A 270,492-nucleotide genomic window follows, 5' to 3' on the forward strand; every position below is an offset into this window, starting at 1 on the left:
GACCAGGAAAGCACAATTAATTTTGTTGTTATCATATTTCTGGAGGGTAAAATGTAGTAGAAGTTATTAAAGAAAAAATGTTATCACGCTTAGTGTTATAATTTCCAAGTTCTCCTTTCTGCAAAATCCTTTTTGACAGAACGATGGGTGTAAGTAAAGCCTCAAGTCATGCATGAAACTCATTTGACAAAACCATGTCTACCTAGCTACTACTATTTCCAACATGAGTTTTTCTTTTTAAATACATAGTTCCATAATGAACCTAGGTTCTTATGGCCAATACATTCAGAAATCTCTTACCAGCACACCACAGACTTCTTAAAATAAACAAGCAAATAATAAAACCAACTACAACACAGCCTTGAAAGCATCTGATATTAAAAGAATTTATTGTTTGGGATCATATTCTCAATGTTCTCTAAAATCAAACTGCTAATTTATCCAGTCTGAAAGGCACCACAGGGACAGGGAGTGGTGAATAGTAAACATCTTATTGGCATCTTTCACACCTGGGGAATTTATCCGTCTCAGAGAATCCAAACGAAATGTGTACAGCAAGATATACAAACAGGAGCTTATTTGTAGCTTCTGTGAAGCTGCCTGAAACCTCTGATCTCCGTGCTACCGTGGCATCTGAGGCACATTCATGTCAGAAGTTTCTTCAGTAAAATTAGCTTTTTTATGGGAAGGCTCAGCAATATCTTTTCCATGGTCTCTGTTATTCAAGTGCTCCAGGTCTTCCCTCTTGCGTTTGTTTATCAGGTGGTTTTCTCCCTCACACAGCTTTCCCTCTGGGACACCCAGCGTTCTCAGACAGACAATAGCAGCAGCCTGTTCTGCTAGTTTCTTTGACTTGTCCCTGAAGAGCAAGCAGACAGAGCACAGGTAAAAGTAGAAGCTGAAGTCTCTACACTCCCAAAACACAATTAATTTCCTGTCTCTGATGCAAGATCATGAAATAAACAGCATTTGTAGTCATCTCACAGCAGAAGAAAAAATAGATCAGCTCCAGAAGAAGAATTTGAATCTTGCTAGGTGTCAGTGTTGATTTCTCACTGCTGATAGTAACAGGTTTTCTAGGAATACTACATCAGGTCTTGTGTCTCGAATACTCTTCATTTCAAAGATATGAAGTCAACACGTGTTTGGCCCAAGCGGTTGCAATCCTCAGATAAGTTGACTTTTTGCAAATATGATCACTAAACAAAACTGAGTACTGAAGGATCACTTTCTGAAAAGACACTCAGGCCCAGATATCTCTGGTAGGCATACAAGTTCACTCACTGATGCTGACATAAGCAGGAACTGTTCCATAATAAAAAAAACATCTGTCAATTCCACAAGGGACTGACTGCACATTACACATTTGTGAAATTCAAATTCAATATTTGAAAATGTTTTCTTCTCAACATTTCACATCATCCGAGCTTAGCTTCCTAAAGTCTCTGAACAGGAATCCTCGAAACACCAGTAATTGTTGTGTGCATTTATCCTCCTTAATCTGTCCAATGTTGGAGCTCTAACTTTGCATTTAAATCCAGTTCAACTTAGGTGCAAATGCCTGAAGTCAACTCCAGTATTAATAGACGACAGCATAAAATACTGTCATGAAACTTTAGATCAGCACTGGATGTTACTGTTGATCAACTGTGATCTCTGAGATGCCACTGAACTTTCTTCTACTTTGCTGTATATAGACACCTAATCCTGACTTATTACTGAAAATGGATCTGCTGTAGTGGCTGAAGACATTGCCTCCTCCAAATGTCCCCTCTGCCACCCTTGGTTTGTGACTGCACTCTTCATAGGCACAATTAAATTGGGTCACCTATGTGCTCCCCTTCCACTAGAACTGTGGACTAACGTAATAGGTGAATTAAAATCAGTAACGGTTTATTTAAGCTTACTCCCTTGTCACATTCAATTTTCAGATTTTTTTTCCCACAGGTAGCTTTAGAAGGTATTGTTTAGCTGACTTTTATTGATGTCACAGCTGTGAACTAGAGTACACTTTCATTGCAAAGTTTAAGCAGTATTTCAGAAACAGCCACAAAAAACATTAAGGATGACTTACCACAGAGTTGATCTGTATTTTTGGTCAGCTACTGTCACAACTGAACAGAACAGTCTATCCAGTGGTCTTTGAACCTGGAGATAAAGAATTAAAAGGGAGGGATGTGTCAAAAACAGTCATGTCATTTATACAACAAAGGTTGTCAAGGTTCTTTGTTACTCTTAAGACCACATTAAGTAACGCCTTTAAAATTACTGTAATTCAGACTAAAAATTCAATCTTGTATATTTAGAATATATATAAAAAAAAAAGTTGTTCAAACTGCAAACACTTTTGCTTTACAAGAAAAACAAAAAAAAAACAAGCAAACCAACCAACCAAGCAACTATACAGTCTAGTTCCTACCTATAACAGCATCCAACGACAGAAGAAAACATTTCTGAAACCAAATTCTTTACTTCACAGAAGTAAAAGAAACTTGGACATGGACTCCTGTGTAACAAGCTGTAATTACAGCAACTTCTTTCACAACTCAGTAGAAACTGGACTGAAGGTCTGGCTTTCACTTTTTTACAATAAAATAAGCTACTTTCATGTGTGTGTGTGTGTATATGTATTACCGTTTCTGAAACAGCTTACTCAAGAGTTACGTCACATTGGAAAGCTAATTTCTTACTACCCTGAGTCTTAAAATAACAATTTTATAGACAGGGAAGAGGGCTGAAAAGGTTCTTTTGATTGACTCACAGTTTCATAAACAGGCTGAGGATGCTTTTCTTTCCTACACCATTCCAGAAGATACATTTTTGGAGTAATCTGCGGTGGATATTCTCGCCTAGACAGAAAAAAATTTGCAGTCAACAACTGTGCCTACAGTTTACTTACTAAACAAATCTATTTTAAAACAGACAGCTCAATAATTCAACAAAATAAGGGCTACTCATTATATTGCTTCTGCATGTTGTTCTTTGTGGTTTACTTTTACAGCTCAAATTATGAGAAAAATACCACTTCCTTATTAGATAGTTAAAGTAACATGTCTGACCTAGCACCTAAAATAAACTCTAAACTCTTCTATTAACTATTCTTCTTAAACATTCACATCCTGTAAAAATACAGGAGAAAAAACAGTGACCAGAAAGGAAATTCTACTTAAATCTATGATACAGAATAGAAATACAGTTTGACACTGTTTCTTACAAGCAACAACACAATATGAAACATTAAAATAAAGAACAGAAGCTGCTTCTGTTATGAGACGGTAGAGTCATCAAATAAATAATTGTAGCAAAGGTAGGTAGGCATCGATTCAGTTACTGATATCAAAGTACTTGCTCCTCGTACTTGGCAGAAAAAATACAGTAAAACACTGTATTCTGTCCTAAGGGAGCCATGTAATATACCCTGTGACTATTAATGCATTATGACTGGATTTGAGGAGCACTTTTTATAGTACTCTCCTTGAGCTGCTTGATGGATTTAATAGCAGGGTGGGTATAACATGTAAAGTAACAGCAATTCTATATGCCTCAGATTATAGTCAAAACTTACTTAAAACAATGTTCTACATAACCCCATGAATTAGTTTCTCAAGGAATACCTGATGATGGGAACATGTTTAGAAGGCTGCGGATAAGTTATCTGCTTGGAATAGACTTCTGAAATTTATGCTGGACTTTTTCTATTAAAAAAGCGTTTTTTAATCAAATTTCCACAAAACAATTAATGAACTCTATACTTTGTATATTCACAATTCTTTATATACAGATGCTTATTTTTTTTTAAAGCCACTCATACTTTTACTAAATTTACTGAATCTCGGGAAGCCTGGAACTAAAGAACATGAGCATCTCATAGCATCCAAGTAGCACAGGAAGAATGGTGATGCTACTGATTACGTAATGATGCACACTAATTGCTTCATAAAAATGCACTCAGTACATGCTGTTATGCAAACTGTTATTTTCTAGAAACTAGAAAACATTGCTAAATTCTTAGTTTTTATTTACAGATGCAAAACAGTTGAATAAAATAAATTTGCATACTTACTTGTCAAATCTAACAGCCATTTTTATTACATCTGGATCTTCTATCTGGTCATCTTCATCTTGTATCTTAGTTTCTAGGGATGTTTTCTTTGCTTCTAAAACAGCTGTTGTTTCTTCATAGAAATCAGCCATTTCAAAGGCTTCGCTATTGAAACAAAATTATTTTGTATTGGAGATCAGCTTACTTTTTGTACCCCATTATGACAGAGAAAATTAAGTATAGAAACCAGTTGTATTTAAATCAAGTATATATGTACAGAGAATTGTATGGAAGTACAGCTATATTCTGTACAGTGACATTATATTGTTTCTCCTTCATGTCTCATAAGAAATACTTGAGCTACAAGTAGAACATTGTCATTTCCAGCATTATATATTTAATTTACAATCTGAAAGTTCAGGCAGAATCATAAGAAATACAAGTCCTGCAATGTCCATTCAAGTTATTAGCTCAATTTGAGTATTATTTGCAAGTCCCAATGCAAGGGAGGAAACTAGGATTTGGGTCAATGGCAAGTGCCTCAAATCATTTTCAATTTTACATCCGTGGCAGGCTCGACCTACACTGAAAAACCTGATACTCCTCGTTTTCCAAAGAGAACAATATAGCCTGCAGCACTGGCAATCTTACTTGCTGAAAGTTATGAGAGTACTCATTGGCATGAGCCTGTTCAACAATAAATGAATTCTGGACACGACCATTGTCAGTGCTCTAAATGGAAAAGTTTTGAAGCTGAATAATGCTGAATGATGCTTCTAAGAGAAGGCAGCTCGTCATCTATTGTTACGCAAACACTTATCTGAAATGCAGCAGCCTCTCTCTTGAGTTCAGTACTGAGATTAAAATCTCAAATGGCTGTAACATACTATCCCCACCATGAGGCAGCAGTGTTAAGTAACATTTTTGTCTGGTGACCTATAGGCTAATCTTAAATAACTGAAAGTTATTCTTTTATCTGGAGGTTAAACAGGCTATTTAAAATAGTGGTTAGAAGGCTTTGAGTCTGCAGATGAAAACTGATAAAACTGATTTCTAAGAGGCACTCTCTTCTGCCCCTCTCTTATGCAGTCGGTGCTACTTAAGCCAATTTTGAACATGGTAATGCATCCCATGTACAAAAATGCTTGTGTTCAACTTTGGAAGCCCCTAAAACATCGCTAGACATAGCACATAAAACCAAAAACTTTACCCCAGACTTCCATCAAGTATTTATGTTCATAAACTGTACCTCTTCTAATTACCTGTTTAAAGGCTCAATTCTTACTTTATAATTTATTTTCTTTACATAATATGCATTACCGTTAATGCAGTAGAGAACACAACCACCCTTTTGACTATGATTTATCTGAAATTGTAGAAGATAGTTTCAATCTATACTACATTTCTTCTAACCGAATTAGAAAACCATATGCAAAAAGACAGCAAGTAACTACTTAATTGCAAAAGTGAAAAGTATCTTGCAAAATTTAAGTGTTGTTTACACGTTCCACTGCTCCTTTATGATTAACAGAGGTTAGCTCCTTTTATACGTAACAGTTGTGGACAGCAGTGTTTACAGAGTTGGTAAATCACAGTAAACAGACAGGACTGAAAACATTTACATTCATTTTAAATGTGAACAGAATGTTGATTAGGTCTCACTAGAAAACAATAATTCAATTTGCAAAATATTTCAAGCTTTCAACATTTCTTTCCAGTTTCATACATGGAAGATAAACAGTCTCAGACTGCATTTTATAAAAACCAAAAGACTTTCCCTCCTTCAATCAGCAGAATAATTGTGGCATGCAACGTGGATATGACATAGGCAAGCTCAGACCTCTACTTTGTTCAGTTTGAGTGGGTCCAAATTTGAATTCCCCTCCATTCTGTGTGAATTTAACATCTATTTTATTGTTTCTCACAATTTTTTCCTTCTTTCTTTTTTGCCTCCCCATTCCAGAAATTTCATTCATATCATTTCAGAGGTCTAGGATGAAGAACTTCAACAAAGCTACTGTATTTCCTCAAAAACGTTGTCATATTCGGTTCTGGTGTTTCAGGTATGAGAAGCAGCACAAAAAAAATATATGCAAGTGTCATACAGGCTACCTTCATATATCGCTTTGAGATCATCTCTAAGTGGTCCTTTAAAATATACATCTTGCCATAAAAATCCCATCAATATTAAAAACCCCACTCACACAGGAAAAGTTTATAAAAATCTCAGAAGTTCCAACCTATTAACCTCCAAACTACCTCTAGAAAATAGCAAAACTTTTTTTTTTTTTAGAATTAATTAGTTCATACAAATATTGGATAAATACCTATCACTCAGTGATGTACCTCTCACATTAGTATGTCAAATATATAGACAGTTTTAGGGTTAAAGTTTTAACACCTGAGCATGGAGGAAACTTGGAAAGGGCTACTGTAGTACTCCACATTTTAGCAACTGCTTTTTATTTTCCCAACTTTTTCTGAGGGTCTAAATGTCAGACAGTGCTACAGACAGAACTGGTTTGCAAGTCTGACAGAGACAATTCCTATTTCAGAAGTACATGCTTACCAGATTTCCTGTGTGGACTGTGCAGCATGCAGCTTCTTGCCCTGAGTAGTTTCTAATTGTTCTCTTAACATCTGACACAAACAGTATTTCGTGTTGGTATAGTGATTATCATATCTCACTGCCTGAAGGAGAAAGACAAAATATATCAAAATACACCATACAAATTTCTTGTGTAATCCTCATTACTCTTGATGAATTTCAAAACTATTTCTGAAATGCAAAGCACAGCGTAGAGTTTTCTCAATTCAAGATAACTTAATTAACATGAGTATAACTTGATTATTTTGGCATGTTCTCACAAAATGAAATTCAACTTATTTATATACTTATGATGAAACAAGTGACAAGTTAACAGATTTGACTAATAAAGTAATATTTTTAATAAGTAACTGGTTAATGACAGTCCAAATCTTCAGAAAAAAATTAATTGATGACACAATCAAATCTGCAGATTTTCAATTTATTTCCTGCTTTGCTATTAAAAGTACTCTATTTTGAATGATCCAGCAACTTTGCATGATAGGTGACTCAATTAGTGGAACTGTAATACCACAATACAGCATTACTTTGACAAATCATTACTTTTGCTTCCCAGCTGCTAAACATTCTTGACAGTATTTGTGATAGGCAATTAACTTCTAAAAATGAATCTAACAGCAATGGAGTATTTAATACTCCTTCACTTTTCTGTTCAATATTAATTGTACTAACAGCATCAAGAGAGTTGCCCTATCATCGGCTTTTCAAAGTTATAGACATTTTCAGATGTGAACCTCCCAACTGTTCCCAAAAAAACTAGGATAAAAGGCATGGTATGTAAGAAAATAACCATTAGGAAAAATTGTTTTCTGAGTGATTTCTGGATTTTTTTTTTTACTGAACACAACAAAACAGAAGAAGCAGCAGTTCACTTGCAAGACTCACATCATATGCAGTATGTTAAGATATCACCAGAGACTATGTCTGAAAATAAGAGTAGTTAAGATACCATGGTAAGATTTAGAATAAATTCTAAACAATGTTAATTACAAGTAAAATATTAAAAAAAAAAAGAACACCATACATATTTGATGTAATCTTGCATGACTTCCTTCAAGGGGAAAGGACCTTCTTTTCTGAAAATGGATGGGTTCCACATGGCAGCACGAGCTATCATTACAGATGAGGCATCTGTTGCTTTCCGGAAGGTCTCAATGTCCATGTATTCTTTGATGAAGTCATGAGATCCTCCACTACAAACAAACATCAGTGTTATACTCCACAAAGTTTTATTTGCTATTATATGTACTTTAACACACCCCATATTTTCAAATGGGATATTACACTCTTTTTGAATTCCATATTTTAAAAAAATATATTCTGAAAACTCAAAAGGGGGTGAGCTACTGAAAAGAGGAATAGCAAAAACCATCAACATGAGTTATTTCCTTTGTCGAGTACAGAAACAGACTTTCCAACAGCAAAAACTTGGATTTTCAATTTATTTTCTACACAGAAATGTGAACAAGGAAACTAACTACTCTTAAATTCCTGATCCAAGTGTATGGTTTGCAGAGTCATAGCTTTTCCAGGCAAACTTGACATCAAAAGAACTTCATTTAAAAGACACAGCTTCTCTGGCCAAGGAGATTCTACTGCCACTAACAAACAGCTGAAATGTATGAAGATGTCAATCAGACAATTCAGGGCAGTCAGCTGCTTTTCATTACCTTTAAGAGCAATTTTGGAAGCAGGAGATACCTGTTTGTGGCCAAACTTTTATAAGAATGAGTTCCTTATTTTATCATCAGAGTAACCAAAGGATCTATCAATAAAAGCAGAGATTCAGTGCCAACATTTTTGCAGGCCTGTAGGCTAAGCAGGTGCTAGGGAAAACTATGACACCACAGTATGTAACACTTTTTGAGCAGTGGGACGGATGATGTCTACTGTGCAAGTGTTCAAGACACACAGTGGTATGGTTATAACCAGTCACTGCACATGGCTTAAAATCACAAAAAATTCAGCTGTTGGATGCAGTTAGAAACAACTTGCATAGGATAGGCTGTGACACAGAAAAGTAATTTTTTGAAGCATACAAGGACTTTTAAAACTAAACCTGAGATACAGTGGTAATTCCCAAGGCCAAGTTCCATCACTGATAACTGCGTTTAGATTTAGAGACAATATCTCTGCTTGCCTCCACATGAAGAATCTTCTTTTTCCTGCACTACCACATCTTAAATTAGGCATAGGCATCTTGCAATAACCAGCTGATTAGTACAACCTACTTTGCTATTACTGGAATGGAGACTGCTTCAGATATGGCTTTGATCACATCACAGTGGACAGGGTGCTGAGGCCTCTCCTCCTTCTTCCTTTCCAACAAAGAAAAAAGACAAGACCAAAGATTTCCTATGGAATTTGTACACACTTAGATCACAGCAGAAATAACTCAAAGATTAGTTGGACATACTTATTTGTACTCATTTACTTTATATAATTATTATAAATTATATATAAAAAATATAAGTTTATATAATTATATATAATTATTTTAAATCAAATGCATTTTAAAATGTTCCTACTCTAACTCCATATGCAGATAAGCAGGGCTTTTAGACACAATGTGCAAGATAATTTTATTTTTATTTGGTCTTGACTGAGTCTAAAATTTTAGGAAAATAGCTGCAAATAGTTCAATAGCACCAAATAGATCCATTCCCTAATTGCTGTATTGGTTTTCTAAAAGATTGATTTATCTAGCAGTTGAAATCAGCACTACATATTAAATGTAGAGTTTACTTGAGTCATACCTTACTGTGCAACATTGGCTAGAAAACTGTAGTAAAAATGTAACACACTTTCCTGAAACATATTTACCTTCCATGGACTGCAATGGCAGCGATACCAGTTTTTTCTATTCTCTTCACCAGATTCACAGTGTCCTCAACCTGAGGGTAAGAGGAATGACATGATCTTAGCTTAAAGAGAAGAAACAATTATCATGTGATAACCATCATGTCATTGCACAAACAAATGCTGAAATTCTATTATTTCATTAAGAAAGATATGATGTACTTCAACAGCATCTCCCAATATGCATACCTATTCAATATATACTTCAATGAAAGAACTAGATATTATGGAAAAAAAATAATATATTTTCAACACTTCCTTGAAACCATGAATTGCAAAACTTTCTTGAGACAGATAACTCAATACTTTGTATTAGAGGAGCATTTTCCAACAGGCTTTTAGACTGTCATTTGAAAGTGATACAAAGCACTTGGTTAGCAAGTCCTCTTTAATGACTACTCTGTAAATTTTAATGAAAATGCATCTTAGATGGATGATTAGGAGAATGCCTTCTAAAACGAACCTAAAATGCAATCATGCGTCTATATTTATTCTTCTCAGGCGTATCTTAAAGTTAACCAGTATCTGAAAAGTACAAATGGTGTTCATACACGACCAGTGAACCAAAAGATGCAGGGGAGAAGGGGAAGCTCTTAGCACATCTTTAAAGAGAAAAAGTTGGCACGCTGCTGAAATAGCCTGCCTTGTATAGCTCTGCAGCTCTGGAGACATGGGGGGAAAAAAAGAGGCCAATTTTCTTTTCTAAAGCTGGAGAGCAATCTGTGGCCCATCACAAAACAGCAGTCTTCGAAAAATACAACACCTACCAGGTGGCATGGATATAGAGACAGAAGCCCACCTGCTGTTCTGACTGGAGACACGTTATGCAAAGGCAGCTGGAAACAAAGACTATGATGGCTGTAGAAATGTAAAGGAGAGGTGCCAGCTTTTTGGCTTAATACTATTAGGCAGTACTTCAAAAATAATGATCTTACACAGAGTTAGTGATTCTTTTCACACAGGGTTCATTTGTTCATATAATTAAGTGCATATGCAAATTACTTTTGAACAGTAGCTAGCTCAGTTACAGCTCATCCATCTACAAAATTATCTTTCCAGTTCATATGCAAAGTAAATAAATAGGTAGTCAGATACAGATTTTTAAAATAATCAGTCATTTAAAGAGAAGCTAAATCATCTCCCGGAGCTTTACAAAATTTGAAAGGGACACAACAAAAAAATAATAATACGGGAACTATACCAGCTATTAAAAAAAAGAACTAGGTATTTTTGCTCTATTCTTAATTGTTAAATTTTAGAAAAACACTGACAATACAAAATGCAACAGCTTTAACAAAGTAAGTCCCACCACAATTTTCTTGAAATGAAGGATTGTACCCAAGAATCTATCTAGAAAATGTCATTCTAAAATTGTGATGGAGATGGTGCTTCCGGGTAAGATTATAAATCTCTTCATATAAACTAGCAATTCCAGTGCTCAATCTATCAAACAGCTTCTAAAAAGGCTGCAGAAATTGTTTTTTATTTGGGTATCATTTGTAGTACTTATTGCTGTCTTTGCATGTGGAGTAAATCAGGAATCAAGACATTAAAATTCTCCTTGCAGCATAAAATACAAATAGTTTCTAGAGTACAGGCAGTTACTGTTGCAAACAATTTCATTAGTGAAATCTTTGTTAAGGTGGATTTTGGAAGTTGGAGAAGTAACAGTAGGGCTTTGTCTTCCCCTTCAGTTTAAACCTCACGCAGACTGTCAGGAAATTCAAAGGTCGCCACATTGTGCTTATGTACACGATATTACTCTCAGTCAATTCCATATTTGGCAATCTTCTACAATAAGAGTACATTTTTCCTTTTTATTTTTCTTTTAGTGCTTATCCATCAGCAAAAGCTTTGGGATTAACTCAGTGGGTTACAATAAACAGGACTAAGATACATTATATAGAAGTACCCACGCTTGGAATCCAATAGAATAAGACTGTGTGTAGACATCTAATGTTGTCTCGAGGTTTTTAATTAGAAGAGAAAATAACTTTGGCATCCCAAACAAATTATAATTCCAAAAGCTGTTTCACAATAATGGGGCTAAAATTTCGATATATTAAATTTCCATATATTTTAACTGACTTTTCATCATAGTATTAAACAAAAATACAAAACTTCATGATGATTTATGTTCTTACTGAGGGCAAAATGCGGATTTTGCAGGTTACTGGCTTACAAATTCCTTTAACAAGAGTAGTCAGTATCTGGAGAGGGAGAAAAAAAGACAAATGTGATTACAAAAGTGAAATGAATAAAACTCTTCCTTCTCTCTTGAATATGCAATGAAATTAGAACAATATAACACTAGTTATTGTACCTCTATAAATAATCTTAAGTGCTTAAAGAACACATACAATCTCTAATTGAGTATAACATTTTAGCTGCTAAATATGAATGCTGCTTTTAATAGGAGGTGAACTGTAAACACCAATCACTTCAAAATAAAGTGCAAAATCTCATTTTCATGAGACTGTTTTCATATTCTTTTCATATTTGAGTTGTAAGTTTATGAAAACTGCATGCGAGTATTCATTAAAAAGAGCTTTTTTGAGAGAAGAAAGCCTTCAAGATGGAAAAAAACGAGGGGAAAAAAATTAAGCAATGTCATTGAATCTTCTAATAGAAACAAAAATTGTAAACTGAATTCCATGCTTAACACAAAGCACATTTTACTCATTAAAACAAACTTGGTATAAGTGAACAGTTGGGTAGTTGTTAGTTTAACCATTAAAAAACTAAGCTATGGAAAGAATATTATTTTCAGAGGCTGAATTCAAGTCCAACAGCCCATATTTAAACAAAAGGGCCACGTAATGGCCTGTACATGTCTAAAATCACTATATGACTATAAAGGAATGCTTTGATTTATGCAAGCATATTCTATAGGAAAATGGCACCAGAAATCCAATAGCTCCCTAGACAGGAGAGTGGAAAGCAGCTGATCCTGACTGTTACTAGAAAAATACTGTGGTTTTTTACTGTTTTTTGAGATATCATCATACATGTGATTTTACTGAGTGCAATTCCCCTGTATAATACAGCTGGAACTTCAGGTAAATGATCTCTTTCAGAGCTGTGCATACAAATGAAACTTGAATTTTATTTAATGCTACAGTACTTATTAGGTTCCCAATACAGAATTGAGCTTTTATAGTTAACACATGCAAATTCTTATGCTTAAAACAGCTGGGAAGTAATTAGTGTTTCCCAAACTTTCCTCTGTATCATTTTCTTGATTAAAAAAAAATAAGAAAGCTCTCAAAACATACTCTTCAGTATTTTTAATTTTTCTTTATTTTTTTACACATAAATGAAACTGAGATGACCTCATTTTCCAAACATTATCACTATATTATTTTCACAATCTTATCTTAAATATAATAAGCTTTCGGTGTCAGCCTCATTAAGGATTCTGATGCAAGAACAAACATCCTATGCTTTTTAATCATATAGATTAATGATTTGGAGCTGCAATTTCAAACGTCTTCTAAGTTTAGTTATCCCTTTGCAGTTGGCTAAGAGTAATTTCATTACTACGATTTTGCTGCTTATTAACAGCTTACATTTAAAAAAAAAAATCCAACTTTTTGAAGTTCAAGTTTCCTGTTCTACTGAAGAATACCAGAACAAAATATAATGGCTAAGGAGTGGAAGGGAAGCTGTTAGCAATCATCTTTCCAACTGCCTCTCACTCCTATGAAAAGTATTTTTGCCAGATTTACTTCCAGCTTGCCATATACTTTCCTCTCAAGTCCCACTCCTAAAAATTTCATTCAGGCTTCATCACCTCGTACATCAATTCCAATTTAACTCCAGGTAGTATCATCCACGTTACCTACTTCATGGAATACCATATAGGTCTCAAAAATTTAGGTTCTGGTTCCAGTTCTGTTGCCTGTACTGTTAACTGACTTTCCACAGATAACAACACTTACCCGATTCTGCTTTGACTTTTGGAAGAAAGAGATGGGGAACTGTAAACTACAACTGCCCTCAGGAGCTCTGAAGGTGGATACAATGAGCAGCTATAAGCTATAGGGAAGCAGGACAAAGTGAGCCATCTACTCATCGAACTAGGAAGTACCACGTCTTTAAAGAGAAAGGAAAATAAAACATACTTGCTGGGAATGACCCTGGAAACCCAGAGCAGTGTGCAGACTGCTCAATATCAGGAAGCCCAGAAGTCCTTAGGAATATACATACACACATCTATTTTAATATTTTTTTAAATTTTAATATTCAAAACTGATCATTCTACTCTAGCTTTTACAAATTTGTCTTCTACGCATTCATTCTTGCTTCCAGTAGAGCACTACATGTAGTACTTTTCAAGGCAGTTTAAAACCCACAAGGTGATACTTACAGACTCAATTTTGTCAGGATCAGATAGCAGTGCTGCCCCCATGCCACCCTGGGAAAACACACAAGAACTGTTACACACTAGGAACATGAAAAATGCAAACGTTTTTCAACTCAATTATTTCGCCTAATAGCAGACCACAGCAAAAATTCACTGCTTATTAACCAAAGAAAGTAGAAAATGGCAAAATACGGAATGGAGGAGCATTAGTGAACAATTTGGTGAATCGCTTCCTAGAAATGTATCAGAATAATTAAGTAGTAATTCAGGATGCCAACTTGCTCCCATTACTTTATGGAGCAGACAGGATTTCAAAAAGACGTTTTTAGCAACTGTAATGATCTGTTCTCTACTCATTAAGTCACAGCAGAACAGAGGTATTGTTTTAGCTTTACATTTCATGTTTGAGAGGTCTTGGTGTCAGTAGTTTCTGCCTACACACTCTGAACTTAGAAAGCAGGTTAACAAAAACTAAGTGGCTGGATTAAATATATTAGGAACACTTTAATAATTTAATATTTGGGCTGTTCTTTCTGCACCATCTCATCTGCATGCATAGATCTAGAGGCCAATAGGCAGTCATACGAAATAAGTTAAAAACTGCATGTAATTTTTTTTGACCCAATATTACTGGCAGAATTTTTGATCGTTCACCCTAATACGGGACAGTTGTTTTGGTGTTTTGTTCTTAATTATGACTCTGCAGAAAGATAAAATCATCTTTCATGTATTTAGTTATAATATAAAAGAAAGTAAAAAAGGCTAAATAAATCAGTACTGAAAATACCAGCAGACCATTATGAATTTAACATGTCCTTATGACTACAGTGCTCTGGTAATACCATTTTATATCAAAAGCCATCTGGCAAAATGCATGGAAAGTTCAGAAGCAACAGAATCTAAATATATAAATAAAAAGGCTCCAGAACAAGGGGAAATTCAAATTTCAGTTTAAAAAGAATGTAATATTTATTTTCAGCATAACTCACTTACCATGTCATTTTCAGACATTATCATTGAAACAAAAAAAGTTAGTGGGATTCAAATGGAAAAACCCTAGAAATCTACATGGGCAAAGTTACTCGAGAGTTAAACTAAATATTAGAAGCATAAAAGTAATTCTTCAGAATGCAAGCCAATCTACAAAGCTGAAAGTAATGAAAGAGAAAATCCCTCTGTGAATTGATTCATCTTATGACTTACTTGTACCATTTCCTGGTACATTCAACATCAACCACTGTCAGATCCAGGCTGGAACATTATGAACTATTCGAGTGAAGATAGAAGATACCTGAAAGGTGTCTTACACTGTTCTTACACTCATTACAAGCTCCAAATGAAAAGCAGTCTTTGTGATGGAAAAAAACTTCAGCCATCTCTTATACACTCTACCTACAATTGTTAGGCCTCTTTGGTTCTTCTGTTCCAAAATTTCATGATGTAATCTGTCCTTCTATCTCTTTAAGATAGATAAGTATCTGCATGAAAATTTTACTGCTTTAATTTGTTCAACTCAGAAAACCAGGACATGTATTTCACAACCCACACAAGGAAGAAGAGGAATTAAGAATAATCAAAAGCCACTTACCTTAGTAGAATACTCTTTCGGGCAGCCCATGTTGATATCAATGCCAGCTACATCACTCTCTCTGGAAGAGCAGAAACAAAAATGTATTTCAACATATGAGAACAAGAATCAGGAAATATATATCTTGCTGGGAAGCTTGTTTTCATCATTATAAGGCTTAAATGTGCATTTAAGGTTTTTATTTGATCTTCTGAATTTTCAGCTTCTCATTTATGTAAATTATCTACGTTATCAGTGGTCTGAACAACCGTCTGCCCACAGGTTTCAATGACCAGGGTTGTGCAGAAGCTGCAAATACTCATCTTAAATGCATTTATATAGAATTAATTGATACTCACCATTATCAACCACCAAATTCACCAGTGTCAACAAAGTAAGTCTTAAGAAAGTTTCATCTATTTGAAACACAGGCTTAAAAACACCTTTCAAATAGGTTGGAGATGTATTTTTCATTTCTGCACAGTACTGTGTGCTTCAAAACATAAAAAACAGGAGCCATTTACAGGCATATTAGTTTTGTTAGCAGGTGTGTAAAACCCAGCAAATTTCACACTGGAAAGATCAAGGACACAGCTACTGCACTAGAAAAAAGCCTTCAATCCCAGTATAGAAATTATGCAGCTGCTATTTTGAGTACAAATTATTTCAAATAGAAGTTGCAGTCTTACAGAACTTTCCTTAAACATATTAAGGGTCCTATCAAGACCTACCCTGATCCTCTCAATCATTACCATTTGTCTTCCAGAATAATTCCTCTCTACAAAACAACAACAACAAAACACACCACAACCACCATCAACAACAAAAAAATGCAAACCCAGAGTAGGAAAGGGCTGAGAGAAGATGACTTACACAAGCTTAGCTACCGCCAAGGCTCTTTCAGCATCTGCTGAACCCTGTTGGTAAAACAAGAGTGTATAATTATAAAATAGCATCAAATTAATAAAAAATAAGTTCACTTCCATGTGTGTAAAACTATTATTTGCTCTAAGCATTTAGTCCAAAGTAACATAGACTCATTCACAGCACAACAGATAGCAAAAACATTTAGCTAAAGCATGTCAGCCACTGAACAACAAAAAGTGACGCAAAAAGAGATCTTGAGTGGTCAGTCCATTCTTGACCTAAAACAGTATCAAACATTCTTAGCTGACAACCAATTAGATATTTATTTTTCCTGTTCTTAAAAATTTCCACTAGTAAGGATTTAATAGCCTTTACAGGCAGCTTATTCCAGAGCTATCATTACCATTGAGAAAAGTCGTTTATTGTCTAATGCAGCTTCCTTCCTCCAACATGTCTTATATGCAGTGCATTCAAAGAAATTATTTTTTCCCTCTAGCAGCCTTTAATCCATTTGTGCAACATTAATGCAGATACTAATACTCTCTTATCTAGACTAAACAATGTCATTTATTTTAGTCTTTCCAGTGAAACTCTTCACAGTGTAAGATTTAAGCATGGATCGTGCATCAATGTAATTTATTTTTGGTACATATATGTTTGGAAATATAACAAAGATACTGATTACAAAACCAAGATGCCTTCACAGAGCACAGAATTCATCTTAATCATGTCTTCTGAAAACAGCTGTATAGAGAACTTACACTGCAGCACGTTGACTGCGTGTGTACCAACAGATTAGGAATCTGCAACATATTTGGTGTGAAATTTTATCTCCAGCTGAAGCATCAAGGTACAAACAGGTGCATTACAGACAGCTCTTTCAGACTTACAGTTACTAGCACTACGTCGTTTAACTGTTATTAGAAGAGTACCTGCTTGTGGTTTCTTACCATTTGAAAGACAACACAGTGCCTCTCCCTTTCACAAGTTCTGAAAACAACTCTTTCATTTGGTGCAACAAAGTCCACTGTTTCAAGTACTTCTACATGAAATGAGAAACACAAAACAGACAAAATATAATACACAGATGTAATCATAAAGGAAGCTGTACGACAATACAACATCTATATAAATGAAATGCTATCAAATAAAACTTCCATGAACAGTCCAACTAATGGCACCCTATCTCCCAGAAGTCCTTAGAACACATTTCTTGTACACTGCAGTCCCCCTCCCATAGTGCTCCCTAATCATCCCTGCAGCCTGTCTGTTGGGAAGCAACAGCACCAGAACATATCTGAAGATGAATCAGCCAGGATGAATGAACATAATGTTACCATTTTTGGGAAGGGGCTGGAATGGAAAGTAGATTTATGGTTGGCTTCTGTTCCCTGCCAGGGACACAACAACTGTTTCTCATCCCACTCAGCTGTTGTAAAATTTATGGAGGGCTCAAAAGATATCCATTTAAGAACTTGCCTGTGAAAATCGTGTTAGGCCAAACCTAGTCCACAGACTTCAATTTAAGGGTAGAAGAGCAAACAATGAGATCCTGTATGTCTTGTTTCCTTACTGCAGTAGCCTAAAAAAGTGTGTATATATATATATATATACACACACACACTACGATGTCCCAGCTAATACTTATAAAGACTTATGACTGGAACTTGCCTCTACTGCAGTCTAAATTAATGTGTTTCTCGGCCACAATATTGGGCTTACATAGCAAGATTTGGCAGCAAACAGGGCTGCAGGGAGAGCCTCTGCGAGGAGTGCAGCAGCTGCCCCACATCCAGCTGTCTCCAAAAGGGACCTGGCACAGGCCAAACCTGAGCCAACAAGTGACGTTAGTTGCGCCTCTGTGTGAGCAGATTTAAGAAAGGGAAAGAAAAAACTGCTGCCAAACAGCAGCTGGGAGAAAGTGAGAAAACAGTAGAGAAACGATCCTTGACTGGCTTGCAGAGGTTCCCCTTCAGCCCAGGGAAGGGACCATGGTGAAAGAGGCTGTTGCCCTGCATCCATGGTTAGCCATGGAACATGAACCATATGGCACAGCCCCCCATGGAGCAAGTGGATGTGACCCATGGAGAGGCCCAACAGAAGTAGACTCAGGGCCAGATCAGCAGCCCATGGAGAGGAGCCCCAGTGGAGCAGGTCTGGTAGCAGCTGCCACCCATGAGGGACCTGTGCTGTACACAGTATGGACCTGTATGGGGGGAAGGTGTTTTTTATTTTGGTTTTAGTTTTTCACTGCTCTCGTCTGTTAGTAATAGGCAATAAATCGTATTAAACTCCCTATGCTGACTCTATTTTCCCCATGACAGTAATTGGTGAGAGATCTCCCTGTCCTTATCTCAACCCTTGAGCCCTTCTTCATTGTATTTTCTCCCCCTGTTCCTTTGTGGGGAGGGAGTGAGAGAGCAGTGTGGTGGAGTTTCACTAGCCATCACTGTGAAACCACCACAGCCACTGACAAACTTCACTGGAAAAATTAAAGTGCTTTGTAACTAATGAGTAGTTTTGCTCCAGAAATTAGATTTTACTTCAGCACATACAAATGTTGAACTTCGGGGGGGGGGGGGGGAGACAAACACAAAAGCACACAAGCATTTTTGGCTTGTTTATTTCTTATTATGATGGCATAAGTAACCACCAGAAAATGAGATACTAGAACCAGTATATAGACACATAAATGAGGAAAGTCATCTGCTTATTAAAATTTTATTATTTGCCTTTTTGACACACAAAGATAAAACCTTCAGCACTTCATCCAGTGCACTGGACTTTTATTGTCCTCCCTACTCCAGCTACTTCTCTCACCTGCTGTCAGCAAGCATGATGCTGAAACATTACTAAGATTTCCAACAAAGATCTCATTTTCTTAGTAAAGAGAGACAGGCAATTCTAGGAGGTAGAATTATAACATCCTTCACTTTCCAAGGCCTGTACCTGCACACCCACTGACCTGACCTCAGCCAAAAACTTTACAAGAAACTCACCAAATCCCTGTAATAGCTTAAGTCAATGGTGGATATTTGCTGTTCTGTATAAGGTAGGGAAGAACCTTGTGTTAGGGTCCCAGAAAGAACACCAAACTACTATCTACTAACAGGTTAACCCTATTCTCAGAAGAAAGTTTGTGGTTTTCCTGAGGGATATTAGCTGAACTACTGAAAATTTCTTAAGAAGGAAAACAAAGTCTGAAACTGTACAGCAGCAGCCAGGCATAAGAACGGAGCTTCAAAAACTTATTTTACATCTGTACTGATACCTCATTGTAAACCCTACACAATTACTTCAGCAAAGTAATTTTCTGAACTCGAAAAAGAAAGTTTACAGATATTAACAAAACAAATGCTACGCTTACCATTTATAACCCTCTTACACTGCAGCATCTTTATGTCAATCAGCTCCTGAGAACAAAGAGGGGAATAAAATGATTACAAGTAAAAGCATATAACCCATCCAGCTCTATATAGTTGTCCTATTTTATTAAGTAAAGATAGCTATCTAGAGATACCAAATACAGAAAAAGAAACAACTAAATACTTGTTTATATTTGTTATGAAGTGCTCAACCAAAGTTGCAAAATATAAAAGGTGAGATGTTGATACAGTTCTAGAAGATCCATTTTGTTCAAATATCTCTCTACCAAGCTAGACATAAAAGCAGAATGAATTGTCCAGAGAACAAAGGGAAAACAATACTATAGGAAGACATCTCAAAGACTGAAGTGGGTTTCCACTGGGCTAAACCCACAGGTAAACAAAATACCTACATAAGGTTTATAGGACTTTGTTACCTTAATTCAAAAGCTTTAAAAATTTGCTATATTTATTAAAAGATAAAATGAAACTTTGTGTTGAAGCTTACTGAAGAACTTAATATACAGTCATCATTCTTCTAGAATTTGTGACCTTCCTTTAGAAGAAACCCAAAACACCAACCTGCATATATAAGCTTAACTGCAGACTTACACATTTTGGTTTATTAAGACCAATATTTGTGTCATTTTTGCAGCTGTATCTCATCAATTTGATTATACATGAGCTTTAAAACAAACTGACTACCTTTAATTAGCAAAGGGCTACAGCTTGAGCTGATAAAACTTTTTAGCTGCTGAAATAAAATGCAGCTGTTAACCCAACTGTTCTATAAATTAAGAAAAAAAGTGCCCTACTATAAGTTATCTGAAAAACATTTGCTTACTACAGGTTGTTTGTTTTGTCAAATAAAAAAATTAAGACCTATTGATTAACAGCAAAGAAACAACAAACAATACATTAGATTATTTTTAATTTACTTACATTTTACTTTAAGTCTTGCTAGTACCACTTTTAACTTAAATTTTTACACAATACCTCTCAACAGGTACTGTTCACTTTAAGATCTGAAGTAGCTTTGAGTTCCAAAATAAAAAAGGGATTGCAGGGAAAGGATAGAAGAAAAAATTGGAAAACTCTGTTTTACCGTATTAAAATAAAGCTTTACAATACTGTTCTGTTGCTACACAACTGCCATACAATTGCCTAAAATAACTTCAATATTATCTAGTAAATTCTTAAAAAATAAAAATCCATAGAACTGTTTTCTTGAATCTATTAAGACAGAGCTCTAACAGCAAATACTAATACATGTCAAAGGCATCGTAACTAGATTCTGTAAATTTGTGATTCCTGTATATACAATCTATAGTTGACATCCTAGAAAATTAAAAATACATAAAATAAATGTACAGTCTCATTTAACCCAATGTAAAACAGACAAGTGGAAAACTACTACTGCCTGTCAAAAAAGAAAAACACACTATTATTCCCAATTTTGACGTAGTGGTAACTATACTACTGGATTTTGAGATTTCTTCTGCATCATCCAGCAATAACTATTCTTTCAAATGGAGCAGAGTCAACTAATTAAATATCATACCCAGCATATTGTCTCTCTGAGAAGAGATCAAAGATCCTCTCAGACTGATTCTGACAGTTCCTTTCAGTCCATTCTATTAGCACAGATATCTCATTTTCTTGGGGTAGAGTTGTAACCTTAGAATAACCTGCCCTCTCACCCAGTTTTGCTCCGCTGTCCCAGCACATCCATACTTACACAGTACTGCCAGTCTTGCTGCTTGGTCACTTTTGAAGCTACCTGAAGCTGAGCACCCTGTTTGTTGTGGGAGTTACAGTAGTCTTAAGTAGTAACAGGAGTAGAACGTGAAGAAATTGTTCTGACATCTAAATTAATTGAAATAATTAAACAGTCCTAAAGGATGGGCCTACCGTACACTTAACTGCTCAAAAGGCTCTCTCAAGCCACTTTTTTTCCATTTTTTAAATGAAAAGTATATGGAAAAAGTCCCACAGGAAGCCAAGCCTACTCCTTTGCTTCCATTTTTCAGTAACCCTGTCCTCAGATTGCCTCATCTGCTCCTCTTCCATACCTCACAGTACACGATGTCAGCACCGTAGTCCAGGGCCAGAAGACGCATCGGTAAGGTTCCCACTCGCACCATGGGTGCCAGGATGTTCTTCCCTCTAAAACACAGCGGTGTGTTCACCGTCATTCCTGTTGCGGCACTGTCTGAAACAGAACATATGGGGTAGGGGGATTATGAAATATTGTTTCCTTCCAGGAAACTCCCAGAACTTTTCCTCGGGGGGGCCGAGGCTGTGGAGCCTCATTTGGCGGCTCGCAGGCTGGGTGCTTAGTCCCCACAGGGTGAGAGGAGCCCTGAGTCCACCACAGTGGGGGGCTCCCCTTATGGCGGCACCACCCTGTCGGGCGGTGAAAGCAGGACGCGAGGCAGCAGTCGGGCTCCCCCCAAACCGTTCCTCACCCTCCTCGCGTGGAGCCGACTGAGGAGGGGTAGGGACGGAGGCAGGGAAGGAGGAAGGCCGACGGGGGGCATGAGGAAGGCGGGTGGGCCGGCCGTCGCCTCACGGCGTCATCGAGCGGCGCCGCCGCCATGGCGCTGAGGCGCGGCGGGGCAGCGGCCGCCCGGGCGGCGGTGGGCTCGCAGCCCCCGGAGCATGTGGTGCGCATCCCCTGGGCCCTGCGGCAGCGCCTGGAGAAGCGGCGGAAGGAAAGGCGGCCCGGGGAGGCGGCGGTGCCCTCCGGCAAGCTGCTGCTGCGGAGCCGGCGGCCGGAGCTGAGCCAGCCCCGCTGGCAGATAGTGGGGCGCTGGGAGCGGCCGCGGCTGGTTTCGGCGGGCTGGAAGCACAGGGAGGCGTGCGGGGATTACTTCCAGCTGGAGCCTTCTCAGAAGGCTGCCCCCGCTTTGAAGGCTCCGCCGGCTCCTCAGGGCCAGTCCTTCGCCGAGATGGGGCTGCAGCCGGCGCTGCTGACCGCCCTGCAGAGCCTGGAGGTCGGCCGCCCCACCGCGGTGCAGCGCCTCGCCATCCCCACCCTGCTCCGCGGCCGCAGCGCCCTGTGCGCCGCCGAGACGGGCAGCGGCAAAACGCTGGCTTACCTGCTGCCGCTGCTCGACCGCCTGCTCGCCCGGCCCGAGAAGGAGGAGGAGGAGAAAAAGGCGGCGGCGCCCCGCGGGCTGGTGGTGGTGCCGTCGCGGGAGCTGGCAGCGCAGGTGGGCGCGGTGGCGGCGGCGCTGTGCCGGCCGGCGGGGCTGCGGGTGCGGGGGCTGACGGGCGGCGGCGCCGCGGGCGGGCTGAGGCGGCAGCTGAGGGCGCCGGGGGTCGCCGTGCTGCTGGGCACCCCCGGGGCGCTGCGGGATGCGCTGCGGAGGAGGTTTCTGACCCTCGGGAGGCTGCGGTGGATGGTGCTGGACGAGGCGGACACGCTGATGGACGAGTCCTTCGCGGCGCCCATCGAGGAGATCCTGGCGCACGCCCCGCTCACTGCTGGGGCCCCTGGGCCGGCTGGGCCCCGGGAGGAGAGGACGCAGGTGGTGGTGGTGGGAGCCACCTTCCCCGCTGGGCTGAGCCAGGTGCTGGGAAGGTTCGTCGACATGGGCTGCTTCACCAGCCTGGCCACCCAGGGCCTGCATCGCCTGCCGCCCCACGTCCAGCAGAAGTTCATCCGGCTGAAGGGCCAGGACAAGCTGCCGGAACTGCTGCAGCTCCTCAAGGACCACCCGGCAGCCGGTGGGGCCGTCATCATCTTCTGCAACAGCGCCAGCACCGTCAACTGGCTGGGCTACATCCTGGATGACCACAAAATCAAGCACCTGAGGTTGCAGGGGCAGATGTCAGCCGTTGCTAGAGCTGGCATCTTTGCCTCCTTTCTGAAGGGTGACGTCTCCGTCCTTGTCTGCACTGACCTGGCCTCCCGGGGGCTGGACACCAGCAGTGTGCAGCTAGTGGTCAACTACGACTTCCCAGACACGCTGCAGGACTACCTGCACCGCGTGGGGCGGGTTGGACGCGTCGGAAGCAAGACGCCTGGAGCTGTGGTTAGTTTTGTCACCCATCGGTGGGATGTGGACCTGGTACGGAAAATCGAGACTGCAGCCCGGAAAAGGACAGGTCTCCCGGGTATGGACTGCTCTGTTAACGAGCATCCGCCTAAAGCTGATTGAGTTGCCAAGCAGTAATAAATGGCCTGGCAGGGCCTAAGTTTGAAGCCATTAAGGCAGAGCATATGAGCTCAAGTGTGTGAGCTACACTGAAACAGTACAGAATTGAGGTTCATAACCAGGTGATGGGGTTAATTTTGTGCACTGTTCTGGAAGCTGCGATAATCACTTCCAAAGGCGTCACAACTCACAGCTTCTCAAAAGGAGGTTAATAAGTGAATAATAAAATACCTTTGGAGAAGACCCAAGAATTCTGTCATCTGTAGCATTTGCTTAATTTTGTTGAGACTTTTAACTTAAATTCAAATCAGAGTGAACATATGCCTATATGATGTATAGCTCTGTTGCATTTCAGTGCCTCCCACCAACAGCAGTTAAACAATATTATTCAATCTTAAGAATGTCTACTGGCAGAAGAAAAAAAAAGAGAATGTTTTCCTAACTTTGTTGTAACTTTGACCCAATTTTAGCTATGTGTGGAAAGACTAAATGGTAAATTACATTAAATTTTCTTGTAGCATTTGATTCAGAGAATTCTAGACCAAATATCTATAAAGATGGGTGGTAGTGAGAAGGTATGATAAAACTCAAGGCTTTTTCAAGCTTTTATTTATCATCTTACAGTTGTCTTTGACTGGGAGCAGACATCTGTGCTGCTTTACTGTATTAAAAAAATGCATCATGTTTTCTGCTTGTTTTTCATGCGGGCTCTAGTGACATCTGCTCTCTATACTGAGTTTAAAAAAAAAAAAGGTAAACGTCTCCTGTGACAAGGAAAGGAAGTGTTTTGACGCACAAGTTCTATCATAACAGAACAGGTGCATAAGGTTTCTTTTGAGTATCATGTCATTGTTCTCTTCTGCTTTAAAGCAACAGGATTAAAATGAGGCTGAGGTTATTTCATATCTAGCTGCTAGCTGGTATCCATGGTAAATAATCACACAGTATTTTAGCTCTGATTTATGTTGCGGTGACTTACCACAGCTTTTTCTTTTAGTGGCTGTTTTTTCCTCACACTGTCCACTTTTTCAGCCTGTGCTAAAACTCAGTATGCAGGAATAGAAAGCTGTTAGAAGATTGCAGCAGAGTATCTCTAAATCGTTGGTTTCAAAGCAAATAAGGCACTGGAGCTACTTGCATTCTGAGTATGAGAGTAAAAAGCATAGAAACAAAACTTGCATGGATAACCACTTAAGCATAAGGCTATTAACCTTATCCTAGAAATTGTGTGCATGTATTCTGTTCAATTTCACAGCTAAAGGGCTCTTAGGGGAAGTTACAAGCTGTAGTAAAGTTACTTTATTTGGTGGAAAGCTTTCAACTTTCTAAATTAGGTGTAAAAACATCCATATTTTTGACCCATTCATTGCATAGACTACTTGCCTAATATCTGAAGTTCATTCAATTGCAAATTATGCATTTCATGCATCCACAAGCAGGAGTATACTTAGTATGAGCAGTAAGGTAAATACTTAAGCAGAAATTTGGGGGTAGTCTGTAGTATAATTTACAGAAAATCCTATTTCCATTTGATGCATCTTACGCTTTATGAGATTTTCTGAACTGCTGAGAAATAGCTTCCTTCAGCTGTGGACACACCAGTTATCTTAAATGAAGTAAACTGTATTAAACTCCAAGAAAAAAAAGAGTAATATTTGCTTGTCCGCTTTCAGGCTGACTCCATTTCAAGTGTCATATAATTTGAATCTGATGTAAGACAAGGCGGTTTTCAAATCCATAGTACTTCATCGTTTTAGCATAAATACTGAGTTACTATCTGTTCCATTAAGCGTCTTCTTATCAGGCAGCTGGTGATGCCGACTGTGTTTCTCTGTTCAATATACGGAGTTGCCCTTTTAAGTTGGAGTGAAGTTTTTTGCTTAGGAGTTTGGGTGTCAGACTCCCTGGATCCATCTTCTCATAAATATACAAGGCTAAATCAAACAGTTAGGGCTAAACTTTCGTAACTATTGTAGATATGTGCTCTAATTCTTTAGCTGGAAACCGTTAGTAGCAGAGCAAATAGTGTGACTGATTTTAAATCACGCAGCCTTTTTGGAGTTTATGTTTGGTTCCTGCAGGAAAACAGTTCCAAAGAAGTTAAATGATGTCATATAAACATTACCTCTGACTCAGGATCCACAGTCAAAACTATCTGGCAATGCTCAGTCATAATTAGTGCATCCACTTATTTTTTATTGGTAACTAAGTGGCACTGGTGATAAGAGAGTATGTTTTTTCCTGAGTTAAAATGCAGGAAAGGAAGATGGGAGGAAGGTTGATTTCTGATCAATTCACCATAAAATTAGCTTATAAAAGCTAATGGCAGGCTTACTTGACACCGAGGTATTATATATACATGTTAAAAAATGAATGATTGGTGTACTATGTATATGTTACAAAAAATGAATTATATATCCTCTGATGGCCATAACAAAAGACATTGAAGATGTTCTACAAGGTTACATTTGGATATTCTTGTTATAGTTTTTAGATGTATAATTCTAGGTTAACTTCTATAACTCACTTTTAAAAACTCTGCAACAGTCTGTGAATCTGGAATAATATTACAGTGAGTCCCATGCCTGGTCAGTCTGGATTGAAGCACACAATAGAAAATCAAATTAAATAACACAGTGAAATTATAAAGGTCTTTCAGCCATATGCTTCTTAAATTTGAAGTAACATGCACTTTATATATTTACAAGCAGTAACTTTTAACTCAGTGCAAATGCTCTGAACTGATTGTTGCTAGGGCACTGTTGATCAAAACAGTTTATCAAAAAAAAAAAGACATTTTGACATTTGTATACTAAAGTGGCCAATAAAAAGCTTTGGGTAGATACGCTAAGAGAACACAACATTTACCAATAAAGTCTTTTGTAAACATTACTTTCAAACAAAATTGCAGTTCTTTTAAGCATATATTGAGAAATCTCACTTTCCTACTGTTGTTCACAGAGAGATGGTTATTACAGCCAGTCATTAGCAGCAGCAATTACATTCAGGAATACACAAACATTCAAATCCTGCTATATGCAAACTGATACAGAGCCACCAAACATAGACATCCGCATCAGTGAGATGTTCTGTTTTACTACAGAGTAAGTACATACTATAGCGAAGCCTTCAGAGAGGTTTAGAGACCCCATCATAGCTAGTGAGCTAAAAATATATGTAGCTCACATATGGTAAAACTCTTTTAAGAAACAGAGACATATTTGATGTCGTTTTAGCTAGACTTTAACCAAACTGCTTCTTAGCTCTGTCTCTAAATGTCATATCACTCACTGTTCACATCCTAATGACAGTCTACACACACAATTGTTTATTTGTTCTTTTTATGTCTATCCTTATTCCACTTTCTGTGTAAACTCATATATTAGCCTTTATGGGCATAACAACAACAGCGTATGAGTTTTACCTTAGAGGTACTGCAAGGACATCCAGACACTTCTGATGTACATAGCCCAGTGCCTAGTAGCAAGGTACCTAAAATGCCTCTGTATAACTGGTCTCCCCAGACATCACCTTTCCCCTCCTTCCTGAAACATATTTATGAGCCACGTTTACACATTAGTGGTCGAGTGCGTGGTGGAGAAGTTCTCCATGCGTATTCTGACCAGCTTCTCAGGAGGGACTGGCCTCAGGAAGAACTTGCAGTTGAAGGCCTGCCGACAGGCCTTGCGGAAGTTTTCCGAGAGGAAAGCATAAATGATGGGGTTGATGCAGGAGTTCCCATAGGCCAAGCAATGGGAGATGATACGGAAGGTGAAGGAGATGTTGTTCAAGGGAAAGTGGCCAAACTCTGCCCACATTGTGATGATGTGGTGCGGCAGCCAGGACAGCAGGAACACAGCGACCACGAGAAGCACTGTCTGCGCTGTCTGGAAAGACAAGATCAAGTATTAAATCGTTGCCGTGCTCAAGTGAGTCAGTGGTATGAGTTCATCTTCCTGTCAGTAGTGAAGGCAGCATGACATGCAATGGTGACCACTGCCAGGTGGGCAAACTATGACAGTATGAAAAAGGATGCTAAAAAGCAGCCTTCCTCCCTGTAGAAACAGAATTTTGGCTCTCAGATTTTCACTTGGGCGACTAGAGACAACGGAGATAGTGCTCATAAAACCTCAAACAATCCAGAAGTTTTAACTAATGCTAACCATGGTACATGGAAAAGTTGAAATAATATTCTCTAACGTTTGAAGGCTAAGGAACATTAAGAGTATTGAAAATAACCACAGGGGAAAATTGTCTGCATGGAAATAGGCCACTGAGGGGGGCAACAAGGACACCTCTGCATTTCTGAGGAGAAAAATTTCTCCAGCAGCTTCTCTCTTATGGGGGAAACAAACAGAACAAAAAACACCAACCAATGTAGAGGGGCTTTTTTAAAAATATACAGTCCTCTTCTGTTATTAATATTCCTAGGATATACTCCTAGCTAGACAATATGCCTCTAGGATCCCAGCTTGCCCATGGGCTGTGTGCTGGTGATGTGACCCTGCAGTGCCAGCTCTCCAGCTAGGCCATCACCCTCACAAGCCATTGTTTGTCAGCACCATATCAATAAACTGAGGTAAAATTTTCCAGAAAAATGTTCCTGAAAGTCATAATCCAAAAGGAAGGTTAAAGAGAAGTGAGCTGTTGACTGCAACTGTGGTGGCCCCTCACAGCTGTGGCTGGGGAAGAGGAAAGAGAGCTGAGGCAGTGCCTCAGAAGGGCTGCACAAAATGGCAGAGCAGTGTGAGGGCTTGGCTACCTGAGTGGAAGAGGTAGGGGGAAAGGCAGCCAGGAACCAAGGTAAGTAATGGGAGCTGCTTGAGTTATTTTAGTGTGAAATTTAGCTGGCTCTTTCTTGGGGTTTTGTTCTTGTTGATGGGAAAGGGTAGTCTGGGGAGAAGGGCTTGGGCTGTGAGGAGCCCAGATGGTGAGAGGGTTGAAGGTAAAGACTAGGGTGTCTGTATTTTGGGGCAGTGAGCTAAGGCTGTCTGCTGTTCCAGAAGAGGAGATCCACACCAACGCAGGCAAAGTCCTTTTCCCTATAAATGTTGTAAAGCTAAAGTTGAGGGGACCTGCCAGATGCATGCTAAGAAGTAACTCAGCCTTTATTGAAAGGGCGTATCCCCTTTTGAACAAAGCCTCCTCAACCTGGTATGGTTAGGGGTCTGTCTGACAATAAAAGTACCTACTTTTTTTTATATTATTTTTTTCCTTTCAGAAGTCGTTGAAGAAGATGAAGTATGACTTTCATTGACTGTAAGTTACAATGAATTGAATCAAACTATAACTTGCCTTCCTGCAAGTCCCTGAGGCCTGTGTGAACAGTACCCAAGTACTCAAGTTTAAGTATCATGAAGGGGTTGCTTTTCTCTCACTTTCTACTTGTAGCACATAAAGGGAACACTGAGCAAGGCCCAGAGAGCCATTAATGCTGTTTTTGTTTGTTTCTTTGTTTCCTTTTTTTTTTTTTTACCCATTTAATTCCTTCTTCTTGGAGCATTGTAGCAGATGCGTAGCAGGTGACTTCCCTCGCCTAATTCTCAGCAAAATGTGTGATTTTCAACTTTAGTGTTTATCATTTGTATTTTGTCACTTAAATAAATACAACATTTTGGGAATATGCAGATATTATCCTTCTTCTAAGAAGAATGTGAGTTGTTGTACAAGGAACAGAAAAGTGTTGAAGAAAACTGAAAAGTTAGGCTTCATTTCAAATTAGGGTTTACAGCCCTACAGGTCTAAGCTCATTTTTCAGTCAGTAACTCCCTTCCATGATTTCAAGTGAACAGGATGCGATTACTTCTGTACAAGAGAGATAATTTACTAGTGAACAAAAACTTATTTAATTGCTGTGTTAAAACTTATAAATAGAAGCTATAAAGAGTCAGGGTTACATATATAAAACACCTAAGCTGGAACCTCTTCTAGGAGAAGGGAAATCTCTCCCTGCCCCACAATACAGCAAACAAAATAGCTGCTGCAAAATCTCCATATGCTCTCTGACTTTTCTGTAGCACTACAACGGTTGGCATGATTTGCCAAGTTAAGTACATCCCCTTGGCAGTATTTCAGTGGTGACTAAGGTGGCAGGATAGAGATGGGCTGAGGAAGATAATTTTTTGGACTTTCATTTAAATGGGAAAACATTTCGTGACTTGCACTTCTCTCGATACTCTCTGTGTTCTTTGGGTGAGATGGAAACTGCAACTTGTTTTAGTAACTATCTAAGGCACATGCTTGACCCTGTGTGAAGAGTAATATGAGGAAAACAAGGAAATTATTCAAAGAGCCACAGAACTAATGAAGCTGAATTTCTTAAGGGATTATGTTGATTTCTCTGGTGCCCTAACAGACAGTGGTGGTACAAATTAAATATTTCTCCTCAGAGTATTTGCAGTATTTCCCTTGTCAGTGGCACTTCAATAAAAATGTAATAAAATTTCTCTCCTCTGGAGTCTACTTCAGAGAGTTTTTTTTTTCTAGTTTCCTATATCAATGAGTTAGGTATACTGTTCATGAATGTTTATTGGCTAACAGGAGACTCCTCTGTTGCAGACTAACTACAAAGACCATGTTCTGGAGTTGATGGCAATATGCTCCAGGGAAGAGCGGAGTGGTGATACTTCATAGAAGAAAAAAGGTAAGGTGATTAGATCTTGGTGTGTAAAGTCTGGGATCATAACCACTGACTGCAATCCTATACATAAGAACCTATGGGAGGCAGTGCTAAAATATTTATAAACAAGTATTAAATGTTTATAAACTAGCTTGTTGGAAGGGGTTGGAGGTATGGGGCAAAATTACAGGAAGTTCACTTGTCTTCCAGATTCTTGTTTCACTTTAGTAACAGCCCTATGATGTTCTTGAAATTTCATAAGATTGTTAGGAACTTTAAAATCCTTTTTATTTTTTTTTAAAACATTAAAATACTTCAAAACCAACTTGCAGTTCTAAGAAAATGTTAAGCTTATGTGTTCAGATATAGGTCTTTATTAAATCTATGGCTAGGACTTATGTCATCTAGTCAAATGGAGTTAGATCAGGACTTTCATATTGTTCGGACCTTCCTAAATAGTAGCATTAAAACCTGCAGAACATGAGAGGACACTAGAATTATAATTGCTGTTTATAACATACATTTAATCATGTTTTATACTTGAATGAATCGCACTAAAATGTTTCAAGTATATTCTGCTTGCTCTGACAGTAATAAAGTGGGTGAAGGCTAAAGTTGCTTTCTTGGGAACTGTTTTTTTTTTTCTTTTTTCTCCTATTTGTTTAACCCTGCAGAAAAGTCAACTGCAGGATAAGGAGGTTTTTTTCCTATGTTGGATAGGCAACATCTTTTCTCTGTTTACATAGGGCCTGCAGCAATGATCTCCTGCAATAAAAACAGACAATCATTGAAGTCGAAAAATGCGTTTGGATGAGGGCCAACAGTGTCACCTTTGCTTGCCTTAACTGCATTAACAAGCCAGTTAAAATCTGTTAAACTCTAGGAGGATGTTGTATCAGATCAAGATTTCTGTGCAGATAAGAGAAAACAGTTGCTTATGATACAAGTTTAAAAAAAATATGGGGAGCAGGGCGTTTTCTGCCAAATAGATATATCAAGTAAGTTTGTATTAATTTTGAAAGGCCTGTAGGTTCATCCTGTACTTGGTATATTTTGGATGCTTCCTTGTTTTGCATACCAAAATGCTCTGTCTAACATATTAGGTGACAAAGCGTGTTCCCACATGAGTGTACAACCTTTGCTCCCAAACTCCTAAAAGTGACCAACCACACTGGGAACCAGATGCTGTCCTTGGTAACGTGCTGGTACGATTGGAACTGAAAGACACAGAATTGGTGGCCTTGTGGGGTCTAGCTTGCCTACTGTGGTAAGATGGGTGCTAAAGAAATGATGAATAGCAAGTGCCATTCTTAACTCTCACCAGCATTAATGGTGCTACTTTTTTACCCTCTAACAATGTTAAATAGCTTAGGCATGTTACCAAGGCAACCTTTCATAGCATCCTTCTGCTTAAATTAGGGGGCTACAAGCATTGAAAGATTCTTTTGAATAGGGGATATAGACCTAGATTATTTTTTCTTTTTACTGTGAAATGGCAAACCACGCATTCAGCATAGGGATGGATATTAAAAACAGATTTGCAGTCACTATGTGTTAGCACAAAGCTGTTTCTGAGATCCAGCTATTTGGGATTTTGCAAATGAGAATATAGACAATACTATATCAATAACCTACATAATTCAGGACTCAAAGAACATGTTTTGGAAATGGAAATTTGTCTATTTTTTTCCCTTCAAATTAAGGGATATGTGGCCAAGAGAGGAAACTGAAAAAAAACCATTGTTTTACTTTTAAGATGGTAACAGTCTAAAACTAGTGCTAATATAGACTGTGAACAGCTGCAGAGGATGGATCCAAATTGCCTGTGTACAGTTTGAGTTTGTTCAGTGAGCTGTGATAATTTGCACCATTAATGGGTTACTGTTGGTCTAGCTGTGCCCAGTTAATGCTAACCTTATGGTTTGTTTCTGAAGTCTCAGTGGGTCTATAGTAGGCATGTACAACGGCCACCACTGGATTATTTAACTGACTCTTATTAATATTTTGCACTCCTAGAAGTCTTTTGAGAAGCTCCATGAAACAGCTTAGTGCATTATTTGTTGTACAAAGTGAGTGTTGAAGCTATACAGTGAATCAATGGCAGAATGGGAAATAGAGACTGGGGGAAATCATAAATGTTTGTTTGTCAAACTGATAAACTTCTTGTTTCCCCCCTTAATGTTTCTGCCATGCAGGATTGCCTAGAATTTACTCACTTATTCTTCTGTTATATTCATGTGTGATCTGACCCTCATTTATAGATTTCCCAGTTTTCTTTTTCCTTTGATTTTCTTCAGCCCTGAACAAGCCATATCTTGCTTTTAGTCTTCCCCGTCCTTCAGAAAGCAATGTTGAAACATGTTTAAAGACCCTTTTTTAGGGAAGTACCTACTTTTTGCAGGATAATGAAGTCTTTAGCATTTAATTTTGATTTTGGAGTTGTCATTCTTGATAAGCTTCTAATGAAGCTGTCTCAACTTGTCAAAGGCAAAATTAAGATTGAAACATTTGGTTCATTACACGGCAAGTATTCCATGAGCTTATCTATTTTTTGTGAAGAACTACCTGATGCATTAGGTTAATAAACAGTCTTGAGATAAAATATACAATGGATGGAACAGTCTAAAGGTAGAGAGCCTGTCACTTCCCTCATCTAGTCTAGACACAGATTTTTATTTTTTTTCAGAGCTGATCAGACTATCCATTTGTACCTCAGCCAAACAGGAAAGGGAAAGAACATTCAATGAGGCTTTTATTGAACAGTATGTTCTCACTAGCTTGCAGAAAAACTGGGCTTCATTAGTGGGACAGTTACTGTTTTCTGAATATGGTGGAGGTTTTTCCTCCTTTTCCACGATTTTGAAGGAAGAAGCATAAAACCTGTGCCCCTTTTTCTGTGCTGTCTCATTAACAAATAACAACTCTTTCTTTATTACTGCTTTGCAGGAGGACTGGGCGTATAATGAACTTGTTCTGGACTCTGTGTCTTGCTTCCCTTCACTCCTCCAAACTAGTTTAAATTAATAATATACTGCTGTGACGCCAAAGGCAGCCTTACTCTAGCTAGCGCTGCTTCTTCACACCATACCATGCTTCCTCAGCCATTGTATGGGGGCCAATACTTTTCTCCTGACTTGTAATACAAAGTCTGATTGTGTTTTCTCTGAATTATTTTATTTTGTTATGCTTATCTCTAGCTTGCATCTTCTTTTTCCCTGATATTTGAGAGACAGTTGGTACATGTTTTTATTGCCCAATATTTGATTTGGGTTAGCTACTGGGTGTCAGCCATGGCTATTTATTTTATATGTGTATATATATTATACTTGTAGTGTGGTGAAGGCTTGGCCAAAATGTAGTGACCCATGGTGCTCTAAGCTTTTACTTTTAGATACTACACTGTGTCAGTACCCAGGAAGGATGCATGGCTCAGCACAATCTCCTGCTGTACTGCTGGAGGTACTTACCAACTTCTCCCAAGGAGAACAATTTTTGCAGCCCTAGACGCTGTTATCCCCTATTTTCAGAAGACAGAAATAATTGAATGTTTCTTTGCTCAGTCTCTCTAAGCCAATGTGCAGAAGTGACAGCTGTCAGTTTTTTCTCTCCTGATGTCAGGTTCTTCTCTATTGTGTTCACAAATCTGACGCCCACCGATGATGCATTTGTAAGCATCCTTTTCTGCCTGTCAAGTTGTAAAACTAGAAAGGTACCAAAGCACAATTTGAACTCCAGAAATATGCTTATAGCTTCGTGATAAAAACACAAGGTTTCAAACGGGTGTTTCAGAAAAATCCATATCTAGTCTTAACCAGCTTAAATTTTGGGCAGCAGCTTCCTCTGCTTCAGAGCAAACTCATCTGCTACATGCTTATGAAGCGCTTCTCACTGCCCTCTGGTCTTTCTTTTATTACTCCTGATAATAGATAGTTGGTCTAAAAACTGCACTGAAAGTGTTCTTGTTTTTTTCCTCCCCATTGTTCTTTTTTTTTTCTTGTGGTCAGAAATGGCAGTTGGCTGTAATGAAGAAGAGGAGGGATTGAAACATAAACTTTCAGTTGTAATCAGCCCATTTTGGCTGCTTGCTAAGTGGTGAACTTTTCATTTTCCTAGTAGCTTGTTTGCACTGGTCTGACTACTCCCCTGCACGTCTCTGATTCTGTGATAATGCCGCTAATCCCCTCTGTTGATGCTCTTAATACTGACTCACTTTGTATTCAGAAATGCTTATAAGCATTATGATATTCTTATTATCTACTAATTGGTAATGAAGCTCTCTATTCTTGCTGCCCTAGGTTCTTGTTAGCAAAACAGCTTGCAGGATTTCACTTTTGGTTAATATTTTTTTGTTAATATTTTTTTGTTAGATGGATCCCAAGATCTCCCATGCTACTTTGCTGTCCTTAGTGTTGGTCACGGTTAAGCATTGAACATCACATTCATTAAGTCTATATGAAAACCCTCTGGCTGTGTGAATACAAGTCAAATAAATAGTTCAGCATACAGGAAAGCAGTTGCAGTGCAACTTTTGTCTGCCTCTCTTGACCAAAATGCTCAGGAATAGCCATCTACCTTGACGGAATTCTGTACGTTGGGCCTCAAGCTGTGGTACAACCTTCAAAAAACAATGAACTTGTGTATAGGTAAATATAGAGTTGTGAATATATGAGCTGAGGAAGAAAATAATCTTAGCTTCATAGAAGGAGATGTGTTTTAAATTGACTAATACAGTTTTGGAGCAAGATCTTGGGTTTATGTGTTTTATGAACACATTGGCTCAGTTGTCAAGTAGTGGCTATAAGAGGGAGAAATAAAAAAAATAAAATTTTAGGAGTTACTATGAGAAGAATAGAGAACAAAAGAGTGTGGTAAGATTGGTTCGCCTTTCTATTGTACCTAAAAATAAAATAGTACTAATTTGTTAGATTTAGATGTTTCAATGGGCCTGTTAATTGGAGCTTTTGACTTTTATTGCCTCTAAAGATTCCACAGCTTCTACCTTCCTTTCAAGGGAGCCTGCAAAATAACTGTGAAATTCACAGCCTCAGAACCATTTTAAAACTTGAGGAAGCATTTCAGATTGTTCTTTAGAGATGTCATAGGACAAAACTAAGTAAACATTGAGGAACCCTGGGGTGCTGCAAAAGCCAGTAAGACACCACAGGGCCATTTCATGATCAGAGTAGACCTTGGTTTGCATTCATTTCCATTATTAAAATGTTATTTACTAAAAATGTATATTTGGAGTTCCTAGGGCTGGGCTGTCATGAAACACTTTTTCAACATTATCAGATAAAGAATTGTTAACTTTCCTCGGAGCCAAAGACTTACTGTGCTCTGCATTATGCACAATGGAAGTAACAGGACTGAAATATATTTTATTTTTGATTGAGAGGTGCACAGGATTTCCGAGCAAATAGTCTTGCTGTCCGGCCTCAACAAAACATTATCTAAAATTACAAAGGGGACTCCTGCAATATCACACCATGTCAATTGTAATGTTGGCAAGCTTGTGCAGCTAGCAAGAAGTTAAATGGGGAAACTGGCACGTGTGCCTTTTTTGCATGCACAATCTAGCTGAGACAAATGGAGTGGCAGTGCCACCCTACTTCAGGTGTATGTGTCAGAGCTTCTCTTAATTGGGCAGGTAGCTAAAAACTGTAATGATCATTTTAACTTTTGAGGGGGTTTTGTTTCTTTCCTCAGCTGACTGACAGCAGGCATGTGTGTCTGCATGTGCAGCTCTGCTCTGTCCCTGCGCAGCTGGTGATCCTCTGCTGGGTGCGGGCACCACGCACCAAACAAGCCTGTAGGGAAGGCTGAGAGCGCTGCTGCAGTGGCAGGCACAGGAAAGCCATGCTGTGCTTGAAAAGTGCAGAACAAAGCAGTGGAGGAAATAAGCAAGAGAGTTCTTAAAACATCAAATTTCTAGTAACGTAGTTCATTGTTTGATTTCTGTATCCTTATTTAGGAAAAAAAAAAAACTTTAAAGGGAGAGGTTGAACTACAGTACTAAGTATGTGTTCTGTTAATGTACTCTGTATGCTTGGATAGAATTAAATTGAGTTTTATGTTGCCTTCTTTGCTGCAGCATTACAACTAGGAAAGTCAGGTATATGCTGTCACAACGCTGGAACTGTCCAACCCATGTGATGATCATCTTTTTGGAAGCTACCCTAGGTTTGCATCTAGCAGGCTCTCTCACCTGTTCTCTAAATGTTAGCCTTATCTAGATTCACAAGTTGATTTGGCACTCACTCTGTGGCATTTGTGTTGTTTCTAAATTTGTTTATCTTGGAAGTGTTCTATCTTGAAGAGTCTGTATAGCCCAAAGAAAAGGTAATACAGTTTCTGGAGCTCATGGCAAAGAAATTTGTTTGCAGTGTCAATGCCAGCATACATTTCAGTGGCAACTCTTCTTCAACGTGGATTTGAGGTCTGCAATTTGATTCTCTGAACATTTTTACTCACCTATATAGCCTAGATGAAGGTAGTGAGGTCAGTACAAATAGCTGTTTGCAAAATTTACTGCTTATCTCTTTAAAAAAGAAAAAATAGACCACACTCCAAAGCCATTCCCTTAGGGGTAGAAGGAGGATAAGAACTGCTGTGTTTTTTTGTCCTGTTTTCTTGAAATTAAAGGAATGAAGTAAGTGCTGAGTGGTCATAGTTCCAGACTGATTTCTTTTGTGTACCCATATGACACTTTGTTTTCCATATCAGTGTAGTCAAGATGCACACTGAAAATTACCTGATTCACATCTGATTATTATCATCTCCTGTTGAAAGATCTTGTTTTCATGTTATACTTTGTTTTGATGGATCCAAGGTGATAAGGGTTTGGCCGTTGAAATTGCACGTGTTTCATAAAGCTGAATGTTTTGTATTTGCTAAATTAAGTTTTGAAACATGGAGCAAGATTCACTTGTCAAACATCTGAGTGAAACAAGCAAAAGCTGGTTGCTTTATCATTAAAGATTATGAACTAAGACCAAACAAAAGTACTTGTCCCTAATAGACCAATTAAGTACATATGAAGGAAGCTAATTTAACGGAACTGCCATGCACATATGAATTTTCTATTAGGCTCTAATATGAAGTGTTCTTAAGAAAATCTGCTTTAAATGATTGACACGCAGTGTGTTTCGAGGATACTGCGAAAGTACATCTGGGAATGGAGCGAGTCTGCAGGTTGCACAAGAAAGATTCCTTATAAAGAAGAGAAGTAGGTGAAACAAAAAGTAATTGCAGTAGAGATGTCAAAGATGCTGTTTAGCCTGCAAAAAAAAATAAATGAGAAATTTCTCAACAGAAAGTGCTGGCAGGAGACAAACTGTGGAAGATGTGTGTATGTGGAGGGATGTATTTGATTCTTTTTTTTTTCCCTTTATCTTGGGATCACCTATTTAACTAGGTCTAACTGCCATGAGGAACAACAATTGCTACCAGGTGTTCCAGAATTATGGCCATAGAAATACTTAAGGGGAGGGAGGAAAAAATGCTCTGCCATTAACTTGTCTGAACAGGCAAAGTCAAAGGTATTTTTTATGATCAGTCCTCTCAGTTGTATCTAGTCAGGAAACTGAAAGTTGAAGAAACTGTAGATCTGTTTTTAATCTAACTCTACAGGTCAAATCTGGAAACAATGCAAGCAAATAAATTTGAAGAAATGAGTATGGAAAAAAAACCTATCTGTAACTTTAGGGCTTCACATGAAGATGAGACCAATTTTTGACTGTTGGTAGCATTCTCTTCAAATATAGGAAAGAAATAGGTATTGGGCCATTTTTATATAGGTATGGAAAAGACAGAAGTGGAATTTACACCATCCAAAGTGTTTCATAGAATCATAGAAAGGTTTGGATTGGAAGGGACCTTAAAGATCATCTAGTTCCAATCCCCTGCCATGGGCAGGGACACCTCCCACCAGCCCAGGCTGCTCAAAGCCCCATCCAGCCTGGCCCTGAACACCTCCAGGGATGGGACGTCTGCAGCTTCTCTGGGCAGCCTGTTCCAGTTCCTCACCACCCTCAGAGTAAAGAATTTCTTTCTACTATCTAATCTAAATCTATCATTTTTCAGTTTCCAGCCATTCCCCCTTGTCCTTTTACCACACTACCTGACAGAGTCCCTCTCCAGCTTTCCTGTAAGCCACCTTTAGGTACTGGAGGGCTGCAAGGAGGTGTCCCTGGAGCCTTCTCTTCTCCAGATTTAGGGACTAGGGATTTGTTGGTAATTTTCCTGAGTTATGAGATTATTCTATGCAAAGAACAGTGCTTTTTAACACTTTATTTGCTATAGCTGAAGTAAACATAACCATCAACATGATCTTGCTTGCCTTTTGTCATGGTAACTGCTGGGCAGGCTTTATTCATATCTTTGTTAAGCACACAAGACTCAGTATGGGTAACAAGCAGAAAGCAGTCTATCTGCCCAGAAATGACACTCCTGGTCCTCAAGTTTTAATTCACGGTATATCTGTAGCAGTGGCAGCACTCAACAGAAATTCAGTAGGCAGAATAAGGCATGGTGTTCCTCAGTGTAGCCTGCCTCATGTAGGTTTGGTGGTTTGCTGTAACAGGCAATACACAGCAGCTGATTATTGCACGATTTATTGCCTTAGAAAATGTGATTGAAAGAATGTTTGTCAGAACCTGCTTGAAATTAGAAGAGCTAGACTAATAAAATTAATCTCAGTAAAGCAGAAACACTCAGAAACAAGTGAAACAAGCAGATGAGCAAAGTATTTGTAGGGCTTTGTATGTTTACTATGTGAACTCAGCATCTGAACACAGAAAACAGGATCAAAAACACCCTAAGGGAGAGCAGAAAATATCAGTGAAATGTTGTGTGTGTTGTGTATTATAACTTCTGTGGTCTTTGCAATATTGTTTCACAGCATAGGAATATCAGCTGAGCTGTAACCTTACAGGCAGTGGGGGTGCAAGACTGATTATGGATTGATACTTGTATGTGTGGTACCAACAAAACTGAGTGTATGTAATGAAGTCATAGAAACTAAATATAATCTACAGTTAAATCTATTTAGGATTCATAGTCATAAAAGACTGGCAAAATCTCTGTAACAGCTCAAAATCAACTAAAAACAGCACAGAGCAGACCAGAAAAACTAGCATAATATTACAGAGGATACAGCTGAAGTATATTTTTCTTTTGAAAACCCTCGACTTCTGTTTGAGATGCTACCACAGCATCCAGATTGCGCAGTTAGCATCCTCAAGTACATCTGCTTTTTCCTAAATAGGATGTTCATGAAGATATCTATGTTGATCAGCACTGTACATTCTTGTGACACCTTGGCTGCATGCAAATATTATCTTACTCAGATTAGTTTCTCTGATGTAGGCAACAGGTGGTTCTGTTATGTTTAGAGAGAGACCTTTTGGTTTCCAATATAATAAGTCCCTTTGGTGGAAAAAGAAATCAATAGAGGTACAGGATCTTGTTCTGTTGTTGTATAACAGCAGTATGCTGGCAAATCTGGTACCTTGAATTCCTCATCTTGTGAGTGATCTAACTCTACAGGGGTGAGGTGGGGGGGGTCCAGTAACACCAGTGAAGAACCCACTGGATGCAGTTTGTTATGCCCAGAAGCGGGTTTGGGTTTTAACACTTCTGTAGCTTCGTGCAGCTGTGGTACCGGTGTCTGTGCTCCAGCCACCCTTCACCTGGAGTCTTGTGAAAGCTTTGATTTCTGTGTCTTGCACCCTTTCCAATCATATGTCCATGTTTGCTGTAATAACCCTCATTTTGGTCATACACAGGGTCATGGCAAAATCTTGTAAGGCCCTCCAGAGTGGCAGGTAGCAGCTGAAACTGTCCAGTACATTGGCTGAGAGCAAATCAAAGTGCTACCTCATCATTTCCACTGGCTGTCACATCAGCTTGGTGGCATGCACGCTGCTCATCTGGGTTGTATGGTTGCTGTGCCACTGGCACGGACTGTGACTGTCCTATCAGCAGGTAATGTTAACAGGGCCCTGTTACCTCCTGCCTTTGACCAGCTGGATAACCTGTAGTTTCGCTCATAACTGCACACACAACAACTATAACTCTTCTGACTGAAATAGTGTTTTTTCTTTTCATGACAGGTAAATTTTATGTTGCATCACTGCTCTTGATGAGTTTTGTTACCTAAAAACGTCTATTAGTTATGGCTTATTCACTCTAAGATTCTTACATTGAGGAAAAAAAATCTATCCTTAGTATTTTCCTCAGTTAATTCTTGCAATTCTGCTTATTTCATACAGCTTGAGCAAGGATAAGCTGATATTTGACTTGCAGAGAGGTCAAAGTGCCAACCAAGGTCTAAATCAACCACATACTAGATGCAAACCTTAGAGATCTTAAATGCAAACTGCAGCAAAACTGAGGTACTGCAGTTTCAGGGTTCTTCACGTGTTTTCCTTTTAGCTTGCTGAAGTGTACTCAAATTCCTAGATCTTCTAATAGTCTGAATATCTTTCTGCCTGTCAATGTAAAAATAGTGTACTTGTGGGACTTCTGTTACAGCACAATAAGTCAAAAGGCAGTCCAGCAGGCATGTGTGTAGAGATCAATAGAGCAATTCAATAATGGCCTCACTTTGTACTGTGTCTATAAAGATATAACAACTTGTCAACATGAATTTGAACTCGAGCTGAAAGACACGAATGACACTTGTATGTGAATGGAGCTTGAAAAGACTACTAGTTATCTTATAAATCTGACATATCAGTGTACAAATTAAAGATGCTTACCTTCTTCTTAGATCTTTCTGACTTCTTAGAAATATTCTTTACTTTCGTATGGAGGTGATATAAAACCTTGAAAAAAAGGAGCAATACATTGAATACGAAATTGAATTGTATATATTAGTATTGAACCTCTTGAATGAGCACCAGATGTTAAAGAATTGCTCTGGCATGACTTCAGAGGTGAATGTGATGCACTGAGATTTTTAATTCTAAGCCCTCCCCAGTTTTCTTCTCAAAGCTTGTTTCTTGAAGGAGAAAATGCCAAGCTTTAAGAAGACTTAGTTCAGCATTATTTAAGAGCTCAGCTGACACTATGCTGAAATTGACAGGAGACTTTCCATGGATTTTTGATTTTTAGATTGTGTTTAAATTATCCACATTTACTCTCTGGGCTGATTACATAGAAAGACAGAGAACAGGCTGCCAACACTGTACCCCTGTGTGACTGCTTTGCCACTTCTGACTGCAGCGCTAACAGCTGGGGCAGTTGGAGTGGGTTCCCCTTTCACAGGGAGAGTCATAAGAAATGTTAGAGCCCTGTCAGGAAATTCTCAGTTAACAACATTTAGATTAACCTTTAGGAACCTGATTATAGCACAGCTGTAACCTGGCAATATTTATACTTTGGCCTTTGCAGGTAAAAGGTAAGTTTTCTAAAGCAGTTAATGAACAAAATAAAACCTCTATTAAATGCAGCTCCCCTTCCATTTGTTGCTGTGCTCACCAAGGGCAGCGAGGGGAAAAACAACAGGAGACAAAGGGACAGGATTTGTGAAGTCTAGTGGGTTTTTCCTCTTGTGACAAGCAAGGCCTGAGATGTAAAGATTTTTAGCTTAAATCTAAGTGCCTTGTCCTGTCCTTAGCACTGACAATACTGAAATAAATCAGTGTTGAAAGTATCACAACTTTTGATTAAACAGACATGAGCTTAAATTTCAGGAAAATATATTTTTGTTCAGAAGAGTTGACATGCAACTGACTAGTGACAAGGAAGTTTACTCCCTAGCAGTCACCAGGCAATACTCAATAGGAGATTAATTCAAAAGTCACAGAAACTTGATTCTGGAAGTCCATCACAACTGATAGACTTACTGTCTGTCTCAAACATGCTGAAGATCAGTAAGAGGAGACAAAAAACTTGAACAATGGCAATTCCCAAGAAGAAAGGAAGAGATTCACTGCTGAAGAAAACTCAAATCCTAAGATATCTTTCTAGAAATCTTTGCAAGACACAAAGTCTGAGATTTGTGTCAAAAAAAAAAAAAAAGGCAGCAATGTTTCTGATACTAATTCTGTACACTCTCTGCACAGCTTCATCCTCCATGGTGTTTTTCTCTTGCATGGAGCAAACATTTGTTATCAAGAGAGGACAAACTGAAAACTACAAAAATCAGCAGGAATCTTTAGTAGATTTGGGTGTCAGGCTGGGATTGAACTTTCATGTATTTGCTTTGTCCCTGAATAGAAATGTTTTTCATTCCTCTTTATGAGATGGTGTAATTTCATTCTTGTTTCCCTCCCCCTGTCCCAGAGAAGCATCCTATCCTAGGAGGAATATAGGAAGCACTGTGAATGCGTTATTTCTTGGCTGGGTAGCTTGCATGTGTGAATCTAAGCCACCAAGAGGCTGGGATTGATCCTTTCCTCTATCTGAATATTACTCACATCCCTCTTACTCACCTTGGCATAGCAGCAGGTGATGAGCACCAGGGGCAGGAGGTATCCCACCAGCAGGATGGTAACCTTGTACGTCTGCTTGGCCATTGATCCGTCCGCCCAGTTCTCCCAGCAGAAGGAGCTGTTGGGTGCTTGCTGGTGACCACTCACAAGAGCCTGGTGCTGGGCCACAGGGATGGCAATGAGTAGAGACAGCAGCCAAATTATACCCACGCCGAGGGCAGCGTTGCGTTTGCTGCGGATGCCAGATGAACGCTTGGCGTGGACCACAGCGATGTACCTGTCCACAGACATGGCCACCAGGGTAAAGATGCTGACCAGCATTGTCGCCATGGCCAAGTAGTGAACCCACTTGCAAAAGAAGGCACCGAAGATCCACTCTGGCAGGGAGTAGATGGTGGCCTGGAAGGGGACACAGAAAAGCAAGAAGGAGAAGTCTGCGATGCTCAAGTTCAGGATGAAGATGTTGGTGGCACTGCGCGATGGGCGTCCCCCAGGACGGAGACGCCCCAGGACAACCAGCACCAGGGTGTTCCCCACCATTCCCAGGAGAAAAATCAAGCCAAAAAGCACCGGTACGATCACCACCTCAGGGCCACCTCTGGTTGCTCCTGACCAGCATGGTGGGGCCCCTGTCTGGTTAGTCTCAAGGCTGCACTTGCTGGTGTTGGCTCCAAAGGAAAGCACAAGGTTGTCTTCCTGCTCCTCCATGGATCCAGGCTGGTTGGAAACCAGGGAGCAGTCGCTGCAGCCCTGACTGCTGTGGGGCAGCTGCCCTGTGTTTGTTGATGGTGGCCAGAAGCTGAATGCTTGGGTTTTCCAATGCTCTGTGCCTTTGCTTTGGGGAGCAATTTTCTTCGGATGATTCTTCCAAGTCTTGTCTGTCTCTTCCAGGAACTGGCAAAAAGAGGTCTCGGAAGTTGCTCTCATCCAAGGGGTTTGGTAGCTGCTGTTGGAGGAGCTCTTGTGGTACAGGAAAAGTCTGTGCCAGAAGGGCTGAGGATGAAGCAGAGGCAAAGAAGCTGCAGCCTGGCTTCCTCATGCCCCTCCTCTTCAGCTTCCCTCCCACACCAGTCCCCGGAGCTGCAGCTGCTGTACCTGCTCTCCAGCTCTGCTCGGAGCTGTGACAGCAAGAACTAGTGCTGTCCATGACCAGAGCCATTCAGAGAGTAACCCTGGTCGGCTTTGTCTCCATACGTTACCTGTCTCCATACATTACTACTCGCGAGGAGGGGAAGAACAAAGAGAACAAAGTGAAAGCGAGTTTTAACCCAAAGGGATGGATTGAGCAGCAGATGCTGAATGATATCCTGTGCAATGTTATAAGGAGCATCATTGAAGCTGGCCACAGAAACAGGAGAAAATATAAACGCGGCTTTTTTTTTTTTTATATAAACAGAACAGTATTTTGTTGTTGTCGTTTTGTTTCAGTCTCCAATATGCTCATGCTAGAGCACAAAACAATCTGGAAAGTAGTGTTTTCAGCACAAAAGCCTGGAGAAGCCTTAGTCTCAGAAGCTGGCTACTGCCACTTCTTTTGTATCTTTCCAAATTCCTTAGTGCCTGAATATTCGTGGTTCTTGTTGATCTAGCTGTAAAGAAGTTCTGGGTTCAGCCCAGAAGTGCCAAGAGCATCTGTACTGGAAAAGGAAAGGCTCAGTCCTGGTAGCTGTGAGCAGCTGTAGTATTCCCTGCCAGGGAAGAGAGATGGCTTTTTTTTTTTTCTTTTAAGAAATTTTATTAAGGATTAATGGATTAGTTATGTTCTTGATGCTTACTTCTAAAAACAGCATGCATGTTCTAGAAGGCACTAAGCAACTTGGTTTTGATGGTCTGTTTCCTCGTGTTTCTGAAGATATTCTGTGAACTGTACAGGCAGTAGGGAAGAAAAAAGTTTTTAGGCAAAGATGAACGGTACTAACACAGAGTGATTTGTGCCTGCAGGACAGCTTCTTGCATGGAAGAGTGCACACACACACGCACGATACAGTTCTGAGGCTGTTTATGGGGTGAGATGGAAAGCAGACAGCGTGAAGGATGTCTGAGCTGCAAAGGAAAACGCATCTACCTTTGTTGTGTACCAGTGAGCAGATCACCTCCGGACATCGTCCCCTCTCTGCAGCCCGCTCTGGATGCCACCTGCGCCTCTCTTGGTCTTCCGCAACCCGGCTGTTTTGCGTCCTGTGGCAGAGCATCTCAGACACCGTTAAACCTTCCAATTCCCCAAATCTTCTGTCTGCCTGCTGGGATTTGTGCCCGCAGCTCGCAGACAGCTGCTTTCAGTGCACAGGTTTCAGGGACCCTGCGAAGCATGGCGTTATAATGAAGACTTGAGTGCCATCTACTGGTGATTCATCTCCTTAACTGCTTGCAGACAGCTCTGTCGGTTCTTGTCCTTCCTCCCCCTCGAACAGTCCCATCATTCAGTAACTAGTTTTAACTGCTGGTATTTTCCCCTCATCCTTGAGTATGCATACATCCTTAAATCAGGAAACTTAAACATGTTTGCTTTTCCTTTTGTTGATATGTTGCTAGTAAGGTCCCTTCTGTAATACTATTCATATAACTTCATAAAACTTTTCAGAGAAAGCTATTGGTGGTTGTTTCAATAGTTATCTCTGTATTTTAGATCTGTGTTTTTTTTTTGTTTTTAAGTGGACAGTCATGCCAGAAAGTATTATTTAAGAAGAACCCACAGCAATCATAGTAAATGAGTGTACTTTTTTTTTTTTTTTCCTTATACTGGATTTGAGCAGAATAATAAATGACTACAACAGGAGTGGTTTCTCCTGCAGGGGATTTGAGACAATGCATGCAGGAATTTGAGAACTGCTTGTCTGTCACCTGCAGAACAAACACAGCTTTGCAGATCTGAAAGCTTACATGGTTCACTACACAGAAAATAGGCAGAAGAAAGCACAGTTCTGCTAGTGAGGAGGGAGGGATTTTAGGATTGTTCAGATCTGAATGCATTTTTTTTCAAAGATCTCCTGAATTCTTGCAGCATGGATGTTCCTAGCTTTTCTATCTTCAGAATACAATTAAAATTAAAAATCAAAACCAACCAAACAAACCACCCTAGCCTGCTAGAATTTGTATATTCCAGTGAGAGTGTCGTGACCAGGGGATTGGGAAGGAGAGTGAATATTCTGGGTGGAAAGTGTTACTGACACGCTGGATTAGACATCCAGTAAATTAGGTGCAAAAACTCAGCTTGCTTTCAGCTGGGAACCGAGATGCTGCAAATTTCACTTCAGAAGCTGGCTGCTATGGGAGTATTCCTGGCTGGTCTTACTTGGGAGGAAACAATTTTCAGTGGTAATTTACAGGCTTTGTCAAAAACTTATCCTGAAACTGTGCTTACTGTGACATTCGAAAGTTCCAGAAAAGGTAAAGGCTCTTTCTTCTGATTCCCTCTTTCTGCCATTTCCTAACTGCTTTAAATAGTCTGTTTCTGACAGTGAGAAATCCTCTGTCCTTGAGAACTCACAGCCCAAATGCTGTGGGTTGGGCACTGACCCTGCTCAGACAAAGGAGTTACCATAAGCCATATCCTTTAGTCCAGGTAGGTGGAGGAAATCAAGTCGCTTTACTGAGTGCAGGAGCACAAATAGCTTGGGAGCTGTCACATCTGACTTGCTGGCAGCGTCCACGTGCTGTGTGGTATAGTAAAATCTGAGGTGGTTCGCCTGAAATCCAGAACAAAGAATTCAGTGTGGATTGAGCCATGTGAACTACAACTTCTGCAGTTCTTTAGAAACAGTGTGTTGCTTCCTGAACAGAGACAACAAACATTTAAACACAACTAAGTGGAAAATGAATATTCTCTGTAGGAGTAAGGAAAAAATAGAAGTCTGGCAGACATCACCGAGATCAAGACAAATGGAAGCCAGATGCTGTTGCCATTTGTCTGAGTTGATGCTGGGGTAAATGAAAGCGTTGGGCTCACGTGCTGAGTCCCTGGTTAGCAGGCATCAGAGGTGTTGTAGATGGAGGCCAGCACTGGATCTCTGTGGATAGATTGGCACAGCCACAGTAAGGAGAATAGAGGGAGAAGTTAGCTCTGGAAACAAGGGTAAAGGATGGGGGGGAACAAAACATCAGATGCTAATATTTAAATGGTAACATTTTTAGCCTGTGTAGGTACAAACCAATTTGTCTATTTTCTGATTCCTAATGGGTGCTTCAGCTCCTAATTATACTGAATACCAGGCATGTTGCAAAAATCACTTACTGTTTTGATAATCATGGCTCAGCTTTTTGATACCTCTGCATTAGCTCTCTACGGCTCTTGACTTTTGAGTGGAAGGAGGCCACTCAAGCCTCACAGCGAGCAGTCTTACTGTCACACTTCTCTTTCTCTCTCTGGAGAAAGTGGATTACATCTCACACCCGGATCCATTTAAGGCAAAACAAGTAGGCATCTAGCCCCAAAAGTCCACTCTATAGCCCTGGGTTCAGCATCTGTCTTTATGTACTGTGCTCTTCAGAAGGCCAACTGGGGCCAAAAGGCCCTTTAGGCTGATGAGCTACCTAGACGCAGCTCCTAGGAAACGAGCGATAGTAGGTCTGAAGTGTCTGCACTTGGAGATTGCAACAGCCCACTCTCCACTTGTGGTCCCAAGCCTGGCTGTACCCTGGGGTGAGAAGGTGCAGTGCCCTTATCTCCTGAAGTACAACCCCAGGAGGGGCAGGAGGTTCAGCTGCCTGCTCTGTATATATTGGCCCAGATTCAATTCCTTTCCAACCCTGCATAATCCCTTTCATAAAGGAACTGAAGCTTAGATCCCTTAGATGCAAAGTTACTTTTTTTACTAGACCGTCGGCCAAGCTGTATGGGGTAGTTGGGCTCATGTGGGAGCTATGCTGAAGTAATGCAGCGAGTACAAACATCACAGAACTAGAAGAGAAATTAACTGACTGTTCAAGCTAGGGCACTTAGTGGAGAGAAGAGGGGTTTCTGGAGTGTGACTTCTCTGCTTCGTGAATTCTATGGTTAAAAAGTCAATTTAACTAATAACTGAATCCTTTCACCTTTTCTGAGTGGTAAGGTTTAAGTCTTGCAGGTGGAAGATTGGAATTGAACCTGTGTGTCTCAACAATGAAAACAATGAAAATGATGAAAATTGTATTACAGGAGAAGATATAAACATCTTTTACGAGGTCTTTGAAACTGTTAACGCCCTATGTACAAGTGCGTGAACTAAACTGGAGCCTCAGAGGTAACAAAGAGCCTTTTTCTCTCACTTTTCTATCTTAGAGGGCTCGACAGGAGTTTGGTAAATAGCTGCCTGGTTGGCACAAGCCTGAATGTGTGCATGAAAGAGAACCCTCGCACACAGAAGGGATGCAGTCAGAAAGCTGACCAAAAGGGTACTCTGCTGTACACAGACAAGTAGAGTTACAGGTACTGAATATAAATCACTTGGTCCGTTTTGAAGAGTTTTAAGTTGATCTGAACATGTTATTAGGATGAAAAAATTATTTTCTGGTGATAACTCTTTTCCTTAGGACAGGAAGTATTTCTAAAAAAATCTTAGGAGGCGCCTTAGGAGATTCACAGGACTGAATGTGTAATCTGCGTGCTGACTGCCCAACTTGCTTAGACACAGTAACTGAATACAGGTTGGTGTTCAAAAACTTATGGAACGGGTTAAAACTAAAACCTTCTAAATAATTACTACCTCTGCATGTACAAAATTCAGTCACCTAAACTGTAGACATATATGGCTGTGTTCAAACAGCTGTCTTTAAGACTGTCTGTAGAAAGCTTCAAAACAAATCAGAGCTTTGCCTTTCTCATCCTTGAAGAGCTGTTTTATAATGACTTATAGTCAGTCTCCAAGGTAGAAAATGATGATTGTAATAAACAGATCATACTCAACCTGATGCAGATAAAGGGAGCAGAAATATTTTGTCCAATCTTCCTCTGAGTAGTCTGACATATAGTTATTAAAACAACTTCTCTTCTGCCAAGTTCTCTTATCTCTTGAGGTGTTTTTTCATGTTGTACACTAAGGAGACAACTTTCTGTCTAAATGCTAGAGCCTACAGTTTGCTAAAGAGGGAAAATTAAATACACGTTGTGGTAAAAGGCTTAAGAGTCTCAGTAACACTTGCACACTGCATATGCTATGTTAATATACATTATCTGCTATTTTTTTCTAAATCTCTTCTGTACATTGGGCAGACATTTTGTTTTTTGAAAACAAAAAAACCAACATAGAATATCTTTGTCTTTTGTTCTTTGTCTTTTGTGATTTGAATGTTCAGTGTTCAAAACATCGTGTTTGTTTTGTTTTGTTTTTACAGTTGTGCTGTATAGTTTCATGCTATGTCCTACTTCAAGTTCTTCAGTAACAGGAGAAAGGCAAAACTTATACTGATTTATTATATAGGTTTTTCGATTCAGTGGGCAGTATATGCTTATGTCAGGGAAGGTTGAGTAATAATAGTAATATGTCTAAGCTGATTCAGTCTTGTGTAATTAGATTTGTGTGAGCATGTTTTTGTTTAAGCTCCATGTTGTTCCATACAGACAATCATGTAATTCAAAGCTGCTGGGGAATAACATAATCTGCATCCTTTTCTCTCCATTGCAGGAGATCTAGCTAATATGACGATTAATTTCTCAAAACTCAGTTTTACCTTTACCTGTTTGAAATCTTCCAACTCTTACTGTGTATGATCCAGTAATCCAAGATCTCATTTTTACATTTAATTTAGAGATTATCTACATTGACTATAGCCCTGTGACATGAACTCTGAGTTAATTTTTCTGTGAATCTTGGGCAGAGTCTTTTCAGTGTGGGATCTAACTCAGCCCTGTTGGCAGAAATATGTCCAAGCTGAATGACTGACGAGTGAGATGCAGTTGAACTGTTTGGCTGTCTTTGATTTATTGACTGAAACTTTTAGTAATTCTTTCCTTTTGGTAAAGAATCGGTAACAGTAATTGTCAATTACTTGGGAATACGCTGAGGCTCAAAATATTTGTGAAAAACATTTACTGTGCTGATGAATTAGATTAGAAATGAAATTAGTGCTTCAGTGAACATTTTTCAACTTTAGCTGGTACTCAGTGAACAGTCTAAGCCCCATCAGCTCCTCTCTTAAGGCAATGGCAACTTGAAAACTGCAACAAATCAGAATTCAGACAGTGACTTTTCTCCTTGTAGTAGGCGTCATGGCTGCGCACGACTATAAGCAACAGCATAGAGACATTTGGCCCTCTGTGTAAATTGAAGCATGTGATGCCATTGGTTTTGCTCTAGGCAGTTTGGTGACCCCTTTGTAAGCAGTTATCTGGAGTAAGAACCAGTGAGTTCCCTCTCTCCTAAACTGGCTCCATCAGGGGCATGAAAAGGCAGGTCTGGTTTAACACCCAGCCATGTAGGTACTCCTTGGTAAATCCTTCACGTGACTGTTTCATGTCTTCCTTGCTGGTCAGATGGACACATGGAAGCTTTTGCTGATTGCAAATGCAAGTTACTTTTGCCTCTCTTAGAGTTTACAATAAAAATAAGACAACTGCATTTAAACAGTCAAAAGCTGTCCATGCTTTGTTTGCAGCCTTCCTTCTGCAGTTTAATTTTGATGGGGCAGGTAGATTTGTTTAACTAAGCTTGTTATTTGTTTTTGACTGAGCAACTGAGTATTGAATTATGATTTTGGCTTTAACAGAACTCATATTGGAATAAAGCTATGAAAACAGATTATGGGGCCTACAGTGTTGGCAAATGTACGTTAAACTAGAACAGAAGATGTCAAAACCATATTAAACTTCAAAACAGGATGCATGCTGATACTTTTTGCTTATTCAGTAGAGAATAAGGAACGTGTCTTGACTTGTGTCATCAGATTCAAGACATGTTTCTTCCTGTGTGTTCCTGTGGTTTTGTACACAGCCCTTTAGTCAACTGAGTGTGGTCAAAGTGACGTGAGCGATCTCTCACAGAAGAAAAAGATGTCTTGATACGGGTCCTCATATGTGAACTATTTGTAAATGCATATGTGGCTCAATGCAAAGTGTAGTCGAATCCCAGTGCAAGGTCTGAGGAGCTGTTCTGGTGCAGTGGAAGCTAGAAGGAGAGCATCCTCAGGGAGAAGCGATGCTCTCCTTGTTAAATAGCAGACTTACTGGTGTTTTGATGACAAAAGGTGAGAAGCTAAGATGACTTCAGTGGAGTTTATGAGCTTGGTCCATCCTGATTTAAAAAGTAGATCCTTTTATGAATACCTTCAAGTAGCTTCCCAAGTTGATAGCCTAGGCTAAGGCCAGTTCACAAACCTGCTTGTTGTGTGTGTCTATTAACTTGTCTTACCTAGTTGGCTGGTTAAGGTAACTTGCTTGGGTCATCTTCCAGTAATCCCATTTCTGTAACAAGATACGCTGTCAACTGGGCAGCTCTGGAGCACGACAAAATTCTGCAATAATTGTCCTGAATAAGTCCTGGTCTCCTGCTGTGCGAATAGCCCTTTTACTCAGTCACTCCAGGCCGCACCACAAAATGCAGCTTATTAAAAAGGAGAGATGTAAGTGTCCATGCTGTGTTTTAATGTCATCTTAGCAAAAACGTTTCCATGGTGATTTTATCTCATTGCTACAAGAAAGCTTTCTTTCCAATAGAACCAAGGCAGTTTTCTATCTACAGCCTTATTCATACTAGTGAAAAACTCCTTAATTAAAGAAACTTGCTCTTATGCATCACAATATGTTGTATGGGTGATAAAGTATTTCAGAAACAGTCGATCTTCAGTTGGCAAGTTTTCTGATCTAACAAAGGCACCCTAAGACAATTGTGCTTTGAAGTTTTTTAAAAATATTTTGAATATATATATATACACACGTTGTATATAGGATTTCTTTTTTTTGCACATAGCTACGAATGTTTAAGAGCACGTTTATGCTTCATGTCAGATTCTAAAGCAGCTGACTTCAAATGCTTGCAGCCAATTTTAGATTTTTTTTTAGATTTGATTTAATCATGATTTCTCTGAAAACCTTTGACAGAGACCAAATGAGGAAATTTATTTAGATTCCAGTTTGTTCAACAAAATGGCATAACTAGTCAATTTATTTCCATGCTGCATTTAGCTTCCTAATACTTCTAATATAGAAAAGTATCTACCACTTATGAGTGCACCCAATACAGGTGGTTGCAGACACCCAGCAAAGAAAAGTCATTGCACAAGCCTTTAGGAACTGCTAATGAATTGACAAGGATGTGATTATTTAGAGACCTGGTATCAGAACATGAATATATTTCAGTGTACACAAGGTAGAAACCTACCATCTAACAGACGTTTGCGGTATTTGTAGCTATGTTGTGGTACAGTGATGTATAGCAATCAGTATTAGGCCCTGCTTGTATTTAGCTTACTGTTCTTCTCCTTTGTCCTGCAACTTTTAGGCTTAGGCAAGTGTCAGGGTAGATATGTTGTTACTGCAGAATCCAAATGTCTAATTTTGGATTGGGGCCACTTCAGAAAGCATAGAGAAAAGAGATGAAAGTGAGACCTCTGTAATGGCTCTCAAGTATTTGAGCTCTTTCTGGTAGATGAGCCTCTCAAATTGTTTGAGGGCAGTTCTTGCTTGTCCCATGCCCACGTGGGAACACAGATTGGGAAATAGTTTGAGGGACCTCCTGGGAGGAAGAGGAGGGCAGGAAGGCTGGTTTCCGAGCTGATGTGTTCTTGCTGTCTTCCAAAAAAGCAAGCTGGAGCTGACTTGAAGTGGTTTGGTGTGGGTGGGGTGGACAGAAGGAGTGGATGAGGATTCACTTAGTGAGAATTTTTCTCCAAATAATTAGTTTGTCTTTACTCTGTGTGTGTATATGTGTGTATAAATACAAAAGCTATTTTTTTTTGTTGGGAATGCTAATTTCAGGGAACTAAAATTGGAAAGATTTTTAGAAAATCTTGACTGTCTCAATACATTGGGTTTAAATGGAAGAAAACCAAACCAAACCAAAACCAGCACCACCTCTCCCAGGGAAAAAAAAAAAAAAAGGAACCAAGTTTCTTGACTTACTGTCATGCTCACCAGCATCTTACAGAATAACTGGCTTGGCTTTCTCCATGGAATCGATTTTTGCACTGAGTTAATGAAACACACACACAAAGTGTTAAGTGTTAAGCAGAGGAAAGAACACTAAAATTAAAATCAATAAATCAGTACTACCTAGACTCTTCCAATATCCTCGAGTATGCTGACAAGCTTGCAGTTAAAGCTTGCTGGGAGCTTTTGCTCAATGATTTTTTTTTGGTGGAAATGCCGGTTTCCCAAAACTGAATTGTTTTGCTGAAGGTAGCTGGCTAGCTGTTAAGGACACAAGGGGAGTGAGAAGGGCAATAGCCCCAGTTCTAACTTAATATGGAATTTGCCAGGAACTAAATATAATTTTTCTTGTTAATAAAATAACAATCTACAATTTTTACTATGTCCAACTTTAGTGATGTTTATGCAGAAATATCTTTTGGATTTTGTTCTGGCTTGGGAGCACAATTTATAATAAAAATTTAGCAGAACAAGTAGCAAACAATATGAGCTTAAAAACAGTGATATGAAAGGAAAAATGTTAGTGGAAAACAGAATGCTTGAAATGTTTCTCTTACTATTCTACCATATTTTTTAAAAAAGAAAACCAAACAAAAACAGGGTGTGCCACGCCCTCTACCACTGTAGTCTATCTGTGGTTATGTGACAATAGATTTGAAGTACTCTGTGGAGACAGTCGTGAGCAGCAGCGAGCACTTTGACACGAAGGTCACATCCAGGAACTTCCTTGCTGCTGATGGCACGATGTGAGCTGCTCCAGCAGACAAAACACTTGTGCCCTTCCTGAGCTGCATAATCTTCCATTTCCCCAGAATCATCCTGAAAGTAAGCAAAAGTAAATATATATATATATGCACCACTAAAATGTAACTATTGCATGGGCCAAGGCACAGAAATATAATTTTCAGTGCTGCTTTCATGAATATAGGTCAATTTGCAACTCTGAAAGCTTTAGGCTAGGTCTATACTTCAGAATCATATATATATATAACTATTATATACTTCATGAGGTTCAATAATTCCAAGTGCAAGATGCTGCACCTGGGTGGGGGCAATCCCAGACATGAGCACAGACTGGGGGAAGAACTCATTGCGGGCAGCCCTGCAGAGAAGGACTTGGGGGTTCTGCTGGATGAAAAGTTCGACATGAGCCAGCAGTGTGTGCTTGCATACCAGAAGGCCAACTGCATCCTGGGCTGCATCAAGAGGAGTGGGAAGCAGGGATGGGAAGGGATTGTGTCCCTCTGCTCTGCCCTTGTGACCTCTCCTATGAAGAAAGGCTGAGAGAGCTGTGGCTGTTCAGCCTGGAAAACAGAAGGCTCCACGGAGACCTCATTGCAGCCTTTCAATACTTAAAGGGGTCTTATAAAAAAGACAGAAGGACTCATTACTCGGGTAGATAACGATAGGACAAGGGGGAATGGTCTCAAACTAAAAGAGGATAGATTCAGACTAGACATTAGGAGGAAATTCTTTACTGTAAGGGTGGTGAGGCACTAGAACAGGTTGCCCAGAGAAGCTGTGGATGCCCCATCCCTGAAGGTGCTCAAGGGCAGGATGGATGGGGCCTTGGCCAACCTGATCTGGAGGGTGGCATCCCTGCTTATGGCAGGGTGTTGGAGTTGGATGATCTTCAAGGTCCCTTCCAACCCAAATCATTCTATGAATTACAGCAGCACAGGTGTCAGCGGGAACTGCAGGGGGAAAACACCTCCAAGAACAGTGTAGCTGCTGTATTTCAGGGCATATGCTTCCAGTCAAGGAAGGAATAAGGAAGACTTCGGCTTGGATCAAGGGTGACCTTGACATCTTTTGCAGATCAGAGAAAACAGCAATGACTTCTAGGCACCCTCCCAAAATGCAAAACCAAGTATTTGATACTCAGAGCAAAAACCACCCCCTATTAGGTGGCAGAAATGAATCTAAGTAGACTCACCCTATGTTGGGTTTTCTTATAGATACCGGGAGGATTGGCTTTTCTCAGAAATCTGTGCCAAGCTGGAAGCGCAGTGCTCAGCGGAGCTTGCTGCCCTGCATGGCTGCAGGTGCCTAATGTCAGGAGGGGCAGCTGCTACTTTAAATAGATGTGGATGGCTTTGTTCCTGGTGGAAAATTGGACTGGGAAGTGACAATAATAGAGCTTTCAGGATTCTGCTTTTGAACAGGAAGAGCGTTTATATCGGAATCAATCCAGAACTGAAAACAAATTTTCCAAGTACTTTTTTGTTTTGTTTTGTTTTAAAGTGTTTCAGGATGCCTCTCTAGTTATAGTTCCCAGAACAAGGAGACAACAATAACTGTTGTCCACAAGCCTTCTGAGACCTTCATGGAAATGGCCTTTAGTCTTGATAACCAGCAATCTGTCACTAGAGCACAGATTAGATTAGACTTTAATTGGAAAGCTCCTGCCACCTTGTGGCAAGAACATTCACTTTTCTTCAACCAAGAGAAGAAAAATGGATAATTATTACCTTTGTAGCACAAACACATAGCAAACAAACAGAAAGCAGGGAGACCAGAGGCTCTGGTTGCTTTGCTTCAGCATTTGGACGTTATGTTTTATAAATCTGAGTAGTATTTTAAAACAAGGAAAATTTATATGGGTAGACTATGACTTATTAAACGAGTTCCATGGCTTTTTTTTTTTTTTTTCCTGCAGCTGCTTGCTCCATCTTTCTTTCCAACACACTATAAATTCTGCTGAAGTACAGTGTTTATCCAGGAGAACCTCCAACAACTTTGGTATTTGTATAAAAAGTTGTTGATGAAAGTCTTTGATGGGCGTCAGTGTAATTGCACATCTGTGTCCATCCTATAACATACCTGGTCTCATTGCACTATTTACTTCCAACTGCAGGAAACGTACAGCTGTAAATTCCTCTCCAGTGACTACCAAACTTCTGTGATACCTTAGCGTGCTTCACAAGGCCTTTTTTTCTGTTCAGAACATGAGAAAATAAAACCAGTATCTGTGGTAAGAAACGTTCATCTTTCTACTCCTTCCTGTTTCTTTTGTATTTGGTATTAGTGGCAGCTACGGGGGTTCCGCATGTACAGATCCTGAGAATAAATGCCATCATTTGATATGTTTTCACTGATGATGATCAAACTAGGGTCGTGAAACTCTAGCAACTTCAACCGACCACAAAACCAAGACAGAGTAAAATGGGGGAAAAATAAACTTTTTACTGACAAGGTTCACAACCCATTTGATTCCTAACCTTAGATTAATATTTCTTGTTAGGTTTTATCTGTGAAATATGTTGCAACTATGCTGATTAAATAGATTATATCAGATAATGAACCTCCCCCGCTCCGAGTATGAACTCACTCCATTTTAGGACCTGAAAACAATCCTGAGATCAGTAGAAGAAACAGAATTTCATTGTAGTAGTTAAGACTGCCAATATTGCTATTTTTATGCAAAGAAAATTTTCCATACCTAGGACTTCCTAACACATTATAACGATTTCTAAGTAGCATACTGATGGCTGTGCCCAAGAGATGCCAAAGGGACAGTCTTTGAGATTGCAGTCTTTAGTTGGAAGACAGGCACCAAGTTCAAATACTTGGTAAGCAGCACCTATAGTACTATGTCAGTGTGGCTCGTCATCATAAAATCATAGAGTGGTTTGAGTTGGAAGGGACCTCAAAGGTCATCCAGTTCCACCCCCCTGCCAGGGGCAGGGACACCTCCCTATCCCATCAGGTTGCTCAAAGCCCCATCCAGCCTGGCCTGGAAATGTCCTTAGCCATTTTGCAGTGGTGAGGTTTCAAAGCTGATTCATTCACAGAAATACATCCATGCCAAATTAGTTTGGGATGCTAGTTGGGATAGCTGGTATGCAGGGAAGATGGTGCCATGAGCTTGTGGAGTCTAAGGATTTTAGAGAAACCACATCTCCCTTAAAAATGGCTGCCACAATAGGTGTCTGCATTTGCACATCCTTACCTTCTGAGCAGCGGTAGTCTGTATTTTAGCTGTGCTGGCAGTGAAAACCCTAGCGCTTTGGACTTGTGAGCACTGAAATCAGCGAAGCTGCCCTGTGCCTGCAACAGGCCTTTCTACTGTGAAAAATAGTTCCCCCACATAATGTTCTCCCTTTGTGTCCTGACAGCAGCTGGTATGAGTGTAAGTGCTGTAGTTCATAGCTGCTCAGCTTGCTCCAAAATACGTCTGAGATGAATATAATATGATATAAACATAGTGATAGCTATTATCAGGGACAGCTGTGTAACTCCGTTCTGGACAATCAAGAAAGCTCGCAGGATATTTATTAAGAGAACAGTCCTGCCAGATGGACTCTGCAGGAAAGGCATACATCCCAAATGCCACGTTATAAGAATTATTAAACACAAACAGCCGCTAAGGCTCATCCAGGGCTATTGAAATAAAATGATAGAAGAAAGCTGACTGTGAGCCAAAGGAAGAAGTTGGCTTGTAGCAGCTTTAAAAATCAGTTTGCATTCAGAACCTACAGGGCTGAACTGTTAAAAGTCAGAGCAGGAGCTTAGTCACTCAGCAAAAATTGTTCTTCAACAAGAAGTTGGTGAGCTTAATTTTCCAGAGGCATGTGGAAACAGTTTTAGGTAGAAATCAGTTTGGAGATGAAAAAGTTGGCTTTGCTAGGAGAGAAAACTGAGAAAATAGGGTGACAAAGTACAAGCAGTGATGGTTATTAATTACTTTGGAAGAAGGAGATGAGAATTTGAAAGGCTGAGAATTAACAAGGAAACATGAGCTAGAAGTAGAGCGTGTGTGGAGAAATGAACCTGAGCCTGTTACTTACTGGTCTAAACTAAATTTGGGAGATAGTTTCCTGCCATAGGCATAAAAGTGGACCTGGCCTAGATTAGGCTTCAGATGAAGAAGCAGCTATTTTGTAAAGAAAATATTTGTTTCATGTAGTGTGCTTTAGTCCACTTGAGCTGATGGTAAATGTTTGTACGTGAAGTTCGTCAGATTATTGATGTGCAGCAGAATTTCAAGTGATGTTTAAATTTTCCTATACTGAGAGCTAGTGGATTGAGGAAAGATGCATATTCCAGTTAAGATGTGCCTTGTGCAACAGCCCTATGAGTGTTTGGATTGGGAGGCTTGTTTTTTTTCTCTGCAAGTGGAATCGTGACCAAAAGCATGAAGGCCTTTTGCTTTTTTCAAAGCATGGAGTAAAATTAAATTTGAAGTGAAGTAAAATTAAATTTGCGTTTTTCAAAGCATGAAGTAGAATCAGAATGATGATAAGCAAAGTTTATTTCCTGCAAAACTCCAGGATCATGTTTTTGCATGTATTTCTTTGTCTATATCTGGATTGTCAGCTACCAGAAAGGGAACGGAAGGCCCCTGTAGGTTCAGAAAGATAAGTATAATTGAAAAGGTCGCTTGTAACTTGTGAGCATTTTGGCTTTTACAAATATCACAGAGTGGCGATGTAAGTCCTGGATAAAACCTGGCAGGTATAGTAACAAGGGCTAGATGTGGTCAGTGTGGCTATATTCGGTCAGCGGTACGGTGCATACCAGTACCTGGTTCTCCTGCAGATTCAGCTCTTAGGAGACTCTTCTCAGCGTGGGTCAGCAAGAGGCAGAGATGCAACCATCACAAAGTGCAGAGAGGGAGATTCCAGTGGATTTAAGGGGAAAAAAAAATCACAATGTGAATAACCAAGCACTGGAACAGGGGCCTGGAAAGGTTGTACGATCTTTTTCCTTGAAGACATCAAAACCTTTATGGGACAATGGCCAGAGCATCCTGATCTGACTTTGAATTTAGCTTAGCTGGAATCAGGAGGTTGGACTAGATGACATCCCTCCAGAAATCCCCTGCAACCTAAATTGTTCTGCGATGAGGGGCACCTGTTTCTAAACCCACATAAACAGAGCAGTGTTAAACACATCATTTGTTAGTGAGCAGATGCACGATGGACTGCATAAAAAGTCTGCCACAAGAGGGAGGAGATGCTGGATTTTGAACATTGCACAGCACAAGGCTTGAGGGTTGCTGGGTGGGCGGTAGCTGAGCTGGAAGTTCTCTCACTGACTTTATTCCTGTGCAAGGGGCAATCTCCGAACGCCTGTTGAGTGTGAAGCCTAAGATGAGTGAGCTACAGCAATAGAGGACGTTCCTTGGCTGCTGTCCTGATGCCAGGAGGACCTGGTGCCAAGCTTTAGCTGTTGCAGTGGTATGTGGATTTCGGCTCTGCTGCATTTCCCTAAGAAGGTAACCTGCTCCAATGAGCCTTTAGATAAACAAGAAAAAGCTATAAATCTCATGTTTACTTCCACTTCTCAACTCTGCTCAGACAGCATGGAAAAAAGCTGTATGGTTTTTGTATTTTATGTTAAATGACATTTAAATAGAGGTGCCTAGTATGCCATGTTCTTAATTCAGTCTACTGCTTGCTATAATTCTTCAGTTTTCAAGAACAGGTTACTGAATGATGATACAAGCGAGTGTCTTATTTACCTAAATAGTTTCAGATTAATGTTAAAGTAGGAAGTTTTCATAGCTACCAAGAATATTATTTTTGTACAAATACACAGAATGGAGATTTGGTAATGTATAAATAATTGCTGTTAGTAGTTGAACAGCTTGAAGAACATATAGTTATGTTTTCTGCTTAAAAATCTTCCTGAAAATCACTATGGACATATATTGATGGAAAAAAGAGTAAATATTTGGATCAACATTTAGCATGTAACGGATTTATGTAGCATCTGAACAGTGTTATTGTGTGAAAAAGCCTTGCTACATTCCCATTAAACATTTTGAAGCAACAAATTATATGAATTTCTGGAATAGCAGTTATATTGGACAATAAACCGTAAAACCTTAGTGTTCCCGTATGAGTCATTTTGTCAGGAACTTGTGGAGTTCTAGAGAAAGAGGTTGCAGATAGGAGCTTTATTTTGATTTGTGGTATCTGAAGCTGAAAGTTGCCTTGAAAAGCTAAATGGCCTTTGTGATGCCAGCTTGCCAGAACTCTGATGCTTGGCCAATTTTTTGACATTTTATTGTTTAGCATCTTACGTGCTTAGCTGTTAAGAACAAATATAGCATTTTCTAGATGAGAGAGAGAAAGATTTTTTTTCTGTGGTAACCAACTATATTTATGCTTTTTACATTTGAGGGCAATGTTTGTGGTTATCACAAAGCAGAAAAGAAGCCACTTCGAACTGCTCTCTGTCCTTTTCAGTTCTGCAGAAGTGCTGTTTCACCAGAGCTTTTTGGATCTTACAGTGTGTATAGATTTTTGCTATTGTGCGGAAGAAAAGCTTCTCAAAGGCTGCACACCCATTTAAGGATTTCAGCAACAGTTGTGTTTCCAGTAATTGCTGTTCCTCTGAATCTTTCCTCTATGTGTCACCATCAGAAGATAACAGAAGTGTGTTCTCTCTTAGGCTTCGAAAATGTGGGCAGAACAAAACAAAACAAAACAAAAAACAAAAACCCAACAAACCAACTTGTGGTGTGTTTGAGAACACTCTCCTTTGAAAAACTGTCCATTGTCATCTCTGCTGCAGGTTCATAATCAAGTGCACTGCTTAGCACAGTTGTGAGGATAAACTCCATGGCAGCACAAATACTCAAATGGGTTTTCTTGTGCTGAAGCAAGGTCATTACCTCCTGTGAGAGCAGTATTTCCCCAGGATTTACATCCATTATGGTAAAACTCAGTTGTTAAATCTCATTAATGCTCATCCTCATGGCCTTTGTGTCTGTCACTACTTTGTAACATTATTTTTTGAATGCTGGATCCAAACATTTAAAAAATATTAAGAATATTTTAGAACTTGGCAAAACCCTGCCAAAAAGAATGATTCTGTCTGGAGTGAAGTCTGGAGGGGACTTGGCTCGCACTGCTCCTGGTGCGGAGTAGCACAGGGGCAGAGACGCTGGTTAAGAAGGGGACAGGAGCATGAGGCAGAGGGCCCAAAGGGGTTGACTGAGGCAAACCATCCCTCTCAGCTGCAGTCTGCTCTCTGTAGCTTTGGAGTCTGTTATAGTGCAAACAGTTGGGAATGTAGCTGCAGAGGGAAACCCTGGAGGAGCTGTTTGCTTGAGTACATGCGAGGGTTCTGCTTTGCATTCTACGAAAGCAGCATTGTTGGATCTGAGCAAGGGGAGACTGTGTGTTAACAGAAGCTGTCACCAGGCTACTCCCTTGGTGAAACACTCCCAGCTGACCCTTCCTCTGAGGTCAGTCAGCACTCTTAAACCGAAGGAAGGTTTGCCTGATAATGTGCGCTGTGATACAGTGCTATAGAAGTAGTTGGGAGGCTGCTCTAGCTTGTTATGCATTTAGGAATTTACATCATAAAGCACATCTGTCCTGCAGTTAGAAAAATTTCAGTAACTTAGGACTTCTGAGAAAATAGTCTGCACTGCTAAGCACTAGATAATAAGATGTGTAGCATTTGTAGAGCTTGGCTTGCTTCAGAATTACTGGATTCAGAATGGGAATTTTTCAGAAAGTCTGGAAAACTGTGGAAAGGAAAAAACAACAGTAAAATAAAGGTTGGAAACCTGATAGGAAAGACATTCAGTAGTTGTCCTTTTCTTGAGGGAAGTTAGAAGCAATCTTTTTAGTTAAAACATCATTTTTATCTTTAATAATAAAACTAGTTAAGGAGTTGTTTTAAAGGAGAAAGCAATCAATCTCCTGTACTTAGGGGCAAAGAAGTCTTGCACACTGAGGTTATGTTGCTTCTGAAAAACCTGCAGTTTACCTGCGTAGCACGTGAAATGTCCAAGGATGCATTCATGTTCAAGGCTGAAAGCTAAGCACAGCCTGATAAATAGAAGTACTGTAATTACTCTATGGGGTTCCTCTTTCCCAGAAAGTCTGGGACGTACTATCCTGCTTGTTGCTTCCTCTTCCCTAGGGAACCTGAAATGCATTCAAACCATTACGGGTATTTATTCCCCTTTTTTTGAGCAGTAAGTGAAACAACACCCTGTTCTCTCAGTGCTTGGGGGCGTTTCATTGTACCTCCACACACAGAGGGAAGGAACAGCACATGGAAACAGTAAATTGTAATCATTGTACTGGGACAGCACTGAGGAGGTTTCTAAGCAGATGAACAGCTAAACCTGACATGGCTCTGAGCTGGTGACAGTGGAAGGACTTTTAAGAAAAAATATGGAAAGATTTGAAAGACTGACTTGATGACAAGAGGAATTTCAAAGCGATCCGTACACTTTGTAAAAAAACATACTGCACAGTCTGATGCATGTGTTCTTCTCCCAGAAGCATGCTCACTATTTACGTATGGCTAATCACATTTAATTATTATTTCAGGGATAGGGAAAATCCAAGCTTTTGCTGGAAATCAGCAAGGAAGTTTTTACCAAGGGTCCCAGTCATCTTTTTTTGTTTGTGCTGTCTGCAATGAAGCTGCTACCATGATTTGAGGTAGTTAATTCAGAGCTACCCTGGTATTATCTACCTGAGCTCCCAGCATAACTGGGCTGTGCAGGGCATGAGCCTTCTTCATCATTAGGCTGTTACTACCTTGAGCTGTGAGCCCTGTTTTATTGCACTTTTTACACTTGATCGGGCACAGTAATTTAATGAACTCTGGTATTAATGTCAAGGCTGTCATGAAATGTTTTAATAAAGATTAAGATGGAAAACAACAACATCAAATGGGTGAAAGGAATGCCATTCCTAACTGATATTTGCAGCACTTAAGTAGCAGCTGTTTACTGAATGTCCTGCACTCAGGCCTGTCCTGCTGCTGAAAAGGAGAAGAGAGGCCAGGCAGCGCTTGCCTGTAACTTCCGAAGATGGTAAATGACAGAAGCATGCAGAAAAGCTTTCCTTTTTTACTGTGAAACTTCCCATCGAAATGCATCTATTTTAAAAGAGCAACACCCCCCCCTCCCTTGTCACAGCCTTATAAGGCAGATCTGGCCATCCCGCTGCTACGGGATGTCCTCCCTGACGTGGGAACACTCAGTGTAAAGTATGCTTTCTCAGCACTCGTGCTTTATTGATAGGAACTTCCTAGATGATTGTAAAGAGCTTGGAGAATATAAAGCAGTTGTAAAAGCAAACTGCAGTGAAGTAGCAAAGCTTCATTCCTGTAGCAAGAGTCTGCAAAGACTCTGTGCCCAGTCCAGCTCTTTTGGGACTGTTGTTTAGTTTCTTCTGGGCTTTGTGCCAGTGGTTTTTCTAAGCTTGATTCCCCAAAATTGCTGTGCCTACCCTGCATGCAAGAATAGTGGGGATGGAAAGCAGTTATGCTTTTAATGGGAGGTGCAAAGGCAGATGGGGATCGAGGCATTTTAGCTCTGAAGCGTAATGTGGAGGAACAGATAACGTGCATTTTGCACCGCCCTCCTTATCTGTTCCCCAGCGGTTGTGTCTGTGTGTTGCAAGCCTGTGATATTTTGAGTAGCTGCAGTGGAGCTGAAAGTCAGCAGAAAATTTCCTCTGTGCTCGTTGTCCCTTGCAGTGATACATGTATTTCTCCGGGACTGACCCTGGTCTGGGGGAGATTCAGCTGCAGTGCCAAACTCACAGCTGGAGAGACATACGGCCCTATTTCAGTCCCTGGGGCAGTATCAGGAGGCTGCCTCTGGCTTTGTCCCAGGGGAACTAATGGTGCTTGCTTTACCTGCCCTAGGGCTCATAGAGAGGAGCCTGGTAAGGGAAAGCAGCAGGCTGTAGGGCCTGTTTTACCTTACCTCCCCACTGTATGGCACCTTCCAACTTCCTGCACCAGCTTAGTTATAATAAGTCAACTTAAGAGAACCACTGCAGTTTTAAAGGCATCTAAGACTTCATTATGGTCATGTTTATCTTTTATTTTTGGAAACTGCCCTCTTCCATAAATGGATTTTATTGAAAATAAATGAGAGAAAGAAACCAAACAGCAGGTCCTAGTAGAACAGCAGGGCTCATATTCTGGACAAGGATTTCCCTGTTGCTAGATGTAATGTGTAAGGCCACGTATCTTCGCACTGCCTCATTTTTTGGCCAAATACATAAATATGCAGTTTCCTCTAGTAAAAGTAAAAACAGAGGTCAACTTGTTCAAAACTGACACATCTTAGTTGTTACCAATGGCAATTCAAATATTTGTCTTGTAAAGGCTGTGTTAAACACACACAAGACAGAAAATTACTTTTCCAATATTTTTTCCCTGTATACAAGCATTAACCTGTGGCAATGAATAAAAGTAGAAAAGCTCCCTTCTACTCAGTTAGTGTGGGAGGAACACTTCCCTTGGTTATTCTGCAGACATAAGATGAAAAAAAAGCTTCTTCCATCGGCTATGGTACGAATCCTGGACAATCCAAAGTGTTGCGAGGGAGTCAGCTGTGCTCTGTCAAGGGGAAGCCCGAAAGGATCATCCCAGTCTTGAGAGGTCTGCTCCTTATTCTGGTGCCAGGGGAAGTACTTGGGCCTGAAGGAAACCATTACCATGAGAAAATCCAGATGCACAGACTATGATGTAAATTGATTTCTACATTGTCCTAAGGGCCTAGCCAAAACCTCTTAAGTTCTGTACATGAGAAGACACTTTATGGAGTCAATCATGCTTCTGCTGTGTTTGTTGATGAATGAAGACTGCTAAGCATCCTCAAAGGGATGAATCAGTTTCTAGAGCATTCTTCTTTGTGCAGAGTTAGACAGACCTCTTTACATCACAGGTATTCCCTGGGCCATTCCTTATGTAATGGGTTTCTCAGAAGAAACACTAAGGGGTGGGTGGTATTACTTTTTTCTTTCTTTTTTTTTTTTTTTTTTTATCCTTAGGAACACAGCTCACCCTGTGTCATGTTTATACTGGATCTTCACTTCTGCCTACATACATGCTACTGTGTTTATTCAGCTGTCCTAGTGCTTCTTTCCTAGACAACTTCGGCATTGATTCTAAACCAGCTTCCCCTTCTACGCTGCCTTTTGCCTAAGTTTTTTGCTCCCGCTGTTCTGAAGTTCCCCTTCCTGGCAGATGGTCCCACAAGTTAGCACATTCCCAAATCCTGTGTAACAGAAAAGGCCTGAGCCAGTTTCTCCAAAGAGGAACCTCAGGAATTTTCCTCATTTAAAGGACTTTTTAGAATAGCAGTTTACGCCTTGCTGAACCCAAGGTGAGAGATCATTTCTTAATCTTACTTTTATTTTTGACGTTTTTACATAATGTTGATTTAGTGAGAAAATACGTGCAAAATGAATGACTTGTCATTTTAAAACTTCTTAATTATGCAACTTACTTAAACTTATACTGGCTTATTAAATCAAAATTCCTTCTATAACATATTTACATTCTCTCAGGCATAGGCAGGGCAAATAATCCAGTTAAACTTTTCTTTGATTTACGCTCTGTGTGTTGCAGGTGACAGGAAAACAGTGTAATGTATAGTCTGGAAACGTAAGAATCTCAAGAACATGTTTTTTTCACTGTGCTGTTTCTTAGTGCCCTGCTTTCAAAATCTCTTTTCCCTTGTAATTTTATCATATCTTGGATATTTGCTATTTGTTTTTACCTCTGGGAACAAGAAATTCACAAAAACAACCTCCATTAAGAACAAAAACACTTCTCTGCTGCCAGAAGAAGGTTTATAAACATGAACTTCACTGACTTATAGTGGACAATGAATGGAAAGTCAACATTATTTTTCTTCTTTTGTTGTCCTTTGGAAAAACTTGAGTACTGGCTGTACAATAGGAGCTGAACAATGTACACTTGCTGAACTCCTTTGAGTTGAAAGAATTAATAGGGCAAGTGCCTCTAAATTAGGATGTCACTCGAATAAGCAAAGGAGGTGACTGCTTCTCAACTTCATAGGTAATGTTGCCAGTAACTCTGAATGTGGGGAAAAACAATGCTCTTCCCTGCAAAGGTACTTTCACCTCCTAGCAGATCTTATATTTACTTTACATAGAACAGAAGGTAATTCTAACCTGTTTGTAAAATACTTTTTGTCCAACACGTAGAAGGCTGTTGTATAACTGCTTGAGTGCTATATTTATAAAAGAACAGGGAGTACTTTGATTACTCTTGAAGTTGTTGTCATACGTATGCTCTCATGAAAATAAAATGACTCTTTGAAATTTGGCACATTCTGTACTTGTTAAGATATGAAAAAAGTGTAGGGTTTCCATGTTTTAACAATAAAGAGTTTACTCAGAAAGGAGAAGATTTTTGGAATTTCTCAAAAAATGTATCAGTGTTCATTTCAGCCTGAGGTTTCCCCAATAATGGGAACAAACAAGTTAAAGCTGTTCTAATGGAGAAAACAATCTTGTTGCAGTGTTTTGGGAGGTGTGAGTCCAGGATCTGTCGGCCTCACCCTGCCAGCTCTGAATAAGATGGTTCCCTTCAGCAGTCAGTTGGTGGCAGCAGCAGTGTTTATGGAGTTATAGTTGCAAAACCACACTAGCCATAGGTCTTCAAATCTTTCAGAAAAGGTAGCAGTCTTACACTTCCCACGGCTGCCTTCCCTTCTGTTCATTGGTCTTTCTTCCTACAAAACTCACCCCAGCCTTACCAGGAAAGAGGGCATTTTGCCTCTGCTTATATTACTAAATCCACAATGTCTGCAGACTGGAAACTTACCTGTTTCATCGTGTTCAGCAAATAATTGTGGTATCTCTTTGCTTTAGCAAACTTGAAAATGGAAATGAAGAGAAATCCAACAAATTTGTTGCTGTGGCTGATGTTCCTCTCCGATACTGTGCCATTCACCTACGAGAAATCAATGAGAGAGCAAGCTATCAAGCTGATGCAAGATACACGTTTAATTGATGGGTATATAAAATGTGTTTGATTAAACCCTCTCAGTGAATCTTGATAAGTGAAGAGAAGATGCCACAGTGTGTTTGGATGAGTAGGGGTGCAGACTGTTCCTAGCACATAGCAGTTAGTTACCGTTGTAGAGATTTGTCAGCAAGAAGGAATTTCGGTTCACTGGGTGCATACTGTAGGACTAGGTCACTCTAAATGCCTTTGTGATTTTCTGGTCAGGTTTCACCACTTAATTATTGTTTCCCTTTACACGGTGTCCTTCTCTCCTTCCCTTAATTTAATGGCATCTTTGGCAGCCATGACTTCTTTCAGAGCTAGAAGCCAGACACCATGCTTTGAAAGGTTACCCTTGCAACTTGAAGGAATGCTGTCTGTCGTGAATGTGTTTTGACCTGGGAGGAGAAACACTGATTATTTCTAACACAGGCAGCACTAATTGTTCTACGAGTATTTGCTTCTAAGGAGCATGGTGGATGATCTTAGTTCTTCTATTCCTTCAGAAATAATAGGGAGAAAAATAGATATAGAATCACAACAGCTATAAAAGTGGGAAAAGCAAAAGGGATTCTTGCTGTCCTGATTAGACAGAGCTTTAAGAAAACAAGATCCTTTGTGAAAGGAAGGAGACATTTAAGTGTATGTTACAGCAAAGATTATTGGCAGTTAATTGTCTGAGAGAGTAGGAAGAGTTAAAGAAATGACATTTGTGTTAGAAGGTAACAACATATTTCTATCACAAGCCTTACTTGTTTTCTCTTCTAGCCACAACGACTTTGTACTACGGCTGAGAATATTTTACCAAAATAGACTCAGCAAAGTCAACTTAAGAGAGATCAACAAGACCCATACAAACCTTGCAAAACTTGAGGCTGGTTATGTGGGAGCTCAGGTACGTACTGTCATGGCAGTGAGACTGTCTGAGAACACAATTTTACACTTGCCTCACTTCCTTCTCAATCACAGAAGTATTACTGGCCTTGGTTTGGGTTTTTGCTATTGAAAGATAAAAAACAAAATGAAACGGAAAAGCCACGGACACTTTTCCAGGACATTTGTGTTGCAAATATTTGTGTTTTATAAGCCAGGTACCCTTAACCAAAACAGCAGTTGTTGTTTTGTGATAAATGAATTAAAGTAAACATACATCTGCTTTCCTGCCTGCACTTCTGCCTGGAGTAGTTGAATGTGTCAAGAGGCCTTAATTGTGGCTGGAGTAGATGATTTAAGGCAAGAGCATAACGCTTCCTTTGGGGGGGGGGAAACTGCAGTGGCAACTCCCTTGTAAACTGTAGGAAATGACTTTGGTAGTACTCAGAAACTTCACTGTTAGCAAATTGCAGCTTCCAAGTTGGAACAGAAGTTATCTAGTTTACTTGTCAATGTCTCTTTCAGTTTTGGTCAGTGTATGTTCTTTGCAGCGCTCAGAACAAGGATGCTGTGCGTCTGACGTTAGAGCAAATTGATATTGTCAAGAGGATGTGTAACAGCTATGAAGAGCTTGAACTTGTGACGACTTCCCAAGGTGATACTCTTTCTTGTAACAGAATATTTTTTACTGGGGTTTCTGGAGGTATGTGCGAAAGAGAGAAAACTGGAAGCAAGCAACCAGTATCCTGGTTTAAAAAGTAACTTTGGTTTTTCTACTGAACTACAATATCTGTGCACAGTCATGGCCTGCTGCAGCCATGAGACAATTTGCCATATAAACACACCTCTCGTCTTACAAAAATGTCAGTATTACTGTTTGCAATTTGCAATAACTGTTGTTGCTCAGTGGTGCTGGCTTCTTATCTGTCGTGAAATTGTTTTGGAGTTATCATACTTTCATGTTTCCAGGTATCTCTGATAGTAAGAAGATTGCGTGTTTGATTGGAATTGAAGGCGGTCACTCCATTGACAGCAGTTTGGCAACACTGAGGATGTATTATGACCTGGGCGTTCGTTACATGACCTTAACACATTCCTGCAATACACCTTGGTAACTGATGTGCCTGTGTTTGTGTGACCATATAATACAAAGTGGTGGCAATTCCAAGATGGGGAAAGTATGGGTTCAGACAGTTCACCTGTGCGGTACTCAGTCCAAACCAAGTCAACAGTGATAGGTTTTGGGGGTAAATCACTTGGGAGACTGAAGGATCTGTTATGTAGTGCTCGTCACACTGACAGTTTGGGAACTTTTAAACTTTGTTAGCAACAGAAAGATTGGAAAATTGCCTACCACTTTGCTTTACTAGAGAGGCTGCATAGATCAAAACAGGCAACAACAAACAAAAGAAGATGCTATGATGTGGCTCAAAGACGGTAAATGCTATCTAAGAACATGGCAGTCAGAAGCCTTTAACACTGTCTTCTCTGGCCAGCTCAGAAGGACAGGTCCCACATGTGGCTACAGAGATGAGTACTTGGTTCCCCTCTCAGAGTATTAGTACCTACTCTTTGTTGGATTGACAAACTTCCTTTGTACTGACTAAGGCAAAATAGATTTGTATGCAGAGAGGACTGAAAATCTGGCTTTCTGTCTGACAGGTAATGGACATTTCAGTTTATCTTTGTTTTCTGATGAAGGTTTGTTTAATTGGAAAATTTTTGACAGGTGTCTCTTTGCTTGTCTTGCATTGCTTCACAAATATGCAGCAGTCCTAAATCTGAAGACATATGATCCAGAAAATAGTTATGATTATACAGAGCACTGTGTGAACAAAATACTTATTATGCAGTTCCCTAAATTTGGCTAAGTGATATGACTTTTATTGTGTATAGCATAAGACATTTCCGGTGCTGATATCGTAGTCTCCACAATGATATGATGTTTCTTCTCTCACTTCCCTTTTTAAGGTCTGAATCTTCATCTAAAGGAATACACAACTTTTATCCTAGTGTTACTGGTCTGACTGCGTTTGGCCAGGTAAGGATCTCTTTTTGAGTGGTAATCTAACCAATCTCTTATGCAACTAACAACTTCTGGCCTTATCTTTTTTCAAAGATTTTCAAAGAACAAAGATTTCAAAGGTTTGAGCATGTAGTGGTATGCTAGCTAATTGTGAGTGAATAAATCACTATTAATTTAATAGGTAAATAGAAATCCATAAAGACAAAGCGTGATTATAACTAGCTGACAGCTGCAAAATTTATTTATCTGCTTACATACATCAGCTAAACAGTTTCCTTTAAGGAAATGTAATACTGACACTGTTGTCTGTAAATCTGTTTTAGGAAGTGGTAAAGGAAATGAATCGCCTGGGTATGCTGATAGATTTATCTCATACCTCATATTCCACAGCAAAAGCTGCACTACATATCTCAAAAGCACCAGTAATTTTCAGCCATTCTGCTGCATTTTCTGTTTGTAATCATTCGAGAAATGTTCCTGATGATATCCTCCAGCAACTGGTGAGTGTTATTTAAAAACTTGCTAGTCTGAAGCAAATTTCTGCATGCACATCACAGTGTTTATTTTTGACCCTCTCATCTCTGAATTGGATTTATAAGCAGATCCCTGAGCAGCAAGTTACATGATCACTTCTGAGATATTTTCGTTTGGTTGTGTTTTGTCTTTGGCTACAAAAAAAAAAGAAAAAAAGAAAAAAAGAAAAAAATAAGTGATTACAAACACTTTGGAATTCTGGTTGAATTTCCTTGATGTAGCCACCGGGCTTCTGCTGATCCAAGCCACATGAGGATGTAATGAATCCAGGGTAAAGCACAATGGCAAAGTCTTGTGTTGCCATCTGAACTTTGACATATAGTGCTGTTGTGCTCACTGATGGATAGGGAAAGATCTATATGAGATGCCCATGAAGTTTGCAGGGCACACTCATCACTTGTCTCTTCCTATCTTTCAGAAAAGGAACAGGGGAATTATCATGGTGACTTTCAATGCAGATGTACTGGCCTGTGGCAGAAAAGTTGTTAATATTTCTACCCTCGCAGGTTTGAAGTTAATATATTCTGCTTTTTGTGGGTGGCTTCTAAGAATTTCCTGTTGTCTGCATCATTTTTCAGACTGTGTAAATTATACTACTTGCTTATTTCCTTCTCCACATTAACCCAGCTCTGAGTCATTTTGGAGTTAATATTCATTACACAGTAACAAGAGGACAAAGTGCATAGCTTGAGGAACTGATGCACCTAAATAAAGAACAATTAATCCCAAAGTAATTGTTCCTTTCTGGAAAATACCTAAAACTTTTTTAATAAAGAGTGCAAATCATTGCTATTTAACGGTAAAGAAAATTCTGTTGGTATATGTGGGTTATTTATTGGGAATTAATGTGCTGAAATGATCATGTCTTTTTCCTTGTTTACATCTCATTGGTGTAGATGTTATTTTGAAGATTTCTACCTGATGCACTCAGTGGCAGAAAATATCCAGATAACCACCTGTAATTATCCTGAATACACCAATTGTATTATTAAAATTTAACCTGTATTATCAGGATGTGTTTTCAGTTATTTTTTAAAAAAATCATTTTATTATGAATCCATGATTGAGAACAGTAGCCTGGAACCAATATGTCTGAACTGGATTATTTCTTCTTGTCATATACTTAGATGTTGTCTTCTTTGATACTTTTTTTTAGATCATTTTGACTACATAAAGAAAATTGCAGGTCCAGAATCAATAGGAATTGGTGGTGACTACGATGGAGTGGAACGGTTGGTAAAATCATATATACATTGACATTTGACCCCTAGATTGTAAGGGGTTTGACTTTCTTTGGGGCAGAGAAAGGCAGACTAAGAGAGTTGTAGCAAGTTGTCTTGTGATGAGTGCTCTAAAACAGGCATTGGGAAAGAATGGCATCATCATTCATTTTTACAACTCTGTGACAGAGTACTCCAGATGTGGAAACTAGTCCCAACATCCCGTGAACTCTGCAAATGTGTCTCTAGGCAGTGGTTTCTGCATACAAAAATGATGATGGAGGGTACCTTCCTTCAGAAACCAATGATGAATTACAGAAAAGCTGCTTCAGCCTTCAGATGGTAAATGTGTTAGCCCAGGACTGCTGTAAAACTCTTTCCTCTGCTGTTACTTTCTAGTGGGGAAAGCCTGAAGTGCTTTGGGGCTGTGAAACCACTCCTGCTTTCTGGGCTTGGACAGCTATCCTTGGCATGTGTTTGAGGAAAGCAGAGCATGGTGAACAGCCTACAACATAAACTCTCCTGTTCAATCCTGGGCAAATGTTACATTACAGCACAGAAAATAAATGCATATTGCATTATTGGGTGGCATTTACTGGTATAACCCTTAATCTTTTTTGCTTTTTATTTATTCTGAATCTTCATTTCTTCATTTTTTTTTTGTTTTTGTTTTTGTTTGCTCCATGCTGTTGTCCTTCCTGCAGACAAGTGCATCTTCATTCCAGAATACGTAGTTTAGTTTTGCTAATAAGATCCTCTGTGCAGAAAAAGCCTTGCATCATATGTCCCATTCCTTCTGATTATGCCAGTTGGATTCATCGTTTTTTTGACTTCTCAGAGGAAGAAGTGGGTCCCAAATGAGCTCATTCTAAAAGTGAATGTATGCAAAATACTGATTTAAAAAAAATAATAAAATAATCTTTTTCTACATATTTTCAGTGACCTGTGCTGAATGTTCTTGTGTGACTCTTGCCAACAGTTTCCCTGAGGGACTGGAAGACGTTTCTAAATACCCTTCTTTGATTGAGGAACTTCTTAGAAGAGGATGGAATGAAATTGAACTAAAAGCGGTCTTAAGGGAGAACTTCCTGCGTGTCTTCAAGGAAGTGGAAAAGGTAAGATTAAAAACTAAACTGAATCTTGATTCTTACTAAAGGGGAGAGAGAAACTGCTGGTGCCTTGCTTTTTTATGCTCAATGAGAGAGCTATGAGGGAGCTTAAGCACTTAATGCAATAATTCCAAATGCCAGGAAAGAAACAAAGAAGTCAAGGGAGTATTAGCAAAATAAAAGAAAGTGAGAAAGAGTGGACAGAACTCTGTGGGTTTTCTTCTCTCCACAGTAATCTGATAAATACACATCGTTGACTTACTTCTAAATGGAATCACTTCACGGTTTAGATAAGCTGCGGATGTTCCAGCGTCACAGCCCTTGCTCCAGCTGTGTTCGCTGGCGCAGTAAGGAATGCTGACTGCTGCAAAACAATTGAATTCTTGTCATGGGATCAGGCTCCTATCCAAAGGGCTCTTGCCATGAGTAGGACACTAACAAATTGTAAACATAACATCTAGATCGCAACAAACTTTACGTGTGAATGACAGAAAGTAGTGGAGAAGGATGAGGGTGGAGAGGAGGGACGAGCAGAGACTGTATGACAGTAAGGATACCCTAAACAGAACCTTATAGGCAACATATGTATATAGGTCATATATGTTTCCAGTTGCCTTTTTAGGATATGTAAGAGGAATAGAAATTGGGAAATTTTGTTTCAGTTATTCTGCCAACATATCTGCCTAATGCTGAGTTGCACACATGGCAGACTGACATTATAAAGAAGCTGACATTCATCACACCTAATCAATCTGCGAGATTTAGTAATTATCTTTCTTCTAAAATAGAGAGGTTTGAGCTCTGTCTTGAGATTGTGAGCTGACTTCAGGGAAGAATGCTCATGAGTTGTTTTTTTTTAAGGTTTTCCAGTTAATGCATTCAAACGTAGCGGGAGTCGAGACAAAGAACAGCCTGTGACTTGTGCTATAATTTATCTGTAACTAATTCTGGGAAAAACTTCACTGGAATGCAAACATGAGGATAATGGTGTTGCTTTCCCCAGGTTCAGTTGTGTTTTCTTGCAATACAGTTTGACTCTGTTCACTTGACATGGCATTGAATTTACCAGCTACATAAAGCTTTTTTGCTGTTGTGCCAGTCTTGCTTTCAGGTGCAACCTTTTGCATTTTTCTAGGTGCGGAACTCTAGTGGACTAATGGATGTAGGCGAGAGTGAAATCCTGCACAAAGAAGTACAAAATTCCTGTCGCCTAGACCTACATAATTATCGGGTTGAGACAATCAGTTCTTTTGGATTTTCTTCTGTGGCACAGTCTTTTAGTCTGACACTCGTAATTGTACCATATTTAATACTGTATTATGAATCATAAAGTCTATGGAGCCTGGAGAGAGAGAGAGAGATGGAGTAACCTGCAATACCACTAGTATCTTTTTTTGGGGTTGTTAATGTAGAGCTCTGCTAAAATATTTTATATAAGTTCTATAATTTCACCCACATACTTGAAAGTTAATGTAGATTTTAAGTGTTGTGGCAAAAGCATTTAGGATTTGAAGTGATAAATTCTTTGTCATCTCAGCCAAGTCAGGACCAGCACTGTAAATGGAAAGTATTCACACTTAATGAATAAATCCTCTAATACATGACACATGGTTTTGGTACCCATGTTGTGGCAGTTGACGTAAATACCAGGGTCCAGAATCAGCAGATCTACACAGGAACGAGAGAATGCGACTAATACATTAAGACATCTGTACTGGGATGTTTTCAGATATTACTTCTTTTTGTGTGATGCAGCTTTCATCATCAGTCAGTGGCTTGGTCAGAGAAGACACCTCCACTCTGGTATGTGTAGAGTAGTGGTTGTGTGTGATTTTTGTGTGTGTGTGTGTGTTTTAGACAACAAACTGGATGATATGACTATTTGAATTCATTTCTCATGCCTGCCACTAGCTCTGGGATCCATTTTGCAATACTAAACTCTTATTTTTGAATCTTGACCAGGACAATGGGCAACTGGAGAGTTTCTGAAGGGAGAAGGTAGGTGTCTTGTATTCAGGTGTCAGCGAAATAAAGGAACAGATGTCCAGATAGTGCTGTAGATATTCTTGTATAATTTGGGAACTGCTGTTTGCTGCATGTTCATGGAGTTAGAACATGAGTAAGCCAGGCCAAAGCAGGAATTCTGGCTACTCAGAGAGTAAGATATTGTTCTGTTATTTTTATTGCAGTGTGAACAGCAAAGAAGTATTTAAATAAAATTTTATCCATGCTAAAATCAGACCATCATCAAAAGATTAAAAACCATGAGATTAGAAAGAAATCTTTGGAACTTTTCAAGTCCACAAGGTATGTGAGGTTAGAAGCTACTGTTTTACAGAAGAGAATATATTGCAAAAGGCCTATTCTTGGCAGGTTCTCATGGCTCAAAGCTGGAATTTTAATCAAATAGCCTGAGATTCATCATGAAATTGTAAGATGGCAGCACTAAATCTCTGTAGGGTCATTTCCCAGCTCTTGCTGGTAAATACCATCTCATGATACTTGTTCTTGTTATTTTTATCTCATGATACATGTTTTTATTTACTGATGGAACATCTGCATAATATAACCTTAATATAAGTTAAAGTCATGTATTTTAACACTCAAATTATTTAGCAACTGAAAGATAATGCCAAGCAGAAACAGAATGGAAACAACAAGTCAGTTGTCCTCCAGAGTCACCTGAGATTGTTCCTGCCATCCATTCCTGCTTTTCATCTACAAGTTGGGTTTCTGGAGGAAGACAGTTCCTTCTATTGCTTCAAAATGAAGCTTCATTAGCTCTTCTGAGAAGGTGGTCACCTTGATAAGTATATTCTTAATATGCCAGAGTCATGTAAAGAATTCTTTATGAGCCATGTTGAATATTCTAGTGCATACAAGCCAAGTTTTTAAAAGCAGTTTCTCAACAAATATTGAGCCCAGTTATAGAGATACAGTGGAGAATTACAGCACTAGTCTTGCCTTCCTGATACTGCCTAACTGGCATCAGAACTTGTTTTTAAAGCGCACGATACAGGTAAAATGATGAATGGAATAGATATTTGCAGATACTTAGTTCTCATCAGTTCTTCTGCTAATAGCTTCATAAGCTGTTAGAAAACTGCCATCCATGGTTTCTTTTCACAAAATTAGTACTGTTATATTAAGTTTAATGCATATTTAAAATGTTAGATGCTTCTTTATTCCTTTCAGCCTTATAATTTTTACTGTGTTGCCACATTCCTGCCTAACTTGTACTTTCCTTCAATATTGTAGCATGGATTTAATATACATTCCTCTCCTTTAAGGATAATATTTTACATCACTCTATTTTACTATGCTATAGATATTTGTAGTTTACTTCCTTGTTTTATTTGTAGTGTATTGCACTTTTTCTGGATCGCTTTGTGTATTGTGTAATTTGTAACCTTGTGGCAAAACATATACATGAAATTTAAATAAAATATTGTTTAAAAATGTTAGATACTGGTGTAATCTCACAAAACAATGTAATGTTCATAACTGCAGGAAACCCTGAAATAACCGTGCGACTTTGCTGCAAAAGGAAGGCCACAGTATTGTGAGGCCTCTGAGGTGTGCTCCGCATTGGAAGATAGCTCTCCCATGGTAGGCAGGAGAAAGTCAGGTAGGTTCAGCCCTGAAGCATCCCAGATGTAGGCAGTCAGCTTCATCTTTGTTCAAATGCAGCCTAACCTGGAGAGAAGTCTGAGCAGATACTTAGGAAAAGAGAAGGAGGATGACTCAAAGTTATTGCAGCAAGTCCATGATGACAGTGTTTCCTGTAGCAAATCACTTGGTCAAGCAAGTCAAGTTGTAGACAACAAGGCTTATGGGGAACTAGACAGATTGTCTGCACCAAGGTAGGCTGACTTCTACTTTAAAACAACATTTCTCAAAGATGTGCAATGATATGAAGTCCCCCTTTCTATTACTCGTTACTATGTTAATTGACAAAATTTCAAATAAGCTGCTTGTGTGAGACCAACATGAAAGTGCAAAATCATCAAGCAAGAAATGGAATCTTAGGCATCTTGCAATGATTACGCATGTGCTATTTAGCTTATCTAATGATGTGGTCAATTTATTTTTCTTAAACAAAATCACACAGATATGGACTGAAACATGCTAGAAAGGCATCTCAGTTAAAGTGCATTTCAAAAGTGAAATCATGTCAAGATATGACTGTGACTGCTGTCTGAAAAACTGTAGTATCCCTTTAGTCTGAGTGCTAGTGTCTCTAGTCCCATTGACAGCAGCTTGTAGAAGCAGTCACAACACTGCATTTCCAACAGCTCAAGCATAAAATGATTGCACTCTGATTTTTGTCTCCCAATGGGTAGGATGATTCATCCAGAAACTGAATGCCTTTGCCCTACACCGATTAATAAGAGCAGTTTTCACTGGTAATTTGCAATGGATGATAGCTAAACTGACGGATTCTCTTACAGCTGGTGGTATTAGTGAAATATCAGATATAATTAAGATAGCAACTTTGTAATAGACTTTGTTGGTTGCCAAATGGAAGGATTCATTGTTTACCTTTTCTAAATAATGAGTTGTGCTAATGTGAATTCTGAAAACAGTTATTACTATTTCTGTAAGAATCAAAATTTATGTATTACAAGGTACCTTAGGCTGGTGTTGTAAATAAGAGCCAAACTTCAGGACTTCTTTAAAAATCCAAGGCTCGTGCTTTCACGTGTGATATATGCACAGCCAAAAACTCGAGACAAAATAATGCAGATTGTTGATTTGATTCTAAAGGGTTTGTGCCAGCACCCTTTCCCAAGTCCCTTTTTAGACTAATTGGCTGTAGCATCCACAGAATTAAATAACTGCAGTTCTCATTTGTCTCATCTGGTATGTGGTGATGCTAGAAACCAGGCCTAAAAAATCTGTTGCTGTTCTTACACATAGAGCTGATCTGTTAGGTGAGATATGAGTAGTTCAGTTCATGCATCTAACTCTCACTCAGTGGGTGACTTTTATGGGCCATGAAAGGACTTTCACAAGTTTTCCATTGGATATGGAGTACTGAAGTTGGTCAGTGCTTAACATGTGCATTCCTTCTTGCATATCATTGAGCTGCTCAAGCAATATGTCAGCATATTTCTATGTTTCAAGGTCAGTAAACTTCATACATTTATTCTAGCCACCTATATTAAGTCCATTAACTTCTGTTTGACTTTGAAGTTGAGTGGCCATTTGCACCACAGAGTCAACTTTGAAGAGCTAGGTATCACTGCATCTCAATCATCTTCTGGAGTAAAGCGCAGTGCTGCAATGCTATAGCAGTTCATGCCAGTGTCAACTTTGACTGGTTCAGTGCTACACTGCCTCTGGTCTGCATGTTGTCTCCCCTGTCCCTTGTGACAACACTGGTGCTTGTGTAACTACATGGTAAGCTGTTTTAGGGGGCTGATCCAGCTGAAAACTCTTTTCCTTCCTCAAGTGATAGGTTTTCTGCTGATCAGCTCTCTCAATGTTCAGTGTTAGAGGAGAGGAGAAGCAGAAAAGCAGAGCAAGACTGCAGCAACTGAGGCTTGTTTTCTTTTCTCTTTGGTATTGGAAGCAGCAGTTTTTCTGTTTGCTTTTCCCTGGATTTACACATATGGAAATGATCAACTTACTTCAGATTCTGAAAACAAAACACGTCTAATCTACAAACACGCACATAACACCCCCCCAAAAACAAAACAAAACAAAACAAAGTGGCTTTCAAATTTGCTCTTGAGATTTGTTGGATTTAATTCACAAACCCAGAATGGTATGTTAGTGGATTTCCTGAGCTGCATTCAGGATAGACTGTGACACGGGATAATGTTTCTTGGGCCATTTTGGAAGGCTTGAGTCAGTGTTTTAGGAACTGTATATATTCTTTAATCTGGTTTTAGTTTTTATCTTGATAGATTACTTACAAGCCTAACATCTACACAGGACACCATGAGATGGTGGTGGGTGTTTGGTGTTCCTATAATTTGCCTTTTTTTTTCTTTTTTTCCCCTTTTTTTTTTTTGAAACCAGATGAACGTAAAATCTTTTATTAACCATCATTTATTTATAAGTTGATTATATAATTTATATCAGAGGAAAAACAAAATTCTGTGGAAAAAATGGAAGCATTTTTGTCTCAGTTCTGTATTTCATAGGTGTCAGAATCTCTGGTGACAGGTAAAATCTCTCAGTCTCTTGGTCTAGTATTGCAGATGAGAGCTGCTCACAGCCTGTTTCACTTCCTAGCACTCAAATTGCAAAGGTGCCAATTCTTTCTCCAGTGTTTATGCTGTTTGAGAAATTATTGCCACTTGTGATTTTTTTCATTCAAAGCAAAATCAACAAACAACCCTTATGGCACACATCATATCCCTAAAGCTGTGACCCTAGAGAAGATCTTAGACTTGGCTTAGCAGCTCCTGTCACAAAAGATCTGTTGTAAAAGTTGTAAAAGATGCTACATGAAGTTCCTCATTTAGCTTACATCACAGAAATGTTGCTGTTTATAAGCAAGGCTCTAGCCTTCACGACCAGAACTCAAGTGAGAGGATGCTTGATTTTGCTGTTTCTGTTGATTCTCCCCGGGTTGATTTGTAACCTTCGCTAGGATAATACTCACCCCTGTAATGGGTAAGTAGTTTTATCTGAAATTCTTTCTCTGCATCTGGTCTCAGTATTTTTATAAAGCATGTCCTTCACCCATGGAGTCCAAAGTTCTGCAATGAAAGAAAAACAGTGCCAAGAAAGCATGAATTCAAGTTCCCCTGTGGGTTTTTCTGAGAAACAAAATAGGTTTTAAAATAGCTAAGATTAAAACTGAAGTTAAGGCAAGTTTTGCCAGACAAATCAAATGAAGGTGCCTTTAGTATGAATAAAAATGTTTGCAAAAAAAAAGTTTAATACAGCTTTGAAAAGCCCATTTGGATTAATTTTTCTGAGTACCCTCCTGTAGATAAACTCAGAACATCTAAATAATCTTGGGTAAGCCTGTGCTCAGTTTCTTCTTTGAGCCTTTTATTAAAAATAAATAGATCATGACAAATCTATCCATGCTAAAAATGTAACTGAACTGAAAAACGCTCATTGAAAAAAAAAAAAGAACAAAGGAAAAAAAATGCAATAAACCCTGAATAGTATTTTTCCAGCATCTTAATCCTACCCTGAAAATTACTGCAATATTTAGCAGTTTTAGTAGAGAAAAAAATGATCCAGTTCTTCTTATTTGAATGTACAGAACCTGAATTTGAGGGGAAAAAGAAAACAAGTTGGTGATTTTTCACTGTCTAAAGATGAGTTTAATGCATCTTTGTAGAAAATGTCTATTTGATGCACCAAATACAGTTATGAGTAACTTTAAAACGTGAGGTGAGAAGTTTCTTGAAGTAAATAAATTTTGAATGTAAGTGGCACCATAGTGTCCTCTGGTGGTCTTTTAATGCCTAAGCTGTGGCGTATTTTCTAGGAGAACAGCAAAATTTTCAGTTGCAGTTAACACACCAACTCTTGTACAAATATAACATGACATTTTCTTGCCTTATCTTCCGTCTGGAAATGGCATGCGGAGGATTGTACGTTGCATCTCCCATAAGCTCTTACTCCTGTGTCCCCAGTTCTTCACACATGGATGTACATATTGTGGTCCTCTCCAAAGGGCCTCTCACAGTGACTGCTCATCTTTGTCGAGGACGAATTAGATGCCAGTCTTTGTCAGGGAGAAACCTTTGCAGCCAGGTTGCCAGTTTCCGGCCTGCTTTGTTCATAAAGCTGGTTTGATCCTCGGATGTGGAGGAGCAGGAATGTGCTGAAAATGGAAGTTCACTGGGGTGAAATCCTGGCCATGAACTTGCAGGACCTCTGCCAAGCCTCTTGTTGGGGGAAGCTGTACCTTGGCAGTGGCATGTTTTTTGTTTTGCTAGTTTTTCTGATGGCCACCTCTGGGCTACTTGTCACCCAAGTTCCACTTAAGTGGGAAAAAATCCTTTTAAACAGTAAATAATAGTTATGGACCCACTGTGCATATTCCAGCCTAACAGGAAGGGGAGCATCTGGATTCCCTGCAACAACTGTTTGAATTCCTTGGAGCAAACACCATCATAGCCCCAGTAGGATACTTCTAGCTTGTAGTGGAGCAGCGTTTGCAAAATTTAAATATCTGTATTTGTGTTTTTAAAAAGTCGTTGGCTTTAAAACTTGCAAGTATTTAATTCTTCCAGGTGTCAGGGCTTTGTGCCCTAGCTGTATGGGAGATAATCTGAGCAGGACTTCAGTTATCCAAATTGTTGTTGTTTGTTTATTTTTATAATTGTTAGATCTGTGCTGCGTACAAATCTGCAAGTGTGTCCTCTAACCAAAACCCTATTTCTGTTCTAGCTGGAATATATTTTTTCTGGGCCACTATTCAGCTACTAACTCAATGATCTAGGATATCTCAGAAATACTTTTCATGACATATGGTTTAGAAATTTCCTGTAGTTCCAAATATAGGTTCAGAGCTTGTCCCACTGACAAAGAAGAGGGATGCACTATACTGGTCTGTATTAACAGAGATACAGTATGATTGTTATTTAAAACATCCCAATGCAGGTATTCTACTCAAGGAGTTTTAGGTATTTTGGATAACGCAGTTATGGATGTTCTCTCTCAGGTTCTAGACCAGTGCATCCTGCGCATGAAGCTCTAAGCAGGCTGTGTGTTCAGCCTGGGGACACAAACAAGACTCAACAGCAATGTCAATAATCGGGCAGGTTACTGTACCAATAAGGCATTTCAAAGCTTCATTTAGAGAAAGTTCATTTAAACTTTCTGCTTTCATTTAAACTTCTACTTTCATTTAAAGCTTTCTGTGATATCACATTGCTACAAAGCAATCCGAACAATGTTAGAAGTAATACAGTTTTACACATGAATTAAAAAATTTTTCATCATCTGAATTGTAATTGCATGCCATGTTTCTTTTTATATGATGATAATTTTCACTTGGCCTTGAGTTTCCTAGCTAGAAATGTTTATGTATGTATTTTAATTAGGCATTTCTCCATTAAATTCAGGAAAAAGGGAAGGTAAGAAAAATTGTCCTGAAACGTAGCTTCAAATGCTGGGTCTTCTTATCCTTAAACAAATTGCAAATCACTTTCATTGACAAGGAGACAAAACGGTGTTACGTTTTGTTGTTTAATTGAAGTTAACATCATGTATTCAAAGTTTGTAAGCTAACAATACTCTGGAGCTCATTTATAAGGGCCTTCCAATGCATATACTACATCCCCTTGTGAGGAATAAGTCAGGCTATTTGGTAATGCTGATATTAATTCTATGTTCATTTTCTCCTAGGATGACTATACGAGCATCACATCAGAACCTGTGAATTGTCGTCTGGCAGGGACAGGATAAAACACTTGTAAGTCAACTGCCAGTGTGGTGTGCAGCCACTATCTCATGCTGGGCTGTAAAAGCCAAGCCTTTTTTTTTTTTTTTCCTTTTTCTTTAATACTTGAGTGGTGTCACCTGTAATAAAAGGTGTTCAAGGTATATTGCTTGCCAGCCCTGAGGATTTATAGCAGGGTCTTCAGCAGTTTACTGAACTACCATTCCAGAAGACTCAGAGTTTCTCATACAACTTTTTTCTTTGAGTTGAATAACAATTGTTATTGTGGAAGCATAGTGACCTTTCAGCTGGAAGCTTACACCTGCTTGAAGTAGTTCATGATTATGTAGTGACTTACTAAATAGGAACTATATAGTGTCTCTACTTATATAGTTTGTAGATAATAATTTCAAAAAGCAGTTCTTGATGGTTTGTCATAGAGGAAATGATCATGGAGTTGCTGATCTTAAGGGTGCTGACTTCACTGATGCTGTTAACTAGAGTACCAAAATTCAGGCCTTTTCTTACCTAATGAGACTTGATTCTGCTATGCTGGTGTCAACACGTTTCCCAGTGAAACCACCAGACTTTTTTTCAGCAGAGCAATTTTTCTGTTTCATTGAGAGAAGGGAAGTTAATATTATTCTCTCTGCTCTTTTTTTGGTTTGTTTTCACTGACCAGTGCATACCCTAAAGTGTAATCCCAAATTCTATTTAGCTTTGTTGCAAGGAGGTAATTTTCATCCCTGTTATTTAATGAGAGATAACAACATGGTCTCATGTAAATGCTGTAGAATTCTAGATTACCTTGTTCATTCCAGTTCATGTTTGCATCAGAGGACTTTTAAGCTTGCGATGGCTACTCATACCATTTAGAAGTAACAATCAGTATTCATACTCAGAAAAAAAAAAAAGTCAATTATCCAGCTTGAAATTTTTCTCTTGCAACCCAAATACCAAAAACCAAAGTTGATATGGACAGATAACTTCTTATCTTTAAATATGGACTGTCTACAAGTCTACAAGCCAGAAGAGTCATTGTCTTTAGACAAAAGAAATATTTTTGCTTCAATGAATAGTTTCCTAGGGCCAAATTCTCTCCTAAGACATTTGGATACAGTTTCCATTCCAGAGAGGGGAGTTGCCAGTATATGTGGAGAAGCTTGATTTTTTTTTCCTCATGGGGTACAATTTCAGTTCCATTGATTTCATGATACTACACTAATCTGTAGTGGCCAGAATGCATTTTGGTACCTAAAGACAGACAGCTCCTTGCCAAATCTGCTTTCAAATGCAAGATGAGGAGGAAGTGCCCAGTTTAATTCTTCCTCCTCAATAAGCATGACTGCAAAAACCTTAACTCTTCAAGCGTGCTTCTTATAATCCCTGTCTCCTTTTTCTAGAACAATTTATTAAGACCAGACCCTTTCACTCAAAAGCTTTAGAAAGTCGAAAACAGGAAAGACAGAAGACTCAGCATGAACTAAGTTGCTTAATGGTAAGTTCTCATCTTGCCTTTCTATATAAAATTCTTTGTTCCCTATCAAGTAATAATTTTCCACCTGTTTTCTTGGTGGACTCTAGATTATTATATCGTACTTACAAACACTAATGAGACATAATTCAGCCGCAGGGTGTTAAACAGAAAATGCTACTTTTTGGTCAATTGTTCTGCATTCCTGTGAGAGAAAAAATATTGCTGGAAATAAGACAGTGGACTAAGTGGCACACCAGTGTGTTTCCAGCCTGTCAGTGGTAATGCTTCTAACATCAACAGAAATGCTTTCTAAATTCTCAAAATTGGTCTACCTTGCCCACCTGCAGAAATTGTTAGTAAACTTCACAGACCTCAGTGCGATCACATACACAGATGTACTAATTTTAGGGCTACTGGAAAAAAGAATCACACCGTTGATCATAGAGATAATCATGAGTTTTGAATAGAAGAAAATGTTTTGTTTCTTCCCCAAAACTATCAGGGCTTTTATTGATACACATGGTCACATGAAGATAAATGTCTTCCTTAACTGAGCAAAAAGACACAAGTAAAATGTAGGTTATATGAAAAAAACACAGAAGTCTTAGAAGTCTTTCCACCTGTCTGATCAATGCTAGGAGGTATAATTGTTCTGGCTTTCCCCAGAGGTGGTCTAAGTAAACTGAGAGACCTGTAACCCCTTGGCAGCAGCCACTCCACAGCACGGATCCTCCTTGTTTATTTCAAACCCCACCTAATTAAGAGTAGACCTATTAATTGTGAACAAAGCACTTTCCCTCTTGGTTGTTTCTCTCTTGCTCATTACACGTTTTTCTTTTCCCAGGTGACCTGGGGGTTGCTTTGTGAAAAAGGCAGGACAAATTCCAAAAGCTAGAGATAAGGTTCATCTGAGTACAGGAAATGCTGAAATAGTCTTATTCTCTTCCTCTGCTCTAGGGCTTATATCCTCACAGCGACTCCCATACATTTTGAGAACAGAACTTCCATCAGCACTGGATTGCCTTGTCACTGTACACAGATTTCTTGAATAAGGCTTATTTCTAATCAAAAATCTACAGAATTAGTTTGAGTTGATAGTCCAGAGAAAAATGCATGAACTGTTCTCTAGAGCTTTTTTCCTCCGGTGATTACATAATGCATTAAGAAGGGATCCTTTTACTTTCAAGGCTAGCTTTCAAATGCGGACAATAAATAGCATTATCAACTATTAATTCATCTTTAAATGCCACGCGAAGGATGCCTTATGCAAAATGAAGGCCAAGATGCCCAGCCCTGGCGCCAGTGCTCTTTCAAATGTGAAGGCCAAATTGAATTTTGCTCCCTGAGGGACGAGGGGTTGAGGGGCAGGCATGCCCTGGGCTTTACAGACCCTGCTGCCACCCAGGCATCCGGTGGGGCTGCCGGGGGGCTGGCAGACCCCACTGCCCCCATTAGTGGGACCTAACAATGGGGCAGCCCTGGCTCCCAGGCCCTGTTTCAGCAGCGGGGCCACACTTCATCTGCCTCTGCAGTCTGCTGCCTTAGCAACTGTCTGCTTTGCATGTGGCTGGAAATACGCTGGGTCTAGCTGGCGTTCAGCTCTCCCAAGGGGAGCATTTCGCTCCTCGGCCCCTCCAGCCCCTTTTGTGCAGTCATGCTTCCCATCTCCCTCGGGCTTGTCTCGTTATTTCCGAGCGTTTTACAGCCAGAGCAGGGAGCAAGGCGGAGAGGGGCAAGCCCAAGAACCACCCCGCTGCCACCCCCAGCACAGGAAGCAGGGACAGGGACAGCTGCCGCATCTAAGCTTGGCGACAGCTCCTGTAAAGGCTCTCGATGTGCTTTTAATTAAGTCGATGCCTTTAATTAAGCCGGTGCCGATCCGCTGAGGACCGGGGCTTCCCACCCTGCCACCCCCTGAGCCTGCCGCCGCCCTCCCCTCATGGCTCCCGCCCAGCAAATGGCGGCCAGGCCGGGGGGGGGGTGGGGGTAGGGTGAATCCCCCCCCCCAATGCTGAGCCCACAGCGCGCCCCGCCGCCCTCGGGGCCCAGTTCCTGTCAGGGGACCCCCCTTCTTCTTCCTCCTCCTCCTCCTCCTCCTCCTCTTCCTCGTCCTCCTCCGCGCCGCCCCCGGCCCCTCCTCCGCGCCCAGCCCTCGCTGCGGGGCGGCCCCGGCCCTCCCGCCGGCCCCGGGGGCGGCGGCCGCCGCTCCGCCTCGCTTCGCTTCGCCTCTCCTCGCCTCGCTTCTCCTCGCCGCCCCGGCGCTTCGGAGGGGAATGGGTGGAGTTGAGGAGCGCGGTTTCCTGAGAGGAAGTGACCGCACAGGGCAGGAATGCGCCGCCGGCTCCGCGCCGCGTCCCGCCTGCCTGGCCGCCGTGCCGCGGGGAGCCCCGGCAGCCATGCCGCACTTCACCGTGGTGCCGGTGGAGGACAAGCACCGCGCCGACTACGACAGCGTGGAGGGGCTCAGCTGGGTGGACTACCGAGAGCCGGCCGCCGCCCCAGCCGCCGCGGACTCCTACGACACCGTCAGCTCCGACGGTGAGCGGGCAGGGCTGGGCTGCGGCTGCCGGGGCCGGGGCCGGTCCCCGGCGGGGCGAGCGCGGTTCCCCCGCCCGGCTCCGCCTCGCCGCGGCACACAAAGGCGGCCCCCGGCTCCTCCGGCGTTGCCAGCCCCGGAGATCCTCCCTGGAGATCCTCTCCGGGGAGATCCACCCCCGGGATCCACCCCGGGGGCTCCCCCTCGCTAGCCCGGGGCGCAGCGGGGCCGCTGCCGTTATCGGGCCTCCCGCAGGCGATGAGGGTGCGGGGAGATAGGCTCCGATATTTCCAGTCCCGGAGAGAGGAGGGATAGGAAATGCAGCGAAGGCACCGCTTTTCCTGCTGCTGTCATCTCAAGGAAGGCGTCTGGCCAGCGAGGTCTGAAACCGGGCCCTGGATGCTACAGCAAGTGTGTTGTGGCGGGGTGGCTCCTCTTGGGCAGAGCCGCTTTTTGTTAGCGGTTAATGTATTCCGATTGCAGAAGGGAACCGTATCACAGGGAAGGGATCTGGGGCGGTGAGGAGCATGTGTTTTTTTTATCTAGGTAACTAGTGTCAGTGCTCAGCCTGTTTTGGTGTTTTTCAGTGTAAATGCAGTGAGTGTTTCCAGCGAGCAAAGGAAGAACACTTAGATGTGGAGAGTGGAGTGATTCTTCTAAAAGGTTATTTCAGCTCTTTGCGGTGTCTGTTATGTTTTCCCTGCTTTGGTTGTGTTTAGTCTTGTAGCCTTTGGGAAGAGGATCTTCCCATGGGCTCAGCACGTGAATCTGACTTGCCCTCTGTGAATCACGCATGATTCTAGGCAACAAAAGAAAAATCAGTAAACACCTGGCCTGCTTCTCCTTGCCTGTGCAGTCAAACCTTTCATAATGCCAGTTTTACGGGATGCATGATAATCCCTAAAGGGAGCCTGCACTATTCAGGCCTGCGCTCAAGGAGGAGAAAAGGGTTGTTTTGCTGAGTGATACTCAGATGTTGTGAGATCAATATCCAGTTCCTAGCTTGGCATTCTCTTCGGTTCTCTGTGAATTTGTTCTCCAATCTCCAATATATACTGTGTCTTTTTTTTTTTTCATAGTTCTCAAAGGGATTTTAGATTTCATATAGACCAAATGTCTATTATGTTTGTTTTTTTTCTAGCATGCACATTTTGGACTCATGAAAGGCAAATGTCCTTCCTGACTTGGCAGTTTTCACAGACAAGTTGAGGTGCTAGCCCTAAAGGCTGTGTAGGGCCTTGACTTAACTTTATAAACAGGTGTATTTGAAGTCTGGGTTACTTAACATATAGTTAACGTGTGACAATAATAGATGATTTTTACCCATCTGTGCAAGTTGTTTCTCTGCTCATTAGTTTTGGCTGGTAAGAGGGACTTGTGGAAGCTGCTGCCATGGTGGGTAAAGGAAGGTCAGCTCAAGCTGCCTGTTGTTTGGATGTCAGAGTGCCTGTAGGGTGTGGGCAAGCAGTGCACTTAAAGATGTTCAGCTCCCTGTCCCAGTCTGTTGGTACTTGGCAAGCTCCGGTCTCTGCAGCACACAGGGCCATGCTGCTGGAAGTTAGCTCCGTCTCTTTATTTTAAGACTGATAAATATCTGATAACATCTCCATTAATGTACAGTAGTTAAGTCCTGTTTCTGTTTGAACTATAACTGTCTTCTATTTTTTAATTTACTTTCACAGTAATTAAGTGTTGTTTCATATCCTCAGGGTATGCATATACAGATACGTTTCTTACCTACCTGTACTGACAAGAGTGTTCTTCCCCACTGCCTTTTTGATCTCTTCCTAGGTTTCCTGGTTTTATGGCTCTGCAGAGGGGAATCTGAACTCCCCCCCCACCCCGTGTTATTCTTGGTGCTTCCTTCCGTATCCTATGCAGAGAGCAGGAGCCTCGCCTACCGGGGGAAGAGTCGAAAATAGGACCTGGTAGGGATGGGAAGCTCCTGTTGGAGGCCAAGTATCTTACAGCTGCTTAGTGCCTGCAATGTGGAGCAAAGAGAGGGACCTTCCAGGGCTTTCTGTGGCAGCAGATTGAGGGACTCACGGTGGGACCGGTTGATGTTGGTGATATCTCTGATTCTAGATAAGGTAAAGTTTGTTTGACTTAAATGCAGGTCGACAGTTCTGGGTTGTGGCCCCATCAAAGTGCACATGATTCATGTTGGCACTGCAAGAATGCATGCAGAGCTGCCCGAACAACGCCAATTGTTCAGTCTTTATCTGCAGTCAAGTAGTGCCACAGTCAGTATAAGGGACTGCAGAATTTTCTTCAGGGAAATTTTTAAGTGGCTTGCTACTCGGAACATTATTTCAAGACATTTAAAGAATTCTTTGGGTTGCTCAGTTGATTGGGGATGGGTTAAAGTGAGTGAGTAATGATATGGCCCTTCAAGCCTGTGATTTATCACGGTAATATAACTGCTTATAGCTGGTCTCTAGCCGTGTGCAAAGTAGCAGATCTGTTGTTCAGATACTCCTTGCACAATCTCTTAAGCTTACAGTTCTGATGGATTCTCATTTCCCTCTGACCTTTTTACTCCAACCTTTTTCATGGTCCTGTTTGTGAATGCTTTTTCTCTGAGTTCTGCTTTATTTGGGATATTAAGTGATGTGGTGTCACCTAAGCAACACAGAAGTGAAGCCATTCTGCAATAAGAATTTCTCATCAAACCCTTGCATAAGACAATATTGGTCAGTGTGTAACAATTTACCCTTCCCAGATAGCTTCACTGCTTGCTTGTGAATAAAACCAGCATTTTTCTTCAAAGTAGGTCCTTCCTACGGTCAGCATTTGTAATAGAATTTGACATCTTCCATTTAGAAAAAGAAGCACAAAGAATTATCCTGTGATCCTATGACAAACACGTGAACCCTGCTTTATGGTTTGACAGGGATGAGAAATGTGAATTTGGCATCTCTTCGGTCTTTGAAACAACGCAAGCGTGTTAGCTTGGGTACACAGGGTAAAAAAAAAGGGAAGGGGGGACTGAATAGTAGCTAAAAACCCTACAAAAAAACAAATACGCTTTGCTTTAACAGGAATCTCAGCTTTACAGTGATTGCACACCCTGTTAACCAAAGTGCAACAGTGTCATGTGGCCCAAGGGAAGTTATTTATCCTCCTGTGACTTTTGTTTGTGGAAATGAGACACTAATCAGCTTGGTGTCACTAACCAACTTTGGTCAGCTGCCACCCTTGGGTTTTGCCAATGAATTGCTCTGCTTATGTTCCAGTTATCACATGGCTTTCTTTCAGCCCACAGTTTTCTAACTAGCCTTGAGACCTTTTCCTCATGCTTACAGTCTGCGTTGGTACGTACGGTGTCCTTGTGCAGGAGCAGGTTATGCTGGTCAGTTTTAATAGGCTGGTTTTGAACCGGAGAAGATGGATAAAGGAGGTTCTGCTGGGAAAGCAGTGAATTTTTACTTCTTCCCAAGTCACTGCTTTTTAATATGTGGTAACTGAATAGTGAAGGTTTTAAGTTGTTTGCAAGAGTTGAATTGAAGCTTACATAAAGTATATCTAAAGATACCTTTAATGGAGATACATAAATCATTCAAAAATCCCTCTGCAAAGCTCTTGATTCTTGTACATAGATGTTTTGGCAAAGTCCAGACACAAGATAAAATTAGTCAATAACAAATTAGATATTGCAGCTAAATAGCAGTGATAAAAATACGTGTCCAAATATATTTTAGGTTATCTTAAGTTCAAACCAGGACTTGTGCTAGTAGCACTGTGGGTAAATGATGCTGTTACAGTAGACATAGGAGTATATTTTTGCATAACCTCTGTAACACGTGCATCTTCAGTGTTATTTCTGTTGCCTCGAAACTGTAGAAAGAAGTCATGCAAGAGGAGACCTGGGGAGGAGTCAAGGCAGGAACTCGTAACAGTTTGGGAGAAAAGTCACTTGAGAAGAGAAATACACCAATGTCAGTCGTCTGTCTTCTCTGGTGATTTGTTCACTATTGTCTGATGAAAATGATACAGATTTCCCTGTATCTTATTCAATCTAATTGTATTTTGATGAGGAAAGGTGTGTTTTTTTCCTGTTCTGCCCAGCTTTGCATCACATTTTTCCCTCTCTGTGTGAATTTGGAGATTTTAAAGGTGTCCCATGAGTGCTGAATATGTCGGTATTTGATCCTTTTATTTAAAGGTGGTTTCAAGATACTTTCATCTGAGTTATTATCCTCTACTATAAACATAATTAGGATACACAGCAATTATTATCATTGGAAATGCAGATCCTGAAAGGGGTGCTTCTAACACCCAGCAGCACTGTTATCCTTGTGAAGCCCAGTATTTTTTTCTGCTTGTGCAATTGGCAATTAGCACAACACAAATAGCAGTGCCAAACTCCAGCATGCTTTTTCAGTATACAGGTGCATAGATAAGTGGACTGTTGCTTCAGATAAGGAAAGATAAGCATGTGGAATGTGAAAAATGAAAGTGGAGAAGTGCTTTGTGAGATGATTAGCTGTGTATAACACTTGGGTGGGGGAAGGAGATTGCAACCTGAAAGCAAAACCATTTTTCTGAGATTTGCTGCGAGATCTGGTGTGACTTGTTTTCATGGAGTCCCTGGCGGATACCTCAAGTTTCTTGATCTTTTTTAGTAGCGTGTGGTCTTGTCAGGTTTAACTCATCCATAAAAATGCTTGCCAGGGAAAGAAAAAAGTTCATATTACTGCATGAACTGTTAATTTTGTTAAGCGTGTCTCTCATACCTCCAACTAGTGCCGTGATTAAGACAGAGCTGGTGAGGCAGCAGCTGTCCGGCACTAAGGGGACCTTGGTGTTAGCTGCCGGCTGCCAGGAGACTTTAACTAAATATAGAAAAACATAGCCCTTTTTGTGGGTTCTTTGGTATTTGAGTTATTTGGAAAAGCTCAGCGAAGGCTGTGTCTAAGTAAGTTGAAGGCAACTCCTGTAGCTGTATGTGGGTCTGTAGGTTGCAAAAAATAAGAGAAGATACAAAAAAAAAAAAAGCCACCAGCTGTCTTTTGTAGCCGCTGACTTTTTTGTGCTTAGGAGAACACCTGTATCAGAAGGCTAAGCAGCTGTACATGAAAAGACATGGATTTTCTATCTTACTCCATCTGCAAATGCTTGCTCCTCTTGACTTGATGAGCTTCAAACTAAGTCTCAGTGAAGCTCTTTTTCTTATTTTTTTTTTAAATAAGCTGGAGCTCTGTCTTTGATTCAATTTCCGCACTCTCCTAAAGGAATTCAAATCAGGTTTTGGGTTTCATCCATTGTATTTGTGGTACCTGTCTCTCTGACAAGTAAAATTGATCTGTGTTTTTTATTCAATTTGCCCTTGCAAATTTCTGCAGCGTTTCACTTCCTTAAAGAAAATAGTGATGCTTCCTTTCTCTCCCTATCCCCGGCTACAGCAAAATGAAGGAATACGTTTTCGCATGCTCTTAACTGTAAAGTTTAAATTTGACTTTTGCTCTAAAGTTACATGTGGAATGATGACAAAGTAACTTTGCAGCTTCATTGAGGAGGAAATGTAGCCAAACACAGTAAGTGCCATTCACTGAAGTTGAAGAAGAACAAAAACTTGGAAGAAAATCGCTCTTGGTGATCAGTGCTTTCTTTTTAAGTGCATGTAAGAGAATGGGGGACACACAGTGCCACAGAAAGAGCAAAGCTGCATTTGGTGAGATTTTCCCTTCCAAGACCAGGTTAAAAATTTACATCTGCTCTTGACTACAATGTAAGAAATAACTTAATATGCAGACTGATTTTGCATTTCAGCAAAATTGCTATTACCAATCCACTGGTGCAAGACTTACTTGATCAAGGGTTTTGTATCTTTAACCAATTGGTTAAAGTTTTTTTCATTTGTTTTTGGAAATACTTTGTTATATGAGCTACGGATTAAAAAAAAGCACCATTTTAAGACATGATCTGAAGTCTACTGGAATTACTTTTTAGGAATGATTGTGTTGTCTTTACTAACCTTTGAATTAGAAATCTTGGATGTCGTACTATACTAAGCTGATTTGCATTTTCACAGATAAGAAAGTTTCAGTATTTTCGCTGTTTGATTTTGTGAATCCCTTTTCTTACATATGTGTTTTCAATAGGCATCTGTTTAAGTGATGCCAAGTGATCCTTTAGTAGTGAGTAGTACTATCTTTTGTTCTTTCAGCTGAGCTGCTTTGGATGATTTCTTTCAGTATACTTGGATTTTTGTCACACATGGAGAACTGTGCATCTTTCATGTTGGCTGCTGTAGTCAGTGCAAAGCCGACAAAACCTTCTTTTTATGCATGTAAAATAACAACCCCATACACCAAAAATATCAGCAATATCAAATATTTGAGATATATTAAATATGTTGTCTTTAAATATAAAATATCTACATGACCAGGAAAAATACAGATCTTATAATCCATGTGTGGTTAGCTTCTCTTCAGGATTTTGGATGTGATAGCATCTTACATGCTGTTATGTGGCACAGGTCCCCTCTCTTCTGTCATCCAGTGCACACCTATCCAGAGGTTGTTCTGTAGGCTGCAAACTGCCTCTTTGTCCTGAGCGGCCCTCTCAAACTGTCTCTTGAGCCATAAAAAGAAGTTCGTGAGTTAAAGGGGTATTTTTTTTGTGGTAGGTATTAGATTTGGCCTTGAAAAAATAAAACTTTTTTTTCCCCCCCCAGCAGTCTTAATTCATGTCTGAGCAACAGAGGTGTGGGTTAGGACAGTGCTAGGAATACATTTTTTTCCCAAATATTTGCTGCTATTAAAGGTACTTGGTGGAATATTTTGAATCATCCTTTGATCTTCATTCTGCTCTGTAGAACAGAGAAGTGGGGTTAGATGTGCAGGATAACGCACTAATTGACCAAAGAGAGCTTTGGCTCCATTCATTAGCTTATGGATGAATGGGGAAGGTTGATCGCTTGGCAAAACTGCCAAGTTAGCTGTCTTTGCTCATGGGAGGGAACCTAAGACTTGTTGGAGATGTAAGTGAAATGGCATTTTGCTAAGCAGATGGTGAAAGGCCAGTGCCAGGCTGTGCAGGGCAGCTGGGGGGAGAGGTGAGGGAGAAGATGCCGGTACTAGCGAGAGGACAGACATCATCCCAGCTTTGTCCTGGTGGTCAGAGTGCAATGGCAAGAAGCTGGTCTGCTTAGGGCATGCCATAACAGCATTTCCAGAGCTATTCAGGTTCTGGCTTCTCCTAATGTCACCTGGAAATGTGCCCCATGGGTCTATCCCCTTGAATCCAGAACCCTTAATTTGCCTCCCGAGTGACCTGTGTTCTAGAAGCCCAGCTCTTTCATTGACTGCCACGTGGTCTGTCATATAACTAGGATGCAATCCATTGATCACTTTGAAAATTAGGATCAAAGCTGCAAGCTGATGTTGGAAGCTGGCTTACAGGGAACTGCAGCAGAGATTGTATAACAAGATCCTGGGAGAGGAGGGATGATGCAGGCTGTTTCGGACAGAGGCATGCAGTACTATGTATAGGTTCAAGCTAATTACGCTGAATTAAACTGTATTTGTTTTCTACAGCTTATTTGCCATCCTTCATTTTTCCTCTTCCAGTATCCAGCAATTTTTTGTTTGGAGAGTTTAGAACAGCATCCAGTCATCACAGATACCTCCTTACGGTGAGGCAATAGAGTGAACATTTGCCTTTCACTTCCATGTCAAAGGGAAAGAAGCATTCTTCTGGTGTGCCATTAGAAGCTGCCCATCTGCTGAGTTAGGGTAACTCCTAAGGAGAGGAAACTTGTTAAGACGTGCTTTTGCATACTTTAAATTGCTGATTGCTGCAGTAAAACACAAATTTTATGCCCTGGAGTATAATTGTTTTTCATAAAATTATCTATAGCAGTGCTACCGCGTGTCATGACTCTGTCCGTGCTTGCAGGCTGAGCAGCCCTGAGCTTAATCACTGTGTGCAAAGTCCACCTCTGGATTTTCATGGAGGAAGTCAGGTCTGGGTTGGGACTTGGAGCAATTCAAGAAGACAGTGTAGCTGCTGCACCCTCTCTGATGGAGAATAGCACATTACTATTTCTCTTCTGCTTTCTACCTTTGTATTCAGGAGTTTTCCAGTCCTAATTCACCTCTAAGTAACATATCTGACTTCCCTTTTGCTGCTGTTGCTATAGTATATGTTTGTTTTCAAACTTGATGCATAGGATAAAAGTAGGGGTTCCCTAATCGATTTGCTAGTCTCATTTCAGAACTTACTGCTCACAAATATTTTCTGCTTTTTTTCTGTTCCGGTTATCACTGTCCAGACTGTTGTTGTATGATATGAAGTGTTCAGCACCAAAACTGGTTTAGGGTATTCTATCGCCTCCCTCCAGGATCCCTTCCTTTCCCTACATTCATAATTTGTATTTTGTACTGTGTACTGGGACATGATCTCTAGAGCAGAGCTGTTTCTAGAGCATCATCAGCAAAACCTTGCCAACCTTAGCCAAATTCAGTTCCTGCATGGATGTAACTTAAATCCAAGTTACGTTACCCCAGCAGAAACAAACCATTTACTTTTGATGTGGCTATATGTCCCAGAGGATGTGGTGGCGATGTCATGGATTAGTTTCAGGGGCATTGCAGCTGAACATGTCAGGAAGACTAGTTGAGCTTTATTTGCTACATCCCAATGCTGTCTAACCAGACGGCGGGATGATTATCTGCCTTTTTGTACAGTGCCCTTTAGTGTACGTACAGGGAGCTTTAAAGCTTTAACTGAAGGCAACACGCAGAGAATAATTTTAATGGTGGTGCTTTGCCCTTGCCCTTTTGAAGACACTGTATCCTGTCTTTTGTGGTGGAAGCACGTGTTTGGCAGGTAGGCTAAGCTCACTGTTAGATGTCCCTGAGCTTCCTCTGACTTACCTTCTGTTGCATGTGCTTTATTTAATTCCTGACCAGTGGAGCAGAAGCGAAGTGATCCCATGTTACCTGTTGCCACATGAAGAGTTTCGGTGAGCTACACGCTGTTCTTATTTTGCGCTGATGCTCTTGCAAACTGATGGACTTTCTGTAAAATGATGATAAAAGCCACTGGGGCTTTTCCAGGTATCTGGCTTTGTCTTGCTCTGTGCTGCATTACACAGTGTGCCATATGTTGTGCTATTTTGGAAGACCTGTGAGCTCTTTATAATTGTGTGTTTGAACATGGTTTGTTATTTATCCTCTGTGTTATCATATGTGCAATGCCAGAGTGCTCTCCACCCTGTGAAATTTTGTTTGGGATGGAGTGACTTCCTTTGTTTAGAAAGTCTCAGGCTGAATTTGATGTTTTCAGAGTTCTTTAAGTAATGTGACCACAGTTGCAAGTGAGTTTTGGACGTTTGTAGCACTTCACACTGAAAGATCGACTCTTCATCCTTGGAGCATATACATGCTTAGCTCTTTTTTGTCTTGCTCCTTTTTTTCTTTCCCTTAGTTTAAAAAAAAAAGTCTCTGGCATGCTCTGTTTTCACATGGAACAAAGTCCTACTCAAATGCAAGAAAAATCTAATAGTTTCCACTTTCTGTATGAGTTAACTGACAACAAATAAAGCATTCAGGGGTTCACAATAAACTGACAGATAAAATAGATGTCTTCTCACTGTCTTCCAGGAATGGATAGTAAATGTCTGTTACATACATTGTGTAGTATGTAGTGTGTAATGTGTACATACATTGAAATTCTCAAAGTAATTTAAACCTTTAATTTAAACCTTTTTTCAGTTACTTTCTGTATGTCTGGAGATATTTAGCACTCTTGCTTACATCTCCTCCAGTTCTACTTGCTCTCTGTAGGACATTTTTTGAGCTGGTGACAATACTGACTCAATGGTCACTGTTCCCAGCTGCTTGTTCTTACTCAGTGGCTTGTGCTTATACAGTTGTCTTTTATTCTTGGTATGTTTTCTTTCTAACGTATGTTCATCTTTCTTACTGCACAGACATGCTTAGCTGAATGGGTACAGGGCTGGAAATCGTTTCCCTTTTTTGATATCAGAGAGAGAAGTGAATTGAATATCACATGGAATCTGTATGCCAGACTCGTAGACGTAGCTTGGTGCCTTTCTGAGAAATTGAGAATGTTTTTCTGCAGGGAAAATTCTAAAATGATTCTTCCTATGTTTTGACACAGGGCGTGTCTTATCTGAGATGCCTTCATGCATGTGAGGGGACTGAGTTTCAGGGAGGATAGTCGTGAGAAACGATTTGGAGTTGTTCCACATGAAAGAACCTCTGAAGTGGATTACAGTGAAGTACAAAGGTTGTTTTTATAGTGTTTTTCAGCTGGCGATGAAGAGTTATATTATGAAAGCTCTTAAGCAATGTGAGTTCCTAAATCCATTTCTCAAAAGTGACTTGGCATTTTTAATCGCCGAGGCATTCTTGGTGGTTACAGCTACTGGGTAATGTAGATATAGTTTCAGTGTGGTGTGTGTGATTTAAGGACCTCCTTATAAACAAGCAGAATGTATAGCGTTCTGGTAATTATGAACTACTTAGAATCATTAAGTTGATATCTGCTTCTGTATCTTATATAAACCTCCATTTCATCATACAGATGCTTTGTGTGCATGTGTGTGATCTTTCATATGATTCATCCACTAATGGGTAATCATAGTAAAAAAATATTGAAGATGGAAAGAAATACATCACTGTTTTCACTTGAAGTGCCTGGAGGGCAAACGTCGCAGAGCCATACTCTTCATGGCATTAGCAGCTTTAAAATGCTGTCTGATTCCGCACTCAGTGAGCAGCAGATTTGTGGCAAACACTCTTCTGAGTAAGTGTGCAAACAGCTGGCCAAGTGCCTCTTAGATGTGGCTGGATTCGGATTTCACGATCAGCATTTTCAGTAAGAACTTGACATTTGTATATTTTCTCAGTGTTGAAAGGATTTTAATGCCAGGAGTCTATCAATGTTGCCTTAGCTTTCTCTAAGAAACCCTTTTGCTTCCTGAAAGAGATCAGTCCCACAGAGCACTGCAGTCAGTTTGTCAGAGGTAGGAAAGGTTCTTTTGGGAATACGATATTAAACTTGTCTGATCCTTAGGACTTCACAGAGAAGGCATTTACTAGAGCATGTGCTAAGAGCAGAAGGAAGAATAATGGTAAACCAAATTACTGCAAATGGCAAAGAGTTACTGCTGAAGGGTAAGTACTTCACGTTGATGTTAATATCCACAAAGGATTACACTGTTCTGAAGCTATCAGTGTATCTTTACTGAGGAGTAAAAAAATCATTGCATTTTCTGAAACAGGGTTATTATTATTAACTTGCTAAATCCTCTGAGTTGTGTAGTATCAGTCAATTTGTTTGGTAAAGCTGTTCCCTAATGTAGTTTTGTAAAGTACAGTGAAAGTCTGATAGCAACTTCATGGATGTTTATTTAGGGAGAAATCAAAGATCTCTGCTTAACTCTACATCTAATTCTTTACTCTGCTACAACCAAACTGTTATATGGGTTGTCTGGGAAAGCTTTGGCTGTTTCTTTAATGCAGAGCACAAACAAATGCAGCCTTCAGAACTCTGAGGTGTTTTAGAGGAATTAATATATTATCAACAGTATGGAATTTTATTTTGGTAAAACTATGCTTTGTGTAGCTTTTGCAGATGCCAAAGCTGTTGCTGACTGTAAGCGTGTACATGGTATCTGCAGAGTAGTGCCAAAGAAACACGCTTTACTTGTTCGGTAAAATCCAGTAAACGCAAAATTTTAATGACAGTGGTAATCCACAGTGAAGTAAATAATGTTATGTGTTAGTCTTAAAATGGTGAATGAGTGTCTTATGATTTTAAAATCCCCATCAATGTCAGTAGTTTGGCCTTAAGCTGTGTTTTTTGATGGAAGCGTGTGTCTGGCTGTGGTATGTGGGAACTCAGTGCTGTCAGTGTAGCAGTGATAGTTTGAGCCTGTGTTTAAAGTACAGAGGATCTTTTTGCTGCCTAAAAGCTGTCCAGGTAAAAATCATGGATCTGCCCGTTCATTCTGCTTTTCTCTTCTCTCACGCAACTTACTGTTGCATGGTTTGGTACCTAGTGTGCCTTTTGCCTTTATTTTCATAAAATACTGGGACAGCCTGGGATTTATGGCTCGTGCTTTCTGCCACCTACAGTGAAAATCGACTCAGTAGTCCAAGGTCTTAAGTGAACTGGCATTAACAGTTCTCAGTTATTTCACTGCCAACGCCTGCTTTGTAGTCTGAATGATTTTTTTCTCACTTGATACAATGCCATTTATTTCCAGTTTCTCCTGTTTCTGATGTAAACGTACTCCTACTCAAAAAGGAAAAAATGAACAGAAAAGAAACCCAGACAAAACAACAACACATAGAAACAAACAATAAAAGAACAACGGAAAACTTAACAAGGTTTTCAAAATACTTTGAGGTTGTTTTTTTTGAGCTGTGAAGGTCACTGTAAACCTTTTGCTTTTGTAAAACAATGAAATTCTCATTTTCAGTTTTGAAAAAACTTAAGCTAAATATTAAATATATACTAAAAAGCTATATATTAAAAGCTAAATATTACAAAGTGATCTTTTGATTTTTTTCATTAAAAAAATCCTTCAGATAATATTGGTTACTTTGTAGCTAAAGCACAAATAAATTAATATTCCTTATCAGATTTGTGATGTGAGCTGCCTGTGCTGCTTCAGTGAATTAGTTTATAATCAGAATTTTTATTTCAAAAATGTTTCTTGTTTCTGGCTAGCTGTGTGCTGTCCGTGGAGAAACAAACATTTTTAATAGGCTGTCCTTATTACTATTATTTTGAATAAGATCTGTTTGGACTATATCTAACGATGGATTAGGATTTTTGCTAAGTAGTTGAACATGAGTAATTCAAGAAAAGAACCCGTATCTGAATTTTATTTATGAAACTTCTGGGTTATAATCTCTGCAAAAAAAATGTAATTGTAAGTTGAATAATTTGTTATAGTTTCCCAAATTCACTAAGAAGGAGGTTTCATGACAGTCCTAAGAGCAGAAGTTTTGTTGAGCCCATGTGAGGGGCCACATAAGTAAAGAACATAAATAGATTTAGAATGTATTTGAAGTGCTGTCATCTGTGTTTTTCTTAGGTTATATAAACATGGTGGTCTCTTGATACACATCAACAATACTCTTGAATGCTTTGATGCCAAATGTGGAGATATCAGGGTTCTTGAAGTACTAGGAAAGGCCAAGAAATTTATTTAGGGCTTTCTGTTCTTCAGCAATACTCAGTTCTGCAAAACTTTTCTGTCTCTGCAAAGAATGCTATCTGAACGCTGCACAGCCTTTTCAAGGGAACCAACTTTTATCTTTAGATGCAAGTGTTTGGAAAAGTATTATCACTATTACCATCTGGACAGTGCTTTGTCAAAAAACTGTGTTACAACAGTTCCTTTTTGTAAAAACAAGCAAACAAACAAAAAAAACAAACAAACCCCAAAGTATAATGAAAATGGGCTCTGGCAGCTTTTTGTGTTAAAATTTGATCCTTAAGGCTGTGAACAGATGTCTTCATTAAAACGTGTTGACTAATGAAACTATTTGGTTCTGCAAGAAAGAAATATTTGACCTGAAAATAATGTTTGCATCGATCCCATTGTTCCTGTAACTTTTTCTGCTGTAGGATATCTGTCTTGTGTGTATTCATTTGCTTCCAGGTCTTGTGAGAACAGTAAGTCTAGCAAACTTATTTTATTTTGCGGGCAAAAACACAAACTGAGTTCTGGCCTGATGATCAGTTCTGTAGAAGTTTGTGGAGGATCCTGACACAAAAAAATCTAGAAAAGCCAAAATGGATCATCCAAACAGAACGAATGTGTTTTCTGCTGGGGGATCAGCTTTGCATATCTTCAATCTATAAATTAGGTTTTTATTTAAGTTAGGTTCTCTGTAGCAGTGTAATTTTCAGCATGCCAAGATGTGTGTACAGGAGATGTACTGCAGGGATCTGCTAATTCAGCCATTTCTTTCTGACTGAAGAGCAAGCCGACACGATCAGTTGAACATAACTGCCTACTGCTCAGAGAGCTGAAATTAGGTTAAAGGAATCCCTCAGCAGCTGCAGGGTTAGACACTCTACCTTTTAATCTTCAATTCCAGTGTCATTTGTAGATGGAATATTAAAATATGATGGAATATTAAAAATATTTGTAAAATTTTATTAAATCTTAGATTAAGTTACATTTATTTATTTTTAATGTGCATGAAAACCTCTCAGCCTGTCCCTCACTGTCACAGGCTTTGTGACCAGTGATGCTTGTAAAACGTGGTGCTAGCTGCTTTGCAGCCGATTTCATTACAAAAATATTTTTACTGTGATGTGCACGCGGGAGGCTGTGCATGCATAGTGCAATTACAAAGAAGACATTAGTTCCTACACCGCTCCAGAAATTCAGTTAACCCTGTGACCCTCCCCACAAGATTTCTTTGAATGTCTGGTTTTCTAATGAATCTCTGCTCAGAGCTCTGTCCCTGAGTGGAAGGGATGTAGTTAAGGTTTAGGTCTCGATATCTCAGGCAGGGAGCTGCAGGAATGCTGCGTATCATCATCATCAGAGGCTGTATCAAAATACAGCCCTCTTGGGAATCCTTTTTTAACATTTTAAGCCTAACTGCAGCTTAATTTGCATTACTATATTTTTCCTGTTATTGGTGCTGGCTAGACGAAAGCTAGTCAGACCCTGTCCATCCATGCCTTCAGCACGCCTTAACGTGTCACGTCGGTAAAGCCTCCCTAAGAACTAGTGAGTATCTGGCTTAGTCATGTCCAAATGGAAAGATCTGAGGGTGTTTTAAGATGTACTAATTTCTACTTATTTAACTGAGCGTGATGAAGTACGGGAGTGGTAGTTTTCTTTAAGGGAGTTCAGAAACTGATGATAGGGAACAAAACCTCGACAGGTCGAGTCACGCAGTCACTCCTGCCGGCTTCTCTCACGGATGATTATCGTCCTACTCTGGCTGAGTACACCTTATCACTGCAAAGCTTCCTGGTCTGCCTTTACAATAGTTGTGCAGTGCCTAATTGTTCAGCTTTCATTTATCCTCACTAATCTGGCTTTCTTATAGTTGTTTTAAAGTAGGTGTTTTGTCTGTAATTTTCCCTGATTTCTGGTGTTCATCCCTCACCAAAGAAAACATGATGGCTTGCACGGAAGGCTTGCACACACAGTGCTCTAGTAGGGGAACTGGCTCTCTAGCCTAACCACCTTCCAAAAAGAAAGCAGTTATGTGAACACTGTCCTCTGTTCCTAGTCTTTTTGCTTTTACTAAAGACAACCTAAACTTTTTGGAGAAGAACACAGTACAACCAGTCCACAGACTATCTGGTACAGTTTTGCTACCGTGTTTTTTCCTGGCAATAAGATAAAAGCAAGGTAAAGGTTTGGACATGCATTTATCATTTTATCCTATCTCCTGGGCTTGTGTGTTTGCACGTTTCCATATATGCACACCTTGGGATGTTTAGGTGGTGTTCCACGGAGCATCTTTGCTGTTTTATGGAACACAGTTGATCCACACAATGAATGTTGTTCTCTAGACCTGTGTCTGTACCTGAGCAGGGGAGCTTTAAAAAGTGCAGGGACCTATGCTGGAGATTTTAGCCATACTGTATAATTGTAATGGTGGCTGTAAATAGAATTATTTGGTTTGGAAGAGAATTGGCAGCATAGAGAAGTTATTATTAATAACTTAATAATTAAGAACCCTTAATTATTGAAACATAATGAAGACTGGGAAGCAGTGAAACAAGCAAGGAGGAAACATTAGCCTGCTTGGCATACAGCTTTCCTATCTCACAAATTGAGATTAATTAGGGACTAAGGCAAATAAATTATTCTCTGTTGCAGAGTATATAGCTCCCTCTTTATGAAATGTTCCTTGCAAAACAATCTTGCATCATGAAAACTAACATCACATAGCTACTGTCCAAGACCAAAGGCCTGATAACTAAGAATGCGGAAAACTGTGCCCATGTCACGAGATGGTGCTCGCCCAGGAGACTTCATGCTTCAGAGTGTAAACTATCCTCACGAGAAGCTGGGGCGAGAATTCCCCAGAGTATCTTTTCGAGGTCACCTCTGCACTCTTCCAAAACTGATGGAGATAACAAGCTCTTCCTGTTCAAGTAAGTCTGTGTGAAGATGCTGGTGTTGCTCATTGGCAGACAGAATATACCGTACAAATATTTATTGCAAGATGTGTCATGCTGTGCTGTACTCTGTTCTGTTGTAGTGTGGTCACTTGTTGATTCTTGTGCGATTCTTGTTGAGCAAACAGAGTCATCCACCGTAGGTTTTATTCCTGAAATTGGGAACAGGATATAGAAATAGAGAAGATTAGGTTAATACCTTGGTGTTTTTTTCCAACATGTATGAAAAGTAGAGATTACACCAAACATACAACTGTAGTGAAGGTGATTTTGGCTATCATTTCATTAACTATTTTAAACTATTCAGCGTAATACTCCTTTTGATGCAGGACGCGTCTCTGTAGCACCCAGATCCACGTACTGGTGAAACTAAAATATGTTCTTTGAAAGAACTTGAATGTAAACTTACAATGCCAAGCAGTGGAGTATAAGTGACCAGTGTTTGAGAGGGAGTTTAATGTGGCATTTTGTTGGATTGGTAGAATCATGGAGTTTGAAAATTCACTATTACTTTGTATAGTTGGAAGTAATCCATAATCTGTATGTATTTCCAGGATAATGGAGCTAGTGCTGTGAAAGTGGTAAAAAGCCAGCTGTATCTCTCTATCATCTGAACTTTTCTATAGAGAGAAAAGCGTGCCCTAGCAATTGCAAAAACAAAGCTCTAATTCCAGTCACTAGTGTTGCTGATTTTCTTTTGCAGTTAGCTTTGTTTGAGCTTCCTGTGTGCAGGAAGATGTATAGAGCAAGCACACCAAGGACTTAAATTCAGAAGGAAAGCCAATGGGAAGGAATTTGGTGATACTGGAAAATGCAAATGGTGACTGAGAGAGGAGCCACGCGCTCTTTCTGAGAAGGACAGAGAGCTTTTGAAGAGACCAGTGATGAAAAATGTACTGCAGTAAAATGAAGATGCATCTAAAAAATAATGCGACTTATCTTGATTGATCTTAAGTCACTGTCTTTGTGTCAGGCTTAGGGAGAAGGTATGACGTATTGTTTCTTAACCAAGGGCAAGTTACACTGATGACAGTAATGAGAGGCTTGGCATTTTGAAAGAGCAAAGCAATTGTCATCTTCTATAAAAATCTGGGATTGGATGTATGAGTTATCTTGAGAACAGTGTGATTTTATACATAAAAAGAGATGGTGTAAGCATTACAAATAATGGGAACACCCACTATACTTTTTTTTTGAAGTGGTGGTAAACTGCTTCTATAAGCTAAGAACAAAGAAAATTACAACAGCAAAGAATTAATTTAAAAATCATTGTTTGACACTTTTTTAAACTTTGAATTATCAAAGCAAGTATATAGGAGATAAGAAAACAAAATAACATGAATTGTGACCCTGCTACATTTGGTAGGTGTAATGAGGAGATACTGCACAGACCAAAGTTTTCAATTTTCGTGGTCAAACAGACCCCACCTATTTTCAATTTCATAAGTAAAATCTATGGCAGATGACTCTATTTCCTCCGCAAGACTTGCAAATGTACTTTGACCAAAATAGAATAGAATGGACTGCAGAATAGCAAGCAATATGTACTACAATAAAATTGGTCTAGTACAATCCCTCTGCCAATGAAAGACCTAATGTATACAGAAAGCAAGTAGTTCTTACCGTTTGTTTAGTAAGTATTTGTCTTTATTTAAATTGATAAACATGTTATTTTGATTGTGTTGCTAAACCTAGAGATATTTTTTCCTAGTCATGCAAAAGTTTGACAATATACAGCAATGTGAACATCCCTTACATGTAGGTAGGGTCAGCAAATAGGCTGAGAGACAAGTGCAAGGCAGCTGCTAATCCACATTTTGGTGATAATCCTTAGAGCAGTGAGAAGAGCAGTAGGCATGTAAAAAGAGCTGACTGCTGTCTACCAATGTTTTCAGTCTGCTAAGTGATTACTTCCAGAAACTTACAAAGACATCTGTTGTTTGTGAGTTTTTCCCTACCAGTTTTGCTCAAAGCACCTGCGAGCAATTTCCAGCAAATAGTGCTTCTTCACATGTGTTGCTTCCCTTCAGTGAGAATAGCACTAAAATTTCTCATATTATTTTGCTAGAAACAATAATGTTGGTAACGGTGGGGTATATGCTGATCTGTGTGTGTAGGGGAGGAGTCTTCTACTTGCCTGCCATGTTAATTTTGTAAGTTGATTCAGATCTCACAATGCAGAAATAATTACGCTTTCATGGTATTAAAATAATTTAGCATAGCATTGTTGAATTGATTACTTTAATCAGTGAAAATATGCACCCCAAAATCCAGCTATTTAATCTTGTGCTTTTTACATAGTCAGCGTACGAGGCTTCTTTAACTTGTCATCTTTTTATTTGAGATAATCTGTTTTTCCTTTCATTTTCAATTTCTTTAGTGGTTACTTTTTTTTTCTTGGTAAATAGAAAGAGTATTCCTTGGATTGACCTTCTCTTAAGGAGATACTTTTGGAAATCTCTTTAATTTCTGTTGGCTGAAAGAGCAGGGAGTGAAGAGTTATAAGCAAAAGAAAGGAACTGAAAGGAATTGTTGTTTGTCAAGCAGACTATAATGGGAGCCACATGTCAGAGAGCTTCTGATTACTGGAATCAACTTCATTTTAAATTTTCTTAAATTTATTTTATTATTCTTTTGGCAGAGATCATTTTGTACTATAGTGTCCTTTTTAATTTTTAAATTTATACTTTTTTAAAGAAAGTTCTGATCTCCCACATTATCTTTTTGTGGTTTGTTGCATATGTGAATGTTTTGCTTTTACTGTATCTGATGTTAGGTTTTAATTTAAAAGCACAAGAGGAGTCTGAAGAATGCACGGTCTGTTCAAAACAAAATAAGTGGTAAGGCTTCATGAAGTCAGTGTGGTTTGATGTCTAGGACTTAGTGGGCAGGGGGGTGGAGGAGCTTTTTGTTTGATATTTTCCGGTATTGTAACAACAGAGTCTAGTTTTTGAATTGTTCAGTCTTATTAGATTGACCTGATCTGTTTGGACATGCTGCTCACAAGTTACTCTCAGCGTTAGGAGAGATTTCCGGGTGCAGAAGAACTGTATCTTGACTTCTCGTAGTTCTGTGAAAGGAATAGTCATCTAAGGAAACATTAGAGAACAAAGGCACAGCTGGGGGTTAGCTGGGACCCTACTTGTATGTTTTGCTTTGCAGTGACTTGTTAGTCTGCTTTGATGAAAACAGGAATAGAAAGAGCGAAACCTCCCCTGTCAGAGTCACGTCTCTGATACCGATATCGTGGAATAACTTTAGATACCGAAAAAAACAGATTCGGTTGAACAAACAAGCTTATTCCCTGTGGATTATTTTTGTCAAGGTTACAAAGTTTCCTTGGGATTTCTCTCTGTTTTTACCAAAATCTTCGTTTTTCTTTGCAGGTCATGGCAACCATAAAGAAAACAGTCCTTTCCTCAACAGTTCAGAAGCTGGCAAGGGAGGTGATTACTATGACAGAAATCTGGCCTTGTTTGAGGTAATTTCTAAGTGTTTTTCAGACTTTTGATGTGATTTGTGATCTTCTGAGCTGGGAGGGATTGAATGTGTATTATTTATCATTCTGTGGAAGATAGAGCATTGCAAAGATCCAGGTGGATTGGTACCTAACTCACTGAATGGGAGTCTGGTATCTAAAAACCTGTCAGTGTGTTTAAGGGTAAGTCTATAACATAGTAAAGTATAATGGTACCAGAGGTGACTTGAGGAATTTAAATAGTGAAGCTGTGGCACTGTGGGCTGAGCAGTGTGGAAAGTGAGCCTTGGCAGATTTGCCGTGTTGAGAAGCACTGCGTTGTCCTGCAGGAGAGTGCCTAAATTCAGGTACCCAAATTAGCCTGGATGTCCTGTATTATACCTGCAGTATATCAGTAATAGGGATTTCTTCACCACTTGTGGTTGTAGGTATGCGTTTGCTGTCTGAGGTAATGGTGGGACGTTCTGTGTGATGGAATAGCTCAGATACTGTGGGGCAGAGAGAGGTGACTGGTTCCACGCAGAAGTGAGGAGGACCAGACTCTTATGCAGGAGGCTATCTGGACCCACATCAAGTCCAGCAGAATCCTCCTCATTTTGCTGGCGCTGCATTAAGTGAAAATATCTCACGGTGTGCTAAGACCATGCTTCTAAAAAATGTTTTCAGAAGCTTAGGTTCTGGGGAGTGGTGCGGAGGGTTTATGCATGCCTCTGCAGCTGCTTTCCAGCTGGGCTCCTGAGTTACTGCTTCCCAGTGATCCTGGTTAACTACACCCAGCCAGGCTGGCTGCTGCAAAGTCCAGCTGTGTGGCATAGAGCCTGACACATATAATTAGCCTGCTAGATAGCAACTCCCCCTGGAATGCCTACAAAAGTGTTTGCATGGCAGTGTGCTTGAGCTAAAGACTTGGAAGCACGCTCCCAGCTCCAATGTCTCCTTCCTCCAAGGCACGGTGATTCCATGACCAGGATAAACTGGTTTGCAGATCATGGTTAGTCTGCCATTTGTGGAATTAGTGACTGCTGCTACTTACATGCCTGCCTCCTTCCTAAGCAGTAGCACAGTACCACACCAGTGCTGCAGGCTGTTTCTGTAGTGCTAAAGAGGAGGAGGAGCAGGTAACATCCCAAAGGCTATGCTGCTCAGCTGAATGGGGAGCACGTTACTCCAACCTCTTCCTGGACTGGAATCATAACCGGGTTTTTGAAGATGGGAAATGTAGGTTTCATAGATGAGATTTGTGGAGAGAATAAGAAAAGGGATGCTTAGCTCATGGCATTACCTTTTTACTGTTTGGGGTCAGTTTCTGCATCAGCCGCAAAGCATTAATCCTCCCAGGAACCGTTCATGACAATACATGAAGATATGGTAAAACTTCAGACAGTGAAATCTTTCATAATCAGCTTTGATTTTCTATGTAGAAAGTTGTTTCTCTTTGCCATGCATTACTTATTGTGCAATTAGACATGTAAGGCATTTCAGTTTCACAGAGAAAGGGGAAGAGAATGACTTTGTCCTACTTTTGTTTCTTTGCAGGCTAGCTGTTTCAGTGAGCTGCAGCTTTTCTTTTTTTTTTTTTCTTTTTCCTTCTTTGTCTGAGGAAAGTATTTGATTGCATGGGGAAGCCACTGATTTGTTCTTGAAATTACTTTCAGAAGCAGAGGTTGGATGGGAAGAATGTAAAACTGTGAGGCTCTATACATGTGGCTTCTGGGATTTTTTTATCTAGTTCCACATGAATTAGATTACATAGCTTGAAAAGTGTAATAAAGTGATCAGAATACACATGTGCGTGCAACGATTGGACTTCAATCATTAGACTGCTGGCTTATTTGGAAACGAATCTTTTAAAACTGTCTGTTGTTGTACATTGATGTTAGAGATTCATGCAAGGCACATGTTCATTTTTGTATAGTCCTGAAGCTCAAAGTTCTGCTTTATTGCTGTAATTTGTGTTTTCCAGCACGTAAGGAGAAGGATGCATTCAGTGCATACCTGTTGCCACGGCCTTTTCCTGTCAGAGTTGCCCTCATTTCAGAAATAAGTCCTCTCCTCAGTGGTTCATGCACGATGAAATATTCCATTTTTCCCTTGTTGATTTCACTGGTGTGTTCCTTGGCAACCTCAGGCATGCCAAGGAAGGCATGACCCCACCTACTCTCCACAAATGCTGTGACTCGCAGAAGCTGACTTGTTGCCTTCTTCCACAGGAAGAACTCGATATACGACCAAAAGTGTCATCTCTGCTTGGCAAGTTGGTCAACTACACAAACCTTACCCAGGGTGTTAAGGAACACGAAGAAGCAGAAAGCACCGATGGCTCCAAGAAGAAAGTATCAAAAGTAAGTAAAGATTCTCTCCGTGGCCAGCTAACAAACAGAATAGTTCCCTATGTGAATTTGGAGAGCTGGACTCCTTTACACTTTATCTTAACTTCTGTAGCTGTGAGGTGCTGTGGCAGTGTTGCCAAGAAAACCATAGAACTCAGTGGTAATCAGATGGCAGCAAAAAATTGGAACTGCTCCAGTGGTTGAGGAGGGTGCACTACTGTGCAGTTACATATGCTTGGAGTGGGTTTAGGTAGGATAAGCTTTTAGCTGTGAATCAAAGTACAAAACAAAAACCGACAGCTTTTCCCTAGCGCTGTTTGAGGCGCTGGGTAATATCAGAGATCTCTGCAAGCCTGTTAGGTATGACACAGGGCTTGAAGGAGACAACGCCCTTAAAGAGTGGTGGGTGGAGGTCAGATTGGACACCCCAGGGCAGCTTAAGTGTCATTGTGGTTGATAGGCTCTTAAGCAACTGAATTCCACCCCGAAGGGTCTGCAGTTAGATGGTTAGCCCATTTGGGCTGGCCTTGTAATAAGTAAGTAGAAGGTGAGGTTGGATTGTTGGTAGTTTGATTTCTATCACAAGCGCTATGTTCTAACTGCTGTTGTCAGTGCTCTGGCAGTCAGGCAAGTGTTTTAGTTGGTGCTAAAACTAAGTGGTAGGGTTGCATTTTATGACACTTGCAGGCCTGTCAGTTTTTTCAAAGGAAAGATTTCCAAAGAATGAAGATAGCATTTGAATTCTACAGATTTCATAATATTGTCATGTCAAAAATTTTTGATCCATTTCAAAAGGAGATGGAAGTGATAATGCTGAAAAACAACACATTGTTCTCAAAGAGAATGCACATTACGCCATGCTGAATGCTGGATTCCAGCTCTCTTGCTCACACTGTTTCCTTACTCTGCTTGTTTAGTCAACATGAAGCTTAAAGTTCAGTTTTATCTGGGACCACAAGCACTAAAGTGCTGCGATATTGGGGTTAATATGACATCATTACAAGACTGAGTGAAGGTTGTCTAGGTGCTGTACTGCATTTTGATACTTCAACCTTAAATCAAAAAAGTAATTTAAACTTTTTAACTGTGAGTTTCTTTTGCGTGATACTTGTATTATGCTAATTGTTGAGTCTGTGCAAAGTTTTTACCTTCACATTGCTAATATGAAATCTCATCTGTATCTCTTGTTTTAGCATGCTGTTGAGGGGAATAAGGTGAGGCATCTGTTGTTAATTTGGTGATATTGCATAAGCTAAAAAAAAATATTTCCACCTCTTCTTACCAAAAGCAGGTTGGTGGTTATCCTCGCAAAGACAGAATGGAAGGAGATGCAATAGGCAAGTCCTTACTGTTCAGATAAAGTTCTAATCATCTTTGCTATTAATTTCCTTACTGATTGCCCAGGCAGGATACCAGTGTAAGATGCAGGCTAATCTGAAAGCCAGTCACTTATTTCCCTATTGAGAAAGAATTAAGAGAATTTGGTGATGTAGTGTAATATTGGTTAAGATGGTCACAGTATAGCTTCCTATGGAAGAAACTCAGCAAATAACAGGAAAATGAGAAGTTGTTTTAACTCCTCAGTAGAGTAACATGTAAAGTTTGTTAGTGTTTCTGTGTCTAGGTATGATATGCGTAAACACTTAAGTATTTTGAAACTGTTTACGGCTATAAAAAAGAAATACTGTCCTCATGAAAGCTATGTTTCTATGGTAAAATGCACTTTGGGCTTCTAATTGTCTAGAATTATGTCTTACTATGTCCCTAAAATGTGTGTTTACAGACTTCTCAGATTTTTTTTTTGTAGAATGAGTCGGGTAACTATTCCAAAAGTGATAGTGTTACCCTGTGTTAATACCTCAGTGTTTTTTGTGTAAACACTGCTATTTCCTTAAGTGAATCTTTGCCTAGCATGTCTGTCTCTGAGATAAATTACATCAATTGCAATATCATAACAGTACTTTGAATTTCTTCTCCCTGTCTTGCCATAAGCAATATGAAAGTTTAAACATCTCGTAGAATATAATGAAGTCAAACAATAACTCGGCCAATAATTATATCATAAAAAATGGGAAACTGTACAATGCTGTGCATTGAAATTATCCAGACACTGTACAAATGAGATTATTCCGTGGATTTTCAGAACTTTTTAAAACATTTGGTTTTAGTCATTTTTGAAGTATAAACCGATGCACTGTTGATAACCTATTCTTCCTATTTGAGTGTTAGCATGGGAGCAGGTGGCCCATATAGTTTTTGAGTGCCAGCTTTGGTAACTGACTCATTGCTGAATGTTCTCCTGGGTTTGTTCAGCTAATACATGCCCAACTAACTTGACAAAAGGTGAGCTGCCTGTCCTGTTGCGTTACTTACTGAATTGGCATCTTATTGACAAAAACTTGAGCAAGGAGGGTTAGCAGCCTCTAGATCTGGTATTCAAAAATTGAAAGAAGAAAGCAGTCCTTTCAGTAAGCAAACATATTTCTATCTGAGCCGGTAAGGCAGGTCTCTGAATGAGAACTCTTGTGAGCTGGCACACCACTCTCCCCCAGATCATATCCTTTCAAATTAAAGAGGAGAGCATGAGAGAGCACATGCAGTTGTGCGCACATAAAGTGATGAAATCTCTGAGTGGCGGGTATCAAAAAAAGGGATCTTTCTTCAAATTCTAAGCTTAAATGAGTAGATAATGAGGTGCTTTGCCTGGTGAAGATCATTGTTGTTGACACCCGCTTTCCAAAGCGACAAGACGAAAAGAGATTTGCTATTTCCACGAACTCTGGAAAATGCATTACCCCTTTCTAATCCCTTGGAATCATTAATGCAGAATTTGTGGAAGGTACAAGTAAAGATCAGGACAATTTCAGTGCAAAGCAGCTCAATATAAACATATTACCCTGGTTCAGCATTCCCATTAGATATTTTTGATGGTATCATCCTGTGTTAGACATACATCAGAAGAAAACTGACACTACTGCATTGTAACAGGGTAGAGATTTGGGTTGCTTTTTCTGTTTTATAAATACAGTCTTGTATTAAAGCACTTAGTAGTCACAGTGCTATAAAATATCCCTTTCTCATGGTGGAAATTAGATTAAGTATTTTAGTTCATGTATTTTTAACAAGGCAGAGCATTTCTGTGCTGCTGTTTGTCCTCCTGCTACAGAGCAGCCCCAAGAGCTGTCATTACTGATCAATGTCCCTGAGCCCTGCAGGCAAGTGCTTTGATGATCCGTCATACTAGCACAATGGAAATAATGTCCTTCAGACTCAGATCAATATTTGTATCAATTATGTGTTTGCAGCTGATAAGAGAGAATGCCACACATGCAGGAACATGATCTGCATCACTGAAACTGAGATTTTTGAGATTGTTCTGTCTTTTCTCAGTTGAACTAAACTAAACCAGTGTTTTTCAAAATGCCTTTGTGTTTTATTTCCTTTGTGCAGCCTGGGTTGTTTAATTAGTTTTATTTGACAGCTGCAGAGCCTGAACATAACGTCTTTCTTATTTCAGTTTGCATTCCGTTAAAGCTTCAGTACTGGTTTAGTATCACTTACTCCAACTTAATGTTGATTAAAAAAAATGAATAAAAAGGGTTACGTTGCTGAAGATTACTGGCGTTAAATATTTCTCTGAACAAGCTGGTGCAAGCAATATTTGTGCATCATTCATTTCATGGATGTATTTTTTTTATTCCACAGGGTAAGAAAATGCAGAGTAAACTCTTATGCCTCAGGTGCACTTAGTAATGCTGTGGTTTGGGTTTCATCTGCTGGCAGACGCTGGTGCATCTCCTAGGTTAGGCTGCTGTGCTCTGCAGTAGTCTCTTAGCTATGCAATTAATGCGCAGTTCCTCTGTGGCTGGAGCTGGCTTGTCACTTGATACACAAAAAGGGCTTCTTCAGAGGGATGGGGAGGGGATGATGAACACTAGAGCAAAACTGCCAAGTAGAACAGATAAGAAAGAGCTGAGCAAAGGCAAATTCTTATGCGAATGAAACAGATGTTGAGAGATGTGTAACAGGCAGGCTGAAAGCTCACCTGCTTTGCTAGTACTTGGAACACTGTGCGTAGAATATAAAGCTGTGCTCCCCCTGCCCCTGCTGTGTAATGGCAATAAGTTGGGCTTCTGAGGAAACAAGGGTATTATAAAGAATAGCCTGAGAAGATTCTCCTCTGCTGAGGCATTGGAACAACTAATTTCAAAATCCTTACCCTGATCAAGATACTTAAGTACAAGTGTCATTTCTGGTAGTATCAGAAGACAGCAATTCCTTTCATCCTTGTACATCATCCTGACAAAGCTTTCAGTTCTGTAGGGTGGTAATTTTTGTAGAAATGGCAAATTTAGGGACTTCTTTGTACTGTGGCTTTGGAACGGTATAGTAAGAGCGCTCTGGACCCATTCTGACCCTTCTGGTCACGTAGGGTAAGACCATTGCTGACCACCGGCACACAGTCACATTGCCCACTTTACTTCAGGAGGTTTAGCTTCAGTCACAGACTGAATTCAAAGCTGACTTAAAAAAAAAAAAAAAAATAAAAAAAATAAATTGGTTAGCAGTTCCTGGTATTTCTAACAACGAATTGTTCGGATCCTGTTCATAAGTACGGTTTTCTTTCATCTCAGACACAGCAAATTACTAATGCAGATGAGGACATTCCAAATTGTAATGTGCAATTGCAAGTTGCACTGAATTCTTCGGATTCTTATTTTAACCTGGTGATACTATAACCACTGTATTTTCTGGGATTTTGCTTTGTGTGCCAAAATATACTTTTGCCTTACCTTAGCTAATTCATTCTTTCCTAAGTGAAGACAAGGCAAGAATGAAGTTAGCCGCTTTATTGCTTTGATAGTAATATGCATGTCCTAAGTACCATTGCTTTTGATTCATGACTGATTTGTTTACAGGAGTGCATGTTATGGCTTTATTTTTGCATTTCGTTAATGCTATGTGGAGTCAAATTTGAACAAGTTTTGTTACCTCCCTTTAATATCCTTGTCATTTAGGTGACTGTGTACGGGTTTCTTTGGATGCTGCCTGTCTGTAATATGGTTTGGAATTCAGGTTTATTAATGCAAAGTGTGTAAAGGGATGTGCCTTTGAGAAGTTAGGTTCCCCCTATGTTTCAGCATTCTGTATGATTTTAAATGAAGAACAGAACCTTAAAACATGGAAGCAATGAAATGTCTTGGCAGGAAACCACAGAGATTTTGGACTCTGAATTGCTGCCAGTGCCAGGTGTGCCAATGCAGGGACCACTTCTATTCCTTGAAACTAAACCTTTCCCAGTGGCACTTTGATATCGTTGTTTGAGATCTGACTGTCCCTTGACAATAACTATTGAGGCAAAGGAGAATTCTGGAAGATACTGCGTTGAATGCCAGTAGTGTGCAGTCACTGTGAAGTCACGTAAATAATTTGCATTTTTACAGTCACTGTTAAAAGCAATTCAGAGTCTGATGCTAGTATTATTTAAGTATAAGAAAGGTAAAATCATTACTTTTATCTGGAATATATAAAATGAAAAAAAAAAACCTAACACATTAAGATTGCCTGTAGATTGCTTCCAAATCTTTTGTGGTTATAACAGCACAAAAGTATATTTTCCAGGAAGCTAATTTATAAACTCTGGGGAGTAGGGTAGGTTCCGTCCTACTCTGAGTCTGCAGCCCTCACCTGGTTTTATCCTAGAAACTCTGTGGTTCTACAGTAAAACAGATTAATATGGTTAGCTGTTAGTGACTAGTGTTAAATGCTGAATATAATGATTTCAAACGTGAAGATGTGATAGGGTCAGCATCTTGTTCATAAATGGTGGGTTTTGGTGTTAGCAGTTTGCTTCATGTTTTGTGGAAGTGGAGGATAATAGTACTTGTGTGTGCCTACTTTATGTTTCACAGATTTTTTATCATTTGAAAAACTGAAGTTGTATGTTTTTTGGTTACCTATGCTTTGAATAATTCCAGATAATGAATGCCAACATACTTTTTTTTTCAGTCACCCAGCATGGGCACCCTGATGGGGGTGTATTTACCATGCATGCAGAACATCTTTGGGGTTATTCTCTTCCTTCGGCTGACTTGGATGGTAGGAATGGCCGGAGTTCTCCAGTCCTTCCTGATTGTATTACTTTGCTGCTGTTGTGTAAGTATATAGCTAAAATAACACCTGTTACATAACACCTGTGAAACTGGTGAGACACTTGGAGAGGCTGCATTGTAGATGCATGTGTAATGAAAAGCCATGTTTTTGTAGGCATGTGACTTTTTTTTTAAATTTGTGTGTGATCATATTTCTAAACTGGCAAACCATTTCTAGTGTAGATACAGCCATAAAAATGGTGTTTGTTCAGCACAAAGCTGTTTTCTGTGTCCATCTTAGGTCACAGCTGCCTGCTTTGCTGGACAAGCCTTTGTTGGAATTTCAGCTCTGCAGAGGGAGTGACACCTGTGCTCTTTTATCATGCTTTGTCTGCAGACAGACATTATTTGACCTGATAAAGCAGCCATCTCTCAGGCAAAAGTCTCAACAGCTTGATTAAATTCCTGCTCCCCTTGTTTTCTTTCAGATAATGACCTGTCAGGGCAGAATAAACAGAAATATTTTATTGTTTGTGTGCTGGCAGGTTTACTCTAACAAGGAATAAGTTACAATTTAAAAAAATGTTGTTGACACCATTGCTTCCTTTTTCTTGTTCTCATAGACCATGTTGACAACCATATCAATGAGTGCTATTGCCACAAATGGCGTTGTTCCAGGTAAGTGTAGTTAACAAACTACAACTAAAATGTGGTTTTAATCCAGAGAAACTTGTTTAAGCCAGTTTACAAAGCCTGAATTCATATCCAGTATTTCTCTTTAATATCAATTAGGCTATTTAGGCTATTTTTTTTTTTGTTTTACTTACCTCTGTACTAACAAAAAGATGCTTTAACTGAAGCTCTAGAAAAGCAGATACACACTGTAGTTTTGGTACATTCTTTTTGTGATTGTTTAAAAATGTATAACAACCAACAAATGACAATTTTACCCTCTCTTTTCTTGTTTCATAGCTGGTGGCTCCTATTTCATGATATCCAGGTCATTAGGCCCAGAGTTTGGTGGAGCTGTAGGGCTGTGCTTTTATTTGGGAACAACATTTGCAGGAGCAATGTATATCCTTGGTGCCATTGAGATTTTATTGGTGAGTAATACTGGGGCAGACGTGCTTTTAAGGCAACTGGCAGATAGAAATACTGCAGTATTCTTGTCCTATATTCATATGCACGTTCACATGTCAGACCAGAAGTTCTCCAGTTCTGTACTGCTAGCATTGCCCTTTGAAAGTTGCGTGCTCTGTGGGTATCTAGAATGCAAAGTCTCATGAAAATGTGGACAGAAGCATGACTTAATCAAATATATGTGCTCATCATTGATAAAGTTGGCTGAGTTGTACTACTGAAATAGAATGAGCTGTTACCCTTTGACTTTTCCTATAAACCAAAGGTTCCTGGTGAAATTGGAGAATGATTTGCATTTCTTGTATAGGGACAAGATCACTACAGTAGTGTAGGCAGAATTCTGTTTCTGTGCTCCTTCAGCTTGCTTTCTTCTTATTTCAGACATATATTGTGCCACAAGCAGCAATTTTTTATCCATCCGGTGCCCATGATGCATCCAGTGCTATGCTAAACAACATGAGGGTGTATGGAACTGTATTCCTCATCTTAATGGCAGTGGTGGTCTTTGTAGGTGTGAAATATGTTAACAAATTTGCTTCCCTCTTCTTGGCCTGCGTAGTAATATCCATACTGTCCATTTATGCTGGAGCTATCAAGTCCATCTTTGATCCACCTGAATTTCCGTGAGTAGTATTTCTGGACTGGGGTGGGGGGGTATAGCTTTGACTACAGATTTGGAAGATGGGATTCAATGGAAGTTACTTAAAACTTGTGCCTAATATGTTGTCAAAGTTCTTTTTTTGTGTGTGTGAATTATTTCAGATTTTTTAGCTGTGTATAGTAGCACTGATGGTCTTCTGCCTGCAGAGCTCATGGAATAGAAACTCCTTGGGCCAAAATAAATGCATTGTCACATTCTTTAACTGTTTCAGTAGAACAAAGTCTCGTGAGTGTACCAGGTTGATGGAGGCTGACATTTCTCTGCTTCCCACAAAGACGATCCATTTAGCCTATGGCTGCTGAGTTACTTTTGAGCAAGGATTGGGCTGGGTTATTTATGCAGCCCTCCTCAGCAGAAAGCAGCGTGGCAGCTCTGTTTTCTGCAGGCCAGTCAGACGTGATGTGCTGCCTTCATGGCTGGAAACTGGTGGTGTGATGCTGCTGCTCCCTGAGAAACAGAGCATCTCTCAGGAATGTGGGAGGTGTGATGGGGCCGTGCTGAAGCCCCAGTGGAACTTCCCCTTGGTTTGAAGGCAGAGTAGTCTACTGTATGAGTAGCTCTGCTCTGAACACAGCACATGCTCCTTGGCATGTTAAACGTGTAATAAGGTTTCTTAAACTCAGAGCTGGAGCAGCGGTTACGTGGATACATGCGTTGTACCAAAACTGCAAACGGTATTTCCTGATCCTGCTGACAAGAGAGAATGGAATGGAAATAGAGGAGTTGAGTCTGCATAATTATTCACATTTCAAAATGTTGTGACCATAAATAAGCAGTCACAACCCACAAGTGCTCCGTTTAGATATTTAGGGCCCAATGATTATAATATTTTACAACAGCAGCAGGTTTACAGCAGTAAAAATAAGAGTGTCTTTACCTCCCCCTCATTATCTCTTGTATTGTTCTTGAATGTTCCCTATCTTTCTTCCTCGGGCTGTGCTCCTTTTTCTTTTGCTTCAGTAATCAGATATTGTACTTATTTTTAATACTGGAGGAGAAGGCTTCTCTGAAGTTAAGTTTCACAGGCTTACTAATCCTAAAGGAATGGCCCTCTCTCTTCCATTTTCCTGGCTTTACAGCTTGATGAGGCCTGTGAATCAATGTAACTTATTAAAATGTCCGAAAATAATAAACTTTTTTTTTTTAACTCCCCTTACTGGTATTTCCTGGCAGTAGGAGGAGAGGCTGAATGAACTTTTCAGTGGCAGCAAGCTGTAATGTTGCATCACCCTCTCTGTGGAACCATCTTTGGAGATGCAGGTTAAAAATCTCCACTGCTGGGATTAAGCTAAATTTGTGGATAGGTGAATCACATCAGGAACTGGATGATTTCAGCAGTGATGCATAGTATCTTCTGACAAGAAGAAACTTTGTTTATTGGGACTGAATTGCATGTTTCTAATTCTGAAGCTAAAAACTATCAGGGAATATTTAAGTGCTTCTGTAGAGAAACTGGTATAATGCTTTTCTAAATATTTTTAGATATGTGAAATATTTTCCATTCTTATAGTTCTATTTAACTGGAAACTAAAATATTGCTTAATACTTCACTTCCTTTGTTTAAGGTAAATTTACCACTGACATCAAAATCTTTGAATCACTCTTATGTAGCTTGTTATACCTCTCCCAGAATTGGTGAAAAAGTAGCTTTATATTTCAGACTTTCAAGCAAAACAGATGCCTAGTTTTCATCGTGCTACCACCACCTTTCTGAAGTTGAGAGTTAATGTAGCAGACTAGAGCCACTTGAAGCTTCCATGATAGGAAAGGCAGCTGATGGGGAAAGAAGTATTTCATTTTCCAGGTGCCATGTAATTATACTGCTTTTTACATTTCCCTTCCAGGATTTGCATGTTGGGCAACAGGACTTTGATAAGAGATCAGTTTGATGTTTGTGCCAAAACCATAGTTAAGGATAACATTACCGTGGCCTCTAAGCTTTGGGAGAACTTCTGCCACAATACAAACTTAACCACTGAGAACTGTGATGAATATTTCCTACTAAACAATGTCTCCGAGATAGCAGGAATTCCAGGAGCTGCTAGTGGTATTTTAAAAGGTATGGAAATTATTATTTTTTTTCCCCTTAAAGAGGAGGCATCCAGAGCAGTTGAAACAGTTCCCTGGTGGATCGGAAAGAAGAATGGAAGAAATATTATTATGGCAAAGAACATTATCTTCAATAAAGAAACCAAAGTCTTATAATCTTTAAAAGAGCAGATGACATTTAGCTTTTGATATATAGTACTTGTGTGCTGTAAAATTAAATTTGCCTTGCACATCTCGTAATTTCAGTCAGAAGTCAACTATAATTAGAGCTATACTAATGTGAGTAAATTGTTATGATTTTTCAAAACTCCTTGTAGCTATGACTCTCCAGTTTAGACAGGTTAAAACTATGTCCTGAAGGATAAAAACACTTGTCTAAAAATTAGTTTAGCTCCTTCTTTGCCCAGTCCTGTAAATGATACAGCTGAAAAGTGTTCATTATTGAAATGAACTCTGGAGAACAGATGCTGTGTGTAGGTGCCGAGTGCTTAAAGTTCCTGTTTGCACAGGAACTGGTAATCTAGTTACTAAAGTGGACTCAGCATTTCTTAGTGCAATTTCAAATCCCAACCATATAATTCTATAATTCTTCCACTGTCTAAAGGGCATTTTTTTTCTCTCAGTTCCTCAAAAAGAAAAGTTTATGTCCAAAAATCTGGTTAATGTTGCTGCTTTGGATTCTCAGGAGTGTGTGGATATCACGGTTCGTTAAAAATACTCAGACTAATTCTAGGGGTTAAAATAGATATAAAGTTAAAAGAATGTTACATTTCATAATTTTAAAGGAAAGTGCCTAGACCTCTGTAGATCATTCACATATATTTATTTTGTTACAGATTCCCTTGAAAGCATGAAACAGAAACTTTGTCATGTAACCTGCATGTCTTAATTTGTGTTGATCACCGAATTGCATGAATTGCATTTTTAATCTTCAGTTTAGACCCATTATAATGAGAACAAGTTTGAACTGAAATAATGCTTTTCTTTTCTGTGGTGTTTGAAGACAATTTATGGAGCAATTACTTGGAGAAGGGAGAGATACTGGAGAAAGCACATCACCCATCTGTTGATGTAGCAGGCCAGAAGAACAACCTTCATCTGTATGTGCTTTCGGATATATCTACTTCATTCATGGTACTGGTTGGCATCTTCTTCCCGTCAGTGACCGGTGAGAATACTGGGAAAAGAGGAGAGGGCATCTTGGGTCTCTGAGGTTTCTTCACTCCCTTGATCTTGCATCCAAAATTTACTTTCAGGCATCATGGCTGGTTCAAACAGATCAGGGGACCTAAAAGATGCACAAAAATCCATTCCTGTTGGAACAATTCTCGCTATTGTCACCACATCACTTGTCTGTATCCTTTTAAAATTCGCGGAGTCCTACTGCGTTTAAGAGACTCACATGAATGATTGTGTGTCTGATTTATGGGACTGCTTTCAGGTGACTAAATTATTGTGAGTATGATTGGTTAGCAAAACCAAAAAGAAAAGCAGTCCTTGGGCTGAAAGCATCTGAATTGAAATCCTGTTGTTTTCCAACAAAATCTGGATCTGTAGGTTTTCAGGCTGGTTGAATACGGGTATATATTTTGCTTAGGATGTTGTGGACTGTTAAGTTTAGGGAAACCTTTAAACACAGGGATCACAAATTTCAGGTCCTTAAACAAGTATTTTTAGTTTGAATGACAGGAAGGAGTATGTGCTTTCTTGAACATTTTAAGGCAAGACAAACCAGACTTAGACTAGATGCTTAGCACACACCCCCAGCTGGCATGTGTAGAAGTGTTACAAACACTCGGTAGCGAGCTCCATGTAGCTGTGAATGACTCGCCATTTCCAGCCTGTTTCCACTGAGACTGGAGCACCTAATTTGCAAAATATGAGGATGTTCCTCGTACCAGATTTCCAGGTGCTGAGTGTGTACTCACAGGAACAGCCTTCGTCACAGTTGAAGATGGCAGGTTAAACTCTTGAGGGCTTAGGACAATGGAAGCTCTGCTTAGGAAAGTCTTTTTTAATCTCCTCTCTCCTGCTAGAGGGATGTCTTTCAGCTTCAGGTAGCCATTGATGTCCTAAACTGCCACTTATAAAGACAGATTTTCTGAAGAAAACAAACAAAAAACCCACCCCTCCAAAAACAACCAACCAACCGACAAAAAACTTATTATGAGCAAGACCTTAAAAAAAAAAAAATAATAAATAAAGAGCTTTCTGAATAAATCCCACCCAAAAGTCAGCTGGCTGAGAAGGTGCCTTTTCTGGAACTTCTGCTGTTTGGAACCTGTGGTTTTTTGCCAAACCTTGCAAAGCTACCAGTCAGGATCCCGGCTCACTTGTCTCAGCTTCTTAGGAGCACAGGCTTTTCCAAATGTTACTTCTGGAACTGACTCCGTAGCATAAAAACTGTTCCCTCTGCATGTAATACTTATTAAAACAGGTCACAGATGTAACCCCTGGCTTTAGTGTTTTAATTTTTATAGTTCAAAACTTTTTTCATGAGGGATAATGTTATACATAGCTATTAATACGCCACCCAGTGGAAGGCTAACACCATAATTTTAAGGAGCAATTGGTTTTTCCCCTTTTATTATTCCTCTTATTTCATAATTACATTTTGGAATTGGAGGGTAGAGCTTAGAATTTAAACAGTCAAACTAAAATCACAAGATCAAAACCTTTACTGGAATGCCAGAACCAAGAAACTTGAATTATTTTATACTCCCTGATGCAGAAATAGTACAGTTTAATAATAAACCAAATATTCAAAGGTGTATTGGTGTTGTGAATGCTGTCAGAGACTGGAAAATGGGAAAGTGCAAGGTAATAGGTTGCTGTCCATTCAGAATAACTTCAAAGGAAGTGGTTTTCATGTAAACATCAATTTAATCTGCTACTGTAGAACAGAAATTGGTATTGAAATCTTTCCTACTTCTCTCCTTCTCTTGTATGTGAAGGTATCTCCTCTACTGTAACGTTTAAAGCAATCTTAGTTTAAAAATCAAAGCTTAGGATAATAACTGTTTGTCACTTACAGTAGAAGGTATATATGAGCAATGAGGTGTTAATTTACTCATTAGCTTTACCATGTGTTTATGAAGATGCTGCAGTACAAATGCTGTAGGACAGAGGCAGATATTGAACTTTTCACAATATTTCTTATGGTTGTTTTTATCTGCCATGTTTAAATAAGTACTGCTTCCTTAGCACGCTGTGTACCCAAGACTTCAGTTGTGTATTATTATTTGGAGCCTGCATAGAAGGTGTAGTCCTGAGAGATAAGTAAGTAACCATTAAGTTTTACTGCTTCAATGCTCTACTTCATTTTTCTTTTCTTTTTTCTTTTTTTTCCTTTACTTCTGGATGCCTTTCCATCTGTAAGAGTATCTGATACTGGTTTGTGTTGGGTGTTTTAAACATTAAAACTTCGATTTTTTTTTTAAAAGAACTGTGTAATTCCAGATGAAAGTATGGAATCATAATTCTGATAATAAAGCAAGAATTTTATAATAAACGGTTGAAAAAAATTTCAAATGGCTGAAATCAGGTTGCAGACACTTCCTACATGTGTATTAGATCTAAGATTGTTTACAAATTCCGGTATTTCCTATTGTAGAGAATATCTAATAATATTTAAATGACAGCTTAAAACTGACCAAGAAAATCAAACATGAGTATCAAAATATTTTTTAAACATGAATGTCTTGTTCCTCTCTGCAGGTACGGTGATGCAGTGAACAAGAACTTAGTGGTGGGCACCCTTTCATGGCCCTCACCATGGGTCATTGTGATAGGATCCTTCTTCTCTACCTGTGGAGCAGGTTTACAGAGCCTTACTGGAGCCCCCCGGCTGCTGCAGGCAATAGCAAAGGACAACATTATTCCTTTCCTCTGGGTTTGTACATTTTTTATTTTTTAATAAATGGCATTCTGTATGTAGTTATTAACCAGTTATTTGACTTTATGCTCTTGGAAATTAGATCTATTTTTCTTAGCCTGCCCTGCGTTGAAGTGAAGGTCAATATTTTTTTTAAATGCTTTGTTTTCATTTGTTAAAAACTAGGAATATTTTTGAAGGATTTTGAATAAACATATTTGGTAGTTTTATGAAGAAGTCTAACATCTAATTCAATGAAGTAGAGAAAGCCATTAGAATTATTTGACTCCTTGCTCAAGAAGAAAATACATAGGAAAGTTACTATTATCTAAATGGATTTCTTTTTTTCATTATAACTTTATGAAATACTTGGAAGAAATGTTTAATATCTAATGATAAAAGCTGAAAATGCTTCTGTTTCTTCAGGTTTTTGGTCATGGCAAAGCAAATGGTGAACCAACATGGGCTCTTCTGTTAACAGCATTAATTGCTGAGCTGGGAATCCTTATTGCCTCCCTTGACATGGTGGCTCCAATTCTCTCAATGTAAGGAACAGGGTGGATGCTATAAAAACAAATGAACAAAACCCCAAAAACATGCTTTTTAGTTTTACTATCTTGATTGATTTAATTGTCTTTTATAACTGTATCTTAAACTGCTAAAACAAATTACTAGAGCCTGAGTTCCACTTTTATTATTTCTATGAATTCTCTGACCTGTGACTCTACATATAAATTCATTTGTTTCTGCTTTGGAATATTCTCTGAATACAAAGGTTTTTGGGCAGACTGCTATTTCATTCAGGAAAATGTTATTTTTAATGCAGAATGCCGTAAAAGGTACGGTTGATGTTGCAGATGGACCTAGCTTGATCCCATTAAAAGTTCTAACTACTTTATAGTGATATTTCAGGCTAACGAAAATTAATGGGTAGGCACACATGATATTTTGACTAAATAATTATTGTAATTATAATCTGTAAATGTGTATGCTAAAAAGTTTGTTTGTTTGTTCCTGCAGGTTTTTCTTGATGTGCTACCTCTTTGTTAATCTAGCATGTGCAGTACAAACACTTCTCAGAACTCCAAACTGGCGGCCCCGATTTAAATACTATCACTGGTAAGCAAAAGGCCAGCATGTTCAGTGCCTGGTCTGTGATCTGCAGCATGTGTTTTGGGAGAGCCCTCTCCATGAAGGTTGTGAACATGTCTTGCTTCTCTGGATATTGGTTCTAGACAAGGGGACATCAGTGTAATATTCTTAGTGGGCCAGACCCAAATATTTAATGGGATGAGAGTTTTGTTCCTACAACAGGATACTAAAACTGTGGAGGATGAGGGAGATTTACTGGAAGTATTATTTTGCCAGTTCACAATAGACAGTTTTAAAGAAAAAAGAACAAGAGAATAATTGAAGTTACTTATTTAATTGCTTTTCTGCGCTACTAGTCACTAATCTCTTTGCCTTTTCTTTCAGGGCCCTCTCATTTTTAGGCATGAGTATTTGCCTGGCACTGATGTTCATTTCATCTTGGTATTATGCTTTGGTAGCTATGCTTATTGCAGGCATGATTTACAAGTACATTGAATATCAAGGGTAAGTATTAAATGAACAGAAGAGGATAGGAAGGAGATTGGATCTATTATTTATGAATTATCTCCAGCCTTTACGACAATTAGTAAAGGAATGGACACTCTCCAGAGATCTGAATTAGGTTTCCCTTAGCAATACTTTTTTTTTCTTCTCTCATTATTTTGTTGTGTCGCTGCTAAACAACAGCCCCTGAAATCTCAGGGACATACTTTATTAAGCCCCTAAAGGTGTTTGGTGAAATTTATGAATCACAGGAAGCAGAAACCCTGGTTGAGGACTTTTATTTCTGTTATCACACGCAATTACCTCCGGCCCAGAACACCTGAAGGCAGCCATCTTATTTCAGTTTATTTGACGTAAAGGTCTGTCTAGAATGGGTATTGAAAAGCCGATTCTGCAGGTTAGGTCGCTTGAGATTGTCAGTATGTGATGGAGTATGGCTGTGGTATGGCTGTATAACCTGATTTTAACAAATGATGTATTAAAATTCATTATTCCAAGTTTGATTATGCTTGGGAAACCTCTGGAGCAGAGTGTTGATTACAAATTAAATCCAGGAAGATGGTGGTGTCATATAGATTTGACTGAAATATTTGCATTTTGCTTGTGTGATATGTATCACATACATATATGTACCTGGTACATGTGCATGTGATACATGCTGTATTAATCCATGGAGAATGGATTGAGAGCAGCCCTGAGGAGAAGGACCTGGGGGTGTTGGTTGATGAAAAGCTCAGCATGAGCCAGCAAGGTGCACTTGCAGCCCAGAAAGCCACCCGTGTCCTGGGCTGCACCAAAAGCAGCATGGCAGCAGGGCGAGGGAGGGGATTGTCCCCTTCTGCTCTGCTCTCATGAGATCCCACCTGGAGCCTGTGCTCAACTCTGGGGCCTCAGCACCTGAAGGACAGCGACCTATTAGAATGAGCCTAGAGCAGGGCCACAAAGGTGATCGGGGGCTGGGGCATCTCTCCTGCGAGGACAGGCTGAGGGAATTGGGGTTGTTCAGCCTGCAGAAGAGAAGGCCCTGGGGAGACCTTACAGCAGCCTTCCAGTACCTAAAGGGGACCTACAGGAAAGCTGGGGAGGGACTCTGTCAGGGAGTGCAGCGAAAGGACAAGGGCAAATGGCTTTAAGCTAGAAGAGGGTAGATTTAGATCCAATATTAGAAAAATTCTTTACTCTGAGGATAGTGAGGCCCTGGAACAGGCTGCCCAGAGGAGCTGTGGATGCCCCATCTCTGGAGGTGTTCAGGACTAGGCTGGATGGGGCTGGGAGGGATGGGGCTGGGGGCAGCCTGGGCTGATGGGAGGTGTCCCTGCCCATGGCAGGGGGCTGGAACTGGATGATCCTTTAAATGCTTATAAATAATTTAAATGCTCATAAAACTGAATGATGGCTAAATGATGTCCTTCACAGTGCAGAGAAGGAATGGGGTGATGGTATCCGGGGTCTTTCGCTCAGCGCAGCAAGATACGCCTTACTCAGACTGGAGGAGGGCCCTCCGCACACAAAGAACTGGAGGTACTCATTTTAGACTAGTAACATGTCCTGTTGTGGTTATCTATTTACATGTAAGGTTTTAATGGGATTGCAAACAGATTTTGGGAATCTGTGTGCTTGAATCTAAATGCCAAGAAAATAAATAAATACAATACATTGATATTATGATAATATTATATTAAATATATATATAAATGCCAAATCAGAAGTGGAAATTGGGGAAACTATAAAGATGACTGAGTGCAGAGGGCCATTGTAATTTGCACTAGGGGTGTGAAGAAGTCGCTGCTATCATTCTAGACTTAAAAACTGGAAGAGTAACCTACATTTCTCCCTCTGGCTTTGTGTGTCAAGCCAGATTACAGAATCCTCCTCACAGTTATGCATTGCAAAATTCTTGTCAGGCTCTGAACAAGAGGACGAGCATCTACCTTAAGTATTCTATAAATCTTTTGGAACTTGCTTAACCATAGCTTAAGAGAGAAAATAATGTAGCAGATGCGTAATGGTATCTTAAGGGACGGAGAGCAAGTGGGATCTATGTTTAGGTAAAAGCATTCATGTTTCCCAATGTTTTGGCACAAGACGGATCTGGAGGGACAGCCTTACTCTTCTGAACACAGCATGCGCTCTACTTGTGCTTAACAGAGCCTTGAAAAATCAACCAAAACACTAATGCAAGTCTCTTAAGCTGAGTACATTAATGGGTTTTATGACTGTCAAAACAATACAGCAGAACAATTCCCTCAGTGCTTCAATCTGCTTCAAATCGAGAGAAAGAAAATATTAATTAAAACCCTCCAAACACAGGAGATATAGAAAGAGTGTACTGTATTCAAGCACAATTAAAGTATTGAAAGAAACAGTTTTTTATAAGTGTTTTTGCAAAAAGCATTAATACAAAAATGCATTCCCTTTTTATTTTCTCCAGGCCTCAGTTGCTGGTGCTTCTGAAACTTGATGAAGATTTGCACGTAAAATACCCTAGATTGTTAACATTTGCATCCCAGCTGAAAGCTGGCAAAGGTTTAACTATCATAGGATCAGTGATCCAAGGGAATTTCTTGGAAACTTATGGAGAAGCCCAGGCTGCTGAACAGGTCAGTGCTTTAAACAAATTCCTAAAGGAAAGAGAGGGGTCAGCGGGCAGGTAATGTAAAAGTTTAATAAACTTACATGGAAAAAAGCGTATTACTGAGACTTCCATGAAATACAGTACTAGTTGAGTAGTACTACTTTTGTTTGGTACAGAGCTTGCAAAAGTTTCAGCTGTCAATTGTAGCTTTGAGAACATAAAAAGATAAATGCTTGCAACCTATAGAAAAAGCCTGACTGCGTGAACCTCTTGATTTATAAGAAATAATTGCTGTGGGAGTTTATATATGCGGACTAATGGAGGGAAGGTGACTATTTAGTTTCTAAACATACCAAGGAACATTTCAGTGACTTTCAATTATTATAAATTTAGCAAATGTGCTGTGGTGCTTTCATCACTGTATGGTGATAAAATTATCACAAAAAGTGTTAAAGGGTGGTCTTGAAAATTTGTTACTAAATCATTTCATCTTCCTCAATATGTAAAAACATGACATCATAGCCCTGCTTACATCTGTGCAGCATCTGCCCATCGTTGTTTTCCCTAAAGGGTTTTTGTACAGGAACACAGTTACAAAGGAAAAACTAATTCATAGGCCTGTGGTTGAGTGAGTTTATTTAAACAAATAAAGGGCATGGTATGTGGGGTGTTAGTGGTTTTGAGTGGGGGTTTAGTGCTCATATTTGTAAGTTGAATATAATAACACAGCAAGTTACATAGATATCTGAAACTAGAAATCCAAGGGAAGCTAATTAAGTGTATTTAATAAGTTGATTGTTTTAAAATTAGAGAATGGAAAGTGAGATAGGAACACAGATATCACTAACTGCTACAATTTTTATGCGTAAGAGATTATTACACAAACAAAAAAGCTATCTTTATATCTTAGAAATAATTATATTTGGAAGGGAACCTTACGTGTTTTCAGCAGATATTATATACAATGAGTGTATGCTCTCTCTGCTGTTTTATTAAGGAAAGCAGATGAGCAGAATCTGCTCATCCACTTTGCCTTACAATGTATTTTACGTGTGGACATATGAACAAAGAATTTACGCTGTAATCAAATGATAGACCAAGACTTAGAGTTTCTCTTTGTTGTGAGGTTTTTCCTTGTCTATCTTCCAGACTATTAAAAATATGATGGACATTGAGAAGGTGAAAGGATTCTGTCAGGTAGTTGTAGCCAATAAAGTTCGAGAAGGAATTGCCCACTTGATCCAGTCCTGTGGGCTAGGTGGCATGAAACACAACACTGTGGTTTTGGGATGGCCGTATGGCTGGAGGCAAAGTGAAGATCCAAGGTCGTGGAAGACATTTATAGGTGAGTTTTGAAGGTTCTGTGTGATCAAACATTGTGCACCAAGATGTTTATTACATATACAGTACGCACTGGGGATTTCAGCAGAATTCTTGTAAAACTGGTTTTGTTTTTATAATTTTTTGTTTCAGCTATCGAACATGAACTTATTGTTGAGCTGATGGAGCTAAGTCTTAGAAAATAAATGCAATCTTACAGATTTACATTCCAGTGCTAGGGTTGTGGATTTTTTTTTTTTTTTTTTTAAATAAATGCGATAATTTGAAGTCTTTAGAATTGCATTACGAAAGGAGTAAGTACAGCAGTTGAGGTGAAGTTCATGAGGGAAATAAAATCTCTCATGTGAGACCAGCTGATGCAGCTGAGGAGAAAGGGGGAAAAAATATAGCTATGCTTTCAGGCAAAGCAGTAAGCAGATTTCCTGTAGATGATTTCTCACAATACATTTGAAATATCACTTGTAGCTAGGAGGCCCATGAAAGATCTCCAAAGATGAATGTAGCAGCTAAAGTTCGTCTTTCTAATGAATGCTTAAAAATTACAGAGTTCAAGGGTACTGTTTTTGTGGAAAACAATAATTTCTTTCCTAGATAATCTCTGTCCTTTCATAGGTGCTAATCTATCCATTTTAACTGCTGGAGCTAACACTGTCCTGCTATATCTCTGTCGTTCCCCTGTCATCTCGGATGGTTCAACTACTTAACACAGTAAAATTAGAACAAAGCAGATGCTTCCTCCTTGCACTTAGCTTTGAAGATCGCAGCATTTATTTCAGACATGAAATAGGGCTTGTGTTCCTGTAAGTCTGTTTTATCCTAGCTGCGTTTGGCCTGACCTGTCTGTACAAGTCTTTATGTACTTCTTTTCTGTTTGTAAGCGGTGACTTTTACAGTTTGCTGACATTTGCTTAGTGAGTAACTTTTTAACTGTAGATCACTCTTGCAGAATCAGAGTTAACTAACTGTTTGTTCTTCCCCCATCTGGCAGGTACTGTTCGTTGCACAACTGCAGCCCATCTGGCTCTACTGGTTCCCAAAAATGTGTCTTTCTACCCCAGCAACCACGAGCGTTACAATGAAGGCAACATTGATGTGTGGTGGATTGTGCATGATGGGGGCATGTTGATGCTTCTTCCTTTTCTACTCAAACAGCACAAAGTAAGGAGCTAGAGAGAGACTTTGTTACCAACCACTTTGGTGTGCATTAGTGTAAACAAGAAAGGCCCAGGAGCAGAGCTTGTGCTGATTTAAAAACAAAAACAAAAAACAACAATAACAAAAAAAAACACGGTTATATTGGTAGGTTTCTGTTTCATATAGCAAAGTGTTACTGGTTCAAAGGTTCTGAGAATATATGTTCCCTTCCTCCAGGTTTGGAGAAAATGCAAAATGAGAATTTTTACTGTGGCTCAGATGGATGATAACAGCATCCAGATGAAGAAGGACTTGGCTACTTTCCTTTATCAACTCCGAATAGAGGCAGAGGTAGAAGTGGTAGAAATGGTAAGAAATTTGAGCCCATTTTTCACTTTGAGGGAAATGGTGGTGTTTGATTATGACTTGATTAAAAGAGCAAAACGTGTTTCTTATTTCCGCAGCACAATAGTGATATCTCAGCATATACTTACGAGAGAACTCTTATGATGGAGCAGAGATCTCAGATGCTGAGGCAAATGAGGCTGACAAAAACAGAGAGGGAAAGGGAGGTATGTTATTTGTGGCTGATTATTATGGGCTGCTGAGGTGGATGACACAAAGTTCCTTCCTGGTGGTGTTTTATATAGCTGCTTCTAAACTTAAGTCCTGTGTTCTAAAAGCTATAAGGAAATTCTTCTAGTGTAGCTTTTTGTTTCCCAAAATTGCATATAGTCATTGAATAGCCTGGCTGCACTTGCAAACCCACTCTAAAAATCATTTGGTATGGGGGAAAACAATGGCAGCATGTAAGCTGCAGAAACAATTTGTATGTTCTACTTTGCAGTGTAAGCGATCCTCAGTGACGTGAGGATGTAAGTCTCAACTGTGTTTTAACTTTGGTTTTGCTTTGTATGGGATGTCTGGGGTTTGTCTCAATTTATAGAGTATCCTGTTTTCCTACTGAAGATTTCATTCTAGTTTGGACTGTGAGTCTGCACCTTTCATAGCCAAGTGTATTGTCTTATTTTTGTGCATGCACTTGTTCAACTTCTTTATCATCAATTTTGAGTCAGACATCCACTGTTTCAGACCACATCATGATGTGACATGGAGTCTTTTCTTCTTGTATATATACAGACCTAGGCCTCTGTTAGTCCAAATTCTGCATGGCTCACACTCACCTAAACAGTTTAAAGTCAGGTTGGTATGTAAGGTTATTAGCTAGGGCAGATGTTTGACATCTGAACTGTCCTAGACACTAAACTGACTGTACAAAATAAAGGATACAATAGAACAGAAAGTCTTTTATTGCTTAAAAAGAACCTCAGATGGCAAAATAAGCTAAGTTCACCTTGTTGTTCATGTGCCCTCTAGGCTCAGCTGGTAAAGGACAGACATTCAATAGCACGACTGGAAAGCTTGTACTCAGATGAAGAAGATGAGGGGGACCCAGTTCCTGAGAACATTCAGATGACCTGGACAAAAGAGAAATGTGATGCTGAGAAGCGGAACCGAGGCAGTGCTGTGGGAAGCTTTAGAGATCTCATCAGCATTAAGCCGTGAGTCTTGTCAGAGTCAACAGTTTGCACCTCCTGACAATCTAGTTGTGCTTTGCGTTTCTTGTCTTGTCCCTCCTAATGGTTGGTTAGACTTGTGCAATAAGCACTGAGATCTGACTACTGAAAAGACAGCAGTTAGCCTCCTGAGAAATCTCTAACCAATTAAATGTGGCACACATGCCTCACTATTTTACTTGGTATAGTCAAGTTATAAACTGGAGATGTTAAAGCCTGTTATAACTTTCTTCCTGCCTCCCAAATACATCAACAAGATACACAATTAAAGAAATGGATTAATAATTCCACTGATCTAATCACAGTTAATAGAAGACCTGTAATTTCACTGATCAAATCGCAATTAATAAAAGACCGATAATTTTACTGATCTAATGTGGAGTGTGGATGTTAAATGCAGCAAGGAAGAGGCTGTGGAGATGGTGATGAATGACTGTGAATAGAATATATGTTTGATTAAAACCCTCTAAGATGGATTTGCTTCTGAGGGAGCACTGACATATAACTACAGCCTTAACATTGCCACGTGTGCACCCTTTGAATAGCTGGACATAAAGCTCTATTTTTGACTTGGAATAAAAATGTGTGAATGCCCTGTGACCTCTCTGATGTATTGCATCTTACATAAGAGTTCACTCGGCCAGCTTTGCACACTTGGCAAAGTTACAGATTTTTCTTCCCAAAAAATCAGTGAGAATTCGGATCGGCTTTAGGATGAATCATACATAGTTTATATACTGTAGAAATTCTGCTGAAATTGGTGTTAACTACCTGTACTTTTTCCTCTTCCATGCTTTCAGAGAATGGGAAAACTTGTAAGTTTGTTATTTAACGTAGAAGTGCCTTAAGATGGTTGAGAGGGAAGACTTCATCTTCTCAACTAAAAAGCAGGAAAACTATATGTAATTATGGAAGAAAAGAAAAGGAGTTAGAGTTAAGCAGTCTTAGCAGTGGTTTTAAAGGGAGTAAGATTAGCCACTTAAGATGAGTATCACTATAAATAGTGTGTAACAAACCACAAGTTATACTGACAAATCACGAAAGAAAACAATTACAGGTCTGAGCCCATTTTTTTAAGCAGAGTATGACATAAGATATGGGAAACATTCTTCATTTAGAGCAGCTCTCATTCCACAACACTGCTATGATGTTATTTCTGGCAGTTTCTGGACACTAACAAACCCTTTCTCATAGCCTACAACTTCAAATGACTGGGGAGATGCCAAATTTAAATGTCACTTTAGAGAACACCAAACCTTTAGTTATCAGTTACTTTTCCAAAATTGTACATAGTTAATAACAGTACATTGTTTCTGGTGCTGGTTTCTTCCTCACTTCCTGTAAACATAATCTGGCATGTCTCTGTGTTGTCCCTGGCTTTCTGAAACTGACGTGGTAAAGACAGAGGATGTCCTTGCTCTAAATTAAATAAGAACATGGAATAACAAAGAGGTAATTCAAAGTGGATAAATTGTGTTGTTAGTATAACAAACATAAATTGTACCATTGCATCTTCTGTTCTCTGTGTATATAAAATACGTAAAATACATATTTGCAAACCTAAGTATTTGGAAGAGCAGCAAGGTTACTAAAGACTTTAACTCATAACATGTAAAACTGCATCAGAAAAACTGCATATTCATCTTCAATTTGTTTCTACTAATACCTTGTTTTAATATATTAAATTGAAGAAGAAAAAAGTGGAGAATCCTCAAAGCTGCAAATCTACTCTTCCTTTAAGTCTATTTCTGTTCTGTTTTCCTTTTACAGTACTAGAATAATGGTTGATTTCCTTTAGGAAGGAAACATTCCCAGGCTCAGAATCCCCAAAGAATACTTTTCAGTTCTGTTCCTGCATGAATTGGTTATTTTGTGATGATATATTCTGAAAAATTAATCCTGTACCTACGTTAACCTGCATTCTTAAAGAACAGAAGCTTGTGAGATCATGCTGCATCTGTTCTCTTCTCTCTCATAACTTTTGAATCAAGTGGCTACTCAAATTAAAAGCATGATTGAGATTTTAGAGATCATAGGCTTCTCTTGCAAATAGCCAGGCACAAAGTTTGATTAGTGTCCCAATGAAGGAAAGGTTAAAATTGTTTGTAAGCATCAGTAAAGCCCCCCAAGCAGGCAGGCATCCAGCCACTTGTAGCCTATGAATCTGTAGGAAGCCAGGCTTTCTCTGGAGATGTCAACTGCTGTTCAACACACAGACAAATCCACTCACAGAATGTGTGGATGGAGCGTGGGGCTGCCAGCTTCCTGCTGGGTTCTGCTAGGTCTCTGATGAATTTTGTGGTACTGAGCCATGAGAGGTCTGTTTGTGCCCCCATGGGAGTAAGGGCATCTGCCAGAAGTGAAGACTGCAGTCTCAAATGCCCATAGTCAAAGAGCAAGTCCTTGGGCAAAGGTGTTTTTAACGTCTGATGAAAGACTGTAAATCATCTTTATAGACTGTGCTTGTAAAGAGCAGCATAACGCCAACAGCTGGAGACCTAACTCCAGGGAAAAAAATTCCTGTGTGCTGATGCTTAACAGGGTATTTAGGAGACTTAAGGTATGCTTTTAAGGACTTTTTAATCATTCAGTTTTCAGGGGTATGTTTCTAACAGTACATCTGAATGTGCTTTTTCTGCAGGAACCAATCTAACGTTCGAAGAATGCACACAGCAGTGAAGCTCAATGAAGTTATTGTTAATAGATCCCACGATGCCAGACTTGTTCTCCTCAATATGCCTGGTCCTCCAAAGAATACCGACGGTGATGAAAACTGTATCCTTTCAGGCAAGGCTTGGGCCACATACAAAATCTTTCTTTAATCTGTGCTCTTGAAGTTGTTTTTGCCACAAGTGGTGTCAGGCCATCACGTGTGACAAGGTTTGTACTGAGTGGAGAGTACTTACCCGTGGCTGCTATATAATAATTGCTTTAAATTTGCCACTGGTTGCTCTGGAAGCCTTGAAATCGCTCCTGTCTAAATTCTTTCTTAATTTAGTTTACCAGCCCCTTGCAAAGTCTCACTTTGGCAAAAATGGCATAATTCATTTGTGATTATTTTGCCATTACAGAAAAGGTTAAACAGTTTGACAACATGTAACACGGCTGAGGGCAGGAGCAAAGGCCAACTCTGAAAGGTGTATGGACAATGCTGTCCTATGTACAGAGTTAGTTAAAGGCTGGGCATCTGCTTGTGGGAATGAAGTCCACAACACTGACTTGTCGATGTTTAAGGAGGCATCACCGCAGGCAGTGCTCTGGATAGGGCAGTGTCTGAACTTGAGTGAGCTTGAAGTCCTTACGGAGAGGGTGTTTCTCAGGCATCTGCTCTCACATCAGAATTTGGAAGCTTAGCTGCAAGAGTAATGCCCTGATAAGATTAAAATTCAAACCTACCTCTTCAGGCACGTAGAGGGATAATTGTACCATGCCTCTAAGCAAGGCCAGAGTTGAGGAGCTGCAATCTGGTGAGCCTGTTGGCTTGGCAATTTACTGTCCACAGCTGCTCTTCAGGCCTAGATGGGCTGCTAAGGTAGCAAGCCTTTTATTGAACCATGCCAAAAACTATATATCGCTGAGTTGTGGATCCAGACCAAAAGATTGCAGTTTTCTCCTGAAACTAGGAGATAGTGGTGGTAACAGTTGTTACTCAACAGCCTGCTGGCTGAGGAAGGGATAAAAACACTCCTCAGCATAAATGCGTTTCAACCACAGCTACTACAGCTCAGGAGAGATTTTGAACTTGAGGCAGTGGTAACTTTGGGTAATGATGCTTATTCCTCCAGGCTTCCCTGGAGAGGCAGCTGCTGTGACCAAACAGCGTGCAATATTCACAAAGAGCAGCTCGGAGGGAGTGTCTGTGTAGCTTGGTGTTCTTTCACTTTCCCACCAAAATGATCTGAGTGTTGCTTTCAAGCAAATTTATAAAGCTTGCTTTTATCCATTGGATTCCTTCCCCAACTCTGCCTCACCCTCCCCAAACCCCAGAATTTACTCAGAACTAAGTAGTAGGTACAAAATTTTGGGGTAGTATGTTCCTTGTCTTGTCTCCCCAATGCCTTTGTGATGAAAGCAGTTCATATTGAAAAGGAGGAATATTTTTGAAAATACGTTAGACTGGAGTTCATCTATGGGTCATGCTGAACCATGCACTAATGCAACTTGCTGTACTGCTGGCATGCACAAAAAAGTAGGTTTTGTAACTGCATCTGAGTCCGCCTAAAAGCACTGATTCCTCTTTTACATAGTCAGAGGCCTATTACTTTGCAAAACAGGGGTGAAAAGTGTGAGTCCGCTAGGGATTTTCTTAAATGTATCTTTATGTTAGTAGTAATAAATTCTGTGTATAAAATAATTGGTTTGCATTTATAAACAACTGTCATTAGTCCTATGCAACGGCCACCATCTGTATCTGTTTAGAAAGATAAATACACATGTCAAATTTTGTTAAGGAATACAGTTTAAACTCAGCTCTCATTTGGCATCTCCCAGTGAGATATTTCACAACACAAGCATGTAGAAATGCATTCAGCCACAAGTAGCATATGCTAACAGTTGGAAAAATTCCATTTCCCTAAGTTTTTCAAAATTTGCATGTAGGAAAGTTCCTCCTGTCTTGAGTTGTAATAAGTACAAACTAGTGGGATTGTTCAGAGATTAGTTTTTTCATTGCCTACAGCATTACAAATCCAAGGTTTTACTACAATTCTGTAAGGGGGAGCTAATCACTGTGTATTCTGGTTTTGACATTTTTGTCCTTGACTTTACTGAAACAGACATGGAGTTTCTTGAAGTCTTGACTGAGGGTCTGGAGAGAGTATTACTTGTCAGAGGAGGTGGCCGAGAAGTCATCACAATTTACTCCTGATTTAGTATAAGTTTCTAATGCTGGCCTACATTTACCTTCTTGGTGATAACGGACATTCCAGTTTTAAATGGAGAAGAAAAAAAAGGTTTTTTGCCTAACTTTCTCCTCATCCAGTCCTGATCATTGTCTTTCCATTTGCAACATACATATCTTTTGGGATTGCAGTATTGTTACACCATCCAATTAGCAACATAAATTAATTGTGAAGCTGCCACCTTATTCAGTTTCTGCTTCGGTACTCCAGCATTTGTGCATGTAGTTTTACCATTAAACCTATTTTTTAGACAACACTGCTATACGCAGTATTTTTAGTAACTGTATGTAAAGTTAGGACACGAAAGCCAGTTACTGTAAAAAGATTTAAAAAGCTTTTTATATTAGGTTTGGGGGATAGAATTACATTATATAGCAGCTAGTTTCTGCTGAAGTTCAGCTATAAAGCATTTTCTAAGAGCACACTAAATTGTAAGAGAGTACTGAAAAAGCTTTTGTTTTTCTGGGTTTATTTCCAGAACTAAACTCTCAGTATTGGATAAGAATTTATACTTTTAATACATTTATTGATAGAGATTTAAATAAATTATGTTGATACAGTTGAAATTATGTAGCTTGCTACAAATTGTGTTGCTTCTGAGACTTGAGGTTCTGTGAGGCCAGATCCCTATTTATTTTTGTATTTATTTGTCAGAAATATTGGATATGCAGATGCAGGCTGCTTAGGAGTACAGAGATCTCACAATAAATTTGGAATGATCAATGGATTGAAGGACCAGTCCTGTGCAGTTCTTCCATGCTTTAAATTTCTTGCAGACCATCCATCAAAGTACATTGAGCATGTTGGAGTCCCATGTGTAGAGCCAGGTGCTATGCTGCACGCACCGCGATGGGATTGCACTTACACAAGTACAGGGGACCTGCTGCTTCATTCTATGCTTTATGTCCTTAGAGGAAAAAGAAGAAAAGATGACCCTTATTAACCAATAAGTCTCTGGATTTTGTCAAGCCCATTGAGTTGTACTTTATGTACAGAACATTCGTATTTTTTCAATAAAACGTTGCATACACTTTGAACCTATTCTCTGTTCTGTGTGCTGTAGTGAATTCCTTAGGAATCCTGTATTTTTCCTCACCTTGCAGAATTACTGTGGTCTGATTTCAGTGCATCTGCACAGGTGCATCCAGTACGTGCAGGGAACGTGGTGCAGAGGTGTTGGTGCTCACCCAGATGGAACAGGTACGGCACTGTGGAGTTACCAGCTTAGTCTCAAAAGCCCGGTGGTGTGCCTAAGTGAGTAAAGGCTCCTGCGGTTGGAGTTACTGCCATGTAATAGCTGAGTATAACTCCATGCCTGTGGACTATGAAACACACAAGCTGGTACCCCCTCAAGATTTCTAGCTGTCTGGAAAAGCAGTAATCCCCTACAACGGACAATTGTGAGCTATCCTCTACTGGAAGGATTTAGTACTATGAGAAGAAAAGGTGGGATTGACATGTTCCCCTGACCCACGTGATCCTGCTAGTTGGTATGCTAGTTCTGTCAACTCTGTCACGATAATATGCCTGGTTGGTTCCTTTGACGACAGCAGGACCAACTGTCTGTAAGACAGAAATCTGAAAAACTAGACAGACTTCTGTCTTGAATAAGAACATTATAATAAAAAAATGTTTTTTTTATAAGAGTTTTATAGCTGAGGCCTAAGTTTGTTCTCTCTGGGAAATAGGACATAGCTGAAGGCAGAAGGATGGTATTGGTACATACAAGACCCCTGCAAGAATACTGCCAGGAAACAACTCTAGGATGTGCTCTACTAGATGATGATGATTATTACAGAATCACAGAATCATCTACATTGGAAGAGACCTCCAAGATCACAAAGTCCAACCTCTGACCTAACACTAACAAGTCTTCCACTAAACCATATCACAAAGCTCTACATCTAAACATCTTTTAAAAACCTCCAGGGATGGTGACTTAACCACTTCCCTGGGCAGCCCAAAGAAGAACAGTCTTTGCTTTGACCAAGTTTTGAAAATGAAAATTCACTCACATTTTAAAGACAATGGAAAGCATTAATAAAAAAAGAAAAAAGCTCTTGTTTGTAAACAGTAGGCTACTTGTAAAGAGATCATTTTTACATCTTCAGATGACTGATTAACAGTAAGTAAGTGTACAGCAACCATAACAGCACTTATTTGCAAGTATTCTATAGGAATAATAGTTTACAAAATCATTTTATTTCTCTGACTTTTGTGGATCCAATTGTGAGATATTAACTATTTTTTCACTAAATGTAATCTTATAAACATGCTGAGAAACACATACCCTTACTCCTCATGAAATGTTATGCATTTGGATGATGACTCCATCTCATAAAGGGATTTCAGTGCCATCTGCTGCCTGACCTAAGTAACCTGTTTGTGGCTTTAGTATGTTTTTAACGTGAGTGAACGTCCTTACAGATACATTAGGTGGGGTTTTCTGATTTTGTTCTATGCAATACAGATAAATAATTCAGCAGTGTACGGGCACCAAGGATTTAGGAGGCTCCAATTATATAAGGTATCTTTGTATACAGTGGGTTCAAGATAAGTTCCTCTGACACATAGTTTACATCAAAGTGCAGAGTCTGAGGGTGCATGCTGGTGAAAACTGGAAGTAGCATGGAAAAAGCTGAGTGAGAAACAGAGCACTGAGCTTCTGTAAGGGTAACGAAATGGTCATCTTCCCTTCTTGTCCATGCTCTTGAAAGCTTATTTTGCTAGGAGATGAGAACATTGCTATTACAATACAGCCAGGTTAATTTGATACAAACTGCCTGTATACAGAAGCATATATAGAGAATTACACCTAAAAACTCAATGGCCTAATTTTTGAATAATTAGGAACATTGAGAAAAAAAAAAAAAGTACTGTAGAACAAAGGAGGAGCTTTCTGCTTGCTTTAGCCTTCACCTTCAGAAAACTAGCAATCAAAAAAAAACTTGCAATCAAAAGACTGCTTTACTTTCTGTGTGGACCCGTAACGTTACTCTCCTTGTGCAGCAGCTTAGCCTTCATAGCCCTAAAATGTTCTCAATTTTTTTTTCTGTAGACACTAAAATCCACAAGAGGGCGCTAGGGCGCCTCATTTGGTGGTTCCCTGGGCTTGAAGAAATACCACAGCAGTTACCCAGATTCTTTGTAAATTAATGTTGAGTGGTAATTTCTCATGGTATTCATTTAAACAGAACATCTCTGAATTCTTGATGCACTGATAGGAAATGAAACGTGATAAATTAAAATATTTCAATTTAAACAACACATCCTCCTCCCCTGCCCCGTTTCTCATTTTCTCATCTGCGTCAGCCATAATAATGTTTGCTTCTTCAGTAGTTCCCTCGGGAAGGAAAAAACTGCCTCATGCTGTGCTCTAGAGTTCAAAAGTTCTCATTCTGTTCTGGAGTAATTATCTCCCTACATCGCTGCTGGCCCAGGTTTGCAGGCAGATCCTGCCAATACCAAGTCTGTTTTCCCCTGGGAGAGGTACCCCATCATCCTGGATTTGCCACGTCACAACAGCAGCACTCAGAACTACAGTGCAGTCTAGCAGTTGATGGATTTTTGAAGAAAATTTCCCTTAATGGTCACATGCTACATTGCAAACTCTGGCAGCTCTTTGAAGAGAATGCCCCCCGCCTATGGGAAACCAGCTATAGTTGGCAACTTCTGTCCAAAGTTATCTCATTGCCCTGAAAATTACGAAGGCAGACCTCTCGCTGTTGGGAAAAGCGTCAGAGCATGCCTCCTCCTCCAGCAGGGGAAGAAGCTTGTCAGATGCTGCTTATTCCTGGCAGGCCTGGTGCTCATTTCTTCCGTCAGTTCCTGAAGCAAGCCTGTCCTGCTGTTTCAGGAAGGGCTGGAGAGCCAGTGCGCTTCCTGTGTGTGACAGGTTAAAGCTGGGCTGAGAAATGCGTGCTAGGGTGAGCAAACAGGACACTTTCAAAAGTAAAGGGGAACCTGGCTAATGCTGAGTGGCGATGAGAAGTGCCCCTAACTTACCTCTGCGTGGCATGTCGGAGGCTCTCTCATTTCCCTATGCCATCCTGTAGAACATCCAAGACAGTGGTCAGTACCTGATGAGGCCTGAGGCACTACAGCTTGTAATGATTTCTATTATTCCCTGGCAATGCCAGTAATATAGACAGCATTACTGAAAATAGGTGGCGGGATGTTTCCATTGCCCATAGAAATGGCATTGCTAACAGGTTAATAGCAAAGTCAAGCAGAGGTCTTGAACTTGCAGAGGTCTGTGTCAGTGAGACTATGATGCTGAAAGCAATGTAACAGGGAGAGGGTAGGAGTATGCTGTAGAAATCTCCTGGGTTCATGGGATCCATTATTAAAGAAGTAAAACGAAAATTGTACCATCTTACCAAAGAAAGTGTTTTTTACAGAACTGCTAGAAAAAGAAAATACCAGCTGGCCCACCAATTTTCTAGGTGAAGGTAGTCAGAACCTATCACAGGGTATTCTGCATTAGCTTCAAAAGAGAGATGAAAGCAACAAACTACCATTTTGATGCATAAATATTCAGTGCTTGGATACTATTAATCTGTTTTCTTTCATCGAACCCAGGAGGTGCCTGTGTTTCTGCTGTCAGATAAACATGCAGCCCTTTAAGTATTGCTCAATGTCGCTCTTAGCTCAAATCTAGGGAATTTCATGAAAGGTTTTCAATTGTCATAACTTGCCACTGCTGCTGGAGGCAGTCTTGCCTGTTCTCTTCTGCTTGTTCTTCTGTCTTCTCCCTCTGCCTTTTTTTTGTGCTGGCACAAGCATCCATACAGCCACGTAGCAGTGGGATGGGACCAGGTCCGTGGGACCAGCAGTGATGTTCTGCACATTTAAACTTCTCGTCAAATTGCAGTGTTGGATGTGACATGAAAGTTAATTGTCTGGCAAAGTCAGTCTTCATAAAATGATTCTTTTTAAGAAGCCCCACAGTAGACAATTCACTGTATATGTTGTCTGCCAGCTCCAAGCTGGGAGGTGTCCTCCTGCTGTAGTTTCTTCCACTGCCAATAAAATACTGCTGCTAGCAGAACGCAGTATCGTCCATCCCCTCCAGAGGTACAGTAAGCTCCAAGGTTCAAATACAGTAAGGTACTGGAGAGATCTGAAGGATAGCTGTCAGTGTACGGAATGTACTGCTACACAGCTGGCAGGCTTCTTTGTATTTTTGTAAGGGCTATCCTGTCCTTGGCACTTCTGCAGGAGGTCAAGGCAGTGAATCTGAGTGAAGGCGAGTTCTTCCTTCCAACCAGACCACTGACGTTTCAAAAAGCGTTACCTTAGAAAAGCACTTCCCTCCGACAAACTGAAACATACGAGCTGAGTGAGGCTCTCCCAACAAATATGTGTTGCCATGTGACTTCATACAAGAGGATCTGTATCTATTATACAGACTGCAGCTTACATCCAGCTGTTGTACATACCATTCTCAATGCTAAGATGTGCGGACCCTCTCTGACAGCATAGTTCTCTCCCTTGTTTATCAACAAGCAAAACCATCAGCCAGCAGACCATGGGGATGAAAAATAATGTATAGAATTAAAGAAAGAACCCAAATTCAAAAGTCTTGTGAACAGATCTTGATTGTTGCTCCTCAGTGTCTTATAATCAGTATGTGAGAATTCATATTTGGTTGGATCTTTCAAATGTCAGGAAGTTACTCCCTCTTCTACAGGAGACCCACTCTCATTTTCCAAACAACAGTAAGGATTACAAGAATTACAGCTTAAAATTGAGATATGTAAGTTCTAAATTCAAGACTTAATATAGCACAGGTAGCAAGTTACATGAATGTAGTACTTTGCAAAAGCTGCCTGCTTTGCATAGTGACATACATAGGATTTTCTTGTTATACATCTGAAACAATTCCATAAGTGTAACAGTAAATTTCATTCTGCTTTTAAATTTACAGGTATGATTAAATACCTTGATTTGCTTTCCATTAGACTTAAAAAAAAAAAAAGTTAATAATGAATACATTGCTCAGGTTTAAAAAAAAATCACCACAAAAACATTAACTATCTAAATGAGATATGTAAATTACCCCCATCAAAATAAGCTGGCTACAGTCAGGATTTAATGTATTTTTAGTTGGTTCCTTTCATGTCCTTCACCAGAGTCCATACAAGCTGTTCCCACAATATAACTCTTTGTGGCTTATCTGCTCTTTTCTCTTTCAAGAACAAGTACAATTAGCTTCCTCAGAGGCCAGCTGTGCTGGGGTGAAGCATTGCCCTGTTTGTTGTTTATAGACTTTAAACTAGCACAACTCCTGCCTCATCAGAATGGCTTCAGCTCTGTTTTTCATAAAAGTGTGCTTGGCTGGGCTCTCTTCATTACCATTTGCTCCAACTTGCTTGCATTTATGGAGGTATTTCTCACCTCAGAAGAGTTTATTGAAGTGGTCAGCCAGGCCAGCCAACTAAAATGAACAGACTGAAAATGAAAAGCAGATGAGCTTTACATTTCCTCCTGCCTCCACCCCGTCTCTTAGGTGGATTCAGTTTAACTCTCATGCCCCGTTTTTAAACACACTTAAGCTAAAGCTGTGCAGCATTCTGCTGTGACCAAGGCTTAGCAGTAAAGTTGTCTCCAGAGTGCTGCATGGTTAATACAATGTATTTTTTTTTCTTAGATTTTTAAAAACATCTCTTTTTAAACAGGCATGTTTTACTCCTCGCGCCTGGTGACAGAACACACCCTTCATCTACTTTTTTCTGCCTGCTAGCTGTTATGTCAGTAATGAATGGAAACTGGCATAAAATGCACATAACTGAGGGAGCTCAGGCTCTGTAAAATCAGGCCACACATCTTAAGAATTCGTATTGAGATTACAAAACATTGTCTTGAAAGTCAGTATGGCTATGTCCTAATATGGCTAAATCTGGTTCTGATGTTAAACCACAACAGCATCTTCTGCTGCCTCATGTGCAGTATTATTTCTGCCTTCCTGGATAGGCTGTACGCTGGGAAGAGCCATTGGGAACTGCCACTGGGAACAACGGCAGCCCAGAATGACATCTTTGGAGAAAATGGGTTATTTCAGTAAGAGTTAGAGGTCTTTAATTCTGAAGGCTCCTTGATCCCATGGATGTAAACTTATACTCAAAATCAGGGAGATGAATTCCAAGTTCAACCTCTGCTCTAAAGCACATGTCAGTTTTTAATTTATATTGAATAATGCTATTGCTGCTGAAAACTCTGGAAGACAGATCTAATTACTTGAAATGTGTCTTAAGCTGTAAGGACTACTACTTGCTGGGAAGGAGGTGGAAGAACAGGTGTGTGAAAGGAGAACATCAAATCATCAGTTCTAGGCTACATAACCTCCATGGTTTAATATCCCTGTGCATTATCCCTCCACCCCTGGCTTTAGCTTTTCCTTGATAACAGGAGTGGTCATTCTCCTGAAACCCTCATTTTGCATGAGTTCAGAACAAAAATGACAGTAGAAGCGACACAGATGCTCTTAACTATTTTTTCTAACCTACACAGAGGCAGTAAGTCAAAGAAAACTCACTGGGAGGCTGGAGATAGAAGCAGTCTTATTCCTGTGTTCGTTCACCTCTGTCAGAGAAGTCTACAGAGAGAACAAATCCTGTTAGAATTCACAGCGTTTGTTTAATTGGACATCTGTGATTATGCCAAGAGTTTATTCTAGTAGAAGTATGTGTGGGGTGCCCTTTTTCACACTGCAATTCAGTGCTGCAGGCATTGCAAAATGAATAAATTTGTGTATGTGATTTTATAGCTAATAGAGCATAATGTGCCAACATTTTATCAAGTTACATGTAGTGGTTCAATCCAGTCAAAGAGAGGTGGCTCTTAGTGCAAAGTCTGCGAGGAGGGAAAAGTTACTCCTGTAATCTCTTCAAAGTCTAACACGATTAAGAGCCTGACCCTTCTCACACCAGGCTTAAGTATCAAAATCTAATTAGAATCCAGTTACTAACCATATTTCCACAACGAAGCCTGGGTACTACAACTTGCCTGTCAGTATCTTTAGGGAAACTCAATGATGTCTTTAAATTGGGCAAAAAGTGGCAAACTTTCTAAGAAGCGGAGAAGGCAAATTAGAAAAACATTTTCCTTTTAAAGTCGATAGTCCCACAGGTAAGAGGTTTAGAGGAAAATGTGTACATACTTGGCAAAGTTGATCTTCTCTTGATGCTGACATTTCTATTCCTTTAAGGGGTATCTCACAGATACCAAAAGAGGCCAAGAAATCAATCTCACCTTTGTAACTAAAGAATTAGACTTGCTTCAAACTCAAATGCCCGAGTTGTTTTAGATACTGCTACAATCGAACAAGCTTGTGTCAAACACTCATAAAGAGACCCCCAGCCTGCTGCAGTAGGGTACCTGGCCTGTGACATCTACAAATTCCTGGGAGATAGCAGAGCTCTCAGAAGTTGTTGAAGTCCTCAGGAAGAAAGCATCAGATATCATCGTGCTGGGGTTTAATTTGGGAGTTTTAAACGAACCCTTGGTGTTCAGTTTGAAATCAGAAATTCCCCCAAGTGCAATACTGTGGGTCTGAGGCGCTGGATTAAAATGGAATTTGGATGAACATGTTTCTGACTGGGGCTTCTCTACAGGTTACTCAAGTACCACAGATAAAGCTAAAAAGAAACCTTAACTAGGTTCAGGCAGCTCTGCTAAGCCAAAAGAAGAGGCTAGAGCTTTTCTCATGTGGAAATCCTCTTGCCAGCAGAATTACTTTTGAATCACATCACTCGATTACTAGCACAAATGCATGATTCTACATACTGTTTGATTTAACGCTGAAAAACAAACAAACAGGAGCAATATAAAAATCCAAATTCTATTTCAGTCAGCAGGAATATGAGACATAAGCCAGGCTTAGCAGTGGGGAAAATCCCCATGCTTTTCAGTTGTTGCTGTTCTTTCTAATAAATGTTACAAATGGTGTGAATAGACACAACTTCTGTTACTGTCACTGGGAAAGTGACATTATGCATGTCCTATCTCTGCAGGTATGACTTATCTTCAGCAGCTTTTAGATACTTCTGAGAGCCTACTGATTTCTGAGAGGGAAAGAGGATGTGCTCAATATGCTGACTTCATGCTTCTCAGCACGTGCAGTAGGAATAGGAGCTCTGGGAATTTGTGCATTTTCTTGTTCACAACTGGAATTATGCAATTTTATGTTGCTTATTCTTCCTCATTTTAAAATGCGGTATTCATGTGCTCACTGAAACCTCCATGCAGTTTCAAATTGAACATGTGCTTTCAGGAAGGAGCTTTTTTCCCAGAATTGGTACATTTCTAATGAAAGATCTCTTAAACAGAACTTGCCTCATGCTCAACATATCACTACGATCAAATGTGAATAGATGGAATCAGGAGTGCCACTCCGTAACGTTGTTATGGGCCTGGATGCCCCAGTGTGACTTAATCACATTTAGCTCTTTTCTGCCCAGCCTTGATGATGTTAAGAGAAGGACTCTATTCTGTAAGAGACAGATCTTCCTCTACTTCACATTTTCCCTTTTTGGGCCTTCAGTGTTTCCCCTCCAGTACCTCCTCCCCATTGTGTGTATGCACGCTTTGAGACAAAGGCTTTTACAGTCCGGCCTTCAGGTTGCGTTTGGCATACTGCTTGGCTGTAGTTCCCAGCTACTCTGGATGTTTTGGACCATGAGGGTAACAAAACTCATCACTAGGTTATTAACAGTGATCCAGAAATGAGTCCTGAGTACCCAGAGAGGGTACGTGGGGGCACCACAGGTAACGCAGAATTCCTTCTGCCAGGGAACAGCACCTGTAACTGCAAACTAGCAGGAGCAAACACACTGGTGCATCAGGCTATGGGAACCCTATGCTTTTACCTGTTCCCCAGTCTAGAACACATATTGTAATCTGCCTGGTCTTTCTTTCGCCTTTGTTAACAAAGAAACAAGAGAATGACCTGAAGAACATCTAAAATCACTACCTGCCTCCCTGGCCACAGATTGGTATTACTGAGCCTCATTCCCACATGCAGGTGTGCTCACACATTTTACATTAGCCATGTGGCCAGCAGCGACTGCCACTCGTGTCTGCAGTGCTTCTATTGAGTATTAATAGCACCTGAGGGAAGAAGAGCCTCCTTTCCTCAAGGTTTTGGCTGTGTTCTTGGAGTTTCTGCCTTGTGTAACTACAGTGTAACAGGTAGGGGCTTTTGTCTTGGTTAAAATGGAGTCTCATGTAGTTGTTTCTGCCCTGGTACTGAGGTTCTTGGGAGCAGTACGCTAGCAGCATCTGCCTTCAAGTGGTGAGTGTATTCTCCTGCTTTGTGTCTTTGGAAGTACTGGTTGCAGTCTGGGGCTCGCAAAGAACTATCTCCATTGCTGTTTCTTGAGAAAACAAGCCCTACTTCTCACTGTGTTAGCTTCTCTGGTGCTTGGAAGGCTTGTGGGTAGTGTGATTTGGATTAGCCTTTCTCTGGTACCTAGCAGTCCTAATACTCTGTTGCAGTTACTTGTTATTTTGATTTGTTATTATTAGCTTTGAGCCTTTTAACCTGTAAAACGGAACTGGTCACTTAATCTCAGTCTCCATGCATGTCTCCTGAGTAGTTTTGATTGTCAAGATATTAAGTCTTGAAAGCTATGGTGAGATTTGCTGACTACTGTAAACAAAGTACCTGTCCTGTTTACCCTTCCCTTGCTCAGTGTTCGCAGCCTACTAATAAGACTGCTTTTGGGCAAGGAGACAGCATGCTGCTGACCAGCCCTCTTCAGCACCATCTCTCTAGCAGTTTCAGAGACTGTGCACTTTTATGAGTCTTTCAGGATAAGTGAGATTTTTATCATTATGTGAAGGGACTATCTTAGGGATAACTGATTAAATGTTGGAAGGACTTCTCTGATGCAGTGACACTCTCTCTAGTGGACCAGTTCCTAAATCTTCCGAGGTTATGAGAACAGATATCGGCACTAACATTTACTGGCAACAGGGTGCTAACAGAAAGAGCCTTTATTGTGGGCAGATTCTCCTTTCTGGAGTACATATTGGAGACAACGAATCTGACTAGTCAAGAATGCAGATACTACACAGAAACAAGGTGTAACTATTGAGCAGAAACACTGGCCTGCCACAGTGGTCTTGAAATGGTGCTATAGCTAACCTGTATGAAATCCAAGGTTTGACTGTGCTGTTGTAGACAGCTTAGAAGAGAGAAGAAAGAAGCTCCTGTCTTCCCTCTCAGTGAGAGTATTGTACATGGTCTTGCATAAAGTTACTTTGAAATAATCTGTTTCTAGAATTGGACCCCATTTGACAACTTGCAGGTTATCACCTCTGATGACTGCCAAATGATCAGTCTGCTTTGCTTTCCCTTTTTCTCTGTACCGATAGCAGTACTACTTGTGTGTGTTGCAGGGGGAGGCAGGATTCCTTTTGCTGTCACCTACTCTTCTCATGCAGCTAGAGGTTGTCTTCCTTTTGTTTCTATGAGAGGACTTCAGCAAGACTCACACAGTAATTGTAGCTCATGAAAAAGCAGTCCAGCTAGAATCACCTTGCATTCCTGTGCCCTTCAACCAGGAGCTGTTGCAGTAGTCCTTTGCAACTAGAAGTAAACAGCAAGGGTTGTAAATATATGGGGAAAGGCTCCTATCCACCTTCTTTTTCCGTAAAAGAGTATGGGGAACATCCTTTTTCTCAGCACGTCACAATCTTAGAGCTGTACTCCTGTTCTGCAGTGCAGGCAGGGATATGCAGAGACAAAGGGTGTACACGTAGAGCTTTTACTGAAGTATTATTTGGTTGCCCTGCATAAGAGATGTGACAAGCAAATAGCTAACTGGTGGTTACAGCTTGGAGTAGCTCGTCTTTGGCAACGCAAGGCGTGCAAGCTAGTTCAGAGCGGCATGAAGGCTGTCACAGATCCGTGAGCTATCAGCGGTGGTGCCCCCTGCTGGCTGCTTCTGCTCTCCTTCAGGAGAAAAGCCTCCTTACATGCAGCATAGACTTCTGTTAGTGGCACTTAATTCTTCAGAGCACTTTAACTGTGTGTGTTTTTTTCTTTTTCCCTAGGACACCTGCAGGACAAAGTGTTGTATGACTGCAGTAGATCTAGACATCTTTATGCAATCCAGTCAATTAAAAAAAAATATAGCTGAACAGTAAGAGCAGTGAATTGGAGGTGGAGCTGGGATATTCCAAGCCAGCAGGATTATGGTTTCTTTACACTTGGCGGCGTAAAACTACCACTCTTCCAAAATACATGTTTGTGATGCATTTAGCAGTTTGAGTACCATAACGAGAGCTGGATGAGAGGCAAAACTCCCAGTCCTGGAGCTGGTAGTAATCTGGGCTTGGGAAGAGTGAATGTCTGATGGCCTGTATGGTTAAAAAAGTGGGGATACAATTACTAATGTGATTGAATTAAAGATATTGAATCAAAGAGCAAAAGAAAGATGGGAGAAGGCAAATTTCTGCTTTCCCTTCTACAAAAGCAGCCTATCTTCTAACTGTTTTAGCCCAGCTACTGAGATACGGAACCTATTGACAGTGGGCTACAGTCAGAATGTGGCCAGCAGTGGCCAGAAGCACAGAAACGTGCTTCTACTGGGTGAGGATAACTCCCAAATCTGCTGCTACCTGCACCCATCAGAATTAAATGATCATTATGTAGGGTGGGGAGAGGAAAGCAGGGCTGCATTTCTGTAGAGTTGTATAGTGTTTGTTTTCTTCATCTCATTACCTCTGTGTCAAGGGGTGAGGAGTGTTTTTTCCCAACGAAGGGAGGGATGGGATGAAGATTGTGTTAACTGCAAGCTTGCTGTGAACTTGGATTTATAAATTACTGTCTCTCACTTATGGAGCTTGCTCCTTTCCTAAGAAATCACGATATAAGTCAGAAGGTGTGAAACTAGCTTGGCTTCTGGTAGAGCAGGAGGCAGCACTAAGCAAACTTGTGTTTTGCTTGAGCACTAAGTTGCCTCCAGGAGGTTTGTAGGTTTTTGTTCTGAGTGACTGTACTACAGTTCCCTATACAAAAAGGTTCTTGTCTGCATGACAGATTTCACACGTTCCCAGACTGTGCTTGTTCCACCCTTCTCCTGAAATATCCAAATATTCCCGGGAGTACCTTTTGTCAACCACAGTGACTTTTGCTCAGGCTTAGCCCATCTGTGATGTTCAGTTATCAGTACTATTATCTGTCCAGGATACACTGTTATACTAACCTCAGTGCTAATGTGATGATGGAAGAAGTAGGTAAGATAAGTACTGTCCTTCCCTGCCTGTAGGAACTTCGTACCCTACAGAACAAGGACAAAATCCAGAGCAGTGTCTGAAGAACTTCATGGAATGAGGCTTTCCATCCAGTGCATATGTATGTTTGCACAAGTAACTTGTCCTTTTCTATATTAGCATTACTAGCACAATAACTATTTCTCGTCCTCACAGGAGTCCTCATATTCCACCAGGATTACCTCACAGCTCATGCCCTGAAATGGCAGAGATGCACTCTCTGGGGTTTTAGACTTGCAATGACTGATTCTTTCTTTAGCTGGGAAATAGCCTCAGTTCTCAGAGCAGCAGAAATATGAAGTAAGTGGTTTATAAATTGAGTTTAGAGCAGCAAGCATATTGGTCTGCCCAGAAGTTAGTACGCTACAACTGATGGTAGAACCGAATTAAATGTAATCATTCTGTGAATGTGGAGAAAATGGAATGTGTTCCTTTAAAACTTGAATTTTAACTTGCTAAAACCTAGTTTCTTTTCTTTTTTTTTTTTTTTCCCTATCTCAGTCGTTAACTGAGATATGAGGTCTTGCTCAGGAACACTTTCCCAGCCTTCTAATCTCTAACCTAGATTTATTCTTGGTTTATAGCCACTTGATCTCATAACAAAATTGCCCTTTAGCTTAAACAACTCTTCGCCCTCACTAGTGTTTTTGTTCCTGTTAATATTTGCAGATGACAAGAGAACCATTGTTTAGCTTTAATTCGACTGTTTTTCCTAGGCTGGCAAAGGAAGAGAGGAGAATACAAGAACTCTCCTCTCTGTAGAAGAGAGTTCATGGTGTGCATCAGCTTAAGAAGAGATAAAAATAATGATAAAAATGAGAATGCTGACTTTACTGAGATCTTAGTAACAATTTGCAAAGTTGACCTGGCGTTTGGCACTAACACTTAACACTTGACCTAACACTTCAGTATGGAAAAGCAGTAAGGAATATCCATCTGATCATGTTGCTGGTGAGCCTTCTCAGCAGTGTGCATTTTCCATTTTTCTCTGTGATTCTGTCTCGGTCTTAGTCTTTGCAGTTGCTGCTGTTCTGCTGAGATTTATGAAAGAGGTTTGATGAGCCATAAGGGGATTACAAAGGATTTAAGATGAAGCTTCTGGAATTGCATGTTCCTTTTGCCATTCAGTCATTGTAGGAACAATAAGGGTATGTGTTCCTCCATTCCTGGTGAGATAAGAATGACCTCCCAAAAGCAGGGAGGCTGCAGGTTACCTTTCTGCCTAACTGATGGGACTAAAGCAATCTGCAATCTGCCCAGCCTGCTGACAGGTTTCAGCTGACAACTGTTACCTAAGGATGTGATATCTCATTTATCTAGCTGACTTTTTCATGCCTTATTGTGTTGCCAGGATCACAAGAAATAGCTGCTGCGTTACTGAAGATTTACTGTATGTAGCTATTCTGCAGGGACACTAAAATGGAGAACTGGAAATCACTCTTTTTGTTTCCTACAATAGACCCTATCATTTGATAGTGTAGTAACCAGCAGTCTTTTGCTTGACTAACCTCCAAACACTTATTTCATAATCTATTCCCATGTTAGACTCTGTGCAACGCAAAGCAAGTAAAAGGTGGTGAGCTCTGGCTAAATACTCAAGTTCTAGTTTGTCTTAGAGAACTCTGCAACAACAAGCATGCCTCAATTGCTTTTCTAACACTGGGCAAACCATACAGACTTGCTTGTTTCTTGTGCATGTGATTAAGAGTGTAACTGCACTAACTTAAATCATTCAGTTGAAAGTCTAGACAAAAACAGAAGGCATCTATTTCAGAAGACTCAAGCTTTTCAATATGCTGCACAGCCTATAAGAAAAGGATGAACTATATCATATATATGCTATAACTTGGCATTACTTTCTCTCACAATCTATTTTCTCATGTTGCAGTGAGCTAAGGAGACTTAGTTTTTTTTTCTAACCCCTGATACATAGTAGGTCTTATCAAATGAACATAAATTCTAAGCAACTTCAGAACAGCTTAATAATTATACTTACTGTATGAAACTTTCCAGCACTCAGAAAACTTCACAATATAGATTAATAAAAATAGTAAGCTATGCGCTCCTGAGTGAGGGTGCATAACTACATACCACAACCAGAGCTGCTGGTCCTTACTCTTTAGACAAGGTATTTCGTATTGAGACAGGTGAGAGCAAAACTTTTCTCTAGTTTATGAACAGACAAGAAGCTGCCAGAGTAGATGTCACTCTCAGAAAGTAAGCTCGGCAAGTGAGGCTTTATTTTCTTTAACTGAATTTGAAGTACCACCTGCTCAATCAAGCTATACTCAATGTTATATACCCTTGTGAAAAGGATTATCCATGTGCACCATGGAAATGGTTCTCTTGGAGCATGGAACTAGGCCTATGTTCTCATAGCTTGTATGTAGGCACAGTTCTGGTGGCTGCAGGCTTTCCCTAAAGGTTTGTCTAAAGAATAACCATATTAGAAGGTACCTGCGTAAGAATGAATATAACCTTAATTTCTCTTGCAGCACTTATTCTTTGAGGCCAAGACTTGTAGTATTGTAGCACAAAATATACTTTGAGACAAGACACAATGCAAACAGCAAGCGTGAAAGCCACCTTAATTCTAATCGTTTGCATAGAAAGACATAAGTAATTTTCCAATTTTCTACATAATGGATTATGTTTTACTGATTGCTTGATTATGACTCACAATTAGCAAAAATGTTTTTTCTGAAAAATGGTATTAATGGTGTTTTCCAGCATAAAACCATTTCAGAAATCTGATTAGTAAGGGGAAAACAGTCATTTTAGTTTTGCTGATGTTTGGGCAGAAGCTTACTAAATTAGACAATTGGACTACTGTTACTGATGGATTTGCAATACTAAGTGTCTATTTATCATCTTGCCCTCAGCACTAAATGCTACTGAGTAGATACTCTTACAGCTGAAAGGGCAGGCCTGCAGGCACTGAAGAGGAAGAAGTCACCCCTATAGCTCTTCAGTTTTTCTGCATGCTGACAAAAACGCATCTGATTTAGGCATGTTATCTGTAATTCCAGGTATTTAAATGGATGATGGTCATTAACTTTTAGTTATGTATGGCACCTGGTTAGACAGGAATGGTTAAGAAAACAACACTAGGAGCTGGATTTTAACTCCTCATCCTCTTCTTTCATCCTGTCTCTTGCTCTTTACAGCTGGTGGGAGGGAGGACCCAGATGCTGTTTACACAAAGATCCATTAAAATACTCAAAATTGAAGAATTGCAGTCTTTTAGTTGTCACCTGTGGGACCTTCCTCATCTAAGGCAGCTGCAGAGGATGGGGGAAAGCCTGTCACATGCCCCTGAACTGGCTCAAATTCACTTGTATACAAGTAAATTTTTGTCACTATAAGTGAGGTCCTTGGAGGCTGTCCTTGGGTGTCTGCTGGGTGACTATCTGTCCATCAACTCTGAGATTTAAATGAGTGTTTAGTTTTCTACTGATCTTACATTAGCTCAGAGCTGATGAACAGGCCTTGTTATCCCAGCAGGTCAGTGCTGCAGGAAACAAACACTTGGAGTCAACCTGCTGCGGTAAGGGGGTACTATACCAGACACATCCATGGCATACTGCTGTGCCAGAGCAGCGGGGAGTGGCAAAGTAGCACCAACTTCAACATTATTATTTTCAATTAACTGTAGCATACCACTTACAGGTACCTCAGTTCGGTCACGGCCCACTGCTGAGGTGAGGGAGCTGGCTGAAGGGAGCACGGCCGCCCTGAGGGACAGCCGCCTGAGAAGCGAAATGGCAGCGGCCGCTGGGGCCGGGTGCTCCCCTCAGGGAAGGGCGCGAAGGCGGCGGCGCCGCCGGGCTCTCCTCACCGGGGGGCTGCCGAGACGGCGGAGCCAGAAACTTTCTCGCCGTGCCCTGTTCCTGCCCCGCACGTCGAAAATACGGGGCCGGCTCTGGGTGCTAGATGGCGAGAGAGGGGCGTTGCGAGCTGGGAGCTCGGCGGGCTGGGGGCGCCTCAGGGCGGCGCGGGAGCCTACCTGCGGCGCTGGAGTCGGGAAACCGCGGGGTGTGCTCCATGAGGTTGCCAGGGCTGCCCTGGAGGGACAGAAAAAGGCACAGCCAAGTTTTAAATACAGTAAACACACCTCAGCTTCAGGCGGCAGCACGCTTTCCCCTTTGTCCTCCAGGACAAAGGAAATACAGTTGATGTGTGACTGCAAACCTCATGGAGTTGCCATTCTTTCCTCTTTTAGTAGGTATAATTTCAGATACAGCTGCTCACTGCAACTCAGTAGCCATCTTGTGAGGTGCCATGCAGCTTGCCGTGGTCCCACCTGTGTGTTTCTTCAAGCGTTTTCCTCAAAACTGCAGCATGCTGCTGTGGTGGCCAAACCCTTCAGAAAGGGTTTGAGGTGATGGCTTGAGCTCTGAACAAATATCTTGCCCAAAACTAGGGCCTCAGGTATATTGGTGTGCACAAAAGTGGAGTACTGGAATCCAGGCTCCAAACTATAGCCCAGAGCAAGGGCCTGCTGTTGTATTTGGTCATAAATTAGCCCTGGCTCAATTGCCCATCAAATTTAGCTGGAGAATTCTGTGACTGTATAAAACTTTATTTGTATTTCTATGACTACTTCAATTATTTTCTGTTGCAGTGAGCCAAGAGACTAATTTTTTGAGAGAAACTGAGTAGCTTTGTTTTTTTCTTATCCTACTCCTATCCACAGAAAAAGCCCCTTGTTTCTTTCTAATTAGCAAGTTATATATAGTTGAGGTTACCTTTAATAGATAAGGAATTGGGATTAGGACCTGGGCTAAGAAACTTCGATTGTTTGCACTTGGAATTCATCTTCTGTTTACAAGTGGCTGTGGCCCAAATATTGCAGGGCAGTCTGTGCGGTCCTTGTCCCTTTGAAGCTTCTCCAAAGGGCAGGAACCAAGAGGCTTCTGTTCTGGATTGTGAAATCTGCAGTGGGAATTTATCCTTTTGTTGCTTTTTGAAGGATGAGAAAAAGGAAAAGAGCTTTGTTCTGATCTACTTAATGGGCAAAGATTACTAAAACAGCTATCTTGGCCTAGTAATCCTCATGCATCAGCAAATCTCCCTGACGGCCTTGTCCCCAGTCTGATCTCTGAGGAAGCGCACAGCATTGTAATGGCAGTGGTCTGTTTCTTCGCTCTAGATGTATAATTATAAAAGTTCATTGAAAAGGTAAATATTTTCTGGTGAACTCATCTGATTTCATGCTGGAGAATGATTGTAACAAAGGCTATGTAATAAGACTTCTATGACGGTGTGCTGCTATATGAATCAGTAAACTGACTGACAAATGTCACGTTGATTTTATATTCCTTTTAAGTAATCTTTTCTCAAAACACAGCATAAGCTTAGTTATGGGAGTCCTTTGTAGCTGCTTAGCCTCTTTGCTTGGAGATGCCTGTGTTCAAGAAGTGACCTAATCTGCTGTTCTTTCCTTGTATGTTCAGATATCAAAAGGAAGTAGAATGTAGGTTCTTTTCCTGTTTGGTTTTATATAATCCTCAACACTTCTTTGTAATAATAAAGGCCTTTTGATTTGTGTGGTGCATAGTATGCCTTCTGGCAATGCTGTATCTTTACTGCAGCACTTTCTAAAACATGTTGTGTATGTAATATATTGGCCTTCTGTACTAAATGATGCAGTGGAGGGATCAGTGCATCTGAGCTGCTCTTCTTGCTGGTGGTATTGTGCAAAGAAGCAGGCTGTCAGCTCTTCAGACTTGCTTATGAGCTCCTGGTATTTTTTTTAATCTGTTTTACCTAAGTTCTCATCATTAGCAAATGTAATATTCTTTGGTGAGTTAATGTGAATTGCTGGTGTACTATCTGCTGAAGTTTTCTAAGTTCATGTGATAGAAGGTGGAACAAGAAAACTTAAGAAGGTGGGACACTGGTTATATAGCACTCCTAGTGGGCTGGTACTGCTTCTCCATTTGAATTCATATAATGAGAACGTTAATTAACATTCTTCATAATTACAGTCCAAAGTTATGATTGCATTCTTGCAGGGTTGTATTGTTTTAATTTTTGTGATTACATGGGAAGTGTTGAATTTGTTGTCTTTTTATGTAAGATGCTGTGCTCTAAAAATGACTTCTAAGGAGTTTTTAATTTTTTTTAGTTTTACTGCTGAGACTATGGTAGAATTACCCCAAGATAAATTTTCCATGCTGTTCAAGCCTATGACCTGACAGAATCAGAACGTCCTAAAATGATCATGTCATCAAGGTAAGCAGAAAACATATACTTGGGGGGGGGGGGGGGGGGGGCGTAGCATGCATAGATGGCAACACATGACACACCTGCAGCTGAGACTGCAGAAACAGTCTTAAAGGTGGCGTAGTTTTAATGTATTATTTTCTGAAAAGCTACACACACCATATTGTTGAGAGAATATCAGGAGACCTCTGCTGCCATTTGTTTCTGGATATACTTTTGGTCATGTTAAGTCGTGTGTTCATCATAGAATGGTTTATACGCTTTTAATATAAGAAAGTACTGTTTTAATTGCCCTGAGAATTGGTTGTATGGTAAGTAATTACTAAGTATGGAGACAGATTCCAATTGCCAAGCTGGTAACATGGTTTGAAATTAAACTGCTCTGTTTTCCTAAATAATCAGAAGGTACTTTGTCCTTGACTTTCTTTTCAAGAATGGCAATGTGTTGGTCAAGCATAGTGTTGACTCCTGCCTCACATCACATAAGGATTTTATTAGAAAAGTAGTAACCGTTAGTAGGACTTTAACTTCAAAAATTTGGCATTTCATTACTTACTTTTCTGCTTGTTTCTCCAAAAACTGTTTTTCTCCACTAACAGTGTGTACTTAACCTTGGCTGCCAATGCTTTCCATACTATAAACTTACTTCAGGAGCTTTGTGTATAATGACTCTTCTGTCCTGTTTGTTTTATAAGCCAAGTTCTTTGCTGCTCCCTTCAATTTTGAAATATTTAGTGACACCTTTTCATGGATATGCCTCATAAGTACATACTTTGCTTTCAAGTTTCCTTGATAAATAAGAGTATTTTCAGTCATTTAGCTAGGGATTTGAAAAACTGGTGGAAAGCAATATGTGAAAGAAATGGGTGAAAGTGATTAGGAGATGAAACAGACTTTACAGTTGCAGATATGTGCTGTTTTACTAGAATTTGCTTAGAAAATGTGGCTGTAGAACATAGTATTGATACGTGAGTTGAGCAATGGGGCTACCAGTCTAGTAGAGGAAGCCCTGTGCTGGATATTAGACTAGAGGATTTCTGATCCTTTCCTTCTTCTACGAGAGTTGTGCTGTGGGTCCTGAAGGTCTGTGCTTAAGCTTCTATGCTTCCCATATGGCTGGAGATGTTTTCATTATTGTTGTAAACACATATTTTCTGTGCAAGCTTTCATTCAAATTAATCTGCCTCTTGGTTCACCTGCTCCAAACAAGGTAACTGGAGAAGCCATCAAGTATGCTAAGCTCATGATGACAAATGCTGGGAAGGCAAAGCAAAATATTTTCTTTGAAATAAGCTTTTCTGTAGCCAGAAATGGGAAGTTTCCTAAAATGTTCATTTGCCACCTTTAGTTGTTGACATATATCAGCTGTGGAAAAGCTGAGCTACCTGGCTACAAAGAAGAGTCTTGTGTAATGTTAGACCTGCAGCCTTTTAAAAAGGAAGTTACTGACATCATGCGTAGAAGAAGGAAAAATGTCACGTACCTGGTTAAATAATGCTTGTTTGGTGGTATGTTTTGGAAGTGGAATGACCTAGAAACGTATTACCAGGTGGGTACTTCAATTGCAGTAATTTCCCAAAGAGATACCTAAAGAATAGTCATGGCTTGAATGGACCCTCGCTAGACACAAGAAAGGAGAAAACCATAACCTATTCTAACTTGAGGAGAAACTCTAGCAAGGCAGCTGGTAGCAGTTCTAACCAAAGTAAAATCAGAAAGAACAGTAGCAGAAGACTAATTTTAAAAAGTCAACATTTCTGATGCATTAGAAAAATTTGAGGAGGAGCTTTACCCCCAAATAGTCCCAAACTTAATTAAAATGCAGTTTTCTACCAAAAGCTTTGTCAGGGAACTAGTTAGGGTTCCAAAAGATACATACCCTCAAAGATGCATATGTAGTGCCTTTCAATTAAGTAAATGGTTAAGTGTAAGTAGACTAGAATTGTAATGCTGTTGTAGGTGGGAATGTTTTGAATCCCTATAAGAGTTGAATTACTCATGAATTATATAGACAGGAAGAAATAACATGGGAATGAATTGGGACTCCCTTTCCAAACACTGTAAAGAGACAAAGGTTTAAAATATGATTCGAGATTACCTAGCATTATTTTTTTTTACTGTGGACACGGATTCAAATTTCTGCTTTTCTAGATTTGGAACAAGGAAGTGAGTCTGTAAGATGAGTTCCCTACTGCTGGGCAGTAGCTGCTAAGTTAGGTTTGGCTTCTTTAATTCTGCTGTTTTATAAAATTTACTTTGAAAGCTTTCATTTTGTGTTTGAATGCAGAAAAAAATTGCAGAAACCACAATGCTTTTTGGTTTGTGGAATTCTTGTTTTCTGGCCAAGCCTCATTAAACAGACATTAAAAGTCTTAAAATACTCTTTTTCCTTTTTAACTATGTTTCATTCCAGTGTTCAGTTTCTCTTCTAGACTTCATCCAGGCTTGGAGATCCATAGCTGTGACAATAAAAGAAGTTGCTTTTTCTTCTTGTTCTCTTCCCCCAACCACTGCCCCAGATATTAGAAAGCTTGTGAAAATGCCTTTAGTTGTTCAGAAAGCAGACAAAAGTTCAAGCTTGTGTTAAGTCAGGTTCAGAACTTTGAAACTCACCTCTACAAATTGAAATGTGAACTGAATTTGCCATGGCAGACTGTTTTTCCTTCTCTTTTTTTTTTTTTTTTTTTTTACTTTAATAGCATTGGAGAATGTTGGAAGTCATCAAATCTTATTCCCTGTTATATAATGTGCTATTTACCAGTTTCACTGTATACTGGACATTAGATTCGTGCCTTTTCAGCTTTAGAGAAAAAGTAGATAATACAGAAAACATGATTTTCCTCTCTTCAAATGACATGGTGACATTTCATTTGCTAAGATAAGCGTTGCATTGCCTCAAAAATGTACTTATGAAGATATCTTGGTAGCAGATCTTGTAAAACTTGATAATGTCTTGTAGGTATCTTACTGTCAGAAGCTGCAGGTGTCTTCTTTTTTTCAAGTACAGCTACTTTGAAATAATTTTGAAACAAGGTGTGGAGCCAGGAGTTGGCCTCCATGATTCTTGTGGGTCCCTTCCACTTCTGGATTTTCTACGATTCTCTGACGGTGCTTTCTTTGTCTAGAGAAAATGGGTATTTATTTCAGGTCATTGTGTTGGGAGAAAGGAAATTAGCTACTTTAGTACAGTCTCATGGTGGTGTTTCATTGTATCTTGGTGTTCCATTGCTCAAAACCAAACCGATCTCTTTGATACACTCATTGTTAAATGTAACTTTTTTCCATATAAGAAAAAGAATGAAATTGGGGAACATATTAGATGCTGCAGTTGAAAATAATGAGATTCCTCCTAGATCCTCTAGGCAGGAAACATCAATACAGGGATTAGGAGATTGGACACTGCTGAAAAGCAAAGTTAGAATTCTTCATGGACACTCTGGTTTGGGAAGATATGCAGGACCAGAGCTGGCATATTTAAAAACAAAAACAGACTTCTTTCCCTGTTGGTGGAAATCTAGAGTCTTTCTCTTCCCCCAAACTGTTTACAGCTGAGTGTAAGGCAGTGGTGGGTTAGTTTTGATGAAATAAAATCCCTTAAAGAACAAGATGCAATGATGATGCAGAACCATTAATTGTGGTCCAGGATCTTGAGAAATGAGACTTCATCAGGCTTAGTTCCTTTGCTGAAGATATTTCTTGCTGGTTTATGATTGAGTTAATTAGTATTCTATTAAGGAAAAATGAACCAGCCCAAAGTGAAAGCATTAAAGCTGTGATAGTGGCTATCATCATTCGTGGATGAATGCTTTGGGCTTGCACTTGAGAAGTGAGTGGTGTGTGGGGCTGGAGCTGGCTCCCTCATTTGGCTGGCGTGTTGGTACTTCTCCTTGTCACTCCTCAGCAAGAGTGGGATAAGTTGTCTCATCTGGTTTTGTGCAGTGTTGTTAGACTGAAGATTGAGCAAAGAGGTAAGGCAGAAAGGACAGTTAGAAAAAAACGTAGAGGAAGATCAGATGGGTGGGATAAGAAGACAGAGTGTGACTGTTAACTAACTGTATAACCCTGTGTTAATTTTCCTAGTTGCAGGGGTGATGGCGAGGGTTCAGGTTTAGTCCTGAAAGAACCTCTTTGGAGGGAATCTCTCCAAATGTTAGATTTGACACTTGTTTCATTTGGTGTCCCCACATTCTGTTTCACAGTGCACAGGTTGTAGTCCTTGAGTCGTCAGTGTGCCCTTCTGCTTAGCTAATGCTGGTGTTGGTATCTTTTAATGTTTACTGTTGATGTTTTTAATGGTATTGCAATAAAAAACTTTCACACTTCGAAAAGACAAGCTCAGAGTCAACCTCCACGTGCCACTTTTTATGGCAGACCAATCCCTGATAAGCTCATCTCAAACATGAAGTTACGTGGCTTCACAAATGAGCTGTGAGCTATCAAAAGCTTACATGAAGTAGTTTGTGTTATGCTGTCTTATCCTTGGTGCTTTAAAGTTATTTCCAGAGCGGCCAGATTAATCAGGAGTATCACAGAAGTATCTTATGTTGGCTTGGACTGATTTTTTTTTTTCCACAGATTCCTGTTCTGTTGATGTGGTAACTCAAATAGTTTAGGAAACTAGCTTATGAAATGCTGCTGTGCCCCCACCCCCAGCATGCTGTGAGTTCCCACCACTGCCTTTCACCACTGCCTTCGTTTTCCATTGAGGATATTTTTCTGGGAACACTCTTGAAGCCAGATCACTAACGTGATCAGAGTTAAACAAAAATGAAATCTTTGGAGGGCTGCAATTTGTGGAGGATGCGTGAGACAATGACCTGCAAGCCTGCTTTACAGAAATAACAAATCCTGGAATGTGGCCTAGATTCCCCACTGTGCGCTGAAGGAGATGCTTACAATATTGTGTTTTTTTCATTTCTTCTAAGGCACTGAGTAAGATTGTCCTTATTCTGGCTGCAACTGCAGTAAGAAGGCATCCTACAAGCCTCAAAGGTTTTAACCCCTCAAATGGTTTAAATGAGAGGTTTAACTCTCAATTATCTGTGGAACTCCATGAAATAAGGTGTAGAACTTGGTTTGGTTTAGAGCTAAAGGTTTATCTGAATTGCAGTATGCTCAGGGACGCTAAATTAGGTGGATACAAGAAGACAGAAGTCTTGCAGCAGAAAGAATTGAGTCGATGACAGAGGCTAGTGGGAAGCAACAAATCCCACAACTGTCCATATGAGGTTTCCTGTGACTTGCCATTGATTAGGTTGCTGGGGTATGTTGAATTACATGTGCTGGTTGTTCTGCTACACCGAGATTTTTCACACAGTAATAGCTTTCCTTTTCTGTATCTGCCATTTGATGTTACTATGCAGCAGTTTGTTATACCGCTTACTGTTCTGGTCACCATTTCAGTTGGAAGATACTTTGCTTTATCAATGTGTGCACCTCTCACTTTCTCCACTCTTTCTCTCTGTATGTGTTATCGATAATTCCAGTTGGCAGTAGTAGATTATCTAATATTGTTTGTGATCTGCTACAGAGTTGGTAGCTCTTTGAAACATCTCCCAAACTTTAAATGCCCTTCTGAGGTTTTAAATATTCATCTGAAGTTCACATTTGGACTTACAGAAGTGACAGTAACTTAGAAATGACATTACCGAAAGCAATAATTTGGGCAATTATTTACCCTCAGCAGGGATATATTTTACTACGAAAAATTTTCAAATATTTGCTTCAAATGGTTGATGAATACTGGCTGCAGACTGAAGTGTAGCTGCTATGGAAAATTGCAGGAAAAGGTATAAAATGATGAGTGAAAAATGTCAAGGGTAATATTTGTGTAACGTGATTTCATTCATACGTTTATATCCAAAAATGTCTCTCTAGATCATCTGGGAGTTGTGCTGTTGAGTCATGTTAGTCCTTTTTCACATTTACTCCATTTTGTTTGTACTTCCCAAATCTATTTTATTTTTCTCATTTTCTTTTACCCCGCTGGTTTGTTCTTTCTTGGCTTTATTTTTAATTAGTTAAACATAAGTGGCCTTTGACATAGCTAAGATTATGAAAACAGTGGGACATTGGTTACTGCTTTGAAAAAGTAAGGCAAATATTTTTGTGTGTTTGTTCTCCTTTGTCTATTACCTCTCTCCTGGGGTCGTATTGTCAGTGAGTGAAGTAAAGCAGCCACTTGAAGGGGAGAAAGGGAATTTTCTTTAGAGTCTTTCTTAGTTTTCTGCGTATAATGGCTAGAGGCTCTAATAAATCTTAGTTCATTGTGCTGTGCAAAGCTACAAATGCATAACAAGAGTCTCTGAAGTTTACAGCGTGAAGCGTTATGACAGACCAGACCTGGCAGGGAGATGAAATACTTTAATTTTAAGCATGCATATCAACAATCAAAGATTTGGAGCCAGTATCTGATCATGTTTAAGGCTGCTTGAAAATTTGCTCTCTTGTAATGCTGTCTAAATGGTAGCTAGCCTTCTGGAAACCTCATCTTTTATAGCCTTTCTAGGGTCATGGAGGAGATGGTGACAGGAGGCCAGAGCCTGTTTCCTAGCTTTGGTGCCAGCCCAGCCCTGCAGACTAGCAAATATACTCTTCCACTCACTTAAAACCTTGTCATGTGCAGTACCAAAGGTGGTCAGACTGTGTTTGCTCAGTCTCGTTTGAGGTTTGTGTTGGATTTCATTTGAGACTACGGTCTTTGATGGTAACCAGAGGTAGAGATGGTTTAATGACCGATTCTGTAGCCAATAGGTAATACAGAACCCTGAGAAACGAAGGCATGGGTACTGTTCCCTTGCTTGACTTAACCCAAAAGTTTTTACTGAGATTCTGATAGTTAAGCAAAATTTAAGTTTTGTCAAAAGAACCATGCAAAAATAGTCAAGAATCCTGTGTCTGTCTGCATGCTTTTTGTGACTTACCTAAGGGGATCTTTTGAATTCTGTTTCCTGAAATGTACAGGTCTGTTCCAGGTGGCCCCAAAGGACTAGTTTTCCTTTTCCCCAGCTGCAGATCCCCTCAGGTGCTTAACTAAATGTGTGACAAGCTCTTCTAAACCTTAAGGAAAAAAAACTTTAGAGCTTTAATGCATCTGGCTGTCACTGGGCGTTCTGTGGGACTGCACATCTGTGGCAAAGGCGCTCCTGAACTCCCGATCATTTGTTACTGAGCCTTCACTTGAGACCCAAGAGCTGTTGAGATGAACCCCTCTGAGAATGCTTTGAGGGCATGTTTTTTATTGTATTTTCCTCTATCTAACTCCCTTCACATATGAAAGTGGTTTTGGGTTTGTTTTTATTTTTAGGATAAGCAAATATCCTTATTTTTGGCTAATATTATAGATAGCTTAAGCAGTCTTCTTGGAGGCCTGTGGATGTCCGTTCCATGGAACACATGCAAGGCAAGCAGCTTATGCAGAGCACTTCTCAGGTTTGGAGCCTGTATGACTACAAGGATTAATTTATGTAGTGTTTCTAAGTAGGGGGCTTTAGTGGTTGTTGGTGTTTCCCAAATCACTGAGGTGCAGTTTTCAAACATGATCAGTATTGTCCTGTTCATCCCACTGCAACGAACTGAAGGAAAACAGGTGAAGTTTGGAATGAATCATTTTAGAAATATCACTGCCCTCTCAAGTTGCTGTTGGAGAAATTACTACCAGCTTGGCAGTAGCTGTGCCCACTTGTCATTCTGCACTATAGAAATGATGCTCTCTAGACAGACAAAAGGTAAGTGATGCTGTAATAAATAGTACCTGGACTTTGCCTTAATTCTGTCTGACTACCACAAAAGGGAAAATTAAATAAAATAATCTGGGTTTAGACATGTGCTTGAATCAAACTGTACATAATGCTTTCTTGAATGAACTGATGAAAATTTAAACTTCGTGCCTGTGGAATTTGATTTTAGAAAATGAACAATGCCTTTTAAATGATAAAGGGTTACTGCTGTAGTGTTGCAAATATAAAATAGTTGACATTTAAAATGTCAATAGTTTCAGCATTTACTGTAGAATTCTGACATTTTAATAGAGACCATTGGAGCTTTTGTTTGTTTTAAATGCTTTGCTTAAATTCTTTTAGCAAATTATTGGCAGGCTGGTCATCTTTGAAAGGTGGCAGCCTCTTCTGGGGCTACAGCTACTGGGGAATCAGAGCCCCTAGTTTTGATGGTGACAGCCTTTGAAAGAAGGTCAGTCATAAAAATGAGCACTTGTTTCCTACTGCTAGCACTTGCATTTTGCTCATGACAGGAAGAGAAATTCAAGAGATGGAATTCTAATTTCTTGGAAATTGATGTGTACTGAAATTTTTAGGGATCAAAACTAGACTGGGCCTTGGCAGACCTCATTCCTCCCAGAATTTGGAAGGTTGGGTGGCTTTTGCAAATCCCATCCCTCTGTGCCTTGGTTTCTAAGGTGTAAGAGGTTGGATGATAATGACAGTTTTTAAAAAACTATCATACTGAGGTTAGTGTTAGGAAGGAAGTGGTTTCTATGACATTTGTAGAGAATATAGAATCTTCAGCTATTTTAGGACATGACAGCTGTGGTTTCCCTATAGAGGACTATGAATCTATGCTCCGTTATTCAGTGTTTTGTGGCCACTAATGAAGGGCTTACAGAGAAAGCTTTTTTCTATTTGAATGTTGACCATAAATGACATTGAGCTAACGCTTTTGCCAGGAAGATGCTGGAAAAAGCAGCATAGCAAAACAATTCATTCCATGGTATTCTCACTCCCTGCACACATACTTGTCTTACATATACTTCTAGTCCAGTTTCTGCAATATAGATCTTACGAGCACCTGTGTGTCTATTTTAGCCCAAAGTAAAAAGCACGGTACAGGGATCCGTTCCACAAAGTTTCATACAATCTGCATCATGTGCACAGTAAAGGGAATCAAAATTCTCCCTTTTATATGGAGAATTGAAGCAAAGTTCAATTGAATGTCTTTTGGCTGAAGCAAACTGCACTTGTAGCTTGCCAAAGTATACTTATTATACGTGAAATTTGCTGTGTTTCAGCTCTGTCTGTAGGATGAGGACTTCCCGTCAATGCATAGTGTATTTTAGTTGTCTTATTCTTGGCTTTAATCATAAGCCACACCATAAGCTATTACTACTAATTATAAAAATATTGTGACCCTATACCATAGTGGTGAACTGAAAACAGATTGCCTACAGCTTTTTTAATCCAAAAATTCTGCACTGCAGTTAAACAAAAGCTGAGATGTTGTCAGTTGTGAATCTCTTTTAAAAATATATTATATTTACTTGGTTAAAATTCTTGATTATAGAAATAGTTGAAGAATCCAAATAGATTCCATTTATAGTTTATATAAGTGTAGTGGTTTATTTTTTTCTTAAATGTGTGTGGGTTTTTTTTTTGGATGATTTTTTTTTCTGTTTTGTTACAATTCTAGAGTTTTCTTTTTTTCCAGTGCTTTCTAAGGCTTTTGGAGTCTTTGTGGAAGTGACACTGCCAAATACACTGATTTGCTTTCAGTAGATTGTATGGTGGGGATTTGCCAGCATCCATGCCTACAGAGAAGAGTCTAAAGTTCTTGAATTGTACTCAGCTTGGATCTTAAAATATTTCAGCCTTCAGAATATCTCCCATGAAGTTAAAGTTGAGATTTATTTTCCCTTTGAGATGAATGCTATTTAATAAAGGGCCTACGTGAGCTATCTCCAATTCAATGAACTAAAGGATTATAAATCCTTTATATTCTCTGGCATACTATATATTGTACCAGACAGTTGAATTGAAAGGTGTGTGAGAAAAATAAGGTGAGGCAAGTGTTCTGGGTGCTCCAGAGGAGGCAGTTGGGAGAACCTGCGTGAGCAGTAGAGGAGTGTGGTAGGTGACTGACTTGGCCATCCACGTGAGCCACCTCTCTGCGTGAGGTCGGTGGAAAGGATCAGAAGCAAATCCTGACAGCAATCCTCTAATTCCTTTGCAAGAGAAGGGAGCTGAGTTTGTATCCTCCCTCGCTCTATACAGTGTGGTGCTGTGGTTTCTGCCTCTAAATCTAAAATAGCCTTAAGAAGCTGTAGAGCTCCCAACGTTCTGGTGCCATGTCACAGTTCATGCAGTTCTGTTTGAAATATTAAGTACCTGGCCATAGGATTCTTGAAATGAAAGCTGTGTATCTCTGCAGCAAACCCACCTAGTCTGTGCTTCTTGAAGGGAAAAGCAGAGGAAAGAAAAGCTTGTGGATGCCCTCTGTGCAGCCTGCAGAGAGGCTGGTGTGTGGGCAAGGGGCAGTGTGCGTGTGCAGTGTCCTGGGAGGAAGGGCATTCAGGGCCATTTCTCAAAGGAAAAACTGTAGCTGTGAATCTGCTTTATGCTGCTTCTCCCTTCATACAGCTATTCCTCACCTTTCCGAAGTCTGGAAGCCAGTACAGCAGTGCTGCATGGTAGACGCGAGTGTCTTGTGGTTATAAAGGGAACAAATAAGGTAAAAGATGGAGAAGAACAGCTCCTACAGCACACGCTTTTGCACACACTGATTAATTGTGCGGTGTCAGTGGCCTTGAAATGCTGCTGGAGACGCTGTGGTGCCTGCAGGTTTTCCCAGCAGCTTTAGTCTCCGTGTGTCATGGAAAGATTAATGCTGCGAGACACATGACATAAGGGTATAAACTGACCTCACATGCCCCACAATGACTTTTGGAACTGGTAGATAAGGTTGTTCTCCAGCTTCTTTTTTGTATTTAATGAGCTATTATCTTCCTGCGGGATCCTGTAAATAGTGCCATGATTTCTCAGTGATGCCTAGGGGCTAAAAAGATGGCCTTTTATGGTCATCTCTCGGATGTGGTGCGGTTTTCAGTAAGGAGTTAACGTTGAAAGGTTATTGTTGTAGCTACAGTGCGTCACACATGCCTATTTACTTGTTTTGTCTTTGGTTGTAAGATCTAGAAATGGAGCAAAGACACTTGAAGCCAAGCTCCTGATGATGTTAACACCTCCATGATCTACTAGGGACAGGAAGAACTAGTCACAAACCTTACTGTGTTTTTTAAACTGCCCTAGAATGGCTTTTCCTAGCAGAACTATTTACAATCTGTGGTTTAACAGATGATCATATAAATGACTTTTTTTTTTTTTTTTCAAAAGGGGGAACTACCAGTTACAGCTCTGGCTGCTATGTAGTACTCAACAGTCTCTGTTTATGCAGACTCACAAAACTGAAGCAAGTTTGGACACGATGGGACTGAATGTTGGAAAATCTCATTTCAGAGTGCAGTTCTCTTGTTTAAACCCATGTATTTTTGCATTGTTCATTCTTCTGACTTCAGTTTGAAGCGAAGTTTTTGCTTAGCTTTATGTGCATTATAGCAATATTGCTTTGGTAATAGTACTGATTTCCATACTAAAATCAGAATATAAGAGCAAAAAAGGCTTTCTTTATTTGAAAAGTATTACAAAAGATCGGAAGGATATGGATTGTCCATTTTTAATACGTTATTGCAAATCTTATGACAGCACTCGATCATATTTTGTTGTCATGCTTTATGGACATGGCTGTTAAGCTATTTTTCAGAATGAAATTCTATTTGTATTAGAGGTGCTATGGCAGCTTTTTGCTGTTAGCAACACAGTAAAAGAAATTGTTTGATACATCAACTGCTGCTTTAGTCATCTACCTTCAGAAGGACTTCAAATGTTGGCAGAGGAGGTGGATTCTTGCAGCAGTGTCTGAGTTCTGAGAAACTTCGCTTGATGTCCTGTCACAGCTATTTTCTGCAAAGTATGTTGATGCTTGTCTGGTATTCTCTTAACACTCTTTGCCCTGGTAGTGAATAGATGTGCAGAAAGGAAAAGGAAGCAGACAATGACTTAGTTACATGCAGGCTTTGATTCTCCCTTGCTTTCCAGGCTCAGCTATCCTGGCATAAAAACAGAGGAGTGTGGCTTGCTTTCTAACACTGCAGCAGAAAAAAAAACAAAAGTGAGATGCAGTGGACCATAGGTGTTCAGATTAGTCCCCACTCTCCTATTTCATTGTTTATCTGCTGTTTCCTAACGTGTATGAAGGACCATGGTGTCCTACCATTTTTCTCATCCAGCTGATAAGTTGTGACCTACCTGATGGTAAATACTACTTTGCTTTGAAGTTGCATGTTCTTTCTTTAATCAGTTTATCTAGAGTCCTGCAGGAAACTACTGTTTGTGGCTTGGATATCATCAGCATATGCCTTATTAAAATGAGGATTCCTACCAGTCTGAATCAAACTTGTAGATTTTGAGCTGATGGTGAATTAGCTTTCTGCTTTTTGCTTTTGCTTCTCACTTGCATTATTAGGGGGAGTAGGTTTTCTTTTGAATAGAATGATCTTGATCTAATCTTATTTTCCTGAAGATACTGGCTTTGTAGCCTAATAGTGTCAGAAATGCCAGGCAGAGGAAGGCTTCTGAAGAATCCACCAGGAGGGAAGGTGCTGATAACACGAGAACACTCTGAAGTGTGAACAGAGATGTAGGTTATTGGCAAAGTTAACAAAGAACTTGTGAGGAATTGAAAGTTAAGAGTTAAAGCTTGTAACAGGCTGTGTGAGTGTGTGTGTATATATATAAAAAATTACCTGCTGAATTGCAAGGAGTGATTAAAATGGGTTTTGTATAAAATTCATGAGTTCTAACAACTGTCACTACTTTTTCCAGCAGCTCTGACAGTGAAGCATGCTGAGACCTGTGCTGAGGATTCTCATTTAGGCCAGGAGAGCTGCTACTCCAGTTTAAGTTAGGAGATAGCTTGTTATTGACCCAGTCCTCCTGGTCAGCAGTATGGTGGCAGATAAGCTTTATCAGGAACTGAAAGCCTCAGTACAACTGAGAGGCAAATTCATCCCTGAGCTAACTCCATTGAAGTCTGAGTTACAATAGCCCATAGGAATATTCAGTCCCAAATTATTCCCAATGTAACTAAGAGTTTTATTAAAGGGCTAGATTAATGGGGTTTAGCTTTTGCATTTAAGGGTCTGTTATCTTCTTGTCTTCTGTCCTGTTTACTTTTACAGAAGCTGCCATCCTAGTCAACAGTTAAATAGTGTGCCTCTATGGCAACTTTCAATGAAAGAATGATTTATTTGTGCATGTATATGCATCTTGGGCCTCAATTATAACTTAAGGGATGTGTCTGAATCACTGCAAGCATAATGATTTATGGTTTTAAATAAATAATTCTACCCTGTTGCAAGCCCACTAAGGGAAAATACTAAGCGATTGAGAAGAAGCTATGATGTGCTAGAGGTCTGTTAGATTTGGGTGGGATATAACTACATTGATCCTTTATGGAACACCTCTAAATCCAGAGACTTCAAGCTGTGTGTGTTTTGTGCCTTTTTAATCTCTGGAGTTTGAGGAGCAGTTCTCAAGCCAGATCGATCACAGATGGAATTGCAGAAGATCAGCACCACTGGCTTTCAGAAAGTATTAATTATTAATAATTATTTCTCATTGGAAGTTGTGTAGTTATCAGCTTGTTCCATGTGGAAAAAATATGGTGTATATCTGGATTATTTCTAAGTTTTTCCTGGAGTGCAAAATGTATATTTCATGTGTTTATACATTTGCATTTTACATTATGGATATATTGCATATAATATGCATATATTGTTTTATTATTATTAATATTGCATATTATCATTTTGTTTGCATTATAGATATGTTAAACCTACTTTTTAATATATTTCATTGCTTCTGAGTATGGGTTCATTAGATCTAACTCTGCTTTTTGCTTTTATTTCTGTAATTCTGTAGCTAGCTGGTGTTTCTGTGGTTGTGCTGAAGATAGAGCTAGGCTCTATCTTATAGGCTTACATCAGGAAAAAAATTAGAAGATATTTGCAATCCAAGCTTGTTAATTGTATGGAAAATAGTAATGTTTGTTGGCGCCTTTAGTAGTTTATATGGGAGGGAGAAGCAATATTACCCAAGTAGAAGGCTGCAACTGAAATGTGCAGTATGAACAGTAACAACTGTGTATAGTATGTTAACCAGAAAAGCTGCACAGGTGTATTACATTGACTGTTTTTCCTTTGGAGGGCTCACAGAACTTGTACAAATAAGCTCAGCTCTGTGATGGAATTAAATACCACAGCATTCCCTTGATAGGGAAGGAGTAAGGCTTGGCAGGGTTACCTAAACTTATGCTGTGGGTGGGTCTGAATGAGCCATCGGGTAACACTGTGGAGCTTGGTAATGTAGAGACTTGATATTAGATGTGCATTTAAAATTTCATAATCTTTATTCTTTCCTAACCCCAAATTTAGGTATGGGTGGAATAAGCTATAAAAGCAAAGTACTCCGTGCTTCCTGAGGCTCAAAAGTAATTCTCTCTTTCTCAAGCGTTCCCCTCTGCCTCTACATATTGTCTAAGTAGTTTTTGTACTAAGCCCAAGTAAGTCACACCAGGCTTGTTTATCATCACTGTCCCTAAGTTTTCTCTGGTGTTATCTTCATGAAAGTCAGGCAGTGACAAAAACGCTGTGAAGCCCTATGGTGCTAAGAAACCCTGAAAATGAGTCAGCCTTAAAGAATTAGTAACAGGCAACAATTGCTCTGTTTTCCAAATACGTGAAAACTCCTTGGAGTTGCTATGCGAGTTAATTTGACATTATTTAATTGCATGGTACTGGTCTGTGAGTCAGAAAATATATAGAGCGAGCTTTGTTTATGGTCATGTTATGCTCCAAAAGCGTGTGTGTATCTGCTTGCCTCTAGGAAAAATACCAACTTCTCTGGCAATGACTCTTTAAAGTTGGGAACCCTCCTCTGGTTCACTTGCAACTTTGAAAAACCCTGCTGCGTAGGAAATGACACGTGGCTGGCGTGAAGTTGGCAAGGCCTGGGGAAAGGGTTGTAGGAGCTGAAGCAGAATTGCACAGCATGAGCTATTTTTGTGTGCGTGGTTCTTAGGGACCTGTGGCTCTGTGCTGGGAGACACAAGTCATGATGCTTGCATATCTTGTACATCAGCACACAGTGCTGTGCGCGTAGGGGTTGTAGGGCTCTGGGATTGCTGCTTCTGTCCTGGCCCAGGCCAGTTACACCCCACTTGTGATGGTGACCCCTCTTGTAGACACTGCCAGTGCTCCTTTTAGGGGCAGTAAAATCTTCCTTGCTACTTAACAGGCCTGCAAAGCTCAGCACAGCCCTTGGTAACTTGGTTGTCTTTATATCTGCACACAAGTTGTATTTCTTCAGGAGGGGGTGGTCATTTTGGTTTACAGGTTGTAGCTTTTCTGGTGCTTTAGACGTTGGCCTGCCAGGTCACAGAGGTCTGGAATTCTTTGCCCATGTATAGCAGGAGCACCGTTTCCTCCTCTGTTTCTAAACCCCTTAAATATTTTAATCTGGTGACTTGGGAACAATTAATAATGCTTCGGTAATGTATTTTGATAGATATTTGACAAGAAAAGTGCTATTTATAGGAGTTGTATTGCATACCCTGTAGTAAATAATATTTATAAATGACTGAGTTTTTCTTAGTAGAGAATGCAGTCTAACATGACTCAGATGGAGAAAGGAAAGCTCCCTTTTAGAATTCTAATAATGCTGTTCTGGATTATTAGTTTTTAATTAGTTGTTGCCAGAATGATGATGAACGTTTTTGTCTGCATGGTACCACAACTACATGTCAACATCCTGATGCTTGTGCAGTGCCAGAAACCTTTTTTTCTGGCAATTTATATATGCTTTTTCTCTAGTTCGTGAGATCACAAGAGCCCAGTTGTTTTTTCTCAGAGAAAGGGCATTGTCCTGTGTCCTTCAGGGAACGAAGACAGGGTGCATGATTCTTTAGAAATGTTTGGAGAATGTTTTCATGCACTTATCTTCCAAGGCCTGTAGAGAAGTTGACTGAAGCATGGAATAAATTACAGATGTTCCACTACCTCAACTGACAAGCTAACAATGTAAGCTTGCTTATGTTAAAACACTGCAGAATACAGGCACACTTAGCCTGGAATTGTAGGAGCAACTGTGGTTCCAGATTAAGCGTTTAGAAATTCATTGCTGTGTTCTTGAATTGATTGCTCTTTCACATATTTGTGTAAAACGTGTTTTATAATTCAGAAGACTTTAAAAAAAAAAAACAACAAACAACACAACCAATCTACACACAACTAAGTCTAAAGTCCAGTGGTGCCTGGAAGCAGTGCTTGCCTGCACATCTGGCTCTTTCGTGAGGGATTGTACCTTGATGTTAAAAGGATGTTATTCCATATAAACTGTGAACCCATCATACTGTAACTGAGGCTCATAATTTAGGGAGATTCTTCTTGAAGAGCAAAGACACAGATTCCAGAGAGCAATTCAGTCTTTTAAAGATCCGATTCTTTAATGCTGTTTGGTGATGCCTTTTTCTTCTGGCTGTGGAGGAAGTCTAAATATGTGTTTACATTAGTATTTAAATTCAGGTCAGGACTGTGCTTTTAACACACATTGCCTCACATTTTAGCTTGCATGGAACAATCTTGGAGCAGTCTCCAGCACGTTACGTTCTCTGGTCATGCCTTCAGAAGTTCATGATTACCATTTGCAGCAACATATTAGACATCTGTCTTTTCCAATGGCTTTGAAGTAAAACATGACACATAAAAAGGAAAGCTACGTGGTCATCTAAGTTTGTGATTGCACAGCTTTGTGGTCATGAATTATTCTGTAAGAGTTTCTTGTGTTACTGGCAGAATAGAATTCAGCCCCTCAGGAGCTTCTTTCAGGTTTTAAGCAAAACCTCTTTATGTTTGCAGAGACATGTCACTTCAAAATTTCATGTTGCATTCCAATGTATGGACATACAAGGCGTTCCCCTGTATTTCCTACGTCCTATGTTTTGTCTGTGAACACTTCCGATGAGATTCAAGCTTGGTCATCCACCAAAGAGCAGAATTTTCTGCAGATTTTTGGAGGCTTTTTGCAAGACAGATATGGGCTTGTTCACGCAGTTGAGTCTGGGTATATTTCTGGGTGGCTATTTTATGCAAGTATTGCTGCTGTGGAAATTTTAGAAAATAATGAAAGTTCCTTCTCTAGGGATTACCCTAATTCTGGTCAGTGGATTTGAGTTTATAGTTTATTATAGCCAGGTCTAATATAAGAATTTGCGCTCGGCGTAAACATGCATCAATCTAGTTGCCACTGGGTAGGCACACAAAGTACATAAACAAGAAATAAGAAGGAATCTGTAACTCTGCATACTTGAGTCGTAATAGGGACAGGATTGGAATAGACTGTTCTGAGATACGGCAAAAGCTGGACCAGGAGCTGAGGCTGTGATGTGTTGTTTTTTTCTTTCTTTTCCAAAATTGTTGTTTTGTGGAAATTCTCTGGTAATGAAGCTTTTTCTACATTGGCACATGGCATTGAATAATATCAGACAATTGCATTTTTTTATGTTGTATAAATATCTGCGAAATTTATAATATAAATGATAGCTATGTATAGTATAGATGGTATTTATATATAGAAGAAATACTGCAGGAACTTCAGCTTCAGGAGTTACTTTGTATTTTGGTAGATTTCCAATCTACCTTAAGTTTTGGATGTTACTTAACATTTAACATTTTAAAATCACAGAGCATGTTTCTGAAAGCCTGTACAAGATTGAAAACATGAGTGTTTGTTCAAATGTTTTCCTGCTGGAAGATGCTTGACAGTTTTTACATGGTTCAAAAACATTCAAATCAGATCAGATGTAAGTTTTTAAGAATTGTAGCTTTTAGATCAGGAACCAGACAGATTAATGCTTTGTGAATTAGATTAGAGTTGAAATTGTCTGAATGTGTTTGATACCAGACAGCTAACAAAAATTTTTTTTCCTCTTGAATTGGATTAAACTGTTGTAGTCACAGCAATTATGTGGTGGTTTGTGGCCAGTTTACTGACTCTTATTTAAATAAATTTTAAGGAATTTTGTAAGTTTGACCTTTTGTAACATCAGATAGCAGCAGGAGTTTGGAAGGAAACCAACTGGCTAAAGAAATGTCAGATTTTCTCAAGCATATAATCATTATTGAAGATGGATTATATTAAAATTGCAGAACATCTTTGAAAACTCTCAAAGTTTTTCTTAATTTTTAGTGTTTAGTTCCCGACAATTTGCAGGGCTTCACTTACAACATGCAATAAAAAATTAAGAAATAGTGGGTGGTAACTGCTATTCTAAATACTTTGATGTACTCCTGATTCTTTTGTCCTAGCTAATAACTACTTACTCTGCTTGCATACTAAGACTGTTAAATAACATCCTGCAGAAAGAGAAAGGAAGGAAATTCATGGGAACGTCTGACAATTTCTCTGGAACTCTTATTTCCATTGTAAGTCAAGTGAGAAATACTTAAATCTCTGTATCTGCCTTAAGGATGATCCAAACCCGGAGTGAGACTGCAGAGTTGTTTGAAATGTGTACAAATAGTGGAAAAATCAGTGAACTGTAATAGTAATAAATTCTTGCTGATCTGTATAGGATCAAAATCTAGATGGAAAAGGTTTTTTGTATTTGCAATTTAGTAAAAATTCTAGTTAGTCACAATTTCATTTTTAGCTCAGAAATGGGAATGTAGCATCAGTCAAGGAATGCAGGAGCTTGTCAATGAAATCACTTTTTTCCTCTATTATCTGCATTTACTCTGTATAATGCTTTCCGATCTTAAAAACTAACTTTTGTATGTGCCTGACAGATATATGTAAAATACATATGAAATATTTTTTGCTGAAATTGCAGCAAAATTATGTGAAACAAAGCAGTAAACTGTCTCTTGCTTTGTATAAATGAAATAAATGAAACAACTTAGGGAGGGTTAACTTTAGTTCTCTTGACAAAAGCTTTAATTTCTTGCCTAAGAATACAGCTTGTTTTTCAAAATAGCTAGCTCTTAAGCAGTTTTTGTTAAATTATAAGGCCCTCACTTGTTCAGTTCTAATTTTAGTCTTATGAAGGGTAAGGTTACGAACATGAAAATAATCCAAAAAATCTATCCTGGTGTACCTACAATACATGTTGAAGATATTCCTGGAAATTAAGCTGGTATTTGTTACTGAGAGGAGCTAATGAAAGCTAATGATAGCTAATGAAAAGCAGCGGCATCTCCTTTGTAACGGGCTGTTTCTCAAATGCAGAGAGAAATGAAAGGTGTCTCCTTAAACTATGAAACAACTGTGTCACGGTTCTGTGGGATGGTGCCTGAAAAGATGCTTTAGGACTTAAAGCAAAACATCTGTAAGAGGTGGTGGGGGTGTCTCTGAAGTTGTGTCATGCATGAGATTCCTGGGGAGGGGAACAGAATAGAGCCTGAACTGGATTCTCTGCCCAGAACTTGCTTGCTGTCCTAATTTGTGTTGTGAGTTGTGTCAGAGCCGATATATCTCCAATATAGCTCTGCACGAATGGGAGCACAATTGGTTGATCTTTCCCTTTCTTTTCTTCTTCAGCTGTTTCATTGTACCTTAGCTTTGTATGCAGTGACTTTTTGTGCTGCCTCTTTCTGGATGACAACAGCCTTGTGTACTTAAAGGGTAATGCCGTCTGGGCTTCAGAAGCATTGAAAAGTCAGTGGAAAATGTGAACTACTGAACTGGCATATTGCAAGAACAAAAACAAGTCAGAGGAGTAGAAAGCAGCTCTTTCTGTTCTTAGATAAGGGAATATTCCACATGCCTAGGAGGGACACTAATATTTCAGGTTTAACTTTTAAATAAATGGATTTAAAAACAAAGAACAAAATAGTTCAAGGAATGCAAGGTCAGCTCACTAGGTACATTCAATTATTTGCTCTGTCACGTACTTAATAAAAAGCAAAAGAGCAAAATAGTGGCTTAAAGATAGGGTTGGAAATTCCTAGGTTCCTTTCAAGCCAGAGCGAGAAGGAGATGGGCTGTTGGCTTTTCTAGGGAGGTGCACTGACACCCAGTGTGCACCCAAGCTTTTCTTGCAGTTCTTCTGGATGAAAAAAGTTTGTTCTCATACAAAACTGGGAAATCAAAGTTCTTGTATAGTCAATTCTCAGCCTTGTTACCATCCCACTAGAAATGGGCCTAAGCCCACTGAAACCAGAAGCCAAATCTCATAATCACATAATAAAATCAGACCAGCTCTTTTTAACACTCAAGCTTTACAGTTTGCAAATGCAGACCCTTACCTGTGCTTTTGCAGATCATGGGATGCTTTAGCAATATTATTATCAATATTTCAAATGACTAATATTTCAGATACTGTGTTCCTCAAGCTTCTGGTGTATTTCCAGGGAGTTTCTTAGTCTAGAACCACTTCACTGCCTTTTGCTTAATTATCACAACCTCTGAATGCTGTGATCTTTCTTTTGTCCTAGGTGAGTTTTAGTACTAACCTTACCTGTAGAAACAAAAAGTATTTTTCTGTGGTAGTTTAAACATCCTTCTCCAGTTACAACTGTCTTCTGGTCTCTTCTTACCTGACGGCAGGTTACTTTTCTGTCAATGACTGCTCCCTTCCTGAACCAAATGAACTACAAATGCTGTAAGTAGCTTGACTCGTTTTGAGTAGAGACGATTAGAAAACCCACAGGCAGGTTGCACAGCCAGCAAATGTGAGGTGACAGGAGAGGCAGTAACCTGTGCAGTGCAGCTAGGGGTCAGTATTGGTGTCAACTAGCGGAGCTGATGCTGGTCAAGGCATGCCATGACCTTCATTAATGCTGTAGGTTGTTTAGAGGGCCCTCCTTTCCCTGTGTGAACCACCCAGCAGCAGCCCTATGACGCCTTTGTCCCTTCAGAATTCTCATTATCGGTGGTGGAAGCATTGTGACAGCAGAGCTGAGAACAGGCTGTAAAGTTAAACCAATGTACTCTTTACAATTCGGTTTTATTAACTTTAAGGTTGGAAAGCAGAAGCGTAGGGGATGCTGTTAGTGACCTCTTAGCAGAACATGGAGGACTTAATGTTCAGCTCTGTGGGCCAAAGTTTTAATGAAGACAGGTGGCAGAAAAATCAATCGGTTCTAGGAACTGCAAACCGGACAAGATTCATTACCTTGCAGTGTCTGTTTCACCTCAGGCTCAAACATTTTGGTCTGTGGCTCTTCAATGTGTGTTCTGGAAAGGAGGAGGGAATGGTTTAGATACACGTGATTTTGGTTGCCAGCAAATCATGCAGATTTCCTTTAAGCTTTGAACTGAGATAAGTTTCTCCCTTCTTGGGAAGGGAGAAATTAGTTTTTGTTAAGCGCATACTGAACAGATTTCCCTGTTTCATTGCTCACATTGGACCTGGAGAAGGAACATGAGCTTTCTGTATAACTCAGCCATGTGCATGTAGAATATCCTGCGAGTCAGGTGTGCCTAGAGATCTGCCCCAAGCCTCTCTCTGTTTCCTGATTCTTACCCCATAAGCGATTCTTGCCCCATAAACAGTAGTTTTTTGTACTAGGACTGACTTGTACGCAATGCTAACTAGTCATAATGAGATCTTTGTTCTTATCTTAGATTTTTTGATTTCTCCCATATAAGAAAAAAGCATCACTATTTCAAAAAGTATTTTTTAAAATTTTGTCTTATTCCCCACTTGCATGTGCCACTTGATGAAATGCTGACTACCCTGGGAGGTTTGTGACCCTCACCCCTTGCTTGTGAGCTAACACCAGCATTGGAGAAAAAGGCTTGCTCTGTTATGGGCTGGATTTGTCACTTCCTTTCTTTAGGAGGAAGCTAATATTCTTTACTGTATTCCAGTTCGTGGGGCCTGATGCTCATCCATCTGTAGCAGCTTTGCCAAAAGCATGGTTTTACTTCCATGTCAGTTGTCTGTTCATGGGGTGAAATGACAGGATGAATTTTTTTGGTTAAGCTTGTTAGTTAAAAGTTGATTTGAGGGATTAATGGTCATAATGATGTTCCAGAACCTAGTGACCTTGTAAAAATTCTTAATTTCTGTTCTTTCTCTCCACCCATATATATGTGCGTGTATGTGTTTATATGCACTGGGCAATGGGTACAATTGTCTTGGAAGACTGTCAGCATCTTCCACTGCATCTTGCTGACTTGAAACATCTTTTGCATAAACTGTGCTTTTTTTTGTCAATTTTCATCTTTCTGTCAAAAAGAAAACCACCGTTTGGGTAAAAAAGCATTGACTTTTAGATGGAAAAAAAATGCTTAAATTATTTATACCTAGGCACTCACTACTTAACTGTTGTGGCAAAGGATCAGAAGTAAAATAGCCAAAGAGTTGTTGCCAGGTTTAGAACGGTGTTTAGCCTCCTTAGCTGTAACGTTTTACTGGTTTAAAGATAGATGTGTTCATGTTCTTAAGGTGGCCTTTTGTTCATAAGCAACAGCTGCTCAGCTGCAAGCACTAATGAGAAAAGAAAGATGCTTGGCAAGGACAAAAATGCTGTTGACACATATCTATCTGCAAATTAGTTGTTATAATTATGAGTTGTTATAGTTATTAATTTTGTGCAGATAAACTGTGAATGATGGGTGGTTTACATTGTGAGTTTGGTCAGCAGAAGACAGCTTCGCCTGTGAAGGTAAGCCATTTCAAGCCTTTTGAAAGGTTGTGCCACCATGTGTAGGGTTTTGTTCTTTTTATTATTAAAACTTGCTTGATAATCCCATTCTATGAGTAAGCTTAGGCTGTGTGATAATAATAGTATTTGGGGTATTGATGGCTGAGGTTGTAATGACAAGTGACAGCAAATGGCTTGAGATGTTTCACAAAATTGCCTCTTTGGGTTACAATATTAGAATTACTTCTTAATGGAGCATCTTGTATTCTGTCAGAAGGGAGAGAAGAATTTTGTCAGTACCAGCACAAGCCTGTGTGGCTATTGCTGTTCATACATGCTCATTAATATTGGAAAGACTGATGATATGTCATTTTTTTTAGTGGCAGGGTTCTTATTGTATAGAATCCTACATCTGAGTGATCTGCTTTTGTAATTTGTAAGGATTGTTCAAACCATAAGATACCTAAGTAAAGTCTGGGTAGATACAAAACGTTTAAGGCTGTGAGAGCAAGATGACACTATAAAGGTGGTTGAATTCAGTCCCATATTTTATGTCCTATATCTTTTGAATCTTTGGGAGATGTCTTCCATGTCGAATGATGGCATCTGAGCTTCTCTGCAGACGGTTTCATCTTGGCAGCCCTCACTAAGGGAGTTGACTGTCAGAGAGAATTCTGCCATTGCAGGGCATGGAGATTATAATAGACACACCATTTTTTAGTTTGTGAAATCTTTGCTTGTCTGATTTTTTTTTCACTTTTCCAAATTAAGGAAATGGCTAGAAATACATGCTATTGATTCCAAAGCTTTCAATTTAGCAATTGAATAGCTGTAACTGATGATTTTTCAGTCATGATGAATGTCAAAATAGCGAAATTTCTTAAAAGATTTGCTTTCATGTGAACTACAAATTGGAATGACAAGCACCTCTTCTTTGAAAGGTAGTATTATTTTTCTGCTTGAAATTATGGCTTTGTGATTTTATTTTATTTTTATTTTTTTTGCTTTCCCTGTATGCTTTATTTCTCCTGTAGCTCTCTGGAAAGGTTTATGTAAAAGGTAACAAATCTCAAAATAAAAAAAAAAGTACAGTTTGGTGGAATAAATGTAGGTGAAGCTTTCAAAGGAAATAGAATTTATACTCAGAGTTACAGACTTTGAGTTTTTATCAGTAACCTAAACTGCACAGTTGCTCTACCAGGACAGGGTCAGGAGCAGCTCATGGTAATATTTGGGCTGAAAGCCAGCCTGTGGCACTGAGTCACGATGAATGATGTTCTGTAGATGGATAGACTAACCACTTCAGCAAGAAAGTGAGATAAAAATAGGTCTACTTGAATTAGAATAGGATTTGGAGCTAGATCCAATGAATTCTGTACTAAGTATGTGCCTATCAGTTGGATAAAGGGAGGAAGGCTGCCCTTTCTTTGTGTTGTAAGGATGCATGTGCATGAAAAACTGAAACTAAGAAATATTCTAAAAGCAGTAATGACTAACCTATTTCACTACCTTTCTCTGTTCGCTTAAATAGGTTATTTTCATGATCTCCTAAATTTTATTTTATTGTATTTGGAAAGGTCAGTGGGAAGCTCCTTACTAACTTACTGAAGGTGACAATTCTGTTCTTGCAATCTTTCTTACCAGGTTGCCTTAATGTTGCTTCTTAAGTGGCTGTGACAAGGTTGATGTAGTTTGGATCCAAATGTAATCCTGTTATCTCATAACCTGTTGTTCAAGGGTCAAAACAATATTTTTCCAGTTTATATTTTATTAAATCCATGTATATACCTGCATATGAACTGTAATTCATGTCAGCATCTACCTTCACTTCCATATGGAGATTACTTGTAGAGAGTTGTTTAATTGTAGATGCATGTCTACAATTATAGGAGCAATTGTTTACATGGGTAAATGCTTCTAGTTTCCCTGTTTCTCATCATCTCTTGATGTTACCATCCCATGGGTTTTACTTATAATTCTCAGATATTGTTTCAGATATAAGTTTCTTTTCCGTGTTGTATACTGCTGTTCTGTTGTTGTTTAGGCTATATCCAAGTACGTTCTTCCACTGATGCACTAATCTTATTCTCTGGATTGCATTATGGTAGTGTCTTGTGTGCATGTCAGATCTGCTTTCAGCTGATCACCAGATGCCATCCAGAAAAGAAAATGTGGACAGCTCTGGACATATGTTCACAACTGTCGCTGCTTATCAAACCTACCTTGAGCAAGCTATCCCTTTGGAAATTAAATTTATAGAACTGCAAAGATCCCAACCTTGTTGGATTAAGTATCTGGCACCTAGAAACGTGGAGTTACTGTTGAGCTTCTAACTCAATAGCATCACTGAATTCTGTGTGCAGAGTTCAGATTTTTTTTCCCATCTCACACACTCAGAAACATCAGAAGCTAATTTCCTCCACCCTGTCTCCTTTGAGCCAAGCTGAGGTGTCAGTAAGATGAATAGTCAAATTTTTTCAGAAGGTGGTCACTTTATGCTTTAAAGGCACAACCAAGCTATACTTTTTGGTTGTGCTCAGGCAAATCTGGGAAAAAAAAAATCTTGAGGATTGGAAGTAAACTACTTGCCTTTAAAACTTGTTTCATGTTTCATGTCCTTCCCTAGGAATATTATTGTTCAGTGCAGTATTTGTGTTGGGTATGTCTGCAATTATTAAGGATGGGGTGTAATGAAGAACCTATAAGTCAGGCTCTGCAAAGCACAGACTTGAGATGCCTGTTTGATTTCTGCTGCTCGGAAGTGAGGATTCTGCATTCCTTCCACGAGGAGGAGTAGGGGACTTGTGGGTTCCAAAAATGTTGTCATCCAGGTGGAAATGCTTGGCACAGGCATGTGTCCAGAGCTGTAACTCCTCATACCTGGAGCTCTGAACACATGTTGTGGTCCGCTGTGGATATCAAAGCCATGGTCTCTTTCCAACAGGTAAGTGAATAGGACTTAAATGTCAAAAATAACTGAGAGGTACTGCTTGTACAACAGTACGTGATGATTCAGTCGTCATCTGGCATATAGTACGTGTGTTCTCGACTCTATGCTTAAAGATTTTGCCTTTCAAGGGATTTGTATACTTTACAGAAAATAGTTTTTGGATAAAAAAACACACAAATGTTACTGTTGGGTATTCTTACATATTTGCAAGGAAATGAAACTGCTGGTCTGAAACTTAATTGATCATTTGGCAAATAAGATTGTTGCTTTTTAGATTCTGATTGTTTTTGTTAAAACATCTGTTGCAGCATAATACAGCTATTAGCTTTGTAAGCAGTCTTGCCATCAGATTATTGCACAAGGTTTATATATCCCCTGGGACCTCAGAATTCGTTGTTGCAGCTTCAGAGAACGGCTTGATGAAAAGCCACTCGTTGCTGGCATCTATATGATGAACTATCATTCATGGCCAAGAAAAGTGTATGACTTACTTGTTTAACAATGATAGAGTAGGTCATTGTAGTGAACATGTAGATGTTGTGCGTCTTTCAGTAAGGGAATGATTTGTGTGGGTCATGAACGTGTGAATAATCATCTTCTGGAAGTAACACAAGCAAGCTGTTACGAACCCGTAGACATGCTCCTTTCCCTTTGTGCTGTTCAAACAATATACAAAGCAGTGATGTGAACTGGATTTATTCTTTAGAGTCAAGTAGCAAGCCAGCTTCTTATGGAAGCTTCTCTATGCAAATCCATCTTTTTTAACATACAAATATTACCAAGAAACTTACACAAACTGGGTTGGAATTACTGAATTGAAGCATTCATGTTGTGACTGTTCCTTCCTTCTGACTTCAACTCAGTCATAGATCTCTTCTCTCTCCTGAAATAATTACGCTGAGCTAAAAAGGAAACCTGTTTAAACATGTTACCACTCCATTCTTAATCTTTGAAGCAGAAAAACTGGGAGCTAATAGGCCAAATGGGGCCTTAATCCTACCTGCCTTACGTTCTCTGAGGCTCACCAATGTAGAGACGGAGGAGGTGTAAGCAGTTTCCAAGGACTCTTGAGTGGTGTACAGGAATTGTTGCAGCAACTAGGCTTCTCCAGTCTCTACAAACAGGCCTGGAGAATACAACGATGGTCATGTCAATAATGCTGGATGCTGGGAAAATCCTAGTCCCTGTCTGAGTTCACAGAACAAAGACCCCACATGAAGGTACTCTGAATCCTTCCCTGCTGCTCAGTTGCCCAGAATCGGTGAATTGCAGAAGTGACTTTACAGAAGTGGTTTAACTCTGTGTATTTGGTTTGGCAGGAGTAGGACACCAAGTCGTCATCAAATCATTTAATAATAAAAGGTAGTGTACATGTTAGAGGAAAAAAGGAGCATGTAATGAAACTCAACTTCATTATAAAATGTGCGAAGGAGCGTTTAAGTGCAGACATATGCAGCGTGGAAGATCTCAAGGGACTGCAACACTCCTCTGTGGTACTGGCAGCACAACACCAACCATGCATGCAATCACAAGGACCAAAACTCAAGCTTTGAGCAGGCTAGTGTCATGCTCCAAGCTGTGTGAACTGCCAGGGCACAGCAATTTCTCAGAATTGTTCATGAATAACTGCTTGGACCCAAAACCTTAGTTGTAGTTTTGCTCTGTTTGCAAATCTTTATGTTCACGTTTGGTAATATTGTAGCAAATAGTTCCTTGCAGAAATATTAGTAGAAGCAATAATTTTCATGTTAGAATTTTTGGAAGCAAAGGTTTTTTGGGATAAAGCTGAAAACCTAATTCTGAGCATTAATCTCATGAATTCATAAGAACTGGAATTCTGTGTCAATTAGCTGAGACAACTGGAACTCCAGGCCAGTCTGTGAACAGTTTGTGATTGGGAGTTTAGCAGGAAAAAAGTCTTGTCTAAGTGTTCCCTGCTTGATTATTTTTTGGCTATAGCAAAAAGGAGGGAAATCACAAAACACTTAAATAGAAATCAATTTATTTTACTATTAATGTAGGTGTCTTAAATTGTGTTTCGTTTTTCTAAGTCTTAGTGACTACAAGTAATAAAAGAAACCACCAGCATTGATACCTTCTGAAAATATATGTGGTATGTGTTTGGGTTAAAATTGATTTTTGTCCATGTACTCTGTGAACTGCATCTTTACTGAAAGGGACTACAGATTTTTGCCTGAAATGATAGTAAACTTTACAATTTTATTTATTCTAAAGCAGAATTGGTGTTGCTCCTTTCGTTGGGTCGGTGCTGGATCAAGGCTTTCACTGCTGGCTGGCTAAATCTGAGCCATAAGTCATAAGACCAGAAGGTTGGTTCCTTGTCTGGTTACTGTGAACTTTGAGTTGAACTTGAGAGAACCATGCTTCAGAACGCTCATGTTAAACATAATTTTATATAGCTAAAATAATTTCAGTAGTCAAAATCTGAATTTATCTTCTGCCCTGGCATACATCTACATACACTTACAGCGTGCTGTTAGTCATGTATTCTGAAGGAACATCGTGGGCACTGACTGGCTGTGCCACACCAAAGAGTTAATTTAGTAGCAAGAGCATAAAGATGATTTTAGAGGAAATGGTTAGGCAATAAATTACGATAAAATAAGGAAAGATCATATTGATGTAAGAAGAAAACTGGTAGTTGTGCTTAATGCCACTCATTCCCTAAATGCAATTTTTTTAAGTCACTTTTTTGGGTGTTTTAGTGAGCTTTAATAACTGAGTGAAGAATTCTAATGCCAAGTGTATGCCATTGCTCTGCTCTGAGGTCTTGCAAAACTTTCCATAGATGTGCTGTACTATCATTGTTTTCGTTTTTGAGGAAGTAGGGGGACCTTCCATTCTCAAAGAATTACTTCTGATTTATTGCTCTAATTATCCATTGGATTATGCAAGTGAGTGTTTCTAGTTCTTCCCCAAATATAGCAGTATATTTGTAGTTTAAGAAAAATAAAGCTACATTGTTTTCTCTTCAAACTCCTTAAACAAAAGATTATTACTTGTAGTTATTACTTCTAAAGGAAGAACTAGGTGCATTCTGACTTCTCCCCAGCCTCCAACTTTCACTTCAAAGATAAAGTGCAGAAGCGCACCAAAAAATTTTAAGTTAATTTAAGTTGTAAATATTCAGGTAAGAGGGCAAATTGAGATCTCGTGTTTAGATGTAAGAAAAGTAGATGTTGAAGAATCAGAGATAGGAAAGCGTAGTACTGCTGTTCCTGGTGGTTTTTACCATTAATGTCACTGGTACCTGATTTGCTGTTGCTTTCCTGTGTGTTGGAAAAGGCTATAATTTAGGTTCTTTTTTGAGCAAATTAGAGAAATAAGTAGAAAAGTTCATATTAATGTTATCCACATGCAGACGAGAAACTTGTTTTCTATGGTACTTTGAGGAGGGAACAAGGTTTCTATTATTTTAAGTGAGCCCTGCCTAATTTTATTTTCTCAAGTGTGCTGAGTCAGACTTGCAAAAGGACTGAAATGGGGTCAAGATGGCAATGTGGTAAATGTGAGGGCGCAGGGTAGCCAAAAGTGGAAATTTCATACACAGACTTGCTGAACAGCAGAATCGGTTTAAAGAAAAATTTGTGAAGCGCTTGTATATTAATGAAGCAACTTGGAATTATTTTAATACTAATTTTTGGTTTTAAATATATTGCATCATTAAAAATTGGCACAAATTTTGTTATTCCAAGTTCTCAGCTATGTTAAATAATTAAAATATTTTTTTTTCTTGCTTGAAGATAGAGGAATATAAACAATTGAAGTCTGTACCTTAACAACACGGATGTATTTAAAGTAGCTGAGAGAAATAGATTAGTCTCTGTACCTGACAGTTAGGAAATTTCACATCAATTTGTGATGCTCCATGCAGGAAAATAAGCAAATTGTTTAAGTTGTAGCAACAGATCATCATTATCCATTTTTCCATGTCAGATGAGTAGCCTTTTCTTCCTGGCTGATCCATAAATTAAGAATAATGCTCTTACGGTTATTGCTAGTGATGGCAAGTTAATGGATGAACAAAAGGAAAACGGGAAACTATATAGCCTCAGGGAAATTACAGCTTTTGTGCTATGCATTTGGACCAATTTGTGGTTTTTGAAGGCCTTGATTTTTTTCCTTCCAATGTCTGGTTGTGAGACTTCTGATTTGCCTTGCTGTAATTATGTTCCTGAAGGGAGTGCACCTGTGGAAGCAAACCTACCCATGGGGCACTAAAAGGATGTCGACCACTTCCTGAAGGTTGAGAGCTGCACCGAGTTCCCTCTTTGGGTTGTAGGTGGCTGCCAGTCTGTACAGCCAGCCGCAGCCTTACTTGTGGAGGCCTTTGGTGCAGGGCTGCGAACTGTCCTGCTCCAGCCCTGCTGGCCTCCGAGGCCAGCCTTCTGCCTCCACGGAAGTTGCTGCAGAACCAGTGCCCCGCAGCTGCTGGGAAGCTTGGGCTAGAATTGTGCAAAGGGCATGTTGCCCATCACAGCTGGGAGGAGGACTGACAACGAGTAAAGTTCTCAGTTCAGCTTTTAATCGACTGCCATAAGTAAATTCTTGGTACATAAGGTTTTCCTTTATACTCTTTTTTTATGTGCATATTTCTCAGATTTTATTTAAATAATTTTATACACAATATTGGAATAATCTGTTACATTAATGCACAGCTTAAAACAGTTCTTATTTACACTGATCACAGACAGACAGAAGAATGAGGACAAATACTTTACATTCACCATCTTTATCAGCATTTTAAGTATAGTTAACTGGCACACGTCACACACATCCATATCCATATTTATAAGAATTGTAGTTGTTTCTAATTACACAGGGCATGTAGGTGTCTCCCTTTCAAAAATAGTAATAAAAAAAAAAGAAATGCCATTTCCCCAGATAACCAAAGACAGACAGGAAAAAAAAAAAGAGGTGAACGGACCTGCAGATTGCACAGTTAATGGAATTGGGTGTGGAAATGTCATGGCTGTGTTTGGACACTTTTGGTCACTGGGGCACCTTGGAGAGTATTTTTACTAGTGGCAAGTTCAGAACTACTACATAAACTTATTCCTGAAAACTGCAATATGATCTCTTACTTTGGAAGTAGACCTGTTGGACACTAATTTAGTTTAATTTCAAGTTGTCTAACAACACAAAATTGCAGTCAAACGATGCTCTGTTTCTTTCACAATATAAATTAAAAACCATATGACTTGTTCATACGATAATAAGGCAGCAATGGAGAATATTGTGCTACAATGTGCATTAGCTGTAGATAATGTTTTATTCTCCTTGATCGCGTGTTTACATTTATACTCAAAGGCCAACATGCTATGGAACTAGACTGGCTGACTACAAAATCTTATAATGGAGAAATAGGTCCTGTGTGATAACCTTGTTACAGCAAAGTTGAGTTTCTCGCCTTACAATATACACTTATATTCTATGAAAATTAAAAAGAACTGGTAAAAATATTAAAATATTTCCTATACAGAGATACCCTTATCTAAGGTAACGTCTAGTCACTGCTATAAAAAGGCATTACAAATTAAGTAAAACATTGGTGTAAACCAAGTAAACACTCACTATAAAGCTTTTATCTGTAAGGCAAATCTTGATCAGGCCTATTAGAAGATAGTTTCAAAATGTACTATTTGGAGACTCTCCCTTTACAAGTGACACTATCCATAGCACACGAAGGCTACGTCTTGCAGATGGGCTCACAGAGTGCACTGTAACTCATTGCAAATGCAGGTCACCTGCAAGTCTGAGGTCTCTTGGCGGTGACCAAGAAACCGTGACACCTTTAAGAGAGCCGGCTTAAGGCTTAGTGATTTTCTTAGTTCACTGAAATTATTCTGTACCATCGTTAAGGAAACTAAGCAACTTTTGGTCAGCATGGCAGCTAAAGAAACACCTTTAGCAACAAGGAGAGCAAAGCACCTGGACGGCCCAGGCTTGCTGTTGGTGCTGAGGCATGGGAAGGCCTGCTGTTGGTAATGGGGCCTTGACATGAAGGCTGGACTGTTACTTGAGCCTGCCCTGCCCATTTCACCTTTTCCCTGACCCCATCCCTCCCCAAAAGCTAGCGTCCAGGTATCTCCACGTCTCTAAGGAGGACAACTTCACCCAGTACTTGGGACTTCTGTTACTCAGACTTCAATTTGTGTGCTTCTGCTAGGGCAGTCATACAGTGGTTGAAAACTGTCTAAATATATTCTGTTGTTAGATGCCAAAGGAAAACTGATGAAATTGTCATTAAATGCAGCTAGTTACATTCTTCTGCTGGCTGACGTGTCTTTACCTGCCATCTAGTTCTCTGTAGCAGTCAATATCCGATGCATGTAGATGCATCTAAATTAGTTCTCAGGCAGTGAACAGTACTGCTTTACCAATTACCAGCTAAGGATCTTGGGCCTAGGTAGATACAGCTTTTATTTGGAACAATGTGCAAAATACCTGAAATATTGTGTCTTAGGAAAAGCTTCTCTATGCGTGGCATGGTATGCATGTCTTACCATTCCCCAGCTAAGCTTAAGCAGGCAAAAATGAGCAATTGTACTTTTAATCACAGCTAAAGAACATGTGTGTGCTTACTTGGTCATTGAGTGCTCTTGGGTGATAGCCAGCAAAAACTGTCCTTCAGGAGTATGAATTCAAGAGTATGAATTAGAGGGGAGCAGGTGCTTGGAGAATTGTTCCTGTTGAAGTCTGTTTTACAAGGACTGAAATGGCTCAACAAAAAGCTATCTTCCACAGCACAGAAACACTCAAAATGGACCTTTGAGCTACAACAGTTTCCTTTATCTGATCCTCTCTGAAACTCAGTGATGCAAGGTCACAAGAGTAACAGGGCTTAACTGACTGCTTAACTTATGTCAAGTACTTTAGGAAAAAAAATAATTCTTGACTGCTTTGCAATGTCCTGTACGGGTGTAACCTTTTCCTAAAGGAAGCTAGCATGTGCTGGCTAGTCTTCTGACACAGAGCATATACAAACAATTTCACGCTGTTCTCATGTACCAACCACTATCAGTTTGGTAAAGGAAAGTCTGTAACAATTCATGCGTCCAAGCAGCTCACTAATTCAGTCCTGTATGGTGATTTCTGGCCAGCTTTGCTTAAAATAGTTCATGTGCTTGTATGTGAGCTCTCAGCTTGTATATAGATATGAACCTAGTAAGGTTACATCAAGATCCTGTTGGACTTCTGCAGTGTATTCCAAAAATTTTTAGCTTTATCTAAGAGCTTAACTTTCCACTGCTTTGCTAGGTCAGGCCACAGTCCCCAACAGGAACATGGGTATGAGTCTGAGGAAGGTAGACTGAAAAAGCATTTTCCTTCGGAGGAAAGCTTCCAGAAGTTTTTATAGAAGATCTGTCTCCCAGTACTACAGCCAAGCTTGTTTGTTGAACTTCCAGTCTGAACCATCACGTTGGCCTTTAATTTAGGGAGATCAAGTTCTTGCACATCAGCTGACCCATGTCAGCCCTGAGAAAACTGTGCTAAAATAAATGTTTTACTGCTTTGAGAGGCTCAGAACACGCACATAATTCCTGCAGGTAGACTAATATATGCTGTCACTTATTGAGCTGTGATAACTCTTCTATGTCTGAGTACCTCAGGCCCATTTTAAAAAGTTTTAAGTGGGTGAAGCAAATAAGCCATTTGTAAGTCTCACCTCTTTCAAGATCCTTGATCGAAGGTTTAAATCTGGGTTTTAGGAAAGAGATTAATGCTTGCCAATGCCTCGCAAAGCTCAGTGAAATCAGTCCAGGACGTGAACGACAGCTGCCTGCTCCCACAAAAGCAAATACCTGTTAATGGTTGCTGTATGAATCAGAAGAACTGTAAAATAGACATGAAAAGAAAAATAACTTTCTACGTGCCCTCCTCCTACAACCTAGCAGTACAAAATAAACTTGATTCATGTTAAAACAATAGAGAGTGGATGTATACACAAGATGTTTGGGCTTGACGTTTTTAGTAATAGCATTTAAAAGGCATTTTGCTGAGAAGAAATGGCCAATTATAGGGAACTTCCTCTGGGAAAATTACATACAACATATATTGCACGTGCAGTTAGGGAACGTGTACAACCGTAACAGCCACGTATTTCTCCTCCTACGTTCTATATTTAAAATACCATGTTTGATCCTGGATTTCCTTCACTAGGGTAAGATGTTTCAAGTGTTGCCAAGGTGTATGCCTTGGGACATGACAGAGCACAAGAAAGACGGACAGAAAAGGTTTGGCTCAATCAGAGGCCAAACACTAAATGCAGCTAGTGCTTTTTGGGCAGCTGCTCATGAAGGACCCATAGTCTTTCCAGTAGAAATATAAATCTCTGGAGTTTTAGTAATGTAGCCATAGAACAATAACTGATGAAAAATGTTCCTGCAGTGCGTATGGGGGGAGTACAAAGGAAAATGGAGAGCCTCTCTTTGGTGTTAGTTAACTTTCTGTGGCTTGATGAAACAACGTGGGTCACAGGCAGGTGGTCTTCAGTAACAGAGAAGAAGGTAGGGGTGGCCGGAAGGGAGATGCTAACGTATGACAGCTGCTTCCTTTATCAGATTAAAAAAAGGTTTTCAAGACTTTTTCTAGAACTGTGAAATAAGCAACTTAATCACTTCACCCAATTTTCTCCACTGGCTTGATAATGGAACAGCCAACTTAATTAGCAGGGTAATGATGCTGCATCTTGAATAAGCTTGCAACCAAATTTTTTTCGTTTTGGAAGCGGGCTGCCTACTCCGTCAGCATATACTTGTCATCGCAGGGGGTATCTGGGAGAGCACCAGTCCACAGAGTGACTCTGCTCCCCCAGTAGATGTAGGTGAGAGAAATGGGGAGCTGCTTCTTGGCTGAAAATTCAAGACAGAGGAAGACTTGCAGGTAAGAAACCCCCTGGGTGATAAGATCCTGACTGGGTCGAACAGAAGGGAGATGAGGATCTTGGTGGCATTTGCTATTTTCCATACTGAAAATGCATTAGGGAGCTTAAAGTGGAAGCCTAAAAGGAGCTGGGTGCCAGAGCTGTGGCTTTTTTATTACTGTCTATGCCATAACACTGGAAATAAAATCTTGTCTTCACAAGGGTTTTTATTACTTGAAAGGGCATTAATTTGAGTCTAATGGCATCATTTATCGTCCAGGAGGCATGAGGTAGTTGAGCATCTTATTCTGTGGAGAATTGAGGACATGTTCTCCGTTTCTGGGACAGAAGTAAGTCATATTATTTTGTGGTTACTTCCTCTGGGCGACGTCTTGAACTTAAAGCCCAGCTGTGCAATCATGCATCATCTCTTTCATTAGGGCTATTCCTGGTAATAAGATTCCTGCTATCTCTGATTTGCCAATTGTTTTCTGTGTAGATTGCACGTTTTGTCTGTAAAACCTCAGAACAAGATGGTAAAAGTGCAGTGGAGTCCTGAGCTATAAATATTACACTAAACCTAAGAAGCTAAACAGTAACAAAAATAATGTAGTGGGTATTTGCCTCGGGAGTTGGTATTTAAAATGCTCCTTATGCACTGGGTAAAGCTGTTTCCACTCCCATGTTAAGATAGCTTTGTCCTTATTTCAGAGCGGAGTGGTGATGAAACAACTTTTCCTGCATGGGTTTTGCTACCCGGGTGGTGGTGGGGTGTTTCACAAGCGAACATGGATGCAGGCTGTTAACATTTACAAACATGAGCAAACCAAGCAATATATAATGTGACAAGCAGTTAAAACTCCCCAGTAAAAAGCCCCTCGGAGTTTCAAAACTTGGTAATTATATCGATGCTAAGAAGCTTCTGAGCGGTGCCAAACCTGTGACTGAAGCAGCTGTATTATTGAAAAAAAAGCTTTATAACAATGAAAAGATTCCCCTGTAGTTATGGAAACAATAAAAATGGGATTAGCTATAAAGTTGGTGGGATGTTTTTTTGAAACACTCACCATATTTTCACTGTTTGGACTTTCCTGTAATTACAGAACTAAAGCAGTAACCTTTGAAACTCCTTTATTATTGAAATATATTTAATAACAAGGTTTAAATGACTATTGGCCATCAGCTGGACCAGAAGATATGACTGCCTTTATAGTTAGAAGACTGTCCTTTGGGTTTAAAGCCCTGTTTAAATAAAAACCACTGCTTTGTCACACAGTCTTTTAAAGAAAATGGGACAGTACTTGGTTTGTTCTGAAGTATTGATTCCATTGGAGGAAAAGGAAGAATAAGGAAAGAAATTTTCTGGCAGTGCTCAACAAAAATGGCCAACATCACTTGGGGCTTCTGAATTGGATTATGTAAAATGTGGGTGGGTGGGGGAGAACACAGGGAAAAGAAAACAATACAATTGTTTTATGAGTAAAAAGCCCCATCCTTGTAAGTGGTCTCTTTAAAAAGAAGCTCTGCATAAACTTAAAAAATGAGCTGAATTGAATATATAGAGGTAAAAAAGAAGAAAACAGAAGAAAAAAATCAGAGGTAAGGTCCAGAGGTAAACTTGAGGCTGGATTCAGCTCGGAAGCCACTGCTTCTGAGAATTCTGACTTCTTATAGATCTAGTGATAAATACCTACAGGAAGAAACTCAAAGCTACCAAATCTAGTGATCACTGGGAAGATACTAGAGTGGTGTATGACCACAGAGAGTAAGAACAGCACCCAAATGCAGAGTTTGTTTTGTATCTTCTAGCTTGCATAATGCTACCCAAGAGGAGAGCAGGAACAGGGTTAGGAAGCTGAGTATGACTAAAATATCATTCTAATTCATTCAACACAATCTTACTATGTTTTGGTAGGTGAATCCAGGTGAGAGTATAACAGCATGCTCACGATAGCAGAATAAAACCAAAGTTTGGTATTTTGGTGCCTCTGGGAAGATTAAATAATTCTAAAAATAACTTTCTATATATTTTATATATGGTACATTCTTTATTTGGCATATAACAAAAAGATGAAAGTCTGACTATTTGTACGTGACTCTTTACAATTAACTGGACAAGTCTCTAGAGTATGGATCATGTGATAAAGCTATTTTAGTTGTTGGCAGAAGGGAATATGTTTTTGACTAAGCACAGTGTGGTATAATCTGTATTCTGTACTTAGTAGCCACACCAGGAATTCTGTTCCTGTTGCTTGTCAGCTTGTAGAATTAAATGGACAGAAAGCGGCGCAGACATGTACAGTAAAGACAACCTTCTTCACCAAGAGAAGAAACTAATAACAAACCCCTGAAAATGAAGCACTGTGTCTTCATTTCAGAAGGATGCAAACTCATATCCCAAAGGATAGTATGGCAAGAAAGCTAGTGACATTAATACATAGTTAAAGTTGCTCTTTCCTCATAACTGAGATGTACTTTTTCCTTAGATCTAAGAATGTTCAGGTGGTGTTGGTTTAAAGCAGGTCGTGGCATGAGTATCTGAAGTAATTATTACTGTCTGAAAAGTTTAATTCACTTCTTCACGATAAAAGAGCATTTAACATATGTTGATTGCTTTTTTTTCTCTGCTCCCCCCTCCTCCACTTCTGCTAATAGCAAAACTCACAAGTTTTGGTCATGTAGGGATCTCATGGCACCAAAGGAGATAAGAAAAATTAAACGGAGTCTTTAAAGATCATTTGAAGCCAAGTGATAGAAGGGAGGCATTGAGAACAGAGAGCAGATGTCTTCCCTCAAAGAGTCAGGAGGTAAGCTCTGAGCCAGCCTGGTCCAAGCGTCATTGAGGGAGCTTTGAACTTGACTTTTCTGTATTCCCAGTTTAGCTTAATTTATTGGCTTTTTCCTCAACCTGTCGGTTGTCATATTGTTAGCCAGTGTTGAAGCTGTAAGGGAACAGAAGTGGTTTAATAATGTTGTATCACGTGATAGTAGTTAGAGAGATTTTAAGTACATTGCTTGACAAATTTAGTTACAAAGAGGTCTCAGAACAACCGATAGATCACAACTAAATTTCATTGGATTCCAGTTAGCAGTGAGAAACACGCTGAGTATAGAGGCTATTGATTCAGCCCTCAGCTTAGTTTTAATATCCAGAGCTGTGGAAACATGTGAAGAAAACTTTTGTACCTGCTTGGTTATTTTGGTCAGTGTTTTGCTTACATCCTTAAAGAATAACAAAGCACTAACTACACTTCAGTGATAAGACCTATTCCTAGATGCTTGTTGAAGGCACCACCAAATTAATGTAACGTGCCCTCGTGTTTGACACATTTTGAGGGGTCACTAGGGTTTTGCTTCAACGTACACTCTTATTTATAATTTAAGTGACGTCTGTTTGTTTCCTTTTTGCCATTACGGATTTGGGTTCAGAAGACCAGTGCTATGTAGGAATTGCTGTGCATATCCCATTCACACAGGAACATCTGACTCTGGAAAAAATTAAACTATTACTTACAGCTGCAGCATTACAAATCTTTGGATAACTGAGGGCAGGAATAGGGGAATGAGAAGGCAGAAAGAGGTGCTTTGTTACTACAGAATCTTGGCCACATCACATAAACTGTGGTCATGGAACGGGAAGCTTGTTTCCTGCTTCCATTCTGCACCCCATAAATTTGCACTGGGATTATTTTATCTAAAATTAAAAAATATATATACTTCAAACAGTTTTTTTCCTTAGTATTTTTCAGAGTAAGCAAAAGGCAAACTTCTGTTTTCAATACCAATGTACAAACCAGCACTATAAAATCTGGGTCATGTTTTGAGGTGGTGTGCATAATTCTAGTTGCTTTCAACTTTGAAGGCAGAAAGTGGTCCAGCACGGATGCTGATAAGAGTAACAAGTTTCATATTTGCATCCTTTTTATCTTCTACGAAAAGGACTTTACTTCAATGAGCTCATTTTATTTGCTAAAAGGAAAGCAGCATTTGGAAAACTGTAGCATATATTTCATGGCTGCTTAAGAAGTCTCCAGCTGTGTTTCAGTCAACTGTAGGCCTGTGGGGAGAGCCTATTCCACACAGCCTAGCACAGGATTTCCTTATGGCTATTATGTCTAAGCTCCGACACTGGATTTTTGGTTGCTGTTTACCCTGTGTCATACTTGAAATGTAGAAAATATGACTTCAGATCCCTGTGTAATAACTGAGGGAGAGGATGTGACTTGTTTAAATGCACACGATAGCCTGGAAATACATTTATCTCTTGGTGAGATCTTATTGTGATTAGACATTATGACCTAGGATACCGGATTTAAGTGATGTGCAGCATTGTCTATTTTGCTTAGTCATTCCCTTACAGTGCTGGAAGGAAGGTGCCAAAGCCTTCCATCACAGTTGGTGCACGTCGTACTGAGCCTGGTGCACGTAGTCCTGAGCCTCCTGATTGGCGCTGTGCTGGCAGGAATAAAGAACCACAGACCTGGGGGGATTCTCTGGGATCGGTGCAAACCTGCAGTTGTTGCTAAAGGCAGGAAAGGGTTGGTATGAGTAGACAAAGCATGGTGAAAGGAGTACAAACCTTAAACTGCCTGACATTTCCTTGGGCCACGAGTTGGTGTTCGTTTTCAGGTGTGATGCAGTAAGCTAGTCTCTAAATCAGAGGGGAAGAAGAAGAAGAAGTCAGACATATGAAGTGGGATTATGTCTGCAGTCCCCAGTCTACAAAGGGGAAGTGTGAACTTTATTTAAAACAGTAACTTAAATCTTTAATATCACTGTCATGTGCCTTTAACTTGGTCACAGAGCTTCTTGTAAGCCCCTTGATATTAGCATTTAATCTAAGAAGTGACAGCAGAAAGTTTATGCAAATACTGAGTCCAAATATTTAGCAAGAGCGTATGGAAAAGAACACCACGAACAGGACTTACATCCCCTGAAATTCACACTTCTGATGTTAGTCCTGAAATGGGGTTGGCTAGGCCCCGTGGGAGAGGAAGGAAGTGCTGACTGTATCCCTGCTCGTCTCTCTTGTCTGCCCACTGCCGTGCCATTTGGATCATATGCAGATTTTGGTTTACCAGGAACTTTCAACTAACCTAAGGACTTCACATTAGACTAAGTGCATGCTTTGAGCCATGATTTAGGGTATATCTTACGGTATTACGGTAGTCACTTCGATGTAATATAATAGCTTTTTGCCATATTTCTCATGAGGGGTCTGAAGAATTGCTATCTGCAGGAGCTATAAAAATAAAAATCTGCGAACACACTACCAAATGAATGAAGGTTCTTTTCTGACTGTTTTTGGCTTCTGCATCCCACTGTCAGTAAGCTTGTGCAAGCTGGCAAAAGCCTGTTGGGCTAGTACGAATTATTCAGTGATACTTAGGTACTGTTAGAAAATAGATTTGTAAACACAGAGAAATGGAAAGAACTGAAGGGCTAATAAAATAGCCAGAAATGAAACCTAGACGTTATGTGTGACATAAGTGAGATGCAGGGCAAGAGGGGTTCCCATTTTGGGGTGCCTTTCTGATGGGAACATTAAGAGGTGACTGTAGTGTTTTGGAAACAAGGCATTTATCCCTTAGGGACTGCCAGGGCCATGCAAGGGGGGTGTGCCCTACCTAGATAAAGGGTGAGATGCTATTTTCTGCTTAATTCTCTGTGTAGTGGTGTTTTGGTGTTTAAGAGCCTCAATGTCCTGCTGGAGCATTGCATAACTCTAGCTGTAGAAAAGGAAAGCCTTAGAGCTAGCTATAAGTCTGATTTTAGATTGGGTCATAAAATGATGGCCATGTGAGGGGACAAAGACAAAAACTGATGCTGTATAGCAGTGAGGAGTTCTACTTTCTAACCTAGAGGTTTTAAGGCCATAGATAAGAATTTAAAATGACAGCAATGGTAAAACTGATATGATCAGTGAACCTGGGTCCTGTGCCATTCTGAACTGATAAATTAAGAAAAGTATGGGGGAATGAATTGTAAGGAAATAAATGCATTTTTCACATGGAAACAAGGTTCCTTTTAAATAGAGTTAATAATAATATTACACATAAACATAAGTGAAGTTAAAAAAAGCTATTAAGCTTTCATTGTCAAATCCTTTACTGTTATGAAAATCATTCGAATTAGGTTTTCTTTTAATTCAGTGCCTTCTTATTATACTACTGCTTTTAATAAGATGGTCACAAATTGTTACTCCTTGGGATTTTGCTTTATTCAGTGCATGGAGCATGTATGTTATGGGTAAAATGGGTTTATGCGGTGAAGGGTGCTGCTACTTAGCACCCTGGCTCACTTACAGCAGTACAGAAGCAAGAGGCTAGATGATGAGACCACAGGCAGTACCCATACTATAGGAGTTAGGAGTGCTTCTTGATTTCCAGATCTATTTCAGCACCTTGGTCTCTCTAGAATATAAAGTTTCAAGCATTCTGGTCTTAGTGATGAATACAATGGAAGGATCTGCATTGATTCTATCCTCTGCAAAAGGTTGGAGTAATTCCATTAAATAGATAAGGACATGTGTTTGACAGAGGAATTCAAACACTGAGTGGCTGCTGTTAGAGATAAAATGCTGGGCTAAATGGAACCTATTGCTCTGACCCAGTGAAGCATTCCTTCTGTCCTTGCTGGATGCTCATTAAATGAACAAAGGCACTCCTGAACCCAGGGCTATGCTGGGGGCACATCCTACCTCCCAGCACGTGGATGTAGTTTTTAGAGATGGGTGCAGTGCTACGACAGCAGCTCTGAATTAACTTTGTACATAAGTCTGTAACACTCCCATGTAGAGTGATAAAGCATGCCTGGGGCTTTGTTTAGGTAGAGCAGCATGAAGACCATCAGTTCAAGCTGAACATGAAGATACCATGGTTTGTATGTCTTTTGTTAAAGAGGACAAGATCTTAGCAATCAGATCAGTTGCATGCATCAAAAATCAGTTTGTAAAATGATTATGGTGCTCTCTGGAAAGCTAATTTCTCTCTAGAAAGTAGAACAGGATGCAGTAATCCTGCCTGAAAACCCCAACCCATCAGACAGTTGGATCCAAAAGGTCACTCATAAGTAATAAGTTTGGGGAGCAAGAAAAACAAACTGCCAACTTCGATCCAGCCGTTTCATTTCATAGCAACATTTCATGACATTTTATTAGCATTTCACTTACTTCTTTAAAGGTCCCACGCACATTCATAAATTTATAGATAATATAGGCAGGCACGAGTATCATGGAAGATAATGCTATTCCCCAGCCAATGCGATTTGCCCAGAGAGGGAAGGTGTAGTCATCGTAGGTCAGAGGTTTGAAATTTATAATGCTGACTATCACAACAAACTAGGGAAGAGAAAATAACATGCATCATTGTTTTGAGACATGAAGCTTGGCTGGAAAACAGATCTCGTGTTTGCTTAGGCAGCTACCCTAAGGAATATTTCAACCCAGCTTTACCATTTACCTTCATCCTATTTATAGTGTACCTTGTACCGCTTAAACCATTGATGTTCTTGATGCATTTACTAATATTAACAGTTGTTTCCTTTCAGCTACTCTGGCCATGGAGTATTTGATATTTTGGTGGGAAGTTCAGGTGGTTGTCTGCCACTGTCTCACTTAAACTAGTGTTAGAGATATTAAAATAAAGATTCTGCAGATGAGAAAGACCTATTCAGGATCTTTGTTTCCCAGAGGCATTAGGTCTCATTTCCTTAGGAGTTCTGTACCCATTTCCCAATGAGAAGCATGTTGTAAACTCCAGCACAATACAGCTACTGAGTAAAGGTCGTGCTGCCTTAAGGCCTGGAAAATAAAGTTGTTTTTTTTTTTAACCTCCTGGTGCTACCCTATCCAGTACTGGAGGTAGGAAGGAAAGAGTAAGGTACCACTCTATTTGCTTCTTGTTATTTCCATATGGGTTGCAGAATTCCGTATTTGATTCTCTGGACTTGTATGTTCTGCTCCATGTAGCAATGCCAAGTTGTAGTATTTTGAGCTTAGGATTTCAAAGGCTACATGTACAAGGAGAGTAGTGGTGTGGGTTAAAGGAAATGGACAGTGAAATCATTAGACAAATACTGATTTCCTTTAGAGATTTTCTTGCCATGATGTACACAGCAGCAGTTAGCATAGAGGAAAGACTTCAAGGGGATGTTTCCTAACACCAGATATCTGGATGACCCCAACTTGCCTTGCTTGTGGAGAATTGTGTTTACTGCTAGGAACTGCTGTAATACATTACCTGTCACCAACGGGGACTACCTCTGCTAGGCGAATACAGGATTGTTAAAGGAATAATTGTCTGACAATTGTATAGCCTTTTCTGTATTATCCTAAACTACATGCATCACAAAACTATATCAGATTTTTATTTGCATAGAAGTATTGCTTTAAGAATGCACAGCTTTTAGCTATTTTTTAGCTATTAAGTCTTCTAAAATCATAGCAAGGTCCAATATCCATATTATTCATCCTGACCTTTTGATTTACAAATAAGCATAGGAGAAGATCCCAATATAAAACTGTAGTTTTGTTCTGAATCTAACCTTTACACAAAGCAGTGCTCACTCTTTGGGATTTTTTTCCCCAAATGAAAAACACAAGTGCTTCACTACAGATCAGGCAGATTACAAGGTACATTTAATACATGTTTGGTGTTTCACGTAATTACTGGGTATAATTGCATGCTACTTACTCTAAGCTGTCATTCTACCATTTGGGCATCATGGGGTCCTCCAATGAAAAATGAATTACCAGTGGGAGATGTGCTCTAATAAATGTGATACAAATGCAATGATTTTTAATCAAGTAATGTCCTTGAGGATATTGTTGCAATTTCTGGGTTCACAGACAAAGCACACAGGTGAAAAGTTACATCTCAAGAGGTTGTATACATAGTATACGCTTTGAGAGAAAGGGACAAGGTAAATCTAGTAGAAAGTAAAAACTTCTAAAATGCCTTTGTGAACTGCTAGATATAATTAGTAGCACATGGTGTTGAGCTGTTGGTATGATACTGGAAGAGTGAAAGACCTGCAGCAGCCAGAGATCAGATTGGGAAGAAAAAAGTATATACGGTTGTGTCTATGGTACTATTGCAGTGATGGAACCAACACATTCAAATTGAAATTCAGGCTTTTTTTTAAGAATCAGTCAAAACAAAACAAAAAAAGCACAATATATAACGTATACTGGTTCTTTTCAATTGCTTTTCACATTTTGTACTAAAGGGGAAAAAATCCTTCCTGGGTAAATCACTGCATAAATATTTCCAAGTCTTGGCAGAAACATCTGCTGGATGCTGTTGGATTTGGACTAGGCAGCCATCCTAGTATGCTGCTAATTCAGTGCATGAAGGCAAAGTCTGTATTAGTTGTCTTGAAGAAAAATATCTGCAATCCTCAACAAACTGAGCATCTGGAAACACTGCCCAGTGCACGTCTTTGTGGAGAGGCAGAGAGCTTTTATTTACAGTTTGATTTGGCAACTAATAACGTCAAGGTGAGTAAGCCTTGGAGCTGCAGATCAAATGCACAGTAACAAGCAGCAGATCCAGATTACAGAGAAGTGGATTGAATGTGGTTTCTCTGTAACCACGGAACCCCAGTGGGAGTCTGCAAAACATCTAATTACTGGAATTAGGAAAGGTTGACCTGGGATTTGGTTGCTGTAATTAAGTGTGAATTTTTCTTTTAATATTTTATTCTAAATGAATAATTTTATGGCTCCAAGGTAAAGATCGAAGTCTTTAGATCTGACTGGTGTTTACACAGGTACATGGGTACATGTAGTCTGTGCATATTTTTTTTTTCCATTGTCAGGTCTAGGTAACAAAGATGTGTGCTTGTATAAGGCAGGTATATAATGATGCTTTCATTAAGTAACTTTGATTTTTGTGAGAAGGGGCATGGTGCATTACAAATAATGTGTCTGATCTGATTTGGTATAAAATGGTGACCTTTAGTTCATGAAGTCTTTCTTTGTTTTTCACTTTCATTAACCATTTTATACAGTTTTCAGGCCTTCTAAATTAAACTTTCTTTGAATTACCCTATTATTCCTATTTCAAAGATGAGGCCAGCCACAGGATGCTGCAGTTTTTAAACTCAAATCTGTATCAGCTGAAATGAGAATGGTGAGGGATGGTGAACCTTATGCATTCTGATACACTTTACGTAATTTTATTTCCTATAGATAGCAAAGCTTTAGTAGTAAGGGAATTTCACCATTGATGAGTTCAGCTAAATCATAGACAGACTCGGCCTTTCTCTCCAGCACACACTTATCCCTGGCTAGATTATTTTCCTTGGGAAGGATGCTGGGAAGACACTGAAGCCACGCTTTGTGTTCCCTAACAAAGGCTATTTCCTTTACATCTTGAAGAAGTGAAGGAACAGAAGATGATCTCTGCCACAATTAGCTTTTCCTTCACAACCAAAATATTTTATACAAAATACCCCCTATGATATTGAAGGAGAAAAGAATTAAATAGGAGTGCCTTCTAGTCATCCTGGCAACACTGGGCATAACAAAGACTACCTTGCTCGATACCTTGATACTCGATGGCATATTCTAGGAAAGGCATACTAGCATTCTTTTGATGATGAAATAATTGTCAGCACTTACCAATAGAAAAGCAGGGCTAACAAATTTCCAGCACAATCTCCAGTAGAGGCCTGGCTTGAAGCCCATCATTTGTTGGATGTCTTCACTGAATCTGTCCACACCTAGAAGGGATGTGGACATCAGACTGGCATAAATCTAAACTGATGAGATGTTGGTATATCCCAAAACATGGGGTCTTCTTTCAGAAAGACTTCCGAATCAGAAAAAATACAAGATAAAATTGATCTCCTTTCAATGAGTAGGTGCATCTTTGATATTGCTATATCCAAGAATTAAATACCTGTGAGCGCATAATGTCTGTTGCAAATAGCTTTACCATTGGAACGGGGCACTTAACAAATACATAGCATTTAATTTGTGAACTGGATGTACAGTTCTTGTAATAATTGACTATTGTAACCTAACCCCTCAGCAGTATTATAAGTATATTAAAGGAAAACCCAAACCCTTACACAAACTCTGATAATGATGTAGATTCATATGATTCCTAAATTTACAAAGGAGGCTGTATTTGTTTTGCTTAGTGGCATGCTTCACTTATCTTTCAACGTTTCATTAATTACCACAGAACATTCATTATATTTATGACAAATGTCATTTCATCTTTCATCACCTATATAAGGAATGGGGTAGATGCTTCTTCTGCTCAGTGTAAATATGTACAAAATAAACTAGCAAGGTGCTGCTGGCCTGTTTTAGAGTATTCTTTGTGAGTTTGTGAATTACACTACGATCTAGAATTTTCTGAAATTGTTATCTCTATGCATCTAAATATTCAGTAATGTCATACAGCTTTTGTGGATACCCTAGAAGATAAATGATCTGTTCATGTGAGTAAAAACCATGAGTAGTCAGAACTTCTACCTATTGCAGTAGTTAAGGCAGCAGAGGATACCAAGAAAATCATTAAATGAAGACAGATCAAAAATTAGTCTTGCTCATTATACCAGAAATGTATAATACGGATTTAGAAGCAGGGGTGACTTGTTTGCTTGCTTAGTATCAAGACCTTGATATTAGTAACATACAATATTTCCATTGTATTTTCCATTCCCATTTGTATATTAAGCATGCAAGAAATAATGTATGAGGCTTTCCTTGCCAGCAAAGCTATATAATGCTACTCCATTCAAATCACTGAAGTTAGCTATCTCTAGTGGGATTTACTGCACCACAGTGTAGAGGAATGGAGGTACCAGACAAAAATTCTCAGCAGCTTGATCAGAGGGAAGAAGAGCTGTAAGTAACTGCTTCTCAGTCTTTAGTGTTTCTTGCATCCGTATAGTCTGAGGCTTTTCACGTGTGTGTTGGTACTTAGTACCTCTGACAGTCTAAGTACTAATAGCTATAAATTGGAATGGTAAATGGAAATCTTATTTTGGACAAATACAATGCAAATAGTTGTGGTAGAAATCTCCTCCTGCAGGCAACACAGAAAGGAAGATCTCCTGACTTTGCAGACTCCCATTCAGAAATGCTCTCTAGAGAGTGACTTCAGAACTGGAATAGTTCATTCAACACAGGCCAAAGCAAAAACCACAAATTTGCCACCCTAGGTTACTCACTGTTACAGAACGGGTATGTCCTGAGGAAGGAAGAAATGACGTTTCACTCAGCCCCTCCTAATTCCTTATGGGTTTTACAGGTTTACGTAAGTGTTCTGCACTCCATGTCTGAACACCTTAGCATTGCACAAGTACAGCGGGCTTTCTGTGAGTGGCATTAGCCTCAACTGGCTACAGATTTTGAGTAGTTTACAAAGGCATTTCCATGCTTTGCAGAAATGGATTTTATAATGGGGTAATTATGGCTGATATCAAAAAGTGGGAAAAATATTTCTTCAGAGTTGTCTTTGAAGAAGGAAACAGTCTCTAACTGCATGCCTTAAGGATACTGGCTCAGAGATAAGTACTTCTCTCTAGCTCCATCTGTCCGGGCAGACTGCTGGTTTGTAGTTGATAATTCTATTTAATGTTTTCAATAAGTTTGATTTTAAACCTGAACCCAACAGGTAAACAGCAAAAAGGCAGCTTTTTGCAGCACATGTTTGTTAGAGATGCTGTATAGTTGTCGTAATTGTTCCTCTTCATGTGGATCCATTCAGTAGTGTTTATTTAATTTAAATAATTAGGACAGCTCAAGTTTGCCCTTTGCATGGAGCCAAGGAAATGTATTTACAAGGTCTGGACACTTGAATGTGAACTTTGATTCTGCTCCGCCTTCCCCCAGTATTACATACAGGTGAAGCAAAGTAGCCAAATTTAAGAAAGGATCTGTAAATGCTCTTTGAATTTAATCTGATTCTATTTGCAGTGCCTTCTGTGAACTTTAAAGTGACTGAATTTCAACTGCTGTGAATACGGAGAATGAAATTTATCATTGTCCAGAAGGTCAAAGGACTAGATAACTATGAATAAAAGTTTTGCAGATGGCAGACAGATGTACCCACAGCTCAAACAGTGCTTTGTGTTCAATATCTACTGAAAATAAGGGATAAATAGTCCATGTTCTCAGACTGCTTTTTCAACAGCATGCTTTTTGGGTGCTATACATCTTCAAATAACCATTCAAAGAATCAACCTGTGAAGCAGAATGTAGCTACAGCTATATATGACAGTACTTGTAGGGCTTTTTTTTCTTTTGCAGTTTTTGAAAGCATTTACACTGTTATTTTGTGATTCTGTAGGATAACATAGGCAACTCAGTAGAATAAACCTAAACTGGGTGATTTCTTCAGTCACAAGACGGAACTGGTACCACAAACCAAACTCCTGATTACTTGCTGGAGACCTGGTGTCAAGTATAGAAATAACTTCCTTGCTTTTTCAGTGAAAAACAAGTTAGATTTATGTACAATTTGTGACCAGGCCCCATAGTTAAATACACTAAAGAGAATTTAAGTGTAGTTTCTGAACTAATAAACTATGTAGCTGCCTGGGAATGTCTCCACTGCAGTTGCCTGTTAAACAGCGTAGAAAACTTGGCCCATTCTCCATGTACGTAGTATCCGGGTGTCAAGGGAATTAACATGCGAAAATTCAGATTAGGTGGAAGTTGAAAAGTAGATTTAACTATAAATGCAAGTTATCCTCCTAACATTAGGACAGGATGTTTTCTTCCATCTTGGCGATGCAGAGATCTGAGTTCAGACAGAATTGAAGTACATGTTGACAATACCTCCTGCACTCCATGCATGCTAGACCTCTAAGTCATTTGGCTATACAGGCTTAAGAACCGTGCATTTGTGCAGAGGTGAAACTCTTCACTGGCCATGGCTGAAATATTTTATGGGCATGTTCCCAGAAAGTAGTGTTATAGCTACAACAACCATTTGGAGCCCTAGAGGCATTTCTTGTATGTGGTGTCTTCCACTCCTGTCTTGTTTAAGTCTGTATGCCTATGTGATGTGTAGTATCCTTTCATAAGCTTGGATTATTATTTTTTACTTTGGAAAGTAAAAATTAATAATAATGCCCTGAATGCCATATATTTGATTTAAATGAATCCAAGAAATCAAGTGAACTACACTGAAATAAAAAAGTAGTAAGAAAAAGGAGTTTTGAATCAACTTAGCCTATTCTACGCTAAATTTGGTTTCCATGTAAATGCTACTTTTGCCTCCTCATATTAGTAACTGTCCAGTTACAGAAGTATAAGGGATAATACAGTTTGCATGCAAATGAAGGATTGGAGTAACATTGCTTTGTTGAACCATCCTGTATTTTGGCCCATGGGAATTACAATAAGTCACAGAATCATTGAATTGTTCATGCTCAAGGAGTTCCTGAGAGGTCTCCAGTTCAACCTCCTGCACAAAGCAAGGCTAGCACAGCTTAGAACAGCTTTCTCATGGCTTTGTCCAGTTCTGACCAATCTGTTGCAATGTGCAATTATCTTTACATAGAAAAAAAAATCTTCTTTCAACTTGATCATTGTCTTCTGTTCTCCTACTGTGTACCTCAGTGAAAAGCCTGGCTCCTTCTTTGATAACCTCTGGATTTGGGTCAGAGGGGGAGGTGTCTGGCTTTTCTTAAAATATGCAGCAGAGGAATGGTGTCAGTGTTGCATAAAGGCAAAACAGTGAGTCACAACGCAAATGGATCCATATGTTAAAACAAACTTGCTTCCCCTTCTCCCTTACATGTTCAGGTGTACTTTGCAGGAAGAAACTTCCCAGTAAGTGGGCATAAGTATAATTTGAACTAAATCTAAAAATTGCCACGTTTTTGGTCTGTGCCAAAATGTCATGCTTGCCTTCAGGCTGCCTTAATGTTCTGCTGGGTCATTAAGGCAGCTGGGGTCTATCAGGAAAAAGGTAGACAAGACCATGCCAGATTGAATCAGTCAAAGCAGTTTAAATAGCACCCGGGGCTGTAATAAGTTCTTCTTTATAAAGCACCAGGTCATTCTGTGTCAGTAGAAGCATCTGTCAGCTGCTTAAGACAATGAATAGATGGTTTCTTGATTATGGGGAGGCAGGAGGGAGAAGGGAAAGGATGATGAAGGGCAGTAGTTGGAACACTTAAGGTCTGGCTAAGCTTGGTTTAGACTGAACTGCATCCAAAGCCTAGCTGTTGTAAAGCACAGTAAATCCTGTTTTAATAGGGGCAGATAATAACTTGCCTTTACTAACCAAAGAATAGTTTCATGCCTCTGCTTCCAAGCTGAGCTAACTCTTTTGCATTCGGCTTTTACAGGGATTAAAAACCTCTGAAATCTAGTGCATCTACATGTTTTGAGAGCAGCATATGAGCTGCTTACTAATTCTGTCATCCAACATCAGCATGGCGTTGTTTAAAGCTAAAAGCCTTTTCTTTAGTAGGCTGAACAGCTTTACATGTGAATGCCATTCTTTCACCTCATGTGCTCATCACTAGCTTTTAATTGAGAGAATGACTAGAAGAATGTGGTGGCGTAGTACAGGTGGGATAAATTACTGACTGAGGGAGGTAAACGGCAGTAAGGATGATGATGGCTGAAACCTTCTGAATCATGTCAACTGTAAGCATAATTTTTCAATAGGAAAGATAATGTCCTTTAGGGGTAGAACAACCTTATTGGGAATCAGGTCAGCTACTTCCATACAGACTTCAGTGGGTAAAAAAAGTAATGCTGGCTACTGTGACTTTTGAACCCTAATAACAATGAAGAGAAGAGCTGTGGCAAACCGGGAAGTATGACGAGAGAATTAAGGGGAGATCAGGGGGAAAAATAACAGCTCAAGAAAGTTGATTAATCTAGCAGCCAGCAATTTCACATATCAAAGATAACTTGGACTGCTGCGGTGAGGTGACTTGTGTAAGATCTAAGATTTTCAGTCTTAGATGGGTGATTGAGCTAATCACAGGTTTGTGATTAATATTGCATTGCTGAATTGATTATCTCTTACCCATCCAAAAGATGAGGGGTTCTTCTGCATCACACTGCCAAAACATTTACAGTGCCTCTGACAGAGCTGACAGCAAATAGCCTTCTGAAAAGTAGTTTGTAGAACCAAGGGAACAAATTTAAAAGCAAGCCAAGCCTTGCAAAAGGGAGCCTGAATGTGTATTTGGCTTTTAAAGTGGATAAGCTTAGCTGTTAATGGTAACTGGTGGTCAGAGATAAGTACTGAATTTTCAAAAATAATTTGGAAGCATGTATTCACAACTTATCTGTGAAGGTGGCTGGAAACACGGTCAGTGAGGCTACAAAGACAGATGTGCTGACGGTTTGTCTTTTCAAGTTAGAAGGTTCCTTTTTGTTATTTGGGAAAAAAAAAAGAAGAGCTATTCTTTTTGAAGTCCTTATAATTTTACAAATCTTGTCTGTGAAAAGATAATGAACAGCGTTGGCACACACAGATTCCAGCCTAGTGCAGGAGATGAGGTGAATTATCCTAGAGCCAGCTATACTGAGGTTAAAACCAATTATTGCAACCTTTTTGTGGCATAAATCATTGACTTTTTTTTAACCATTTCTAGGATGTTGGATATTCCATGCCATTCTGTGAAAGAAACAATTTCTAAACTGCTGGTGTTTTTATAATTAAGTAGAATGCTGCCTCGAACTGAAGTGGCTAATGTAGGAATTATTACAAGTTTAAGACAAACTACCTTTGTTAGTATTGCACTGGGGGCTTGGGGTTGGCCCTGGGGAAATTGTGGATAGCAGGAACAGGGGAATCTGTATTTAAGCTAATCCACTTTGAAAGCACGAGGTATAAACCTGCTACTGCAAGTTGTGGTCTGTCTTAACAGATACAGAATACTGGCAAAAGAGGCAGCATTTTCATCTTGTTGCAGTCACCTTCACAAGGTGATTTCCTTTGGATTTGTGTGGAGTTTCAAAATTTACCCCACTGAACATCTGCATTCCTGACCCTATTTGTAAATCAGGTGAAAATTGTTGCATAAAACCCGTCCCGTCATGCCTTCGTGTATACAGTGCCACACTAAATCCCCTTAAGACAATGTGGGAGCCTGCCACGAGCTCACTTGGAGTATCAAAGGCTTTGCAGGTGTGAAGGGAATTGCTTACCATAAAACCAGGAAACTCCAATTGCCTCCATTAAAACAGCAAACAGTATGGACGTCCCAGCTGCAAATGTGTCCAGCAGTGTGAGCACATAAATTCCACCCTAGGGTGGGGGAGTTAAGAGATGCAACAGAAGCAAGTTAGAAGTGGAGTCATGTCAGCAGTTCAGCATCAGGTTAACAGAAATCTGCTTCACTTGAAATCTCTTTACTCAAGTCTTTTAATATGGAACTGGTGCTGCAGACACATGTTTGTATGTACACACAAAATAGTGGAACTAGGCTCTTCAGAAGGGTTGCAAATCTTTTTCATCTGCCCTAACTGAAAGGGGAAACAGAAACCTCCGTGTGATTAAGGAGTGCTCTCAGCACTCAGTATTTTCAGTGGCAATGGAAGGCTAAAGAGGAATGGAGAAGCATGGTATGTTTACTTGTTTCAAAATGAAGCTGAATTAAGTGTTTCAAGCCATGCTTTGTCACATGTGAACAACAAAAATGTTCGCATTTGCAGCGCGTTTCAGTTAAAATCCTTTTTTTCACAACCACACTCAACTTGCCTAGGCCTGTTCAGAAGGGGAGGGAACAAAGGAATTATTTTCTATGCTTTTCCCAATGGTATAAATAACATGTGTGCTGTTTAGATCTCTAGGTGGTTTTAAGCTCTGCATTTTTTTTTCCCTGATTAAAACCATGGTTTTCCAAAACAGCTGTGCATATTTGCAAGATGGGAGAGACCACTGCTTAGGCCTTGTCTAGGTTTTTAATTCTGTGGGGACTTGACTGGAAACTGAATGAACTTTGGTTGTTGTGTGAGAAAGAAAATGTTGTTTATTCAATGGCATTTCGGCCTGACCTCTTGTTTTTGTTCTACACCTGCTCTAAATGGATGCCTTCACTATCAAAGCTTAGCGAAGTGAACAACAAGTATGCTTTTGTAAGAGACATGTTTTGAAAATACAGCCTCAAGTTTTCGGAGCACAAAATCAATCAATTTAATGTGATGGTATCACAAGGAGCTTTCTTTGTAACTTGCGCACATTAGAAATGTTCTCCAGCCACGTGAACCCGGACATCTGGACGAGTGCGGGCAGTTCAGTGCGTTCCAGCTGGTGGGGGGACTTCATTCCAAACAGGTGCCATTATGTGAAAGCTACAGCCAGACTGCTGTCTCAAACTGCTTCAGCCTGCATGAAGGCACTGGGACCGCACCCATAGGCACCTCAGTTCTTACCCACTGAGTTTGTTCTGATATTGTACTTAAAATTTTTTTTTTCAGTCAAAACTGAGGATGAAGAAGGAGCATGTTGAGGTCTTTAGGTAACAATGGAGATGGCATGGTTTTAAAAGGACAAACTTTAAATGCACGTATTTTTAGTGTCTCCAATATTTTCCAGTTTGAGAAAATGAGAGTAAAAATATTGGGGTAGTCTTCTAGTGTACATAGAGCTTTGTTATCTTAAATTAATGCCATTTCAGTAACCTTAATAGGTCTGGAAACCATTTCTAGGGGAGGGAGAGAGGTTCAGCACATCTATTTTCATTGCGGCTACCTCACGTTTCCCTCGTTCTCTGGCAGTTTTGATATCTTTGCTTACAGAAATTCTTGCTTTTTGGCAAAAATCAGAAGGTTCTCTTACTGCAGGACATCCAACCTAGTAGACTGTGATTCTCATCCTTCAGTTAGTTGTCAAAAGCCTGGTGAGGCAAATTATTCAGGATGAAGAAATCTCAGAGTAATGGTGGTGAAAAAACAGCTTACTAGATGTTCAGGGTAAGTTATGTGTCATTTTATGGTGTTAAGAATAAGAGATCAGATCTAGGAACATTAAGAAACACATGGGGGGAGGAGATCATTGTTCTAAAGTCCCTTCATGTGAAGTGAAGGCTTCTTATTTGCTTCACAAAGAAAATAGCCCGATGTCTGATGGACTGGTCACTCAAAATTCTTAGTTCCTCACAGGGGAATAAGTATTCAACACAATTCTGTTTAATATGACCTCCCTCCAACACTAAGAACATAAACAGTTCTTTGAAACAGAGGCTTGTAGGTTCAGATGGTAGGTGATAAGCTTGTCCAAAAAGAGCAGAGAAGCATCGTGTAGGTAAGACTGAAAGTAACGTTCTGACTGTAAGGTTGTTTAAGAATTAAAATTTGTCTATAACCAAAAGAGTCACCTGAGCCCCTTGATATTTCCAGCTGATTAGGTTAACTGCATTTTTAAGGGATTTGTGATGGAAATTTTTGTTGTACTTACATTGGTAATGCAAAAAAGGGCAAGTAGGAAAGTGCCAAACGACACGCCAAAGGTGAAGAGCTTTCTGTGCTGCTTCAGAATTTGGAAGTCATCTGCCAAGCCAGTGATGACAGCCTCCATTCCGCCCATCTGAGGAAGGGAAGGCAGGAGTTCTTGTTAAACCGTGCTGACGTGTTCTACATACAGAGTAAAGAATATAGGCAGTTTGTGTAATTCATTCCTAACCACTGTATGGCTGCTGACATTTCAGCTGTATGTGTTCAGAGGTACAACTGATTGTCCCTTGGTACAGAATTGAGTCAGGGAATTCGCCATTCAGTGCCATGACTGGTGGTTAACTGCTGTATCCTCTGCTAGCTCAGCAGGACAGCGAGATAGTAAGGCAGTATGTTGGGAAAGATAGCATCCATTCAAATAAAATCTGGGAAGAAGTTTTATCAGAAGTAATTTAACTCTCTAAGAGACTTTAGGTATAAAGAGACACACCGTACTTCACATGCACCCAGGGAAAATCTACTGAACAAAGATTCGACTTAGCCATTGGTTAATCAACTCCAGTTTGACAGAAATCTTTACAGACCTGGAAGCCTCACTGCATAGCAAGCTTCATGTCATTTTTCTGCTGACAGCATGAAAGAATTATTATTTCTTTGTAGAATTCGTTTCTTTGTAGAATTCAATTCTGAATATTAGCTTTGATTTGTTTTTGTTGTATTTTAATGTAGGAAATGCACTTTCCAAATTTTCATTGAAATTGCTGAATTAAATATAAAGGTTACTATGAATTTTAATTTCTTTCTACTAATGAAAGCATTCTGCTCCTCCTCAACCATAAAGTTATGGGGGAATGAATTCCAGTGTCCTGTCATGATAAGTTTGTTTGTAAATAAACTTGGTAATGCTTTTTGTGATGCTGAAAGATCATAGCAAAACCTGGAGTGCTTGGTGCCATGCAAGAGTTAGTATGTGCTGACATATTCTGTCTCTTTTCTATAACAATCTGATGAAATGAGCATTTCTGATTCAAACAGTAGCAGAGTTTTTTTCTATAGAATATGGGTGATTCCAATCAAAGACAAGTTGCTGGGGACGGTGGAGCTCTTTTTTTTTTTTTTTAAAAGGTAACTAATGCTCACAACTAAGGTCACAAATCGTAGCATGGGCTTGTGCTTACTTTTTTTGGGGAGGGACTGGGGGGCACAATTGAGTGCTGTGCCGTTAAGCCCAGCCATTGCTTGCTGGGCTCAGATGTTGTTACTGTGTTGGCACTTTAATGAGAGTGGAGAAGTTGAAGTGGAAAGAGATGGTCTGGATGATTTTGGCTAAGAACCAATTCTTAATGGGCCACTGTTTATTCCACTGGTTAATTCCCCATGTCAAGCTAGATATATACTCCAAAAAGTGTTTGCAAACATTTCTTCCATTTCCTGTCCTTTTCATTGTTGCTTGCTGAAGCTTGCGTGATCGGATTTCTCTTTGCTTAAACATTTGGACAGTTACATTTTTGTATAGATGTCTGCATTTCTGTGTCTGTGCAGGTTTATGCACATGAATAAATGTGGTTGTATATAATTCTTCATCTTTACCCTTGGGCTTATTTGATTTTTAGGTTTAAAAAATTTAATTTTCCCTTTAGGGGCTTGATCAGTCAAGTAGGGGGGAGAGCTGAGAAGACCACCCATAACAGCCACTGCATGACTCAAGTTTTCTTAGGTAAATGATTTAAAAAAAAAAAAAAAAGAGCAAAATATGAACAAGCAAATCCCTCCTCCTTCTTCTCTCCCCCAGCTGTTTGTTAGAAAGACAGAGCTAACTTGGTCACAGTTTTTCAGCACGTAGTATTTTAATTATCTCCACAAGAAACAGCTTTCTCCACTTGTAGGAAGAATGTGTTCTGCAATCTAAATCCTTGTCTTTGTCACCCAAATGTTTCTAAACATTGCTTGAATTTACCACTGTTGTGCAGTTAATAGTCTTGGATCTAAACTCTTGTGTGCATTTTTCTCAATTCTGCCTTGTTTCTACTGGTCATTCATGTCCTTCCACTCTGCTGAAGCTTTCCTTTCTTTCATGCTTGCTTATAGTTGAAAAATGTCCAAGCTACAAAACCAGATGCAATCTTGTCTTAAACTTTTGAAGAGGAAAGGAGATTTTACTGTGTAGGTTAAGATAAACTTCATTGAGCCTGAGCTGGAATCCTCAAATCCACACACTTGAGAAACATTTAGACTGGAATCTGACATTTACAACTCAGATCTCGCTTTACAAGATCTCATTCAGCTATTTGCCAATGATTATCACATTTCTTCTGTGATCTCATCATAGTTTTGCTCTTTTCCATGCCAGTTCATTCTTTGTCTTTCTTGTCCTTGAAAATGAACTTGTCGCTTCTAGCAGCAAATTCCTAGATCAGCTCTGCACATTTAGAAGTGCAATGTTTTATGCCTCAGACAGAACCCCCCATGCTATCAAAAATGGGTGTTTGTTCATTGTTGACTATTCTTCAAAGACCCTGTTTGTTTTTCCCCCAAATTAATAAACTTTTAAGCTAAATATAATGGGATGTCTTTGCCTCTTTGGCAAGAACAAAGCAGTGCAGTTGTTATAGGACATTGGGATATTTTCTGTAGGGCTGAAGTTTCTGTGATCCCGAATGTCATGGTACAGTCCAAGTCATCACACTAGAAAGACCAGATGCACTCCTTTAGTGCTGAATAACAGCCAGAAGGCCAAGCTTAATACTGAGTTTAACTGCAGAGAGAAGCATAGCACTGCTAATTCTTAATTGTTATGTCCTTATTGTGAAAACAGAGGTGTTTCAGTATTTCCCAGTCTTCATTTTATACAGGTAGGAATTATATAGTAAGATAATATGAAACTACTATGGAAATATTCTGATGCAATTATTAAATTAAATTTGCAGGAAATTCACTCTCACTACCTGTAGGAAAAAAAAGCCATCAGACATTGTCTTGAACAGATTAATGAATTTTGGCACATGTGAAAATCTCTTCTAAAAACCCCTCTACTGCGTGCTGTACCATGGCTTCTGTTTTGCAAGCTGGGTCTGAAATCTCATTGCAGGTTCATAGTAGTAATTGTTCATAGCAGTGGTGTTGGGTCATACCTTGGAATAATAATAAAAGTTGATGAACAGCCCCTCCCTAAGGTCATAAAAAAGAAGAGGTGAGTAATTGTTTGCTGGCTTGTAAATTATTTGATCTCTTCCTAAACCTCTTAAATATTGTGAGTCTTTAATTAAATATACTGCAAGGAGTAATGCTATTGGTATGTTGGCTGTGACTGATAACAGATTCAGGGAGCGTACAGAATGTTTATTTGAAGTGCAACAAAACCCTTATTTAAGGCTGATACCTCTCCAGTTATATTCTGCAACGGTCGAGGAAAAGTGTCAAGGCTAGAAAGAAAAACTACTTACAGAACTGTCGATGCCAAGGGTAAGGAGCATGATGAAGAATACCACAGCCCAAAACGTAGATCCTGAAAGAGTTGAAATTGCTTCTGGATAGAGGATGAAGACTAAACCAGCTCCTGAAATAGAAAAGTAGAAGTAATACTAAAAGGTGTTTCACAAAAGTGTGTATTTTAATAAGATAGATTATGACTAAGTTGACTCCTACATCAGTCCACATCACACTGAGTAGCTGTTAGACGAAAATTGCATTATACCAAAAATACACCCAAAATACTTTAATAATGTACTCATGAAAGTTTTGTATATAAAATCTATTCCATTCTTTTACACTTCAAATAATCTTCTATGGTATTCACGATCTTTCTAGCTATTTTTCAGCTAGGTAGTAAAGAAAGAAAGATCCCTGTGGATATGAACTGCTGTTTGGCAGTAGAATTCTTGGATGTGATAAGGGAGATACAGGAACTGAAACCACGGGTCACCTGTTACCAGTGAAAGGACTACAGCTAAGCTCCCCAGGAGCATCTGAAACAGTTATCTATGGCACTGAAAAGCAACACTTCCCCAGGATACTAGGCAGTGGTAAATGCCTGTTTGCTGTAGAGGCTGAACTTGTGCAGGGCACGATGCTGGGAAATCTCAATTCAGAAGAGCTGAGATGAATTAATATAATTTACAGTTCACATTTTAGCAAGGCACTTCTACGTAGTTTGAGTTCCAAGTAATTTCATTCAGGTCACTTCCATGAAATCTTTAACACTTGTTTGAAACAAATATAAATATATTTGCAAGGAAATGATGGATGAAAAGGAGTAAAAGTAGTATAAAATTCGCTTCTTACCTTCAGTGGCTACATCCTCAATTTTAACTTTATGCTCATGAGCCATGTAGCCCAATATGGAGAAAATTGCAAATCCTGAGATGAAACTTGTGACGCAGTTAATAGTACTAGTCAGCAAAGCATCCCTAGTGATGGAAAGAAGAATATATTCTAAGTTCTCAAACCTAGTAATAACACCTACTGTGAATAATCAGAGGCTCTAAAGTCATTCTGTGTTGAGTACCAAGTTCTCTCAAGTCGGTGGAAGGAACTATTCCAGGATTTTGGCTTTTGATCCATTTAAAGCTGCTCAAATCTAAATGTTCTCTTGCAACTTTTCACTGGAACATTTTTGCTATCCATCAGTTCACAATGTATTTATAATACATTTACTTTCTGAATTTATATTTCATGGGAAATTTCAAAAAAAAAAAGAAGTGTGTTTTCATTCCAAAATGGAATGTTAACAAACCTTCTGAAAGTTGGAAGTTCTCAGAAGGTGCAGAGTGGCTCTGGTTGAATTTCCATGGCGGTGATTCAGCAAAACAGTTATAAACCAACTTGATTTAAAATACATTCCTAAATTGGAGCTCAACATAAAATATCAGAAGCGTAAGCCCAAAGCACAAAAACAGTTCTAAAAACTGGAATCCTTCTGCTTTTAGTTCCTAGACCAATAAGCTTTCATCCCGTGTTCACTGTTGCTCTTAATGGTACTTTTGAAAGGCAAACACAAGCAGAGTTTACACAGCTGTCTAAAGTCTAAACCTAATCCCATTCTGTTTTGCAGTGCAGCAGATATCTTGGCAAGTTCCTGTTGCTAAAATTTCAGTAAGACTGTTTCAAGTTTTGGTTGGTTGCTATGTCTACGCAAGACTGGTCATCATTAACAAGCAACTGAAGATAAAAAGATATTACTTATTCCAGCTGCATTTATCGAGTAAAACAGCATCATTCTAAAGCAGTAATGAAGGCTTAGGCTGTCTTACCTGTAGCAGTTGTTGTCAAACTTATTGTAACTGGCAAACGCAATTAAAACGCCGAACCCAGCTCCTAAGGAGTAAAATATCTGAGTAGCTGCATCAATCCATACCTGCATAATGACACCAACATTGTCAGAGGGTCAGTTCAGTCCAAAAGATACATCAGGGAAATGAGAGAATGGTACAAGGCAACTGGCTTTTGAAAATAAGTGATCAGTACTCATGGTTGTGGGAGTGTAAGCGCTGTGCAGCCCCCACGAAGTCTTGCATGGAGCACGCTCATGGTCTGAAATCACTCAGCAGGAACTGGGAAAGGCCAAAGTGGTGGACAAGCCTGCAGTGCATGCGTGCTGCTGCGTCTGGGGGTATACCGTTTGGATCTGGACTCCTGAGCTTTTGTTGAGTGCTGAAATGATTACATGAGTTTTCTTCTGGCTGACAGAAATATGCTTCCACTTGCTCTTTTTCCAAGTCAGTTTGGAATGCACAACCGAAAACCTAAAAATAGTTTGCAGGTCAGGAGTTACAGGACATTTTCCTTCCCATAAGAGAGCTTTCTTCATGGGACTGTAATTACATTTTATATGATTCTTTCTTGCTTCAGAAGCTGAAGCAGGACTTACATGCTGTGAACAGAACCATTCAGGCTTTGTCACCTTCTTTCCCCCTTGGTTGGAGGAGTTATTCCTGTGATAAACTGTTGTTAAATTTCAGTTTAGACGCAGCTCAGTCATTTTAAGAATTGTCCACTAGGGAAAACTTCTTTAATGCTGTAACATTTTCTAAAGTGACTCTCCAGCCCAACATCCACTCACAATGTGCAGACAGCAGTCAGGAACGATGCCACAGTGCTAGTCTGCTGAATCAGAAGTCTGAAAATAGGCCTCCCTGGTTAATGAGGGTTTCATTTATTCAGTTGTTACACAGAGGTATTTATTTAAATAAACATCTTCACTCTAAATTCCATAAGGGTAACAGTCAATGGTGTGAATAATCCTCAACTTTTCTTAAAATGGTATCTTCAGCTTTGGCAAAATCTGCCAAGTGCTTGAGGCTACAATAAGCACTGGATTTTTTTGCCATCCATCTCTGCAAAATCAGACCCAATGCATCAGCAGAGGCTCTCTAAGGGATCTAAAGTACAAGCTCCACCTGCCTTGGGATGGTAATGGTAAGCTTTTGTGTTTGGCCTACTCCAAAGGAAGAGAGTTTTAACCCATTTTAACATGATGTATGAAGGCATTTATGCTGATGATCTATTTTTCCTCAATGTAGATGCTTTCAGCTCATGCTTTCTGAAGATTAAACTCTTTATTGAACTCTGGATTTGGAGAGAACTATTGAGAGTTGATAATGATTTGAAAGATGAACTGAACAACAAGTTGTAGCACATTTATTGTAAACCAGTGGATAGGTGGATGTGGTTTTTCTCAAGCTTCTGTTCAAATAGAGTTTAGGATCATGGATTTTTTTACTAAATAGCAGTGCAATTCTGTAAAATGTGTTCCTTGTTCGTTCCTCTTATAGCCAGCTACATCTTTGTTTCCACACAAAAGTGGAGATCAAATAGGGGTTTACTCTCTAAAGTGTGTTTATATGGATAAGAGTGCAGAAGGAGGAATGTAAAACCTCCTATAATTTTTCTTTAAAAAACAAACAAAACCCACCACCACCACCAACAAAAACACAAAACTTCACATATGTTGTGTTGCTAAAGTGCATGATTTAAAAAAAAAAAAGCCTGAACTATAAATAAATGTGTGTTTCCATCACAGGGCGTTTGTTTTTAGTGGCTCTCCAGCTCTTCTGTGTCTTGCCAACGGAGTTGTACTCGTACTTCCCCTCTCTTACTATTCAAGCACTGTTAAGTATCTGCCTAAATTCTGTTGATTCAAGTAAGAGTTTAGCACCTGCTGCCTAGCAAGTGAGCTACATGTATGTTAAACTGTCTGTTAAGTCTAAGATCCCAAACTGTGTCTGCTCAGTAAGAGCCTTGGCTCATAATTTGTTTCCTTATCAGCTCCTAGGAAGTTGAAGACAAAGAAAAAAAGAGCAGAAACCAGAAATTCCATTACAACTAAGATTAAATGCAAAGCATTCCCTTTGATGTAACAAAACAGGATGGGAAATGGTCAGTGGGGCTGGCTCTTCTGCAGTTTACGTCCATGTTCTCTTCTGCTGAACATCTTCTGATTAATGCATAATCTAATGTACTGTTAGATACTGTTTTTTATATGCATTAGAAATGAAGAAACAAACGTTTTACAGTTGGTGTCACCAATCCTTCTAGTTTTCTGAGTGTCTGTTTATACCATTATAACTTTTGTGTGTATTCCTTCTCACATACGTAGATTTAAAGAATTTCTGTGCTGCGTGGAGAGGAAACGTGTGCACCTCTAAATGTCACGTAATCTTCAGGAGACTTGTTAAGGCATATGAAGGAGCCAGTGCCTTCCTTCTCCCCTCTTTAGAAGAGGGACCCTTTGTGGAACAGTATCACTGAAAACTGAAGTGCCTTAGGGCTTGCTCAGTGCTGTGCAGTACGTGCCCTTAGAAAATGAGGGGGACCTTTCACATTGATCAGGATGCTCTAATGCCTTTTACAAGAGCACTGCCAGAGCCCACTGCAGGTCATCACTGTGACTTATGGCATTTTTTGGTTAGATTAATCATTTGGGAGAAAGAAATAGATGCAGGGACACTGACATGGAACTGTAGGGGCTGAAGACAAAGATTAAACACGTGCAGCCATTGCAGCAGCAGGTGGCCCAGGTGCTGAGCAGGAGGAAGGCTGACATGATAAGCAGTTTGAGAAACTTCTTATAATTGATCTTCTGACTTTTATTATTCTAGAGAAACAAAATAAAAATTAAAGTAATCTGAAAAATGTAGTCTTAGAAACAAATAGCTTCAGGGTCAGCCAAGTAGCAGCTGCAGAAACGTTAAGCCAAGAAACAGCAGTGCACAGAAGTATCCTTCCAGAGGCAGCTCTGAGCATGGAGGCCTAGGCTCTGAGCTGAGGCAAGCTGGCGCCGCTCCATGGACATCCAGAACATGTGATGTTTTTTTCTGAGCAGCACTTAAAACGTTTTTTAAGAAAACATTTTTTAAGAAAAAATTAAGCAGCTCCTTTGTTCATCCTTGTGTCTTTGTATTTATTTATGTACATGCATAAACGTGAGCAACCGAGGTGGCTGCTGCTTTGATGGCAAAGGGGGATCGCAGCCCAGTGTTTGAAGTGGGTTTTGCTGAACAATTAGAAAGATCCAGGTAGAACGTGCATATGAAACATATAGTGCAAGGATGTACAGACTAACTAGGCATATCTGAAAGCTGCGAATTTTCAAGAGTTCATGTCCTACTTGTAGAACTGTGTCCTTGCTTTTCAGTTTTGCATCTATTTGAATGGTCTGGAGACCTATCCACAAAGATATTACGAGTTGTTTATAAGACAGCGATGATTTTGGAATAGCACCATGGTATGATCTATCTCTACTCGCCACACCATTGTTCTTTGTAGGTCTGAAATGCCGGTGATTTTGTGAATAATGCCTATACTCGTAGGTCTTGCTTTACAAAGGATGAAATAACTCAATCATTAGTCCCAGAGTACTCCCCAAATTGGGTTGGTTTGGATGGATTTCATGAGAATATCTTGCAATGTTACAATGTTACGGTGAAATGTATACTGCTTTTGATAGGAAGGTAAGAACCCCATAGTGTTGAGATTGTCGTTCATAAGGACAACGATTAAGAGAGATGGTCCTGACTTAGTATGTTTACTACCGTGTTCGTAGGCCTGGAATTTTGTTTACCAAGTTAATGTTTAGCCTAGTGATTTAAAAAGGAAATGTTTTGAGGTAATTCTGAGACTTTGGAGAGCTGAATTTGTGTGCGAGTCAATTTTCATGTGCAAACAATATTGTAACTTACAGGGTGCACAGTCAAAGCATGGACTTTTTAAGGGACTGGCACACCTGAAATTGCCCTCGTACAGTTTTTTAGTGATCAGGACAGTCTGGGTTCAGGCTGAGATACTCCTGTTATGGAGAGCGTTGGAAATCTAGGCTATCAGAGACAGTGGGCTAGTGCTTATGCAAAACTGTAAGTGTGGCTATATATCTTCAGAACTTAGCTCTAATAATTTCAGTTTTAATAACAGGGGTAACAGGTTTAACAATAATATGGAATGAAAGCAGAAGAATACACTTACTGTGGCTTCTTTTAATCTTCTGAAATCTATGTGCAGGTATGCATTTATTCCGTTGTATGCACCGGGCAGGGTTATTCCGTGTATTAGCAAGACAAATAATACAACATAAGGCAGAGTGGCTGTTATCCACACAACCTGCAGACAACGGAGATTCCAGAGGTTAATGAGCTGTTACAGATGATTTAGAAATGAGTGAAAAATACAACAGGCACTTCCTTGGTTTTGTCCATTCAGTTCTATGCAGTAGCTCTTTATAGGATGCCTTGGGGGAAATGCTGGGAAGTATAATGAAGAGTCTATGTATCTGTTTTTACAGCAGGAGATAGTTTTGACAAGCAGAAGACTTGGAGTGCTTAGATGTTACCAGTGTGTGTTAGACTGCTCATTAGCTGTTCAGCCATCTATTAGTTTACCAAATAATGCAGTCATTGCCTGATGTTAGGTGGTACTTTCATGAAACTGTACACAGAGCTCTCAGGTATCTAACCCTAGAATTTCTGGTGAGGCGGTTTCTGAGGGATGTCAAAGAGTAATTTCAAATTCCTTTCTTTAGGTAATATTTTTTTCTGGTCGTGGCATTTTATGTAATAACAAAGCATCTTAAACCAACAAAACATCCCATTGGCTAAGAAAAACAAAACACATTGGCTACATTGGCTAAGAATAGGAGGCACATTAGAGACGATGCAAAACATCTTTGTCTGTCCAAGTATTTTCTAGATGAGACCACCAATGCTGAATTGAGAATAACGTGCTAATAAAATTCCCAGTCAAAACATCATGCAACCATAATTTGTAGATAAAATAAAGGCTGAATCTGGACTGTGTATTCACACTGTACATATACCAAGGCCTCTCACATGGTTTAGTTCCTGAGGATCCCTCAGATGCAGTGATTTAGTCTTGCTCCCTAAAATAAGGAGACTTCTTAAAGGAGACAAAGAACGTAGTTGAGATAGAAGGACAATATTATCTCTACCTTTCCTGAAGTCTTCACGCCTTTCCACAGACTAAAGAAAAGAATGATTACCACCACCAAGAGGCAGAGGGAAAGTTGCCAGCGAGGCAAGCCAAGGTCATGGATTCCACGGCTTTCATGCAGGTGCAGAACTCCTCGCCTACATACCAGATACACAGAAACAAAGCGAAGTCACTGGGGGAAAAAGCTTTTATCTCTCTCATCCTTTGAGCAGCACAAATAGCTGCTGCACTGCGCTAGTAGCTGCCCTACTGGCATTGCTAGCAGTTAGAGAAATCTCTATTATGAAGCCAGGTGTTGTGCTGCCTTTATGTTCTCACTGGCACATCAGTGTCTGCTTAGCACCATCGTTTTGGAAGTGTCATTCTCTTTTTTTGTTCTGTTTTTTATTTTTATTTTTTTCCTTGAGCACCAAACAGATGCCCAGAGGGGCTGCAGAATCTCCACCCTTGGAAATTGGCCAGTAAAGGCCCTGAGCAGACTAACTCAGTTTTGAAGTTAACCTTGCTTTGGGTAAGGAGTTGTATTAGATATCTCTTAGAGATCCCTTTCAACCTAAATATTTTGTGATTCTAGATAAGCACCAGCTGGCTTTCTGCACCTTGGGCAGTTCTGAAGTTACTTTCAATGTCTTCTTGTATAGGCTATTGTAAGGCTGCAAGTGGGAGAAGTGGTCAGATAGGAAAAGCAACAGTTGGTAAATCTAAAATGGATATAGTGCTCTGTGTTGTTTGCTGAGGTAATGGAACAACAGTAGAAGAAATTCTGTTGCTTACCAGGGCAGGCTAATTCTTTGGGGATCTATAAAGTGTGAAGTGAAGTGTAGAAAGGAGTATTTCTCCAGAGGGCTGGTGACATCTAAAAGAGATGTCAAAAACACATTGAGTGCAACAGGTTGAGGGATGTGAGTGGGATGTTAGAGTGGATCTCCCTTTAACTCCGTTCTGTGCTGTTGAACGGTTTCTTGCTGCTTGTTCAAATCTAAACAGAAATATTTTGCTTTGCTTATAGCTGTATTTGCAAAGAGGAATGGCATTGTGGCTGGAGCCCTGTACTAGAGAAGAATTGCAGAGGTAACTCCTGGTTCTGATAGGTATCTAGGGGAGGTTGGCTCAGGGGTGCAATTCCCTAGTGTTTCAGTGCCCATTCAGAACAAATCATTGTGACCTTGGCTCCTCTCCTTTCTCTATTACCTTTACTTGCCATGCACTGCTTGGGTAAAATAGACAGTGGTACTCTGTTGGCAGCTCTTAGCACCGTGATGACACAGGTCAAAGACTCCCTTTTCAGTAGTGGACTCCGGTGTATTTTATGAAGATAACTACATTTTGGAGAAACTGAAGTACGGAGTGACTTGCCCTGCATGGCTGCAGACATGTAGAGAGTAAAGCCTGAGGAGTTCCCACCCCACTAGCTGTCCATGTATTTCAGAGTTAACTTAAGCACTTGTCTTACCAAGCCAGAGATGAGTCAGATAGAGCTGAATAAGCTCTAAGATAGAGCAAACCTGTGTCAACTTAAGTGGGGAAAAATGCAAAAATGTCTCTGTACTACTGAAACTGTAGAAACACGCTAGGAAAATAAAGGCCTATTGGTACAATCTATCTGGTAATATAAAGTAGTTGGATGTGATTCCTGTTTCATCCCTAAGGATGAAATGACCAGCTAAGAACTGTAACAGTTCTGCTTCTGTAGTTTTTCACATTTAATAAGAAATGCTATATTCTTTGGCTGTTTCTATTATTGATCCCCAGTTGAATAAAAGATGCTTTTAGAAAGCATCCTCCTAAATTAAGCAGCTGATCTGTTTCTGTTGCATTGTAAGGCTAATAACACGTGAGGCATTAAAAGGGTAATGACCATGTGTCTGTGGCATCCAGTCAAAGAACCTTCCTGTTTAGAAGGTATGAGAGCAGTTTAACTCGTACAACACTGTAGCTGCCATCAACTGTTACCTGTGGAAACAGTAAAACAGTGAGACAGCCAGGCTTCTTGATATCTCATCCAGAAATCCATCCGTCTTTACATGTAAATAAGTAGGTGGATGTCACTCAGCTTTTCCTTAGTGTGAACGGAAGCTACTTGTGGTTCTGCTAGCAGGGTGTATTTTCATGGGGGATGCGGAAGTGTAAATGGGTTCTGGGCAGAGATGTCTAATTCCATTTTACATTTAACCAGGCTGGGCAATGATATGTGTAGCTGGGAGAAGCTTCACAGACCTCACATAAGATCATTTGTCCAGGGTCTTGGGAGGGATTTGGCAATCTCTGCTACCACAGCCACACCGTTATCACTATTACAGTTGGACGTTGTAAGGAAAGTCCTTTGGCTTACAATGTGTAGATGTACCCTCAGAAAAACTGAATCAGAACTTGCATACTTTGTGCCCATTTAGCTTTTTATTCTTCTTGCCCAAATATTCTTCTGGATTCGTAAAGAAGCCTGCTTCCTTCTGTTTGCTTTCCAAGAAGCAGCTAGCAATGTGTCTTGCTGTTCGGAACACTTGCCAGAACTGCCATTTCCAGTGTGGGATTCCCAGGATTTTCAGGAGAATCTCCAAACCAAGAGGTCTGCTCCCATAATCAGGGTAAGGGATCATAAAAAAAAAGAAGAGAAAAATACTTTCGTAACCAGTCAAAACAGCTGTGTAACTGAGCAGCTAAGCAAGGGAATCTTCATAAACAACTGCTGTTTCTGAGCTCTAATCCTGGCAGGTTTTGCTTCCTCTTCCTTTTTTTTTTTCTTTTTCATTTTTTTCTTTTTTCCCCCCTTGTGACCTCTGAAAGCTGCCTTTTTTGAGAATTGCTGGAAGTGGTTCATGAGTGCTTACCCATTAGAGGCTACATTTGTGTTCCAGTTGCTCCATAAAGCAAAGAAGTCTGGTGTTAGACTGTGATTTGGGTTAAGGTGTGCTGACATCTGAAGAGATTGAGAGAAGCAGCAAACTACTAGACTAAACCTTCTTGGCTTGAAGGATAGCTCTGTAATGTTCTTTGAAAAACAGACTTTTTTTTTTTTTGAGAAGGGCAAATTGGAAAAGAGCTTAGCATTCATCATGTTCATCAGTTACTGTATATCAGTGATGTTATAGAAAATCCAGTCAGCAGCTCGGTTATGCTACAGTTATTCTTGTTTCACATCAAGTAGTACTTTATTTCAGGAGCAGCTGAAGCTGCTTTTGCCCTGTCTCTGCTAGGGCAGGTGGAGTGATAGATCCCTGGCAGGCTCCTTCAGATTGTACTCAGGCACTTCCCTTATACTGGCCCCAAAGAGGACAATGGCAGTAAGGGATACTGCAAGATTCTCCATTCCTGAAGCTCTGAGCTCAATACACCCGAGATTTCAGCCTTTTGGTATTACAGCAGAATGATGCAAGGTGAAAAGTGTCCATTCCTGAACTGAGCTTGTCTTACTGCAGGATTGTGCCATTGCCCAGTGCTGTAAAGATTCTTGTTTCATAGAGTTTGTCCACATCTGCTAACAAAATAAACTCATAATTCACAAAATCTGTGAATTTAGAATAATTATGAATCAGAGAAAAAGCAAAAACAGAGGCAGTAAGGTACCTAGAATTAGTATTTTGCCTGCAGATTTTCTTTGTTGAGAAAAAGAATGAAAGTAGGGTGAGACATATATGCAAAAAGGAGAAGAAAATGTTACAAGCTGGAAGGATGGAGAATAGACACTAACAGATGAGCTGATGGAAAACAGAACAGGGACATACAGTGCTGAGCAAAAGAAAAGAGGAGCTAGTAAGAAATGGACTTTTTTTTTAAATTTTTAATCAGGCATTTGTGCAAAGGACCCTGATTTATGCTAAGACCACTTTCCGTGTAAGGCAGTGTAAATTACATTTGCAATGACTTTGAGACTGTACATCACTATAAATATAGGTCCCAAGAGTCTGTCTGCCTATCTGCAAGAGGAGAGTGAATGTGAAGGCATTTCAGATTGAAGCTATATTCTGGCTTCTCTCTTTGGGAGATTTATTCTGGTCCTCTCTTGCCCAGTGCTCCCTGCTGTGAAGACTCCCCAAGCCAGCTCACAGCTCTGGCACCAGTTCGTGCTTTCCTTTCACACCACGTTCAGCCAAAGGGAAGTAGTTCACCTCTGCTGAAATCAGCAAATGGCAGGTTGTTTGCTGGATCCCTGTCTTCTGTTTTGTCTTTGTGTAGAGCTTGGTTCCTCTTTAATCTGGTGTCAGATCCCAGAGAGCCAACAGCTGTTGGGTATTCACATATAAACCCTACAAAAGACAAATCATCAAGGAGGCAGCGGGCAGCTGCTCAGAGGGTCTCAGTAACGGATGGAATCATAGCTACAATAATGTCTAACTTGGAGCAAACCACTTCTTCTTCGTGTCTTGGTGTTCCCTTCTATAGAATGAGGATTATAACAATCCTTCGTTTTGTCTCCACTCTGAGCAATTTAGAATTTATTCCTTATGGAAATGGTGAATGTTAAGTATAGACAAGGAACCACACAAAGGAAAAAGAAATGCTAAGGGTCTTGATCTGAAAACTCCTCTATGTTGTTCACTCCAAAACATGTAACCTATAGACAGAAAACAGGGTAAGAGCTTTAGATGTTGAATTTTCCTACATTACTTTGTCAGATTGATTCTTTCTAAGGATTTTCTAAGGAGCCTTTTATGTAATTCATCCCTGGGGAGACTTCCATGACTGTTTTGGAAATTTAAAAGGTTTTATACAAACAGGTCAAGTTAAAGGTCTTCGAGTAAGCCTTGTTTTTTTGATCCCAAATCAAATATAATTTTAGGTTTCAATACAAATATGATAGCACAATTCTATAGGGTCATTCTTTCTTTTTAAATTTAATGTAAAAATTATTTGCCTAAATTGGATGTGATCAATAGAAGTGTCATTCATCCAAACAAGTTCTAGATGTGTTGTATCAGATTTTAGCTGGAAAAACTTCATCGATTTATCAGCAAATCAGTAAGTTAACTTACAGATTTACTTTACAGTCTGACAAACTGAGATTCTTCCAACAGAAAACTTTCATTAGAAACAAAATCTTTTGGTTTCAGTGTTTGTAGACATCATTTCTGAGTGCAGGGTTGTCTCTGAGAAATGACTGCTAACATGCAATTTTAGATGAGAATATTTTGGACATGAAAACCTGTGAATGCAAAATAAATGGGCTATGGCTTTCAAAAATAAAATGTAGGGAGTTGGCCAAGTCCTACAAGTTAACAGTCACTTTTGAGGGATCAAACCCAAATGGCTTGCATAGAATAAATAGCAGAAAATTGGCTGAGCTATAAATAGATACAGTCCTGATCTCGTGAGCTCTGTTCCCTATTCCAGTAGGTAGGCTAGTTTTTATGATTTAAAACTTAATGCAAATTGTAGACTGAAGATTCCAGAAGGACTGACGGTGTATACGGTGTGCAATCTATAGAAATTAAAATACATACTCAATTTAGAAAGCAATTTGAGGCATGGTAATTGGCTCATTTAGAAGGCTCTCCTACAAGCATCTCTTGCATTTTATATATTTGTGCAACCATGGTTCAATCATCGTTGCTGCCAATTTCCTTCAGAGTATAAAATACAGGTTTTCCTCCTGTCTGTGGAAGACTATCGGAAGCAGCCTTGGATGGGATTCTTTTTGCACACAGTTTGCCAGGCTCTTAGTGTTATAACTTCAAATACAGCACTGCTTAAGTTCAGCTGTACAGTTTCTGTGGCAGTTTGCATCCACAAGGCGTACATGTGCAGCTGTGTGGGGCTGAGCTTGTGCTACAACCCCTGCAGACCTCAGCTGGCTTCATCCAGGTCGATCATAGGTGTTTGCGGGCTGCACTTCTGTGGTGCGGCGCAGAGAGAGCTGAACGGCTCCGCGTGAAGTCAGCAAAGCCCAGCAGGGTTAGCCTCGAGATATTTCAGCTCCCTCTTGTGTTGGAGAACGGAGCTCTATGGTGGACTTCAAGCTAGATTTGGGGAATCACTTACAAAAAGATGGTTTGCCAGTGGCACCTTGGTTGGCCCATTGTGATTTGAACTGAATGAAATGGTGCTTTTTCTTGAATCACGATACTTTTGGAATTATAAATGGCCAGCAGGACTAAACTCTTAATTCCCTGAGAATGTTCATCTCCACTCATTGAAGCCTTTACTCTGCATAAATCTCCCATTAACCTAATGATAGCGACCTCCCCTGCTGTTTGTGCCACAGCTCAGCATATTCAAGTCTGCACAGCACTCTGAAGAAGGGGTTTCCAAAATCTACCCATTATATTAAGATTTGCAGAGAGAATGGAAAGGCTTGAATTTTACCCCTTACTAGCTCCAGTAAGTACAAAACTCCTGAAAAAATGTTTGTTGTTTGAGGTTATATGGCAAAGCAGAGCACACATGCTCCCCCAGCTGCCAGAGTCCCTAATTGGCAAGTTCAGCATTTCTGTTCCCCTACAGAAAGCAAAATGTAGAACGCTAGAGGAGAGACCTCTGCTGCCTTTGCCTTGAGCAACACACACCGGGATGGAAATATTCCACAGGCTCTGCCTCTGCTTGCCAGGATGTCAAATGCAAGGTAATCTAGGGAAGAGGTGCTGCAGCAGTGTCCTCATCTGCTGTAAGCATTGCTCAGAGCCTGGTACCCCCACCAAGCTGTATCAGGTTCTCGGTGTGAAGTTAAGCTGTTAGAAATCCTCCTACAAGCTAGCACAAAGCAAGTCGGTTGCATGCAGCACAAAGTGCTGCTCCTGACGTTTGCAATATCTCATGAAAACTCTCTGGAAATGTAAGTTGGCAAAGTTGTTATTCCTCCAGTCTTCCGGACTTGTTATAAAAAGGCTTGTTGTGGTTTAGGAATCATTTCCATAAAGCTGTCCAAAGCCTGAGAACATGTGTACACACTTACGCTGATTGACTTCCATTGTACTCACATTTCATTTCTTTTCTCTTTGTGTAAGTAAATGGTCGACAAATGTGAAGATGTGAGCGTACATGAAAAGCAAATTTCAAAGCTGCGCATGTAAATATTTTTGGAATAGCCTTTTTTTCATGTGCATAAATACTTGCACCAGAAATTTCTGTACACTGAGTCAAAAAGAGAAGGATTGCTGAGTTACTTAGCTGAGTCCAAAAACGTCTACAGCCAAAAAGCAAATATATGATGTGCAGGGATGCACATGTGTTAGACTATGGACACGTAAACGAGGCACTCAAACACCTCCTAAGTATACCTGTGCAATTAACGTAGTATTAGTACACTAATATCTAAAGTAGTTTGTCCATTGCTATTTTAGTGATGGGCTCATAAATTGCCTACGTATAACTGATTCTAAGCCCGGTGAAATCAGAGGAGCTCTTCAGTTATGTTCAGGGGATTTTTGAGGGTGAATGCCCAGAGCCTGGCTAGAATTATCGTTGGATTGCGTGTTCTCGGAGAAAGTAAACAAATGAGCGCTACCCAGAGATCAGAAACATCTGATGACTCTTTTCTTGCAATTAAGGTTCAAAAGATGAGTAAGCCTAGATGGCTACAGAGGTTCTTACTTTCTCATTGCTTACCAAAGCTCTCAGACTCGTGTATAGGGTGTGGGTGCTGCCTGAAGAAACCTCTTAAAGGAGCTGACAGATGTATTCAGAGGAGGTTTGGTGTCCTGGGAAGCAGTACGTCACTGAGAATTGCCGGTCAGGTTTAGCACGAGCTTGTCTTTCCTTACCAGACATCATTAGTAGAATACAGGGCTACCCACTGTCATTAGGTCTTCTTTGATTCAGTTCTTATTTTAAGCAGAATTGTTTATGTTTGTTCTTGAAATGGTGTTTTCTCTCATTTGGAGCAGTTGCTCCCCAGTTAATACAGCGAGATGCCTGCGTCCTCCCCTGGAGCACTGAGCTACGGCTGGCCGGTGGTGGTGTTCCCTGGGAAGACTGGTACCTCAAAGCACAAACCTCGAGGTCTCTAAAAGTAACCTTTGCTGTACACTGTGAGGATCTTTGCAGGGATTCTTGGTTCACACGCTCCCCAGAAATTAATGTTTATAAATGATACAACTGCTGTGACTAAATGTTGTCTTCATTCCTTGTTCTTAGATAGCCTTTTTGCAATTACTCACATCTGGGCACACTTGCGAATTCTGCTAATTTCCTTTACTGAGTCTGGCAGGAAAATTTCTCTATAAAAACGTTTTATTTCTTACGCAGGAGGAATGGATTACAGCCCTGAGAAAATGTCCTGTCAGAGGAAAATAGCTGTAGCTCAATGCGTTTGGTGATAATTTTAATATTTTGTTTAAGAAACTGTCCGGATTCACTCCTACAACAGAAGATTGTTTTTTAACAGGCACAGTGCCTCATGAGCAGAATAGTGCTTATGTTCCTCCAGACTGGTGTTGTTTGATTGTCAGCATACATGAAAGCAAGATGGTAACAAAATCTTCCTCGGCACAAGAATGGAGAACAAATACAAAGTATGCCAATATTCAGATAAAATACTTACACAGGAGAGATAAGGAATAGATAGAGGAATGTTTTTTTGAGTGATGGACTTTTGTTCTTCCCAAAAATGTTTTTTTAGGAATTACTTTAACACGTACTGAATGGATAGGATGTCTTTAGCATTGTGTGTGTTTAGATCCAAATCACTAAAGGGGGAAGTAATTAACGTGCATCTCAAAGAAACGTGGAATTGGCATTTCAGACCCTAACTGGGTCTCTCTTATGACTGAGTGTTACGAGCAGAAGGGCACCAGGTTTTATCAGATTTTGGAGTTTTTGCTTCGCTAAGTTTGCAGTGTGCGAATACTTTGTAATTGATTTTAATGGTCCCTAATGAGGTATTGGAGAGGTCCCATTGCATCCTGTGTTCCTGCTTTAAGCAACTGTCCACTGACGTCAATGGCATCTTGGCCTGGAGTAAGCCCGAGTGACTGAAACCAGACAGGGAGACAAAACGCTCTCTAGAAAGCATATGGGTAGAACCGCTTCGACCCCAATTATTGCCCAACTCTTACGGCTTGAAAACAAAATCCAGACGCATTTGCCAGAGTGCCTCTGTCATGCCTTGACACGGAAATTACAATTTGAAGTGGTTTCTTCCAAGTCTGAGGCTTAGAGGCTTCTCCTTGCTCTCCCTCCCTGCCAAACACTGGACAGCTGAGAGGTTTGGCCTCGCTCCTTAGCAAGTTTTCCCTTCTCTCCCTCAATACAAGCCGTGAGAATCAGCGTGTCTCTGTTGAACTTAAAGGTGCCTTTCTTGAAGCACTGGATGAAACGCTGCATCATAGCATTCCCACCTCTTCCTACAGTTTTTTTCCTGTGCCAGTGGAGGTAGAGACGGAGAGACAGCCCTGGCAGCTGCATGGTTTTAGGAAGTCATCTACTCTGTTTCTGCGGTCAGAACAGCTTTGTGTTGTGAAGGACTTACGTCCCAAAGAGAGAACAAGTCTCTGTTTCCCTGTAAGTGAAACCACACCAGCTGTCTGCGTGGGGCTTGTTTTGGAAGGACCTCCCACTGCAAAATAGATGGCTAGTGTTTCAGATCTCCTTGTTTACATAAGCTTGCATATATTCTTGATGTAACCACACAACCTAAAGAAGCAGGTTGAAGCTGTACCACTTCCCATGAAGTCTTGAGGCTGAAGGTTTAAGTGCCTGAGCATCTAGCATCCTTAACTAATTTTCCATATAGATTCCCACAGGCTGTGGTGCATCCCACTAACAGAGCAGCGTGCTCTTGTTATGCTGGTTGCTACAGTTGAAAACATACCACTAAATGCTCCCAATTGGACGGTCTGCCATATACCTGGGTAATACTGAGGAAAGTAACAGACCAGTATTTTCACATCCATGGACAAAATCACTCCTTTTCTATGCTATTTTCACTAGGGGCACCAGTGCTATTGCTGTTATTGAGCCCTGTTTTAGTATTTCTGGCTGTTGTGCTGTGTTATGTGAGGTCAGAGGCCAGGCTTCCACAGGTATCCCACTGATGTTTCACGGGGCATAGTTTGTCATGATTTCCCTCTGGTATAAAAGTAGCTGCTCTGTTTCCTTGTTTCTCTATGTAGCTAGTAAAAACTCAAATTCTGAAATCTGCCTTCTTAAATCTATTGCCCCCAAAGTAATTGTTTCTGCTCTTGCTTATATCCTACAAGACTGGATAGCAGGATGGACATTAAGAAAGTAAACACAATTGTATGATTTGGAAACCAGTGTCTTCATGATGCTGTTATTAAAAAAAAACCCAAAAAAACTCTTACTCATCCACAATATTATTGAGGAAGGATCAATTATTTATCTACTGCATCCAGAAACGGTACAGCATTCTGTAAACGTGCAAATTTAACATTTACATCATTGCTCCTATTTCCTGACCCTGTTGTGTGTGATATGAAGCTTTGCAATCAGAAGATTCCGCTCTCCCTTTTGTAAAAAGACGATGGGAGTGAGTGCAGTTATTTGATATAAGAGATGAAACACTGTTTTCTGAATTGGGCTGGCTTTCTCAGGGTCGATCTGAACACACTAAAACTTTGCATGTTTGGGTCCACACCTGAGCTTTACAGCTGGGCTAGATGAGCTAATCCAAATATTGGAAAAGTGAGCATAATGCCCCTTGTGATTCCCTGTTTTTACAGATGGGGAAGCAGATGTCATAGATCGCATTACTTGAGTGTTTATTCTCATTTTTGCTATGTAATCTAGTTGCTCACGAGTATGGGGCCTAGGGAATTAAGAACTGCCCCAAAATTCAGGGATCAAATCATAATGAAACATCAGACTCCCTTTTTATTTTTACCTTTTAAAAACTGCACCTTGAATCTATTTCACGGTAAGGAAAGAGCCCTGGTATTTCAAGTGTTGGTGTGGAGGCAGAATCCCAGATTGGGCTGGTCCCCACATCAGTGGAACTTAAAATGCTGGGCATAGTTTCCACCACCACCCCACCCAGTACAAACACAATATTGTCCCCCAAGCATGATGTGATAACTGAAAATGGAGAGAACCACTTTAAAGCGTAAAAAGATAAGCAATTCTATGAGGATTGCATTTTGCTTTAAAAAAGCTTAAGCACAAGAAAACTGTAAAGAAAACTGTTTTTAAAAAAGATATTCACATGAAAGTTCTGTAATAATAGTTACTTTTTTGAAGATTTTTTTGCAGTTCACTTTAAAGTCATGTTCTTTGTCCATACACAATATAGCCTTTGCTCTGAATGCTCTCTTTACATTTTATTTATGAACACATATATTGTCTTTGTAAGGGCAGTAGATTTTTTAGCAGTCATTATTTGCCATTCTGTTGAGTTCCTTTAAACTCAAATCCCCTTATTAACTGTTTTCAAAGCACATAATTTAGTTTACCCAAGGCCTGGCCAACAGGTTGTGTACCACTACTGAGGACTGTGCTGTCTCCAGAAAAGAGCAAGCAGCCACAAGTGTTTCACAGTTCTGAACCCAGACCTTAAGATCCCTGCTGAATTACATGTTTTTGGTAACAGTGGTGTCCCTTTGTTCCTGCAAGGCAGGACTCATTGCTCAGCAGATGCGTGCCCTGATATCCTTCCATTCCCCACACTGAAATATTAATTGATTATTGGGATTTATTCAACAGCTGATTCAGTTAGCCTGATGCCCACCCTTACTTCTTTCTCCTAACCAAATGCTGCCTTTCTCTGGGGATCCACAGTGCAGTTATTTATACACAGAATATTGTTTTCTACTTATTCATATACCTTTTTGCTTTTGATTTCGAATGTTTGATTTGAGCGTGTCTTTGCCTGTCTTGGCCCATATTGCAGAATGCTCTTTCACTCAGGATTTAGAAGAAGCCTGGCTTTTTATAACTGTGGTGCTCTCCTGCCTGCTCAGTGCTGCATCTCACTTCATTGAACTGCTGAGGCAGCTGAGCAAACAGGTCTGCTCTGAGGTGTTTTGCAAGTGGAGGACCAGGAAAAGTCTGTTGAATGAATCATTATTTTAAAGCCTGACAGCCAGCTCAGTTTGGCATTCAGTGGTCTTCACAATATTGCTGTGTTTCTTTGCCCTGGCAAAGTTGATGGCAGCAAAAGTGAAAGGACAGAAAAGATTTGTAGCTCCTGTAGAATCCCACATTGCTCAGTGGCAAATACTGCATTTGTACTAGGGAAACTGAAGCTTGCAGAGGCAGGGGGCTTAATCACACAGGAATACAAATGAACATTACAGCTGCATTTTAACCTTAGTGTTCTGATGCTTGTTTTAGAGGCTGGATGCTATCCTATTTTACCTTCCAGAGGAAACACACTGAGACACAGAATTTTAAATAAATAGTAAAGTCAAGTCAACACTTACTCATAAAATTCAGCAGCAGGAGTGAGCTTGTACTTTGAGTATTTGGTGCCATTGCCAAGCACTGATGCGTTGAAGAGTTTGGGATCTGTACAGTTTGGGCTGTTCCAACTGTTGTCGCAGTTCGTCCAGGGGAGCTCAAATGTGAATGATGAAAATAGATAATACAGAGACCAAGCTATGATAACGTTGTAGTAGAAACCCACGTAAAGAGCTATGAGTATCACTGCATAGCCTACACCTAAAGACAAAGGAAAACTAGATTATACATTGCATTTTACATGCAACAGTACATGCAAACACAACTAGTGTAGTACTCATACATACATAGTTGCAAATTCATTGCAAGTCTTCAGACAAGTAAAACATTTTTTTTGTCATTTACATACACAAGTCAGTGACCTTAAACCAAATAATTACATGAACGAGGCTGGAAAATTAGCAGCCTTTAGGAAATCCAATTGTGTTTGCCAGAGAAAGAAATTAAGCAGCTCAGTGTCAAAATTTGCTCTTGTACAACTCTGTTGCTGTTTTTCTTCCAATGCACAGAACTGCAAGCCCATGTTAGGAGTGAAACTTGCTTCATCTTCATAATGTCAGAGTCCTTGGCAACTTGCCTTGGAAAGTAAAGCTCAAGGCATGAGAGGTTTCCCTGTGCCTCATGCTCCTACCCTGGGCTAGTTTGGAACAGACACCAATCCCTCTCCTGTCTCGCTCCCAGTGTTAGTGTCCAGATTGGCGTCCGTCAGCTTGTGACTACGTTCGAAACATGCCCAGAACAGCCTCTGCTGTTCCACTGAGGGGCTCCAATGGGTTTGGAGCTTGCCAGTAAATCCTAGTGAATATCAGGCTTGGGACTAAGCTGTGCATGGACCTTCAGATCAATTCATTGTCTCCCCAGGATTACAGAATTGAAATCATCGCAAAATGTAACCCTAAACCTTAAATGCTGGGTGGCATACTTGGTGAATCCCACTGTAAGCATTCTCTGTTGGCTTTGAACATTTGCTTTGTGGTTTTGCATGCTGTGAGGTGTGCTCGGAGCGTCTCTTAAGTGAAAGAATCCCAGAGAGTGCACGTTCTCCTCATAAAATGCGCATTTTAAAATAGTTTGGGAGGAAGTTTTGGTACTAATGCTCGAGCAGAATAAAAGTTTATTGCCAGAATTTTTGGGGAAGCTTGTTTTACCCTGGCTGATAGCATTCTTTTATTGATGTATGAGCAGCATTGATCTCTGAATCTTGTCCCAAAGTTATTTGTATTTGGTGTTACAGGTAGAGAATACATCTGCTTTATGGCTATCACGGCACCTAAGTGTAAACCTTTATTTCTATTTTTCTCCATTTTAGATATGCAGAAATACTGCATTGGGGGCCTAACAGTTGGGTATTATTAGGCTCTTGTGTTCCCTGATAGAACAAATAAATAGCACACACTTTGTGTACTAGTCCTCAGTTTGCAATTTGTGTAAGAAACAGATGCTGACCCTGAAAGGGTTCAGAGACTTCTATACACCAACTCTTTGGGAGTTTTTTAATACATAAACCAGCTTGCTCATCTCTAATATTGGGAAAAGATGGTGTAAATAAAGATGAAACTGTATCTTGAAATGTTTGGTGGTTAAATGAAGGCGGTGCGGTAACACTCAAACTCTAGGCATACATAACAATAGGGAAAAAAAATCACCCAGAAGGGTAATTCTTAAATATTAACATGAATGGTAAAATATGAAGTGTGAATATCGTATGTTGCACTGAAATTGGATGATCTCTGTTCAAGAAAGTATTGCTGAAATTCTTCCTGTTCAGGAGGACAACGATGGATATTTGATACCAAGATTCAAAAATACTGGATCAACTGTATCTTAAATGTCACTCCTTTGAAATCATAAGAATATTCAGGAATGAACTTTTGTTTTAAAGTAGTGCTGCACCACCCACACTCTAAAATAGGCCTTGGAAAAATGCAGAGATGAAAACACTGCTGCAAAGGTTACAGGGTGTATTTTTAATTGCATGCATTAGGAGAGCATTAGTCGAGTTCTTAGAGTTCACAGCAATAATATTCATAGTTAAAATTAGTACTACAGTGCTGTTCTTTTAGAGAAGCTGTTATAAATTTGCTTAGACTGTGTGCTTTTTGAATTAAACCAGAAAAAAATCAAAAGCATTATGAATTTAGCAGTAGAACATATTTGTGCTTTATCAGATTTGATCAGAGCTTTTAAAGTACTGAGTTTATACTAGTGCTGAGATGCAGATGGGATTCAGCACTTACAACTTTTAAAGAATCAAATACCTCATGCTATTCTATATCCTCTTAAGACCATTGAAAGCTCTCAGTGAGGTATGTTTAGTCTACCTTGAATAAGTCCACTTAAAAACATAGCCAGAATGTCAACAAGGCTACACGTGTAATGCACTTTGTTTTCCTTTCTCTTCATCTTTTCAGTCCTGAAGTCAACAGACTGACTACTTCTGAGCACAGTGCTGTTCTTTTTCAAACACTTTGAGATTCTTGTGGTCTAATTTTTGTGGTTAGGTTTTCAAAATCCTTGTTGCCATCCAAAAGTATTAACCGACACCAGCAGGAGCTTTGAGCAAGGGGCTGCAGGTTCCTAGGTGCTGGGATGAACTTTGGCTCCCATGAAGGCATTACAGAAGGGTTAGTTAAACCCAGGTGAATTCATTTTTAAATTTAGGGTTTTTTTAGCTCGCCTATTTATCATTTGTCTTTTATTATATCTCTAATTTGACTGTTTTGACTGTTTTGGGTTTGACTGATATGAAAAAAAAAAATGCAGTTCTCCTGTTCTGCAGTGCTAGCCTCCTGGAAAAGCTTTATTTTGAGAAAGAAGTCTAACATTTACTCAGTGTAACCTATATCCACCCACCGGATCGGCCAAGTTTGGATTGCCATTGTTAAGCTCTTCAGCTTTTGTCAGTCACGGGATGAACATGATCTGAATTTTAAACTTCTAGGATCAGGCAAGCTTGAGTGGTTTCATTTCAGCTATTTCAGAGAGCTCCGTGTCAAAGATTTTGCTTAAGATTTTACATATGATCTGGTAGAGGGGTAGCTCACAAGTTTTGCTGGTAAGCAATGCATAAGAAAATTCTTGAGGCTCTTTAAAGGATATGTTTCATGTACAGAAAGCATATATGTTTTTTTTCACCCAGGGACATCCCTTTACCCCAGCTCAGTGCCCCCAGACACCTAACCCCAGCTATTTCTTGCACAATGATTGCAACTCGGCACACAAGACAGCGCTGTGCAGCCTTTGCTTCAGTGATGCTGGGGAGTTAATGCTAGAGGAAAACACTTGGTAGCGATAATGCTCAGGTTTTAATAAATGCTTTTCGTTGCTGGATTTGAAAACCGGTTTAAAGAGGCTATCATAATCATTATCCGTATTTCATAGCCAGGAAAGCCGAGCTCCAGTGCCACAGGTAGCTCATCTGATGGACAGGTCTAGTGGCCGAAATAAAGCCTTCACAGCTCCGTTTCAGTGTTTCAGCCTGTCTCTACTCGGACTCTGGCAGAGAAAGCTCCACAAAATGAGCTGAACGGGGTTGGTGGCTGTGCGTTGCAGGGAGACAGGGCAGGACTGACCTGGGTGGGATTTGATATTTCTAATCTACACATCACCAGCCCTTCCCTCCCCCTAGGGAAACCCAGTTCCCCCTGTCCCCAGTAGGCAGGGGAAAGGGGGAACAGGGCTGAGCCGCTCCTCCTGCTCACTGCTCTCCACTGTGCTCCTCCGCAATAACCTTGACAATGATTTCTCTGGCTTTTTTTCATTTTCTGCTCCACCTGTGATAACAAAAAGGCTCCTGACTCCAAGGGTTGGGGAAAGGTCAGCAAATATCAGGCTGTCTGGGGTGAGATGAGAGAGACCTTTCCGTTGCTGGTGCAGGCGTGCGGCACCCTGGCTCTGCCTTTCCTCTGAGCAGAGGAACACATACTGGGTGCCTTTCCCCTGAGCAGAGGGACACTTACCTTTGAACACCGGGCAGATTTTCCACACAGTGGCAGCTCCTTCTCGGTTGTACTGTCCCAGGGCTAATTCCATATAGAAGAGGGGCATCCCAGCAATGATTAGGAAGAGGATGTAGGGAATAAGGAAAGCACCTGGAAACAGAGTGATTAGACATTGTAGGCTGTATTTCGGTTATATTTTACTTTCTCTAAGTAAAGTTTTTTCCATTGCTTGCTTCTAACTGGCTAAAGACAAAGCCACTGCTTTTGGGAGCTAGGAGGGAAATATCACGAAAGCAGAACCCGTGTTCTCTTGACCTTTTCCTGTATCTTTTTTAAAGTCTCAGAGGTAGCGTCCCTGAACAAAGCTGTAGAGTGTGCCTCCTATTTCCCCCTAATTTTCCCTCTTCATTTTGGCTACAAAGAGAAAAAAACTGCCTCTGAAAATGAGTCCTTAACTGAAGAAGTGATGCAGAACACACCTGCAGAGCTACAAGGGAAAGGGACAAGGAAAAAATCTGTTAAGTTTCTTTTAGTACAGTATGTTGAAAAGGGATGGAATGTGGAGGCCAGCAACGGAGAAGAAAATGCCATGCAAGTTCTACTAAGTGCAGTTTAAATAATGCTGTGTAAGGTGTCTGCTGGAACCTCTGGCTTGAAAATAAATCGCTGCTGGTCCATCATATGGACTTTGAGCTTCTATGGCATATTTGGGTTGTTGGTACAATAAATTCCCTTCTTTTTATGAAATACATTAGACAACACATCTGTTCTCCAACCTAGTGAACACTCGTGCCAACCGAAATGCAGAAGGATCGCCTAACACAGAAGTTATCTGAAAATGTCTTAACTGTTTTATACAATCCAAGTCACAGACAGAAGACTCCTCCAAAATGCGTGACTGGATATGATGATAGAAATTATCAATCACAGTTGGTGTTGTGCTGATTAGCTGGTTACTCGGTCAGTCCTTTGTTTTAAGGTTCCTCAAAATTGTAGTTTTATGCATTATTACATAGTTTACTTGGTTCTGAAGAGTTAAGTTCATGTATAATGTCTGTTTAAAATGACTAGATTGTTGTGATGAATGAGGAACTGAAAGAATAGTTATCGTAAATGACTGCTTGGTATCCTTAGGAGTTACCTATTGAAAAGAAAATAGGTGAAAATCCTAGTTAAAATTGTTCAGCAAAAGAAACAAACAAACAAAACAAAAAAAGAAACAGCAGCAGCTGTCTTTCCCTTTTTCCTAGCAGCAGGTAGTAGGAGCCTGTGCAAACCTTTAAAATGTGCTGTAGTGGTTTAGTAATTTAAAAACTTTCCTTGCAAAAGGAAAGTAAGTTGCCCTGCTTCTAGATATATAAACTTAGAGAAGGCATGTGTAGTCTATAAAAGCTAAGTTTGACTGTAGCTATCTACACTAGGCCAGTAAGCAGAATGAATGGCATTATAAAATTACTTCTGAAGGTACTGTCATGCTGTCCAAATAGTTGTTGCTCCTTTACCTTTCAGCTCTGCTTTTCACAGATGTTACCAGTGTGAGCTGCCCAGCGTGACTGTTCAGAAAGGGAATGTGGAGTACATACTGGAGAATAAGAATGCAAAACCAAGCTCTGTTCCCTTCATACCACAAATCCACGTTCTAAAAGTAATGTCCTGTAACCTAATGGTAAAGACAACGTATTCACCATTCAGTAAAGTTCAGGTATTTGAAAGCTGAAATCTTGCCATGAAAGGATGGCAAGATGTATCAACAGAAATAAAGAGTAGCATAAAACTTTGCAAATGTAGTCAAAAAGCTGAAATAGATTGGTTGTATCATTTGAGGGGGACATGAACCTTCTTTTTCATGCTGTTTATAAGGAGCGTAGTGTGACTGCAACCTGTGTTCACAGGAGCTGCTACAGTACAAACGATGCATGCTTTAATAGCATTTCAGTGTAATACATAAGCCTTCTATTATTGCACTGCTTGAACTGTTTAAATACTCTAGAGGAAAAAGTATTTGTTTTTCAACGTTCTTGATACCCCGTTGTTCTGAGCTATGTTCAGTGTTGAAACACTCAGCTAATTCAAGCTGGGAGAGCCCGTATTGTTTTTGTTAAATGCAGTATCCAGAAAAATGATTTTAGGTGGGCTTACTTTGTAGGTCTTGTAAGTGACAGCCTTTTAAGTGCCTCACTTGTCTTGCTTCAATAATATTACAGCGTGCAGAGCTGACTCACAAACCTAGCATGTTGCGTTTGGGATGTATCAGAGTTGGTGCAGAGTGCAGCTTTAATATCGAGAGGCCGTGGAAAAAATGATGCCACAAATTGAATAGGGAAATTTGCGTATGAGATAGTCGTGGAGATGTGTAGCGGACATGCATATTAAATGGTAGTTTAAAATATGTGTTCTCTCAGTATGACTAATAGTGTGATGAACTGTGAAGTGTACTGTACTTATGCATGCTTGCTTAAACATCGTATATTTGGCTGCAAATCATCCCAGGCTTTAGTTAAAGGAGGTTTTTCTTTTTGCCTTTCCTTCCCTCCCCCAGAAGGGATTACCAAGGTGTGGTGCAGTTTTCAGCACAGAGCAGTTGCACAGGTCGGTAGCTGGGGTTGCTCTTCAGGGAACTAGGATGGTGAGTGAAATATTTTGAAATAGAGATCGATTGGAGATAAAAAGATTAGAGATAAAAAGCACCATAAGTAAGGGATCTAATTCACATAAGTCGATTCAAAAACGTTTCGGAGATTTCTGGAATTTTTTGTTTAGCTGCTTCTCACTAGGTAACAAATACTGGAAGTCATATATTTTGTCAATATCTTGGTATTTGCTCTTCTCTTCCTACCCAAGGAAGAGAGGGCCCCATCACAGGACCGGTCTGTGTACAGAATCTCATGAACAGGAGGTACTGTTTTGAAAGGACGCTTTGTATCATCCTGCATGCTTGTTTCTGGCATCCCACAGGTAATGCAGAGGCAGACCAGTGTCCTGGTGGGTCTCCTGCTGTAGATCCATGGCTGTGAATTCGGGCATCAAACCAGACTTCTCCAAAGGAGCAGTCTCACAGTTAACACCTTCCTGGTCTATGAAGCCAAAACATGTTAGGGTGACATGATGCCCTGCCTGTGCCACTGGCCACGGGAACTGCTGCGCTTTGATCTCCGTGAGTCCAAGAGGCCGGGCAGGTTTGCACAGCCCAGAAGGCCGAGCTCCTGGAGAGCGCATGGTTTGGCTGACACTTGAGACGAGCCGAGTAGCTTACCAAGAGCTACCTACATACCTCTGAGCTGGGGGAACATAACTGGGGGGCTGCTGCACTGGCAGCAACGTGCTGATACCGCTCGAGGGGATTGGACTCCCCCATGGTGTGATGGCACGGGGCTGAGCACGCAGCTGCACCACAGGAAGCAATACTGGTCCCAGCAATCCCTAATGGTTCCTCGTTTCCCCTCCCAGCTAAAAATCTGGAGTAATTGACATCTGTGGTACAGCTCTGGCACGAGAACCATACTTGTCTTGCTACTGAGTCATGTGCAGATCAAAAGCCACACGTGGGCCTCTGAGTGCTGCAAATCTCTACGTCTCTGTTAACAGATGTCATGAGATCCATGTACTTCGTTCCCAAAAGGTACCAGTGTATATATGGAGTTAGAAAACCATGTCTTAGGCGAAACTAGATGAGGTGAAACTCTCCGCTTCTACAAAACCACCGATGTGAAACTTCATGTGGAAAGTTGCACAAGTTTGCTCTTTTTTTCTTTCTTTCTTTCTTTTTTTTTTTTTTAATCTATTATGTTTCATTAACAAATTACAAGACAGGCTTTGCATTCTTGAGTTCAGTGCCAAATCGATTTTTTCATTTGGATAGAACAGAACCCACCTGAAGAGCTCGTCTCCTCCCTCTGTTCTTCGCAACCTCCTTAAGGGGGGAGCAGAGAGGAAGACAGCCCTAAATGCTCCTCTGTCCTACAAGGACTCATCTCACTCCTGAATACCAGAAAGGAAGCAGCACTAAATGATTTTTTTTAATCACTAGTAACTCAAACAGCTGCTGTTGTCCTAAAAGGACTTGCCAATGCCCATACAAGAAGAAGGCCAGGCCAGGGTTAGCTGAAACAATCTTGAACTATTCATGCCAGGCTGTTATTAGCCCTCTGCCTTTGTTACCATGGATATTCGAGTCAAAACGTTAACTGGCAGGGATGTCTGCTAAAACAACAAACTTTGGGCGAGTATCGCAGTATATTTTCAGATAGGAGAGTTGCCAGTGTTTCTGCAAGAACAGAGTCTAAAAACAAAGATCTTCCAGTTGGTGAATTCAAATACAAGCTAATCTCTGTATCAACCCTGCTTGCTTTTTTCAACCTGTAAGTAAATAGTACTGAAACAACATCAGCAAACAGTTGACAATGCAGTAAGTTTGCCTGGACAACATCAAGGTGGGTGGCAGCTAATCTGTGCAGCCTCTTGTGAATAAAATAGGAAGTCCCCAGTGCAGAGATCTCGAAATCTAGGTTGTACAAGATCACCAGAGATAGAAAAACGAGGTAACTGGAAAGGCAGGCATTTCTGAGTACATGAACATTAGTTCTGGGTCTTGGGACCAGTTGCCAGCTGGCTAGCACAGCTGCAGAGAGCACCCCGGGGGAGGTCAGCTTGCAGCAGGCTGGGATTTGTCGCAGCTGAAGTCTGAGCCCTGGCGGGGGCTGCTGCTGCCTGCCCCTTTCTTCCTGGGGGTGGCAAGAAAGGGGCAGGCAGGCAGACCCAAGTGTTTACTGACCAGAGTAAAAGCAAAAAGGGTTTGCACAGCACAACAGAGAGAAGTCAGAGATGCAAAGGAGCATGATGTAACCCCCGTGTCAAAGCCAAGAATATGATTTTAACAGCAGCTGTATGATGATGTTGAACCCTGCCAGTGGTAGATGATAGTAGTCAAAAATAACAATTTTCTGCAAAACAGATCACATGGCATGCTATAAAAACTTCAGCAGCACTTTGCACATATAAAATCTTCAAGTATGCAACATTTTTATGGGAAGTATTTCTGCACCATAAAAACAGTGGAGCTATACCATGGTGAGTGGCATGTTTCTGTTGAAGCCCTTATATTTAGCTACTCCCTCTAGTTGCTAGATTTGATCTTATTTATATTCCTGCTCTGTTTGGGCTCAGACCCTTCAGTTTTTCCATAATTCCAATTTTAATAGCGTTCCTTTCACTCAAAGAAAATGAAAACAAATAGTTTCCAGAAATGGTTCAATGCTGTTCACGGGCTGATGTCAACTGAAGCCTGCTTTTTTTTTTTTTTTTTTTTTTTTTTTGTCTTGAGCTGTTAACCTGCTGCTGCCTTGAAAGCACTTGAAGCAACTTGAAGTGCAGTCTATTTATAAGCTGGTCACTGGGATGTAACAGAAAGGGTTACCCGCGCTCTTCCATGCAAACCCAGTCATCTCTTTGGCTTTCTGTTACAAGAGTAATGAGCTCAAGAAACCCATTAGTAGCTATTTTGAACAAATTAATGAGAGTTAAATATACCCAACCACTCAGAGCAGCATGATTCATTCATAAATTACACCCAAGACGTTGGCTAAGGTCCTATTTACATAAATTAATGAAATGATCACATTTACAACAGGGTGTAGTTCAAAGATAACCACAGGAACATATAAGAACAGAACCCTGGCCTGTGCTCTTTGATGGGAAACTAAAGAATAAATAAAGAAACAAGATGGGGTTGGGACAATGCAAGTGAGGCTGGTCCAAGGTGGCTCTGGGAAGGGATTTCTGCTGCTGACCTTCACCGCTGCTGGCTTGGGAAGAGAATTAGGCCATTGCCATCTTCTACCAGGAGCGTGACTGCAGAAGGTGCAAACATGGGGGTTTTGCCATTCCCAGGCTGGGCAGATGGTGCTGGTCAGGGGAAGTGCATAACCCTGAGCTGCTGGGTCAGCCTGCAGATGCCCAGCTGGAGAGGGACACTACTTCGTAACAGACATGACTAGAAGCTTAAGAGGTGCTAAATTAAGAGACAAATTATCTCTCATTTTACTAGCTTTCCACTGCTGGCAGTTTTTCCTAACTTTGCAGTTATTAGGTGTGACACAAGGATATATTCACCTGCAACTGAATCATATCAACAAAACCACCCCTGTAAGGTGTAGGCTGCACTCGAGATGTAGAAAATCAAAGTGTTTGTCAAAATGTACTCTGATTTATCAGTAGCAGAACATCCTTGGCTAAGAGTATTTCTGACTGAAGACATCAGAAGCTATTTGCTGTGAGCTTATAGGTCAAGATCAGCAGGTTTTGCTTAATTCCTGCACTGGAAAATCCCTAATAACATAACCCCATGTGACAAGTTTTCCTTGAAACATGCTGAATTTTCTGTAATGTACAGAATACAGTCATGTGCATGAAAGGAAATATTTCCTCAGCTTTAGCTGTCTCTTTTAAGTGTAGGGAAGTCCTTGCTTGGTGCCAGGGAGGTTTTGGCAACTACTGTTTTACTTTGGTTCAGATACAGGCTTAGTCATGGTTTTCTCTCCGTCCTTGGTGAACTTGTATGCTCATTTTTGTTTGTTTTGTTTCAGTGTGCTGTATACTAAAATGAATGTTTTCAGCATCCACGGATCCAATTTTGGTTCCAGAAGGGATTGTTAGGTACTTTGATCCAACTTCCCGAAAAACATGAGCCACCTTCATGCAGAGAAACGTACAGTCCTGACTTGAAGACACCAGGCAGATCCTTTTATTTCAGTACTTTTGGCGGTTAAAAAAAATAAAATAATATATCTATTTTGAATATATGGCATTTGATTTTACCTGTACTTTCCCTGAGAAATTAAAACGTCCTACATTACTTTGTTTTCATCCTGTGAAGGACTGGAAGCGCTGCATCCAAGCGTTGCAGCCTTCTTCTCATTGTCTGAACAGACTGAGTAAACTAAGCTGATGAATTAATGTCATAGATTTTTTTGTTTTGCTTTTCTGTCTAAAATTCCCTCCTTACTTAGAGGTGTTTCTTGGTGTAGCAGGTTCACGTATTGACAGGGTGAAGAGTTAGGTGGGCACCTGTACCCACGTTACCTCCCCACTTTCTAAGCTGCACATGTGACAAATTACATCCCTGAGATGTGCCTCCTGCTTCCAGAGCCTGGGATGAATCCGCTGGATTTCAGCCCCTCGGTTAGGCGCTGTTAGTCCTTGTTTTGGTCTTTCCAGTCTGGAGTCAGGACCCAGCCAACATGTGCCCTTGTGGGAGCTGCTTGCTTTGGGGTACATTCTATGGGGTGTATACGGGGAGACTCATCTCCTGCCTATGGCACCTGCACTGGGTGCCTGTTGGGAGGTGACAGGACTTCTCCAGCATGCTAATTAGAGCCACAGTAATTAGAGCCATAGCAGTAGTTGAGGTACACCGTGGGATGGGGTATCTTCAGTGTACTTTGCTCTGCGTGGGTAACAGTACAGTTTGTGGTTCGCAGCACAACCTCAAATGCAGGGTGTTCCTCTCAGGCTGCTTCTCTTTTGCAGGTTGCCTTTAGTTGTCAAAATAAAAACCAGCCCCAAGTTAAGCATCCTCTGGAGAGGATAGAGTACCCGTTTTAGGCACCATGAGACTCATAACTGTGCCAAGGTGAAACAAAATGCTTAAGACATCTTAAATCAGCTCTAGACAAGTGCCAGGCAGCTTTCAAGAGGATTAATGTGCGAACCAATAGGAGGTAAATGCTTCAAAATTCTGCTAGAGAAGAATCAAGTATAAACATCCTGAGGTACACTTAAAACTTGCTGTACCGTTTAGTGATTAATCCAATCTGAAGTTGTAAATCCAATTCTTTGGGGCACAATGACCAAAGAAAAGTGCTCTTTTCCTTCTAGGCTTCATTAGAGATTTATTTATAATACTTTTTGTTATTGTTAATACTTTCTGTGCTATCTTACCTTTTATGAACTCTTGCATAACAGAATCCTCTAAATTCTTGTCAATAAAGTGCCGTGCTCTGTCACAGAAGTATAGGAGAGCTGTATGTTCCTATCTCTAAGAAATCTAATCAATCAAAGCTTTATTCTCAGCCATTACAAACAAAGCCATCAGGATCAATGCTCTTTCTCATGCCTCTACAGGAAGCGGAATAACTGTACTGTAAATTATTTATAATGCATATTTACACAGGGCTTGAAAGTAGAAGGCGAACGCATTTCCATACAGTACAAAGTCATTCTCTGTGTTTTATTTAAACCCACCTATGTTTTCTGTCAGCACTACTGAAAAGTGTTTATTCTACCTACAGTTTGCTGGTACATCGCTATTAGGCATGCTATATGCAGTGTAAAACTGTGTATTTCTCACATATAGCCTCGAAATGACACAGTGTGCTGTCTAGCCATAAATAATATTTCTTTATTTGTAAGCTATGTGCTGCATCACTATTTGTAACCCTTTGTGGGGGTGTGATGCTTTGAATATTTGGGTAAATTTACAATTACATTGATGGATGCTACTGCATAATTACCAAGAGCAATGCAAGACCCCTGCCCTCTTATCAAAATTTTGGTTGCTGTCAGATTGTGCTAAAATTTTAGAAGGCCTAGACGAGGGTGGCTCCCTAGTGGCTGTGGTTTCGTTACTTGGTACCTTCTGTAAGCAGTGACGAATACAAGAATTTCACAGAAGCTGTGTCACAACATTCTTTATGGGAAACCTCTCCATTTGGGGGAAAAAACAAAAAGCACACTGTATTTGGTCTAAGGTAGTGCTGGTAATACTCCAGATGCAAGGCACAGCCAGCAAACGGCCTCTCTGAGAATCTGGGCACTGCGGGCACAAAGCAAAGCTTTTCAGTAGCATCACTGCAACAGGAGGATTGTACGAACTGCTTCTCTTGATGTTCCCTTGCTCTGAAAGGCAAAGTGAGGCTCACCTAAACCACTATCAAACCACAATGCTGCTGCATCAGTCCTGCTGTACTGGCTAGCCACATCCTTCGTTTTCTGTCCCAGAACTCTCCCTCTTCTGTGGGCATTAATCAGGTGAAAGTTTTTATTTAAGTTGGAAACCTAAGCTTTATGGTGGTTCTTATATAGGGGACTATTTTTCTGATGGGGACCAAGCAGCAAAGTGAATTTTCCCCTCAGGCCAAGCAGTCCAGTGGGCACTCCAGCACTGCCATCCTGCGTGGGCCTGGCTGAAATGCTGGGGGAGAGGGCGAGCCTGACCTCGGGGCCCATCACAGCTCACTGCCCAGGTGAAGCAGAGGCTTAGAAACAGTTTGAAGCAAAATCCTTCTTGTTTCGCCACTCCGCAGGCTTTTGTGCTGGCAGGTTGGGGGGCAATCTTGTTCACCGGGTACACAGACCTCATGAGAAATCAGTGTGGCAAAGTCTGGTGGTTTTGATCGATCACAGCTCTATTTTTTTCATGTTTCTGAACAGCTTTTGAGCACGTAATACCCCATGATTGTAAAACAGGATTTAGGAGGGAAACTAGGTGATCTTGAAGATGTCCAAATATCTTAATTTAGGGTTAGAGACACGGATTTTGTCAGCAGCCTCTATATGCATCAGTGAAAGATCACGCTGCGGTTTAGGAATAGCCTGGACACTGTTTTCTGTCACTTTGTTTTAGGGAAGAGCAAAGGGAGAGAGTAATCAATGCCAGCTCTATTCCTACACCTGGCAATCAAAAAATTCCCAAACCATGCATTAGGCTACAGAATAAGTCAAAGTGTCTTAAAACATAAGGTCTTCTAGTCCAGTCCTTTCGTTTGCCTTCTGTCTTTCAGAGTCTCATGCTTGTTTTGTGTTTTCCCAGCTCTTCTCTTTAGCTGCGAGAGCTAGAAAAAGATTCCTGCCTAATCATTTGTCTCTATGAAACTGTGAGTAAAAAGCACTTCTTAAAATAGTGCATTTTTACTGCTGGAGCACTGTGTAGGAGAATGCCGAGGTCACAGTCTCACTCTCACAGAGTAAATTTGTTTTGTGTGTTAATGACCATCATCTATGGAAGCCCTGACATTCTGCATGCCAGCTGAAGTGCTGTACTATTGCACTGAGCGCAGATCGGTTACTGGTCAGTGGAAGTCTCCTGTAGCGGTTTAGTCTGAATAGTTTTTTATTGCTTTACTCTGTTTTTCTTCTCACATAATTCTTAGTCTGGAAATTCTGTCTACTTAGGAGTCCTTAAGAGAGAGACGTCTGTTATTTGGGTTGAAATCCTGGCTCTGGTGACGTCAATGGAAAAAAACCACCCATTGACTTCAGCTGGGACAGGATTTCTCCCTTGTGGTTTACAAACCTATTGATTTTAACTAAGGCTGTGGAACTATACGTAAATGAGAAACAAACTGCAGAAACGGAGCAAATGATCAAACTCTTCCCCAAAACAAAATCCTGGAGTGTCTCTGGTCTCGCCAACACCTGCCTCATGATCTCATTGACACATCTGCATTTCTCTTTAGGGAGGAGACAAGAGCACTCCACAGCATGAGCTAGTCCTCAGTTTTGTGATAAACCCCGTAAATAGGATGCCCGTGTGCATATAGAGTGGCTCCTTGGCCGGGGGAAGGAACTTCTGAGCTTTCTCTAGCATCAGCCTCGTTGGTTATCAGTGGACAGATAGTCCTGCATCCTGACAACAGCTGTTTGAGTAGTCCTGACCTGTGATTTTGATGTTTTGACAAGTGTTTTTAACGCGTGGCCTTAAACTTTGTAATATCATAGTTATTCCAATATGCTTAATTGTTCTTTGCTTTCTGTTTCTGCCAGGAAGGCAAGGTACTGAGACCTGCTGGAAGGCGTGTTACACTAACACTGGAACAGAAAACCCAAACCAGCTCTTACTGTAGGATGGCAGTGACAGCCTGTGTGGAGCCTGGCTGTTTTCCAAAGCTAAATTGTTTGGGGGTACTGCAAAGAACAGCTCCCTAAACTTGGAGAAATTATTTCCTCCTGTAGCATTCCTTGGAGGGAATGGATAGTAATCTCTGTTTTAATGTTGCATTCATTTCTCTCCTTGCTCCTTGAACTCTCCTTGCCACCTCTGTGGCTGTGCTGACAGGGGAACCCCTGGGTGTGCATCAGGCATCGCTAAAAGCCGCTCCTATTCACTTCCTACTAAATGAAATGGATCAGGACATCCAAGAAGGATCTGCTTGGAGTGATCATTGCTGGTACTGGGCAGCTCTGTATCTGAAAGTCACAAACCACCCTGTTAGGTCCTCCGGTCATTTTCCTTCCTATAAATGCAGTAGGTTGCCTTCAGGTTAATTAGCAGGTTAGGATCTACTAAGATCTATAAGGATCTACTGCTCCACCTTGTGGTCTGAAGAAAGTTTGTGTCATTGTACTACGTAGAGTGGTGTGCCAGAAAAAGTCCAGCTTCTCTCTCTCTCTCTCTCTCTCTTTTTAAAATTAAATAGGAATTTGACATCAGTATGGTAATTTCCTCAAGAGATGCAGATCTTAACGTGTTGACATCACTGGTGTACTTAAGGACAGGCATTGCAAGAGGAGTTGGATTACAGAGGAGAAAAAGGGAGAAGGAGAAACAAAAGTTAAATCAGTGAGGAGTGCTACTTAGTATGCATAGTTCAGAAGGTGCAGAATAAATTATAAATAGCCAAAAATAAGATACCCAGCACTCGGCTGCGTATTTCAGTGCATATGCTGGGCCCTTGGTAACAGCTTGTTTGTATGGTCAGCGAGGCAGGCAGGCAGCCTGTCCTCCTGCCTGCTGCCGACGGGCCAGAAACCCGCTGCTCGCTTCCCACCCTTCTGCAGCCTTCAGCAGAGACGGATGCCATGCAACTACCCGGCCCCGATCCTTCCACAAAAGCTGTTTCTCAAACTAGCACGAGCGCTGTAGCAAGACGTGGCTTTTGCTCGCTCTGTCACTAATTGCAGTGCTTGGAAATCACACGTTTTTTTCTCCAGCTCTGAAATGAAACTGCAAAAGAGTGATATGCTGCTGCTGGACTCACAACTCCTGTGTACTTCGGTGGGGTGGGACCAAGCTCTGCTCTTCTGCTGCTGTTTGCCAGGCTAGTGTAACATGCGTGTTCTGGGGAAGCACTTTATAGCTAAACAAACCAAGAAAGGCTTCATATTTGCGTAGTCTGGCAACACCAGTCAGATAGCGTTGGATCCTATTTTGGATGCTTAAATTAGCGTGTATTCTTAAACAATAGAGATAGCCACATAATAGCAGCCAGTTAATGTCTACATTAATAGCCCAGCTTCTGCACTCAATTGTGCCTTTGGAAATGAGTGATTGTGCTCATAAAGCCTTAAAGGGCAGGAGCACTGGAAAAATTACAATCTTCTATAAAAAGTGTTCCTGTATAATAAGGGCAGCTTGTTTTACTGCGTACCAGCAGTCAGGATGCTAGTCACAGAAAGCATTTATGGACTGGCAAGAGACAACTGCCTGCCCGTTCCTGTCTGAGTTTTGTTTATTAATGGGTTATCATGGAATTCTGTGCGCTGGAAACTTGGGAGTGTGCTGTGGATGAATATGGGTGCAAAGAAATGTGTGGCTGGTGTAGCCAGGCATCCCCGCTGACAATTTCTGCTTTTGAATGGGAGACCCTAGTTCTCAACACGGAGTCAGTGCTGTCACCTTTGTCATGCTTCGGAGGGAGATTGCAAAACTTGTTTAAATACAGAATAGGGGAAAGGAGAAGGAGGAGTGAGAGTAAAACAAAGGATACCCTTGAGAAGTAATTTACAGTTTTTTTTTTTCCTATGGTCATCATGAAGAACATGTCACAGTGCAAGGACCTTAACTGTTTCCTTTCCTTTCCAACTATCCCCTTTCCCTGCCTTTTTGAAATAAAAGTTTCAAAATCAGCGAGGTTTAAATGAAGTATGTTGAATCCGTACAGAAGCTGAGATGCTGAATTACACTACAGTTCTCTCTCCAGGACTTCCATGAAAACTGGGCTGGGCTGGGCACTTTTGGTGCTGGTTTCCCAAAGGACTCAGATGTCCATCTTTAGGAAGTAGAGTTTTGAGTGGCAGGAGAACCTTTCATAGGAAACCATTCTCAGCTGGGCACCAGTGCACAAGATGTACGCAATTAGGATGAGATCCTGCCATGCAAGGTCCAAGACAACTCAGAGGCAGCAAAGGGGAAGATTAAGGAGTTGGAGGAGGGAATAATTGGTTGTCAAGATATGGGTAACAGGCTGCTGACATGGATGATTTGCCTCCAAACATCCCAAGGAAGGGAAACTGAATGTTTACAGTAAGTGTGATAATCCCAGAATCTTTACATCATCTTCATTGAAACTGGATTGAGGCGGGGGAGTTGTTGTGAATGAACTTATTTCAACTTCAATAATAATAATAATAATTTCTTGTCACATTTCAAGTTGAGAAGACAAGAGTTAGGTGCAAATTAATCATAACTGCTGTTTGTCAGTGTGAGATTCCCTGAAGACCAGTACCATGGTTCTGTATATTCTATATGATGGATACGTACAGTGCAGCTGGAAAATACAAAGAGTGAGGGAGGACTAAAAGATCTGGAGCTGTCTCACAACAAGACTCCATTTAAACTTGTCTCCTGCCTCCTGAATTACAATATGTTAATATAAATATATCTCTAAGTATAGAGTGGTGCTTTATTATTTTGTAACATCGCTGAGAGCAATTAGGTACAATATCATCTAGTAATTGCAGTATATTTAAATGCAATGGAGCTTACAGTACAAACATAATAAAGAGCCACGCTACAGTTAACTTTAATCGGTTGGTGAACCTGGGACAAACGCTTCAGAGCTGAGCACAACTGAAGAGACTCCCCTTACACACAGCAGAACTGCATGCATGAGCTATTTGATGTTGTTGCTCAGAACTGCTCAGATTTCCCTAAACCATTTGTTTCCATTTTAATTCACAGCAAGAGGTTCAGTAATTTGTGGACTGATTTTAATCATAATTTCCCTCGTAGCGTATCTAAACACTTGCTAAAACTGTATGTTCCCTCTCATCTTACGTGTAAGTAGTTCTGTTAGCATCCTGTTTCATATTTCATACTTAAGTCTGGACAGAAAAGTAATCTGCCTTGAAATAACTCTCTTTAGGCTGCTGTAGTTGTATTCACATATTCACTGAACTGGTGACATTTTGGGTTCTTTGGTAAAGACGGGCTGTTGGCTGCTGCACTCCTGATATGGCCTTGCTGTTTTCCTTTGCTTCTAGTGAATTCAATAAGGAGCTTAAAAAGATGTCACTGAGAAACAGCCTAGGAACAGATGAAGCTTAGATGCCTGCTGTCTCAGCTTGATTGAGTATCCCTGGCCAAACTATAAGAAACTCGTGGATCTGTTAATAGGAACATTGAAAGCTTGCTAATGTGACTTAGAAAACTTGTTGAGGAGGGATACCTGTCCTGGCGGAATGGCTTTCCAGGGGTATTTCACAACTTCAGCTGCTTGGCATAATTGACAAGGGCACCAGAAATGGAGGGGCAAAAAAAACCTTAAGCAGAGATTTTAGATTCCCAAACAACTGAACTAAGATAGCAGTTTGCTACTTGATGCCTTTTCTTCCTCTTAGTTCAGAATAAAATAGTTCTGAGTGGTAATCAAAGTGTGTTCGTTCCTTGTGGTTAGAAAAAGGCTTTGCTTTTGTCAGAAAACCAGCTCATTGGGGTCACACCAGCTTCTTGTATTGTCTTGGTAACAAGGAGGAGTGAAGCTGGAACACCAGTTTGACCAGAGCATCAGTTCTGAATGCTTGTCCTGCACTAACCACAGGATGGTCCTCATATGGTCTGACCTCAAGCTAAATACCAGCAACCTGCTCTAGAACCTTTGTATATCTCTAGAACCTTTGTAAAATTGTCAAGCTAAGGGTTGTTAGAATTGTTCAGGGACTGGCTTAACTTCTGTTAAGACAGGTATTCAGCTGGGAGTGCATACAGTGTAACAATTGTACGCGGTTCATGGTATCTTACTCCAGACCCAGAAACTGGAATTTTAGAATTGATAAAAGATGTGGGTAAGAAATATTCAGTTTTTCCTTGTCAAGTGTTCATGATGCTTCATATGCAGTAGGTGTAAAATACAGTAGCTTATAGCCCTGGGAAAATTATAGTTCTGAAGAGTTATTTTGTAGAGCCAGCAAGCCTGATGGACAAGTGGAGGAGAAGAGGGAATTTCAGAGAAGCTGTTGGCATGCGAGCTACAGCGCTGGTGAGCTTCAGTGAAACCATGCTCTGTATGTACCAGCTGATAAATGATTGTCATGGGGAGGAAAGAGGAGTGATGAAGTCATGTGTGAAAAGGAGAGAGCAACTGTGAGCTGGCCACTGAATCCGGGAAGAAGGGACTGTCATGTGGCACAGCAGAGATTGTCCCAAACATCACACGAAGCCCTGCAGCACAAAGCTCTTAGCCACGGTGTGGAGGTCAGTGTAATAGTCCAAGACCTGTCTGAGGTCCCTGGTTCGATGCAATAATGGGAATTGAAAACCTGTATTAGGAAACCAAAATCGCTCGATTTGCATCCATGCTTTGATTGATTAATGATTCATACTCTTGGCATAGTCCTTGCTGTGAGATTGCTTCAAAGTTCACTTATTACCATCATCAGTGCTATTTTGGAATGTAAACACTGACATTACAAGGCAAAGGTCAGCCACCTTTGAAAGGTAAAGTGCCAGATGGTATTCTTTCTCAAATTAGTGATTAAATTTACTGGCAGACACTTGTTGTAAGGCAGGGAGCAGAGCCTGGTAGAAAAGCAAGGTGCTGCAGGTCAGCGTCAGATCTTGCTTTTGGTCAAATGGTGCACTAGCCATACTTATTTATATATACATATAAAATCTGTACAGTAGGGGATATTTGGATTTGGTTGTATGCTGTCTGTGGTACCTCTGCTTGTGGATTGCTAAGTCCCACACTAGAGCTTGTGGAAGTATGGATAAGAAACAGAGCGTTAGGATAAGTTGTAAGATACCTCTCTTCTGAAGTGCATTGATTGCTGGCAAGCTGTTCTTTGAAGCAAATGATTTCTCCTAGAAATAATGTGGTCTAAAAACGTTTAAGAAAATAACATCTCAGAGGAGATTAAAAGTGTATATTATGACAGCTAGAGAACTGTTAAAATATTTATCTGCAGCTGTTTGTAAATTCATGAAAAGCTTAATCTGATTCTTATGATACAATAAGTCTCTGGTGACTAATCCGACAATTACATGCTTCCTAATGAGTAGTCTGAACATGACTGCAAATACTTTGGCTCACAAAAAGGAGTATTTTATGTTGGTAAATTCTTTTTCCATAAATTTCAGTGGGAAATATTATTTTTTCTTATGACCATGAAGGAAAACGAAGAATGTTAATGCTAAGAGTATCTGGTACAGAATCAACAATAGTGTGGTTACCTAAGGCTGAACATCATCCTCCCCCACAGGGAGCACATCAGTTAATCATACCAGGCATTACTCAACTTCACTTGGCATCAGTACCATTTTAGATGTAATCCAAATTACCGAGATAAATCTTTCCCTAAACTGACGAGAGTCTAATTTTAATGCTCTTCTTCTGTACTTCAGCATCGCCTCGTACTGATCGGGGAACACTCATGAGGTTGGATATGCTATAAGGAGTTGTCTTGAGTACACTTATGTTGTCCACTTACAAACAGATTCATACAGTAAGGGAATCTTTTTTTTGTCGTTGTTACTAAAACCAACAAAAACCCCACAAACGGGCTGTTGCCAGAAATGAGTTATAATGAGGGAAGAGCACTCATGAGAATAGGCAGCAGAAACAGCCATGGCTGCTGATTTCTCCAGCGACATGCCCTGCTGCTCTGAACTCTCAGAACTGGACTGCACAACAAGTCCTTGATCTGCTGCAAATGGTGCTTTTCCTTTGTCTTGTGAGGGGTGCCGGAATATGTGTCAGATGTGGTGTTTATTCATCAGCCAAACTGACAGGGCAATGTTTGAGAATCTCCCCCTTCTTTCTGGAGTATCCCCTTATCTACTTAATGAGAGCTTGCAGAAATTCACCTCCTGTGCAGAGCCTCCCTCTCATTTTATAAGGTTGTTCCGGATACATAGTGGGCATATTCCGCTTCCAAGTAGTCCGTGAGGGCAAGATCTCATCCAGTCTGTTCATATGAAACTTTCCTGGAAGTTTTCTGTGGCTTCATGTTATAGTACAGCCACTGGATCTGTGCCTGCCCTGGTAAGGCAGGCAACTCCTATGGAAGGAGGTAGCTGATACAAAGGATAAACACTCTAGTTTCTTAAATCTTACTTAAGATTCAGGATTATTTTTCTTAATAGCTGAAGACTGTTTCCAAAAATCACAGTCATTCACAGAAGGGTTACATTCTGCCATCTATCTTTGTGCACAAGTCCCATTGGGGTCTCCCAGCAGGCAACTCCCAAAACACAGATGTTTCTGGCTATTCATTCAGCAGTTAGTGCTGTTGGATGCTTCCTATTCTCTAGCTTTTTGTTACTGGGAGTAACAAACAGTTGTTTTTGTTAAAATACAGATACATATTTACATATTTTTAACCATTAACAGTGTTATCTCTGAAGTTATATAACATAAAAATGTCTATAAAGGTACCACTGGGCAGTGTATACCTTGTGTCAGTAAAACTCAGTGAACTAATGGGAGTTTTGTCTGCGTGGGACTTCAGGATCTAACACAAAAGCCTCTATCTCTAGTTTTTAATCAGGAAACTTCCCTGGAGTTTACCAAAGAAAGAAATTCGAGGATTTGGCTAGTAAGACGTGGGTGTGTATATGCGTCTATCTCCTTGTAAAATTCAACTTTGAGGGAATGCAGTGTGTATTTGTACCTTCCTTCTGAGGTCCTGCAAGTTCTCACGCTTGATTGAGAACCACCTATTTTTACAAGCATGGAAAGGCCCTTAGTGTGTGTGTGTCTGCTGGCATCTCAAATTAATCATAGCTGGTCCTAGGAACATAGCAGTCCACATGTCACTTTTTTCAGATGTAGAGGGAGATGCCCTTTTCTACCACTTCAGTGTCCTTAAACACTCTTATTTAACATTTAAAAGCAGTTGTACAACCTTGGTGGGTGTAGATTTTGGAAGGATAGCACTTTTTTTTTTTTTTTAACCAGATAGCACCAGCTATGCTGAAAACAAAAGTGTTAAAATATCTTAGTGGTTTAGGACTTGGGGCATTACAAGATGCTTCCTTTTCACTGCCTTGTTTTGTGTCAATCTGTCGAAGACACACAAGTTCGTACCCCATACTTGACCAGCTTGAGTTGGCAAAGTTTACTAGCAGAAGTACTAGGATGATGTAATTAACTTTTCTCCATGTCTGTTAGTGCCTTTGTTTTTATGGCATGTAGTAAAGCACTTTTAAAGGCTGAATCTCCTACAGGAGTTTCTGCTAAATGAAATTGATATATACCTACAACATGGAGGCAGTGGATGGGAGATGTTTAAGATAGCATAGAGACAAGTGTTGTAAAGAGAGAAGAGAGTCAGTGACCCTGCCTGTATCTGCATTCCCCACTTCTCAGCTCAGGGTCTGGCCTGGAAATTGTCCTAATTAAATACTGTTAGCTGATGTGGTGGTGGCCATGGTTTATCAAACAGATAGAAAAAGGAAAAAACAATCTCAATATGATTAAATTTCATTAAGCCAAACACAAGCTAACTGTAAAAATTAGTTTGTCCTTAAATAGGCATAGCTAATGTGTCTTCATTCGTCTTCCCGACCTCATTTGTTGCTGCTGACTTGTGACCATCAGCATTATCCCACCTTTCATTTTACACTGAAAAAAGTCTTCTCAAGTGCTAGCAAAGGGTGTTGTTACATTATCTGCGTGCTCAAGAATGACATCCTAGGTATTGATTGTGATGTTTCCTACTGCTGTTTGTTCTCTATTGAAGAGCAGATTAAACGAAAGTGTTTATAATCTGTACCAACAACCAGTTCTCGGTCATTGTGTAGACTTTGATAGCACAGGGCCCCTCTACCTTCACTCGTAAAGGTTCTGATTCCCCTTGGACAGTATGGAAGAATGGGTGCAAAGGAGAAAGGTGCCTCTAGCAGGTGTGAAGTAGGTGGCTTGCTATCCACCTCACTTCAGAGGTATTTAAATTAAAGAGGGGAGAGGAGATCCTGGTTTCTCTAGCTGAACTGACATAATGCGTGGAAACTGAACAAAATGCAGACTGTTACCTCCTGTGCCTGAGCTGGCAGCAAATTACAAAGGAAGCAGGCTAGGACTGTGATTAAAAGTGACCCAAAATGATAGAAAGGAGTCCGAGCACTGTGAGCATCACCTCTATATAGGCATTATATTTGTGTCCCTAAACTTTGCAAGAGAGAGCTCAGAGGGGTGCGTATGCACAGAGCTGTGTGAAGGATGCTCCTGCTCCACCTGCGCTTGACAGGGAAGCCTGCTGGCTTCATGCTGCATTGTGCTGCTGCACTGTGAGCTACCTGAATTATTTTTGGACATAATGAACTAAGAAGAGGGTTTTTGTGTCGGTACTGACTGCCTGCAGCCTGTCTGGCTGGTGAGCGGAGATTTTCTGCCCCTCCTCAGAAGTTTGGAGGTCCCAGCTGAGACCGAGTGTTGCAGTACCAGCCCCGTCTCGTGCCCCCTTAAGTTCCGAGGACCAGTGTAACCCCGCTTGCCAGGGATTTTCCCATCCCACACTCCTCTTTTCCTGGGCAGCAAGTCTTCCATGCTACAAGCGTGAACCCTCAGCCTTTATCACCAGGCAACCACGCTCTCAAGACGTACCCGGCCACCCTACAGAACCCGCTCGCCACCCGGCAGCTCCTCCATCTGCACCACGCAGGGCTCACACGCGGCTCTGCATCTGCTGGGCTCTGCTCCTCCTGGGCTCTGCTCCTCCTGGGGGGCTCTGGGAGCACCCAGCACCCGCCTGCTCCTGCTCGGGGCACCTGCCCGCTCCCGGGGCTGCAGCACCCGCCCGGCGCGGGGCGCTGCCTGCAGGGGCTGAGGGGCTGCTGGGGTGCAGGTCCTGAAGCTGGGCTGGGCGCTCCGGGCTAATTCTGGTTCCCGGGTGCCAGCTTTTTGTGGCTGGCGGTGCCAAAGCGTGCAGGGGGTGAGGCTTTGTTGGTAACAAGTCCCCTACCTACTCAAAGGAGGGGAAAGAGCCCCTGAAGTGGACGCATCCCAATCCCCCATTAAAATCACTGCAGAGCAACCTTTCCCTAGCCCGGCGCTAACTTTTCTAGATGCTGTTTTACACCGCTCAAGTTTTTTTTTTTTTTCTTTTTTCTTTTCTACACCGCACTTTGCCACCGAAAAAGCCCCGTCGAGCGGGCGGGGGGGGAGGAAGGCGAAGACCCCGCGGCCCCAAACCGCCCCGCGCTGGGCTGGGGCAGGGGGGATGCGGCTTTTGGGGTCGGGGCGCGGCGGTCGCGGGCGGCTTACCCCCTCCATTTTTGTAGCAGAGGTAAGGGAACCTCCAGACGTTGGCCAGGTCCACGGCGAAGCCGATGACGGAGAGGAGGAAATCGATCTTCTTGCCCCACGTCTCCCGCTCCGGGCCGCCGTAGCGGGGGGCGGCGGGCAGGATGGTGCTGGCCGTGTACTGCACCCCGTTGTGCTCCTTCACCAGCAGCAGCTCCACGTCCTTCCGCGGCCCCGGCCGCTCCGCCAAGGGGGCCACCACCGACACTTTGCGCTCGGGCTGGCTCTGTTTGTTCATCCTCGCCTGGAACGGGCACAGAGAGGAGGATCGGGGGGGGAAAAAAAAAAGGGGAGGGGGGGAGAGCTCAGCCCGCTGGAGGCGGCTCCGCGCTTGCAGAGAGGCAGGAGCGAGGCCCGGCCGGCGGCAGAGCCGGAATAATAAGGGGCCGTGCAAATGGGGCGGGGGAGAAGGGGGGGCACCGGGGCGGGGGAGAAGGGGGGGACCGGGGAGCCCCCGGGGAGCGGCGGTGCCCGCGCCCTTCCGCCGCGGGGGAGCGGCGCACCTGGGGCAGCTCTGCCTGGTCTCACTGTGCTCCTGTCCTGCCTCTGGCCATGTCCTGCCCCTGCTCCTGTCCCTGTCCCTGCCGGCACTCATCCTGCCGGAGCCCTCGGGGCGCTCGGAGCTCTGCCTGCCCGTGCAGTGCAAGGCTCCCCCCCGGCGGAGCAGCCCCGGCAGGTGCAGCCCGGTTCTGCCTCATCCTCCCCTTCCTGCTCCGCTCCGGGAGGGAGCCTGCGCTCCCCTGCCTGACTCAGGTTAAACGCTAAAATTTGGCTTTGGGGGTTGCAACCCGGAGGGGATGGCAGGGCTGGATGCTGCTGGGCGTCCCGCGCCAGAGCTGGTGGATGCACAGCGTTTTCTCTCTTTCTTTTTCTTTTCTTTTCTTTCTTTCCTGGAAAGCAGCGGGCTGGTAGCGGTCAGCTGTCAGGTTGTGGTATCTGCAGGGCATTAAGTATTTACTGCTGTTCCAAATGGGACCCGGCTCTTTTAGGTGTAAAATGAGCAAATAATTAGCTAGCAGATCAACAGTGTCTGGTGCCAAAAGCTGGCTAAATACAGCTGCAGGAGGCTTTCGGGGCCCCTCCTGTCACAGCTGTGAGCAGAAACTGTCCCTTGGCTGCCTGCTAGGCAATGCAGTCTGAGCACAGAAGGCAGAAACAGGCAGCTCCCCACCAGCGATGCCAAATAGCTTCTCTTCTGCCCAGCGTCAGGGAGAACAGGTCAGCTTGCAGAAAAGTCCCTTAACAGGCTACTGGTCTCACTCTGCTGGGACTGAAACTCTGTTATTATAACCATAACGCGTGCAGAGGTGCTAGTCTGAATTTGCAAGGAATCCCCGCTTCCCCTGCAGATTTGGAGTGTGAAGAAGAGTCTCAGCTGAGAGTTAAGCTTCTAAATCAGCATCTTCCCCTCCTCTCCGTACCACAGACTGTGAAGGTGCTACTGAGACAGCTATTGATAATTTGGGGATTTTCTGCCTTCACTAAAAGCTCTTGGCATTACTGGGTTTCTCATGCTCCTCAGCTGCGACTTGGTTCCCAAAGCCCTTGTCTGGAAAAACCATCTGAGCAGCGTCTAGACTGTTTCAGAGCAATTGCATGCTCAGAACACGTGGCTCGTGCTCTCTTTCCATCATTCCACGGTTTCATGCTTCTCCAAATACACCACGGAAAGCCATTTTCTATATCCCTTTGACACTTCAGGCCGTGCACGCTGCAAATACTTCTGTGCACAGTCATTGCACGGTGCCCTGTGAACACCTGGGGTTTGCCCATGCCCATGTTTCTACCCCCATGCACTGCTGCCTGCTCCTCGCAGCACCCCTCAGTCACCTCCCCTAAATGCATCACACAAACACCCCGTTTCCAGTTTCATGTGGTGTCCTCGAGCGTGCCTGCCTTTCAGTGAGCCCGCATGCCCGCCTTGCACGGCAAACCAAGGACGGGCGCTGTGCCTGGCCCTGGGAGAGCCCCTCTCCCCGCCCCGAGCCCTGAAGCCACCTTCCCGGGGACTCACCAGGTAGCACTGGGGGTGTTTCTGTCCCATTCCCTGGCACCTATGGGCAGGGGCAGGTGACTGGAGGGGGATTCCTTCTTCCACTGCTCCGGGACTGCAGCCTCGCTGGGAGCTGAAGCCGTAGCCTAGGCAGTAAGGAGCTTTTTAAACCTGGTTCCCCTCTTTCCACGTGACTATCACCATCTTAATCTGCACGGACTTCCTATGCTAGACAGCAGTGCTCACATATTGCTTCTGGAAAATAAGGCCTCGCTAAGGAACACCCTTTCCCCACAACGGTCTCAATTAGCCAACCTTGATCATGTCGGTGGTGGGAGGAATCCAGAAAGCCCCAGCTTATTTCCGAAGAGAATTAAATCACTGTGCATATATATATATATATTTGCCTTTAGTTCTTGCATGGAAAGTGTGCACAATCTGGTTAATGTAATATCTGCTGCACCCTCAAGGTAAGAAAGTCCTCAATTGGATTTTATAAAAAAGTTGCTTAATCTTGAATCTGTCTGGATCTTGTTACGCCTAATGGAGCCTGACAGCGGGTAGAGTGGCAGGCGGGGAAGGGAATATTGTGTTTAGAAACCTCAATGGAGCCAGGCAAGATGGCAGGCTGTTAACGATGTCCCACAGTTGACTGGGAAACAGGCAGTATCTTCAGAAACTCATCCGGTGTTGCTGGGTTAGTGACCAATCACTCAAATTCACGTCTATCACTCTCTTTGCAAGGTATGGGAGAATCCCCTATACGCTATAGTAGCAAGCTGGGATTGTCACTCTCATACCTTAGTGTCTACGAAGGAAAAAACCCCAATGAACAACAGCTCAGACCTCCATTAGCTGCTGGTGCGAAGGCTCGCTGTGCTCGCTGGCAGCAGGGCTCATGTTCACAGCCTTCAGCAGCACAGCACAGCCCTCTGCCACCCGGCCGACAGAACTGCAGGCGCTGGCTGCCCTGCGTCCTACAAAGCACCTGCGGAGAAGGGCCCTGGGGAACTGTGTCCAAGGGTGCAGGACCTGGTGCCTTTGGAAAGGGTCTTGCTTAGTGCTGATTCTGAGCTGCCTGATGGGAGAGCTTGGCACGTGAGCCAAGCAAAACAGTGACTGAAGGAGATATGGCTGCTTGATAAATTAAGGCAAATGTCACTGGAAAATGAACAGCAGAACAGCAGCATTCAACCAAAGTGCAAACAAAAAATGAAAAATTGAGCTGGAAAAAGAGAAGAGTGCTAACTATCAGAGCTGGGAGTACGGTAGGAACTAAAGAGGGATGTTGATGCTCTAGGATGTTGTTTTATGAACGAGGTTGTATGATAAAGTTGCCTGTGAGAGCTGGGCTTTGGGCTCGAAGGCCCAGGACATCACTTTCTTGTAATCCAACACATAATAAAAAGATTAAAAAGGGGCAGGGGATATATAAACCACCTCCTTAATTTCACGTGCTGGTACATCCACAGAAGCTCTAAGCTTGTTCCAGCCGTGGGGCTGACCAGCAGTGAAAGACTCCGTGTTTTTCACACGAACTGCGTAAGCTGAAGGCAGTTAGCTTTGGTCAGTCTGTGACAAAAGAAGCTCGGGCACTAGCCAGTTGCTGTAGGAGCTGGGTGCAAAGTAGATGACAGCCTTCTTACTGAATCAATGTTAAAGCAATTTTCCGGTGCTAGGAACATGGCAGTGGCAGGGGTGCCCATCTTTCTCGGTTAGCAGGTAAAGGACACCGTGTTGTACCAGACGCCTCCTGATGACAGCAGATGTGTCAGCTCCAGCTTCTTGGGTTGTTAGGAGTGGGTCGGGCAGTTTTGCTTTATTGTATCTCTAAAATCACGTCGCTATTCCAAACGTAGCATTTACTTAGTATTTAAAGCTTTGGGTTGTATTGTTAGGAGGCTGTTCTTACAGTATCTCTTCCCTAAAGCCAAAGAAATACATCTCCGTGAGAGGGCCCGTTTGGGTTGGTCCAAGCCAGCAGTTTGACAGCCTGCCATGCTACAAACCACCTTCACACTGCGACCAGATATTACAAAAGCTCTCCGTGATGTGTCGCTATTCCATGTACACAAGAAAGCCAAGTTCTATGGGAAGACAAGGCCTCTCCTCCCTATTTCTTACGATGGCAATGTTTGTTTCCTCCTTACCAAGCTGCTTGAGATTGGCACAACCACGCGGCTCCCAGGCTGCTTACCTGGGATCTGCTATCCCTGGCATCAGGTTGTCTTCTTCAAGGGAGCACCAGGGTGACCTGAGCAAGATACCCCGTGGCATCTTTTTCATTTTAGAAGTATTGGCTGGGTCCAGGTGGGGACTCTGTGGAGAACACCCATGGCAGAGGTCCAAAATCAGGTGGTTGGAGCCTCCACAGAAAGTATGTGTGTGTGTAGAGGATGATGGTGAAGACTTTTGGGTTTAGCCCTCACAATTTCAACACTGTACGGGCACACCATCTTCACCTGACTTCGATCTCTTTCCAGTTTACTAGCACTTACTTTCTTTTTCATATTATAAATCTGCTTTAGGGCTTTTCAAACCAGAATTAGTTGTCTTTCAGCTTCAAGGATATTCTTTGTCGCTACCTGTTCTGAATTGCTACGCTAGCTCTTGCTGCTGCTTTAACCTCTGCTTTACTTTGTCTTGGAGATGGTTGTGTCAGAGCAATTCGCAAAGCTGGGTCTGTAAGTGGGGTGAAAGTGGGAGCGCTCCCAGTTTCAGTCCAAGTTTAACATTTTATCCTGTTCACTTCCATCCCATTTCTGTAGCTCAAGGATTTAAGAACATCCTTTTTTCCTGAGTGAGTCCCATTCTTCTGTGTTTTAATATTGCCTGCCAACTTCGTCATCTCCACATTTCATTAGCAAACACTAACTTTTATGTGTCCATATTATAAATGCAAATATTTTGGGCTGTGTAACCTCATTCCAAGCTGATAATTACCCTTACAGTACAACACTATTGTTTTCTCTTCAGTTACTTCCTTTCGTGTCTTAATTCTTTTATTTACCCCATCTCCTCTGCTGAGGTTTACAATTACAAGTGTCACTGTAGCATCTGCTTTTCTGAGTTGATGAGAGATTAATATCTACCCCCTTTTCCTTGCCTTTATAAAAGGCAGTTATCAGAATAAGATACCAGATTAATCTGCCTTCCTTTGGGAAGCTCATTTTGCTTGTCCAACTCATCTGGTTTTATATGCCTGTGGATGTGAAGAGGGTTTTAACCGCTTAATTGTAGGAATAGTGGGAACTCCACATGCTCATAGGATTATTGCATCTCCCTGAATCAAGACTTTCATAGAAATACTTCATAAGGTCAGTTTCCTGCAGTGCCTGAATGAGACACCTCGCTCAATATCTAAAGCCATACTGAGAGGTGACCCAAAATATATCCTGCTACTGAAAACTCCTTGAATTTCAGCTGACCCTAAGGCTAGATTTTTTTACTGTACTGGTAATGACAAGGTGCTGGATATTATTTTTCTCCTGTGGAGAAGACTAAACAAAAACCCAGAAGCAATCTGTCCTTGCTTGCTGGGAGAACCTGTCTCTTCTCCTGGTGCCAGTCTCTCGCTGCTATCTCTGCTTGTACAGCTCGTAAAATGTGTCCAATTGTGCGGGCTGCAAAAAGGCTGAGAATGAGCACTGATATCTTGCTTAATTAGAAATAGGCACCTTAATGTTGGTTTCTGATCTTAAGTTTATTGTGTACCGCAGTGATTATTGGAGGCATTCTAAGCCAGTCTTTACATAGCCTCACTCGTTTTAAGTCGTTGTGCAGCCGTATCTGAAGGCACAATAGGACAGACAGGTCATTCTTTTTCCAAATGCATAACATCTGATTGCACTGATTGCACTAAAGCCCAACCAAACAGTGAGGACATTTCAGTTATTCAATGGTGGTGCTTTCTCCTAGGCCTAATATTAACATTTGGGACCAAATTATTTTCTTTGGTCTAGAACCAGTACTCCCTTTGTGGCTGGTGATAATGGTATGTGTGCTCGGATTTGGAGAGGAGATTTTGGAAAATGAAAGCCTCACTTATCCAAATTCCACTTGTCATTTTGTCATTTTTTAAAGTTATTTTTATGTATATATATATTTTTTTCCTGAGTACTCATAGACAAGCCACTGACTTCCTTAAGCTTTCCTTGATATGCTGTGGTTCCCTGTCTGTGAGGCAGGAGAAAAAAACAATAGATAATTGAAGGTAGTCTCCTTCAAAACCCTGAATGAGACCAGTTCTTTATTTCTTTTAAAAACAAAGTCAATCTGTATAAATATACACGCTCAAAAGGACCCAAATCTCAACATGGGTATTAGTTGAAGAGCCCAGAACAATTTCTTCTCAATGTTTAAGAACTTTTGTATATATTTGGCCTAATGGGAGTTTGCACATTGATGTTGCAGGTGATTTCACGTGGCCACCTCGTGTAGGTTTGAGTGGATTTTACTTATTTTTACTGTTCAAAGCCTTTGCAGTTCTATAGCAACAGGTCCGTGTAAATCCTTTGAGCTGTGAACTGATTGAGTACTCGGAAACCTCTGGTTGCCCTCAGTTGTAGCATTTATCCAAGCGCAGCACCAAGTAGCAGATTAGCTCCCCAGCTAACATTGACTAGTTTGGACAGTTATAAGTAAATTGTTTTTGTTGAGCTGATTGTTTTAAAATTAAGCCTCCGAGCACCGAAAGAATCAACAATGCTAAAGGAGACTCGGAGCCTCTCTTCGAAGTTATGACAAGTCAGGCACTTGGCAGTTTTCACAATGACCTATATTTTAATATGGGCTATTGGATTATTTCTAAAGAGGCTTCTTAGCCATAAAAGAATTATGCTCATTGGCTGGGCTGTGGCAAAAATACAATTGAATTAAGGATCGAAATAATTTAGGATCCAGCTGGACAAGTTGTCCCTGCGGCTGAGCAGTAACAGATGTATTAAGCATTGGAAATTGCACAGAAAAAAGGTATAATTGATCTAAGGTAACCTCACTACTTTGTATTAAATAAATCAATGCTGATAAGCTGAAAGGTTAGAAGCAAGAAGCTGAATTGAAGGAAGGTGGACCTGGGAAAAAGCAAGTCTAGGTAAAACAAGTTAACTTTTAGGTCCTCAATGTGGCAGGGACTGTGAGTCCCACTTGGGCTCTGTACGTGCACTGGCTGTGAGTTTCCAAAGCAGTGGGATCCTGGGGAGAGCAGAGGACGGCACCAAATTGCCCAGCCCTGCAAAGGGGACACATTTTCTAAGTGGGGGAGAGGGGAGGGGAAATCAACCAAAAAAAAAAAAAAAAAATCCAAACCCTTCTCTGTTACTTTGTGCATCTAAAATCATCAGCCATTGAAAACTATAGGGAACACATGGTGCTCACTCACACATTTATATGCCTCTATGTGTCAGTGTGTTTCAGCTGGAGAATTAAAAGGGGAGGCAGCAGTGTGACACCACCACTGCACAGAGCAGTTGATGTTTTAAGAGTGCAATGCATGCGAGTGGATTGAAAGAGGTCAGTAAAACCCAAATGCTGGCCGGTAACGCGGGCTACAGTGAGTTCCTCCTGGAGACATGCGGCGTCTGGACACCAATAGGTGGAGCAGCACTGGGGTGGAAGGCTACAGAGCAGAGAGAAGGAAAATGTACTTTTCTAGCTACTTCTGTTCTTTGAAAAGTGAGAGGCAAACTTTACACAGTGAGAGCAACCTCAAATAGACTCATGTGTATATGTTTAACATAGATGGCAATATTGAAATGTAGCAGAAGACAGCGTTTCTCCACTGTTACTTCAACTTCTGATCCCTTTTCTACATTTTCAGACTAAGCACATATGGTGTCATCAACATTAACCTTGTTTTACAAAGAAAGAATGAAAAGATATAGAGAAAGCACATTATTGCTTTATTGCTTTGGGGGTACATACAGTAAAGGGAACTTACACTTGCACGACTACTGAAACTGGGAAAAGGAGACAGGCAGCAAATGGGCAAAAACAGGTGCCAGGATGAGCTGCATTCATCTAGATCGGGGTTATTGATTAAGTGCTCAGAGAGATCCTAATTACCGTACTTGGGCTTCTGTTTTCTGAGCAGAAGTCTCCGCTCGGGTTGCCCTGACGCTCCTCCTGCTGGATGCGCCGCTCCCTGCCAGCTGCGGGGTGCAGGCGTCCCGTCCCACTCAGCAGCTGCGTTTCAGAAACTTCGTTTAAGGGAAGTGGGATCCTGGCTGGTGTGCCTGTTCTGCTGCTCCCGTGAAGTACTGTAGACCTCTAGAAACAACTAGAGCTCAGTGGTTTTCTAGAGAATTTCAAGCCACCTGCTTTGAGGGGAAAGAAGGCACAAGCTTCCTTAGTGATGCAGCAAATATGAGCTACCAATGGCAAGGTTAAAAGCCCGTTCCTGTTGCAAAGTCAAGCAACCAAAGTGTAAGAAATGCTGTCAAGGTAGTGTTATAGCGTTTTAGCTGAGATTTTGCTCTGGCACAAGTGGGTGGCAGAGCTGGTGCTAGATCTCAGAAGGCACCCGTGCTGCCCGCCCTGCTGTCAGCCCCTGCCCTCTTCTGGCTCTCTGCCTTTTCCAGGGACCCAAGCTTTTGGGACCTACAGCTTCCCCACAGATCTCCTAAACCCAGTATCACACGTTGTCCGATTATTCTTTGCCCTGAGGAGGCAAGAACCTTTGAGGTAAAGGGAAGGGGAATGAGAACACAGATTTTGAAGGTAGGTATGGATCTGGAGAAGTGGTTTCTTTGTTCATTTCAAATGAATGAGCTGAGGTGCAACCAGCAGGTAAGCATGCAGTCACCCCTTCTTGCTGTGATTGTTTAGTTTTTAAATGTTTCTTAAAGTGTATTACTTACATCTCAGTAAAACGTAAGCATAGAAATGGATGAACATAAAATTTCATAACGAAAAAAAATATGATACTTTGACCAGTAAAAGCTTCAGGTTTAATGTACTCAGAGAGCAGTGATACCAGAAGATTAATCAGCACGAGATATTCTTTGTGAGTTGGTATGCTCTGAAGGAGAGATGGGGTATCAGATACATCTTCAACATTGGAAACATCTCTCTTGCTTTCTGAAGCTTTGCACGTTGCATTCTGTTTGTGTCCAGGTCACAAAGAGAGAGCGTATAATTCCTCATGGTCAGGGTCAAAAATGATCATCCACTGGGAAAGTGTGATGGGGAGGTTGAGTATTCTCAGCTCTATATGGTCTTTAACAATTGCTGTGCTGTTTCTGGGAGAAAGTCATGGTTTGTTTGACAGTAGAGCTTAGAGCCCCATTGTAATAACAGGTCCACAGGAGACTTGGTCCTGTGCCCACACATGGTCAGAGCCAGGGACCGAGGATCACGATGGAAACAGAAGGAGAGAAGTGGCTCAGACTGTGCTATGGGTGAGGTCAGCTGCAAGTCCATGAACAGAATCAGATCCCCTGAATGGTAATTACTGTCTTTTCTGTAGACTGAGGATGTGTCTGCAGACTGTGCTGTCTGTTCTACCTGAAATCCGTCTCCTGGGTGGCACACCATCAGGATAACTTTTCTTCTACATATTAAGGTACCAAGTTTTCATCATTCCCAGGAGGCTTCACAGTGGCAAATAGGGTAACGCTGGGATCCCCCATAACCAGAACCCCTTTTGACTTCATGAGGCACGAGGAGAAGTCGCCCTGCTAAGAAGAGCGGACAGCTCTGCTCCTTGCCTTACTGAACACCTGCATTTCCAGTCTCCTCATTCTCTCTCCCACTGGTGGCCTTTGATAGCCCTTCACAGATCATTATTAACTGCAATTAATCCATGTAATCTCAGCTGATAAGTTTTCTGCCTGCTTTCCCTGCATCTGCAATTTGGATTTTGCAAATTCAGGCATAGAGAATGTGCCTGTGCCCTGGGAAGGCCAAGTTGCTTGCTGCACAGCTTATCCGCCGGCGCGGCAGAACATCGCGCTACGTGCCCGCCCACCCTTCATCTGTGCCTTTGCCTCTGGGGAACTGCGGCCACCGTTGTGTTAGGATTTGGGCACAGAATGGGATCCCGAGTGACACTGTTCTCCCCTGGTTAAGTGACACAAGTGACACAGTTCATGCAGTAACGACAGTGCAGTGGGAATCAATGGGAACTGGGCTTGCCTTCCCAGTGTGCAGGGAGGAACGGGGATGAGACAGCTATAGCTGCTCTTCTGGCCATACAGAGGAACCCAGAGGAACGAGCGCAGGGTAGAACAGTCCTGCATACTCTGAGAAGGGATTTCTGCTGAAGGGTGTCTCTTTCTAAAGAGAAAATGAGAGCGTGGCAGCACCAGTGTGTGCCTGCAGTGGGGCTGGGTTGGAGCCGAGCTGGGGAGGGAGGGCTGGTGGTGGTGGTGGTGGTGCAGCAGGGCTGCTCTGCTGCAACTCCAGCGATCCTCCTCCTCTGAGGCTGGGATTGCCCGCACCTCATGGTATTTGGGGTGTTTTCATAAAGCACTCATTTTGATTAGAAACCCAGCTTCTGTTCAGGAAAGAGACATTCCTAGCCCATAGGCCTGAAAATGTGCACCATACAGTCACAAAAACAGAAGGGAAACAAGAATAAATGCTTTGCTATTTTTTGGGGAGAAAAACAAACATAATTTTAAGAGTTTTTTTCTTTTTTTTAGTGTGTTTTTCAGTATTTTTTAGAGAGAGAAACTTCTTAAGCGTCTTTCTCTGGGCATTCAGGGAGACATCCCTGCACCTTTCTGAGATCCTTCACTTTCTGTAGGTCTGCCGTGGGAGGGAGGTACATGTGAGGAAGCAAATGGGATCAGGCCCTAACTACACAACGCCCTACTCAGTGGTGCTCTTCTGCAGCTGAGCAGTGCAGACATTTCCTGCATAAAAGAGCACATGGAAGTTTTAAAAAGCCAAAAAATGGAGGGTGGGGAGAGTGAGCTGGATGTGTGTGAAAGGATGTCAAGGCAAAAGCAAAGCAATGCATGCTGTGCACTCTTACACAAAATCAGGGTACACTACCATACCCGGCGTGAGCTATCAAACAGAGCAGAACAATTCATTGTTCTGTGCTCACTCCTAATTCCCCCCAAATTTTTTGCTGTTAGTGGCAGGCTGTTGTTAATTATTAGTCTGCACATTATTAACGTAGGCAGTTCTAGTTCTTAACACATTCTTGTGATCCTAGGGTTTTCTGGATTTGCCTTTTTTAAAAAATAATTTTATTTCTGAGGTTTGGACAAGGATCTGCCTGAGCTTCCATACAAGCTGCAGAAGGAAATCAAGGGGCCAGCCTCATCTGTGAAGTCTGCATCTCGTTAGCAGTTTTCAGATTTTCTGGGCAGGGAGTGCAGAATGTATTCAGTGCCTCTTTACCAGTGGCTCAGAGGCCTGCTGGACCACCCAGCCGCGCGGTTTGCCTGGAGCAAAGCACTGGCCAGGAGTTCAGAGCCCTTCCAGGGAGGCAAGTGAGTTGAGTTAGACTCAAAACTTTCGGAGAAAGTTAGGCAATTTGGTTTCCTTTCTTCTTATTTGTTCTTTATGAGAGAGAGAGAAAAAGAGGTAGGTACTGCTGGGTCAGGGCAAGGATGTGCTGGCCACTAAGAGCTAGTCTGTTCAGGATACAAGAAGAACTGGCTGGAGTGTTTGATGGACTGTGATCTCTGGTTAGCACGGGAGCTCGTTCAACAAATTGACAACTACAGAGGAAATTATGGGGGAGTTTGAGGATGGGAGGATGAGTTGTTTTCATTTTGGGCTTCTCTGTAGCTTCCTGCATCATTTTTTGATCAGGGCAATACTCTAGGTGATCCTAGATAAAATCAGGAAGGCAAATTCTACTTTGGAGGAATATTGTGCATTTAGTTAGGTCTGCACATGCTGACTTAACAAGACTAGAAGAGAGAAAATAAGAAGAATGAGCTGAATTAAGTTGATCTGGCTGGTAGTAGCCTCATCAGGGAGAAAGCTACTGAAGGCAAAACATCTTCGCTAGGTCTTTCACTAGGTCCAGGTCAGTTGCTGATTCATCTGCTTTCTTCAGCCCCAGAATCACTGCAGTTGTCTTCACCAACTCCATCCCCCGCAACTCTAGGTCTGTGTCTGTAAGGTGTGAGCAGGATTTAATGCGGCAGTAGCACTTCAGTGTTCTCAATAAATCAATCAGAAACGCTGACCACTCACTCCCATGTTATTTATCTTATACTTTTCCCTATTTTCTCTTATCCTCGTTCTTTTTTCCCCTCTTCCAAGTCAGTATCAGCAAAACTTTGTTCCGGTCCCCACTGTGGCACAGGTCTCTGCATCCCCTGGGGGGAGAAGGAGAAATCGGGGCAGAGCTGAGCACGGCCGCCTTCCTGGAACAAGCACAAGGACAGCAGCAGAGCAGCGCTGGAAGCTCAGCACTGCAGTCCTCGGGTACAGTAACAGCTCTGATGGCACACTAATTCATTGCTTTCACTGTTAGCAACCACTAAGACAGCACTGATGCTTCCTTAACTGTGCTAGTTCATTATCATGCAATGTAATTATCTGATTCTGGTAAGGTTTGTAGTCTTGGACCTAGATTCTGGGACCTGTTTCTTGGCAGATATATCCGATAGCAGCTTCAAAAAATGTACATTAAAGGGTCAGATTGCTCTGCTGAATAAATTATTGTTTCTGTTTTGGTGGGGTTTGGTGCTCTGTTATGACAGGCTCTGTAAAATGGTTAATGTAAAGCCAGCCCAAGCCTTGAAGAACTCAAGCCCTTTTTTTTTTTTTAAAATAAAAACCCACACAGATAAGAGTATGTAATAGGCTCAAGTCAAAATCCCAACCTTTTTGAAGGAATTTGGATGTAAATTGGAACTTGGCAGTTCTGGAGGGTTTATAGACAAAAATGCCAAATAAAACTCTGGTAGAAGAGCCTTATTATGTCACTGCTGACATTAACTTTAGGCTGCCTTACTGGGATTGATAGAGGCTTTCTTCTTGTTTAATAATGTATTTCCTGTTGGAGGAAAACTGCGGTGGTAAAACTCAGCAAAGCCAACAATGCCTCTCATAAACAAATTCATTTCCTTCTTCAAACATTGTTTCATTCAAGAGCAATACATTCAAAATTCCTTTTAGCACCACGCTTTTAATTGGTTCCTCTTGCAGGAATTAAGTGGCCATTCTCTGAATCTCCCCTGAAATTTGCTGAATTTGTTAAAATCTGCTGCATTATCGGCTGTTGGGAATGCATCCTTTTCTGACCTGCAACCTTGATAACACACTTGATGTAAGACTTTATTTGGAGTTTTTTTTTCGGAAAAATCCCCACACTTCTGTTATTAATGGTGAGCATCTGCCTGTAATATGTAAAATAAGAAAAAAAAATCACCCTGGAAGTATCTGATAGGATACAGTTGAGTTTCAGGATTGCATAATGATTCTTAAACCAGCAAATGAGGGAGAGCTGTTCCTGGACATCTGATTTCATCTGTCTGAGAAACCCCCAGCCCATTTGTTTCTTCCAGAAACTTACTTAGTAAGGCCCAAAGAACGGGTACCAGGGCACTTTGAATCATTTAATGTTAAGCATAGCCTTTGCTGCTGTTTCACTGATTTTTCATTTTTCACATACTGTTGTGAAGTACAGCTGTGACCTCAATGCCGTTCTTTTATTGAGACTAGATACTCTTTGCCTCCAGTTCGCAAGTGTAGTTATTTGAAACGCAAACACGTCTGTGTGACTTCCAGTGTTTAATGTTCTGTGCAGAGGAGATGTGGAAACAGAGAGAGTAAAGGTAAAGGGGAAGAGCTACAACCTAAATGGTTTTATGGCTTCAGACTGAGAGCTGACTAGATCTGGGAGGAATAAATCTGGGAGAAATAAAGGGTGGTTTGCAATTAAAAGAACTGAGTTCACTTTATTATACTCTGTAGATACAAATGAGATTCAGATTGCTAGTTGCCAGACATTCATTGAAACAGTTATGCAACTAAAGTTACCTTGATTTTAGCATTAATACTGTCTGGAAGAGCATTTATATTTCCTGGAAAGCTGCTGTTCAGGTTGGTGGTTTGTATTCCCTCCTCTTTTGAGGCTGTCTGTGTTTTCTTAAATAGTTTAATCCAGTCAAGGAGGAGGGGGCACACCATGGGGTCAGGACCCTTTGTTAGGAGTGGTGAATAGGGCTGAGCTTGTGCAAGAAGGTCTGCAGGTTAACCAGGGGCTGAATGTGTTTGATGAAAACTATTTGTTAGATGCTCTCTAATAATGGGTAGTTCACAAGAAAATCATCACTGACTTTTGAACTATTTATCAATTGCTGAGAGACCAAGGTTGTAACGAGTATGATGACGAACACTGACCAGTGGCAGTAGAGGCTCCTAAGACAAAATATGGCACCATGGCTGTGTTCCTCGCCCAGCCCTGAATAATAAAATAATGGAACAGAAATCAGCATTGTTGCAAAAAAACCTACATACACAGAGCTGCCTTCCTCGCAGGCACCAACCTTCAGTAGCACTGACTAAGGCGGCATGCCACTGTGCTAGAAGTGAGAAGAGCTTCGTCGGGCTTAAAGGAGGCTCTCAGAGCAGAACACACACTGGCTTTGTTGCGCTGGGTGCCAGGCACCTTCCATATTCCCCGTGTCAGTGCTGATTAGAAATCCCTTGGTATTTGGCAGGAGGAGGTACCTGTAGGTCGAAAGGGCTGTGTCATGCTGCTGCTGGGCCTGCTTACCAGAACCAGAGGCTGGTGCTTCCACCAATGCTGTGAATGCTGCCTGGCTTCTCTGGGGTCTTTGTTTGCTCTAAGAAAGCAGGGGGGGAAGGACAGCTTGTGCTTTTCCTGCAGTTCTGTGCTCAGGTCCTCTGCAGAGCTTATTTTGGCCATTAAAAGTGAGTTAACAGGGATTTCTGTTTTCTCTTCCATCACATCCTCTTTGTGCCCTGCACTTTGTTGGGCTGTGCTTGCTGAAAAATCAGAGCAAAAAGACATTTTAATGATACCTGGTCTTCTAAACTATAGGTGGCTTTTGGAAAATGGTGCTTTAGGTAGAGAAATACATTCGAGCTTTAAACAAAATGACCTGTCTCTGGGCACTTTCCATACAGTATTTATCTAGAGATCTGGGTAAATCTTTACCTATCTGAGATGCTTCCTCTGAAAGAACTGCTACTGAAGAAACAGGAAAAAAGCTTTTTTTTTTTTTTTTTTTTTAATCACTCCTCACTGTCTGAGATTAGGTGCTATCAATGGGTCACAGGCATCTGTCTCCTGGCAAACTTCTGACCCAAAGAACATTCTCGTTTGATGCTTTGCTTCACCATGAACTGTACTGAGCTCCAGTAACTGGAGACACATCTATATCTGTTTTATTCTTCACTTTGTTTGAGTGACCTG

The 270,492-nt window shown here is 40.4% G+C and overlaps 6 protein-coding genes and 2 long non-coding RNA genes across 16 annotated transcripts; 3 read left to right on the forward strand and 5 right to left on the reverse strand.

Annotated features, from left to right (window-relative positions):
• Nucleotides 1-363: 363 nt before the first annotated feature.
• Nucleotides 364-22,894, reverse strand: DUS2 (dihydrouridine synthase 2). 5 transcript variants are annotated; one of them, XM_080553070.1, is made up of 16 exons: nucleotides 22,776-22,894; nucleotides 21,747-21,886; nucleotides 19,677-19,722; nucleotides 17,260-17,351; nucleotides 16,316-16,359; nucleotides 15,464-15,524; nucleotides 13,879-13,926; nucleotides 11,654-11,719; nucleotides 9,474-9,544; nucleotides 8,882-8,968; nucleotides 7,675-7,843; nucleotides 6,612-6,733; nucleotides 4,064-4,207; nucleotides 2,762-2,849; nucleotides 2,075-2,148; nucleotides 364-859 (listed from the first exon to the last, which is right to left on the reverse strand). In XM_080553070.1, the coding sequence occupies exons 2-16, from the start codon at nucleotides 21,867-21,869 to the stop codon at nucleotides 622-624; spliced, it is 1,473 nt and encodes a 490-aa protein (XP_080409196.1). In that variant the 5' UTR covers nucleotides 21,870-21,886; nucleotides 22,776-22,894; the 3' UTR covers nucleotides 364-621. The 5 variants fall into 5 exon arrangements, with proteins under 5 accessions (XP_080409196.1, XP_080409195.1, XP_080409197.1 ...); XM_080553069.1 differs by lacking the exon at nucleotides 22,776-22,894 and adding an exon at nucleotides 22,143-22,282; XM_080553073.1 differs by lacking the exons at nucleotides 364-859; nucleotides 22,776-22,894 and adding exons at nucleotides 871-1,305; nucleotides 22,143-22,282.
• Nucleotides 22,169-24,521, forward strand: DDX28 (DEAD-box helicase 28). Its single transcript, XM_080553060.1, has one exon. The coding sequence runs from the start codon at nucleotides 22,272-22,274 to the stop codon at nucleotides 23,838-23,840; it is 1,569 nt and encodes a 522-aa protein (XP_080409186.1). The 5' UTR covers nucleotides 22,169-22,271; the 3' UTR covers nucleotides 23,841-24,521.
• Nucleotides 24,522-26,916: 2,395 nt separating this feature from the next.
• Nucleotides 26,917-48,138, reverse strand: LOC308176818 (galanin receptor type 1-like). Of its 2 annotated transcripts, none has more exons than XM_080553075.1 (4): nucleotides 44,959-48,138; nucleotides 42,894-43,886; nucleotides 41,217-41,282; nucleotides 26,917-27,724 (listed from the first exon to the last, which is right to left on the reverse strand). In XM_080553075.1, the coding sequence occupies exons 2-4, from the start codon at nucleotides 43,818-43,820 to the stop codon at nucleotides 27,407-27,409; spliced, it is 1,311 nt and encodes a 436-aa protein (XP_080409201.1). In that variant the 5' UTR covers nucleotides 43,821-43,886; nucleotides 44,959-48,138; the 3' UTR covers nucleotides 26,917-27,406. The 2 variants fall into 2 exon arrangements, with proteins under 2 accessions (XP_080409201.1, XP_080409200.1); XM_080553074.1 differs by having other exon boundaries at nucleotides 42,894-44,757.
• A 79-nt stretch (nucleotides 48,139-48,217) lies between these two features.
• On the reverse strand, nucleotides 48,218-58,553 carry LOC308176847. Its single transcript, XR_013938690.1, has 2 exons — nucleotides 58,477-58,553; nucleotides 48,218-53,769 (listed from the first exon to the last, which is right to left on the reverse strand). It is a non-coding gene; the product is annotated as an uncharacterized lncRNA (long non-coding RNA).
• A 410-nt stretch (nucleotides 58,554-58,963) lies between these two features.
• On the forward strand, nucleotides 58,964-75,931 carry LOC308176819 (dipeptidase 2-like). 2 transcript variants are annotated; one of them, XM_080553076.1, is made up of 11 exons: nucleotides 58,964-59,170; nucleotides 66,570-66,714; nucleotides 67,474-67,600; nucleotides 68,104-68,233; nucleotides 68,548-68,689; nucleotides 69,550-69,619; nucleotides 69,928-70,104; nucleotides 70,557-70,644; nucleotides 71,295-71,370; nucleotides 72,338-72,473; nucleotides 73,603-75,931. In XM_080553076.1, the coding sequence occupies exons 2-11, from the start codon at nucleotides 66,581-66,583 to the stop codon at nucleotides 73,795-73,797; spliced, it is 1,275 nt and encodes a 424-aa protein (XP_080409202.1). In that variant the 5' UTR covers nucleotides 58,964-59,170; nucleotides 66,570-66,580; the 3' UTR covers nucleotides 73,798-75,931. The 2 variants fall into 2 exon arrangements, with proteins under 2 accessions (XP_080409202.1, XP_080409203.1); XM_080553077.1 differs by lacking the exon at nucleotides 58,964-59,170 and having other exon boundaries at nucleotides 66,574-66,714; nucleotides 68,130-68,233.
• A 1,357-nt stretch (nucleotides 75,932-77,288) lies between these two features.
• On the reverse strand, nucleotides 77,289-83,326 carry LOC308176837. The gene is made up of 2 exons (XR_013938679.1): nucleotides 79,998-83,326; nucleotides 77,289-79,180 (listed from the first exon to the last, which is right to left on the reverse strand). It is a non-coding gene; the product is annotated as an uncharacterized lncRNA (long non-coding RNA).
• A 2,113-nt stretch (nucleotides 83,327-85,439) lies between these two features.
• Nucleotides 85,440-135,774, forward strand: SLC12A4 (solute carrier family 12 member 4). 2 transcript variants are annotated; one of them, XM_080553016.1, is made up of 24 exons: nucleotides 85,440-85,843; nucleotides 105,374-105,468; nucleotides 107,676-107,807; nucleotides 113,805-113,951; nucleotides 114,511-114,565; nucleotides 114,860-114,990; nucleotides 115,409-115,650; nucleotides 117,533-117,747; nucleotides 118,741-118,905; nucleotides 118,994-119,092; nucleotides 120,959-121,016; nucleotides 121,455-121,629; nucleotides 122,038-122,156; nucleotides 122,632-122,730; nucleotides 123,088-123,207; nucleotides 124,624-124,728; nucleotides 125,639-125,807; nucleotides 126,932-127,127; nucleotides 128,112-128,281; nucleotides 128,495-128,626; nucleotides 128,722-128,829; nucleotides 129,635-129,819; nucleotides 132,476-132,609; nucleotides 134,610-135,774. In XM_080553016.1, the coding sequence occupies exons 1-24, from the start codon at nucleotides 85,579-85,581 to the stop codon at nucleotides 134,699-134,701; spliced, it is 3,408 nt and encodes a 1,135-aa protein (XP_080409142.1). In that variant the 5' UTR covers nucleotides 85,440-85,578; the 3' UTR covers nucleotides 134,702-135,774. The 2 variants fall into 2 exon arrangements, with proteins under 2 accessions (XP_080409142.1, XP_080409141.1); XM_080553015.1 differs by lacking the exon at nucleotides 85,440-85,843 and adding an exon at nucleotides 101,552-101,963.
• Nucleotides 135,775-190,600: 54,826 nt separating this feature from the next.
• SLC6A2 (solute carrier family 6 member 2) lies at nucleotides 190,601-257,362 on the reverse strand. Of its 2 annotated transcripts, none has more exons than XM_080553039.1 (15): nucleotides 257,160-257,362; nucleotides 255,107-255,389; nucleotides 234,708-234,839; nucleotides 230,712-230,949; nucleotides 218,402-218,540; nucleotides 217,423-217,557; nucleotides 213,216-213,319; nucleotides 212,248-212,372; nucleotides 211,410-211,522; nucleotides 207,971-208,099; nucleotides 205,720-205,819; nucleotides 199,201-199,301; nucleotides 195,748-195,915; nucleotides 193,156-193,227; nucleotides 190,601-191,518 (listed from the first exon to the last, which is right to left on the reverse strand). In XM_080553039.1, exons 1-15 carry the CDS (start codon nucleotides 257,187-257,189, stop codon nucleotides 191,495-191,497), a joined length of 1,893 nt encoding a protein of 630 aa, XP_080409165.1. In that variant the 5' UTR covers nucleotides 257,190-257,362; the 3' UTR covers nucleotides 190,601-191,494. The 2 variants fall into 2 exon arrangements, with proteins under 2 accessions (XP_080409165.1, XP_080409166.1); XM_080553040.1 differs by lacking the exon at nucleotides 257,160-257,362 and adding an exon at nucleotides 255,649-256,166.
• Nucleotides 257,363-270,492: the final 13,130 nt, after the last annotated feature.

The sequence above is a fragment of the Anser brachyrhynchus genome (genome assembly GCF_964034855.1).
Source record: "Anser brachyrhynchus genome assembly, chromosome: 12".
Classification (NCBI taxonomy): domain Eukaryota; kingdom Metazoa; phylum Chordata; class Aves; order Anseriformes; family Anatidae; genus Anser; species Anser brachyrhynchus.

What these genes read in the sequence shown, in the direction of transcription:
- DUS2 (XM_080553070.1), bottom strand. Translation starts at nt 21,869, where the DNA reads ATGACGGTGAACACACCGCTGTGTTTTAGAGGGAAGAACATCCTGGCA. An exon ending in AAATCCGCATTTTGCCCTCA is followed by an intron (nt 9,545 to 11,653) that starts GTAAGAACATAA and finishes TCTTACCCTCAG; the next exon opens with GTTGAGGACACTGTGAATCT. An exon ending in GCCATTGCAGTCCATGGAAG is followed by an intron (nt 8,969 to 9,473) that starts GTAAATATGTTT and finishes TTTGTTGGAAAG; the next exon opens with GAAGAAGGAGGAGAGGCCTC.
- DDX28 (XM_080553060.1), top strand. Translation starts at nt 22,272, where the DNA reads ATGGCGCTGAGGCGCGGCGGGGCAGCGGCCGCCCGGGCGGCGGTGGGC.
- LOC308176818 (XM_080553075.1), bottom strand. Translation starts at nt 43,820, where the DNA reads ATGAGAGCAACTTCCGAGACCTCTTTTTGCCAGTTCCTGGAAGAGACA. An exon ending in TCACCTGCTGCTATGCCAAG is followed by an intron (nt 41,283 to 42,893) that starts GTGAGTAAGAGG and finishes CTTTTTTTCAAG; the next exon opens with GTTTTATATCACCTCCATAC. An exon ending in CAGAAAGATCTAAGAAGAAG is followed by an intron (nt 27,725 to 41,216) that starts GTAAGCATCTTT and finishes TTGTCTTTCCAG; the next exon opens with ACAGCGCAGACAGTGCTTCT.
- LOC308176819 (XM_080553076.1), top strand. Translation starts at nt 66,581, where the DNA reads ATGGAAATGAAGAGAAATCCAACAAATTTGTTGCTGTGGCTGATGTTC. An exon ending in CTGGTTATGTGGGAGCTCAG is followed by an intron (nt 67,601 to 68,103) that starts GTACGTACTGTC and finishes TGTCTCTTTCAG; the next exon opens with TTTTGGTCAGTGTATGTTCT. An exon ending in TCTTCAAGGAAGTGGAAAAG is followed by an intron (nt 72,474 to 73,602) that starts GTAAGATTAAAA and finishes GCATTTTTCTAG; the next exon opens with GTGCGGAACTCTAGTGGACT.
- SLC12A4 (XM_080553016.1), top strand. Translation starts at nt 85,579, where the DNA reads ATGGGTGGAGTTGAGGAGCGCGGTTTCCTGAGAGGAAGTGACCGCACA. An exon ending in TGTCACCACATCACTTGTCT is followed by an intron (nt 119,093 to 120,958) that starts GTATCCTTTTAA and finishes TGTGTACCCAAG; the next exon opens with ACTTCAGTTGTGTATTATTA. An exon ending in GATCTCATCAGCATTAAGCC is followed by an intron (nt 129,820 to 132,475) that starts GTGAGTCTTGTC and finishes CTTTTTCTGCAG; the next exon opens with GAACCAATCTAACGTTCGAA.
- SLC6A2 (XM_080553039.1), bottom strand. Translation starts at nt 257,189, where the DNA reads ATGGGACAGAAACACCCCCAGTGCTACCTG. An exon ending in AACACCCCCAGTGCTACCTG is followed by an intron (nt 255,390 to 257,159) that starts GTGAGTCCCCGG and finishes TGCCCGTTCCAG; the next exon opens with GCGAGGATGAACAAACAGAG. An exon ending in GAAATGTCAGGCAGTTTAAG is followed by an intron (nt 191,519 to 193,155) that starts GTTTGTACTCCT and finishes GTTCCCTTACAG; the next exon opens with CTTCAACACTGGCTAACAAT.